The sequence below is a fragment of the Talpa occidentalis genome, unplaced genomic scaffold (genome assembly GCF_014898055.3).
Source record: "Talpa occidentalis isolate TD23 unplaced genomic scaffold, MPIMG_talOcc4v2.1 talOcc4.2, whole genome shotgun sequence".
Taxonomy (NCBI): Eukaryota; Metazoa; Chordata; class Mammalia; order Eulipotyphla; family Talpidae; genus Talpa; species Talpa occidentalis.
The window spans coordinates 110,243,665-110,486,669 of NW_023602073.1; the positions used below are offsets into that span (position 1 = coordinate 110,243,665).

At 38.2% G+C, this 243,005-nt stretch overlaps 3 protein-coding genes across 7 annotated transcripts; 2 read left to right on the forward strand and 1 right to left on the reverse strand.

The window, feature by feature from the left end:
• Positions 1 to 1,583: 1,583 nt before the first annotated feature.
• Positions 1,584 to 102,339, forward strand: ARMC2 (armadillo repeat containing 2). Of its 2 annotated transcripts, XM_037520186.2 has the most exons (17): positions 1,584 to 1,838; positions 2,279 to 2,351; positions 13,437 to 13,608; positions 18,543 to 18,750; positions 32,234 to 32,310; positions 36,463 to 36,561; positions 40,322 to 40,497; positions 45,879 to 45,981; positions 47,637 to 47,860; positions 61,495 to 61,640; positions 63,911 to 64,010; positions 82,240 to 82,558; positions 90,940 to 91,062; positions 91,347 to 91,460; positions 93,391 to 93,523; positions 93,873 to 94,033; positions 101,233 to 102,339. In XM_037520186.2, exons 1-17 carry the CDS (start codon positions 1,621 to 1,623, stop codon positions 101,388 to 101,390), a joined length of 2,604 nt encoding a protein of 867 aa, XP_037376083.1. In that variant the 5' UTR covers positions 1,584 to 1,620; the 3' UTR covers positions 101,391 to 102,339. The 2 variants fall into 2 exon arrangements, with proteins under 2 accessions (XP_037376083.1, XP_037376084.1); XM_037520187.1 differs by lacking the exons at positions 1,584 to 1,838; positions 13,437 to 13,608 and having other exon boundaries at positions 2,320 to 2,351.
• An 11,121-nt stretch (positions 102,340 to 113,460) lies between these two features.
• Positions 113,461 to 202,995, reverse strand: SESN1 (sestrin 1). 3 transcript variants are annotated; one of them, XM_037520188.2, is made up of 10 exons: positions 202,239 to 202,995; positions 127,172 to 127,237; positions 126,229 to 126,429; positions 125,525 to 125,707; positions 123,949 to 124,191; positions 120,984 to 121,131; positions 119,886 to 119,998; positions 117,775 to 117,965; positions 116,512 to 116,656; positions 113,461 to 115,957 (listed from the first exon to the last, which is right to left on the reverse strand). In XM_037520188.2, exons 1-10 carry the CDS (start codon positions 202,515 to 202,517, stop codon positions 115,871 to 115,873), a joined length of 1,656 nt encoding a protein of 551 aa, XP_037376085.1. In that variant the 5' UTR covers positions 202,518 to 202,995; the 3' UTR covers positions 113,461 to 115,870. The 3 variants fall into 3 exon arrangements, with proteins under 3 accessions (XP_037376085.1, XP_037376086.1, XP_054555057.1); XM_037520189.2 differs by lacking the exon at positions 202,239 to 202,995 and adding an exon at positions 132,447 to 132,630; XM_054699082.1 differs by lacking the exon at positions 202,239 to 202,995 and adding an exon at positions 186,877 to 186,976 and having other exon boundaries at positions 113,462 to 115,957.
• A 608-nt stretch (positions 202,996 to 203,603) lies between these two features.
• Positions 203,604 to 241,191, forward strand: CEP57L1 (centrosomal protein 57 like 1). Of its 2 annotated transcripts, none has more exons than XM_054699083.1 (5): positions 203,604 to 203,760; positions 237,031 to 237,196; positions 237,797 to 237,976; positions 239,247 to 239,368; positions 241,036 to 241,191. In XM_054699083.1, the coding sequence occupies exons 1-5, from the start codon at positions 203,605 to 203,607 to the stop codon at positions 241,174 to 241,176; spliced, it is 765 nt and encodes a 254-aa protein (XP_054555058.1). In that variant the 5' UTR covers position 203,604; the 3' UTR covers positions 241,177 to 241,191. The 2 variants fall into 2 exon arrangements, with proteins under 2 accessions (XP_054555058.1, XP_054555059.1); XM_054699084.1 differs by having other exon boundaries at positions 203,604 to 203,703.
• The last annotated feature ends 1,814 nt before the right edge of the window (positions 241,192 to 243,005 follow it).

Consider the following 243,005-nt stretch of genomic DNA (forward strand, 5'->3'; position numbering starts at 1 on the left):
TGCTAGACTTATTAGTGCCACGTGAGGCCAAAGAAGTCACAAACCTGATTTTGTCTCCGAAAGAAGCCAGTTCTTTTTATAGAAACTTTTTCTCACTAAGTGGGATAATTTCTTACTTCGATGGGCATTTTTAAAAAAATAAGTGTAATTGGCATGGCCACTTAATTTAGATGTTATTGGATTGAATTTATATTATAATGAACCCTAAAATAATTATGTACATATGTATAACGCTTTATCCATGTTTTCAATAGTTAGCTGGTAATCTCTTTTTAAGTAGTCAGTCATATCAGAAGCATTAGAAGTAAAGTGTGTTGTCTGCCAGTTTTTGTTAGTTGAATTAAATCAGTTCGTAATTCTGGACACTTTGCTTCAATTTAAAATCTTATATCAAAAATCCCTAGAACAGTATTGCTTATCTAGTAATATTCGTACTGTTATGTCTCAACACCTGGTCATTCCCTATGAAAGGAAGTGTCATATTGTTTGCAGTTTACATTCATACTCTTTTCCTCCGAAATTCTTGGGGGTGGGGCCTGGGTAAAAGGAAACAAATGTTCTTGTTGTCTGTTGTTAAGTAACAACTTAATGTGTAGAATCATAGTGTAGTAAATCCTCTTTATTTTTCTGAGCAATCATCTGTTGCTTCTACTTGTGGAAATGAAGTCTTTTTCCGTTCCTTGGGCTTATGTCAACCAAAAAATTTCTTTTTGTAGAAGTGATTCTGTCTCCCTACAGATATAGCGTTTTCAAGTAATTAGGGTTTTGTTTGTAAGTGAATACCTAATATCATATACTAATTAGAATTAGGTTTTTAAATCTCGACTTTTCTTAAGGTTGAGAGCTGTCAGAGGTGTCTTTCCAAGTTAGCCAGGCCTCCATGGGACACACGAGCATTTAAGAAGGAGCTTCGATCTCATGGCCTGCACATGACTTAAATTACTAATCACGGGAGGCAACTTGGGAAAGGACAGGTTGATGTTAATACTTGCTCTTTATTCCTCTAGGACAGTATCTCAAAATTGAAGGTGATTTGACTTGATATATTCCAGTGTATCATGGGCAAATGTATGGTTGAACGTTCCTGTGAGTTTACAAACTGCATTTATGAAAGCAAATGAAACTTGGAAATAGACTCAATCGCTCTAAATTTGGCCGTATACTAGCATTTTATATGGAGAGCAGTGGGAAAGGAAATTTTGGTAAAATGTTTTAAGAGAAACTCCCCCACTCCAGTGTTTTCCTATAGATTGGACAATATGGGATAAATTTCCTAGCCTGTCACCTTTCATGAGATAGCCTCTTTCTCTCCAGGATTAGCTTTTACTCTAGGTCTCCTCCCGCACATCTTACCTTTCCCTCCATCATGTATACTCCCATCAGCATAACTGGGGGTTTCTGAGAGCTGTTCTCCCATCTGTAACTGACTGGTAGATTTTTTTAATGAAGATTTGTTTTTGTTTTGTTTTTCAAGTTTAGCATTAGAAGAATGTTTGAAGCGCATTATGGAGGGGTTTAAGCACTCCTCTGTAAACTACTGGATAAAAATCGTTTTTATTTTGTACCATATATTTGCAGGGTGTGGTTTCTACCTAAAGAACACTTACTTTAAAAGAAAAGATGCTGTCTCCAAGTGATAAAAAGTTAGAAAAGCTGGATCCGTTTTATCGACTTTCAGTGTCCAAACAGAAGACCAGTGCAGAAATCATAAGTGAAGCACGAAATTCTTTAAGAACAGTTAGGACTCAAAGACCTTTTACCCCACAAGAAGACCAAAGAAAACTGTTTGGACCTTCATCTTCAAGAACACCAGAAAATAGACCTCCTTCTTCCTTCAGGTAAATGACATTGCTCTTTCCTGTACCTTCAGATATTTAAGCTACTAAGATGACATTTTTTCCTTAATTCTGGTTATGAATAGTTACATTTTAAGTTTCAGTTATGCTAATTACATCACTTGTGTCTGTCAAGAGTCCTAAAGATAATTCCAGAGCTTGAGCCCAAGAAGTTGCTTCAGTATGAAATGGTTAATAGTGATTGTCATACCAACTTACAAAGTGATATTAACAAAGCTTATTTTAAAAATCACCATGTGTACTTTTCATTATTCACTATGTTTTAATCCTCCTAGAAAGAAATGAAAGGATTTCTTAATATTTTAAGTACCGTATTTTTAAAATTGCTTCTTCCTCAAGGCCGAACTGAACACTTTTGTTTGTTTTTGGGGCTAGTGGTAATTCTTCACAAACTAATACCTCGGCTCCCTCTCCTGTTCTAGCCTCCATGCATCCAGTTTTGAGTCATCCGATTCCAGGCCCATCTCTGGCGCACGTCTCAGTCCACTAGAACTTGTGAGTACATGATATTTCCACCAGAGCCTGTGAAGTGGGATTCCAAATACTTGGAATCATCACTTAATATGATAAAGACGAGATCTCATAGACCTGAATGTACTAATAATTGAAAGAAAGTTCTTTTATATTCTTCAAAGTATACTTTGAAGTATGCTTCTATTACTTACCAATAGCTTGATAATAAGAATTTTAGAAATGTGTAGTAACCTAATAAATAGACTGACAATTTTTCTGTATTTTTAAACAGTTATACATATACATTATTTTAGCAGCTATATATGTAAATTATATATACATGTACATAGAGTCCAAGATTCGTTACCAATGAAAAAAAATTCCAGCAGTCTCTTGTCCTCTTGTTCTTCATTCTTTCCTCCCTAGTGGTATCACTTTAAATGTTTTTGGCACAATATTTTGGTATTTAGATCCAAATTCCTAAATAACACATTGTCTTGATAAATTACCTAACGACTAAGGAAAAGGAAGATTTAACTCTTGCCTGTTGTCCCAGGCCCTCTCATGTCCTTGTCATCTTCTCTGTTCTTGCTACTCCCAGTGCAGAGATACCATAATTTTAGTTAATCTCTTTTCTCTGATTATATATTGATTATAGCAACACAGCTGAACCTTAAATGATGAAAAATGCTGATTACTTTTTCTCTGCACCAGCTTTTATTTTCCCAACTATTAACAATTGCCTTGTTTTTAAAGTTTTTTTTTATTTATTATTGCTGTTTCCGTCTTGTATTCTCTCCATTCATCTCCTTGGAGAACCCACTCCTCTCCCTTCATCCTCGACTTGGTTTACAGCTTGCTCCTCCCTCTGCCACTAGCTTTCCTGTTCCTCTGTCTCAGGCCCTTCTCTTTCTTGATCTACTCTTGTTTTGGTGGAACACTCCCTCCAGTAGTTTCTTGGAAAAGGGTGTGTAGGAAGCAAATTATTTGACAACTTGACTCCTGCTTTTTCTCTCTGGAAGTCTATAGAATTTTTCTTTGTTCCCAGTGTTTTGAGATTTCACAATAGGCCTTTGTGTAAATGCATTTTTATCCATTATGCTGAGCACTTTCTATGTAGGATTTCTTGTCTTTCAGCCTGAGAAATGTCCTTGACTTATCTTGATGTGTCTGTTTGCTCTTTCTGATATTTCTATTCAGATGTAGGATCCCCTGGTCCTTCAATTTTCTTATTTTCCCTACCTTTTTTTTTTGGAAGAAACTTTATTTTCTGATCTCTTTATTGAGTTCTCTTTATGTACGCTACTTATAATTTCCAAGAATTCTTTTTTTCCCCTCCAAATTATCTTTTCTTAATATATATGGTATTCTATTTTTTCTTAATGTTTGTAATATCTTATCTGAGTTTACTAATAATAGCTTTGATTTTTAAAGTTTTCTTTTCCCTTTGAAATCACTGTTAGCTTTGTGCATGTGCATAAACAGTGGGAATTTATTTTCTCACACTTCTGGAGATAAGAGATCTGAGATCAAGGCAGGGTTGATTTTCTGCTGCGGCCTCTCTCCTTGACTTGTGGAGGGCTGACTGTTCTCTGTGATTTCCTATGGCCTTCCCTCTGTGTCTCTGTAGCATTTGGGTTTGTTTCAGTCTTTGTTTTTCATATTAGAGTCTCTCCTTCTGATAGTTCAAGCCATTTGTTCTGCTCTTATTTAAGAGTGGGAGCATGTGGATGGGGTTGGTCAACCCACTGTGATGCCTACCGACACCTATATTTAAGGGGATCTGGCTGGGCCCTATTGTTGGTGAAATTCCTACTTCCCCCACCCAGTGGCCATATCTTTATGGCTTTCCTTGTGTACTAGTTGATCCTCTATAGAAGTATCTTCCAAGCTCTTTTCTGAGGGATAAAGACTGGTTTCTGAAGGATAAACTTTCTGGAGCCAGGTGGAGGAAGAAGGTAGGCATGCCTAGCATTCAATATATAAATGTTCAGCTTGCATCTGTGTTTATAGTCCCTGACCCTCAACTGTGCCTACTTACTCATTCAGAGACCCTCTGTTTTATGCTTTCTAGAGAACAAATGTCCCATCTACTGCTGGGTTCAGTAGCCTGATTACGTGGAGTGGGGAAAGAGGGAGTTACACAGACATTCAGCTAATCCTCCTTATTTAAGCACCTTTTCTCTTATGCCTTTACTCCCACAGGTATCTGATGATTTCAGATCCCCTGGTATCAATCACCTTTGGTGATTTCATGGAATTGGAGTGTCAATCAATCTGCTCCTCATTTTTTATTACTGTATAGGTGGTATGCGTGCTTTTGTTAAGTTTGTTTTTGGTGAACTATTTGAAACTAGCTGCAGATATAAAACTCTGTCATAAAAAATTAACTGCACATCTCACGTGAACAAAGATAGTCTCCCATATAACCATTACACTGTCATTGCAGGCCAGTATATCATTTAATGTATAGTCCTTGTGCAAATGGACAAGGTCTTAGGTGTGTTTCATTTTAAACAAAAATGTACCTTTTATGGGCCTCCTTGGTGGCACAGGGTTAAGCACAGCACTGTGAAGCTGTCCTCAGCCTCTGCAGCACGAGTTCAATCACCTGCCAGCCAGGGAGCTGCCCACATGGCATAGCAGACCTTTCCTGACTTGCCTGCTGCTCCCCTTAGCAGTGTATTTCAGTCTGCCTGCCTGTTCTGTTCTGGTTTCTGGTGAATCCCTTCACCCCCTGCACCTCTCCCCTGTACCCCAGTTCTTGCATGCATAAATAAATAAATCTTTAAACAGACAAAAAACAAAAATGTACCTTTTATTCTTAAAGTGCTTATCAGAATGCCTTTGTGAGGAAGATTATACTTGTCCTTATATTGCAGATGATAAAAAATGAGATCCCGAAATAGCAATACTAAGCATGAACCAATATGAAAAAAAATACCTTGCCAGCCATTGTTGACAGGTGGCTGTTGCATTTACAGCCTTGGAAGTCACAGTGTTTTTTTTTGTTGTTTTTTTTTTTAATATTTATTTATTTATTTATTTGTACAAGCACTGGGTACAGTCAGAAGTGCAGGAGGGTGAGAGAATTCACCAGAGCCAGAGCAGGGAAGAGAACAGGCAGACTGAAGAAGTACACTGCTGAGGGGAACAGCAGGCGGCAGGAGAGGTCTGCGTGCCATGTGGGACCCTCGCCTGTGGCCGGGGATCCAACCGGCACTGCAGAGGCTGCGGGCAGCTTTGCAGCCCAGCGCTCAACCACTGTGCCACTAGGGGAGGCCCGGAAGTCACAGTGTTTTGCACCAGCCACAGCAAGAGGGGCCTGGATTTGTCAGCTCAGCAGGCCTACCTTGTTGGAGGGTGGCTGTTCACAAAGCTGTCGTGGGACTCCTGTGATGGTTTCTAGTATTGCTGTCATTTGGGGAGAACTCACTCAAATCAGGCTTACTCCTTCCTAAAAAATCTCTATTTCTAGAGTAAACCTGGTCTTTGTCAAATTGGTACAGTTTTTGGGCTGCAGGGTTAGGTGTTAGGCACAGATAATGTTGGCATTCACCTCTGTTTAGAGTCATTGTAATTGAATTTCTTTTCTGAAGAGTGGTTGTTTGCTATGTTCAAGGTAAAAATAGGCTCAGAACTCCTCATATTAAGTAAAATATCTTTTTTTAGTTTGAATTTTCCTTTGTTATAGTGGATTATATAAAGGTCATAAGTATATTTCAGTTTTGCACAAGAGTTAAAGTTGGGGGTTCCCTGCTTAAAAATTTCTGCAAGTGGCCTCATACTATCTCATGTTACCTTCTACCTTCCACCTCCTCTCCTTCCTTCCACTTCACCTTAAAGAACGCTTTGCCTCTGGTCATAGTTCAGTTCCTACAAGGATGAGATCAGAGGAAATAGGAGTGAAGGGGGAAGGGAGCAGGGATAAAAAGAAAGGGAGGGTAGGTATTCATATTTAGGGGACACGCTTGCTGAGAGTCTGTGTTGTCCTAACTAATTAAATTTCAGCACTTTTTGGGTTTAAGACACTTTTCTACTTTTATGCATAAGTTTGCCTTTAAATAATTCCTCAACCAGCAATCAGTCAGGGAAGAGGAGCCCAGAAAGCAGCCCAATCCAGCTCCCACATTTAATAAATCAGTCCATCTCTGATGCCTATATGCTGCCCTTCTCCCTTCCCCATCAGGCTGCCTCCTTCCCTCTCCCCACAGCTGCCTACAATCAAGAATGCCCTGGGCTTCCCAGAATGATGGACAATGGTGGTGGGCCTGACAGGCTCACCAGATTCTAATTATCTGCTGCCTCCCATTGACATTCATATCTGCCTGCTCCATAGGCATGCCCATGCCTGGCCAGCCTTGTCTTCACAGCTCCCCTCCCCATGACAGGTCTGAGATGGGGGTGCTGTGGGGTGGTAGTTATTTCTATTTTCACTCTGCTGTTCTGGGTAACCAGTGTTTGGATTTATATACACAGGAACAGCTACTCTCATTGGATTAGAAAGTAGGAAAAGAGTTGTGAATAGGAAATTTTGCCTCCCATCATTATCATTATCAAAACAGAAACCTTCCCGTTTTTCCTAAACTTTCAAAGCCTCCTCATTTAAGCTCCAAGCATTTTTATTATTTTTTTGACAAATGGAACAGCCGCAGGTCATAAAAGTACAGCTTAATAAGTTTATTCTAACTCAAAGCATTTACTAATCAGCATTCAAAAAGAAAAAAAGAGGCCCTTATCAGTACCCAGAAACCATCCCCCAGGGAGCTACTGTCCTGACTCACCGTAATATAGACCAGGAGCTGTTTTTTATCTTTTATTGGAACTGAGCTACAATTAAAACAAAATTTAATATATTTTTAAAAAGAAAGGGACTTAGACTCTCATAAAGGCCTTTGGGACAGGGGAGGTCCAAGGTGAGAAAGCAGAGTAAGAATGTCAAAGCAGTGTTTTTTCTTTCCCTCTTTCCTAAAGGAATGGTGACATTAAGCTGTGAGTCACCTGCTGAGAATGACAGGGAGCCCAGGGTACCTGTGGAGAAAATCATAGCAATAGATGCATATACAATCACCACATCCAAGGATGTGGGCTTGGGGGAATTTTTAATATTTGCTTTCTAACTTCAAAGAGGTTTTTGGTGCATGTGCAAACACAGTGTGTGCCCAGGGTGTCTATTGCATTGCTTTATCAATTAAATGGTGACTTCTTTCTGAGGTGGAATGTCATGGACTCCCGCTTCTAGCTCCATGTAGAATGGGGAAGACCCTGGCCTTCCCATCTGGTAACCACAGGAGGTTGTCAGAAGCTGATCAAGGGCAGGCATGCTGGGATGAGAGTTGAGGCCAATCAGATCCCTTAATTGTTCTACAAATTTTGTCTTCCTTGATCAAGTTGTTTTATTAAAATAATCTTTCTGTCTTCAACTGACTTTCCCAGTTTTATCAACCAGAAAAAAATTGAAACCTGACTTTCCCAGTGTCCTGGATTGCACTCAAGTTATTGCTCAATGTCGGTGACACAAAGCGTGAGAGAGGTAGGGTTCTCTGGTGAAGATTTGAACCTGCTTGCAACATTCTTTGAATTCTAAAATGAAGTAAATGTTATTGTTTTGCTTCATAAAAACCATGTTGTTCCACAAAGTGGAATAACATTTGTAGAAAATGGCAAGATAGAAACCAATGGCTTGGTTAGTAATTTTCCCTGGAAGAATTAAAAATCCTTCTTCCCTTATACCACTTTATATTTTAAATAGTCCAGTGAGATATGTCTTTAAGGGGGATAAATCATGTATGAAAGGTCAGTAGTAAAAGGGAACTAATTTTTCATTATGCAAACAATGACTAATTTATTATTTGGAGGAAAATGCATTTTACCAAGTTGCCGTTAAGGGGCTTTTTTTTTTTTTAAATTCTATTTTTTTTTTTTAAGATTTATTTATTTATTTATACATGCACTGGGTACAGTCAGAAGCACGGGAGGGTGAGAGAATTCACCAGAGCGGGGAGCAGAGCAGGCAGAAGGACCGAAGCACACTGCTGAGGGGAGCAGCGGGCGGCAGGAGAGGTCTGCGCGCTATGTGGGACCCTCCTCCGGTAGCCGGGGAGCAGCCGGGGATCGAGCCGACGCCGCGGAGGCTGCGGGCAGCTTCGCAACCCAGCGCTCAACCGCTGCGCCACGGGGGAGGCCCCGTTAAGGGGCTTTTTCTTGCTATCCAGAGAGAATTCAGTTATTCTCTTCTAGGTAGAAATTAGTTTTAGCAAAGTCATGTACTCTCTTTTTATAAGATCTTTTATATAGTATCTGAAACATTTGTAATAGTTAAGGCATCTGTAAAAGAGCCATTTGCCTTATCTGTATTATTATTTTATTTGGCAGACTTCTTTTGCTTTGTCCCAGATTCAAGGTACTGGCAGAATACGGGCATTTTGAGATAAGAAAATCTCTTATCTGCATTCAAGATGGAGATTATCCTTATGTGTTCCCTCTTTTATAATTATATCTAAAGCATTTATTTTCCTGTATTATAAAATTCTTAGCTTTTGGGGCTACCATTAGTTTCATGGCCTAATCACGATCTTATGCATATTATATTATGCAAGAAATTCAGGAAACTGAAAAGCATATTAAACAGATATAGCATAATTTTTACAGATAAAAGAATGCTGTCTTCTTTAGAATAAACCCCTCTGAATCCAGCAAGTATGTGTTAGAGGCTAGGGTTTGCACTTTTGAGACATAAAAGTAACTGAGCCATATCTAGTAAATAAATAGTGAGCCTCTAACTTAGGGAAGGAAGCTTTCAGGCATTTCTTGAGCCTACCTAGTATATGTACGTATGTCAGTGTTCCTACAAGGAGGGAACTGCTATCCCCTATTTGATAGCTGGGCAAGTTCCAAGAAATGGCCTGCCCAAGCTCACAGAACTATAAAGTGGATTTCACTCAGATCACGTCAACCCCAAAGTCATTCATTCTTTCTCCATATTGTGCTAATTATTTTTGTTATTATTTTTCTAACTGTGTTTAGAAAAAAACGTTGTCTCTAAAATCATGAAGCTACTTTTTGGGTCTGGTTTTTTAATTGATTCTAGATGCAAATGAACAAAGGAATATTTAAAATTTAAAAAAAAAAACAGACACAAAAGAAATTAAAAAATATTTTGATTGGGGTCAAAATAAGGGGGTTGCAATTATATGGGGAATATAAAAATAAAATTAAAAAAAGAAAATCAAATTTTGAAAAATGTCATCATTGAAATAAGCAGTTTCTTGAAAGGAGAACTCTAATATAGATGTCTATGTTCTATCAGTGTGTAGAGAAAATGTGTTTGAAATTATACGTCCTATGTGATAGATGGCCTCACCCATTTTTCCAAATTATCTGACTTGAGTTTCACTCTGGGTTTTAAAAGATTTAGTTGATAAACCTGTTGGATAGTCACTCATTTCACATGTTATGAAAGTGACTTTAGACTTCAACTCGATTATTTTTGATTAGAGGGCTGTACCCACTTGCTGCCGTTAGCTTGTTCTAACATAGACAAGGCTGCTAAAGTAGGAGAGAAGAATGGACCCCCCTGGGACCCTGAAAGCAAAAGTGGGAGCTTCAGCCTGGGTGAGATTCTGGCCCTGGGTCAGAAGCCACTGCCATCTGGAGTGCAGACTAGAGAGAGCTCTGGGTGGCATAATACTTGGTGCAGGAATTTTGTTGTTATTTTAAATTGAAATATAATTGACATATAACGTTGTATTAGTTTCAGGTGTGCAGCACAATGATTCTACATATGTGTACACTGTGAAATGATCACCACACAAAGTCACAAGATTTTTTTTTTCTTGTCATGAGAACTTTTTAAGGTTTACTCTCTCAGCAGCTTTCAAATATGCAATACAATATTATTGCCCATACTCACCATGCTGTATATTACATCCCCATGACTTATTTATTTTATAACTACAACTTTTTACCTCTTGTCCCTTCACCCATTTCCTCCTCTGGCAAACACTAATCTGTTCTCTGTGTGCGTTTTGTTTTTTAGGTTCCATATAAATTGATGTTATATGGTCTTTGTCTCTTACCAGAATACTGTCAGGGCCCCTCCATGTTGTTCTAAATGGCAAGATTCCATTCTGGTTTATTTATTTATTTATTTTTAAGTCAATTTGTTTCTTTTTTTTTTTTTAAGATTTATTTATTTATTTATATAAGCACTGGGTACAGTCAGAAGTGCGGGAGGGTGAGAGAATTCACCAGAGCCAGAGCGGGGAACAGAACAGGCAGATTGACGAAGTACACTGCTGAGGGAAGCAGCGGGCATGCAGGAGAGGTCTGCGTGCCATGTGGGACCCTCGCCTGATGGCCGGGGATCGAACCAGCGCTGCAGAGGTGGGCAGCTTCGCAACCCAGCGCTCAACCGCTGCACCACTGGGGAGGCCCCTTTTCTGGTTTTTTTTTTTTGACTGAATATTCCATTTTATACACACATATTCACAAACACACATACACACACCATCTCTTTATCCACTTATTCATTAGTGTATACTTGGGTTGTTTCCATCCCTTCGCTGTTATAAATAATGCTATAATGAGCACAGGGGTGCATATATCTTTTTGAATTAGTATTTCTTGTTTTCTTTGAATAAATGTCCAGAAAAGGAATGGTAGTTTTATTGCTAGTAAGTGAATTCTTATAATAGTTCCTTTTTTAACTTTTTGAGGAACCTCCATATAGTTATTCTTAGAGGCTGCACCAATTTACATTCCCGCCAACAGTGTATGAGAATTCTCTGTTCTCCATAACCTTGCCAGAACTTGTTACGTGTTGTCTTGTTGATACTAGTGTGATGTGATATCTGATAGTGGTTTTGATTTGTATTTTCCCTGGTGATTAATGATGTTGGTACATCCTTTCATATGCCTATCGGTGATCTGTATGTCTTCTGGGGGGCGGGGGGAATGTCTCTTCAGAGCCTTTGTCCATTTTTAAATTGGATTGTTTGTTTTTTTGCTAGTGAGTTGTATGACTTCTTTAAATATATTGGACATTAGCCCCTTGGGAGGGATGTATGATTTGCAAATATTTTCTTCCATTCTGTAAGCTGCCTTTTCATTTTATTGATCGTTTCCTTTGCTGTGAAGAGACTATAATTTGATGTAACCTCACTTGCTTATTTTTTTCCTGTATTACCTTTTCTTTTGAAGTTGGGTCCAAAAAAATCATAACCAAGTCTGATGTCAGATGTATGTTTTCTTCTAGGAGTTTTATGGTTTCAAGTCCCTAATCCATTATAAGTTAATTTTTGTTTATGTTGTAAGATAATGTTTCATTCTTTCACTTGTGGATAACAATTTTTTCCAAAACAATTTATTGAAAAAACTGTCCCTTTCCAATTGAATAGTCTTGCCTCCATTGTGATAATTTAATTGACAAATATATGTGTGCATTTTCTCTGGGCTCTGTTCTCTGTTCCATTGATATATGTTTGTTTTTATGCCAGTACCATTTTGTTTTGATTACTGTAACTTCATAATATAGTTTGAAATCAAGGAGTGTGATTCCTCCATTTTGTTCTTCTTTTTCATGATTTCTTTGCCTACTCAGGATCTTTGGTGGTTCGATACATATTTTAAGATTGCTTTATTTCTTTGAAAAATGTCAGTGGAATTTTCTAGGGATTGCATTGAATCTATAAATTGCTTTGGGTAATGTAGATATTGTAGCAGTATTAATTCTTTCAATCATCAGCATGGAATATCTCTACATTTACTTGTCTTCGATTTCTTTCATCAGTGTCTTAAAATTTTTAGTGTACAGGTCTTTCACATCCTTAAATTTATTTCTAGGTATTTATTATTTTTTGATAAATCTGTAAATGGGATGGTTTTCTTAATTTTTCTTTCTGATAATTCTTTGTTAGTGTTTTTTTTTCTTGGTGATCCTACCTGAAGTTCTGACAATTTGGTTTGTCTTTTCAAAGAACCAGCTTATTTTCATTGATCTTTTCTTTTTGTTTTTTTGTATTCTCTATTTGTTATCACTTTCCTTCTGCTAGTTTTGGTTTTTGTTTTTGTTTTTTAATTTTTTCTAGTTCATTAGCTGCAATGTCAAATTGTTTATTTGAAATTTTTCTTGTTCCTTGAGGTAGATCCATATTGTTATGAACTTTGCTGTTAGAACTGTTCTTGCTGTCTCCTTTGATTTTGTATGTTGTATTTCTTTTGTTTCAAGGTATTTTTTGATTTATCCTTTGCTCTCTTTGTTGACCTATGGGTTGCTAGGTAGCAGGCTATTTAATCTTTGCATATTCATATTTCACTTTTCTTCTTATAATTATTTCTAGTTTCTGAAAATATGTATGATATGATTTCACTTTTTTCAAATTTATTGAGACTTGTCTTGTGGCCTAAGATAGATCCATCCTGGAGAATGTTCCATATGCACTTGAGAAGAATATGTATTCTGCTGCTTTTGAATAGAATGTTCTGTATATATCTATTAAATCCATCTGGGCCAGGTGAATTATTTTTAAAACTCTTTAAAGAATTGGAATTTTGCCAGTGGTGTTCCTTTTCTAAAAGGTACCAGTATAGAATTCTTGAGATATATATAGCAAAACATTTTTATGTCATAAGTCCAAGACAAATATTTGCTCTTATGTTTTGTGACTTAATAATCTTAATTACTAATTTTCTCTATCATTAAAAAATGCTTTTGTAGAACCCAACATGTAAAGGTAGTATTTATATTCCACATAGCTCTAGATCCATGTGGGTGCCCAATGAATATTTTCTGAGCTGAGTTGAACACAAAAATTTTCAAAGTATGTTTAATCCATATGTGATCTTATAGTCTTGTATGCAGATATCTGTCTGCAAGCATGGGTTAAACTTTTTTCAAGTACACTAGCAGGATATCAAAGTTTTTAATAGAATATAATTGACAAAAAGCCAATAGAGTATTATATTTATAACACATTAAGTAAGATGGGCCAGCAAGAAATGGAATTGTGGTGTGAAACCAAGCAGAAAGACCTGTGCTCCCTGGAAGTGTCAGGGCCAGATCCAGGGTGCTGAGTCTTATGTGAGACATAGAAACTCATGCCAATCATTTGAAAAATCTCTTTCCAGAAACCGAAAGCTCCAGCATCTCCCACCACAGAGGAGGGGCCCTGCCCTTCCTTTCCTAAACCCCCGGTGGACCCTGTGAAGATTAGAAAAATAAGCAGTGCCCGGGCACGCTTATTCAGGGCGGCTTCCCAGGGGACTCTTCTGCCGGACAGGACCCTTCCTCCTCCTGAACGTAAGGCTGCATAACATCCTTTAAAACCTGGGACAGGCGTATTTCTTGAATTTGCACACAAAAGCTATTTCTATATAAATTTTGCTAGCCCTACACGATTGTAACAGTGACTCAGACTAGTTAATATTATGGAAAAATCTGAGTATGAAACATTGTTTTGATATTTTTCTGGTTGTTTATAAAGAAACATAAATATTATAGTTTTTAAAAAAGCATTCCTTAGTAGGAAAGAGTATTTGCACAAGTATTTTCTAATGAATGGGTTCATATATGTTGGAAATAATAATGTTTAAATTAGAACTCAAAAGTTATTAATTTCATTAGGTATATTTAAGATTCATATAATGTACACTAAGCTTAGGTGTTTGAAGATGTCTTTCTGATCCCATGTTAATTGGGGTCAAATAAACAAAAGTTAATTGGGGCTTTCCTACTGCCATAGAATTCTAGCAGGGATCTAAACCTAGGTACAGAGAGGTTAAAAATCTGAAATTCCAAGTCCAGTGCATGCTAAGGTTTTCAAACTGTAGAAAATAGCCCATCAGTGGGATGATACTCAAGTCAGTGGATCACATCAGCATTTAAAAAGAATGAAGTGGGGTAGAATGGATAATATCAGAGTCCATTGTAGGCAGTAAGGGTTAAATATTGCTTCAGTCATGTACTTGTGTGTTCAAGGTCACATTATAAGTTTATTTCTTATTGTATGTAGCCCAAAAAGTTGAAAAACTACCTCACTGACAGAACTGACCTTTCTTTAACCAACAAGAATTGATGAAGAGGGGTAGGTTTATAGTGACAGAAAGGAGAGCGTCTAAAGATGGATCCTAAGGTTACAAGCTGCCACCTGAGGATCCTACTTGTTTGGCATGCAAGCATTTTCTTTTAATTAGTTGCCAACATTTACATGTAGAAGTTCTCATGGAAGAATCCAGATTTATGACTTGAAAGATCTGGCTGCACCAGACCCCATTCTGTATAGTTGCTTATGGGATGATTGGAGCCGAATAATCTGAGTAGAACTCACTCCCAATGGCCCTGGTGTGATCTACAGCTCCCTCTGCCTCCCCAGCCCATATCACTCATTTTCCTTTCTGATCCCTGTGGTCCCTCATAAAGATAAAGAGGTAGAATCAAGGAGAAAGGAAAAGGCACAGAGTCAGTACAGGGTATGCATGTCACATGTTAGGCCATGTATGTTTAGTCAACTTACTTTACCTCCATGCCCCAATGTGTATCTTTTCAGTCATTCATTCATTCATTCAGTCAGTCAGTCAGTCACCAAGGCCACAAGGCTGTTCAGGGCTGAGGCCAAGGGGAACGGGTCTGAGCATGGTGTGCTTGTTCTTTCTCGCCCTGGTTTGTTCTCTGGGAGGTGCTGAGTGTCATTTCCTAGCACCAGGGCCCTGTTCACATGTCAAGTTGCGCTGAAGCATGTCTTTGTTACAGTTCTTTTATCCACTCTGTTTGCATTTTTCCCACATCACCGTTCTCATCATCCCTGAGGTCTGTGTCAGCACTCAGGTCATAATGGCAGTAAAAGTCATTGCCATTTTAAAAACACATCACCCAATTAAACAAATATAAATTTTAGCATGCCAGCTTTAAAATCATTGTCATCGGTACCAGCAACTCCCTGGTACATTTCATTGTCCCTATTGTTTAGAAAAGGTACCCTTTGTTAGGTAACTGAGGTGGTAAAGGCAGCTGTGCTTGGAGACAGAGGGCCCGTCCCTGCCTTTGGTGTGAAGTCATTTGTGACCAACACAGCCACAGGCAGAACTAAGGATGTGGTGGCACTTTTGAAATTGCTGATGTAAGGAAATGGCAGGGAAGCACTGTAGTCACCCTCCTAGGGCTGGCAGTTTACTTGCTGTGTGATCAAATAGGGGTTTTGCTGGAGGTGACAGTGTTGCTAATATGTCCCCAGTTATTTAAGCCAGACAGAGACCAGTGCAGTCTCAACCTCTCCCAGACCCTTGACATTCCTGCCATCGTGGAGGCCTCCAGGTGCTCTCTTGGGTCTGCATTCTCTTTTCCTGACACTGTCTCACAGTCATCACCTTTTGCCTTGTCCGGGTCTTCCAGCTCTCCTGTCCTGCTCTGTCCTCAGCCCCCTGGGGGTACACAAGGACCCTCAGTCCTCAAAGCAGTGAGCAGTGCTTGGGGAAGCCAAGCTCCCAGCTAGACATGGCTGTGAGCAGCAGCCTCCTTCCCTTATTCCCGTACACCATGAAAAACAATCATTTTCTGTGTATGCCATAAGGGTCAGAGGTCAGGGCACACAAAAAAATCTTGCTTAAAAACCTCTCAGAGATCCCCCTGGGCCTAGAAGAGTATTTGCCAAACTGAGTTGCAGGGAACACTTTTGGCAAACTATTAATAGCTTTTCCTTGGAAAAAGAGTTCAGTGCTCAAATAAGTCTGTCCACTCCCTGTCCCTCTTCCACATTCACGGAGCACAAGGGCACAGAAAAGCCGTCTGTCTGGTAAAGAAACCTGCTTAATTTTAATTCCATCCAGTATTTCACAACCTACTTGACTGTGAAATCGGTTTGGGAAATACTGACCTAGCACAGAAGTCAGCAAACTTTTTCTATAAAGAGCCAGAGTGAATATCTTAGACTTGCTGGGCCATATAGTTTCTGTTCAACCTTCTCAATTCTGCTGTTGTAGTGGGAAAATAACTGGAGACTGATTTATGGCCAGTGAAATTTGAATTTCATGTCATTTTCACATGTTATGTTTTTCCCCCAACCATTTAAAAATATAAACTCTGGGCCTCCCTGGTGGTGCAGACGGTTGAGCACAGCGCTGTGAAGCTGTCCACAGCCTCTACAGCTCCAGTTTGATCCCTGCCAGCTGGGGGGATACTCACGTGGTGCGGCAGACCTCTTCTGTCTAGCCCACTGCTCCCTCCAGCAGTGTATTTCAGTTGGTCTGTCTGTTCTGTTCCCCACTCTGCCTCTGGTGAATCTTCTCACCCTCCTGCACATCTGGCCTGTACCCCAATTCTTGTATGAATAAATAAATCTTTAAAAAATAAAAATATAAACTCCATTCTTAGCATGGGTCTGTGTGCACAAAGGCAGGAGGCAGATCCAATTGGGTGGAGCTGTGGGTTTGCTGACCCCTGGCCCAGGGGATTCAGTCCCTACTTGGCATGCACAGCCCTCTGGCAACTGGCCCCCAGCCTGATATTCTAGGCCTTTCTCTCACCTCTCCTTTGCCCATGCTCTCCCTCCCTGTCACCCCTCCCACTCTGTCTAGGCCCCAGCAATATGGAACTCCTTCCAGTTCCCCACACATCCTGCTCTGTCAAGCCTCATGCAGGACCCGCTTTATAACAACGTCTGAGTTTTTAGTGTGCATGCTAGCACCACGTAAGTCACTTCACTAGGCCTTATTACTTGATTCTCACCACACCTCTAAGAGGTGAGGGCCCCTGAGCAAGGTGAGCAAAGAGTGGCGTGGCCTTGCCAAATCACATGGCTGCTGCCCTGGGAGCCTATGCTCGAGCCCAAGTCTGATGCAGTGCAAAGGCCATGCATGCTCTTTCCACCACACCGTCCTGGCTCTCCCTGAACTTGCTCTGTGACCTCAGACTGGTCACTTAATCTTTTGGGTTCTCCATTTCTCTAAAAAATGAAGGCCAAGAAAGTTATAAATAAACAAGGAAAAGAATTTAAAAATATCAAATATGAGTTAGACTCGCCAATCTCTAAGGTTTCTTTCAGCTTTAAAAGTCAGTGTTTGAAAAGCAAGGAGCTTGTTTAGAGGTATAGAGGGGGTGGTTTTGTTGTTGATTTTTTTCTTGCTATGTTGTTCAAGTGCAATCAGGGAACTCTGAGTTGGAAGAGCTTGCAAAACAGTATTTTTCTGTATGAAGCTCATTCTCCTTTCCCCTTGGCAAAATATTTTATCTTAGATGAGAGTGTAGTAGCAGCTTTGTGGACATACTAATCTTGACAATGATAAAGCAATGGATTATAAGTCCAAGAATCTGCAGTCATAAATACAATAGACGTTTGAGTTCAGAGACTGCTTGCCTTTTTGCAATTCCATCTCATTCCTCTTTAGAAGACCTCATCAGTGTTCTAGTGCCCTCCTCTGTCTGCTAGTGAGGGGCTCTGCCCCCTGCCCCTCGCCTTCTACTTCCCTCCTCTCCTCCCCTCACCACTATACTTCTGCAATTTCTTGAGCACACCAGGCACATTCCTGCCTTAGGACCACCACACCAGCTGTTCCCGCTGCTGGAAATACTGTTCCTTGTCACCTGCTGGTTAGATGCCTCACCTCCATTAACCTATTCAACATTGTCACCTGCCCTCATTCCCATTTTCTTTTGTGCATCTCTGCTGTTCTGATTTTGAAATTTTTTCATTGCCTTTGTTATCCTATATACCTCTTTTTTATGATACATTACTTATTATTTATTATCTGTTTATACCCATTAAAAAATAATTCCTATGAGGTCAGGGATATTTGTTTTGTCACTGATGCACCCCCAAGTGCCTAGGACAGTGCCTGACATTGATGAGAGTCTCAATGAGTATTTTTGACTGAAAAATTACTGATGTAATCAAATTCAGGAAGAGTAGTCATTTATATGGACTAACCCTATGGGTTAGTTCACTGTTGGTAATGTCCCAGAAGTGTTCAGAAACCTAAATTTGAGTGTTTGCCTTCAGATAGAGAGCACAAAGATGATCAACTTACAGTCCTTTTCATTTTTACCTACTGAGTTGATGATGCTAAGCCCCAAATTATGGGAGGCCTTGTATATGTTCTGGGAGGTTTTGGCCATACACTCTCAGACTTGACAATCAGTAACAGTACTTTCAAATTGTACAAATTCCTAGGTTGAAAAGAGGACTGAAAGATTATGGTTCCTAACATAAATGCTTTGACCAAACATTTCCTTGGTTATTACAGCAAAGAAGACATTGGAATCCAAAGATACTGTCATGATGGGGGACTCTATGGTGAAAATAAGTGGGATTTACTTAACAGAACCACATGCCACTGGCCGCTTAAAGAATCACCCACTTCAGCTAACTTATGATGGCAGCTTCAGTGAAATCAAGGAACAAGAAATGTTCAGAGGGGCAACATCCTTGCCATCTCATCTCAGAAGTGGAGGGTCAGTATTTTTAAATTTAATTTTCTGCTCAGGATACCATGTCATTTACGAGTTTGTTCTTATGTGGATCATTTCCCCCTTTTACAAACAAATTTTAAGTTCATGAAGTGTGGTAGGAGATAACTCTTCTCATAGCTGAATGGAGTTGATTTTACATTATTCCCTGTTTAGTTCTCAGGAAAATGTTTATTCCTACCTGCCAAACCACTGCTTTTCTAGGACTTTCAGAACCAAGCCTGTGCTTTTTTGATGGGTGACTGTGGCCGACCCTTGAGTGAGGGCTGGTCATTCTGTGAGTATGTGCTGTTTGGGATTCCTGTCGGCCTAGAATCTCCAGTTACCTCTCTATGGGTTAATTCACATTTGTTAACTTCACAAAAGAGTGGACACTGAATTAACTTCATTCTCCTATCTGAATTAAAAACTCTGCTTTGCAAACTAATAGATAAAACAGGAGAGACCTATGATTTTTTTCTTATTTATGGTATTCCTGCACTAAGGTGAATGATTGGGAATTACTTTAGTTTATGCCATGTTCTTAGATAGGGCTTCCTTGAGAAGCAGTTTTCCCACTACACTATGGATTTGTAGAGAAATGTTCGTTGCTGTGGACCATGTGAATTCTTCCCCTTGTGCTTTCCTCAATAAGCCTGAATAGCCAACCGCTGGGGGCCGGGGTGGAACAGCAAGAGTGGGCTCTGTTTTCCAGGCTCAGCCAGTGGTAAGAAGGCAGAGGTCTTGGACTAGACAGGGTCACTCAGTCAAGGATATTTTTCTACAAGTTTCCATTTGATCATTATGGACAACTGCCCAGTATGAATTTGCTTAACGAGATTAAATTCCAAGGGCCATTTTAAGACCAAGTACTTGTTACCCTTACTTTAGATCTTGAGTCTGACTTTGGCTTGTACACATAAAGCATGCTGAAAACTTCTCTGAACTGACTACTTGGCAGCTCAGAGTTTAGCTGAACTGACCTTGTCTGTTAACACAGCCTGAAGAGTGTCGCACACGCAGAATTTATATTAGGCAACCTCCCGGTCCTTGTAATATTGCTTTGCATTCAGAACATTTTTCAAATTAAAGGAAAAATGAAATGTCTCCTTAAGTGGAAGAGAATGACTTCAAATTGGGACTTTGGGAGTTGAGCACAAAACATCAAACTGGCCACTGCGACAAATCTTTTCCAGTTGGTGAATAAGAATAGGCTGCAGACCTCAGAGCCTAAACATAAAAGGCAGCAGGAGAACTGGTGTTTCTCTCAGCACTGAAGTGAAAAGGAAACATTTATCTTGCTGTACCCATACTTACTGTAATTAAAGTTGACTAGGGAAAACCAGACACAAGAGCTGTCTTATTTTATTATTATTGTTATTTGTATTTATTTATTTTTTTTACAAACCTTCAGAGCTTGCAAAATAATCTGGCAAGCCAGGGTTCATTATGTCTTCCTTAGTCTGGGACAGCAAAGGTATTTCTAGTTATATGTTTTATCCCACAAACAGCAAAGGAGAAATCAATTAGGGACTGAAGGCACTTCTGACTGTCCAAAATTACGAGGCGTTGGCAGCAACACTAATTGTTTTTTCTTTGTTTTGTTAGGATGGCTTTTGTATTGTCTAATGATCGTGTCTGAGTTGGGTTTGCAATACACCCTGGCAAGTTTGACTCCCAATAACATTTTTGCAGTGTGAATCTTTACCTCCTTTAATCACTGGATGGGATTTTGTTGAAGTGGTGCCAGAAAATAGAAGTTTATACAGTAGAATTAAAACAAACCAGAAAATGGAAACTATTAGCAAGTCTTTCATTAATTATATTTGTGAATCAGTCTGGGACACTTGATAATTGTTTCTTGTAAACATTAAGTGAATAATTCCAAGAAATGATCTTTGCTATGCAGTGGAGTATTCCCAGTTTTGATGCTGAAGCCCTACCCTCAATTAACATTTTTTCATCTCTAGACAATAAAGTGGAAAGTGAGGACTTATCAGTGAGCTGGGAGGCAGGGTAATGAATGCAAGACTAGAAAAGAAGGCATGAGATGACAAAGGGTTGAGGAGGAGACTGTGTGAAGGGGGCAGAAGAAGTGGGGACACGTTCCCCACACATACTGTGTAGTGAGAAGGCAGCCAACTCACATTGAGGGCCTCTCTGCCTAGCTGCGGAAAGCCTAGTCACGAGTCACTTAAAAACATTCTGAGAAAAGTGTCATTTGGCAATTTTTTGGCATTGTATGAACATCACGTGTAATTATGCAAACCTGGATGATGTAGCCTCTGTACATGTAGGCACGATGGTGCAGGCTATTGGGGCAACCCTCATATATGTTCCATCGTTAGCCAAACACTTGTTAAGTGACCCATCTCTGATAGTTGATTTCAGTGAAGCCAAACTCATTTGTATGCCATTCCTTTAGAATATGGGTAACTGAGACATGGGATGGACTGGAGTTTAACTCTGCTGGTTGTGGTGGGAAAATAATTTGCTGAGCAATATATCATTATCAATATGCTCTTGGGGGAGGGAGAAACTATGTAACTTTCCAAAAGGTAACACATTCTGAAGCACTTATCAGAGGAACATCTTCCAAATATGTGCCAGTTACAAATAGTCTCTGTGTATCCACTTACGCATTTATTTAAGGTTTGGCAGGTCTTCCCCTTAGCAGCACTCCATTTTCTCTTACTTTGTGTTCCCATATGGATTGCAAACAGCTTCCATTAAAATATATATGTGTTTTTATCTCCATTCCTCTATCTAGTGGTTCAATATGATGAATCCCTTTATGTATCTGTTTAAAATCCTTCTAAGACTTTCTGGAAAAAAAGTTTAAATTAAAAAAAATAAGGCAAATATTGTTCAAACCATTGTGGTTTGGAAACGTGATCTTTAGGAAGAAAGCCCAAGAGTAGTCAATTGTAGAGCCAGAATCCCTAGGCTTAGGTTTGGGTTTTTTTTTTTTTTTCCCCAGCCATTTGATTTAGAAATGACATTTGAGAAGTCTCAATATTTTCAGAGATTGAATTTTTTATTCTGTAAAATGAAAATAACCATACTCCTTCTTTCCTCTCTCCTCCCAGCCCATACTATAGGGTGTGGATGCAATAATAAGGTTTTAAAGCCTTATTTGTAAGCTTCATGTGCTATTAGTATTGTTGGAATGAAAAATAGCCAAGAGGGTTTCTGATTAAAGGTGGTACAGTAAAGGCATTCTGCAGCAACCATGATAGAAATGTAAAATAGTGTAGCCATTTTTGAAAGCTGTCTGGATCTTTCTTAAAAAAATCTAAAAATTGGGAAGACTGTACAATTTAGCAATCCCACTTCGGGGTATTTGTCCAAAGAATGCAAGACCATCCATTTGAAAAATTATATGTTCCATAGTGTAAATTATATGTTCCATAGTGTTTATTATTATTATTTACAATAGCTAAGACATGGAAGCAACTTGAATGCCCACTGATAGAGGAATGAATTAAGAAGGATATATAGTATATCCACATAATGGAATACCTTTCTACTATAAGGAAAGATGAAATTTTGCCATTTGCAGCAAGATAGAAGGACCTTGAAGGGATTATGCAAAGCAAAATCAGCCAGAAATATTGGATGACTTTACATATATGGGGAATATAAGAAAGCTGAGTGGATGAACTGAGAAAGCAAAATAAGCTAGAAGACATTGATGACTGAATTGAGGTTATAAAGGTGCAAAGGAGGGGTATGGGAAAAAGAGTGAAGGGGGCATAAGGGGTGGTAGTGGGTAATTTGATGTTGCCATTCTAATTGCTTTTTTAAAAATGTTTCCTTCAAAAATTAAAAAGCAACACAAAGCAGCAAAGAAGGAAAAATAGACAAATGTCATCAGTAAAACAGAAAAATGGCTTCAACCCCAAACTACAAAACATGAAACAAACTTTACACTGTAGTATGAGCTTGGCCTTTGCTTTTTGGGTTTTTCTTTTCTTCCTTATCTAGCATACGAGTGTGTGGAGTATAAGTCCTCTCCAACTGTATAATAAGCCATGATCAGTCCATGTTTGGAGGAGGGCTAACTCTCTCCCCTAGTCCTCTCCCTATGGGGTTGTTTGACCCAGGGATGGCTGGTCAGAGTTTTCCAGTCCACCTGCCACAGCAGTTGGTTCAGTAGCAGGCACATGATCCAAGCCAGGCCTCTTGAGTTCCTCCCTGGGATTTTTGCCAGAGTCTTTGGGGACAGTGTTCTTCCTCTAAGTTCATAAGATGTGGAGGAGCTGACAGTAGCTATATCATTGCCTTGTGGAGAGTTACCCTGCCAGAGAAGTATATAAACCAACAGGACAAATGACTGAAGTTAGTAACCAAGCTCAAGAATGACATATAACCCCTTGGATCCAGCTGTGCCTGAGGCCACTGCATCCATGCTATGCATTGCTCTGTTTCATGAACTAATATATGTTCCTTTTTCTTTTGCTCTTCCTTCCTTTCCCTTTCTCTTCTTACCTCTCTTACCTTTTCTTTCTTTCTTTCTTCTTTCCTACATATGTATATACATATATTTGATAAGGACAGCTCATAGTATACTGGATTAGACTTTTGTCACTTGGAATATTATAACTAAAAGAATCTAGTTTACTGTCCCAGACTCCGAAAACAAGGGCTAATCTGAAAACAGACTTATCTCCTCAGACCTTGAGCAAGAAACACATTTCATGAAAAGCAAGCCTGTTAGCTCCGAAAGGTAGATCAAATCACCTTTTCAAAGAGACAAGACCTAAGGATGTGGAAAGGCCACAGGAGAAATGAAAACCCTATTCAGGATTCATACGGTGAAGTGCTTGGGGAATGGCGCCCAGGCTGACACTCTCCTCCTCTTCTGGGAGCCAGCTGGTTTCTGTGTACCTGTGGGGCAAGCAGTTTGCAGGATTAGAAGCCCAGGAGCCTGAGAAATAGAAACCACACGCTGTCCACAGCGAGGGCACACGCTCCATGTGGAAAGAAAGAACAGACTTCGTGAGCAGATGTTTGAGAAAACTAAAGTTGAAACTACAGCATCCCCTGGACCTCTCCTTCTAAGGATTATTTTCATTCTTCAACAAATAATTGTCTCTGTCTCAAGATAAAACGCATTGGAACAAGCGTGCTAACATGGGATGGAGCATAGATATGTAAAGAAAATAACACAGGTGAAGACAATGAAGCACAAAAGGAATTACCCTCCAAAAACAAGCAAAGAGTTAAAACAATTTTTTATGGTGTCAAAGAAATTATAATGTGATGGTTCTTTATAAAATGGAAAAAAAGATTATGCTAAATAAAATAAGTCAGAAGGAGAAAGACAAATGCCAGATGATTTCACTCATGTGGTATATAGAGAAACAAAGGAACAGTCAAATCTATACCCAAACAAACCCTAGAAATCTCAGTGCAGGATTGAGAGGAGAAGCACAGAGGGTGTGTGTGTGGGGTGGGGGGGGGGGGCGCATCTAAGGGTCTATGGTAGAGGACTGTAGGTGCTTTCAGGGTGGCATGGTGTGCTGACATACATCTGAAAAGGTGTGAAACTTTACTTTTTTTAAGATTTATTTTTTATATAAGAGCTGGGGTACAGGGCAGAGGTGCTGGAGGGTGAGAGGATTCACCAGAGACAGAGCGGGGAGCAGAACAGGCAGATGACCGAAATACAGGAGAGGTCTACCACCCCATGTGGGAATCTCCCTGGCTGGCCAGGAATCGAACCTGTGCTGCAGAGGCTGCGGACAGCTTTACAGAGCTGCGTTCAACCCGCTACACTGCCAGGGAGGCCCCGGGTGTGAAACTCTTGCCTTAAATCATGTACAGTGTTGTAAACCAACAAAAATAAGGAAATCACCTCTTCTTTGGTTTATAAGAATTCAAATTATAGGGGCCTCCTTGGTGGCTCAAGGGGTAAGTCTCAGCGCTATGATGGTATCAGCAGCCACTCTAGCAAGAGTTTGATCCCTGGCCGAGGACCTTACCCAGGGAGCTGTATGGTGCAGCAGACCTTTCCTGTCTCACCCACTGCTCCCCTCAGCATTGTATTTCAGTCAGTCTGCCTGTACTGCTCCCCACTCTGTCTCTGGTGAATCCTCTCACCCCCCCCCACACCTCTGGCCTGTACCCCAGTTCTTGTATGCATCAACAAATAGATCTTTAAAAAAATTAGGACAGAATAGAAAACAACTTTCAAATAAATATTTGAATCTGAAGCCAAAATGGATGCATCATGTCCCAACAAAATATGTGGAATAATCCATGCTGAAACACTTTCATACACTCAGCACTAGAACACTACCATTATATGGTCCACACCCAAGTAGTAATTGTTGATTGGGTGGATAAATGAAAGAAAGTATCCTAAGGTCCACCAGGCTGAAAAAAGAAGTCTGTGAAGTCTGAAGCATAAAGGGATAATAAAAAGGCAACAGGCAGACATTTTCAAATGTGAATGAATTTGGAGAATATGCACTTTCTAGAAAACTCTTAGACAACAAAATAATGAGTCAGAATTCAAAATGCAGAAATGAAGAAGCTATGGTAAAAAACTGGTGGTGAGTATTTGTTTTCATACTGAGTTAAAACTAAACAACTCTGAAAATGATGGTTATGGAACAGAAACCTTGACAATGTAATAGTGATATAAATAACCAAAACTGGTACTTGAGGGGGTGTGTGAGTACTAATTACTTCGCTTCATAGTAGCAAATGGATTTGTCAGTAGCTACAGTCTGAAACTGAAATATATAGTTTAAAAAAGGATAATTTCATCATCCTAATGTTTTGTTATTATTTTTTCCTTAACTTTAGAGAGATCTTTTAGAAACTAATATCTCTTGTGAAGACCCATTCATCTGAAGTTCTACAATTCCTTCAGTTTCACCTCCATTTATTTCTCTGTTAAATTCAAGTAAAATTTATACTTAATACTTTTTGATTACAGTAACATGTATGGTATGATCCCATGTACATGTATCCATTTATCTGCCATTCTTCCAAGTCTTTTATTCTTTTATCTTTTAATCTGTACATTTGCAAACTATGTCTGGAATGATGTTTACCACATACTACAATATTTCCTGGTGGTGGGATCTTGGATGATTTTTTAAAAATGTTGTACTTATATTGCCTGGCCATCAATGATAACAATAAATATATCATTTTTTCAAAATTAGTGAAGTCATTATTCTTTCAAGAAATTAAGTGTAATGTGGCTCAGAAACTTTCTATTTGGAAAATACAGTCATTGGCCAGACTGATTCTGTAGAGTCCCACCTTATCAGACAGTTTTGATTTGATACACATTTCGTGGTAAACAAAACCCTGGTTTGGGAGGTCAGGAGGTAGAGGAATGGACTCATCTACCACTGCTTATAAACGTGTCAGGCTTTGCTGCTCCCCTGTGGTCCCTGAAATAGCAGCATCAGCGTCACATGGGAGCTGTCAGGAATGCAACCTCAGGACCCTCCCTAGAACTGTTAGAATCTGCATTTTTATAAGATACCCAGGTAATTTGAATGCACACACAAGTCTTAGAAGCACTGTTGAGTGATAACTCTGTTGCTGGAGGAATGAATGGAGCCCTAAAAGAAAGCATCCTGCAAAGTTAGAGATGAGTACACCTATTCTGACCGGAAGGTCAGGGAAGGTTTCCTGAAATATATGGGGTATGGGGTGCCTCTCAAAGTTTCATTTTCAATAGGGTGGAGGCCTACTGTGTTCTTTGCTAAAGGAGTAGTGTAAATAGCTGAGACTTAATGTGGCAAGTTCAAACCAAGGCAGGTGGCCTGGTGTAGTGGAAACGTAGTTCCTGAGGCTTTAGACTATCAGGAGTCACTGAAGGGTTTTCAGCAGAGGATGTTAACCCTGGCAGCAGTGTGAGAGGTGATTGCAGAAGGGAGAGTTGGGCAGAGGAAACAGAGGGAAGCAGCTACCGCAATTGTGGTGGAGAATGATGGCATGTGAGCTGGGGCACCCCGTTAGGACATTAGAGCTGGAAAGCAGAGACTGGAAATCTGCATGGCATCAGTTTTCACAGTGACATGCTCTGGCAGGGGCAGCAACACCCCTTTTGTTGAAGCAGTGAAAAGCTGAAGCAGTGAAAACTTCCTAGGGCTTTGCACATGAAGTGCCTTGAAACTGGGGCCTTGAAGGTTAAAGGAAACATGAAACTATGGGCCTTTACTTAGCAGAAGCCATGTCTGACCAAGTTTGCACATATGGAAATGGAATAATAACCAGTGTACAATTATTGAAAAAGGTCCTAAAATTATTTGTATAATCTTTATATATTTGTATATATGCATAGAGATACAGACTTATAAATACATATGTATTGTTTAATTTTAGACAACAATCCAATGCTATAGCTACCTTGGAGGACTTTCTTAGATTTTTGACCTTATGAATGTTCCTTGAAAATCATTCTTTCAGTTTCATCATGTTTATATGTAAGTGTTTAAGCAGAATTTCATTTTTAATAGTTATTAAGAAAGAGTGTTAACCTGTCTGGAAACTATGTATCTGGAGCTTCAGACTACAAAGACATGATGCAGGACACACCCTTTGCAGCCCCATTCTCAGACTGCAGTTAAAGAATCAGAGACTAATGCAGTCAGCCAACTAGCGCCCACCAGTCAGGTTCAGCTTACTGCCTGTTTTTGCAAATAATGTTTTACTGGATCGCAGTCACACCCATCATTTACCTATTGTCTGTGGCTGCTATGGTCGCACTATAGCAACACAAGGGAGTAGCTGTGACAGAGACTGTGTGGTGCCAAAGCCTAAATTATTTACCACCTGCCTTGAATCTGTACAACTTGAGTCTAATTCTACAACTAAAGTGTCATTTTCTTAGTGAAAGAAAAATTTAGCTCAAAATCCGCTCGATTTTCTTTTTATCATAAGCATCTGTTAAGAAAACCTTTCTTTTTTCTTACCTGTAATTTTTTCCCAAATGGAAATAAATGCATTTTTTTTCTAACTCCAAACCCTCCCATTTAGTCTACTTCCCTATATCTTTTTAGTTGTTTAGTTGAGCTTAGCTAACCACAATTTGAGAGCTGAAGCTGGTCTTTACAGCCTTGAGCTAAGAATGGTTTATGCATTTTTAAATCATTGCATTTTAAATGGTTACAAAAGTACCCACATAATAGCCTCAGATTTGCCATTTGGCCCACAAAGTGTGAAATATATACTGTCTGACTCTTTAAAAGAAGGTTTGCTGATCCCTGAATAAAGCACATGAGTCATAGTAATTGGAAGAATTATCAGAATTATAGCAAAGTGTGAATGTTAGAAGAAATACACTTTTATTTCTTCGGTATATATCTGGCTATATATGTTGCATCTACTTCTTCCATGTGACCGATGCCCTGGATGGAAAGCAGCAACTCTGTGTGTGGCACTGTCTTGGCTACAGAAGGAGATGTGGCTACTACTGTCTTGGTTCTTGGTGGTCCACAGTCCAATATAGGACTCTTGTCAATGATTATGAAGAGAAGACCTTGCTTTTGCTCTGAAACATGTGGGCTGCAGATGAAAGACCTGGGAATGCTGCACTATCTTGCTTTTCTCAGTTCTCCAACCTAATTGCTGATGGACCTGAAGGAAGGCCAGAGCTGAGAGAAGTGCCGAAGGATGGCGCGAAAGCCCTGATCACATCATATCTAAAACCCACCAAGTATTGACTTTCAAATAGCCAATAAATTCCATTTGTTTAAGTCTGTTAGAATTAGGCTTTTGTTATTTGTAGATGAAGATATCTTACTAATAAGATGGAGTGTTATTCGGCCTCTAAGAAGAATTTCACAGAAGTGCTTTAAGGATTAATTTCTGGAATTGTTTTATATTGGGTACATCAAAAATCATTGTAAAAAATTTAATTATAGTCTTTAATAACATGGAACAGGAAGCTAGGACAAAGAACAATTATACTGGATGACTGAATCAAGATATAAAAACATATGATAGGCAGGAATCCTCTGCCAAATATAACACTGTGAAATTTAATAAGAATGAATCCAACATGGATGGAGGAATCTGCCTTATCTGCTGGTATGAGAAGAGGCAAGAGTTAACAAGACTATTATGAACCAAAACCACCCATGCAGTTTCAGGCTGCGTTATTTAGAACATCTCCTCTTTGTTCTTTAGGCCATACTTTTAGCTCATTTCAAGGTTTCAGACTTTAAAAGGGATCCAGACAAACAGAAACTCAGTAGCAGAACAGGCTTAGGAAGACATCTGAAACTGTATCACATGAGGAACAGTTAAAGGGAAGGGAGACATTTGTGATTGACATTAATGCTGCCAGCCAGCATAATGGTAAGCACTAATGGAGAACCATGACTAAGCAATTACACATCATTCCATGTAATCCTCACAACCACTTACATGGAGAGATACTATTACCAGCCTCTCACATGCAGATAAGGAAACCAAAGCTCTAGCAAATAACTTACCTGAGGTCACAAGTTATTATGTGGTAAAACCATGGAGTTTCAAACACAGGAGATGATTTTAAGTGATGAGCAAGACATCTTTAAGATTTCAAGGATCATCAGGAGGAATAAAGAGAGATTTGTTTCGGTAGCTCTGGTTAGTAGAAACAAGACCAATGAGAGAAGTTACCAGGACACAGATTTCCGATGAGCTACAAGGCCGTCTGTTCTCTCTTTAGCATTTTGTTGATGTTTCTACCCTCACTCGTGCTGCAGGACTTCAGCTGAATTGCCCCCATAGAAATCCTGTTAAACTTACCCTGGCAGGACAAGCAGTTCTTGCTCAGTCCTTGCCTTCTTTGACCTGCTTATTGTGCCTGCTTGTTTAACAAGCCCAACACGCTTGGGCTGCACGGGAGCACATTCTGTTTCTCCTCCTCCTCTGGGCTGCTTTCTCCCATCTGTCCTGGACCCTGAGTGTCTGACAAGGTCCTGAGGTCCTGATCTTTGACCCACTCTTCTGGTGATTCCAGCCCCTGAGTCCAGCTTTGATCTTTAACAGAGCTTTCATCCTCATTTCCATATCTCCTTTGCCAATGATCCATTTCTCATCAGAAACTCATCATGGCCACCAAAGCCAGATTTGATTTGTTAAGGCCTATTCCCTAACCTCCCTCATTTCTTTTGATGTCAACCCTGCTGTCCTGGTTCTCCAGGTCTACCTTCTTTCTTCCTCCTCCCCGAAAGCCACTTGCTGATCCTATCAATTTTTCATTTATAGGCTCTCTTGAATTTGTACTGGCTTCTCCGGTTTCACTGCCACCTTCATAGGATTAGTCCTTGTTATTTGTCTCCAAGTTTCTAAAAACTCTTGTTACTGTGTAAATCGAATCTCATCATTTCTTGTATAAGAACCTATGACAGTTCCTTATTACCCATCAAACTGCATCCATTGAATCAACCCAGAGTTTCTGGCAACTCTTGCCAATAACACTTAGGAGGAGCCTAGTCCCATCTTGTGGCAATTTTGTGGGCAATTTTCCCCTGCCCAGAGTTCCAGTCTTCTCATGCTTCTCTTCAGCCCTTTACTCCCCTCCTAAGAACAGTGTTACTTGCTGATTCAACTTTTATTCTTCTAGGGCCTGCTTTGTGGCTCACTTCTCCCTTTCAGTAATCACTTCCTCTGCAGCATCCCTTTACTTCTAGTGCCCTGCTGAATTTCACATTCTAGTACTGATTAGAGACTCTGTTCTAATTTCCCATTTAAAAAAGCTTCCTTAGTTCCTTAAAGTAGATTTTAGATTCAGGGCAACACTTTATATGTACCTTGTCATAATAATATCTAGTGCCACACTGGTCAGAGAGGTGCCTGTTGACTTAGAATGAAAAAGAAAAAATACTGTTGACAATTTATTAAATTATTCAAATGTACCAATCTCGGTACTAAATAGAATCATGGGCCTTATTTTGAGATAAAGAAACCAAGGTCAAGAGGGTAAACCATTTTCCCAAGGTCACATGGCTGATAAGACTTGGACCCAGGGTTTGAACCTAGGTAACTTGGTCTGCATGCTCACCACTGTACCATGTGGGTCATGGAGGACATTAGTCAGTCCCAGTCCTGTGCTCTTCTTGAGAACTGGTAGAACCCAGCATTGTCATACGTGATCAGAAGTACCCTGTGTTCCCTTCTCCCCTACAAGTGGGGATGCATGGATGTGATATTTAAGGAGGCAACCTCATCATTGGCCATAACCTCAGGGAAGGTGGACCAGTGACTTTGAAAGGTCATTAGTTGAAAGTATCTTGCTTGATATCAATAGTTTTAAGATAATAATGAAAAGAAGGCCTTGCCTCTTCGGTTCTCTGACTTTATTGGAATTTATAAGAGTGATTCAGATGGGGTTTTACAACCCGCTGAACATTTGGTATTTTATGCTTTCATAGGCAGATTTTCTTTATTTCTGTTTTCTCTGAGACCTGCTCCATTTGAAGCTCAACTATGGAGAATGTTGACAAAGCGCATCTATCTCACTCTTCTTTGGCCAAGGAAATCTGGCTAACTGATCTATGATTTTACTATGTATAAAAATAAAGTCATTGTTTCAGAGTATTAAATAATTAGATAATTTTTGGAAGATTAGCTTGATCTTTATTGCACGGCAAAAAAGGAGTGTTAAATCAAGTGTTTTGTTTTTTTTTTAAGACATGTTTGTAGAAAAATGACACTTGGAGAAGTTAATCCTTAGGGCAGTAGCAAAAGCCAAAGGCCAAGAATCTTAACTGACCAGTCACTGGGGTCTTACTGCCCAGGAAGCAGAAGCAATAGACATACATATGGATGTGCAGAGGTGACCCTGGCTGAGTGTGTCTATACATCCTTAGTGAGTTTTGGAGCAAATATTTGATGACAAAAATGAAAATTTGTTGTAGAAGTTGCACTATTATTTTCTCAGTGTCTTTGTAATTTTATACAGATATTTACTGTAAATTTATACAGATATTTACCTTTAAGTCCTTTTAAGTATCAGCTCTAATTAAAGAGAAGTTGTATCTTTCGTAAATTGCCTCTACGTTAAAGATAACCTGTGTTTTAAAAAATGGCATATAATTCTCCTATTGGTCATCCGAAAGAGAGTGAGAGAGAGAGAGAGAGAGAGAGAGAGAGAGAGAGAGAGAGAGAGAGAGAGGTCTCTCCGAGCTGTTAAAACACTAGTCTTTTGTGATTCCCGCAAGCTGGAGTTTTTTCTTATTGTAATAGTGACCTCTTGTGGTGGATATCCTTAATCAGTGTTCTCATTTGCAAAGTAAACTGGCTTTTTTTCTTGTTTCTAGCAACTATATTTCATACTGTAAAGCAAATCTTACTTGTTTAAAACAGAGAATTCTTAGTTGGAAATCAGATATTGATTAAAATGGGAGGTGGAGCACCAGACTCCATTCTGTACATGATTCTCTGTGGCTTCTTCAGAAATGGTATAAAGAGAAAGAGAAATGCTTTGGTGTTTGTGCTGAGTGCTGTGTCTTTCTCTTCCTCCTAGGGACCAGGGAGGCAGGCGCACAAGGGCCTCCTCCTGCCGGGGCAGCTCTGACCTGAGCAGGCAGAAACCCAAAGAAGGTGAGACATTGTGTTCTTCAGACACCCTCCCCCCAAACAGCCTCTCCATTCAGAGGAAAAACATTCGCACTGAAGATATCTAATGTTGGCACAGTGAAAATTTCAGGAGCTTTGTCCATCTTGCTCACACATTAACATTTATTTTTATAAGTTTTCATTGTTTTCACAGCAGTCTTACCATTATCCAGCTCTAGTGCCTCTCCAGGGCACTGTCTCAAAGACCACTCAGCTCATTTTGTGATAGGCATCTGGAAAGGTGCAGGACTTAACATTAACCTAGTTCAACCTAGTTCTTGACTTTAGAACTTGAGTTCAAAATCTTTCCTCACTTAAATGAAACTAGATGAACTATATGAAGACAGCCCTTTGGGGCTTTAAACTGTTGTCCTGAGAAATGTGTATCAATATCAGTCCCAGGCTAGAAATGATACAAGTTGTTTCTTACAAAGGAATGTAACATAATACTGAATGACGTGAATACAAACATGACTTACAGGGAAAAAATTTAGTTGCGAAGGCAATGATGTATGTTTTTTATGGCTATAGGTCTATGTGGCAAACATGTAAAATCAAGCTTGCTACAAATGCCCACCCAATTTTGAATGGTGGCTACCCTTGGAAGGGGAGGGAGTGGGGAGCTGAATAGAAGGAGGCACACAGAGGGTGTCAGCTGCATCTATAATATTTAGAACAAGGAGGATGGTGAAAATACGGTTAATATTTGACCATACTACTCGTGGGTATACACAGGTGCTTGTTCTAGTCTTCCAACTTTCTTTGCACACATAAAATTTTATGGAACCAAATTAATATTAGGCTCAAAGATATTATCTTCCAAACTATTTTCTTATCAATAAAGGAACTTTTGTAGCCAATGGGAATTTCTATAGCACTGAGGAAAACCTTCAGATACACAGATTTCCAAGTCAGCGTTGTTGCTAAGGGCTGTACATTTACATGCTAAAAACATCAGCCAATAAACATTGTGTGAAGGTTTTGTGTCCAGAACTCAGAGCTGTGGTTAAGAACTATAACCACTGAGACAGCAAAATATTCAAAAACATGCTGAAATTTCTGCTCGACTTACCCAGCTTCCTGTTGAATCATAATTTTTATATTTAGCAAACTGAACCTAGATGAAAGTGCTCACTAAAATATCAGGTGGTTACCCCAGACTGAGACAAACTTTATTCACTTATTTTCTCTGCATCTTAAAAAGAAATCATATGATCCTCTGCTTCCGTTTCCAAAGCTGCTTGGGATTAGCGTAAAATGGGATTTTTGTGGGGAGCAGAAATGGGGAAGTTTGTGGGGTATACAGATGTGAAAGAGTCCTAGCCAGACACAGCCAGACACAGCTGCTCCCCAGGGGTTCCTGGGAGGGCACTGAGAGCACTGAGTCAGTCAGTGTCTGACTGACTTCTGTTCAGAGAAGAAACCCACCTTAGAAACAGGCAAAAGTATTCTATGATTTCTATCTCTAAGTCAGTTCTTCTGGGGTGGACACACAATCAGTTTCATCTGTCCTGAGAAGTAAGTTAATAAGCATAGTTTCTCAGAGAGCTGATCTATGAGAAAGCACATTTCATAGAAGGGCCACATGCTGACTCTAACTTTTTGGACTTGACGTCTGTGTTTCTAGTAAAGTGAAGTGTCATGAACATATGTGATTAAGTTGTCAAGTTTATTCTGACTTTTCACTTGATGTATGTTAATTTTATTTGCATACTTTGGACTTTGGATAGGTCAGATACCTAGGAATATGAGCAGCTATGTTTTTTATTTTGCTGCTTGACCATTTGTGCTTACTCTTAGAATCCATATCCCTAATTCATCAAAATTAGAACAGACTCATAAAAGTAGTAATTCAAAAGATAGACTTGGTGGTCCACAATCCTGCAGTTCTAAATCCCAAAACTCTGGCTCACGTAGTGACATGGCCTGACTGGAAGATGGGTACCAGTGATAGTCTCTGCTTCCTTGGTGTGAATATTCCCATATTTCCCTACAGGGTGCTGTCTAGAGGACGCTACTGGGGTGGTCTGTAATCCAGTGTATGTTCCATATCAACTCAATAGAATTCAAACCTTTCTGAATCCCAAACTACATTTGGCCTCACAGTCTGTGGATAAGGGCTGTGAGCTATACTGATACAGACTGACTTGGTCCTAAAGACAATTCAGCTGTGTGTTTCATGGTGCATTCTTACTGATGGGGTAGAAACCTTGAAAAAAAATAAAACTACTGACAGCACCCACAGTGTATATTGGTCATCTGTTGGCAACACCTATTTATGCACAATATATTTCTGTTTCTAAATAGAAAGTGGTCTTGATGCTCACTATGCATCAGCCCCTCCCAGTACTAGGATTTGGATAAAAGACAAGTCTAAACTCACTGCCCAGCTTGGAGCACTTTAGGGGAAGGCCTAGTATTAGGAGGGTAGGTGGACTGTATTGCTTTCCCTCTTCTCACTTCATCACTGCCTTCTGGGAAAATTTACTAGGTGTTGTGTATTTTTTTCCCGCTCCAAGAGTAACATAAGTATATTAGTGGTTTCAGAGAATACAGAAGGGCACATAAAAGAAACAAACAACCCATAATCCCAATACTTAAAGATGGCCACCATTACCCCATTAACAGAGGAAAAGCAAAGCAACCCACTAGTAGGGGCCAGAGCTGGAGTTCAAAGTCAGACAGTCTCTCCAGAACCTGTGCTCTTAATAGGCCTCCCCAGCCAGCTTGTCCTTTTTTTTAAGTTAAAATAATCTATTGATAAAAATATACGGGGGCACACACCTGTACACTGTTCTCTTCTGTGTCTTTGTCCCCCTCCATCCCCTGTATCTTCTCATTGCCCCTACGATTTCTAACTCTTCATGTGACACTTTTTGGGTCCCGGCACCCCATGTGTGGACACCTAATGGGTACTGGTCCACTCTGAGGGGACATGGGCTCCCTTCATCAATGTGGAGTAGGTGCCTCAAGGAGTGGACTTGAGAGAAGAGAGGCGGAGGGGTATTTGTCTAGCACAGCTAGTGAGTGCCCTCTCCAGGTATACCATCAGTGTTCTAGATCATGAGGTTTGCCTGTAAAATGTAACTATGATTTGTAGTTTCTAATATAATTTATATATCCTCCCAAAATTATCTATTTCGGTCTGTCAGTTTTCTGGGGGGTAAAAGCACAGAAGTCAATTGTAAGGGGTGAAGAGCTAAAGGAACTTGGATAGCAAACAATGCCCTTGAGCCCCACTTTCTTCATCTGAAATAAAGGGAATGATTTGGGGGCCTCCTCAATGGCTCATTACAAACATTCAACTCAGCTGGCTGCATCTGAAGTCTACAGTCACACAGCAGTGACTCCACAGCTTGCCTTCCTGGCAGCAGCTTCTCTGGCGACTTGTGGTTGTCTGTGGCTCCCTACACTTCAGACCATGATGGCCTGCTTGTTTTTTAACCAGGGATGTAAGGTTCATATTTTTGGACTAGGCACTGGGCTTCAGAGCTTTATTTATACATTTCTTCTAATCCTCATAACCCCCTAATCTCTGTTTTGCTGATGAGGCTCAGAAAGGATTAAAAAACCAGACCCTGTTCACCCAGCATAGCCATTTTCCATCGTGAAGGTGGGATCTGACTGCATCTCTATCAGCACTGCGTGCCTCAGCTGTCCCCACCACCCCACACACGTCACCTGGTGTGGTGGCACTGGCTGCACAATCCTGGGGACATTTTATTTTCCAATGGAAAGAAAGTTTCTGCAGGCTTCCCTTTAAAAAAAAATTCACTAAATATTTTCAAGATCCTTATTCTTTACATAGTTACAGTTTTCTATTTATTCTACATTAGAGGGATGTGTGTTTAAGTTAAAAATAACTATTTGCCTTTCAACATTCATGAAACTTAAGACTTTATGAAGTACCCCAATCATTGCTTAAAGTGCTGATTTCTTTATCTGAGTTTGATTTGGGGTGAGTTGATTAGAAGACATGTTGTTTTGATTAAAATTAGTTGGACTTGGCGGGGTGGGGCAAAGAATAATTTAATTCTAAGATGTATTTTAGTGCTGAATAGTACAGACTTGTGATGGGGCTTCAGTTACAATTCCTTTCTCACAGCTCCTTCTCCTGCCCCGGGTTTCTTTTTGCAGGGTCAAAAGCCAACTTGCAAGACAAGGACACAGAAATAGAAGTAGACGAAGTCTTTTGGAATACAAGGATCGTACCAATTTTGCATGAATTAGAAAAGGGTAAAAAAACTTTCTGTTTTTAAATAAAACATATCTGTAGTTATTTATATGTTCTCCACTGCCCTGATATTTTTAGTACTTTTAATATCATTTCTATGAACATGTTCAAAAACAAATGAAACCATCTATTTACTTACCCAGTAATGTATGTATAAATAGTGCATGTAAACCTGAATTTTTAGTGAGTAAAATTATGCTTTAAATGCAGCAAGAGAGTCTACTTCTAAAACTCCCCCTGGAATATAAATTAATTATCACCTCCTCTGCCCAAGGAAATGCTTGTTTGAACTCCCTAGGGTGCCAGTTCAATCAAGAAAGTGAAAAAAATTACAACAGATTTGAAGTCTCTGAAACATCAACTGAGTGTCATAGACTAGCACCTTGTCAGTTGTGCACCTGGTTTTCCAGACCCAAATGGATCTATCCTCCTCTTCCACAGTGGAGCATACCTGTGGGGATGCTGCTCAGGAAAGGAAGTGACCTGGGATGTGCCCAACCTTTGCCCAGCTGTGAAGTCCACAATAGACAAGTCTCTGCACAGGGGGCTGTGGAAAGCTGGCACTCTGTGTGTGTAGGGGGAATGGCCCCGACCTTCTCTCTTTGGAATTCCATTCTAAAGCTGGCCAGGCTCCCCTGGAGCTGCAGCTGTGGACCCAGGGCTGGTCCCGCCGCCAGCATGCAATGCACAATAGGTCCTCTCTAGAAATTATGGAATGAGTGCTCCTCGGATGAGCCAGCCAGTATGGCAGCCCCAGAAAGAAACCATAGATGAAGAGGATAAATGAGTCCTCCCCAGCAACCAAGCAGGGAAGTGATGCAGAAGACCTACTTCTTGTAAGGTTCAAATGATCTCTCCCCTCTTCAAGTCCCTACTGGTGCTTGACAGTGTTCTGGATAAATGAGGGCAGTGGGCAGGATTTCTGGGCCTGGTACTGCTGCTAATAATGTGACCACAGCTAATAGCACACATAGTAGGTGCTCTCACCTGCCAGGTGAGGCGTAGACAAAACTAGATCAGCACCAAAGTTCACTGCATTGTGAAACCCTAAAAATCGGACTGTGATGCCTTTCTCTCTCTCGAGTAACTAATATTCACCCTCATATTAATGAGCCAGGTTAAACTTGGGCCTTTTATTTTAGGCGATGTATGTAGAATCTAGTGAGAAGAGCAATCAGTCTGGGTAAGAGTTAAAGGAAAATCATTCCAGGAAGAGGAAGAACACCATGGGGTGAATGGCTGTGAGTGCAGAGGCCTATCTCAGAGGAAGTCTTCAAGCTGAAAGATTTTAAGAGAGTTTCTGAGGGCTCTGCCACCATGGACACCAACAGGGAAAAGCTAAGAGGAGTTTGGGATTTGAAATGTGGGTGAAATGCCCTTCTCAGAGGATCATTAAACACTCAAGTACTGACTACTTTAAGGACAGCAGGTGGTGGCCATGCTGGGTTCCTTGACCTTTTGAGATGCTTTTTCTTTCTTTTTTCTTTTTCATTTTGACATATTTTCAGATTTATAGAAAAGGTGCAAGAATCGTACAAAGAAATCCTACATGCTTTTTGCCCAATCCAAACATTAATCCTCGCCATATTTGCTTTATCATTCTCTGTCTTCCCCCTCTGTCCCTCTGCTCTCTTTTTCTCCACATCCCCAGCCCCTCCACACACGTTTACAATGTGTTTCCTTTTTCTAAGTCATTTCAGACCAAATTACAGACATGATATAGACATGATGGTCTATGCTGCTAAGTATGCTAGCATTTTTTTTTTTTTTTTTTTAGAAACAAGACATTCTGCTACATATCTGGCAATACAATACCATACAAACCTTTTTCAGATGTTGCCAATTATCCTCATAATTCCTTTTATAGAAAAAGAAAATCCTGGATCACAGGTTCCAAGTATTTGTGATGTCTTTTTCACAAGCTTGACATTTGAAGAGTAGAGGCCAATTATTTTACAGACTGGCCCACAGACTGGGTTTGTCATAGTTAGACGCAGGTTAGGCATTCGGGGCAGGCTTAGAGCTTGAGTGATGCTGTGTCCTTCCCAGTGCCTCATATCAGGAGGTACATGATGCTGATACGAACTTTGATCCCTTGGGGAAGGTGCTTCTGCCAGATTTTTCTTCTGTGAAGTTACTATTTTCCCCACTAGCTTTAGCCATTTGAGACTCCATAGCTCTTAAATTCAACTCGTCCTTTGAAGCTATGAGGCATTTATAACAAGCAACTGGTATAGAGAGTTAGTATGATCAGTAGTCTTTAACATTTGACCCTCGAGCCTTCCTCTTTAATTTCTTTTAAGCTTAAGCAGCTACTCTTGGCTAGAATCAACCAGACTAAAGAGTTTGTAGAGAGGAGTACTAGAAAAATGCCAGCGAAGACTATCCTCTGCCAGAAAGTGGCCCCGACCCAGACTTCAGGTTTGTGAAGAAACTGCCAGTCATAGAAGAATAAAACAGCAAAACAAAAGTATTTCTTACAATAGAGCTTAGGTTTTTCCCTTTATTTAAAGTTAGTCTAAGTCATTTCCCATCAATTCATTTATTTAAGTGCATAACTGTAAAGCACTGAAGGTTACTTAGCTATTGAGGTTAAAAATTTTTTCTTAGATGTTATTGTTGAAAAGAGCTAAAAATGGCCTGACTCATTTCCTTCTGCAGGCGCACACTTCCTCCATGCGGGCTTTCAAGAGCACATTATGGTATTTATTTAAGATTGGTTTCCTACTTTTAAATTTTGCGATGGAATCTATCAGAGATAATATTTTTCAACTGAATGCCTTCTCCCTTCAATTCTCACATTTCTCCTCACGCTCCACTCTAGGCACTTTTCTTTTTCATAAGCCTGTTAGTATGGTGGCCACTTTAAAAAAAAAACACTGCTTCCCTCAGATTGTTGATATGAGTAAAATGTTCTAGGTCTTCCTGTTTCCTAACTAAAGTCTTCTTTTTCATCCTCTTTTCTAATAACCATCTCCCAATAATGGTGCATGTGCTGGCATCTGGAGATTTTCCTCCAGTTGAGCCCTCTTTTTTTCAGACATGTTTCTCACAGGAAAATATTGAGCATTGTTCATAGAAAAACGAATGTATATTAAACTCCATTACAGGTGGTCAGTACAGTATTACTGCAGCATGAGCCACTGATACAAAGAAATGAGACATGGTTCCTACTCACTGAGCATGACATCTGTGTGAGGGCCCTGGGCCCAGAATACAACAGGCCATAGATGCAAAAATAGCAACACAAGGTAGTGTTTTTGGAACATGGCTCAGGGCATCTTTTCTGGAGGAACCAGAACAGAAACAGAATCTTGAAGGAGCAAAATCTGTAGGGATGAGGGTAAGTAGAAGGTCGGAGGTCAGTAGAACTCTGCCACCAGAGGATCGACGGGGCAAACACAAGCAGTGTCCTCCCTGATGTGAGCCGAGTGCCGGTGGAGGGAGAGGCACTGGAACAAAGGAGACCATCCGACATAGATGCATAGTTCCATTCCAACCATTTGAAAGATTGTATGTTCTAGATAAGCTAACTGACTGACTAGTAAATAACTCATGATAAGAGGTGGATCAGTGGATCAACAAAATGAAAAACAAAAAAATCAGGTAGCTGGAAATAATGAAAAGGAAAAAACATAGCTCAGGAATTTGGAGATGTCCGAGGTGATACTTCAGGGTATTTACTTACACTGTCTGTGTTTGACACACTTGAACACTTGACCATAATTAGTAAGTGCCGCTTTGCTCTCTTTGCTCTGACAGAAGAAAACATTGAAACGGTCTGTGCTGTTTGCACACAGCTCCATCACGCTTTAGAGGAAGGAAACATGCTTGGAAATAAATTTAAGAGAAGAACTCTTCTCCTGAAGACCCTCTATAAACTAGTTGATGTTGGTTCAGACATGCTCAGCCTTAAACTTGCAAAAATTATCCTAGCAGTAAGTTTTTCTTTCCTCTGGTCTGGTAGATTTTGTAGCACATACAAGCCATTGTTTAATGCTTTATTTGTAAATATTACAAAGATGATTAGAAATGCAGTGTGTTCAATAGGATCTTGAAAAAAATTAAGGTATTAAGCCAGCACCCCAGTATTTCACTAAGTACTAGCTAAGGAGCTAAGCTGAGTAGACAGAAAACATTCTGGTGAAGTCTCATATCTGGACTGCTGATAGGGTCTTTAAAAATATGGGCAATAGGCAAACACATTCAAAACAGTTGCTCAAGTAACTTGCCTGGAGTCAGTATCAGGGAGCTGTGGTTTTTGCCAGGCACTTGATTCTGTCTCATGATTTAATAAATAACTTACAATAACTTTGGCCATGGACACAATGGCCAGGTGCTTTATGAACCAGCATGAAACAGAGAAACAGCTGCATGTAGTCCTGGGAAGGTGGTCAAGGAAGGTTCCTGGGAGGTATTAGAAAAAAAGGCCACACACCAAATAAAAGTTCACAGAAACCTTCTTTAAACAAAATGATATCATTGTTTGAAGGGAGCAGTTTGTTGTCACAGCCATAAACAGTTGGAACCAAAAGATAAGGCACAATTAGTATAAAACCTTCTGAGAGCACCGCTAAAACAAATGAATGAAGCTTTGTTTACCTGGTTTTCATGCAAGTAAAAGCTATTATGTTAACACCCATAATTCAAATAATTTAAAAGCTGAAGGGGAACAGCGAAGGTGTTGGCATCCTGGCAGTTTAGTAAGAGTGCCCACTGTTTCTTATTTGATGTCTTTCCTAAAGCAGAATATTCTGGCTACATAGTCTAAGTGATTTTTTGGGAGAGGCTGCATTCTTATTTAGTTGACTGCTGTCCAAACATTCACCCTTTTTAAAAAAATAATGATGTGACTTGGAAAGCAGGATTTCTTTGAAATAGTGGTTTGAGTAGTATTTTAATCACCTCTAGCTGATGATAATTGATCCATCAGCTTTAACTAAATTTAAAAAGGCACAAACCACAGAGAGGATTTAAAGTGAAAAATTGTAAGCAGAGATGAAACGATCTGGGCATGCTTACCAAGTTCCTTTTCCAGCCCGGATTGGCCCGGGAGAGCCCAGGGGTGAGACAGAGGCTCTGCCTGATAGTTGCTCGAGCAGGACCCCAGCTGCTAGCTACTCAGGGATTGCCTGTGGCTCTTCATCTGGTTCCTATACAATTTGCTCCATACCAAGCCCCCCTGTCCCTCCCACAACTCCCCTCCAAAAAGGAAAAAAAGAAAAGAGGAGAAAAAGAAAGAAGGAAAAAAAAATCTATGAATTCATTGATGCTTTACAGGAAAAGTGTTATCTTGTTTATTATAGGCACCTGCCGTTCAAGTTAATTGTATACATGGCACAATTTAACTATTTTAAGGGAAAAGGCTAAGTGATCTGTCAAGTAGAGAGCATGCCCTGACTTAAACTTATGATTAAATAAAATCCTCTCTGTGACATTGCTGCTGTGTCCTTGCCAAAGCAGGGACAAGACTCGCCAGGCCACGCTGGGGAGGGCAGAGATGGGTGGGCTGTCCTTTCTGATTAGCTACAGAACTGCTAGGTCCATAGGGACCTTCCAGGCCATCAAGTCCAACTTCCCTTCTCCTCTAAGGTTCCAGAAAAGACATTGTTTATCTTTGGCCTTGGTGATGGGGCACTATGTAAATCTTTAAAAGATTGCATTATAAAAGATGTTGAAGAAAAAAAAAATATTAAGCCAAAACCTAAGTATGTGTGAGACCAAGAAAATTTTAATAACTTCTCTTTCTGTCCGTATCTACCTTATCTACCAGCTTAACATTGTAATTCAGACATTGTAAATTAATAGTTAAAAAAATTCAGCAAGCATGTTAGCTGTTTTGATTTCTTGCATTCTTTGGTTAAGTGGGGGTTTGCTAGACAGCTATTTTAATTTTATTCTCTGTATAGAAATGTTACAAAACTCTGTCTGTGATAGAGCTTTTTTTCTTTATTGAGGTAACATTGGCTTATAACTATATTAAGTTTTTTTTATTACGAACATATATACAGTATGCATGCAACTATATTCAGAAGGAGAAAAAAAGTCTAGCACCCTAAAAAAATCATCTAGGGGATGAAAACAAAACAGAAATAGCAATAAGTTAACAGTGATTATACATTAGTGAGAGAAGTGTTTTTAAACTTGTCTTTAATGTTCCAAATTTGCTTTAAACAGAAAAGACTACTATTTTTAACATAAGAAGTAACTACCCCAGTACAAACAACCTACTTTGTACCAGGAATTCTTAACACTGGGAATACAAGTGCATAAAATAGCCCCTGCCTTCCATGACTGATACTGCAGCTGGAAGGCAGAAGTTAAACACACCAGGTGCCACTGGGGCAAGATGCAAATCCTGAAGGAAAAATAAAGCAGTGAAAGGATCAAAAGTGATGGATGACAGTACCGTTTCATAGAAAGGAGTCTATATTCCTTGCATATGATTTGATATTTTATTATCTCTTCATGTTTGCAAGTCATAACTTTACAGTTAACAAAAAAATTGTAGGAATTTACTTTCGAATGTAAATTGACTTTATAGCACATCTGAAAATTGTGTGTTTTTATAAACTCTCTGATAGCAGGTTTTTTTTTCCTTTGCCAATTTTTACTAAAAATATAAGAGTTGGTGGGGAGTGAGGTTAATTGTATTCATTCATTTAGTAAGTTTCATTATGTAACTCTTGAGATATATATATATATATATCACATAGAGCAATAAGTCATGGTTTTGATCTCAAAAGTGCACAATATAGTGGAAAATAGTCAACTGATTAAAATATATTTCTCACTATTAAGGACAAAATATATTCCTGCTGATACATAATTTATTTTCTATTTTCTTTAGTCAGCTTTTTTTCCCAGATTTTTCAGTTCTCATTTCCCTTTTTTCTCTTGAGAACAAAAGCAATCTCATTCTGCCATGTGTGACACTTTCTGAGGCTTCCACAGATTTGCCTGTTACACCCATACCCTGGGAGCTTGTTAAAATGCAGATTGCGGTTCAGTGTGGCTGGGTGGGGCCTGAGAGTCTGCAATTCCAATGTAGGTCCAGGGGATGCCAGGAAGATTAGGTTAAGTGACCTGTCTGAGCAGTAGACTCCTCAGTTGCAAAATGGGGATGACAACACCTAATTTGCAGGGTTGCTCTGGGAAAACATGTGAAGGCACCAGGAGTAGGGGTGAGGGCAGTAGAGGATGTTCCATGGAAAACCCTCCATTCCCTCCCCCTCCCCCAACCCCCAGCAGAGGGTAGATAGCCTTCATCTTGGGATCTCCTATAGTGAAGGGCACAGTGCCTGGTACACAAGGAGAGTCCAGTAAATATTTGTGGATCAAACACATATGTCTGACAAATTCCATTATCTTTTATTGAAATTAACTAAAACGCATTCATAAGCAATATTAAAATATTTTTAATGAGTCATATGCCATCCTTTTCAAACAGTTGTATTTGTTCAGAGGTTCTCATTCCTATATTTCCTTGTATTGTATACTCTTGCAATGAGGGCATGTAATAGTCCAATCTAATGGTAGACTTTAAGGGTCTTTCTTTTTTTTTTTAAAGATTTATTTTATTTATTTATGCATAGTAGAGCTGGGGTGTAGGCCAGAGTTACTGGAGGGTGAGAGGATTCACCAGAGACAGAGTGGGGAGCAGAACAGGCAGACTGACTGAAATATACTGCTGAGGGGAGCAGTGGGTGGGGCTGCTGACAGCTTCATAGTGCTAAGAATTAACCCCTTGTGCCACAAGGGAGGCCTCCAAGGGTTTTTCTTTTTTAATATAGTGTTCTTGGGCCTCCCTGGTGGCGCAGCAGTTGAGCGCTGGGTTGCGAAGCTGCCCGCAGCCTCTGCAGTGCTGGTTCGATCCCCTGCTGCTCCCCGGCCACTGGAGGAGGGTCCCACATGGTGCGCAGACCTCTCCTGCCGCCCGCTGCTCCCCTCAGCAGTGTAATTCGTCAGTCTGCCTGTTCTGTTCCCCACTCTGGCTTTGGTGAATTCTCTCACCCTCCCGCGCTTCTGACTATACCCAGTGCCTGTATAAATAAACAAAATAAAAAAATATATATATAGTGTTCTCAGTTATACTTTTTGTGACTGTTTAATATGATGTTTCACAATTTCTTAAACTATCCTTAATATTGGACATTTAAGATATTTTAGATTTTACAACTTTAAGGTAAGTATATAGCTAATTTGGACCTCTTGATTCAGTCAGCCCTCCTATATTGTGTGGGCTTTTAAAAGTATACTTTATTGTACCTATGCTTAATTTACTTAAATATTTTTGAATGATTTAGAAGGTAATTTTAAACTTTGAGCATCACTTGTAATTATTGCAAAACATTCCAGAAATAGTCTTTAAAAAGATTCCTAATCAAAGAATATTACTTTTTTTTAAAAGATTTATTTATTTATGCATACAAGAGCTGGGGTACTGGCCAGAGATGCAGGGGGTGAGAGGACTCACCAGAGACAGAGCAGGGAATAGAACAGGCAGACTGACTGAAATACACTGCTGAGGGGAGCAGCGGGTGAGACAGGAGAGGTCTGCTTCGTCATGTGGGTTTCTTCCTGGCTGGCCAGGGGTCGAACTCGTGCTGCAGAGGCTGCAGATTGTTTCATAGTGTGGTGCCTAACCCCTTGCACCACCAGGGAGGCCCCAAAGAATATCACTTTTAAAATTTTCTTTTATATAAATGATGAAGAGAAAGATATTTTCCCTCTTTCTTACTTTCACCTCTGCTATATATTATTTTCTAAGTTACTTAGATATATTTTGGTATCCAACTTCCTTTGTGTTTTAAAAGTAATTGCTCTACTAAAATTTATTAACATCATTCTCATTTTATCCCTCACATACTCTTTTAAAAGTAATCAATAATATTACATAAAGTATGAGATTTTATGAAGCAAGAAATAAATACTTATCTTTAAATGTGCTTTCTCTAAAGACCATTTATATTGTATTTATTCTAAATGAGTTAATTAAATACCATAAGTGGCAGATCAGGAGCCTAAACTTTTTGAAGTTGATTTTTTTAGGCCTATTCTTTGTTTTAAACATATTTTTGCCTCACGTTTGAAATAGACACGTGTTAAGAAAGTATGGCATGTGACAAACGATATTGACATAAATAAAACTAAATGTGACATAGGCATTATTAACATTATAAAATTGCCAAGATTATCCCCAAACTTAGTAGTTGCATGTTATTCAAATGGATGTTTTTAAGTTGTCTTGAGAAAGGGTAACTGTTATATTTAAATTATGTCTCTTTCTGCAGTGGAAATGTATTTTCTTTTTCTGCAGCTTAAAGTGAGTAGGAAGAATCTTCTTAATGTCTGCAAACTTATATTTAAAATTAGCAGGAATGAAAAGAATGATTCTCTGATTCAAAATGACAGCATTCTGGGTGAGTATCATTCAGTGCTACCATTGAACAAATGTCACACTTGAGTATAAATGAGAAGTCTGAAGAGCTAAAGTTATAATGAATGACAGCTGGACAGTTTAATTTCCAGCTATATGTTCAAGTTCTGTGATTCTGGCTTTTACTCTAAACTTCTCTGTGTTTTCCACATTCCATTCTATGTATCTTTTGGAGCCTGAAAGGATCATCAGTTATTGTTTTTTAAATATTTGTGGTAACATTATGTTACCATGTTACCACATGTGTACCTTATTAAAAAATTTGTCTCCTAGTCTTGGGTTTAGTATTAGAAAGAAACACATTTGACATAATTGAAAGTTTTGGTCTTTCATTATGATAGGTATGACTAAAACTTAGAAAACATCTGTAACTATTGTAAAAATTTTGACATCAAAATGTCTCAAATGTGTTTAAAATATATAGGTGGAGAAATTTTATTACTTTCTAGTTCTTGATATACTTTTTTTTTTTTTTAAAGATTTATTTATTTATTTATACAAGCACTGGGTACAGCGAGAAGTGTGGGAGGGCAAGAGAATTCACCAGAGCCAGAGCGGGAGCAGAGCAGGCAGAAGGACCAAAGTACACTGCTGAGGGGAGCAGTGGGCAGCAGGAGAGGTCTGCACGCCATGTGGGACCCTCCTCTGGTGGCCGGGGAGCAGCCGGGGATTGAACCGGTGCTGCAGAGGCTGCGGGCAGCTTCGCAACCCAGCGCTCAACCGCTGCGCCACCGGGGAGGTCCGTTCTTGATATACTTTTAAATAATTCGGATGCTTAAATAGTTACATAAGTAGAAATCTTCTGTGAATTAATATTGCTGACCCAAGGGAAGACCAAAATGTGGTAAATACTTTGAGTCCTCTTTTTGTGTCAGAGGATAAAGATGTTTTGTTTTTTCTTACCTCAGCAAGTACTGGAGGGGACAGTCAGTACTGAAGGAAATATATTAATTAGCAATTAGCTAACAGAATTGTGGACTAAAGATGAAAATTCTGATAAATTATCATATTGACACTAATAAAGTTAATGTGAGATAAACTTAATTAACCTTATCAGAATGTCCTAGATTACTCCTTAAACCTAGTAGTCATGTATTATTTGGATGGATGTTTTTAAATCTTGGGAAAGGGTGGGTATTATATTTGAATTACCCTGTGATGATAGAATAAATGCCCTTATTTCTGTGGTGATAGAAATATTGTTCACAGTTCAAAATTTCCCATTCTTACAGCAGCAAATATATTCTTAAAGGTTTGTTTAAACATATTGCCTTAAGATTATTACTTATCCTATAATAACTAAAAAATTTTTTAACTAAAAATAAAGGTTGGTATATTAATAAGGGAAGGAATGACATATAATTAAAGAACACTTTCTCAGATACATGTTAATAATCCCATCCTTTTGCTGTCATTACTTTCATAAAGATAATGTCTTAGCTAAAAGTAAGCTTTTCAGAAAGTAAAATAAAATAATAAAAGTTTTTCTGTTTATACCATGTGTTCTGTTTATACCAAGCATTTGAATGTTGGTTCTCACCAACGTATTTTACAAATTGTATTGAATGTTCACATAAAAATGCTTTAATGTTTTTCTCCCCCACTCTTACACATTTGTAATAATTCATTTTTTGACAGAATCATTATTGGAGGTTCTGAGAAATGAAGACCTGCAAACTAACACTGAAGCATTTTTATACTGTATGGGAGCCATCAAATTCCTCTCTGGAAATCCAACATTTCTTAATGAAATGATCAGCAAAGGTGCTGTGGAAATATTAATGGATTTGATTAAGCAAATAACTGAGAGCACCAAGAAATGTGGTACATATTTGCCAAATACAGGACACTTATTAGTTCAAGTAAGTATTTTGCTTGAAAGTGTTAGATGTGTAAAGTTGCATTTCATGTTCCCTGGCACTAGGTAACCAGCCAGGTGAGGGTAGTAAATACCAGGTAGACTGTTACTTACAACCAGGTGTGGGGCCTGGCCCCAGGGATGGAGGGAGGCAGCCACTGCCCCCACTCTACCCTGAGTGTGCTTCATGCCAGTTTCCCCTGGAAAGATTGTTTCCTGGCTCTTCGCAGGGCAGCTCTCCACCCAGCCTGCAGACGTCCATCTCCACTACCCCGCAGAGAAGGCAGGCTAGGTTTTGAAGACAGACCTAACCTGGAGTTTGTTCATGAGGATAGTAACTGAAGCCATGAACCCTGAATCTATAATAAAACACAGAAGCTAGTGGTGTGGACAGTCATCGAGGGAGTATAGAGAGGATGTGCAGGCCCAAAACTACAACAATAAAGGCAGCAAAACTGGGCACATTCAGTAAGACCAGGGCAGGATGGGGAGGCATATTATATGTGTGAGCCTTATCACTTCTTTTGTGGCAGATTAGATTTCATAGCTAAATTATTTTCACTGGAGCTGCTTCAGCCCTCATGTTCTTCTTTAGATGAGATTTTATTCTTTAATGGCATTTATATATTAGATAATAGCATCTTAGATATAATAATTCATGAGATTTGAAATGTGCTTGTCAATTAATGAGGATTGATCGAGTATTCAGAGTGCTTGAAGCCTTTGGGAAAGTGTGTTAAAAATTAGATTTAAACTCTGCTTTAAAGATGCTTAGAGAGTTCATCGTGATTATTAATTTTGTACTTTGTCATCTGTGTCCATTTTGGAAAAAAACCAGAAAACCTCTTATTCATGAAAGATTCAAAATTCTAGATGTGCCATTTTTTGACTAGGAAGATTTGAGAAACAGTATTTTCATGCTGCCAATGTTACTAATTTTTTCAAATTGTTCCTTTAATGAAAATAAGAATTTTGGTTATATAATTACAGTTGACCCTCAAACAACATCAGTTTGAACTGCATGGATCCACTTATGTGTGGATTTTTTAATAAAAAGATGATGCAAACTTATAGTATTGATAAATTCAGTATAATATTGCAAAATGTATTTTCTCTTCCTTATGATTTTCTTAATTTCTTTTAAAAAAAAAGATTTATTTTATTTATGCATATAAGAGCTGGGGTATAGGCCAGAGGTGTAGGGCAGGGTGGGGGGAGGGGTGTATGTGTGTGTGAGAGGATTCACCAGAGACAGAGTGGGGAACAGAACAGGAGGATCTACTGAAATACACTACTGAGGGGAACAGCAGGCGAGCCAGGAGAGGTTTGCTGCACCATGTGGGTTGCTCCCTGGCCGCAGGGGCTCGAACTCATGCTGCAGTGGCTGCCCATGGCTTCATAATGCTGAGATTTAACCCCTTGCACCACCAGGGAGGCCCAATTTTCTTAATTTCTTTCCTATAATTCACTTTATTGTAAGAATACAGTATATAATACATACAACATACAAAATATGTTAGTCAGCCAAACGATCAGCAAAGCTTCAGATTTATAACAAGCTATTTATAGTTTTGGGGAAGTCAAAAGCTACATTTGGAATTTGGGCTATGGGGCCTGGTTGGCAATTATATTAATGGTCCTATCAACTATATTTCCACTCCTAGTCTGGCAAAACCAGAGATGAGTTTTTCTGAAAAAAAAATTATAAAAATAAAGATAATTCACCTATTCATGTTCCCTAAATTATAGAATACTAGAATTTAGAGAGAGCTCCCTGAAATGTGAAAAAAGAGAAATACAAGCCAACTAAAAGGCAAGAAGAACCTCTAAACACCAGGAGTAAATTGCAGAACCTGAAGAGGTGACACAGATGGAAATAGGGATTTGGCAATGTTGATCTAGAATGGATTATCAGGTGCTGGAGTTCACCTTTGACATATAAAGGCCAGAAATCAGGAAGACCTAATAGAAGAGCTGAGGAAAGTGTCCGGATTCATTTCCATCAGTGGGTCTTTTGTCTCCATCCTGCCCCTTTCTGGACAATGGAGAAATGTCTTCTGCATACATCATAATCACAGCCAAGTACAAATTCCCTGGTCTTGTTTGTCCTCTTGTGTCTGGAGAACGTCATGTACAAATCTCAAGGTGCTCACAGTTAGGTCATTTGTAAGTATGTAGCGAAACTCTTAAAGCCCAGATGAACTTGAACTAACATTCCTACTTTTTTGATTGCATTGTATTTCCAACCTTTCTTTTTTTCAGCTTGACCCATTTGATTTTTGAGTTCAAGCCTTAGAGAAATGTATTCTTTGCCTGCTTTGGACATACCATCTTTGAAGTTAGAACTGCTCTGCAGCTCCCCATGCAGCCTGCTCTGCTTTGCCAGTCCCTTCACAGCGGCTGCCCCTCTCGGCCTCTGAGCTTGCGAGCATCACCCCAGAGGGTCCCTCATCTCCTGATGTTTCCCCCTCGGTGCTCAATGCCTCGCCAGAGTCCCATCCTGCCTTTTCCTAAATGGAAGTTTCTCAGCCTTTGTCAGTCCCTACTCCCTCCTCTCACTTTGACTTCAGAGTTTGAGGATTGAAAAAGGGAATTAAGCAAAGAGAGATGACTTGGACATTTTCAGCCTGGATGGTTAAAACGATGAAAATATTATTAGAAATTAAAGAGTATACATGGGAGCTCATTTGGTAAAAAGAAGGCAGGGAAATTATGTAACTAGCCTTAACCTACAACATTAAGATGCCAGCAGAGTAGCCAAGTGGCGCTGTCTGGTAGGCAAGAGGAGCGAGAAGTAATGTGGAATAGAGAAGGTAAAGGTGAAAAAGCAGATTCAGGGTCTTCCTCATGGAACAGATTATTGAAAGCAAGAAAGACAGTGAAATACTCATGGAGAGAGTGTAGCATGTCCTCACTTAACAGAGGCAATAGTTCTTGGAAACCTAAACATTAAGTGAAATGACAGTGATGTAAACAAAAGCAGGTCCTCCAATGTTGCATTCCTCATCAGTATTGTAATAAGTTGTTAGTCAATGACCTGCTGTACAGAAGGAAGACAGAGGAAAACTGAGAACTTAAAAATCTCATTTGTGGAATAGGGAGAGAAAAAAGAAGTGACCAGAAAATGAGGAAAAGACAGTGTGTGAAACAAAGTAGGAATTTTAACTTCACAGATTGGTCCAGTCTCTCCAAATGCTGCAGAGGGCACACAGAGAACCCCCTGCTTTCTGTAGAGTGTGTGAGTAGACATGTGAGGTACGGTCGTGTTGCAAGCCCTCCCCCCACACACACACCCTTAAAATCTTACATGATTTATCTATTTTTTTAATTAAAAGACATTTTGATAAAATTGGCTTTTTTTCTTTTTCTTTTTTTTTTAATATATTTTTCATCATTGTTTATCTTTAAACAATGTTTGCTTCCCCCACCCCCATCCCTCAGGTGTAGACCTGTCTAAGCCCGAGAATAAATTCTCCCCTTTGACTTATCAGGGTTCACTCCTGTGTCTGTATTGCAATCTCTTCCCAGAACCCTGGGGGTCTGTCTGGGGTGTACCCTACGTTGGGGCAGCATTGGGTGCCGCCATGTGGACAAGCAAAGATTGCGCAGGATGTGGAGCCACAGCCCTGAGCTGGCCTGGCAGGCCTATCTCCTCTCTGACCCTCTCCAGCCTCTAAGGGCAGGTGGCTCCTACCATAAAGGGCACTTGGGAAAATTAAGAAGAGGACATGGTCCATAGTGAGCACTCCCCTGAAACTTAGCAAAGAAATTAAGATCAGAACTTCCAAAACAGGAAGCTCCAAAGAACAATTTCTTCAGATGAGAAAAAAATGAATGACAAGAAATTGAGATGACAGAAGTAGAGGTGGATTTCAAATCTTGAATCGTTTTGTTTTTCTGGCTTTTAAAACTTCTATGGAGAAGAGTGCTAAAGAGAAACTAAAATTGAAAGAGGGGCTATTACATGTGGATACTGGGTTCATAATGAACCCCAAGTTCTCAAGAATCAGTTATTCTCTGCTTTGAGAACTTGGGGGATTTAAGTGCAGCCTTTTACTGAAGTTTGGGGATCCAGTTAAGCAGCGATTTCAATTGTATTAGTAACTAAGGATTACACAAAAGTGGTTGATAAATCTTTAAATCTTGCTTTAGTTACATTTAAGTTTTAAAATGTAGAGTTTATTAGATTTGTATTTAGGTCACTAATCATTATGAGTATGCATACTTAAGAAGTATGTTAACTCTCTTTCTCTGGCTTAATCCTGCCTTTGGGAAGCCTACCTCTTGAGACCATGATGTGGTTATCGGAAATAAATTATACACCCATAAAGTGGGGGCAAGTATCCCCATGATTATATTTCTAAAATTCTTACAGATAATTTTATTGGAGATTTAATGATTAAACAAAAAAATTTATGTCCCTTTTGAATATTTTGCTTGAATATGAAGTGGCAGGGCAAATGTGGTTGTTTTCTTACTCACTTGAATGATATAATTTACAATATGTGAGATGCTCGGATCTTACATGTTTGATAAGTTTTGATAAAAATATACAACCTCAAAACCCACACCCCTACGAAGATACAGATTTCTTATACCTCAGAAATTTCCTCCCACCTCTTCCCAGTTAATTCTCATCCTCCTACTCCTCCCCCCCACCTCCTGCCCAGAGGGAGCCATTTTTCTGATCTTGTTCACTGCAGAAAAGCTTTGTCTGTTCTAGAACTTAATATAAATGGAATATACACTGTGTACTTTTTTTTGTGTCTGGCCTTTTTTTTTTTTAATACTTGTATTTTGAACTAAGTATAGATTCACAAGATGTTGCAAAAATAGTACCGAGAGGTCCTGTGTACCCTTCACCCGGCTTCTCTCCATGGTGGCATCTTATATAACGAGGGTATATTATTAAAACTAAGAGACTGCTTTGGGTACAGTTAACTGCAGTAGCTTGTCTGACTTATTTTGCTTATTAGCATGTGGTTTTTGAGATTAGGTGAAACTTTCTTATCATTTGCTCCCTAATCATTCCCTATCATTAGTATTGGTTATTAGGCTTACTAATTTTTTTCATAATGTATTTGTTAATGGAAAGGGGACAGCTATTTTCTACCTGTGAGGTTTCCTTCCTATAAAGGAGCACGCCAGTGTATAATGAGCCACTCACTCACCCAGTTGGCATGAGATAGGAGATACTCAGAGCTCAGGCCCATCCTCTTTGCTTCACTTCCCTTTCTTGAGAAGGAATTAATGTGTAGGCAACTTGTGCTCACCTTGCAATGCCAGGGACTGCAGAGACAGTCAGAGACCTCAAACATGTGATGGTTTGGGTTTTGAATTTGAGAATGAGAGAATAAGGCAGATGGTGCAGGAGAAAAGGTTGGAAGTTGTTGTTTATAGCTGAAACAGACATGCTAGTTCTAATCCTGAACCCAATATTAGACTCACCCACCCAGTCCGAGGTCAGGTTGGCCCCTCAGGAGCTGAAAACAATTGGGAAGTTGCTAGTGGAGAGGGGCTGGGAGGCCTATGCTGAAGGATGTGTGCTCACACGGAAGGTATATCAAGTGTGCCTACTGTGTGCAGGGGAGAGCCACTGGCTTTTCAATTGCTGTCATATCTGCTCAGCCTCAACCCTTCATTGTAGATGTATTAGTTGCATCAATAAAGGGATGCTATTAACTTTAACATATAATTGTGAACATCAGCATATTTCTTGGTAGTTCTTAATGCATTATGTTTTTCAGACTCATTTTCTTTGTTTTATTATGTGGGCAATCTATATGACATATCCATTCGAAAGTTCAACTATATTGATCCATACACTGACTACTCCTTTTACCAAGATAACTGACATAGGGCAGAAAATGGAGAAACAATAATAAATGGTGGAAAATGTTAAATAGTCTCAAAGTAGGGTGCTGGGGGTTTGAGGGGGACAGAATCACTTTCTGCTGAAGTAGGACACTCAAATTGGCTCCATAGCTAGGGTCCAAGTATTTTCAAGGATTATGAGTTAGTATTACTTTCATATGCATGTATCTAAACTTTAATAAAATGCCTGGGAATTTTTAGTTCTAGTGGTTTCGTGTATATAGTGGCATCTTGTCATTGGTTTCTTTTGCCTAAGCCAGATTTATACTCATCATATATAAGACAATGTGAAACTTCTTGGGTTACCACATAGGTTCTGGTTTTGGCATATATGTGGTCTCAATTGGGCACAGATCCAAAAAATGAATGTGCTCTTATTAATAGAGGGAGATGGTTTTGCTGAGGTTGGAAAATGGTGTGGCTTTAGTCTTAAATCATTTGACACTGTTTGTGGTCTCTTGTGGCTTTTTCACATCATCAGCGGGAAGTAAACCATTTTGCAGTTGGCAGTTAAGTTGAGATAAAGCCCAAGGGATCTGGGCTATGGATATTCCAGATGACTGGGAGTAAAACAAATGCTTTTAGGATCAGCCAAATGGAGTAGGGGAGGCAACAGACAGTGAACTGGAATCCAGGACCCCATCTACCTGGTAGCCGGTGAACATTCTGAGCTTCAGTTACTTCATCTGAAAAGCAGGACTCAGAATATCTTTGCGTCACAGACTCGGTGGGTTTAGGGAGTAAATGAGAGCAAGCTCATGAACTAACTTTATCAACCGTGAAGCAGTGCTCGAATCCTTTGCCTAATAGCCTTCCATGTACACAAATAAGTAAAAACTGAACCTTGATACTAATTTTGGTGGAGGAAGCATAATTAACTTCAAACTGTTAGTGGTACCATTTTCAATTGAATTATGTCCAAAAGTTTCTTTGAAAGCGGCTTTTTGAAATTAGGAAAACGTTTCTCTAAGGAACAATGTCACGCTTGATGGTGCGGTTCCCACGCTAGCCAAAAAGCCTGTTTAACTTCTAATTCTGCTAAACTGGAGTCAGATGGTGGACTGTGAGCTACAGGCCCCCCCCTTAGGGCTCAGGGGAACACACCCCACCCCTCTGGGTTCTTCTGAGATTGGACAAATTAACAAGAAAAAAGGCCAAATTTAATAAGATATGTATGGAGAATTTACATGGCTATAAAATCTAAAGTAAAAGGGGGCAAAGCAGGAGGGGCCAACCTGGCTTATTAAGGGACTTGGGGCATCAGTAGGAGAGGAGGGGGGGTCTTATGTGATGAGAAGGGAGTGACTTCATACTACAAGACCTTGCCTCTGGATTTTGCCCTGCCTGAAGATAGATTTTTTTAAACCTGAAAAAATGTTGATTCTGGAGCTATCCTTAAATCTAGGTGATCTGCATTCTTTTAGTAATGGCAAACATTTCTCCTGAGGCCCACAGGACCTTGATTGACCTTAGTTCCACACACCAATGTGACCTATGTTAGAAAAGGCCTCCTCTAGATGTCCTGGAAAAAGTCCATCTGAATCCTTTCTTTGGGAGACAGATCCCACAGTCCTGTGATCTGGGCAGCTTTGCTGAATGCCTTCTAGGGTGGAATCTGGTGGGTTCCCTGGGCACTGAGAACTCTGATGGAGAAAGAGTTCAGAGGGAGAGAGAAAGTCATCCATTCAGGGAATGGATACTTTGTCTGGAGGTGCAGGTGGAGCAGCCAGCCCTCCCCACCTTGTACCTGCAGGAGGGAATGCTGAGAATGGGATCACAGCTGTGGGGCCTGTGTTGTCAACCCTTAAGTCCAGTGGTCAAAATCAGGAAGACAGAGTGGGGAGCAGAACAGGCAGATCTACTGAAATACACTGCTGAGGGGAGCAGCCGGCGAGACAAGAGAAGTCTGTTGCACCATGTGGGTAGCTCCCTGGCCAGGGATTGAACTCATGCTTCAGAGGCTGCAGATAGCTTCACAGTGCTGTGTTTAACCCCGAAAATCAGGAGAGATTTTAAGACAAAAGTTTCTTCTGTTTGCTAAGGTTTCTCAATTAATAGTTGAAAACATAATTAGAAATTGACAATGAAGTATCTATCATTAATTTAAATTCAGATTCAAAACCTTGTGAATCCTAAATTTGCTATGCTAAATTTCTGCTTGAGCCTGTGTAAATTATATAATCACTTCTTAATATAATTCTTCCCTTTAAAATGGGTCTCCCAGTGATCACTACACAATGAGAACTTTGAGGCCCAGTGTGAGATAGGGCCAGGTGTTTTACCTAGGATGGGCTCAGTACTTCTTAGGCTCAAGACTAAGTATAAAATTGTAAAATGTAACTCAGGCATTTTCAGCAGTAGATCAGTAACCAAAAATATACCAGAATATTTCTTCCTTGAAAAATGTAGGCACCCTTTTGTCCCAGACATCATCAAAAAACTGCTGATAAGCAAAGACACTTAAATTTTTATTAATTCTTGGGCCTCCCCTGGTGGCACAGCGGTTGAGCGCTGGGCTGTGAAGCTGCCCGCAGTCTCTGCAGCTCCGGTTCTATCCCCGGCCACCCGCGAGGGTCACACATGGCGTGCAGACCTGTCGCCCAGGGCTCCCCACAGCAGTGTACTTCTTCGTCAGTCTGCCTGTTCTGCTCCCCGTTCTGGCTCTGGTGAATTCTTTCACCCTCCCGCACTTCTGACTGTATCCAGGGCTTGTGTAAATAAATAAATAAATCTAAAAAAATTGTTTTTTATTCTCTTTATGGATGATCAGTTCCATGTTCTTCCGCATTTTCCTTCTTCCCGCTGGTTACCCTCTGTCCCATGGGGTTGTACATTAGGAGATGGGAAAATAAGAATTGAAACTCATGTTTTTCAATTTGCTGTTTCTTGGTGAAATGACACTTAAGAGGCTGGGAATTGTTCCAGTAAGTCCTCTGGAAGCTGAACAAAGCGTCAATGTGTGCATCTAACTTGTACTTCCTTTTTTAAATTTTTTTTCCGTGAAGGATTTGAGATGATTTGAAAGATTGTATACAATAAAATAGACAAGTACATAAATAAATAGAGTTAGGAACACTATAAATTAGAATGTTAAGAAAGAAAGGAATACATTCCCTGAGCATAAAGCTTGGCCCTGGTGGCTCTGCTTGGGGGCCGGCCCCATGGGTGGGCTTTCCTGGGGACTGAAAACAGACTCTGCGGCAGAGCCCCAGGGCTCATTAAGTGATTTCTGCAACTATCTCTCTGTTTAACTAAGGGTTTTTTCTTTTTTATTAATTTTGTGATTTTCAGTTTTTACTTAGATGCCACTGAGCATTAAGGTTGAGAGTTAAGTAATTAGGCTTGGAATTTGCCTTTACTGTTACCACAGTATTTAGAGTCTCCCCCCTATCTTTTTACATTTTTCCCAGAAAAGGTCAGTTTGTGCTCAGCGTTTAGCCTCACCCCCACCTCCTCCTGATCTCCTCCCTCAGGGGGTTAAATTGGGGGTGAAGGAGGGGTCACCAGGCCCTCAGCTAATCCCCTGTACTTTCTTTCCAGAGCCTTCTTAATGGGGAGAAGTCTCATCTGTCTCCCTTGTCCCTTCATCTATTTCCCTCCTCCTCTCTTTCTCGTTCCTTCTTATTCCTCTTCTCCTTCTGTGTCTCATTCAGCCAGGTTTTTAATTGGCATATTTATTGTCCTGCCAGTACTGGAAGAGCTTATAATAAGAAAGAAGGTGTGTGAAACAAGTATTTATGATTCTGTGATGGGGGCTATACAGGAAAGAACAGGATGGTTTGTTCACCTGGGAGAGGCCTGATCTACTGCTGAAAAGTCTTCACAGAGAAGTGAGGAGGAGAAAGGGCAGAGGGGTGTGATGGACACGGGCATTCTGGGCAGAGGCGTGGGTCTATTCAAAAGCTTGGACTTGTGCAAGGACAGGATGGTGTGTGTGGTGCAGAATTTGAAAGTAGGGTGAGGAAGGAAGGCAGACAGAGAAGAGTTTGGAGGGGTGCAGAATCTTGAGGCAACCAGAAGCCAGAGGACGTCTCTGAACAGGGAAGGATGAGTTTTGGAGCCTTTGTCACATGAAGCCAGTGTGGGCAGATGAGGGGACATGGAGAGGCCTGGATGGAGCGCAGTCCGGGGGCTCCAGAGTTTGGGAAAGAGAGAAACTGAACTGAAACATCAACCTCGGTGTGAGAAGAGGTGATCAATCAGGTGTGAAGTGTGAAGGGAAGGGGAGGGGAGTTAGGAGCCTAGGAAGGAATTGCTGTCCCAAACAAGATCGAAAAGGAACTACACAGGTCCGTTTTCACAAAGTCTGTTTTTCTATCATCCAATTTTTTTTATTCCTCTCTTTTAAAATCATCTTTAAATCCATCTCCTCAGAGATATTGTCTGATTAATCCATGGATTTCCAATACCTTAGCCTTTCTCTGTATACCCAGTCTTTCCTTTGTAGACAGCCATCCATTTACTCATGCCATGTACAAATATTTATTGAGACCCACTCTGTGCCAGGCACAGGAGTTGCACGATGATAAAAAGACAAACAAGCTATATGTCCTTGCTAAAGTTTCTAGTATAGAGGAGTAGACAGACAATAAAACGTAATATTAAATAAGCTAACATTAGTTAACTGAATGAGACAAGATATGAGGGGTTGGTAAGAATCAGATAACACAGACCCTTGTAGAGCTTGATCCGGAAATTGAATCTTATCCTACAAAAAGCCAGTAGGCTTGTGGTGACAGGAAGTGGAAAGACAAGCTTTTAGAATGAGATTTGGGGCTTGAGCAACTAAGCTGTTGGTAGTGTCACATACTGAAGTATCACTGTGCACTTTTCAAGTGTGTGGCCTCTGTTTCACGTATGTTATTCTGCCAGCATCACAACTGACATATTTGAGAATGTTCAAGGTATCATATCTCACGCAGCTGTGTGCATGTCACACAATGTGGAGTGTGCAGTAAGCGGGTAGGGGTTGCATTAGATGGCATATCACATGTGAATGTGTGCCTCCACTCTTGATTTGGGCCATTTATAAAAGTTGTACGTTGGGGGTACAACATACATGTACTATTTTAACTTTTTCTAATGAGATGAGAATAAAAGTTGAGAGTGAAAACAACCGAGGTCGAAACAAGAAAATTGAAACTCCCAGGAAAACAAGCTTCAGCTGACAACATCCCTTGCCAGAGGTTAGATGTCGGAGCAAGACTACAGATCTATGGGCCCAATCTTGGGCACTTGGGGGACAAGGGGAAAGGAACTGTCTCTGGGCACAATGGCTGGAATGGGTGTTCCCCAGCTTCTCATGGTCTCTAGTTGCCTGGGTGCAAGTCAGGATTCATGTGGCGGGTCATCTGTGCTCTTTGGTGTCTGAATGGGATAACTTGTGAGTCATTGCTTGGATTGACATCAAGCTGCAGCTCCAGCGCCTGGGCTGTCTCTAAAGAAGGAGAACAGGTAGAGCCAGGTCAGATGGTGAGAATTTTCCACTTGATGGTAGTGATAGCCTGGAATGTCTAGGATGGTTTATTTGCTTCACAGACGACCCACTCACCCACTCGTCAGCATAGGAAACAATGGTGTAGGTCCAAGCTAAGCGGGATGCCCCACCGTCTGCTTCCCCTCCAGTGTTTCAGATACTGATGCTTTTAGGGGAGCATTCACTGAATTGCTGGGTAATTGACTACAAAAGACTTGCACATGTTTATTTGAAGCATGCTTATTTTCTCTGTTTTTAAGGTAGTTATATTTTGACATCTTTTTTTTTTTAGATTATTTATTTATTTATTTTATTTATACAAGCACAGGGTACAGTCAGAAGCGCAGGAGGGTGAGAGAATTCACCAGAGCCAGAGTGGGGAACAGAGCAGGCAGAGGGACCGAAGTACACTGCTGAGGGGAGCAGCGGGCAGCGGGAGAGGTCTGCGCGCCATGTGGGACCCTCCTCCAGTAGCCAGGGAGCAGCCGGGGATCGAACCGGCGGTGCAGAGGCTGTAGGCAGCCTTGCAACCCAGCGCTCAACCGCTGTGTCACAGGGGAGGCCCATTAGTTCTTTTTTTTTTTTTTTAAGGATTTATTTATTTTTATACAAGAACTGGGGTACAGGTCAGAGGCGCAGGAGGGTGAGAGAACACACCAGAGCCAGAGCGGGGAGCAGAGCAGGCAGAAGGACCGAAGTACACTGCTGAGGGGAGCAGCGGGCGGCAGGAGAGGTCTGCGCGCCATGTGGGACCCTCCTCCGGTGGCCGGGGAGCAGCCGGGGATTGAACCGGCACTGCAGAGGCTGCGGGCAGCTTCGCAACCCAGCGCTCAACCACTGTGCCACTGGGGAGGCCCTTGACATTTTTTTGATTGCTGTCATTACATAGGAAGACTGATCCAAGATACTTCTCATCTTAGCAATTGTTTTTAAAGTCTGCTATGGCTATATCATGATGCCCCGTATTTACACAACACTTTATGTACAAAAAACATCATCACATGTTTTCTATTGGATATACACAGCCATCGTGAGGGGTGAGCAGGGATTATAACCCTCTTTTTACAGATGAGGACGGGGGGAGGTTGAGGAGTGGATGAATGCCTGTGTCACCAGCTGACTCTAAGGCCATGTTCTCTCATCTGCATTTTGGGCATGAAGTCCAAGGGGACCCATGATATTGGAGCTGCTGCTAGGAAACTGTACTGACTGCGCCGCTCACATCGTGCCATTCACATTGCATCTCATCACGCTGCACCTCACAACTCCAGGGCGGTGATCACTGCCTCCGCTCTACTCACAAGAGACGTGAGCTCACGGCTAAACAGCTAACCTGAGTGAGGGAGTGGTGGGCCTGGAGTTCGACCTGGCTGCCCACCTCCCCAGCTGATGCTCTTAGCCAGTAGCTCGCTTGTTCTCTCCCACAAGGAAAGGTGAAATGATTAGATCACAGCAACATCCGTTTTAATGCATTTACAAACAGTTCTCGTCTCCACTTTTGGACAAAGGCCAAACTAGAGAACTTTCCTGAACATACTTGTTTTTTATTTTTTTTTACAAAATCAGACACATGTGAGAAGTCAGTACTTGCCTCCTGGACGAGAATGAGACTAGAAGTCTTAATTATTATTTGACCTGCACATTAATTGAGCTACCTTTAAGAATCTGTGGAATTGATGTGGCATGTCATAGGGTTAATTTAAGGTCTTATGATGTTAACAAAGCCACATGATGACTTATGGAATGCTAGGTCTTTGGTATAATAGCTGTTTATTAACAAGACTAGTCCATTCTTTACCTGTGGACCTAAGCAGACTTTCCTTGTTTTCATCTCATGCTGCCGTGTGCAGAACCAGGTTCTCTGGTGGGAGATGAGGCCTAACAGGGATTAGATGAGCTACTGATATAATGAAACTTACAAGACAAATGGTGCCACACTGGTTAGTGTTGCTTTATGTTCTGGTTTAAAAGAAAAAACCTGGGCCTCCCTGGTGGCCCAGGGGTTAAAGTCTCAGTGCTATCAAGCTATCGCCAGGCACTGTGGCATGAGTTCGATCCCCCACCAGGAAGCTGACCCACATGGCACAGCAGACCTCTCCCGTCTCTTCCGCTGCTCCCCTCAGGAGTGTATTTCAGTCAGTTTGCCTGTTCTGTTCCCCGCTCTGTCTCTGGTGGATCCTCTCATCCCCCACACCTCTGGCCTGCACCCCAGTTCTTGTATGCATAAATAAAATAAATCTTAAAAAAAAAAGAAAAGAAAAAATCTTACAAACATGTTTCTATCCTAGCTGACTGCTACATTGAGAAACTTGGTTGATTTGCCACTAACGAGAAGTAAGTTCCTGAACATCGGTGCCCTTTCCCTCCTCTGCACAGTGATGGAACAGCACATGGGGGACAAGGACGTCTGCACCAACATCGCCAGGATATTCAGGTAGGCAGAGCAGGAAGACAATTAGGAAATAATGACTAAGTGCCCGGTTGTCTTTAACGTGTGTATGTGTGGGTGGCAAGGGATCCTGGTTTTGTGATTTTACTTCTAGAAAAAAAGGGGAATTTGGTGGCCCACATTTAAAATAAATGATTTAAACTAATGATCCCATTTCCTGTGTTTCTGCTATGATTCTAACCTCTTCGATGGTAAGTTATTTTAGTTCTTTGGTGAGTTTTTACAAAACAAATAAGCAAACAAAACTTCCTCTCAGCTTACTAGAGGTAGAGAACTAAATCACAAAGCAAACTTTGTGATACACTTGGAAACAAGAATTAAGAGTTTTGACTAAGGGGCCATTGCTGAGAACGTCTGGTATGGCTTAAGTTGTTGCAGAAGGTGTTTAATTTCAGCTATTTGGCTGAAGTTGGCTGGTGTATTCCTTAGTCAAGTTCACACTTACTTTACTCCAGAAGTGATGATCATCTGAATGCAGGTTGCCTCAGAGCAAGATGCTGTTAAATTTTCAGAACTGTCTTTAAATTTTGCATTTCTGTTTTTCCCCCTGCTGCTACATTACCAGTGTTTTTACATAATGATCCTTCTCAAGAGACCGGGGTCTTTCTTGAACTGTGATATTATAGTTGTTTAAAGAAATACAAATTTTCCTGAGGAATGAACTAGTCATTGACCCCAGTACGAGGGTGTGAGTCTAGATTTGATCTCTTAGCACCAAGATTTCCTGAGCTATGGTCTGGGCCCTTAACACTTCCATTGTGAAGCACTGAAAATCAATGAGTTTCTTTTTTGTCTATGATGGCATGTGGGGATCCAATTTTCCACATGGACTGTCAATTGTCGCAGCATCTTGTACTAAACACGAACCATAAGTTTTTACACTGATTTTAATGGGCCAAGTCAGTCACACACAAGGCTCAACATACTTATAAGTCTCTTTCTAGGTGTTCTGTTGGCCATTCTCACACCAGTACCACACTGTTTTTCTTTTAAGTCTTGCTATAAGATAAAATGAATCCCTCATTTCTTATCTACTCTAAGATTCAAATTCTTTTTTTCCATTTGAATTGGAGAATCATCAGAGATTAGTATAGGAACTTTGGGGTTTTATTGGAACTATAATGAATGTATAGATTAATTGGAGTGGGATAGGGGCAATTGGCATCTTTGTGACTGGAGTCATTCATTCATTCATAAACATTTATGGTGTCTTTTATGTCTTTCAATTAAAATTTTGTAATTTTCTCCCAGAAAGATTTTACTCGTCTTTTGTTCAGATTTACTTCTTCATGTTTGTTTTCTATTTTATTCCTTCTCTTTGGTCCTTATTAGTCCCTTTCTTCTACCGTGTTTAGATATATTATACTTTCTTCTGTTTTAGTTAGAAACTCAATTCCTACCTCTTCAGATTTCTTAAGGCTACATATTTTCCTCTAAATACTGCTTAACTATAGCCCACATATTTCAATTGGTTATATTTTTGTTATTCAAATCTAAGTGGTTTTTTATTTTCATATTTTTGTGATGTATATACGGTGTTTTGAGTTTTCTAAAAATGTTTTTTAAATGTTGTTTTGCATTTCTAATCTAATTGTACTTTGACCATAGAATATGATCTGTGAGATACCAGTTCTCTGAAAATTTACTGAGACTTATTAAGGGCTTAGTACATGGTCAAGTTTTTAAAATATTAATAACATTTTATTTATCAATGAGAGATTCATAGATATCTCTCATTAATATGAATAATTTAATACAGGTTTGCTAATGTTACCTTGTGGATTTTGCTTTAGAAGTTTTGAAGCTCTTTTGAATACTTTGCCTTAAAATCCATTTTGCCTGATACTAGTATATCACTACTAACCTACAGTATGTTTAAGGAGTTAAACATTTGCTTCTGATGGGGCCCCAGGATATCCCCTGGATGGTATACAACCAGATTTTGTCTAAATTTATTTGTGTTTTCTGGACAGTAAACACAAGGACAGTATAAAATCATACCACATACATATGTTAGAATGGTCCAGTTTCTATTTTTCAAAGGACTTTTTAATTCCCTGCTGCATGGCCTCAGAGTCTAGAAGAGACAGCAAACCTCCTAGAGGTTTCTCTGGAATGGTGGGTGGGATATTTCTAGACTCATTATTATGAACTGGGCAACATTTTGAAAGTCTGTTTTTAAAGTAACATTGTGTATATTGAAATTTTATACACATACAGAGCTTATTCTATTTTCCCATTTGATATTTCTGCAGCAAACTTACATCTTACCACGACTGCTGTGTAGCCTTGGCCAACTATTCCAGTTGTTATGCCTTATTTTTGAATCTGATAAACAAATACCAGAAGAAACAGGTCAGTTCTTCATGTATTTGATTCTTCAATGTGCCTTTGCACTGGTGGGTTTGTGTAAACTCATAATGAATGATTTTACATTGTAAATGCGCAGGTTTCTGTTGGAAACTGCCTCAGGAGGCAAAGGGCTACCTGCAGGAGTTATGTGTGTATGGGGCATGTGTGAGTATGTGTGGAGGGAGTAGTTTGAGGCAGAAACAGTCTCAATAGGATGTAGTGTGGTAGGAAGATTCCTAATGTAGGGAGGACTGGTGACTGCCCCAGTGTCATTATTCCCAGTGATCTGTAGACCCTACATGAGGTTCACCATGGGGTTGGGTGAGGGTCCACAAGTTATTTCCAAGCTTCACCCCAGGTCTTTTGTGTGAGATGAATAGGGATGGGCCTGCCCTCTGCACTTTAAGAAAAACCATAGAGTCTCGAATCTCCCCATACAAATGAAAATTTGGGGTTCTCCCTACACTGGACACACTGAAAATTCTTCTAGTCCTGTATTGCTCTGCTTCTTTGACCTTGCTGTTGTATTTAGAAGAAGTAACTTCTGGATAAGTATCCTAATAGATTGGGGGAAAAAAATCTATAGAGTGATTTAAAAAAAGGAAGAACTCATAAGTGAGTTTCCCCTTAACAAAATTATAACAGTACAAAAATAAATTTTTATTATACATTTTAAAATATTCATTAAGTGCAATGTACTTTTATTCACCTTCATAAATGATTAAAGTGACATCAACTTTTTAGTGAGACATTACACACAAATACAATGTATTTATTTAAAATACAGTAAAATTCAGTTCCCCACTCTGTCTCTGGTGGATCCTCTCACCCACCGTATCTCTGGCCTGTACCCCAGCTCTTGTATGCATAAATAAATAAATCTTTAAAAAAATAAAAATAAAATACAGTCAAATTTCAAAATCACATACTTTCACCAGTTTAAAACTAAATAATTTATGTGTATACTAAGGATATTTTAATTGAAAGATTTGTGTTGGTTTATATTAGTCATATCAAAATCATCTGAAAAGATAATCCTGTTTGCTACAAATAGCTTTGAGCTTACTCTGTTCAGCCAACTATTTCTGCTAAAAGTGACTAAATTTGTCAAATATTACACTGTTATTAGCTATTTATTAAAAGGATACTGGTCTCTTTTTAGGTTATATAAATGATAGAGAAATTTCAGTGCTTTTATTATACCATTCCTACGTTTTAAAGATTATAAAATCTTGCCTAAAGTGTTAGTAAAATTTTAGTTTTTAAAAATGAATTTATGAATATGTACTTGAATTTCTGATTGCATATTTTGAACTACAGGTGCATTCCCCTGTGCTTTTTGTATTTTCTCTAAATTATATACTTTGAAAGATTTAAAAGTACAAAAAGTTGCCATGTCAGGTAAAGAATAAATTTAATTAATCTACTTTAGAGTATTCACAAGCTGCTATTAATTTGTCAGCTAAGCATTTATTAATTTAGATTTTGGTGGAATGTATTATCCAAACTATAAATTTTTGGACACATGAATTAACCCAATGAAAAGTATAGGCACTCCTCTTCCTGATTGAATTTTTTTTTTTCAGGAAAAATTTTGAAGGTAGAAAAGATAGTTTACTATAGCATTATAAGAATTCTTTTATATCTTACACCTAAAAAGAGATTTAGTTATGGATTTTAGTTTGTAATATTATTTAATGGATTTACATTATGGGTTTTCATTGTAATTTTATTTGACCATGATTAATTTTTGCTTTGGTGTTTTTGGTCTTGGACAAGACCTCTATCTGGAGAAGACCTCTTTTCCTTGCACTAGAATTTGCAAATGTTGGTGAAAGAGAACACTTCTGTTTAACAGTTTGATTTCAAGTTATATAATAAACTGTACTTTTTGAAAAAGGGAGTAAAACCCATTAGTTGAATACTGACAAAATAACCTTCTTTTTCTGTGGCATTACTAGTAAATACTATTTGTTTCTCTGATTATGGTTTAGATAGATAAGCCATATTGAATAGATAAAAATCCTGGTATTTTGTCACTATGAGACCCTTGCGATATCAGTATAGTTAAGGGTAGGCTTTTTCTAGCTCAAGAAACTAAATGTCTTAAAGTTTAAGTGGCATAAACTTTTACCATACTTCTCACTTCTCACTTTTCGATTTAAAACAGCAAACTGGCACATACAAGCCACATTTTTCTCTGTTGATTTACATTTTAATTTTATGTTCTTATTAAAATTATTTTGGCCTAAATAAAAATGAAGAGCATCTTGCAAAACTATGTACAGTAACATATTATTTATTTAGAGCCATCGAGAAAATGCATAACTTACCACCTTAATCACCAAATTTAATCATTGTGGTAAATTCATATTCAGTATATTACTTATTTCCTTGCCTTCTTAAAAGATATTAAAAATAATTTAACCTCTTTTGGGGCCTCCCTGGTTGAGCAAGGGTTTATTAAAGACAGCATAATGAAGCTATCTGCAGCCACTGCAGCACAAGTTCGATCCCCGGCCAGAGAGGTGACACACATGGCGCAGCAGACCTCTCCTGTCTTGGCTGCTGCTCCCCTCAGCAGTGTATTTCAGTAGATTTTCCTGTTCTGCTCCCCACTCTGTCTCTGGTGAATCTTCTCACCCCCCACACCTCTGGCCTGCACTCCAGTTCTTGTATGTATAAATAAATAAATCTTTTTAAAAAATAATAATTTAACCTATTTTTGATGCCAGAGATCACTATTCTAAGCATTAATTACCCCTACAGTGGATATTTCTCCCACATTGGGAGCTTGAGTCTTTTGATGAGGTCCTTCAAATAACAATCTGGTGTCCTCTTTTTTACAGATTTCTCTCTTCCCTTTCTTTTGGCTTTTAACTCTGCCCTTAGTAATCTTTACCTGCCTTTTGCAATTACTTGTTTGCAATTGCTTCCCTGCAATTAGCAGGGAAACCAAACTTATTAACAGTTACACCTAAAAAGTGTTGAATTGAATGTGAATAGGCTCTTAGTGAGAAGGGCCAAAGGGGACACTTTCATGAAATGTCTCTTGTCACTTCTCAGCTTCAAAAGCCAATTCATATTTCAAGATGTGACTCATGTTCCCCTTCTCTGTGAAGCCTTCCAGAATCAGTCAGTTCCTCCCTCATCAGTGCATCATTTTAACATTAATATAGCTAGCACACCCAGAGCTGAAGGTACGCAGTCTGTCTGTTAGGGGGAAAAAGGCCGTTCAAAATCGGGGCTGCTCTATAACATGTCCAGGATCTTAACCACTTCACTATTATTAAGAAAAATTATCCAAAACTTAGAAATGAGGTGTGGGGTGAGAGGCTGCATGTCGTGACCAAGTCAAGCAGGTGCATTGTTTAATGGGGAGGGCTTAATTCTGGAAAAGAATGTATCTGTGTTTAAACTTGCTATTTACTATTTGATTAGAACCCAGACACTATAAAGTTACACATTAATTTGTAGATTTCTGTCTGGTAGAGAATATAACCTCAAAAGTTACATTTTTATTACCCTGTAAGGCATTAGCCAGGTGTGTATCTAACCTAGTCATGGTATTCTAACATTTAATTTAATGCCTATAAATGCTTAGTTCTTCGATTATCCTTGGAGCCAATGTGACCATTGTATTGGCTCCCTCATTAACAAAATAAAAAATTGTTGAAAATTGTGATAACTTTATTTACATATGAGAGTCATGTATTAACTTTTTAAAAATTATACTTTGATTCTGTTCTGGCTTTTACTTACAAAGTAATGAATATTACAGTTTTGAACCATCTTTGATTTTTTTTTCTAGTAAGAAAGATAGATGCATGATTTAGATTTTCCACAAGCACAAAATATTTTAGAATAGCAGGGAAATTGGTAAGGCTACAAGGAAGTAGTTATGTGTCCCAACTACTTCCTAAAATTATTAACCAAGAACTCCCATAGGTTGTAAAAAGACATTTCCTCTGCAATTCTCTAAATGGTAATCATTAGTGGAGCCGTGTCCCTGCTGCTAAGGGCCCCTAGCGGATGCAGGCCTTCTTTTGATAAACCTGAGATGATGTTGGCATCGTGGGCTGATGATAAGCGCTGAAAGAATGAGTTTTGAGTATATGAGATGTTTTGGAATCTGTGAAGTATTATGAAATATTTTTTCTAGTGCTCTATTACTTTTTCCTTAAATAATTTACTTTTTTCTTCCTAGTTTGGAAGAGGAAATAGTAAGAATTTCCTCCAGCCTTTGTTTTTCACACTGGTGGGCTGCCATACTCAACACAGAAAGGATGGGTTTTACATCACTTCAGCCCAGCACAGCATCTTAGGTTCATGTTCCTGTGGGTCCAGATGGCCAGATGAATATGATTTGTTTTTCCTCTTTTCCTAGTTATGGGGTGGGGGGTCAGTCTCCCCAGAGGGTCAGTAGGCTTTTCTCAGTAGATCCAGAGGAGCCTCTTGTCACCTTGGTGTGGGAACCAGAGGTCAATAAGATCCTATGAAACTTGGAAAGTCTACTACCATTATGTAAAGAATGCAGACTGTGAGCCTCCCTGGTGGCCTAGCAGTTAAGTCTCAGCATTACCACCATGATGGCCTATGTTCGATCCCTGACCAGGGAGCTACTCACATGGTGCGCAGACCTCTCCTGCCGCCCGCTGCTCCCCTCAGCAGTGTATTTCAGTACATCTGCCTGTTCTGCTCTCTGCTCTGTCTGTGGTGAATTCTCTCACCTCCCGCATCTCTGGCCTGCACCCCCCAGTTCTATGAAAAATAAAATAATATCTTAAAAAAAAAAAAAAGAATGCAGATTTGGGGTCAAGAGCAGTGAGGGCCCTGAAGTCTAGGAGGAGCTTCTTTTGCCTAAGTCCTACCATCATGTCCTAAGCTTCTGTCCTTTTCCTAATTGAAGAAGCAATCACTGCTCTCCCTTTTATGATCTAAAGGAATGTACTCGGGGGTCTCATTAAGTTCTGGGTTTATCAGCAAACCTGTTCTCTCAATCTAAGGATCTCATCTTTACTTTCAGAGTAAGGATGAGGTTCCCCAATTTGTCTTCCATGTGACGTCTCCCCCTCTTTGTTCTCATACCAAAACATAGGATAAATACGCCTTGTCTGCTCTGTTATTCTTCAGAATTTACAACCATATGGATTCTCCAGATGTATATTGTTATATTGATTGTTTTTCCTCTGCTAACCCATCCAATGCTGGCTTTGATTACTTGTCCAGCCCAGAAATAACCCAGAGGGATAGGGGATGAGTTCCTTTGTGCCCCAACACTAGAAATAAAAGTAATTTCCAGAAATCTCACACTATGTTTATCTATAGTGATTAAAAAACTACTGGATCTGGGATTTACTTGGACTTTCAGGCTTAAAACTGATCTTGGAAACATCTGTCAGCCCTCTAGTAACTTTTAAAACCTTATTACCTCCTACCAATATTTTGTTTCCAACTCTATGAAAAACATTTCTCCAGTACTAACTGGGGTTGTGGACATAAGACTTTGAAAATTTTGTAGCCTCTTGACCTTAGCTATTACCTGTTGCGACAGGAACTTTGTTGCTGCTTTGCTGTGCCCGATGAGGGACACAGTAATCGTGGAGCAGGTTTACAAGGCAAGACTCTGCTACTTGAGCAGAAGTTCTTGTGCCATTTAATGAAAGCATACAGACTAGTAAAAGCTGATCATGTGACAATGGTATGAGGAATAAAGTCTGGAGGGTAGAATAGGAATTGGGGATAAAGTTTTATGAGGCATAGGGAAGGGGACATCATGGTCATACGTCAAGAGCCATTTGCCATTTGCGTCAGCAAAGTATTTGATGTTATCACAGGCAGAGTTATCCCGAGACCACCATGGAGATAGTCACGTAATCAGACCAACAGCGGCCTAGGCGTTCCCAGGACTGCCTCATAATATGAGCTATACTCTGTAGGTAGTCAAGGAATTCTCTGCTGCGATTTGTAGATAGCAGATAGGTCACAGTTGCCCATGAGTGCCCAGCTAGTAGCCAGCTCATTGGAACCTACAATCACCAAGTGATGAAACAATCAGAAAAAATCTGTATACCTGATCATAATTCTTAGCAATTAGTGTTGCCTCCATCTTCAAAGTTCAAATCCTATGCTTGGAAACAGGACTTTCAGTTTTTTGAGTTACTTTTAAATTAAAGCATGTTTATAGCTAACAGTATTTTAAGAGACATAGAAACAAAAATCTCAGAGGACAGATAAAAGAAAAGCCCTCTCTAGTAATAAGTGAGCTTCAGACACTGGTCCGAGTGTGTCCTCAGGAGAGGTGAGCACGGGGCTTTCTCCTGATGGGCCCTCAGAACTGCCTGCCAATGGAGGGCTCCTTCACCTCAGTCGGCTGGACAATCCACCAAAATTGAAACCACCACCAATTTTATTGCAATAATGTCGAAATGTTCCTGCAAATGTCCTACTTTGAGTAAGCAAATACTCATACCTAAAAGTTGTCATTTTGCAAGAGATGTATTTTGAGGGAAATGAGTCCACTGAGCACAAGCCACAGTCTGGCCCATACCACCTGTCCTTGCCCTTGGCCCTTCTGTGACATGGGCCTGTATATGATGTTTGTGTAAGAGCAGGGGGTTCTGGTTCTGGTTCATCAACAGTCTCAGAGAAAAGGAATCCAGCTCTTACACAGGTTTCCTCAGGGAGAACAAGGGGGAACTTCTTTGGCTTATATCTATGAGGTTAATTTGTCCAAGATCCTAGTACAACTAATAATTCCAGTTCCCATCCACACAAAAGCTGAGACTGTAACACAACATTTCAGTCTGCTTGATGCCATTTGAAAGCTAAACTATAGCATTAGGTAAAGTCTCCATTTAAAAAGCTGACCAAAATGCAATTAACTGACAAATCTCATTTAAGAAATGTTCACATATTGTATGTATTTGGTGCAAACTGCATTTGGTACAACCCAAATGTGCAAACAGATGGACTTAATAATGAAGGATTAAGCGGGGTGGATATCAGCCTTGCAAAGCAGAGCTTGCCTTAGGAGGTGCCTCTGACGTCAGAGCTGCTGCATTTAGCATCTCAGCAAAATTTTTCTGGGTTTGTTTATTGGAAGGACATGAAGGGATTTCCCCCATTTCTTCTGTAAACATCTATGGGGCAAGGGCACTGGTAAAATGTCTCCAATAAGACCTACAAAACTGGAAATATTTTGCAAAGGTCACGGTTCCCAGAGAATAATAATAACCTTTGTCTACATAACCATCACTTGTGTGCATTGAACAACTGTCTCTCTAACCCTTTCCACTTGTAAATATGGCCAATTTGGGCATTTTAGAAATGGAACTTCTAAAAGTGCAAGACCATCATCAGAGCGTTGGTACAGTCTGGGAATCACCTGACATGTCCTCGCTTGTGTTGCTTTGAAAGTCACACCTCCCTCGTTCCATTTAGACTTCTGTCAGGGTAAGCGGCCGGCTGTATGCAGCCTTGTCCTAACTGGGAACACTGTCAGCTTCGGAGTGCTTAGGCCCTGTGGTATGGAAAACGAGACCTGGATTCTCTGGAGAATGTGGGCTGAAAATGAAAACATCTGCCATTTTCCTGGATGTTCATCTCTCAGGCCCCCACAGCCCTTCAGCAGTCCAGAGCTACTGTGACCTCCTCTCCTTTCCTTCTTCTGAGGCAGGCGAGGATTGGCCCGGAGGTGCCACCCGCCCTTTCCCTAGTGCCTTTATATGGCGACTTGGCTGCCAGCTCGCCCTGTGCCTCCTGCCTGGCAGGAGCGTGCCCTGTGGCTCTCTTCCCAGCGCCCCCGCAGGCACATTCTCAGCGGGCGCCACAGCATTTGGCTGAGCTCACTCCTTTTCTCAGCCTTGGCCTCAGTCTGCACCCCTGACCGGGCCGGCAGCACAATGAGCCCTTAGCTTGTTCATTCTTTCCAGCTCCTGCTGCTTTGCCCTTGTGGAACTAACTCTCCCCCAACTCAGCACGCAACCCAAATGCCTGATTTATGTCTGCTGACTTAAAAAAGAGTGGTGCACAGTGAAACCCTAGCATCTGCCTGGGGCTTTTGAGTGATAGCCGTGTTCAGAGGCTTCTAGTGGGTGCCCAGAGGATGAGGGCTGATGGAAGCATCAGTTATGATCTCTCCTGGTTTTTATGTGATTTTTTTCCTACTTAGATTCTGGGGTTTGAGTCCCAGAACATCAGATTCTTCTGTTTTGTCTGGTTCGGCATTTATGGAAACTGTTGACCCATGCTCAGTATCCTAGGGTTAATCAGCATTTCTGCAGCCCTGTAGCCTGTCCTCCAGAGTGGTGGAAGTCATCTGTTCTTCATCCCACCTGTAAACTCAATTCATGCTGAAGTTTTGTTTGATGGTGGGAAACTGGGAAAACATTGCAAATTGCAAGTCCTGCTTCAGCTCTCAGATGCAGGTTCTAAGAGGTTTTTACCAATTTTTAAACAGGGCATCTTGATTCATTTTAATTTTCTGGTTAAGAGAGTGTTCTGATATGAAGCCCAGTTCCAATTCCTTCCATGTTAACCCACTGGAAAAAAATCTTTCTAAAACCATTCTTTTTTACTTAGTAAAAGTAATCTTCTCTTAAGAGGAATCTGCTGAATGTAGTTTATTATTTTTCTGACAGTTTGATACGGTTCCTTCCCTGTAGTCAACATTTATGCACATCCGTTATTTTAAGGTACATTAGGAAGGTGTGGGATTACTACTGCTTACTCTGGCTGCCTGTGTGCAGGGAGTAATGTGGGCCATTCAGAAGTGGTCGCACGGGACCAGACGATGCATTATTAGATGCTGGCTTTGACATTTAATAAGTTTTGGATGACTTTGAGCTAGGAATGGATGGTGAGAATGGTGCTTCTCGAAGTGGTGTTAACACTGATCTGGGGGGAAGAGCCCACAAAGGTCTCTGAGTCCACAAAGAGGTTAGACGGGTGTGGGCGACTTTGAGATGACAGAGTGGATATTTCTTGGTGACTAGCTGAGAAGGGGAGTGAGATAGGGAACACTCATAGATGCCTTCAGGGCTGGGTCTGGGGGTTGGGGAGATAAGGGTGATGGGGAATGAGGAGATGGGCAGAAAGTGGTTTTGGAATCCACCTGTATGCACAGAAGTGGTTGTCCAAGTCTTGCCTCTTGTCTTCTCCATTATTGGACTTTGGAGCCAGTGAGTGTCCTGAAGCCTCAGTTTCCCTATCTCTGAGTAGGAGAGCAATCTCCTTAATTGAATGTAGGCCAATCTTTCACATGTGAAAAATAACTCTCAACCACTGTCACCACTGTCTCCTTTGGAGCTTGACACAGCCATTGTATTCAGCAGTGTCCTGCTTCTTGTATTGTTCCAGCTAAAGCCATTTTATTTGCAGTCATATGGAGCCCATTCAGAGCTCATTAGGGCACAATGTATGCTAAACTAAAGAGACTCTCCTACAGGCGGTGACTGGAATGCACAGGTCAGTCCTCTTACAATAGGTGTACTTGTTTGTCTGACTTCTGGTTGGTCATAGCTGTTGCTAGGCCGATACCATTTTAAGTAAAATTAGAAAGTCAATATGAACTGGTTTTACTAGACTGCCTTCTTTATAAAAAAAGAAAGTAAAGAAAAAAGATTATCTCTACTGATTCATCTTCATTTTGCTGTTTCAAAGCTACATGGCTGTGGTATGAATGTGCAATTCTGTTAGATTTAATTTTGAAATGCTGTAAAGGGCAGTGTTGATGTATCAGCAGTTTTCAGATTGCCTAAGAACAAAGGAAAGACTCTACCTCAGTGGAGAATTATATAGTAATGCTCTATGTAAGTTTTCTGCTGTGGAACTGGTGGTCTCTACACATTGATAGTTTGAACTTTTGTCTAATTTTTAAAAATTTTTGTAGGATTTTGATTAAGTGATACTTTGTAGACAGGATGCGTTGGACTGTGGAACAGTAAATAACCTCTCTACCACACTGTGTAGAGCCGTCCTCTGTGGGTGCAGAGGCCACCTGCTCTGAGCAACAAGGGCGCCTTGCAAAACCCTCTCACCCAGCCTCCTCTCTCAGGATCCCAGATGAGTCAAAACAAGGGCTGGCATGGGAATAAGGAAACACCACCTCTGCCAACCTCCTGTGAGACTGCTTCTATTTTGGCCTATTCCGTGCTCCCTAAATTCATGGAGGATATATTTTGAGAAAGGTGGGGGGAGGGGGAGAAAGAAAGAGAAGAAAAGATGCCTTAGCCAACCGCTGAGAAAAAGGACAGAAACAGTGGGCCCGGAGGTTGCAGGGAGTTGCTGCAGCAGACAGCACAATCTGCGTCTCCGTCTCCGTTTGTGGTCCCGCATGCCATCCTTCAGTTGGCACGGCTGGATCCACCCCCTCCTTTTCCCATCTGAAGGCAAGGGAAAGTGGTGTCAGGGCAGTGTTAACTCTTCCTGCCCTGGAGCCCAGCTTTCCTTCTTCCCACCTGAGGTTTAATCATCTTGGCTGTGCTAAGGACCCACAGAAATTAGAATCGCAGCATTTTAGAAGTGGAAGGGGCCCAAGGAAAGTTTTCAGAAAAGGAAAACAGCCCTTAGTTTTTGCAGGTCAGACCACATGTAACTGTGGGTAGAGGTCATTTGAATTTTAAATAATGATGATCTCGAGGGAAACCTGCTTTTACCTACAAGCAGGGATTCTGGTCTCCACATTCCTGGCAGAGCAGCTGGGATAGACTGAGGTGGTACAGGGCAGGGAGGCCCTCAGGGTTGCACTAAAGAGACAAGCAAACATGGGGAGATGAAGCTGAAGCTGCAAGGTCTGGGAAGCAAGAAAGGGAGAGAAAAGAACTGTCTAGCAGACAGCAGTGATATTTTCAGAGGTACATTGATTAGTGTACAGAATACAATTTTTTATTAAAATTCTTTAAGAAGTCATTTAACAGCGCTTATGTCTCTCTCTTGCTTAATGTGCTTTTGTGGAAATGGGAGAAGAGCACAATCCAGGAAACTCTGTGAAGTCTAGAAATGTTTGACATAACTGCCGTCAAGTGCATAAGGGAGATTGCTCTCCAGATTGCAGAGATGGGAACAGCTTTGTTCAGATTAAAAAACTGGAAGTTATCACCCTTTGTGAATTAACGTGTATATCTAAACATTTGGATGGGTGCCTGGAATAGCATAAGCTCTATGTGTTAGTTGCTGCTACTGCTAACTACTGTTATTATTAATTATTACAATTTTTCAGAGGTAGAACTCATGTAGGGCCTCCCCGGTGGCGCAGCGGTTGAGCGCTGGGTTGTGAAGCTGCCCGCAGCCTCTGCGGTGCTGGTTCGATCCCCGGCTGCTCCCCGGCCACCGGAGGAGGGTCCCACATGGCACGCAGACCTCCCCTGCCACAAGCTGCTCCCCTCAGCAGTGTACTTCGGTCCTTCTGCCTGCTCTGCTCCCCGCTCTGGCTCTGGTGAATTCTCTCACCCTCCCGCGCTTCTGACTGTACCCAGTGCTTGTATAAACAAACAAACAAACAAACAAACAAATAAAACAAGCATGCCTCTATTAAAAAAATAAAAAAGAACTCATGTAAAGTATCTTTCATCAGAAATCATATATCAAAGCTTATGTGAAAAGTTCCTCATCTAGAGAAGTGGAGACTAATTATCAGAAATACCCTGTGTCCTGGCTGGAAATCCTCTGCTGTTCTGTTGGGTATGGTCAGGGTAGAGAGGTAATTTCCTTCCAGATCCCAGGAAGGAAACTTTGCCTTCAGGAATTAATGTGAAGTAACCATTGGTGAAGTGGGATTTAAGTAACCACACGTGAAGTGGGATTTAAAATTATGTGTGCCTGTTTTTGATTGAAGACCCACAGGCTTTGACTTCTTTAGGGAACTGTCTAGTGATCAGAGACAGATAAATGACCCCAGCTCCCAAAGGGGATGGTCCAAGACCCTCTCCTTTTCTCCTTGCCAACCCTACCCATCCTCTGTCCTCCCTTCCACATATCCACATTTCACACATTCATCAAGGTTGCACTCAAGTTCATTGGCAATAACCTTGCTGACTACCCGCTACTGTCACTCAGCATCCTGGTATTCAAACTCTGTTAAAAAATAAAACCCACAAATTTAGAGATCTGTTTGGCTTTATTAAAAGATTCATGAATTTGACAGCATTCACCTAGATACTGCAAGGGGTCACATAAAATGTAGAGTGTTTATAGCCAGGAAGAGGGTGGGGCCAGATGGAAAAGATTATTTCCAATAAAACCACCTTTCCTCAGGGGAAGGCAGGGGGTCGTCTTGTGTGCAGATGACCTCACTAGTGCTGATTAAGAACCTCCTGGCTGGTTGGTTTAAGGTTACACTTTGGGAGAGGCTGAAACTGCAGTGAGATTAGGTATCAAGTCTGGGTGGGGACCAGGCATGAAGAACTGCATTTTGGACCTGATCTTAAGACCATTGGTCTGCCCACCAATGGTGCTAATATTTTATTGGTAGTATGTGAAGAGTCCAGAACAATGCCAGAATCATTACCTACTACAATTTGTGGTTTTTCGGTTTTGTCTCATTTAATATCACCACACATTTCCCCTGTTTTACAAATGAGTTTGTGGCTAAGCTAAGTCACATGTATGAACCCAGATGGCCTGTATCTCCCGCCGGGTATGGTATTCCCTTTCCATGTCTACGTTTTGCTCGGCCCCTTTAGCTTGCTATTTTCCCACATGTTAACCTTGGCTTTCTTCTCAAATAGACTGGAAACTCTTATGTCTATGTTACCACCCAGGCCCCTCTCATTCACAGATTAGCTAAGGACCAGCTTTCTGTCTCCAAGGGGACAGACCAGGAGCAGGTGGGTTCTCCTCACTGGCTGCATTGATTGCACACAAAGCTGTGGTTATATGAATATGAGCTTTCTCCTGGACTGGTTCCACTTCTAGCCATCGTGTTAGACTCTATCCTTTCTCAATATTGGTAGGTGGTTCCCAGCCGCACATGCAGCAGCCTAGCTGCTTCTCCACCTGGGCCAAGCACAACTTTGTTTTATTTTTTTTTTTCCCCAAGAACAAGCTGGAACAAGTTGGTACTGGGGTGGCCCTAGGCAAATCCAAGTCCTGTCCTTTGTCCTTGATGCTCGGCTCTCTTTGCTACCTCCTCCTCCTCCCCCCAGGTCCCACCTGGACCTGCTCCCTGATAAAACCAAGCCCAGCCCTATGCTCTTTGTCCCCTTCATTTAAGACTGCTGATAAATACTAATCTGGTAAATAAAGTCAGGTTTATTGGCATCTCTCTTGGTGACATATTTGCATTTTAAGAGGAGAGAATTCCTTAACTGCTCTAAAAGAAAACAAGTGACAGGAGGAGCTTATGAAGTGACAGGCATGTGGGAGGCAGGGCATACAAGGACTCCAGTCTGGGAAAACCTGGGTTCAGTCCTGCCTCCCACCCCTCACTGGCTTTGTTCCTGGGGAGCCTCTCAAGTAGGTTTCTGGTCCATAACATAGTACAGTGTCTGGCTGTAGGGTAAGGAAAAATGTCAGGCTTTTCTGCCCTCCCGCCATCAGTATAGATGATGGATCCTTGCGGTCCTGAATGCATGCCTGAGGGCGGGCACCTGCAGTAGGTTGTGGGCATAGGTAGATGGGATTCACCTGGGCTGAGACTGGGCTTTTAAGGGTGGCGTCGTGGAGATGCCAGTAGAAGCCGAAAGAGAAGCCGAGAAGAAGAGAAGCCGAGAGAGAAGCAGAGAAGGCCAGAGAGCCCAGACAGAGTGAAGACTTGCTGGGGGCTGGGAGGCCTGCCAGCCTCCCGGCCCCCCCCCCCCCAGCACCCCTGCCTGCTGTGTACCGGGTAAACCCCAATAAAAGCCTGCAAAAAGCCACTGAGGACTCTGACTCCTCCTTTACCCGGTCTGCTGGGTCCTAGAAAACCTGCCCTGTGGCCTTTCCTGTCCTTACAATTGGCGTAAGTCGGCAAGATGATCCATGCAGACGGGTATTGGAGCCCTCCGAAGACCTGGAGGGAATAAGGAGTAACAGACTGTGTGAGCCTGTGACAGCATTGGGGGTGCTATGGCAGCACAGAGGGTGGACAAGGTCCGGGAGCTAGGGAATAAGACCACGCCTGGAGGAGGAGACGCCCGAGAGGACCAGCCAACGACACCCGAAAGGACCAGCCAACGACCCCTGAGGCAGCAGAATCGTCGGGGAGGAGAGGACCACGATTTGGAGCTCGCTGGTGCTGATGCAGGGAGAGGCCAATGGACTTGGACTAATAAAAGACTGATGAACTTGGACAGACAGTCCCGCCAGAAGGCGGAGGACCTTGGCAGGTTATGTTTTTTTTAAGAATCTGGGGGTGGCCAGTGGGCCTTGATGGCCAAAAGCAGCCTGTGTATGCCCAGCAGCCAGGCGGAGGAGAAAAGCCAACTGAGAAGGCAAAAGCTGGTGCTGATGCTAAGTTTGGGAAGCCCTGAGTGGCTGCTAAGCACTAAGTAAGCTGAGGAAGGTCAGTGAGTCTCGTAAAATCACCTGTGGGTGATGTTCTGCTCGTTCTCAAATGAGGGTGATTTGCTGAGGACCCCGTCCTTGGGGGACGGGTGGGGAATGTGGCTTGGGGTGGAGCCCAAGCCAAAGAGGGGACCCAAGAGAGGCGGCATGTAGAGTTTGGATCCCCGACCCATGTGCTTGTGCAGTGGGTTGGCCTGAGTGCAGGGGTCTGCGAGTCGCATGGGTGGCTATGAAGGCCGAGTGTTGGAGCGACTGCAGACAGAAACCCTGAGGGTTGGCGATTACCCCCAACAGTATAGAATTGCCAATCCCAGAGCTAGTGCATCCTGGGGGTGGATGTGGTGTGTGGCTTGTAGCCGAGACTACAGCCAGAGAAGGCCAGGAAGCCTGACGGCTCCTGGCATGTGACAGAAATGTCTGAGTGATTCCCCTTCCTCGTATGAGCAGTGCCTTCGGCAGCAGATTTGGTGGCTCATCTGCTGGTACCAATAATTGTCTTTTGCCACTAGGTTGATGCCCTGCCTGGCCTTATTTCTGTTCTGTTGTATTTTGTTGTTATATTGTGATGTATTTGCTTTTGTGGGCCATGGCTGCATTGTTTGTTTGCTAAGAAAATTGTATATATGAAGACTATATGGCAGAAAACCCTGAGGGGGTGGACTGCAGGGTAAGGAAAAATGTCAGGCTTTTTTGCCCTCCTGCCATCAGGATAGATGATGGATCCTTGTCCTGAATGCATGCCTGATGGCGGGCACCTGGAGTAGGGTGTGGGCCTAGGTAGATGGGATTCACCTGGGCTGAGACTGTGCTTTTAAGGGCGGCGTCACGGAGACGCCAGAAGAAGCCGAAAGAGAAGCAGAGAAGGCCGGAGAGCCCAGACAGAGTGAAGACTTGCTTGAGTGAAGGCCTGCCAGCCTCCCAGCCCCCCAGCCAGCACCCCTGCCTGCCATATGCCTGGTGAACCCCAAATAAAAGACCTGCAAAACCACTGAGGACTCTGACTCCTCCTTTACCCGGTCTGCTGGATCCTAGAAAACCTGCACTGTGTCCTTTCCTGTCCTTACACTGGTGCAGTGAGCAACAGCCCCCGGAGCAGGGGTGCCCCTCTCTAAGTATTCCATGAAGGTCTCTCTCCCAGGAGACCTCCCTCACCACCTGTGGGTTAGGGTGTTTGCTGTTGTTATATTAAAAATATAATCGTGGGCCTCCATGGTGATGTAAGGGGTTAAGTCAGCACTATGAAGCTATCCGCAGCCAGGGAGCTAACCCACATGGCGCAGCAGACCTCTCCTGTCTTGCCTGCTGCTCCCCTCAGCAGTATGTTTGGTCCATTCACCTGTTCTGCTCCCCACTGTCTCTGGTGAATCCTCTCATCCCCTCCCCCCACATCTTTGGTCTGCACCCCAGCTCTTATATGCATAAATAAAGTTTTTTTAAAAAGAATATAATTGGGGCCTCCCCTGGTAGCACAGGGGGTTGAGCGCAGTGCTGTGAAGCTGTCTGCAGCCTCTGCAGCGCTGGTTCAATCCCGGCCAGCTGGCGAGGGTCCCACATGGCATGGCAGACCTCTCCTGTCTCGCCCGCTGCTCCCCTCAGCAGTGTACTTCAGTCACTCTGCCTGTTCTGCTCCCCGCTCTGTCTCTGGTGAATCACCCTCCTGTGAATCTGGCCTGTACCCCGGTTCTTGTGTAAATAAATAAAAATCTTTAAAAAAAAATTAAAAGAATATAATTGTTACAAGTCACCCAGCTAGCTCAGTCGATGAGCGTATGAGACTCTTAAGAATATAATTGTTACACCATGGAATATTACTCAGCATTCAAAAAAGATAAACTCATGCAATTTGCAGCAACATGGATGGCGCTGGAAGGGATCATGCTCAGCGAAATAAGCCAGAAAGAAAAAGAAAAATACCGGATGGTCTCACTCATAGCAGGAATCTAGAAAACTGAAATAAGGGACCAGGAAAATGAGTAACTGTAAGAAAGTGAAAATCAGAATCAACAAAAAACTATGAACCAGAGACACTATGGGGGGTGGGGGGGTGGGGAGGGGAGGATTGGGGTCAAAATAAGGGGGTTGCAATTGTATGGGGAATATAAAAATATATTAAAAAAATTTGAAAAAAAAATATAATTGTTTCTGTATCTTGTTGAGTTATAAAATGTTCTCAGACTGGGATTTTTAGGGCCTCCTTCGTGGTGCAACGGTTTAAGCACGGCACTATGAAGCTGTCTGCAGCCTCTGCAGCATGAGTTCTATCACTGGCCTGCCAGGGAACTACCCACATGGCACAGCAGACCTCTCCTGACTCGCCTGCTGCTCCCCTCAGCAGTGTATTTCAGTCAGTCTGCCTGTTCTATTCCCCGCTCTGTCTCTGGTGAGTCCTTTCACCCTCCACACCTCTGGCCTGTACCCCAATTCTTATATGCATAAATAAATCTTTTTTAAAAAAGATTGGGATTTTTAGAGACACTTATTGTGTCTGCATATAAGCAGAAAAGTGTCTGCTTATATGCAGAAAAGGGTCTGTAACACACATCTACAATTTAGCATATAATTATGAAGATGTCACTCCTGTAACTGTTGGGGTTTGGTGAATGGGGTCCTTGGGTCCCTCTGAGAACTATTTGAGCAGTTTCCCTTGCAGTGGCACATGGCAAGTTTGTGAAGGAAAAAGACATTTACATAGACACAAATAGGCAAAGGCTGCATTTTAAAGGTTTATTAGGAAAAAGAGACTCCTGCATAGACACAGGTGTGCAGAGAGCTATATTTTGAAAGAGGCAGGTTTAAGAAAGAGACACCTGCACAAACACAGGCGGGCAGTCTTGGAGCAAGAGCTGCTTTTTGCAAGGTGTATCTTTATATAGTGTGGGGGGGGGGCATGCAGTGCAATTCATTCCTTTGTGTAATTTTATTCCTTTGTGGTCAGGTTGGGTTGGTTTTCTTTAACACATAATCCTCTCAGTCCCCACCTCAGATTCCTGGAAACTTCCATAGCTAGCGTAATGACTTGTTAATCAACCCTACCCCCTCCTCTGTTTTTTGACTCCATGAAAACTTCCACCCATAATTTTTCTGTGCTAAAGAAAGATCATAACCATGACCCTGAACAAGAAAGACAAGTCCTGCATTGGAAGTGGCAGGTAACACTGTGGTTCACAGCCCGGGATGATTTTGCCCCCTGCAGACATTAAACCTGGCACCCAGGAAGAGAGGCCAGAAATGCTGCTAAACACAGGACATTCCCCACAGCAGAGAATCAGCATCACCTGATAGTGTCCGGGTTTAGAGAGCCTTCTAGAACACAAGCTGATATGCCATCAACACCTGATTTTTAGAGACAATGCTGCCGCAGGAGGTAAAGTTTCAGGAAATGATTTGGATGCTCATGATGTCTGATAGTGTCAAAACTATTATTAATAGTAAAGCTGTATCCCACTCCACTGGTTGTTCTGGAGAAGGCGGGGGCGGGAAGGCCACCCAGAATTTCAGATGAAGGATCTGAAGTTAATAGGCCTTGCTAATGGCATCAATCAGTTTGCGTTCTTTCATTGCTGCTAAATGCTTTTAATCTTCTGTCAATTTGCACCAACCTTGGGAATCAAACACTGTACAAGTTAGTAGAAGCCAGACATGTTCTGTTTTACTATTAATTAAATCGTGAATTAATTATCATACTCTTTCCATCAGCTTGTCCTGGCCTCTTTTGCATTTGTAACTCTTTGTCTTTAATTTATTGCAGGATTTAGTCGTTCGTATTGTTTTTATTCTTGGCAACCTGACAGCGAAAAATAACCAGGCTCGCGAACAGTTTTCCAGAGAGAAAGAGAGCATCCCAACTCTGTTGTCATTATTCCATACATTCTGTGAGCTGGATCTGCATTCAGAGAAGTGTCGGGGTGAAGGTGATGTACCTCCCAGGGCACCCCAGCTGCGGGCCCAGGCCGAGGATGTGCTCATCAAACTGACCCGAGTCCTCGCCAACCTAGCAATCCACCCAGGCATCGGCCCCGCCCTGGCCGCCAACACGCACGTAGTGGGCCTGCTCCTCGCCATGCTGGGTAAGAGGGCAGCCGCCTGGCTGCCACATGGGCAGGACATGGCTCCCTGTCGTGGGAGTGGTGAAGGTTTGGTTAGTGCAGCTGGCTCATTTAACCATCCTTCTCAGCTGTGGGAAGGAAAATATCTCTTCACAAGTGACTAGAAAGTATCCTAGATTACAAAAAGAGAAAAAAGAGGAATACAGAACATTGCTAAAGCCCACTGAATTTAATAGGGGTGAACTGTATGGCATGTGAATTATATTGCTGTTTTTAAAAAATATACCAATCAAGTGATCAAAAATTGGCTAAACTCACCCCAAAATTTAAAATCCAAAATTTTCCCTGGAGCTCACCCACACAATACAGGTTTATTTATCTTTTATTTCTCACTTTTACATTATCTACAGTGATGGCCTCCAGCCACTCAGGTCCCACTTTTCCCTTATGTATTTGTTAGCTGGGGCTACCATAACATAAGACCACAGATGCGTAGTTTAAACCACAGAAATTTATTTCTCACATTCTGGAGGCTGGGAAGTCCAAGAGGAGGGTGCTGACTGATTTGATTCTTGGTGAACACGCTCTCCTGGCCTTTCCAAAGGCTGCTCCTCACTAGTCTACATATGGCCTTTCCCCAGGGAGTGCACAGGGGAGAGAGATTGCTCTCTTCCCCTTCAATTAGGGCACCAATCCTATTGGATTAGAACTCCACCCTTATAACCTCATTTAACAAATTACCTCCTAAAAATCCTACCTCCAAATTCAATCACATTGGGAGTTAGGGCTTCAACATACGGATTTGGGGGTGGGGGTGGAGGGATAGGGTGGAGGCAGGGAGAACACAATTCAGTCCTGCCCCTTATCCACCCCCCCAAATTCATGCCCTTCTCACATGCAGAATACATTCACTCCATCTTAACATCCCCCACCAGCCTTGACTCATTCTGTGATCTAAGATCCAAAGTCTCATTTAAGTAGCACCTAAATGAGATATAAGGGGGACAAGAGATAAGATGTATATTGAGGCAGAATTCCTTTCCTGCTGTGAACATGTGAAACCAGACAAGTTATGTGCTTCCAAAAATGTCACAGTGGGACAGGACATTCTCATTCCAAAAGAGAAATAGGAAAAAAGGAAAGGGTAATGGATCGCAAGTAAGTCCAAGATCCAGGAAGGCAAACTCCACTAGAGCTTCAGAACCAAGAATAAATACTCCTCCTTTGGTCCATGCTTTGCTTTCTGACCCCACTGGGGCAGTGTTCTGCCTCCCCAGGCCTACCCTTCCCAGGGTCAACTGCATGGCTCCACAGGCAGCCTTGCTCCCAAGGCTTCAGAGTGGAGGCTGTCTGGCCTGTTGAAACTGAGGCAGTGGTTCTGGTGATCTTTGAATCATCTTTAGAGTCATTTTTCCCTCTTCTTGAAGAATAGTGCATGCTGTTGCCAAGTAGCCTAACACCCCATGTCCTCAATCCCAGAAGGCCAGCAGCATTACTTTCTCTTGTCCTAGCTCTGTTCCCTTAAGTTCAAATCCCAAAACCCTTTATGGAGTGATAGCCCCACCACAGCCCTGGTGTTCTCTCCATGCCTGCACTTTCTCATTGTTTGTGGTATGGATGGACTGAGAATTTTCCAAATCTTAAAGTTCTGGTTCCTTTTTGCTTAATGTTTCCTTCTTTAGTTCATCTCCTCTCACATTTTACTATAAACTGGATGAGCCAGGCTGCTTCCTAAACACTTTGTTTAGAAATCACACCTACTCATCTAGTGTCATCCCTTGCAAGCTCTACCTTCCACAAAATAGTAGAATACAAACAAAATTCAGCCAAGTTCTTTGTCACTTTATTACAAGGGTGGTCTTTCCTGCAATTTCCAATAACTTGTTCCATGTTAGAGTCCTCACCAGAATGGCCTACATGTCTATATTTCTGCCATGTTCTGCTCATGATTATTTATTATTCCCTGAAAAGATGGAGGCACTCACTCCTGCTCTCCTCTTTTCTGAGCCTTCACCAGAATCCTCCTTAATATCCATATTTCTACTATGTACCCCGAAACCACTCCAGCTCTACTCCTCACCCAGTTATAAAGCTGTATCTACACTTTTAGCTATTTTTATAGCAGCATCCACTTCTAGAAACCAAAAATCTGTCTTAGTTTGCTTGGGCTGCCATGACAAAATAACAGATTGTGTGACTTAACACACATTTGTGGGAAACTATCACACCTGAAACCTATATATGTTGTAAAGTAATATTACCTCAATAAAATGAAAAGCCCTAGAAATTAATTTTCTTAACAATGCTGGAGGCTGTAAGCATGCGTCAGTTACTGTCATGTCAGGTCCTGGGGGGACCCTCTTCCTGGCTTGAGGCACCGCCCTCACTCCTCTACAATGTGAAAAGTCCTTCCCTTCCCGGTAAGGGCTTCACCCTGATGACTTTACCTTAGTTACCTCCTAAATGCCCGATTTCCAAATGTAGCGTTAAAGATGAAGGCTTCAACATACGTGGTTTGGGGTCACAAAATTCAGTCCAAAGTCCTACCCCAGTTTCTTAACCTCACTTCCCATGAGCACTTCTGCCTCCCCACGTGCAAAGAAATTAACTGCCATCCTGGGCGACCTACAAAGCCACTACTTACCAGACTATGTAAAAAGAAGCCTTTGTTGTTACAGAAACAACTCTAATGGCTGAGCAAAATGATGTTTTTGGTAATCTCTGAACCATCCCCTCTTGCTATTCAATTTAAGAGCCATGTATTGATTCCTTACTGCATAACTTGAGCTGCCCTAACAAAATACCCAAACAGCATGACTTAAGCAACAGAAATCTATTTTCTCACAGTTCTATATGCTGGAAATCCAAGGCCAGGGTGCCAGCAGGGTCAGTGTCTGGAGAAGGCTCTCTTTATGGCTTGTAAATGGACTCCTTTTTATTGTCTCTTCACATGGAAGAAAGAAAAAGCACTCTCTTTTAATAAGGGAACCAGCCCTATGGGATTACAGCCCCACCCTTAGAACCTCATTTAACTTTCATCACCCCATCACAGGCCCTTGCTCCAAATTCAGTCATCTTGGGGATTAGGGCATTTGAAGGGGAACAACATTCAGTCCATGTAGGTTGGTATCTGCTTTCAAGAAACTCAGGGTTTATGATGGAGTTGTGTGAGATTTGCAGATAAGTTCATGAGTAGCTCCAGCAGCGAGGTGTGTGGTGGGGAGTGGGGGTGGGGATGCATGAGGGCTAAAGGGAGGGAGCCACTTTTTTTTGGGGGGGGGAGCCAGGTTTTGGTGTGTGGGCTTGTAAGTGACATTGCCTTACCTTATTATGGAGCTTTACAGTCTGAAAAGCGCATTTGCATCTCTTGCCTCACAGCAACCACGTGAGGGTAGCTTGTTATTTTAGCCATTTTACAGTCCAGGAACCGGCTCAGTGACTTTTACAGCTTTTGGACTGTAACATCTTCCTGTTTTCTAACTATCCTTCCTTGTCTGTGGAAGATCAGTCCTTCTCTGCTCCAGGCCAGGGTTCCAAGTCTTGGCCTCAGAATCAGTCCTGGGACTCATTAAGACACTGACTTGTAGGATGGGTTTAGGGTCTTGAAATCTGCATTTCAACTCATCCCTTGCCCCAGGTGATTCTTCTCCCCCTTAAATGTTGAGATCCAGTGCTTTAGAGAACCATCTTTAGCCTCCTCTGCAGTGAGAGGCTAACAGAAACCTGAAAGCCCAGGGCCAGCTCTCATCCTGTCCTCTTGCAGACCCAATCTTTTACTGCAGCTCCCCGGGAGAGCCTGACCTCGGGCACCTGGACGGGGCACATATCATTGTGAATAGTCAAGTTGGTCAGAAAGAGAGCTATGCATGATTCATTTTCCTGCGGTTGTTAATATTCATGTATAAAGTGAAAAAAGCCCTGGTCTTATAGCTATTTTATGAGCTTAGAAATTATATTTCTACCTGGGAACTGAAGGTATAATGAATAATGTGTGTTTGACTTCCAAGAAAGTGATGCTTTGAGACAGGCGGGAGAGGCTGGGAAGCAGATTTGCCCAGACATCAGAGAGTTTGGCCCTAAGGAAGACACTGGGGCCCCGTCTGGCCCTCCCCAGGTCTTCTGGGTGGATAGGTGCTCTGCTTTGGTGATATAGGGCATTCCCACGTGAGGCCTCTAGCATACCCTCTTGAGCTTCTGGGCACTTGGGAATTGCCTATTTTTCTTCTATTCTTCGTTAACCAATGAAACTCTAATCTGGTGCTTCTCCATCTTCCTCTCACAGAAGAATCACACAGAGCTCATTAAAAAACACAAATTCTCCACTCATCCCTCAGAGGTTGTGATTGATCAACTAAGGTGGGGGGAAGAGGCCAAGAATCTGCATTTTAAAAGCTCTCTGTCTAATGCTGATGCAGGTGGTGGGAGGCCTCACTGAGAATGTGTCCTCTCTGCAGCAGTAGAGCACAGCACCATGCGAGGTTAACCCATGTCCTGGACAATCAGGAGAGACTTTGTCTCTTCTAGCTCCTAAAAGATTTGATCTCCCACAAAAAGCTCCTAGGGGGTTAAAAGCCACCCCTGAGAGAGGATCCTCCCTCTATCTTCCCCTCAGGTGACTCAGCTGGCCTCCAAAGCCCTCCTCAACTCTCTGCTGGTCTCCCACCACCTAGTCTGAGGAGTGGGGGTAGATTCCACCCCGGAGGAGGAAGCCCTTTTTCCATGTTCTTGCCTCATTCTAACAGGCCCTGTAGCAGGAGCCAAGCCAAGAGCAAGGCCAGCACCGGGACTCTGATTAGAAAGGAGCAGCTGGCTGGTCTGGTTGTGCTCACTAACCTGAGGGCAAAGCAACTGCTACCCTGTTTCTGCTCAGCACTGAGCACCGCTCCCCGCCCTCCCCCAAGTGCCAATGACTTCCCTGGGACTTTGTCCATCCGTCCACACTAGCCCTGCTCCCCTCACAGAGGAGTTGCTTATACCCCAGGACTCATTTTTAAAGGGCATTCATTGCGTAGGGTCTTTTAAAATTAAAAAAAAAAAATGTTTCTAATAAGGACCAGCCCTCTTGGCAAATCCCCACATTCAGAGATTTGCTCAGTGGCAAGCTCCAAATTCCAGATTCTCTTTCATCCATGAGTCAGCAACAGAGGGCTGTGTGCTTCTCTCATGCCTTGCAGGCAAATGGATGCCCCAGGCAGGTCTAATGGGCACTCAGGAGTGCTAAGTCCATGGCCTCTGCAAGATGTATTGGAAAGAGCAGGATTACAGAGTAAGACAGACCTTTATTCAGAAATCTGCTCAGTGATGTTAGACCAGATATTTAACTTCTCTAAGCCCTGGCATTCTCACCTACAAAGTGGGATACTAGAGGCTGTGAGGGATTGAATTGTATCCCCTCCAAATTTATACTGAAGCCCTAATCCTCAGTGTGGTGGGATCTGGATGTGGGGGCTTTGGAAAGTAATCAGGTTTAGAGGAGTTCATGAGAGTTGGCCGCCACCACAGGATCAGTGTTCTTATAAGAGACGCTGGGAGCTTGCTCTTTCTCTCTAGGATGTGAGAAACAAGAAGGCAGCCATGAAGAGTCCCCAGCCATGCTGACATTCTGAGCTTCGACTTCAAGCCTAGAAGTCCTTCAGGCCATGAGGAAGCTAATTCCTGTTGTCTAAGCCACCCAGTGTTTTGTGTGGCTAGCTGAGCTGAGATAGATGCAGCTCTACACTATTAATTAGTGTAGTGTGGGTCTAAATGCTTGTACATGCACTTATAGCATTATTAGTAGCTAATTTTTATAAGGTAAATGCATGGGAAGTGCTTGGTGTTGCATGATAGAGGCCTGATACCTGTGAGTCCACCCTCCTGCCCCAGATACCAGGCACCAAGCCTGCTGCCCAGACATGAGCTCCCACAGGAGGTGGTGACAGAAACATGTAAGAGCGGCTTCTGGGCAAACTAGACTCTTTCTACTAAAACAAGAAAAAAAAAAGAGATCCCCAAGTCTCATATCAGTGTGGGGACCAACACCCCCAAAGCTGTCATCTTCCCCCTTGTCTAGTGCCAGACAGTCACAGGAGCCAGCCCCTGGGAGCTGTTATTCTGGGCGGGCCCTCTGTTCATTCAACATATATCTGCTGCTTAGCACCTACAATGGGCCATGCGCTCTTTTAAGCCCTTTACAAGTAGTTGTACATTTAAACCTCTTAACAATTCTGAAATGTAGGTGTCCTTCTCATCCCACTTTACAGTCAAGGAAACTGAGGGCCAAGAAGATTATATGACTTGATCAAGGTCACCACCAGCAGGGAGAAGATCAAGGTTCCAAATCTAGGGATGTTCTTTGGAAGGGTTCTTTTAACCTCACCTCCCTTGAAAACAGTTGCGATTATTCTACAGGTCCCTGAGAGCCTGAGGCCACTAAGCCATTTCCGGGCTGTAGAATCCATAGCAAAGCCTAGGCTGGCTCTGTTCTTTACTCCCTCCCCATCATTTAAACTAAAAATCAGGCAATTAGGGCCTCATTTATTCTTTCTCCCTGCAAGCAGTCATTGAGTGTCTACCAGGTACTGGTTTCAAGCTGTTTGCTGTGGGTGGAGGGACTCAAGGAGAGAGAATTATGTCAGAGAATTTTAGAAACAACACAGTCCTTGCACTCAGCTCACAGCCCCCTTCTAATTCCCCGGGGAGCTTTCATTTCAAGGTAAAAGACCTATCCTTATCCAGTAAAGCACAGCGGGCAAGTCACCACCAAAATGCCCCCTCCCAGGCCAAGATGCCCCCTCCTAGTCTGAGGCAGGCTTTCCCTGAGCAGGCAATGGCTGGGTGGGGAGGGGAGTGAGGGGGACAAGGGTAGTGAGGGGCAGAGGCCCCTTCACGTTGCTCCAGCTACTTCACTATACCCAGACTCATGGTTTTTCCTCCAATTGCCAGATCCATAGATCCAACTGCTTACCCTACATCAGCCATGGATGCTCAGAAACCCTCAAGATATGGGAACCCGATTCATGACCTTTTTCCCAACTGGGCCCTCTCCTCATACCCCTCATTCAGAGGATATGATTAAGGACCATGCCATTATGCAATCCAGAGACTTAGAGACCATCCTGGGTGACTCCTTTTCCTCACCCCCCAAATCCCGTCTTTACCATGTCCTACCCATTTTCTTCCCTGAATAGTTTTCCACTCTGTTCCATCTCAATGATCACCATTTGGATACTGCAGAAAATTAAAGCAGTAAAGGAGAAAATGAGGCATGGGTACTATTTTATCTAGAGTGGTTACGGAAAGTGCGTTCAATAATGTAGCTCCGTAACCTGAGCACCAACCTGCAGGGTGAGAGGAGTAAGTCAGGTGGCCAAGTGGAAGAGTCTAGTCCAGACAGGGGGAATAGCAATGCAGGGGTCCTTGGATAGGAGGTGCTGGTACCTTCACAACCAGCAAAAACTGGTGTGGGTGGCATTGAGGGCTTAAGAATTGGAGCAGCAAATAAAGTCATGCAGGTAAAGAGGTGGCAGCCCAGGTAGGACCTGTGGGCCCAAGAGAGACCAGTGGCATTTCTTGAGTGACTTTTGTCACTTTTGTGTTGAGGACACTGAGGGAGTCAAAGACACAAGAGAGCCAGCTAGGAGGGTGTGAGAGGGACGAGGTGGTAGTAGAGGATATGAGAGGTGAGAGGTAATAAGGTTTGCATGTTTGGAAGGCAGCACTGATAGGAGCGATGGATGGATCATGACATAGGGGTCATTCTCTTGGAAGATGTCGGCAATGGAGCCACTGGGTAGATCAGGGACAGGGCTAACTAGTGGGCAAGTAGGGATGGCTCAGTTCAGTGGTGTGTGGGCATCATTGCTTCACTGTAGACACAGGCCCTAGGTGAACCTGATTTTTCCAGGCCTCTTGGTTGGAGAGATTGAGTATCAAGTGTTCAAAGCCTGGCCAGCTTCCCAGCAGGAAGCATCCTGAGAAATACAGCAGCAAATGAAAAAGGCAAATGGTGCTGTTGCACAGAGCTTGCTCTGGACAGTAGCTTGTCTGCTGTTTCAAAAGTTAGGATGTTGTGGGACCTCCCTGGTGGTGCAAGGGGTTAAGACACAGCACTATGAAGCTATCCCCAACCACTGCAGCATAAGTTTGATCCCCAGCCAGGGGGGTGACCCATAGGGCACAACAGACCTCTCCTGTCTCACCTGCTGCTCCTCTCAGCAGTGTATTTCAGTTAATCTGCCTGTTCTGTTCCCTACTCTGTCTCTGGTGAATCCTCTCACCATCACTCCCCACACCTCTGGTCTACACCCCAGTTCTTGTATGCATAAATAAATAAATCTTTGAAAAAAATAAATAAAGGTAGGATGTCATTATTTCTATGCCTGTGAAGGATTTTTGACACCCTTGTCCTTGCTTTATTTCAGAAAACAAGTCAATTGATGATTGTGAGGAGCTGGTGATCAACACTACAGCAACAATCAACAATTTATCTTATTACCAAGTGAAGAATTCCATGATTCAGGACAAAAAGCTGTATATTGCTGAATGTAAGATTCAGAACTCAGTGTGATAGATGCAGGTTCATTTAAGGTTTTGATTTTATTAACTAAACACAGAAATGGAGGTATGCGTATTTTCTGATTTCTGGTACAAACATCTAAATGCCTCATTGGAATATAAGAAGTTAGAAAGTGTGGAAAAGTCGCTTACAGTTTATATGTTATTATCACTTTGAGATTTTAAGTTATCAGTATCAGTAATGTGAGGTCGTTTTCTAGTAGCCTTTAAATGAAAACTTACATTCACTGATTTCTCCGGTCACCAAACCCAGTGCTCTTAAAACTGCTCGTGAGTAACAACATGGATGGAATCCTGGAGGCTGTGCGTGTCTTTGGAAATCTCTCCCAGGACCATGACATCTGTGATTTCATTGTCCAGAAAAATGGTGAGTTAATGACACTTAGATTCATAAACACACTCTCCTTGCCAATAAACAGCTGAGCAGTTTCGGAACGTGGGTCATTACAACGTGTTACTAGTTTCTGCTTCGGGATGAGTAGTGCTTTACATTCTGTTCCGTTCACAAGTAAGGCTCTCAGCTCAGGATGCCAAGGCGGGTCACAGCAGTGTTTTTGGTGTTCTCGCCCTCGTGAGTGGCCTGCTCAGTTCCAAAGTGGCGTGTGTGTATGTGTTGAAGGGAAACAAGTAATCTGTACTTGTCATTTCGGCCCATGGGAATAGACTCAAGACATTCCCCTCCATGTGCTAGAATATCCATTACAGTACTGCTTGTAATAGAAAAAAAAATAAGTCACTAAATGTTCACCAATAGGCAAGAAGATAAATATAGAGTATACAAATACAAATATCTGTGGTATACTTATGAACAAAATGTTCCATAGCAATTAAAATAAATGAACTTAAGTTTCATGTGTTGACATGGGTCATCCTCAAAGGTATAAAGCAGGAGCAAAAAAGCCAGTGAGAGGATACAGAATGATGCCATTAATGTAAGCTTTAAAATATACAAAAACAATCTTAGGTGTTGTTTATGTATATGTACACAGTCAGTCATGATATAAGGTATAAATGGTATTGGGAAGAAGTTCAACATTTAACACAAAGGGAAGGGATGCCTACAGATATAAAATTGGGTAGGTAATGTTCATTTCTTAAACTGGGTGGGAGGGCAGGCACACAGTGTTTATACCAACCATACTCATTATATGTCTCAAATATTCCATGGAAGAATAATAACTAAAAATACTTGTTTATCCAGGTTCATAATAGAAAATTTAGAATATATATATATATATATATATTTTAAGTGGCAGCAATACACTATCACCCATCATCTCACTACCCCAGAGATGACTTAACTTTTTGGTGTTTATTCCTGAGACTCTTAAAAACACACATATGTGTTGGCAAAAAGTGAGGCAACCTTTGTCAAACTCACTCACCCATCAGTGGGGCCAAGACCAGAAGGGTTTATCTGCCTCTCAGGTTTAGTAGAAGGAGTATATCTTATTCCCTGGCCCTCAACCCTCTGCCCAGCCCAGGTGGTGGTGGGAGGAGGGGGAGACTTGAGAAAATAGGACCAACAGGGGCCTCCCTGGTGGCAGAAGGGGTTGAGCACAGCACTATGAGGCTATCCACAGCCTCTGCAGCACGAGTTCTATCCCCGGCCAGGGAGCTATCCACATGGTACAGCAGACCTCTCCTGTCTCACCCGCTGCTCCCCTCAGCAGTGTATTTCAGTCAATCCATCTGTTCCCCACTCTGTCTCTGGTGAATCCTCTCACCTCCTCACCTCTGGCCTGTACCCCAGTTCTTGTATGCACAAATAAATACATTTAAAAAAAAAAAGAAAATAGGACCTACAGCTCATTTTCTAGGAGGGAGGACCACATGTTCCAGTGGTCTGAGCAAATCTTCTTTTACAAACTGAGGCCAAACTGGGAGTCTTCTGGGGAGATAGCCGTAGGAGTCTACCCTCCTTCCCCTCCCCCAGGCTGTATAGTTAAAGAAAATTGCCATCAGAGATTCAGCAGAGCTCTTAAGAGAACACATGCCAAAGAGGAACATCACGCATGTGGCTGGAAGTGCAAGTCTCCTCCATGATTGCCCTGGAGAGGCGCCTGCTGCCAGGGCCAGATATTAACAGTATTTGGGCGTAGAGGGGGGCCCAGGGCAGGGGGCAGGTTCTGAAAGGAATAGACAATGGAGAACACCTGCTGGGCAGTGGTAACAGCCTTAGGAAGATGGGAAATTTGAATTTGCAAGCCCCTCCCCACTTCCCCTAGGCCATTTGTCAAATAAGAGGCAGCTGGGACCCCTGAGCCTCACTCTGCACTGGTTTCTTGTTCTTCCAGTACACAAGTTCATGATTGCTTTGCTGGATGCCAAGCATCAGGATGTTTGTTTTTCGGCCTGTGGTGTTCTCCTAAATCTCACTGTGGATAAAGAAAGGCGTGTCATCCTAAAAGAAGGAGGTGGCATTAAAAAGTAAGTTATAAGGCCCGGAGTCGTGAAACTCTCAGAATTCAGAGGACAGTTTTCCAGGGAGCTCGAGCCCCTCTCATCACTCCTCCAGGAGCAGAGACCTTTCAGCTTTTGGAAGCACCAAGCTAGGACGCAAGAGGGCCTTAGATTCCACTGGACACTTAGAATAATTCAAGAGTAGATTATTGGCACTCTGTAGCTACTTCAGTTTCTAGCTCTGAAATTATTTAAATCACTGAATTATGTATAGTACAGATCAAATGTTATAGGAGCATAATCATCTTGCTAGAAATATAAAAATTCAAGACAGAATCTGACCTAAAACATCTCATTTTTACTTTTATTAATGCAGGTTAGTGGATTGTTTAAGAGATTTTGGTCCTACTGATTGGCAACTGGCCTGTTTGGTTTGCAAAACGTTATGGAACTTCAGTGAAAATATCACTAATGCTTCATCATGTTTTGGAGATGAAGATACAGACATGCTCCTAATTCTGCTGTCCTCATTTTTAGGTAAGTTTCCTCATTTTTAGGTAAGTTTCCTTACTGTGAGTTTTATCAGAGTGAGGAAAAAAATGGATGAAATGTTGCATAAAAAGTAGCATGCATTTGGGTGGCTGTGCTTTCTATTAGCAACAAGAGCATGTTAAAGGTGATTATGATTTGGGAATATTGAATGAGACTGAATGCTGTTTACAATGGGGAGTTTCGACTTGTTGGATACTATCATGGTTTCGTCTGTGGCTTTGGGTTTTTTTTGCACAGACTGCATAAATACAAGGTGTCAGCATAAATGTATTGCTGTTTACAAATATATAAATAGATATTGTTGGATGGATGGCGCTGGAAGGGATCATGCTCAGCGAAATAAGCCAGAAAGAAAAAGAAAAATACCGGATGGTCTCACTCATAGCAGGAATCTAGAAAACTTAAATAAGGGACCAGGAAAATGAATAACTACAAGAAAGTGAAAATCAAAATCAACAAAAAACTATGAACCAGAGACACTTTTTGGGGGGTGGGGGGCGGGAGGGGAGGGATTGGGGTCAGAATGGGGGGGTTGCAAATGTAAGGGGAATATAAAAATAAAATTTATTATTTAAAAAAAAAAAATACACTGCTGAGGGGAGCAGCAGTTGTGACCAGAGAGGTCTATTGAGCCATGTGGGAATCTCCCTGGCTGGCTGGGAATCGAACCCACGCTGCAGAGACTGTGGGCAGCTTCACTACACTGCGCTCAACCCACTGCACCACCAGGGAGGCCTAAACTATGTTTATTGTTTTGGAGGACTTTTAATTTAGAAAATAGCTTTTAAAAGTTGCTGCAAAAGGTACAATAAATCTTTTAAAAGATTTGGGAAATATTAGGGTGTCGCCCAGTCTTGCTGCGTCTCCCCAGGCACCAGAGTTTGTTTTTCATGGAACAGCGGTCAGTTTGTAAGTTCTCTTCGGAGATGAGGATTTTGAAAGATCTGGGCGCCTCAGAGCTCATGGGTGCTCCTTGAGGGATTTTCACTAAGGACTAAAGCTGTGATGTGTCCAGATCCCAGTATGATGCCTGCTGTATCCTCAGCAGAATCTACAGGACATGCAGTTGGTGAGCACTGGCGCAGCAGCCTCTGAGAGGCTCATGTTTTGCATCCTGAGCCTCAGCTGCCTGGTCCACGTGCATGCTGCTTCTGTGATTCATCTTTCACCCCTTATCGCTCGGGAGCCTCGCACGCACCCACACACGCACCCACACACGCACCCACACACGCACCCACACACGCACCCACACACGCACCCACACACGCACCCACACACGCACCCACACACGCACCCACACACGCACACACACACCACACACACACACACCCACACACGCACCCACACACGCACCCACACACGCACCCACACACGCACCCACACACGCACCCACACACGCACCCACACACGCACCCACGAGGCTCCCTGACTGGGGCTCGAACTCAGGCTGTTAAAATTGACAGCACTGAGCCTTAAACCCCTAGGCCACTGGGGAGGCCTCTAGCCTGCAGTGTTTCAAACCACCTATTCAGGAGCTTGAAAACTGACACAAGAGGAGTAAGACCTGTAAAACAAGCTCCTTAAGACCACCTGTCCCTAATCAGCTACAAGGGCCCATCAACGCACTTCACTAACCCTTCATTCCTATTTCAGGATGGAAATCACAAAAACTGTGCATAACACTTTTTAGAATACTTACTGTTAGGCCTAGTTTGGGAAAGACGATCACTATGCCCCATGAAGTATTTTCAGTGAATCTGAGACATCTCTTTAAAATACCATAACTTGAAATTTGCAAACATGAACTTTCTTTGTATACAACAATGAGTAGGGGGTATAGTCGACCAAAGGGAGGGAGCCCCATGAACTATACCGAACCTATAACCCTAAAATATACACTGTTGTAAGCCAAGGATACTGCAATAAAAATGTAATATTAAAAATTTTTTTAAAAATTGGGAAATAATAAAAATCCTGAAAAATTCTAAAAAAAATAGATATTGTTGGTTTGAGGAAATATGGCTAAAAGCTATTCTGAATTGTTACGCTTTTAAGTAAATCTATACATTTAAGTTAGCCGCTTTGTTAATTATTGCTTGGGGAGTGTTATTGGGTCGATATCCTTGAGAGGCAGGAGATCACTGATACAAACCAAAGGAAAAAAGATAATTTCTTACATTAAAAAATCTACTTTTTGCATTTTTTTCACCCTGAGTTAGGTTTAACAACAATGGTTTGATATTAAGTGCGTCAGCAGGTGGGTTGTGTTTTCAATAATCCTTTTCTCAAAATGGAGATGTCCTAATCATTGCCCAGCCAACTGTTGATGTTGAGTCACCAAGACCTTGTGAAAAGGCTCCGTGTGATTCACTTCTGACGCTCTCTGCGGGTGGTAGTGTTAGACAAGACAATGTCTCTGAACCTGTCTTTTCATCTCTGCAATGGGAACATGATAATCCTTGTCCAGCTCCAGGATCAAACAAGCATTGGAGAGTATAATGGAAAGACCAGAGGCTTCTAACTTCCATCAGAAGTCAGACAGTTCTGAATTTAGGTCCTCATTTTATCACTTGCAAGGTTTTAACCTTGAGTTTAACCTTGTTGAATTAGTGTTTTCTCATATCTAATCTGGGAACAATTGATGATAGCATGATAGACATATAAGAGGGAGCTGATTCAGTCCTGACTCATAATAGCAAGTCCTAAAACATGGTTGTAAAAGTGCTTTGTAAATTCCAAGTTCTAATTCTAATGCTATTAAACAGCAATTCAGAGTCAGATGGTATCTGAAAGAATCAGAATTTCGAGGTTGATGTGAAATTTGCTTTTCCCAGGTAAACATAATTCTGTGTATGTAAGAATTAGGAAAAATGAGCAAAATTTGAAATCATTGAGGTTCACAGTCTGTTCTGTGAATGTTAAACTTTCTCAGGTTGCAGGGAGCAGAAGTGGGTGCTCAATTTGCCTTAAATCAGTTCTCAACTACGGCAGAATAGTAGAGTCAGCTGCGGAATTAAAAACCTAGCCTGTCCTGGCCCTACTTTCGGGACTCTGATCAGGAGCTCAGGAGAGGGTGAGGTTTTTCAAGAATCTGTTTAAAGGTTTCACAGGAGTCTACTCTGCAGCCAGGACTGAGAACCTGTGCCTGCTTAATGAAGGAGCTTATGGGGAAGATGCACAGGAAAGGGAGATATCAAGAAACAAATTTCTTGCCCAAAGCCTGCTGGAGAGGCACTCAGTACCTGAAAGTTCATTCCATGCACAACCAGAGTCCCTAAGTAAGTCCCTCAGAGCAGGGCATCGTAGGCTCCCCCCTGCAGGACCCAGCTCTGCTCTGGTGCTGCACTTAGGGGAAAAAGTCCTGTTTCCCCTTCCCTTCTAGGCTCCTGCCTAGGTCATGGCTTCAACCACCTCAAGGCTTCTTGGTGTGTGTCTCCTCTTGGTTGGCATGCCTTTGTCCCGTTAGGGGAGATGTGACTGGTTCTGTGAGTGACTCTGCTGGGGTGTGAGACTTCTGGCCTTAGGCAGCAGCTGCCTTAGCCACAGGCTCTCTCTAGCTACCTTTAGCTCCTAAGTCTGGAACAATCAACCAGAAGTAGCAAAATGGTGAGGGGCCACCTGGTGTAGGCTTAGAAGCGGTGTGGGTCTGGCTGGCATCCCAGCAGGACACCAGGCAGACAATACTCCCTCCGTCAGCCTTCCCTTAGAGCCAGGAAGGGCTTATCCTTGGCTTGTCCAACCACTGTGCCTGTGCAGGTGCCGTGGCCTGACCTGCCTAACCAAATGCCACCTGTTCAGGCAGGCCCTTTTCATATGTGTTTTCAAGCCTAGAGTGTAGTTATAGGAAATCTGTTCTAGAACAATCAGTCATAAACCATGTAACTTGTTCCTGCATCGCTCCAGCTGAGTCACTTTAGCGGAAGGATGTTGCCTCACATGGAACAAGATCTTGATAGACATATGAATTGACTAACAATACTGGCACCTTTAATAGTATATACTCTTAGAAGCTGTCCTCCTAAGAGCCCTTTGAGGTCATTAGTTAGGGGACAGATGAGAAAAGTAGGTGTAGGAGGGTTGAGTGACATATGATGTAGCAGAGCCAGGACTTTTCATCAGAAAATAAATGCCCGGTCCCATGTCTCTTGGCTGTCCCATAGCAGATGCAGCCTCACCCCACCCAGCCAGTGGAAGGGGAGTATGGTAAGGAAAACACCGTCCATCAGGGAGCCAGGTCCCAGCACGGCACGGCCCTGATTTCCCTCGTGTCCTTGAGCTGCCCTCCTGAGCCGGGGGCACCCGGCCTCGTGGGCTGTGTGCCCTGTGCTGCTGCTTGGCTTTTCTCGCCGCTGGCAGGGTGGGAATGTCTGGACAGTTGGGCAGCATCAAGCAAAACAGCCATGTGGGTGAGAAGGTACCTGAATTTTACTTCTTTTACAAAGACAACCGAAGGACAGGCTGAGCTGTTACCCAGCAAAGCCCACGCTGAAGTGTGAGCACTGGTTTTAGAAATAATGGTGAGGCACGTGGCAAAGTAACAAGTTTTCTAACTTTTTCTTGATGGTGACTGAAAAAAGAGAAAGTCGTGGCCCTTGACATGTTTGGGATGTTGACGATCCTTTTGGAAAGTGGCTTAAGAAGAGCGTTGTCTAAAATTTCCCGATGCGCTCCCGTCTCGTCTTACAAGCTCATTAGTGTTAAGTGGTGGCGCCTGCACACGAGTCTGCCGTGACCCTGTCTCAGGGAGGCTGCCCCTGGTGCTCCGTGGATGTGCTTTTCTACTGTGAACATGAAATCCATCTGATTATTTTATGTTCATCTCGAGGTCTGTGGACTTGAGCCAGTAGGTTGTGTAACAGGGGGAGAATGGGATTCAGGGTTCAGTTTAGAGGATTACACTCTCAAACCCACGTTAAGAGTCCTCAGGAGCTTCTGGAACATGTGAGGACTCTGCTTTATAAGAAAACTTGGCAACTATAGCCACCTGGAGCTGAGCAGCATGCTAGAAAACAGTGCAGTGAGGAGGGGAAGCTTTTATTGATGCTGCAGGATAATTATGCTATAATGGTAATTGTGTTCAAATGATCACACATGCTATTGTATTTGTTCTTTAGTCCTTTCAAATGCCTCACCTAGAACTCTGGTATTTGGAAGTGTGCTGTGCACAAAGAAACCTTAAGAATGGTTGGTTATGGGCCTCCCCTGGTGGCACAGCGGTTCAGCGCTGGGTTGTGAGGCTGCCCGCAGCCTCTGCAGCGCCAGTTCGATCCCCGGCCACCGGCGAGGGTCCCACAAAAAAAAAAAATGGAAGTCACAAAAATATCAAAATGTTACATGTAGTAAGGATAACAATTGTATTGTTATATAAATTTGTAGGTATATGTATAGGAGTCATGTAATTTGCATTTCTCACTGTCAAAAAACTTGAAAGCATAGATCTAAATTTTTCTTGCATTAGCCTTTGCCACTCTTTGTAGTAAAACTTCCAAAATTTAATACTCAATGCAGCATGGTACTTTTAATGTATTTGCTGTATTTACTTTGAAAATTCAGATTACTTTTCTCTGACTTGTAGCAATTTAACCACTCTTATTGTCTAACCCAATATAGAATTAATAATGTCTGAGTATGGGTTAAATAAAGGCAAAGCCTCAAGAAAAGTAACAGTCTTGGCAATAAGTTAAAAGACTAAAAATGTCAAAATAGATATTTGCTAACACCACCAAATAAAACCAAAGTCCTAGGCACAGGCAGAGACTGCAAAGTGCTCCAGGCAGCCCCAGCCCTAAGCAGTTTTGCGAAGAAGGGCATAAAAGAGAATTTTTTTTTTTTAAAGAAAGTTTAATGCTCAGAAATATGAGAAAGGGTAGGCAGGAAGAAGATCTAGAAGTTTGAAGCCACTGAGTCTCACAGACTCCTCTTGTCTAGAAGTAGTTCACTGGGAAGGCTTTGAAGGCATCAAGTGCCATCTGCATTCTCCTCTCAAGTCCTGCTTATCTTGTGGGTGGGGACACCAGCTTTGCTTATTGGGGTCTCCATGGAACACCTTGCTGAAGTGTTTGTGTCTGCCCAGAACTTAGAGCTGCTTGTGAGGGAGGAGGGGAAGGTACAAACTGGGATTCCAGACACCCTTATCTCACTCTGGGTGGTGACAAAAACACCCACAGTGCCAAAGCACACAGAGTGGACAGAAATACCCCGTGTTGAAAACATCATGTAAACAGTAAAGAAGCGTTTTATAATAGGATTTGAAGTGGCCCCATGAAAAATGTTTACAAATTATGTAAGTAGCAATATTTGTGGTCATTTTAGGACTTAGTGGTTCCCACATAAAAAGTCTGCCTTGGCCACAGACCTAGGAAGTGGTAGAGCCAATCTTCTGCTTGGCAGCCCTGTGCATTTTCCTGAAGTCCACAGGAGGGGTGAGGCCCAGTGTGAACAAAGGAAAATGTGGTAGCCATTTTTCTTCCTACCTGGGTTGTATATACTTGCATGTTCACATAATTCAGGGTACCCTTGGATTAAGAAGCAGCTTCAAGTTGTGCTTTTTGGACCTTTTTTAAAAAACAAAACAAAACTGTTTTTCTGCATTATCAATGGATTCACTCGGGGTCCTAATACTCTTTGTAATTCTCAAGTCTCCCACTTTGCATTGTTGTTGGAGAGAGTTTGGATTAGGGGTTGTCTTTTCAAAGATGCTTGTCCAGTCTGCACTGAAGCCAGCAGTGCTGATTTTCAGCAAAGTTTACAATTCAGTTCAGTTCTTGTTACTTTTTCAGAAGGTTTCCGACTCCTTTTGTATCTGCCAACCACTGCAACAATTAACTTTTCTAATGTGCAGATAAGGAAGTAGCCTGTTACTATTTTGTTCATTCTGAGCGGCTTTGATCTGACTTGTAGATATGAATTTACATACAACCATAGAGGGATTAATTGAAATAAGAGTTCAATCTAAGATTTTTTAAAAAAAATTATTGTTCTATATTAAAACACAAAAATGTACTTATTTTAAAATATTTGTAAAGAACATTAAACAGAGCCTTTTATCCCTCAAACTTATCTGTATCATGTTGGTATTAGAGATGACCCAGAATGAGATTACCTCATGCCATCAAAAATTAGACTTTATCCAATAGGATTACATTTCCAAATAATTGCTGTATTTTAATTTTTCTAATATACAGATGAAGAGCTAGCATTGGATGGCGGTTTTGACCAAGACCTAAAAAACTATCACAAACTCCACTGGGAAACAGAATTCAAACCTGTGGCACAGCAGCTTCTAAACCGAATTCAAAGTCATCACACCTTCCTGGAACCTCTGCCTATTCCTTCTTTCTAACACCATGCAGGTTAACAACAGAAACAGGAAGTTAGGTCTCCTTCTTTCTTAAGACATGGTAATAAACATGAACTCTTTTTCAGTGTTACCAAATACTGAAAGTTTTTCAGGTACTGATTTAGTAAATAGTCTAATCATTTTAAAAGAAACAAGCATTTCTTCTTGCTAGGTATTATAGAGAAAATGAATATACATGTACTTTCTGCTATGAGAAATGTAAGATAAAATGAAAATATATGCATGGTTTTTCTAAGTCAAAGACTTTTTCTTCTGTTCTCTATGAGTCATTTAGTTATAGTCTTCAGATCCTGACTTAACAATTGTGAAATTTAAGTGCTTGTCTGTTCAGCAGTTAAATGAGCTGTGCAATGAAGATAATTGGATTTGCATATAGAAAGAAGGGTGGTCAATATTATTAGGAATGTGGTACCTCGTAAGCATCCTACTGCTTCTCTACTACAGCTAATAATAATCTTCTGATGCAGTATCAGTACTTTCCTGCTTCTGCTATCAAGGGGAGGAGTAAACAGAATAATTCAGAAGACTGTTTCAGACCATTTAATCTTTATTCAGTAAATAAAACAGGTGAGAAAGGGAGTATTTTACCTTTTCATTTGAAATGACTGACTAGGCTAGATGTCCTTCTGATGGTGACTTTGACCATCAGGGAGGTTCTAGGAAGCACTAAAAAGGTGTAGGCAGAGGTCCAGATCTCCGTTTGAATCCCAGCCCCCCTGTTTGAGCCTTAAACAAATAACTTAATTTCTTTTGCTTTGACTAAAAATGGGCATAATACCTGTTAGAGTTTAGTTTAGGGGAGAAAACCTTGAGCTATGCAATGGGCAAATTGCTCAGTACAATGTCTGATGTGCAGTAGGTACTCAATAAATTATGTCACATTGTGGATGGTAATTTGTTAGTTTGCTATCGTTGTGGGCTAAGTTTGGCCTATGAGTAAATGGTAAGAATCAAAGAAATTGCCATTACTTTTGTTGTTCTAGTCTAGCCAAATAAAGATTTGGATATAAAGATAAATTTACTGCTCTGCTTGGAAAAAAGATGTTTTTTTATATTATTTTATATTATCTCTCACAAAATATCAAGACTAATGGGATGAGGGCAGGCATTCCAGACTGGATCGCCCTGCCCAAACCTATTAGAAAAAATGTAACTCTCTGGAATAAATAAATTTTTAGGGATGGTTAGGGCTCAGGAAAATTCTCTAGGGCACTAGCCTTGTTAGAGTTCATCATCCACAATAATATGCTAGTAGAGTCCACTTTAAGTCAGAGGGATTAATCACTTAAACATGTAAGGATATAAATCTTTATCCCTAGTAGGTTACATTTTTCTACTGTCAATGAAAAAAATGAAGGTTTTTATACCCCCCCAAAATAGCATCCTCAGTATTTATAACTAATTAATAAAGCATGATGGAATACCATTATACCTGTTCTCCATACTAAACTCCTCCTCAGACTGATGTGCAAGTGGGACCATTTGCAACCATCTACCTGCCTTTAAAAAAAAAAAAATGACAAATGTCATATGGCAAAAAAAAAAACATAAAATTCATCATCTTTTTAATCATATAGTTCAGTAGTGCTGCCTATATTCACATTGTTTGGCAACTGATCTCTAAAACTTTTCATCTTGCAAAGCTGAAGCTCTTTGTCTACTAAACAATTCTCCATTTTCCTCTCCCTGGCAACTACCATCCTACTTTCTGTTTCTATGAATTTAACTAGTTTAGATCCCTCATGTTAGTGGAATCATTCTGTACATGTCTTTTTGCAATTGGCTTATTTCATGGAGTATAATGTCCTCAACATTGTAGCTTGTGACTGGATTTCCTTCCTTTTTTAAGGCTGAATAATATCTATATGTAAATACCACATTTTGTTTATCAGTGTATATTTGTTTCTTCTACCTCATGGCTTTCTAAATAATGCTGCTATCAAAATGGGTGTGTAAATATCTTGAGATCTGCTTTAAATTCTTTTGGATGTGTAACAAATGAAATAACTAGATCATATAGGGAAAAAACAGAGTTTATATAGGATATGTTGCTCTGAGGTCTCAGACATCCAGGGGGGATCTTGGAACATACCCCCTGAGGTTAAAAGGGGACTATTATTCTGGATAGTAACCCCTTATTCCATAAATTATTTACAGATGTTGTCTCCTGTTTCATAGATTGTCTTTCCACTCTGTTGATTGCTTCCTTTGCACAGGAGTTTTTAAGTTTGATGTAGTTCCATATGTCTTTTCCTTTTGCCTTTACTTTTGGTATTACTTCCAAGAAATCACCAAATCCAACGTCCTGAAGCTTTCCTCTGATGCTTTCTTCTAATTTTATCCTTTTAATTTTTTTTTTAAGATTTATTTATTCATTTATACATGCACTGGGTACAGTCAGAAGCGCGGGAGGGTGAGAGAATTCACCAGAGCCAGAGTGGGGAAGAGAAACAGGCAGACTGACTGAAGTACACTGCTGAGGGGAGCAGCGGGAGGCAGGAGAGGTCTGCACACCTTGTGGGACCCCCGCTGGTGGCTGGGGATTGAACCTGAGATGCAGAGGCTGTGGGCAGCTTCGCAGCCCAGCGCTCAACTGCTGCGCCACCAGGGGAGGCTCTTTATCCTTTTAACTCTTAACACTTGATTTTTTTTTAAAAAAAATCCATTTTAGTTAATTTGTGTATGGTATAAGATAAAGTTCTAACTTCATTCTTTTGAATATGGTTATTCTGCTTTCCCAGTATCACTGTTGAACTAACTGTCCTTTCCTCATTGCAAGGTCCTGGCACCCCTGTCAAAGATGATTTGACCATATGTGGGAAGATTCATTTCTGGACTTTCTGTTATAGTCCATTGGCTGCCCATGCCAGTACCATGCCATCACAGAATGTTGATTATTTCTTCATAATATGTCTTGAAATTAGGACATGTGAGACCTCCAGCTTTGTTCTTTTTTTCAAGATTATTTTGATTGTTTGATTCACAAGGCCTTTGAGAGGCCTTGTGAATTTTAGAATCAAATTTTCTATTTCTGCAAAAAATGAAATTAGGGGGCCTCCCTAGTGGCGCAAGGGGTTAAGACGCAACCTATGAAACTGTCTGCAGCCACTGCAGCACGCGTTCAATCCCCCAGCCTGTCAGGGAGCAACCCATATGGCGCAGCAGACCTCTGCTGACTCGCCCTCGCCCGCTGCTCCCCTCAGCAGTGTACTTCAGTCAATCTGCCTGTTCTGTTCCCCACTCTGTCTCTGGTGAATCCTCTGACCCCTCGCACCTCTGGCCTGTACCCCAGCTCTTGTATGCATAAATAAATAAATCTCTTAAAAAAATGAAATTAGGATTTTGATAGATAGGTTGCTTTAGGGTGTATTGACAACAACATGAAGTCTTCTAATTCACGAGCACAGGAGGTCTTTCCATTTATTCATGCCGTCTTTATAATTTCTTACAACAAAATTTCATAGTTTTCAGTGTATAAGGTTTTCATCTTTTTGGTTAAATTTATACCTAAGTGCTTTAATGTATGGTTTGTTGTTGTTGTTTTCGGTGTGATTGGAAATGGAATTGTTAAATTTCTTTTAAGATTAATAATTTTTAATGTGTAGAAATTAACTGATTTTTTGTTTGAAGTAATATTGCAATATGTTTTGGGTATGCATCATTGAAAATCAGCATGTGTACTAGATTAAGTTCACCACGAAAATTCCAATTATATTCTTCACCCATTTTATCCCTCCTGATTTACTCATTCTTCCACTTTCCCTTCTGATACATACTAATTGGCCTTAAAGTTTAAAAGTTTGTTTTATTCATCTGTTTGTTTTCTTGATATGGCATGCAATTCCATTTCCAATCACACCAAAAACAGCAACAACAAACCATACATTAAAGCACTTAGGGAAGCTGCCCACGCCGGTTCGATCCCCGGCTGCTCCCCGGCCACCGGAGGAGGGTCCCACGTGGCGCGCAGACCTCTCCTGCCGCCCGCTGCTCCCCTCAGCAGTGTGCTTCGGTCCTTCTGCCTGCTCTGCTCCCCGCTCTGGCTTTGGTGAATTCTCTCACCCTCCTGCGCTTCTGACTGTACCCAGTGCTTGTACAAATAAATAAATAAATCTTTAAAAAAATAAAATAAAACAAAGCACTTAGGGAAATCATACCGTGTTGTTGTTCCCCATCTGGTTGTTTCACTAAACATAATACTCTTTAGGTCCAGCCATGTTATTAAGAATTTCATCTTAATTTTTTTATAGCTAAATGGTATTTATATATATCATATCTTCTTTAGCCTTTCATCAATCAGTAGGCATTTTGGTTATTTCCAGTTCTTGGGTATTATAAGTAATGCTGCCAATAAACATGAAGTAGATATGTTTTTTCAAATTAGTGGGAATTTTTGTTGTTGTTGTTAAGTTCCAGAAGTGGATTGTATGGAATTTCTGGTTTTATTTATTTTTAAAGATTTATTTATTTATGCATACAAGAGCTGGGGTACAGGCCAGAGGTGTGGGGGGTCAGAGGATTCACCAGAGACAGAGCATGGAGTAGAACAGGCAGACTGACTGAAATACACCGCTGAGGGGAGCAACGAGCAAGTCAGGAGAGGTCTGCTGTGCCAGTGGGCAGCTCCCTAGTCAGGGATCAAACTCTTGATGCAGTAGTTGCTGATAGTTTGAGAGTGCTGACGCTTAACCCCCTGCGCCACTGGGGAGGCCCCATTCTAAGGTATTTCTTTTGGTGTGATTGTGAATGAGATGGTTTTCTGATTTTTCTTTCTGCTAATTTGTTACTTGCATTTAAAAATGCAACAGAGTTTTATACAAATTTTGTAACCTGCCACTTGACTCTATTTGTTCTAATAGATTTTTCCTGGAGTCTTTGTATTTTACTGGATTTTCTCTGTAGTATGATGTCATCTGAAAATAGTGATAGTTTTACTTTATTCCTTCCCAATTTTGGATGCCTTTGTTTCCTTTTCTTGTCTAATAACCTTTGCAAAGACTTAGAGGATAGGTATTTTACTTTGAAAGTTAAGTAGAACTCACCAGTGAAGCTATCTGGTCTTCGGCTTTTGTTTTGACTAATCTTTCCATTTGTTGCTTGTGATGAATCTGTTCATGTTTTCTATTTCTTCCTGATTTGGTCTTAAAGAACATTGTATGCTTCTAAGAATTTGTTTATTTCTTCTAGGTTGTCCAAGTTGTTGCCATGTAATTCTTTATAAGACTGACTTACTATCTTTTGTATTTCTGTAATCTCCAGTGTAACTTCTCTTTTGGTTTTGATTTTATTAATTTGTGTTTTCTCTGTTGAGTCTGGCTCAAGGTTTCTCTACTTTGTTAATCTTTTCAAAGAACCAGCTCTTGGCTTTGCGGATCTTCTGGATAGTCTTTATGATCTCTAGTTCATTAATTTCTACTCTAACTTTTATCATTTCCTTTTGTCTACTGACTCTTGCTTTTGCTTTATTTTGTAATTCTTTTAGGCATAAACTTTGATTTGTAAATTTGTGAGTCTTTGTTTTCTGACGTAAGTCTATATTGCTATTAAATATAATACTGTTTTTCATTAATTCAAAAGGACACCTGCACCCCTGTGTTTATAGCAGCACTATTTACAATTGTAAAGGTATGGAAACAACCCAAATGAACAAAAATAGATGACTGGATCTAGATGATATGGTGTATATACAAAATGGAATACTATTGAGCAATCAAAAAAGATAAACTCATGCCATTTGCAGCAACATGAATAGAGCTGGAAGGGATCATGCTCAGGGAGATAAACCAGAAAGAAAAAGAAAAATATTGCATGGTTTCACCTATTTATAGGAGGAATGTAAAGGATCCAAACAAGGGATCAGGGGAAAAAAAGTTACTATAATAACATGAAAATCAAAATCAACAAGCAACTATAACCCAGAGACATTCTGCAGGGGAGGGAGAAGGGAGTAGGATTAAACAGGGGAGGGAGAGCACAAGGGACTATGGTGATGATGCACAGGTGAATGGATGGTGGGAATTTCACGGAGACTATAACCAAGATGAGAAATTATACATTGTAAAAACTGAAGAATAATGTAAAAAAAAAAATCAAATCAAATAAACTTAATACTGTTTTTGCTGCATCCCATAAGTTCTGCAAGTCCTGCCTTTATTTTCATTTCTCTCCAGGTAACCTGATTTCACCTATGATTTTCTCAGTTCAGTAGCATGCTTCTTATTCTTCACAAATTTGTGGTTTTCCCCTCTTTCTTTTTTGGATGGTTTTCTAGTTCATACAATTTTGATCCAAAAAAGATGCTTGATGAGATTTTAATCTTCCTAAGAAGGATGATGCTTGTTTTGTGTCATAATATATGGTCTATACTTGATAATATTCCATGAACACTTGAAATATGTATTCTGGTATTTGGGGGTGGAATATTCTGTAAATATAGTCTACCTTAGCTATGAACTGGGTGATTTTTATGTGTTGATTTTCATCTTGCAACTATGATGAATTTAGTTCTAACAGTTTGGGGGTGTGTGTGTGTGTGTGTGTACACGTACATGGAATCCTTTTGAGTTTTCTACATACAAGATCACATCATCTGCAAACAGAGATAATTTTACTTTTCCTTTGATTTGAATATCTTTTCTTTTTCTTGCCTAACTGCTCTGGCAGGAACTTCCAGCACTATGTTGATGACTAGAAGTGATGAGTGGCCATCCTTGTCTTGTATCTGATCTTAGAGGAAACACTTTGAGTCTTCCATTGAGTGTAGTGTTAGCTACTGGCTTTTCATATATGGCCTTTATTACAATTAGGCAGTTTTATTCTAGATTGTTGATGTTTCTTAACCATGAAAGGTTGTTGAATTTTTGTCAAATGATCATCTCAATTGATGCAGAAGAAACCATTTTTCCCCTTTCATTCTGCCCATGTGGTGTCTTATGTTGAGTTTTATATGTTGAACTATCCTTGCATCCCAGAAAAAAATTCCACCTAATCCTTTCAGTATGCTGTTGAATTATCTACTAGTTTTTTATTAAGGGTTTTTGCATCAGTATTCATTGGGGTACTAGTTTGTAGTTTTCTTTCTTTGTGTCTTTGTCTGACTTCTGGTATTGGGATAATGCCAGACTCCATAGAATGATTTTGGAAGCTTTCTCCTCTTCAAATTTTGGCAAGAATTTGAGGAGGATTGACATTAATTTTTCTTTATATTTGGTAGATATTTATATCTACTGGTTATAGTCCAGTAAAACCATATGGTGCTGGCCTTTATTGGGTGGTTTTTGATTAGTGATTCAGTCTCCTTATAGTAAAGTCTATTTAGATTTTCAATTTTTCCATGATTCAGTCTTTGTAGGTTGTGTTAGTTAATTTGTTGGTGTGTAATTGTTTTCTAATCCTTTCTCTCTTTTCTTGAAAAAGATTTATTTATGCATACAAGAGCTGGGGTGTAGGCCAGATGTGTGGGGTGGGAGAGTGAGAGGATTCACCAGAAAGAATGGGGAGCAGAATAGGTGGATCTACTGAAATACACTGCTGAGGGGAGCAGTGGGTGAGACAGGAGAGGTCTGCTGTGCCATGTGGGTTAGTGCCCCGGCCTGCAATGACTGCAGATAGCTTCAGAGTGCTGAGACTTAACCCCTTGTGCCAACAGAGGGGCCCTAGTTTTTCTTTGTCTACTTCATTTTTTTTTTTTTTTTTAAGATTTACTTATTTATACAAACACTGGGTACAGTCAGAAGCGCGGGAGGGTGAGAGAATTCATCAGAGCCAGAGCGGGGACCAAACAGGCAGACGAACAGGCAGACGAACAGGCAGACAAAATACACTGCTGAGGGGAGCAGCAGGCGGCAGGAGAGGTCTGCGTGCCATGTGGGCCCCTCGCCGGGGGCCGGGGATTGAACCGGTGCTGCAGAGGCTGCGGGTAGCTGGGCAGCTTCACAGCCCAGCGCACAACCGCTGCGCCACCAGGGGAGGCCCTCTTTGTCTACTTCATTAAGGTGTGAAATTAGGTTGCTGATTTGAAATCTTTTAGTGTAAGGATTTATAACCATAAACTTTCCTTTTGACATTGGTATGTTGTGTTTTTATTTTAATTTGTCTCAGTATTTTCTAAGTCCCCTTCTTCAAAGATTTCTTCTTTGATGTATTGTTTAATTCCCAAATACTTGTGGATTTTCCCAAGTTTTTCTTTCTGCTATTAATTTCTAGTTTCACTCCATTGTGATAGAAAAAGATGCATTGTATAATTTCATCCTTTTAAAATTTGTTGATTTTTGTCTTTTATGGAACTTGTGGTCAATCCCGGAGAATGCTTGTTACACTCCATTGTTGCTGAATGGAATGTTTTATGTCTGATATGTCCAACTGGTTTAGAGCGGGTTCAAATTGTTTCCTTATTCATCTTTTGGTTGGTCTAATATTAAAAGTGGGGCAATAGACACCCCTAGTATTACTGTGTTGCTATTTCTGTTTTTACTTTTGTTAATATGTCCTTATATATTTTAGAGCTTTGGTATTCATGCATTTTTGTAATTGTTATATCTGCTGGGTGAATTGACCCTTTTGACTAGTAGTGTTATAGTCATCTCTGCTCTTTTAGTTACTATTTGTGTGAATATTTTTTTCCATTCTTTCACTTGCAACTTGTGTGCATCCTTAGACCTAAAGTGAGTCATTTGTAGGTAGCCTATAGTAAGATTCATATAGTTTATCCATTCAGCCATTTATGTCTTTTGGGACATACCTTTAATGCAGTTATTTATAGGAAAAGACAATACTGTATTTTGCTACCTAGTACTGTATCGTTAATTGTTGTCTTTATGGAAAGATTTTTCGTCCCTCATTTCCTCTTATTTCTTCTTTCGTGTATCATTAATTTTTTTTTAATGACATGCTTTGATTTCCTTCTTTTTGTGTAAATTTGAGAGCATTTAAATTATGTTTTGTACCCATTGACATAGATATAATGATTCGTTTTTCAAAAGAACTAAAAATGGGACTTATGTGCCAAAATTATGATACAGGTTTCTATATTTTTTTAACATGTTATCTTTACCAGAAAACTTTGATTATTTATGTAACTTTCCACTGCGCTGTAGCATCCTTTTGTTTCAACTAACAGACTTCTCTTAACATTTCTTATATAGCAAGTCTTGTGGTAAAAAACTCCCTCAACTTTTGTTTATCTGGGAAAGTCCTAATTATGCCCTTTGTGTTTTTTTGCACTTTTGTTTTTTTTTGAAGAACCATTTTGCTTGGTATATTTTTGGTTGGGAGATTTTTTTTCTTTTAAGCACTTTGAATATATCATTCTATTTCTCTCTGGCCTGTAAGATTTATGCTGAAAAATCTGCTGATAATCTTGCAGAGACTTCTCTGTATATGACAAGTTGCTTTCAGAATACTTTTTGACTGTCATGTTTGATTGTAATGGGGTCAGTGTGGGTCTCTTCGGGTTTATCCTATTTGAGTTTGTTGAATTACATAGAATAATATGCTGATTTCTTTCTTCAAATTTGGTTAACTTTTTTGCCACTATACCTGTCTCCACATTCACTGGTTTTTCTGTTTTGTCTCCTGTTGAACTCCTGTAGTGGTTTTTAAAATAAAATTCATTTATCATATTCTTCAGCTCCAGAATTTGGTTCTTTTTAGTAATTTGCCTTGGTTGACATTCCACTGTATTCATGCATCATTTTCCTGATTTGTCAATCCTGTTCTTTTTTTTTTTTTTTAATTGAGCATCTTTAGGATATCTGTTTAAAATTCTTTGCCAATTATTCAGAGATGTACATTTCCTTAGGGCCAGTTTCTGGGGGTTTATTTTGTTAGAATTTTCCATGTGCTGCTGCCTCTTCACCCCCCTTTACCCCCATTTCTTCAAAAGGCTTGTGAACTTTTGTTGAGATGTGGACATTTGAAAAAACCACTACCTTTGCCAGTCTTTAATAGCTTCAGCAATCCACCTGGCTAGAGGTTCTGGGACCTCTCAAAATCTTTTCTGGGCTTCATTTTCTCTGGGCTTATATGTGCACTTTTATTTCAGTGTATACATTTGCTGTTAACCATTTTTTTTTTTTTTCCTGCTAACCATCTTAATTTCTCTAACAGGTTTGTTCACGTTTCTTCCCTGGAGCTTTGTTTTGCTTTCTGTTGTATTCTTGTCAGTAGTCTTTTGCACCCTTTGTGCCTGCCTTTGGGAACTGTAGACTCCCCGTGGCTCTAATGCTTGCTTCTGTTTTCAGTAGCCTGCATCCAAGCCATGCTCCCACTTCGACTAGCACTCAAGTCAGTAACAGAATTTAGTCCTTTGCGCATCCCTCATACAAGCCAAAACATTGAGCACAAGTTGCACTGTGTTCTTTTTGCCCTGAGGGAGGAGCCTGGAATTGAGTTTTCTCTCAACTGTGCTATTTTGGTGAGTTTTTCCACTGTATTTTCTAGAATTCTCACAAAGTTAGTTTTTTTTTTTTTTTTTTATAGAGGCATGTTATTTATTTATTTATTTGTTTGTTTGTTTTGTTTATACATGCACTGGGTACAGTCAGAAGCGCGGGAGGGTGAGAGAATTCACCAGAGCGGGGAGCAGAGCAGGCAGAAGGACCGAAGTACACTGCTGAGGGGAGCAGCGGGCGGCAGGAGAGGTCTGCGCGCCATGTGGGACCCTCGTCCGCTGGCCGGGGAGCAGCCGGGGATCGAACCAGCGCCGCAGAGGCCGCGGGCAGCTTCGCAACCCAGCGCTCAACCGCTGCGCCACCGGGGAGGCCCATCACAAAGTTAGTTTTTATATTAACTTAGTGAATACATGGGGAATGGGGAACTGGAACTTCACTGTCTCCCATCTTGATGAATTTACCCCTCCCCCAATTCATCCCCCCATCTACCTGTCTTTTGCTATATCTTGATATTCACTAGCACAAATATGCTAATAAACTGAGTATCTTTAAGATAAAAAATATGCTTAGAAAACATGCCTAACCAGTAAGTTTTCCTGATCTATTTCTCAGTGGTGTTACCAAACTGACTTGAAATAGCTGAACCATTACAAGAATACAGATCTTTTGTTTTTAAATGAGTTTTAACTTAAAAATCTCATCACCTATGATGTTAAAATTAAATGTGCCAAATATGGATGTTCGGAATTTAATCTTCTTATAGTAAGAGATACTGAATTAAGTTTGGCCTAATATAAAACTTCCCCACTCTCCTATGCCCCACCTTTCAAAGCCAGGTAATTACCATCCTACTTTGAGTTTGACTGTTTCAAGAATCCACATATAAGTGAAATCATGCATGTTTTGTCTTTGTGTCTGGTTTATTCATTTGGCATAGTGTAGTCCAGATTGATCTGTGTTGCTGCAAATAGGATTTCTCATGCATTGAATGGTATTCCATTGTATGAGACACTATTTTTTACATACACACATACACATATATACATATACACACATGATTACCTCTTTGAGATGTGAATTTATTTACTTCAGATATATACCTAGAAGTGGGATTGCTGTACTGTAGGTAGTTCTATTTTTTTTTTTAAGAACCTCCATTCTGTCTTCCATAATGGCTGTAATAATTTAAATTCCCACCAACAGGTGTACAAGTTCCCTTTTCTCCACATTCTCGCCAGCACTTGCTATCTATTGGCTTTTGATGATAGTGCTAGGGAAAAGATGGTTCCCCCTACCCCAGATTCTTCTGGACTGGCAAATAGTCAAATTAACATTAGACAGGTTGAAGAGCAAAAGGGCTAAAAAAAATTTAGTAACATGTATACCTCTCTCTTGTACACATGGAAGAAACCCAGTAAGTTACCTGCTTAAATCACTTTGGCTATTAAAGACAAAGGACATTAGGGGAAGGGAAGGTCAGTTATAGGAGAGCAACAGGAAGACAGTAAACAAAGGCATGACTGTTATGCAGATTTAAGATGCAGCCTTCTCCAATGATGAGTTAGAAATTAGGTCTTTCCTATAGAGGAAGGGAGATCCTTTTAAAGGCAAATATTCCTTTATAAATATAAGTATCTCTAAAGGGCAACCTCCACCCAACTTTCAGAGCCCTTCCTATGAAATACTCTTGCAAAAGAAATATATTATTGGAGTGATATTTTTGTTTTGCTACAGTTGCTGTTTTAACAGGTGTGAGGTGATTTGTCTAATGGCTTTGATTTGCATTGCCCTGGTGATAGAGGATCTTTTCATGATTTGAAAAAAAAGTTCCCTAAATTTTACCAAAAGAATCATATTTCATATATTTTTTTAAAATCAAGACTCATGTCTCAAAAATTGAATTCTGGAATCTACAATCATAAATCTCCATAATTATTTACGAAAAAAATCCTTGTGGGTGGGAGGAGATCCTCATGTCTCAGAGTGTTCCATTTTACCGTCCCTAATAATTTTGGAAACCATTAATTTCAATGACTATGCTAGTAACATTAAATCCAGTGTGGTCAGTTTTGAGAAACATGCTGAGTAACAGGAAGCACCTGTTAAATGGGAGGCATTAAAATATTAACTTTGTATCACATGCATGCCTTTTTCACTTTAGATATGAGCGTATATTTTTATTAAATTTTTTTCATTTCAACTTGCGATTTCTTAGATTATAAGCCTCAATAGACTAAAATAATGCATTCAGCTGATCTTGTTTTGTGATCATCTACTACTGATTAGAACTTCTTTTAGAAATTTTTGTATTTTCAAAGGATGTGTAAAAAAACAGCAGAATGAATAAAAATTTGGAGCCAGATATCCAGTACTTGTTAGATTTACCTGTATTACTATGGTAAGACAACTCAGAAGCAGGCAAAAGAAGGCAAAGGCATGATACAAATTTAATGTATAGGACCATGTATACATTATTGTAAGTTAACTAGAAATTGGCTTACTTTCTAAGGTAATAGCCTTGTCTTCTGATTTAGGGTATATCCTTGAAATCATAAGTCCCTCTCCTCAAAATTAAGCATCCCCTTCCTATCCACATGATATAAATTTACAGGGACTAGATTAAGCCTTTAGCAATAGTTTGAGGAATAAAAGCTATTCAACAACTCTGACTAAAATTAGAGGTACATGTAGTTGTTTGACAGTGTCATTTTTTGCTGCAGTTACTCCCTAATATGCTCTAGTTTTTAATCCCTATTAATTAAATTTGAACTCCAAAATATTCATTCAAAAGGGACCTATACCAGTCATTTCCAAGCTAAAAATATAAGTGTTAGATAAGCTCTTAAAGGTGCACTTTTTTTTTTAATATCCTTCTTAATGGCTTTCCAAGTTTTGTCACTTAATAGCAATCTCTCATTTGACTATAGCACTAAAGTTGTGAATATGCTTGGCAAATCTAAGTAAACACAAATTCAGAATTGTTACTGGTAGTGAATCAAGGCTTTTTAAGGTAGTAAGACAGCAAATAAAATTGGAGAAAAATTATTCTTTATTGAAAAATACCAATAATACTGACAGTTCAAAAGCAATTCACGCTTCCCAAATACAAAGTACTTAATACATTTTTTCAAACCTGTTTGCATTTCAAAGTTAGCATTTTTATAAATCAAATTGATGACCTGACAAAGTATTTTCCAGCTTTATCACTTAAGGAGCTGCACAACCTTTAAAGTAGGGGCCATAATGTGGGTAGGAACAGGGATAGGATGCACCTGGGACTGCGCAGCAGTCTATAGCAACTTTTCCCACAACCTTGGTGCTGGAAAAAAAAAATACTGCACAAAGACAGATGCCCTCCAGTGTCAGAGAATCTTGGGGAAGAGCATATCAAAAGATAGACAGCTTTTCCTATTTATACACAATTTAAGATTACTTTTTGAAGAAAATCTTTAAGAATGCCACTGTAATTTAATGTCATCCCATAACTAAAAAAAAAAAGGTCTGCTGAGCTATATAGTTCTATGCTTTTTTAGATGCAAAAAGTTAACACATATGCAGGTTTAATTTGAAACCACACAAATCATGTATGTAGGCTCAGATAGTAGCAGTGTTCACTTTTATTACTAATAGCTTGACTGGAACAGCCACTCTATTCATTCCACCAGCAGGAATAGCAGCACCAAGATCTAAAATTCTTTATAAAAGCTTACACCATTATCCAAGACCCATTCTTTGCATGCTCCAATTCTTGTTATCTTATTTAACATAAAAGCAACAGGATTTGGAGAGTTACTATTTGCTGTATTAAAACAGTTATACAGCATCTTGTACTGTCAAAAAGCAAAATACTGTGAATGGCAGCCCTTCTTCACAGTTCTAAACTTAAAGCTGCCAAGCATCCACTGCTCGTGCCAGCAGCAGTATTTCCACAGTAAAATAGCAGAAACTAAAGGAATCATGGCACAATGGATTTCTGAATTCTTTTTATCTACCATTGGTCCTGGGGCTAGTACCTTCCCCTTGTAGACTACATCTGCTGATCATTCCATCATCCTTAATGGAGGAAAGGCATCAGGTCATATAGCGGGTAATGGCTCTCAGAGCGTAAAGGAGTTCTGCTTGCATTCTAGCTTCTATAAGAAGCAGATTAACATGAACCTAAATATAAAACACAACACCATTTAAGGTAGGGTTATAAATACAATCAGTTTTTCAGTGCATTTAATAAACACCAAAAATAATATTTTGTATGTGCTGCTACATATCTTAGAAGTCTTGGGTTTGTTGAACAGATTATCAATTTCTCTGAACAAAAGCTGTCTGACGTTCTTTTTGGATAGATTATTTTGAGCTTATTTATGTATGATCACATTTACTTCAGAAAATCTGAACATTATTTTATTAGAATACCAACTTCTCACCATTCAATAATATCTATAAAGATGTTCTTAAGACCAGATGTTTCTGTATATAAACAGAGCTCTTGCACAACAGCCTTCCACCTCCTAAGCAGTTATGGCAGCACACCTGTCCTCCCTGTCTTTATTCTTTTACTCTAACACCAGAATGAGCTTCCCTTTCTAGGGCCACCTAAGACAGCTGTGTTGGAATGTTCTCCTGGTTGGCAATGGTGTTAGAAAGCCATAAGATTAGGTGAAGAATACAAACCACTGCTAAGTCACAGAGTAAACAAGACACAATGGGTACCTTACCTTCTCAGAGTGCTTGAATTGCCTCCAGAAGCTATCATACATTCTTTTGGTAACCTTTTCAGGAGTGCACACAACAGTTTTGATATAAACTTTAAAGCTACGATCCAATAGCTGGTTAATTTCACCATAGTCATAGTCATCATATCTGTTAAAAGACAAAAGAATTACTGTATTTTCAATGTATATTCCTTCTACAAAAAGTACAGACAATAATAAATGCTGTATTCTTATTGCTTTACAATGTTTAGTGGATGAGTCTAAAGGAATAAGAACTTATGGAAATGAACAGAAAATTTACCAGTGCCAGATTCTCTGAGTACTGCTGATAGTAAGAAATTAACCAGACAGTAATTTTACTATTAGTACCATTACATGCTATATAAAGAGTAATCTACTTGTATAAATAAAAAATAGAATTGTTTTTCTCATGTTTCCAGGAGTTTTGCGGGGGTCAGATGAGGAAAAATGGGGTGGGGAGGTGGCTATCTCTGAGGAAGGATGGTCTTACAGGGGGCCTCATAGAATTTACACTTAGCAGAGGTTGTCCAGCTTTAAGCCAGAAGAGTCAAAGGCACCATTGTCTGATCCACTGGGTGATGGTTTCTAGAACACCTAGAGACTCAAGTCTCCTGTTTGGTTTTCAGTGGAAAAAGGGAAAAAGCTCTTAAAAGGTTGGTCCTGCAGCCATTCAGGAGACTGGTGACTGATAATTATTAGAGAGCACCATAGCACAGAGTGTACAGGCATGTGTCAGAAGGTGTTGTATGTAATAGCTGCATTTCTTATATAGTGATGTGACTAAAAGCCTAATAAGACATGAAAGCTCTGCATTTTGATAAAGTGTCAGAGTAGGCACTTACCAGAAGTAGCCTGAGAATACCCAGAGGGGTACCATAAGGGTACTCGGTTCTAAGAATTTAGAAATATGAGTGTGTTTGGAGACAGATCATACAAAGAGAAAAGATACCAAAGATGTTCTGTGGCAAACTTTTACCTCTTTTCATTTATGCGCTATCACCTTGCGTTCCCCTCCCTCCAGAGGCACATGTCGTTTAAGTCTTACCAATGACCTTAACTCTTCCTCCTGCCTAGCTAGCACAAAAGAAACAAACCAAGCTACAGTAAGTTGTTGGTTCTTTGAAACGCAGGTAGAATGGTTTTTAATATATGAATGTGTGCCTGTGCATTAAGTGTTCCAAATATACCTAAATAATCTAGCCTAAAGGAAACTATCTCTTTATAAACACAAGAAAACAGACTAACCTTATTCCAAACATGCAGTGAATATAGTTCCAAATAGCACGTCTGAGCATTGAGGTATCAACATCTTTGTGCATTGCCATTGTATTATAAGTAAGATTGTAAGCAATGTGAAACTTCTCATCAATCAATTGTCCCACATCTGGATAAAGGCGATTTACCAAAGAATAACCATGGTCTTCCCAGCAATAGTCCTAAATACAGAACAGAGTAAGTGTAAGTAAAATGTGACCAAGTATAGTTCTGTGTCTAGTACTGTGCAGTATGGTGAGATTAATGGCAGTGGAATCTGCCTTTCTAGTACATCCCTAATTTCAGCTTCACTTGTACTCAGTGAGTTTAAATATCAATGGAATCTCTTCCTCATATACTTATCTCACCTATTGTCAGTTTGATCCAGAGGCTGCCTCTCAGCCTCCAGAGGTGATCTATCAGAATCCTTTTTTGTCAATGGCCTTTCAAATGGTCCTCCAATTTTGTGAATTTTTAATTCAACACACCCATCACTCATTCCTTATCCTCCTACCACCCTCTTAACTGATTTTACTCATTTTCTCTGCTTCCTTTCTTTCTACCTCAAACAAAACTTGATAAGCCCCCACTTCTGTATTGCTCCATTTATTTTCCTTAGGCTTATCTGCTATTATGCTACCATCCAAAGGCCAAAACCTACAAATCTAACCAATTTTAAATTAATTTCCCACTAATCAAAAATAAAAATCCTTTGCTTGATGCTCTTAGGAGCCCAATTTCTTTATGTAATCCCTTCCATCACTCTGTCATTCAACCTGAACTTAGTTTTTGCTGCTTGCCATGCTTTCGTAACACTCAAATTTCTCAAATCCTAATCTTAAAATTTCTAGCACTGGGCCTCCCCTGGTGGCGCAGCGGTTGAGTGCTGGGCTGCGAGGCTGCTCGCAGCCTCTGCAGCACCGATTCATTCCCTGGCCACCGGCGAGGGTCCCACAAAAAAAAAAAAAAGAAAATTCTATACCTTTTCCATATGTCTAATTTTTGTCCCCTTGAAGTCTGCCAGCAAAGAAGCAATCTTATAGCTTGAACACTGGCCCCACACAATAACTGGGGAGGTTGAGAATATTAACTTATCTGAATTAAATATTTACCTACACAAATTAAATATTTACACAATAGATTATTTTAGAAATACATTTAACCTAGAAGCAGTCTTCTAAAACTGGAGTACAGAATAGATAATTATTTCCTAATTGATAATTCTCAACTTTTATTCTGGAACTAGAGGATATAGCTACTGTTGCTCCTGAGATTTGGTTGCAAAGCACTTTGCAGAGTGCCTCCTGCCAAGTAAAAACAGAGAAGGATCCTGAGTTTCCATGGGCTCAATCTATACAGAATTGTTGTGGAAACATTTTACTATATATTTCAATGTTAATGATGAGGAAACTTAAGGAATTGGGCCTATCAACTCTGTTCACTCTGACAGGTGTTAAGTCATTTTGGAATATTTATGTGAATCCTCCCAAGATTTAAATTTGAAATCCTCATTGCTTCATATAACATTCAATTCATATTTTAAAGGGAACTAGTGTACTGTGTCATTATTTTCTACCTATAAGAAGTATCTGTAAGAACGGACCCAAATTAAAAAGAAAAAATTTACTTTCCCTTAAAGTCCTAATTTAAGCCATTTTTGACTGATTACATCATTTTCCCCTCCACCCAGATACACAAAATGCCTGAGAAGCTAATGACAAGTCTCTTGTCACTCAGGTATGCTTATCAGGGCAGAACTAGTTATATTTTAACTTTGAGACTTAGGAGATAGGGAGCAGAACCAATGTTAAAAATGTCAGTTAGGTACTAATGCAATTATTATTCATTGTTTAGTTATACTATGAGCTTTGAGTTTTTGCATACCAGTTTTGCATACCTAACCACTGATAAAATTTTATTAGTATAGTATTTTGAATTCTAAGCAACTCATTTATGAACTTTAATAATGCAACAAATAAACACAAGGAACTACCTGTACATAGAAAAATTACTTCTTTCCGCAACATTTTATGGTGACTTATTTTAAGTCAGACTGATATATTTCTAACCAGTCATATGCATACAACAAATGGCAATTTTACCTGGACCCGAAATGTTGGAACATGCATCCCATGTCTAGAGAAATCCTTATAGCCGTAACTAGTATCCTCAAAGTGCCTAGATACATCTCTTGCCGGTGTAACTTCTTCATCATCTAGAATGATTTAAAACAACAAAAATCCATTGAAAGCTTTTCAAAAATACGATGCTAGTTAAAATTAATTTTATCTATACTAAGTAAAAACAGGATAGTACTTTCTCTGACACTGGGTAAAGTCTTTAAATGGAATGTTAACAAATGTGGACTAAAAGTCAGTTTAATGTTCCACACTTTTCTCATGGACCCACTCTCTCCTCGTCTCCACTGCAATACATTTGGAATTATTAGGTTCTACTTATTAAAATTATCTATGCTCTAAAACTTTAACACTGGAATGATGTCATATTAATGTCATAACATGTAATATGATCTAACAGCTCAAAGGTCCAAAAATTCTAGAATCATGAATGAAGGAAAGAGGTTGAGTCATTTTGAAATGTCTGTGGCACTGTTCTAAGCCTTTTTGGATTATCTTCATGTTTAGGAGTTAATAAGATTATAGTTTGAAGCAAATAAAAACTTTTTCTCAAGGAAAAGCAAGCTACCATCCAACTTCCACTTATTTGAGTTTTCTTTGTTGTTAAAAACCTAGTGCTTTTAACAGATAGTTTTTCTCCCACATTTTTATTGTCAAAATATATTCTGAGACACTTTTATTAATTTAAAGGAAAAAAGTTTTTTGGTAGCCTGCCTATAACAGCCAAAACAAAATAGCTCCTTTTCACAAATCACAGAATTTTAAAGAGGGATGTACTTTAAAGAGGGATGCAATCAGGGCTTTATGAACTCAGTTTCCTCATTTTAAAGAAAAGAAAAAAGATGTTAAGTCACTTTGGTTCACAAAGCTTATTAGGGGGGGATTTTAATGCTAGAAGCCAAATCAAATATCCTCCCTCTTAGTCTAGTACTCATTTCACTGTAACTTCCTTATGCAATAGCCTTTTTAAAAGGAAAGACATAGTTAAATTCTCTAAATAAAAATGGGCTCTTTTTTATAAGCAACAGAAATTTTATTGACTGCAGTGGTGGTTACTTTTACCTGAAGAGAAGACAAACATGCTCTCTCTTTTTTCTATTTCAAAACGTGAAGCCATCTCTTCCTGGCTTGCCTCTTCTTCATCTCTACATTCTTGTAACTGCCTCATCTTTTCCATGAGGGCTTCTACCTCAAAGAAGGAATCGCTTACCTGAAGAGAAGATATAATTAATGTTCATATGTCAGACACAGGATATAATTTTAGTGTACATGAATCAATTATTTTGCCTATCTTATTTATACAGGTTTATAGATTTAAAAGCTATTAAAAGTCTAATGTTTTATCTTATAAAATTAGCAATGATTACGTAGACCTTACAATCTCATTATTTAGACATTGCCAATTTGAAACAGAACTGAGTATTTAAAAGTTAACTTTCACTCGCTCAATCAGTTCAGTAGGATACAAAATAAAGTGTATATCAACTGTGTATGCTGGGCAATTGTTAACATATTTATAGTAACTAGCTCTGTTGATACAATTTACCAATTAAGAGTGAAACGTGTCCTTACAGGGATGGAGTTATCAACCTGGCCTCTATAAGTGGGGCTGGCAGCTGTTAACTGCTGGGATGACTACAGCAGTGACAGGTCTGATACACAAAGACCCACTAAAGTAGCCAAACAATTTATTCTTTTATACCTTTATGAAAGCTGCACCAATTCTATGTGATTTCTTTTATGAAAAAGGTTATAGTAAGAGATCTTAAAATTTCAAATCACAATGTTCAAATATAAACCTAATGTCTTCCTCTTCATACATTTTTTTTTTTTTTTTTTGCTAGGAATTTTCCTTCCCCTACTCTTCCACCCTTTTCCTGGTTTACATAAACCACTGGGCCTTCAGATGTCACCTTTGCATGCTGTTTCTGATCCTCCACCCTCAAGCCTACCATTGCAATTATTCTCACACAGCACTCTGTTCTTTCCTTCAAAACACCAATCACACTTTGTACCTATTATTGCATGACATGGCTTAAAGTCTGCCTCCCTCAGACCAAACCTTTAAAAGGGCAGGGAATCTGTCTAACTATAGAGTATATGTTCAAAGCCTAATATAGTGCTTGGTATACAGTTTAGATATTCAAGATATATTTATTGCAGAATGAGTGTTAGAATAATTCTACATTAAAAGACAATCTATACTACTTGTTCTTTGTATTTTCATATGCTCTAAGGTTACACCAAAATAGTAAGCACATATTTTCCCCATAATTTCATGTTTCTCAGGTGTACTGAAGAGTCTTCTGATCTATTTATCTCCATAATTGTTATTAAGACAGGGTCAGTGTGGGCCTCCCCTGGTGACGCAGCAGTTGAGTGCTGGGCTGCGAGGCTGTCTGCAGCCTCTGCAGCACCGGTTTGTTCCCTGGCAGCCGGCTAGGGTCCCACCAAAAAAATAAATAAATAAAAAGACAGGGTCAGTGGCCAAACAAATGACCTGAAAAGGATTACATTGCTTAAGAGATGACCCAAGGTTTAAAAAAAAATTAAGGTCTCTGTCAACTTATATTATTCCTGATTATTTTGTTTACCCATTTTCCACTAAAATAAACATTCCAACTTCTAAGAATACTTAAGTATCCTTCCCTAAGAAAATTTGGATGGAGTAAACTGAAATAAGAGGGAAAAGAAACAAAATGTACTTTAAAAGGCCTTTCATTTTTTGTAAAAAACTATTTGTATCTGAGGAAGAGAGTCAGCTATCTGACATACCTGAAGAATAAGCTATCATCATTGTGGGCTTTAAACCACCTAAAAGTGGTGAACTCAATACCTGGGAGTAAGCAAGTTTATCTTCTAGAGAAAAAAATGTCTATTTCATGGTTATCTCATATAGTAGTGGAATAACCAGAAATAAACAAAGGCAGGGAAGGACAAGAATCCAACTTTTAGCATTCTAGCAACTGAAAATATTCTCTCCCTTACACCAGCTCATAATCTCCAAGCTTTGCTAATCAGTGGTCATAAACAAGTCTACAATGAAGCTAGGTAACCAAACAGTGGGTAGAACTGATGGTCTTGTCAGCACAGTACAGCAACCAACCTTGGGAAAATGATATTCCTTCATATACTTATCTTACCATATGTAAATGCTACCTTATTAGCACCGAATAAATATAATAGGTCCTTTACATTATATTTACCTCACTATAAGCTTGTGTTTGACCTTTATTTAGACATGAAATAGGTTAGTTAACTTGCCTGTAATCAAATATATAAAGATAATTCAACTTGTCAAAATCTGTGGAAAATATTCAGAAGACTGTGATACTGTTTCTGTGATTTCTCTCTGAACATAAACCTTCACTCTTTCACTACAACAAAACGATGCAGAGGGAATTTTGACTCATCATCTACTGGAACTAAAATTTGCCTATAAAAATTTCAACTTACTCTGATCTGTTTCCAAGAAATAAAAAAAAAAGAGAAAATATAAAAGCCAGAGAAGAAAAGGTGAAAACATTTCAGTAAATTTTCACATTTGTTATACACACACATATCATATGTGTGTGTGTATGTACATATATATGTATTTGGGTGGAGTTAAATGTGAAAAAGAATTTTAAATGGAGAAATTTCTAGATCAAGGCTTACTAAATATTCTAAAGATGAATAATTAAGTCAGCCCAAGAGAGGAAAAGGATGAGATGAACATTAGGAGTTCTACACCATCTTATTGAAGGAGCCATTCAACACTGGCTGACTGATGGGTACACGCTGGTGGCTCCTAATATAAAAATTACTTGAATGTAACCTCCCAGGGGACCATATAATTTTGCATATCCCTTAGCACTAGACTAGTAGTGGGCATTTGGAGGCAGTCAATAAATACTTGGCAAATGATATTATGAGTTTAATATCTCTACGGACTTAACAGGGTAGATTTTCTAAGAAGTCAAATGAAAAAGTAACAGAACAGCAATTATGATTGATTTGATAAAAATCCTCTAACAAATATACTTACCGAAACATTTCCTGCTGAGTTGACCTGCATCTCATCCACACTGTGATTACCATTTGTAATGTCACAGATGCAGTAGTTACTAACAGAAGGAGGTCTAAATGTGTGGCCACCATCACAATGAATTTCAGGACTGATTCCACAGCCAAATGTGAACGAGGCAAGAGAATGATAGTGTGTGAGTAGAACTACGGCATGTACCAGTTCTGCAAGGGACCAGCTGTGCTCTTCAGCTTTTAAAAGTTCCTTGAGGCGAGGGGGAGGGAAATGAACATATTTTACATTGGAATATGGTGTTGGGTGAAAGCACAATATATTAAAAACAGGATTAGCCACTTTACAAACAGTATAAAATTACAATTTGAGACACGTAGAACTCAGAATTTGCTAATGACATGACATTTTAATTTTCTAGAATCCTAATTTTAAAATGTAATAAAAATGAGTATTATCAAAATCAGTTGCCAGGTTTATGAATGTATTAACTAGCCTCAAACTTGCTTTTAAAGTGGAAGCTATTGTATAAAATATTTTTTCTTTTTATTAGCAGGCCTTCTCAAGGAATTAAGATAGTGGTTTGAACATTTTGACTGAATATTCCTAAATCATCAACTGATATTTTAAAATTATGCCCTAGGTCAAGTTCTATAATCCTTCCAAGACTTAAAAATCTGTGTTCCTAGACAGTATAATAGACTGTTGCATTAATCATATTCAAATCTCACATCTCCTTGATAATATGCTTCAGTTAGGTAACTGTATCTAAAATGCTCTCTAAAATAAAAAGTCAAGACCATTTTGAAGAATTTCCACTGCATGGTAGATATACTTTTAGAGAATGGCAATATTATTCTGTTATCATTTTTAAGCTAGTTTCTTGTGGGTTTGTTTATTAAGACAGTATTTTAAAAAGGCAGAAAAGATACCACTTCTAACCTATTAGAATGGCTAAAATCCAAAACATTGATATCACTAAATGTTAGCAAAGATGTTTAGCAGTAGGATTGCACATTGGTATAGCAACAGTTTCCTTACAAAGTTAAACAGAGGATCCAACAAATCACATTCCTACTTATTTACTATGTCTACTGAAAAACCTGCATGTGAATGTTTTTTACAGCTTTATTCATAATTGCCTAAAACTAGAAACACTTAAGATATCCTTCAATAGGTGAATGCATAAACAAACTGTGGTACATGTTCAGCAGTAAAGAATTTGCTATCAAATTATGAAAAAGTCAAAACTATAAAGACAGTTTCAGGGGGGAAAGGGAGAGAGATGAAAGGGATAGCAGATTGGAGCATTGAAACTATTCTCTATGATACGGTAATGTTTGACACATGGCATTATGTATTTGTCAAAACCCATGGAACTGTACAACACAAAGAGTGAACCCTAATGAACCCTATCAAATTAGTTAATATCATATCAATATTAGATGTTACTAATAGGAGAGACTGTGTTGAGGGGGCAGAATATGGGAACTCTATATTTCCTGTAAACCTAAAACTGCTTTGAAAAATAAAGTCTATTAAATTAAAAAAAATGGTACTCTAGATATATTACTTCACCACTTACCTCAATGTGTTCTTTGGTAATAAGCCAAGGTCTATGGGCTAACACTTTGTTAAGTTCTCCTAAATTTTGTAGCTTTTGAGGTGCATTCTCTAAACCATTAAGCCACTTGGGGTCCCCACCAACATGAAGAAAATCATTTACATGGAGGTTCACTAAGTAGGAGCATTGATGCCTTGCTGCAGCCTTAAGAGAAAACAAAAAGACTGTTCAAAAACAGAGTCATTTAAAGTAGAAATTTTCCTTTATAATGTGCAGCTAATTATGGTTTTGGTTACTATGTTTCCAAATTTTCCACAAAATATAAAAATGTTTCATATAAACATTTAAAAACTCACTGACCCCATAAGAGTACCTCATATATTTTAAGAACAAAATATATGATAAAAGTATTTGAACTTTAGAACGTTTACTTGTATACCAACTTTCAGAACCTCAGATTAAGAAATATATAAGGCATCTAACAGGAATAACATCATTTCTGTCAACGTGAACTGTATCTTGGGTTCTACTTTATTCTCCTATTTAATGGAAAATGATTCAACAGTGTGTAAATACATGTTTCTTAGAGAGGAAAAGCAGATACTACCTAACAGGAATCCAATTACAAGCCAGAAATACTTATCCCTGTGTTTAAAGCATTAACCCATCTCTTAAAAAGATTAGTAAAGTAGGCAGAAAGAATTTTTCACTGAAGGTTTACAAACCATTATTCCAATGTAGTGCCGAAAGTGTAGGGGTAATGGCCCATCCATTTGCAGTAGATAGTGTTGAGTTTTTAGGAAACTTTCTAAATACTGTGGGTGAAAAACCATCACTAACGTAATATTATCCAAACGACCTAAAGCAGCAAAAGAATCTGCAAATAAAGCATGCATCTGTGCGTCTTCACTCCCCACTTGGAGAATCTGTGTGAAAGAAAAATCATGGTTAAACTGTAAATCATTGTTCAAGACAGAAAGTTAGAAAGTTGCACATGCACATTTTCATAGTGTCATCTAGATGCAGATTATTTGGATCGAGAGAGAGATTGCAATTCTACAAATTTAATATAACTGGGAGCAAGATAAAAAACACATGTACATCACAACAACAAAGGTCAAGTATTAAAGGATATCTAGATGGGCTGCTTGCAGAAAAAGGAGCAGATTTAGAGTACCAAACTTGCAGTTTGCAAACAGACACTAAAGTCTTTCCTCACAACAAGGCCTACTTTCACTCAAAGGAGAGAGCAAGAGGAACCAAAATGAACAGCACACAATGCTTGTGAAAACAAAACATAGGTGCTTTTACACATTTAGAATTAAAAATCTGATCTAGCATTGATAGCAGCCTATGGAGATGGTCAAGACCAAGTAACTCAGATTATGAGCACCCCTCAACATCTAAGCATAGAGTATCACTGGTCAAAACAAGTTTTTTCCTTAATTAAATATAGCTGTTAGAAAAGCATCATGAAATACTAGAAATCAACATGACTACAAGAGCTTTCTAATCCAACAGATTCATTGCCAAAGCATGATGATTAACTGTGATCAACTCTGTGTAAAACATGCTGTTGACCAACAGTGTGTAGATGCCAAGATGTGGGTCAAGAAAGCTTTTCCTTAAAAGCTTACAGTTCACTACGTACTTTCACAAACAACATACCTCCTTTTCTGGGATGAATCTGCTTGGTCCGTGTCCTAGTGGTCGAGGAATTCTAATTCCAAGTTCCTAGAAAAGAAAATTACACCATCTCAGGCCTCCAGCAGTAAACAACATGAACTGAGACTACAGGAATGGGAGGGAAAAACAACCAGTAGAACAGAGACAGACTTGTTTTGGTGGTTTGTTTTCATGGTCATATATACATACCAACTCCTCTGCTTGTATCCCGTAGCTGACAACAGCTTATACTTTGACTCTAACTAACACAATAAAACCTGTTTCACTAAAACAAAATTTTGCATAAAGTACTTGGCAAAAAGTCTAGAACAGAAAGTTCAGCACATAGCAGTCAACCCTGTGGACGGTCATTGATACAAAATAAGACCAGTGTATTTGTACAACCAAAACCAAACCAAAATATCAAATCTTACACATCTTGTGAGGAAATAAAAAAGTAGAAATTTCCACATATTTATACTTCTTTCAGTTTTAGATAGCTATCATTATATCTATAACAACAACTTCCAATAAGAAACAGAAATATTAAGAAAAATATTAAGAAAATAAGGGGGAAAAAAGATGAAAAAGTAATACAGGTCAAGTTTTCCCTATGGTTAAGTAAAACAATTTTAGAGAAATTCATTTTGCTTTTAAGTTTGCCTTAAATTTATTTATAGGATGTCATCAAACTTGTTTATATTTTTCAAGAAAATCATTTAACTGAGAAATAAATGGTTTTCTGCTTTTTGACACAGTGAACCTAGAATTTTATACCTATGTGATAGTGTAGTGTGGTAACAAAAACTGACAATCTAGTATTAAGGCTTCCATCTTTTACTCCAACAGTGTGGTTACAGAAACAAAATAAAAATGAATATAATCCAGGTGTGTGGGTTTTTTTTTTTTTTTTTTGAGGCTCATGTCCTATCAATCTGGTCTCAAAAAAACAAAAACAAAAACAAAAAAACAACTTCTTAGAGTTTACACGACTAAAAATTCTAAAAATTAACCTTTGTTTATATTTATAATTACATATAAATATTATTCCCACCCTTCCCTACTGCTCCCAAAAGTCCTTCAAGATATAAACCAGATGCTTTCCTTTTTAAGAAAAAAAAGGGGGAGGAGCAGGGAAGACAAGAGAAGGACATATGGCAGCGATTCAAGAAATCTGGTCCAAGCAAATGACTGGAGCAGAATGGATTTTAAAAAGCAAGCAGGCAGGATAAAATTGAAGAGAATTTTTATTAGAACTCATATCCAGATTCAAAGGCTATATTTCTATGACTCTATAAAAATAACATAATTCAAATAATCTTGTATTGGAGATCAGAGATTTATTTCTTACTGATTTCTTTCACAGTTATACTGAAGATAGTAGTGTTCTAACAACTGTACCCTTGATTAGAGGAGTCACTGAATTCACTGATCCAGCCATGTATGTGTTTTTATTTTAAAATCCCATAACAAATGTAAGGAAAAAATACTAATATATCATCTTGGCACAAATGCAGCCATTTATTATAAAATAATTTCATTAGCCCTTTTCTAACTGCTGAATTTCTGATCCAATTATAAACAATTCAAAACAAAACATTTCAAAACAAAACTTTAAGGCTAAACTAATATTTATCCCTTCTCATTTATTTGCTATCTTATTTAAAAAACATGCATTTTCAAAAACACCAACAGCAAGACTTATTTATAACAAAGAGACACTATTCTTGGGACTCAAGTATATTAAAAGGTAGCATTTCAAAAGAGGGAGAAATGAATTATTCAAAAATTCACCTTGGGACAACTGTTTAGACAGAAAAAAAGTGAAGATGGAGTCCTCAAGTATATTTTACTCTACAATAAGTCAAAGTATAAAAAAACCTCACAAAAATCATAGTAAAGTAGCCTAAGAATATCACAAAATACAGAAGTCATTAAATAGAAATTTAATAAGTTTGGTGGCATAAAAGTACTTTTACATGGGTAAAAAATATAAAATTAAAAAAAGCTGTAAAATATATTTGCAATTCATGCAACAAAGGGCTAAATTTCCTTATTACATAAAGATTCCTACACATCAGTGAAGAAAACCCCCAGCAATCTGATAGGAAAATGAACAAAGGACACAGACAGGTCAAACAAAAGGAAATACAATGGCTGAAAAATTATCAACCCTTACAATAAAATAACTACAGGTTAACTATTCTGAGATATCATTTGCCATCTAAAAGACTGCTTAAGATCAAAAAGTTTAACAGCATAATCTGAGGGGAGAAACCAATTACTGTACAAAAACAGCAACAATGCAGCAAGATAAACTGAAAATATAAACCTGTTTTATCTATCTAGTTAAGAACCCAAATCATTTAGCTCAGTATTAGTGGTAGAGGTAAGGGGTTGAACCCAGGAAATCTGGTCCGAGATGTAGAGCCCTTAATTATCACTCTTTTGAGCTTCTCTAAAAGTTTTTGATACATTAGAGAGCCTTTTAGATACCACTATTATAAATAGTACTCTTGATTTCTAAATGGTTAAGATCAATTTTCTGAAAAATTCACTCTTGAACACTTTCTAGTTATATGACAAATGAGCTTCTTATCCTATATTCTAGCAGATATTAATTTAAACAAAAGACACTGCAGGTCTTCAAGGGGCAGGTGATCACAAGACAAATTAAGTACATTTCATAACTGCCTAAAGATTGCTTCAATTATGCCTTCATTTGTAGCTGTAAGAAACTGAATTACAGACACCGGAAATTTTGGCCGATCCAGATTCTAGAGGTAGAACTGCCAACAGCAAATGGCCTTATTGAAAATGATGTAGATGGTAATCACAGGACACAGGTCACAGGCTCTCAGTGAAGGTGTGGCTGGAAAACTTATGTGGGAACTCACAGTTCTCTGCCCTCAACAATCCTAATCAGCATCTTTAAAAAAGATAACAGCCTCCACCATCACAACACTGTTTCATCTCTCTGACATGTTTCTTCATTAGTGTATAAAAGACACTAATTTTCACAGTGTAAAAATCCTCAGTGAATGTTGACTAAGAATGACATCTACATGTATAATATCACTACATGAGTCAGAGTGTACTGAAAGTACTGTTGTAATCAGATTTTTCAAATTTATTAAAGATAACATTTATGAATCTTTATCAACATCCTTAAGTGAAACAATGAACAATTTACCACAAATGAAAGAATCTGTTGGTTTATTTATTGGCTACTCACTAGCAAAACTGTTTGAAAAGTAAAAAAATCACATGTCAATCATTTCATTTTTCTCACTGTATTTGGTGCACTGAAAAAAGCTGCCCAGATGTTTTGATACTGGTAACTTTAACACTGATACTTAATTTAAAAAATTACAAAAGCAGTATGTGCTTTTTGAAACACATTTCATCAAGACATATTGTGTAAAAGTGAAAGTTCCCATCTCAGGTTCCCTTCTTTAGGAGAATCATTGTCCATAGTTGGGTGCTAGCATGTTGACAAAGTTTTTAAACAGAAATGGAGATCTAGAAGTATTATACATTAATCTTTTTATATCTAGAAGTCTAATAAAAAATATTCCTACTACAACAAAGTATACTACTGCTTCTTTTTAAATTATCATAAACATTACTAGGGGACTTAGAAATACTTAAAGTTCAGGTACTTCTTCCATGTCTGGTCTATGATTTATGTTCCAGAAAAACAAAAATTCAACTGACTTCAAAATACTGAATTTGTGAGGCTGACTTAGGCCTTACAATGTGTGCCCTATACTTTAGACAAGGGTTCCATACTAGAGAGTATTTCATTTAAAAGCACTATAGAAGCTTGCTATTTGTAAAAGTCATGTTACTGATTCTTTTGTAAAGGGAATAGTTTTCCTATAAAGCACTACTTCCTAACATACCTTTCCACATGTTCGCTGTGTTAAAAATGAAAAAGAACTATTCAAAGCTTCCTGGTTTTCTTGATATAATATCACAGGCACTGCAATCAATGTGCAAGCAAAATGCCCCTTATTTCTATCTTCCAATTTACAAGAGTATCTTTAGAGATTCTAGATCTGGGCAAGAACCAGGATCCTGCACACCAATACCACCAGAAATATCAGAGCTATTCAAGCAAGATGACTGAGGCTAACTTCTACTCAAAATGAGAAAAAAATCTGTTATGGCCTGTAAGCAGAAACTGTAAATGCTATTTCAACACTTTCACATTGCTTTCTCTCTTGGTAATGTTTCCAAATCAACAGTTATAAGACATTTTTTTAGGTTGCATTATCTGTAAACCAATAAGCATATTATACATCTATGAATATTAAAATGTGGACAAAGTATCTGGTGTTTTACCACCTTTATAAGAAAGAGTCTTCATTTAAACTTATGGATATACATGGAGTATACTGATAATGTAAATTGCATTTACAAAAATACAAATGCTAAGACATTCATGTCAGTGAAAATACTGCAGAGAAATTACTGCATATTTCGGTTTCTTGAGCTAAGACAATACAACAACCTGATTTCAATTCAAAGTTTAATTGCTATTTTTCTATTTTCTGTCTTGCCACCTTTTGCATCAAAACCTTCAAAATGCACTAATTTTAGTTAGGGTCATATTAATACCTGTCAAGCTGCGCCTTATTGGCAACCACTTACAAAAAGTACAAAATGTTACCATTAAATAGTTCTCTCTGAAGGCTAATTCTGACACAAAAGGGATGGTTTAATAAACAAGAGTAAACGCTGTGCATAACGTCATAGAGCTGGCAGAACATACTTATGCAAGGCAACATCATCTTTTAACGACTCGAATGTATTCTTTCCCTGTCTTCGAGGAGGAGGCAAAGGGAGTGAGGGTCACAGACTAATGGGTTTTGTCAAGACGTGAAGTGAGGGCAAAAGCCACAGGCTGTTCCGCGCAAGACTGGAGCTTTGTTCGGATTCTGACTTGTGGAGACTTGCACAGGAGACAACGTTATTTACGTTTTCGCGAGCTCCATTTAAATGACCCGGGGAGCTGTCTCTTCCAGCCTCAGCATTTTTTGCCCACACGGTGGAAGACGTCTCCCTACCTGGCGCAGGCCGCCCCCTCACCTGAGGGGCACCGGCCGTCGGAGACGCCCCCGCCCGCGGGGCGGTTGCTTCAGGGGCGTCCTCTCAGGGGAGCGTTGTCCGAAACTGATCGGGTGCGAAGCCGCGACCTCCGTGCATCCCGGCCGCTCAGCCGCGTCCCCGCCCGCCCGCCCGCCAGCGGGCCGGCCCGACCCCTCGCCCGTACCTCGTCCTGGCCGCGGTCCCCGCCGCACTGCTTGCAGCCCAGCAGCTCCGAGACGGTCAGCGAGGCCTTGTACGCCTCGTTCGCGGCAGTGGCCAGGCGCATGTCGGCGCGGGGACGCGGGGCGCGCAGAGGAGCCGCGGCGGCACAGCGAGCGGGGAGCGCTGGGCGGCCGGCCGGGTCTGGCTGCAGCCTCCGCCGGAGGGGACGCGGGGGCGGTGCGAACAAACAAGCCGCGCGGCCCCGCCCCGCCGCCCCTCCGCCGTCCGCTGCCCGCGCGAGCCAATGCGGGCCCGCGGCGCCCTGGAGCCCCGCCCCCTTGGCGCGGAGGGGCGGGCGGCGGCGGCGGTCTGACGCGGCCCGACGCGCTCGGCGAAAACAACCTGGGGCCCAGGCCGCCGCGAGCGAAGGCTCGGGTCCGGAACGGGCTGCGTCCGCCCGGGCGGAGCGTGCATTCTGGCTGACGGTGCAGCGCCGGCCCTCGCCTCGGCCCTCGCCCTCGGGCTGCAGTGAAAGACGAACATGCCCCTGCCCCCAGCATCAGCTCCGAGCCTGCCCTTCCTTCACCCGCCGGGTCAATTTACCCAGCGCCAAACAGCAGCCACTCTCCAGGCTGACTCTGACGCCGCCAGAAGGAATCACGTTTGCTTTACATTTTATCAACCACTGAAATTCCCCTTCTTCCAGTCCAGCAATGCTCAAACAACGCTAAAGGGCCGCAGAATGCAGGAACAAGTATGGGACCATGCCCTACATTCAATGCAAAATTATTTTTGGTAAGCTAGCTATGTAAGTATCTGTAAGTATCACGCCCCTGGTAGATAAGCAACAGAGAATAAATAGCACATCTATGAACTATCTTTGTTTCTTCCCAAGAACATTCGTAGGCTTTACAATTACTAATGTTCCCACATAAGCAACCCGGTTCTACAGAAAGAATTTCTCTGAAATCTGATGAGGACCTTGGGGAAAAAATAGGTTATAAAGAAGCACAAATAATTGACATTGTTGGCCTCAGAACGTAAATCTCTCAAGGACTCATGTCAACAATATTGCCTTACAAGATTCCATTTTCTTTAAAAAAAAAAAAAAACACTCTATAAATAAATAAAAATCTTAAAAAAAAAAACAAAAAACAACCCACTCCTAAATTAGATCTCTTCATGCAAGTTTGCCCTTGTGTTTTCAAAGCTTAAATGCTCAAGTTAAAAAATAAAAGTTGGAACATTCTACAGAAGGAAACATGTGGCGTTTAAATCAACAAAAACTGACAGACACAGAACCAGGATTCTTAAATGAAAATAAGTTTCAGTCTCAGGAGTGAGGTTACAATGTCTCAGAGAAAACTAAGTTACTTTTAGCTCTTAAACTGTCATATTTTTAAAGTATCGAGTTAAAAATGGTTACTTTTTATTTATCTTCTCCAGATAAATAAATGTTACATGTTCTCATAGGCTGCTTTTATACATTGCTGGGCACCCAAAATACTTTTTTTACTGCTCAAAAAAAAAGCAACTTTGGGTTAATGATAACATGAGAAAAGGTTACAGAGGCTTCCAAGGCCTTTTCTTTTGAGCACAACCACAAAAACAAATAGTATAATCAAATGCACATTGAGCCACAATCAGGCAAAAATAAATCCAGCAAATCCTCAAATTTGCAGCAATATGACATATCTTCCCAAAAAAAATGACTGAGATGAATAATTTGTAAACATAAATGGACATGATGCATGGGACTATAAGCTACAAAGCTAGTTAGAGAATGAGGGAAATGTGAAAATGATATTCTGATTCTAGAGTTGAGCTGTAATTTTATTTTCTGGAGGGAATAAAAATAATGGGGTCCGTTGTCTAGGAGGGCTTAACCTTGTTTGTGGCATTAATGTCATTTGCAAAATGGAGAATGCTTACCTTTCTATTTTCAAATGAGAAGCAAGAGGAAAGCATATATTTAGCTAATCTCAAAATGATTTAAAATAATTAAATACAAACTAAAACTATATACACAGTGTTTGATTTTTAGTGCTTGCTGAATATTTACTGAAGCCACATATACTGAAATTTGTAGGAAACTCCAGTTACAATTCCTTTTTTCCTGAAAGTTTCAGTTTACTTATTTGTTTTGATGCTGTCTTATGTAAAAAGAAAAATTTTAACAAACAAATTCTAATTAAATGTCAAGTTATGGTCTTTGTAAAGACTGACTTAACTTCTTCAAAGAGTACTAATTCCTGCTATTTTTGATAGAGCAGTACCGTGAATTAGTCACTCTATTCTCCAACAAAAAAAGGTTGCCCCCAAATATATTATTCACAACAAATATATTGATCAGCAAATATCACTGTGTAGATCTCATTTCTGGAAATGGTCTGCTCTAAGTCATTCAATAAAAAGCTAGCCTTTTCCAAAGACTTTAATTCTTGGTTAGGACAGATGTCCTGAGTACTAGGCACACAATACCCATCTGCTGAAAAGATGAACATCCTAAGCCCAGAAGAGTAACTGGAAAAGACGATGCTTCTGATATTTATCACAGGTTATCATTGTATGCCAGCAGCTAATCTACAATGTCTCCTATTTTTTATTTCAACATTTTGTTTCTTCTAGGAAGAATTCTGACATCCAACAAGTAATAGTAATCCTGAAATTTTTAATTTTCTCTAAAAATGTTTTGGTAAACTTACTCAGTTGTCTCCAAGTGAAGTTTCTGCACCTGTCATTAGCAGTTATGGCCCCAATGCTAATTTTCTCAATAACAAGCTGATATACCCATGTAAAAGCAGGGTGGTTTAAATGACTTCATCTAAACAGATGAAGCATTAGAAAGTCCAAACTTGGAGTGGTGGTTCAAGATATTCTTCCCAAAGAGAGAGACATTTGAGCTGGGACTTAGAGGATTATTAGAGAGGCTTTGGCAGGAAGTCTGAGGGAAGGGGGAAGTTTAGAAGAGTAGAGACAGAGTTCAAAGTAAAGGAACTAGCATGTACTAAGGCCCAGAGGCAGGGGAGAGTTGAGAGTGGACCATTAGGGAAGCTGAAAAAAGGAAGTTCATTGGATCAAGAGTGGACAGACTAGAGAGTAACAAATGGAGTTTAGGCAAAACATAAATGGTACAGGGCCTCCCCGGTGGCGCAGTGGTTGAGCGCTGGGTTGCGAAGCTGCCCGCGGCCTCTGGGGCACCAGTTCGATCCCCGGCTGCTCCCCGGCCACTGGAGGAGGGTCCCACATGGCGCGCAGACCTCTCCTGCCGCCCGCTGCTCCCCTCAGCAGTATACTTCAGTCCTTCTGCCTGCTCTGCTTCCCACTCTGGCTCTGGTGAATTCTCTCACCCTCCCGTGCTTCTGACTATACCCAGTGCTTGTATAAATAAATAAATAAATCTTTAAAAAAAAATGGTAAAAAGGGGACTTGTTCAAGCTTCATTAATGAATATAAATTTCATTCTTAAGAGTAATATGGAGTTGGAGGCCTTCATGGTGGTGCAAGGGGTTAAGCACTATCTTAGCACTATCAAGCTATTGGCAACCACTGTAGAATGAGTCTGATCCTCCGCCAGGGAGCTAACCCACATGGTGCAGCAGACCTCTTCTGTTTTGGCTGCTGCTCCCCTCAGCAGTGTATTTCAGTAGATCTGCCTGTTCTGCTCCCCACTCTGTTTTTGGTGAATCTTCTCACCCTCTGCACCCCTACACCCCAGTTCTTGTATGCATACTAAAAAAAATAAATCTTTAACAAAAATAAGTACTATGGAGTTATTGAAAGCTTTAAACAGCAGAATGACATCAGATTTGTATTTCAAAATATATTGCAAGGCACACAACTGAAAGCAGGGAAGTAAATTATGAAGGCTGTCAAGGCAATTTAGGCCAGGTTAAAAAAAAGAGTGGTCTGAAAAACAATGGGGATGAAGCAAAGTGTAGGGATAAAGGTGGATTTTTGTCTTTCCAACATGACAATAAGTTTCTTGCGAAAGGAAATCATGCCTCATACTCTTGTTTTTGGAATTTAGGAAATAAATCTCAAATTATCTGCTCTCCTGGCTAAATAGCTTCCCTGAATCCACTAGACTTAAAAATATTATCAGTACATGAAAAAGCAGAAAGGATGATCAGGCCAAAGACTAATGACAATTTTGTGGACCACATATTAAGTCTTTCATTAACTAAAGGAATTAAAGTACTATAGACTTAAAGATCTATTCATTAAAGTGGAATTAAGTTTAATAATTGGTTAGGAACACATAGCAATGGTTTTAATCATTAAGTCAAAGAATTTCTTTGGCTTTGTTAGATTTCTGTAGTTTAAGTATTCTTCAAAATGCCCTCTCATCATTAAAGTATTTTCTTTAGAATAAATGCTTGTTATAAGATTATTTCTTATTAATTTTGTCAAGATTTTTCTCTTTTAGCTGATATCTTCCTGTTTTTATATATAGCTTGTCTACTAAGCACTTTTTTCCTTTCAACATCATGTTTTGGGTACACTGAGATCCTTTTAGCACTGAACTTTAGTTTTACATTCTATTATTTGTCCTCTACTTTTTTCACTTCTTCTATTTAATTTTTAGAATATTGCTTATAAAAAAGTAAGAATGTTGACAAATTTTTGCCTTCTTTCTCTCCTGTAGGGTTTCTTCTTTTAGAAATGCACATTTGAAATTTCTATGCAGAGTTTTAGAAACACAGGCCATTACTCATAGTTGTAAAAAAGTAGGTATTCCAAATATTGTCAGTGGTTCTAAATTAGAAAATCACTTGCAAAAATAAGGATATTAAATCATGCTTAGGTTTTCCAGGTGAAGGATAATAGGACCAGTGACTTATTAACTCCCACTATCAGATACTAAGCATTTTACACATGTAAGGCAGATATAACTATTTCTATTTTACAAATTTGTAAAACCGAAATTCATGAAGTAACTTGTCCAAGGTAATAAAAACACAAAAATGCAGCCTGGGGTTAGAACCCAGGTCTGTCTGAATCCAAAGCAGCATAAGTTGGGGGGTACCTTTTAATGAATATTTAAATTTTTTTGATAAAACTGAGTTTCTAATCCTGAGCATAAGAAAAGATGACAGAGAGGGGAAAAAATTATCTCACTTGCTTATACTTAGGATGCTTAACAAGTGATGCATATATACTATTGCCCAAACCTATCTAACTGCTACCTTGGTTGTGCAGGAAAACAGGCACAGAAAAATTAAAGAAGCTTGGGAGTACCTGTGGGTTTCCAAGGAAAATGTGGTGAGAGTAAGAAATCTGCTTTTTAAAAAATCATGAGTGAATGATATCAGTCTTTGAAAACTCTGTCCTCAATTTCTTTATTCTGTGACTTTTCTCATTGTGTCTTTACAGGCCTTGTTTGACCTCATGCTACCCAAAGCTCCTTCACCACATAACTTACCTAAGTCTACTCAACCTCTTAAATGCTTCTGACATTACCCCATTCCTCATAGAATACTTTTTAAACTAACTCACACTATTTATTGTATGAGGGACTGATATGTCATAGTAGTTTATTTACTAAGTCTGTCTCAATAGATTATAAGCTTAAAAAAATCAGAATGCCTTTTATGTCCAATATTGTGTTTCTAATGTCCTAGTGCCCAGTACAAAGTAGACTCTCAATAAGTATTTTTTTTAATAAAGGAACTCTGCAGAGATGTTTCCATTAAAACCAACAACAACAAAAAACCTTAATGCAACTGAAAGCTTAAAAATGAATTTCAAGGCACACAACTGAATTTGTGTCATCTAGCCCCACATTTTTAGAGCCTAATAGGCTACTGTATAGGCAGGGAGGTTCTGCTTGGCAAAAAGCTTGTCCCTGTTTTCAGCTTTGCTAAGCACTTTCTATTTTTTCTTACTCTTACCACCTTTTCCCTGGAAACCCACAGGTACTCCCAAACTTCTTTGATTTTTCTGTGCCTGTTTTCCTGCACAACCAAGGTAGCAGTTAGATAGGTTTGGGCAACAGTATATATGGATCACTTGTCAAGAAAGGCAGGTACTAACAATTCACAACTCTGTGTCTGTGTACAGACACTGCCTATATACATACCATTGTTTGATAAAATCCATGGAACATTTTATAACTGAGTTTGGCTTTAAACATCCTCAGGCCTATCTGAAGTGAAATGACAAGGGAAGAAATTATCCACTGCAATATCAAAAAAACTTGGGAGACTTTATTTAGAAATATAACTTTTGGAGGTTCATTTCTTTCTAGCATCATTAAATCAAATAAGAAGGATAGGTTCAATATGGAATAGGATGAGGATAAGGAAGAAAGGGGAATATAGTGAAACATTGAGTTAGGACTTTATTCCGTATGTTCATAGGAATTTCTGAAGGTTTTTTAAAGAAGAAGAAAGAGGAAATGATACAAATAAAAAAGGTGATTCAAGATAATTAAAATATGATGTATTCAAGCAGAAAATATTTCTCAGACTATGCATATAAAATGTATTAAGTCAATTTTTTAACATAGTGTTTGAGAGGTTGGTTTTCATCTGTACCTAAAAACATGTGAAAATATTTTGTAAATATTCAGATTGTTTCTGTTTGTGGGGACACAAATTGGTTTTAATTTGTAACCTACAATTTTAAATCTAATAAATATATTAGTCTGGCATAATGCAGAAATTAGTTTTTCAAAATAGATTAGAACCAAACCTAGTATCTTCAACTTATCCTGATCACACAAACTTATGGAACTAAATGAAGTGCCTATTTTCTTTGTAAAACTGAATTTACCCATAGTTAAACTATTTAGGCTAAATGCATATTAATGGTTATTAGCTTAATCATGTTTGAATTTTATTCATGCTTAATACTTTTGATTCAAGGACAAATCCTGTTGAAATATTCTAAAATCTTTTAATCAAGTTTTGCTTTGTTTATAACAGCTATTCTGACCTCCTGAGCCGTGCTCCTCCACTATGATTATTACTACCAAATAGTGAATAGAGTTCTTCAATATGTACTTTTCTTACACTCTTAAAGAACTCCCACTCAGTTCCTTTGTGATAGGTCCTTTAATCCTTTAAATTACCTTCTTTCTTTGCCTCCTTCTGAGAACTCTTATTTTCTAAGAGAGTATTAAGATGTAGATCCTTAACCTGGGCATAAAGTATAAGGCCACATCTCTAGACTACTTGAATGTTATTATGCTTCTCAGAAATAAAATGCCATTCAATGAACTTTCCCCATCTGTTCTTTTGTTTCCAGAATCCTCATTGCTCCTCTATAGGCCATTTTCCTTTTTGCCCAAAAGGGTGTGCTACATTCAGGGTGCTAGAGTTCAACAAGCAAAGATACTCACTATCTTTCTATTTGGGTAAAAATACTAAAAAAGAAAATGTCACTTTAAGAATTGCTTTTTACATGAACTTAAAGACTTAAGAATTCAACATCATTTCATTTGTACTAATAGAAGATCTGATTTTCCAAATTTTTGGCAAGTAATTGAGAAATACTGAAATACTCATATATTACAGATTGGGAAAAGCAGTAAGTATTCTTTCTTAATTTGTTTTACTTCTAATAAAAATATTTTTTGGTATAGATTTATGTTTAGATGCCAATGGTATTTACTATTTTACCAGTTAACCGAATTCTTAATAGTATGTAACCACGTAGCACTCATTCATTATTTATAAACATGTACTGAATGCCAATTATATGTATTTAATTTATTAAATGAAAAAGCAGAAATATCTTAATTTGAGATGGGTGTCTATTTTAAATTTTATGTCTCACATAAGTTGGATAGATTGTTAGACAGCTTGGGACTCTGTTAGGGAGCATTAAATGGGGGAGTGATCTAGTTTATTGCCTAACTCTACCAAAAAACAAACAAAAAACAACAAAACAAAAAACAACCCCCCCCCCCAAAAAAAAAAAAGTCTGGAAATCTCTTAACAGCTACTCTAGTTATGGTCCCTTCAAATTTAAAATGAAGGACAACTGAAATTCATGACTCTCAAACTTTATTTCAGCTCTAAAGTTCTATTAATACTATTCTTAATTTTATCAAGAGTTATAGGCTTTAAGCAAACTAGAACCTGCCCTCCTCCTATGCCAGTCTTCTTTAAACATTACCATTACCAGTGGTTTTCAAATGATTATTTCCTAGGATCCATTCCTTATAAATACTTTATAGTCATTACAAACTATTAGATTTGAACTTACTCCCTTCCTCCCAAGGTAACCTACAAATGGATATCAACATTAAATGTATTGGAAACAAGCAAAATAATTTATTGCTACTAATAATTTAGTTACCTGACTAAGTAAAGCTTATTCCACCATCTCTGTGGGCACATTTGGACATTCTTGTAAATGGATCAGTGACTAGGAAGGATATGGTATAGTTAGTATGTGTGAGCCTTTTAAAGAATTCATGCCTTGAGTAAAACTATAGTAGGGAGTGGACCGTGACACCATGTACCTTGCTGTGTGAATCCAGATTTCCTTGATGCTATACAAAAAAGCAAACAACAACAAAAAACACCAAAAAAAACCCCCAAACAAACCCAGATATAACACTGCAACTATCATCCATACCCCTTAATTTCAAATGTGTTTAAAAGTTAAAATAGCCTCATAATTCTCACTAATTGACTTGAAAAGTAATTTAACTCTTTATTTAGTTGAACTTAATTATTTAACAAAATGTCAGAATTCTGGTAATATTAAAAAAAATGCAGACAATACAATTAGTAAAACATTTGAATAGCATACTAGACTTGCACATCTCCAGACCTAATGTGACTAGAACTGACAGCAGGTTTAGAGGATTCGTGCTAGTTTGTGGCTCTATACATTATTCACCTAAGACTTGGGTGAGGCTTTAAGGTACAGAAAATGTTTCAAGGATTTTTACTTGTGGTGCAATCCAGTTCAAAGACTTATCTCCATCAATACCACACAGAGGATTAAAGAAAAAGGGTGTTATATTCAGAACCATTTATGTTGATTTACTGAATTATAAACCAAATTCACATTGTGGTAGAACTTTCATTTAACCTGTCCTGCAGCTGTTGTATAAATGAAAGGATTATTGATCCTTCTAGTCCTTCTCCAGAAACATAGTCAATCTTATCCTTCAGTGACACACATGCCAGTATGATCAATGATACCTTTCATCTTAAATCACAAAAAGTCGACTTAATTTTTTAATGAAGTACTTTGTAATTGCTTTTATTAACAATAAGGCCATTATTGATATGCAATAAATCTTCTGTGTGACAGGTTTTTAAATAATATGTTTGCTCTCTACAATCAGAACTTTATGTCAGAAAATCCAACTTTCAAATTTTTAGATTTAAAAACTTAAACCACACTACTTTAACTTGTGCATTAGAAATACACAACTAAAAACTTAAAATTGTGCATACTAGATTTACAAATTGGAGGGTTTGAAAAACATCTAAGCTTCAAAAGATATCAGAAAAAATATGTGGTTCAGGAGAACTAGCAAAGCAGAGTCAAAAGCAGCAGGATGCAGTTCAAATAGGTCACACTCAACTTTTAACTTTCCCTAAGAACAAAAAAACAAGCTTAGCAACAGCTGTTAGCCAATCACAAAGCAGACAAACAGGTAAGGACTCAACTGCTCCAGATACCAGTGAGCTCCAGCCTTCAATGTTTTTTAAAATTATATAGTGTCAGGGCAGGGCACAAGATATAAAACAGGATATACTGTTCTGGGTTAGAAGTAACATAAAGATAAAATTTCTTCACCCACCATTAACAAAATATATCAGATGTTGTCAACATGGTAATCATTTTGTTTTCATTCTTATTATGCCAGATACTGCATACATTAGAGTCCCCTTTAAAATATTAGTGCATTTGTAATAAAATATAGAATTTTGTGGGAAATTTTCTTTGTGAAAAGATAATAAGGGTGGGACTATCTATAAGAAAAGAGTCTTATAAAATTTCCTAATATCAGTTGCCAAAACTCATTGCAGGAGAGTGGGAGAAGGGAGGGGACACAGCAATGGAATGCTATGGTTCAAATTGGAAAAAAAAAATAGCGAAAATGACATACAAATAACAACCTTCCAACCAAATCAAACAAATTGTACAATGCCTTTCTATGCAATTTTTTCCTCTTTATTTCTATCACTCAATACCTATCTTTTTCCTCTGAGAGAACAAAGTTTTTTTAGGATTTAGCAGGGATTTTCAAAGTTACATATTTCATCACTGCAATGTTTAGTGTGAACTTTGGCATTTGTTCAAATTTATAGAATGTTAAGTGTAATAGAGACATTGAACTGAACACTGAAACCATAGTTAACAGTTTTCTCCAGTTCACTTTTGGGCTGTCAAATTTATAACATTTCTAACATTTTCCATGAAAATCTTCAAGAACCACCACTTGTTTTTTTTTTCTTTAAGTACTGCTTAAACCACTCACTGGTTTTAGTTCCCTAAAATATAATTATTTTAAGTAAATCAGCTTGACTTGTTATATCATCAACTATTTCCTCACCAGGCACTGTAACACACAGGGTTTGTTACTAATATTGTAGGATACTGTAAAAAATGCATATATGTGTATGTCCCCCTCAATATTTTATTGTATTCCATATACCCCCTAGAAGAGGTGAGGAAAAATTAAATAATGTTGAGATATTAGCTCTATGTTTTATTTATTGATAATATCCTTAGTTCAACCTATTCCTCTAACCTCAGTTAGGGATAACTAAGCTATGTTGAATCTAGAAAAGGGTAGTTGCAATACATCATTTGGGAAACACACACTCTACTGCAAGCCCATGTTTTCCTTAAATGTTCTTAAACCTTAATAATATAAAAGAGAATCCATCCAAATCTTGCTGAAAATTTCATCAATTACTTAACACATACCTATACTTTAGGGATTGGTTGTGTACATTTCTGCAAAATTCGGTAACCTCTCTATGTATGAATATATTAGTTTTATTTACTCAGTATTCATTCAACCAATATTAATTAAGCAATGCTATGAGTGAGGGATTTCTCAGTCTATCTTTGAGAACAATATCATGTCTTCTTTGCTTCTCCATCTTTCTTCTTATTTCCTATAGTGAGCTAACCTCTGTACTCTTTTGTTCCTAAAGGGGACCCTGGACTGAGAAATGATGCCTTAAGTTACAAAAGCAAGGAAGTACAAAGGGTTTGAGAGCAGGATTCTGTGTTATGCTGAACATCTGGTTGTTACTGCAGTAGTGAGGTAAATGAGTGCCAGCTGATGGAGAGCTTTAAAAGCAGTATCTCAGATGTTTACTCTTAAGATTTTATTCCAGAAGTAGCTAGACACCACACTTCATGTTTTCAGATGTAATATTAATAGAACAGCTAACACATATTGTGATCAGTATGTGTCAGGCACTCTCTGAAAGTATTTTACATATATTTTAACTTATATAGTCCTCATAATAACCCTTTAAATAGATGCTATCTGCAATTAGAGAAACGGGGAACCTTAGAGAGGCTAAGTAGCTAACCCAAGGTCACACAGCAAGGAAGGTTTGAGTAAACATTAGAGCTCAAGACTACTTGATTCCAAAGGCATGCTCTTTCTACTATGCCATGATGTTGCCTGGTAATGTTTTAGTTTCCTTTGCACTGTTAATATTTTAGTGATTGTGTGTCAATCAGCAAGAGATTGAGACCTCACTCTTCTTTTCTTCCTTTTTTTTTTTATCATTACCTGCACTATTTTCCCTATAATTTCTTCTGTCTGACCATTTGCTCACCCCACCCTCTGTGACCACCAAAAATAACTACATTATTCCTCTCTGGGAAAGGTGGACTGGCTCTCCACTGAGCCTATTGCCAAAATAAAAAATTTCCATAACATCTCTCAATATTCCTTTTCCCTGGATACTGCCTTCCTTACACATGATAGTCCTATGCCAATATTCTTTATTCTATTTGTCTACCTGTGATCCTTCTTTTGAACATTTAGAGATGTTTCTTCCTGACACGTGAAAACACTTTTCCCTCACACTTTTGCTAAGAATTCATTGTTATAATTTCTTCTGAGATCTTCTAAAATTTCTTTTGCATGAAAATTTGTAAATTTTGTCATGTTCAATTTGGAATATCTTCTAAAACTTGGCAGTTTACTACACTAATATTGTCTCTTAATCGCCAAGATACCATTCACTCAGAGTAAGTATGTCCCTTTTGGACTAACTTGAGTACATTCTGTTTGAGAAGTAAGGATTTGGGGAATAGAAGTATGTAAATCTTGCTTTGAAATTATAACTACCAAAATATGACATACCGGTAATTTAAAAATACATTTTTATCATATAGGTTTTGTACATAAAACACTAAAGAGAAAATAGGCACAGTTTAACAAAAAATAGTTAATGAGTGAAATTTTTAAGCATAAACAAAATGTGAAAGTGACCCACAATCATTACTACAGTCACTTTAATAGACTTCAAACATAAGAAAATGTAGATTTTTCTTAGCTGCTAAATTTGGCATTGACCATTCAAAAAATAAAAAAAGAAGTCAGAGTGATTTATTTGTAACTGAATAAATCCAGTGGTTTTTACACACATACACACCACACACACACACACACACTGAAATGTTTTTGCCTACATTTGAAAAATCAGTAATTGTGGTCAAAATAGCTGACTATTATAGACTATTGATATAGAAATATCTTATTACACCTAGATTTCTTTTTTTGGACACTCTCACAAAAGGAATCTAGTACACATAGGAGTAAGAAGATGTAAAATAGATGCCACAGGGTTTTTATAACTACCTCTTTCAGAGAAAATTTACTTTGTACAAAATTATAACAAGTTTGTTAATCTAGCTTCTAAATCCACAGTAAATTAGAAGACATTTTAAACTGATAGCAGAGAAAGAATGACAGACAATCATCTAAAGGAAGACTCAGAGAAATTCTAAAAAGCAAATGCGAGAATTTGGACAGAGCAAGAGAACTTGGACAGAGCAAGAGGTCATCTTAGTCCTGTAAGCCGTAAGGAGCCCTGAATCTGACAATTAGGATAATAACTAATCTCTATAATAGTTCTTCTTACTGCTGTTGGATTAAACACCCGTAAGTCTTTTGATAGGAAATACAATTTAAAATATATGGCTGAACTAGCAAAGTAACAGAAATCTTCAGAAGTCAAAACTGACCAACAGGAAGAATACAGGGAGATAATGATCACTGAGACTGGTACCCATGGATTCCCAATAACCTAGAGCAGCAGCTCAGGGACCAGAAGACAAAGTCTAGGACTTGGGAAACTGGGGGCAGTGGTTTCCCAGAGATTCTATCATAAAGCCAGACTTCAAAGGACTAAACTATCAATAAAAGCACAAACTGGGGGTTGGGGGGTGGGGTGAGGGTGAACCTATGTATAAAAGGAGATAAAAAGAAAATTTAGCTGCTTCAACTTTTGCTCTTGGTTGGGGGGGGGCGGGTGGTGATACCTCATCTGAAGAATCATAAACACAAAGTGACTCACACATTAAGAGTTGAGGCCTTAATTCTCTATTGTCTGTCTGATCTTAGAGCAAAAATAAGTCAAGGATTCAGTTTAAGGTGGGTTATTTTATGCTTTCCAGGCTCCAGTCATAAATATAAATTATCTCTGAAAGAGATAAAATTCCAGTGAATATGAGCTTACAATGCCAGAAAAAAGTTATCCTTAGAGTCACCCCCCCCCCACCCACCAAGAGCAAAAGAAGACGTAACAGTTAAGCCTACAAGACTTCAGGGGTTAGAATTATACAGAATATAGTTTCATGTGTTTTAAAACTTTTAAAGGAAATGTTCTAGGGACCAAATAGATATGCATGGCTAAGTCTCTCGGATGATTTTCTGCTACATTAATTCCATAAGGCAAAAAGTATTCCAGAGACAAGAGCAGGAATATACTGGAGTGAGATGGGGGTTAAACAATGTGGTTTTACTTCTAGCATTCTTGGGTCATACAAGAGCATTTCTTAAAAGGAGTATGAGTTGATGCCTCATGGATAACTGGGCAGCACATAACAAAGAGACAAAGAGAAGCTACTACTTAGAAATAATTCCCCCAATGTCAGGACCTGGCACAGAATAAAAATTGTGCCATGGAAGCAGTGTGTTGGATAAAGAGAGCCTTTTAAAAAAGACTTGTAAATCATGGCTTTTTGTATCAGAAAATAACAACCCCCCAAAATGTTCCAATAAACCTGTAGCTGAAGAAATGGAAAAAAGGAAAAGGTACATATTAGTAACATGAGAGAAAGGATCTTTGAATTGGGTTTAAAGATTATTTTGAAATAGGATCTTCCTGGTGGCACAAGGGGCTAAGTCTCAACACTATCCAGTATCAACACTATCGCCAGCCACTGCAGCATAAGGTCCATCTTCGGCCATGGAGATAACCCACATGGTGCAGCAGACCTCTCCTGTCTTGCCCGCTGCTCGCCTCAGCAGTGTTTCAGTAGATCTGTCTGTTCTGCTCCCAACTCTGTCTTTGGTGAATCCTTTCACTCCCCCACTTCTGGCCTACACCCCAGTTCTTGTATGCATAAATAAATCTTTATAAAAAAAGATTATTTTGAAATAAATACATTAACTGTTTCATAGATTCAGAGTCTAAACTGTTCATTTGGTAATAGTCTAAAGTTGTTATAGTTTCACATCTACTCTGAAGCAGAGATTTAGTGCATGACGCTGATGACTTCAGGCTACTTTTCTATCCTTTCTCCTTAAGAAAATTATTTACTATAAAACATTTGTAATAATGTAAGCAGTAAATGGGGAACCAAAGTAGCATGAATGGTTCTCAATTCTATAAGAAATTTCAGGGAGCTACTATTTCTAAGGATTACAGTGTGCCATGTCCAAGACATTTTTTCCTAGCCACTGATGACTAAAGTCACTATTAGGAACAACGAAAACCTGGTTTAAAACACAGTAATTGTGCTGAAAGAGTGGTCTCCAGCCTAAAGACACTTGATCCATGGCAATTTTACTATTCAGTACAATTCTCATGAGTAGCATGGATGATTTTGCTTTACTAAATCTTTTTTTCTTGAATGTGAATGAATTATTGCCCAAGATGACATGAATACTGAATTTAAAATATTGCTACCTTTCTACCACCTTCCCTCCCACCTCCACTCCTTTCCTCTCAATAATAAGATTTGTCCACTGTGTTTTTTTTAGTGATGAGGATAGTGTTCATTATTTTCCTACATAAATGTGTTCAATTAAAGTCTATTTTGCTGAGCTTCTTCAACCCAATTAAACTTCTTAAATATAGTAAAAATAAAATAAGCTCTTAGATATTAAGCTATCCAACAATCAGACTCACCACCTCCCCACCTCCTCCCCATAAGTGACAGGAAAAATTAATAAAATGTCCTCTTAACTTGGCTATCGCTTTCTTTTCCTGAACTTAGGGAAGTGTCTGCATCCTCTGATTCTCCATTCCCTGGTCCTACATCAGCATGAGCAAGATTGCTAACTCGGGAATCCCAGAATCTGAGTTTTGGTGCATGACAAGATTGTCTGAACCCCCTGATCTGAGAATCTGGTTAAGGAGAGGTGTGAAAATCAAGAAGAAGAAGAAGAATGCATTCTGGAGAAACAGGAATCTCAGAATGCATTCTCCAGAATGCAGGACTCTCAGAAATGAGACTCTGAATGTCCAGGTGCCATTTCCTTTCCACCACTCAACAGTTATAACAAAGCTTCAGAGCCAGCCCTCAGGGAACTTACAATCCAGTTGATCATTAAAGACTCAAAAATAAGGAAGCAGTAGGAAATAGATTAGGGAGCTTAGAAAGCCAGTGAAGACTGGACAATGTAGGAATCAACAACGGAGTTCTAAGAGATTTCTGACTACGGTGTAAAGAGGTGAGAGCAGTGACTTTCACTAGCGTGCAAGATGACCTCAGGCCAAGGAAATCTATGTACATCTAAGGAAGCGGTAGTGAGACTAACTGTTCCCCTTCCTCTTCGTCTCATAATTTTTCTGAAGTTCACTGTCTATCTACAGTGATTATTCCTGTGCTTGTGCACAAGTCTGTTCCCTCTAATCCTGGTCCACTTCTCACCTTCATTCTGAAGTTAGAAGTCACTGACTTGTTGAAGACTTTCCTGGATGGTTCCCCCTTGAAAACGTCCTCTGTCATTGCACTTGTCTCTGTACTCTCATTTCTAGTGGGTTAGCTAGTCTCCCTTATTAAACTGAAAGCTTCAAGGTAAGAAATGAACCATCTGTTCCAGCACTGAATCTGTTTTCCATAATAGTAGTAAGGAAGGGTACATGATCAGGTAACAGATTTGGGATTATATCCCCTAAAATTATATGAAAAGGTAAGAAAATAGATACATATATAGGCATATTAAATATAAGGAAGTAAACTAGAAAGGGCTTCAAGCTCAGTGAAAGAGATACTGCAAGCCTTTTTTTTTTTTTTTTTTTAAATCCAGCTATGCCCCTTAATGAAGGGGAGGGTTGGCTCAGGGTCATGGCAAAGGTAAGACTAAGAAGTGCTTTTTCACAAGATTTGTAACTTTTTAAAAACATATTTTGGCTTACAGGGGGGAAGGAATTTAACAACTTTTATTTAACAATACTCTACAGAGAGGACAGTGCTTTGCAAGAACCCAGACAATTCAAAGTATACAAAGATGAAATAAATACAACTCCAGTTGAAAGGAGCCATATAACGCAATACAAAGAGCCACATACAGTGAGATTATCTTTAAGGTACAAGCAGTGCTATGAATTCAGAGGGAGGCAAGAAGTAAGGGGATCATAAAAAATACTTCAAGTGTAGACTTCAAGTGTAGAAGTGATGTGACTGAAATTTAATTTTTGAACATGAGGAGGAATCTCCAGGATGGTCCCATTTGTTGGGAAAAGGTAAAGGTAGGTTGACATTAAGACAGTATATTGGTCTAAGAGGTAAACAAGTTATAAACTAGAGTGAAGATGGTAAAATGTAATGGAGAGGACATAGTAAATTTAAGAAGGTAGTCAGGAAAATTGATTATTAATTAAAAGAAGAAATTTTTCTCCCAGGCAGTCTTTTACTTCTTTTTGCTTTATACCTAAAAAAATGTAATGCAAAGGTGGTATTGTCAAAGACAGTTTTTCTGCAGATGCTTCTGGATAGAATACTGAAGTTACTTTTATTTGTAACTATTCACATGTGGACAGAGACTTTCAGTTTTAATTTCCCTCTGCAATTTTCTTCAGAGCTTAACACAACACAATTAGTGAAAAGAATATGAACTTAAATAAGATCTGGATTCTAGCCACATTATTTTATCTCCTCAACTGGAGTTAGTTACTTCATGGGGTTGCCATAAGAACAAGATGTGATAATTCAAAAACTGTTAGAAATAAGTAAGTTACTAGATTGACAGTGCCTTCATACTGTCAGGTTACATTCTGGAAAGAAGATATTCATAATAATCCACAATAAGCTTCTAGTTAACACTGACTCTACAATTGATTCCAGCTGTGTTTCTTTATAGCTACAAGATTACAATCAGATGGACTAAACTATTAAATATTATTTATAAAAAAGAAACCATAGAGTACAATGGCTAAAAGCTTGGCATTAGAGTCCAACAATTTTGGGTTCCATAGATACATTAAATTGCTTAGTTTTGATGTGCTCATCTGTGCAATGGGAATAATACAGTTGACCTTAGAGGGCCACAGTCTTACATAAAGTCATGCACAGTGACTGTAGTAGCAAATGTTCAATAAATAATAAGTAGCCAGTAAATATTACCTGTGGGGACTAATATGGTAAGAGCTATAATACACTGAATCAGCAGTCCTGTCTCATTTGGTATATGTATTAAACAGTTAGCACAGCATTTATGAAAAAAATTTTTACTCCTTTTGGTATTTTGGGTTTGAACAAATGTAGCTAAGTTAAAAATTATTAAGTGTTGACGTGCCCTTAAAAATTCAGCATTTGTGATTCTGTAATTCTTATAATATTTATCTAAGTATCTGTAATAATTTAATACTGAACACAACCTAGTCTCAATGATTTCATATATTATAATAGAATCTATACTTTAAAAACAAAATAATATTGAAAGATGAAGTGGTGAGGTTTGGCACAAAATAAATGGGCCTTAAGGTGATTATGTGGAATGAAATAAGCCAAAAAGTGAGAGACAGATATCAGATGGTTTCACACACCTGCAGAATACCCCCCCCCAAAAAAAACAACCAATTACATGCAAACAACAGAAGAAATAAAAATATGAACTCTGCAAAAAAGGTAGATAATGGTTACTGGAGAAAATAGGGGAAAGGGTGTAGAGGGTAGGGCATGGAGGCAAATGGGGTATGGGCATGGGTTATTTGGTGGAGGCAATAAAAAAAAAAGTAGGCAAGAGATCTAAATAGAAGCCTCACCAAAAAAGATACAGAGCCTGAAGGAACTGCAAATTACAACAATGGTGAGCTAACTCTACTCACCTATTAGAATGGCTAAAAATGGAAACACTGACAATATCAGCTGTGGACTAGAATGTGGAGCAGCTGGTGAGAATGCAAAATGGGGTAGCCAGTTTGGAAGACAGGTTAGCAGTTTCTTACAAAGCCAATCACAGTCTTAACCACATGTTCCAATCATGCTCTTTGACTGACCCAAATGAGCTGAAAATGTATATCCACACAAAGACCTAAATGCTAATGTTTATAGCAGCTTTATTCATAACTGTCAAAATAGGAAAGCAGCTCAGATAACCTTCCATCAGTAAACAAACACCTCATGGATCATTCATGTGATGGAATACTATTCAGTAGTGGAAGAAAATAAGCCACCAAACTACTAAAAGACATGGGAAAAACTTAAGTCATATTGAAGTGAAAGAAGCCAGTCTGAAAAGGTCACCATGTCCAACCATAGGTCTTTCTGGAAGAGACAAAACTATGCAGAGAGTAGACTGGTTGCCAGGGGCTGGGGTAATAGAGGGGAAGGGAGGAATAGGTGGAGCAAGATGATGAAAGCTCTCTGAACCAGACTATAATGGTGGATAGGGGTCATTATGCATTTGTCAAAACCTATGGAAAGTACAGCACCAGGAGTGAGCCTCAATGTAAATTAAGGACTTAAGATAATAATCATGTCTCAATATTTGTTCATTAAATGTAGCAAACTTGCCACACTAAAAGATGTTAATAATGTAGAAACTGGGTGCCAGGAACGCTGGTTAATTTTTGCCCAATTATCCTATAAATCTAACACTATTCAAAAAATCATCTATTTTTAAAAAATAAATTCTAAGTTAGGTAATATGTGCAAATCGGCTTAGTGCAGATGGAGACAATATGTACTCTGTAGCAACAGAATGCATCACTAATCTGGTTTTAAAAAAAGTCAGAGGTGGGAAGAGATTTCTACAAAGGCTAAACCAACGTTGGATGGAGCTCGACCTTCAACCTTCCTTATCCAGTCTCCAGCTGCCATTATTCCTTCCCTCAGCTTCCCCAAACTTTCAGGGACAGTAAATTAGACAAAGTTCCCAGGCTTGAAAAACATTTGGTAATACTCAAAAAAATAATAAGAAAACAATATTGACTATTCCCTCTAACTTAGTAATTCTTCTACAACCTTTAATTATTGATATTTTTTCAAGAATATCCATTGGTTAGTGTGGTTGAGGTGGCCAGTTGTCCCTAGCTTCTGTTCTCTGCTTCCTTCATAGTTAATAAATCCCTAAACCTATAGCTAGTCACATGACCATTCAGAATACAGATACATTATTCAAGCTTTCCTTGCAATTAGGTGTGACCAAGTTAGGAAGCTGTGGCCAAAGCAATTACATAGGGAAACAGATACAGTGTCACCAAAGTGAAGAAGTACATGTTCATTTTCTTAGTAAATTCTTCCAGTGTCAGGAGGGTGGATGTGATTCTAGAATTGTAACCTAGATTCTAGAGTTGGAATATGGATGTGATTCTAGAGGCGTCTTGGATGTCTTAGAGATGGAAGCCACATCTTGAGGTTACTGGAAAAGCATAAAAGGGATTTGGGTACTTGATGATTACATGGAGCTTCTAAATCAGTCCTGAACTACTTTTATTTGTATAACAGAGAAATAAATTTTGCTTTTCTGTATAAGAATTCTTTTTTTAAAAAGATTTATTTATTTATGCATACAGGAACTGGCGTGCAGGCCAGAGATGCGTGGGGGATGGGGGGGGGGAGGTTGAGCGGATTCACCAGAGACAGAGTAGGGAGCAGAACAAGCAGATCTACTGAAATACACTGCTGAGGGGAGCAGTGGGTGAGACAGGAGAGGTCTGCTGCACCATGTGGGTTAGTTCCCTGGTTCGGGATCCAACTCATCCACAGTAGCTGGCTGGTAATAGCTTGAGAGTGCTGAGACTTAATCCCTGTGCCACCAGGGAGGCCTTCTGTATAAGAATTCTTATGTTGGAAGCAAAAACAGACAATTATAAATCAGAGACATACTGCAGAGGAGGAGGAGGGAGAGGGATGAGAAGGAGGTGATAGTGATGAGACTGTGGTGATGGTGCACAGGTGCCTTGGGAAGGAAATTCTATGGGGACTCATTCTGAGGGGAAGAGGGAAGCAAATATTGTTTAAAAATTTTTAAAAAAATAATAAATGTCAAAAAATAAATATTAAAAAAATTATATAAAAAAAGAATTCTTATGTTGGGTTTTGTCAGTGACAGCTTAATCTAAACCAAATCCTAAATAATACAGACAAGAGAACAGAGACAAAATTCACATATTTTCTTAATAAGTTTGTTCTCAACTTATACATACCCGATTTTTTAGACATGTGCCCTTTCTTCTTATTCCCACTGTAGATTCTTGGACACTGACAAACAGTACCTTTGATTCTTTTCCATTATATTAAGGAAGGGAGCAAGAAGGTGTGCAGTGAATTCATTAAGCTTCTCCATCACTGCTGTAGTTGATATCCTATTCCTCACTATGCTTTCCTCTATGCCTATCCTGTCTAGGGCCCATTTTGCTCTTCATCCTGGAAGTTTAATTCCAAGAAAGAATTAACCTCAAAAACAACAATTCGTTCATTACTTGACAAATTTTTGCTAAGTGGCTACTGTATGCTAGGCATTCTGTTAGATGAGAAATAAAACAGATCCTGAATTCAGAGAACAAAGCCAGGCAGTATTTGTAAATTTAATTTAGTGCTGTACAGCAAAATGGGTAGAAAACCTATGGAATGGGAAAAAAATATACACAATCATGTATCTGATAAGGCTTGATATACAAAAAGTATAAAGATCTTATATAACTCAATAGAAAGATAAACAATCTGATTAAAAAATGGATAGACAATCCAAATAGACACTTTTCTAAAGAAGACATACAGATGATGAATGGGCACATGAAAAGATGTTCAATATCACTAATCATCAGATAAATGCAAATCAAAACTACAATGAGATATTCTCATACCTGTTAGAACAGCAATTATCAAAAAGACAAGAAGTAACAAGTGTTGGCAGAATATAGAGAAAAGTTACTGGGAATATAAATTGGTGTAATCACTATGGAAAACAGTATGAAGGCTCCTCAAAAAATTAAAAATAGAACTAACATATGATCCAGCAATTCCACTTCTGTGTATTTATCTAAAGGAAATGAAAACACTAACTCAAAAAGATATTTGCACTCTCATATTCATTGCAGCAATATTTACAATAGCCAAGTCATAAAGGCAACCCATGTGTCCATCAGTGAATGAATAAATTGTCACACACACACACACAGAGCAATATTATTCAGCCATAAAAAATAAAAAAATCTTGCTATTTGCAACAACACAGATGGACCCTGACATAAGCCTGACATAAGCCTGACAGAAAAAGACAAATGCCACATTATCTTACTTTTATGTGGAATCTGAATCAAAATAAAACTGAGCTGATAGGTAGAGAATAGACTGGTGGTTGTCAAGTCAGGGAGTAGATGGTGTGTCAACTGGGTAAAGGTAGTCAAAAGTCAAACTTCCAATTACAAAACAAATGAGTCAGGGAGATGTGATGTACAACATGTTAATGTGATGTACAATATAGTTAATAATATGGGGATCATATATTTGAATGATACTAACAGAGTTGATCTTAAAAATTATCACAAGAAAAAAATTTGTAACTCCAACGATGGATATTAACTAGACTTATTGTAGCAAGTATTTTGCAGTGTATGCAAATATTAAATTAAAAATGTAGCATATTGTTCTATTATTTGTGCACTACACCTTTGTGGTCCTAAATTTTCCTATAGTATCAATGTGAAAGATGGGTGCATGCAAAAGATTATGAGAAAGATGTTATGGAGAGGGAACAGGAAGCAAAAAGTATAGAGAACTCAGGGACAAAAGCAAATACATGACTGTATAGTGAAGGAAGAGGAAGGGAAAGGAACACATTTCATTTAATTTTACTAAACTTTGTATTATCCTCACACCCTCCTTCCACACTTTAATGATTAATAGGGATAAGCTTATTGTTAAACTTCTAGAACATATATCAATTGCCCTCCTTACTATTATATCTGCCCTTTGTATTGGTTAAAAACAAAAAGAAGGATCTTCAGAAACCTCAAAAAGTTCCCTACTATTCTTTCCCAATTTTAGTCCCCATTCTACCTCTTCCTACCTCTCAGTGGAATATTCTTCTACCAGAGTCTTCTGAAGGAGAAGTGATTGAGCAGAATGGGGAGAGTATTGTTGAAATCCCCAACTAATATTTAATTTTCTCATAGAAACACTGCTACACTAGAATGTAGACATTTATATTACTAACTCTGTAATTCAGCAACCTCATGCAGTGAAAACTAGCTTTTATGGGTTGCCTTTAAGATTTGCACTAGTGAGGAAATAAGTTCTGTTTCAAATAATTAATGGATTTTAACTACAGAACCCTCTGTAAGATATACAAAACCTAACATCACTGTTTGCCCAAATAAAGACAGCATTACCATTGTTGGACATGTGGGGCTCCAGAAGAATGAAAAAAAAAAAAAAGCTCCCACCACCCCCGCAAAAAAAAAAAAAAAAAAAAAAAAAAAGTCCCAAACCCACAAACAACCTTGCTACAGTTGCTGGAATTTGGTACTTTTTGTTGTTGTTCTATCATAGGTGAGGGAAAGTATATTTATTAAATGCTATTAAACCACTTTGACTGAATTTTTAATACTTTATAACATTATGAAAAACTTTTTTCTTCGACTGTGGTTTTAACACTTCACAAATAGTTTCTTTTCCTGTTACCTTTCAGATAACTCTGCTGAAGCTTGAGCTAAGTACCTGGAGGAAGTGCTACCACAATTTTAGCTTTCTTGTTTCCAGTTGAGCAATGTTATATTCTCTGTTTTTCTCCATTAGTAAATTATCATATGTTCACTTAGAGTTCTCTTTCTAACCTAATAAAAATGCTCTTAAGATAATCATAATAAAACAATTATAAACCTGAGACAGAGAAAAAGAGGAACATTGCCTCATCAGTGCTACCAAAAAGGTTCACAGGATGCTTAAAAATTTTCTTTCGTTCAGCACCTGAGTCAGGAAACTCTTACTGATCAAGGTTACTTGTCTTTTGCTACAGGGTCTCTGCTCATAACATACAGCCAAAGTGTAACTCTTGTTAGATTCTTCCTACAGCATTAAAAAAAAACAAAACAAAACTCAAAATAGTAACAATAATAGTTCTCTCCCCAATAGGCCAGAAGTCGAGGAAAACAAATCCTCTCACTTGTAAACCATGCTATCTATGTAAGACTCTGATGCAATATCATTGTTCTGCTGTTTTTAGAAAATGTATTATTCTAATCAAAATCCTAATTCAAGTATTTCTGGTAAGGCTACAAAAATCTTAAATTTTTTTTCTAATTCTTTTAAATTGGATTTAGTGCACAGAAAAAGTATGTTTTTATCATTAAGCCCTAGAAAGTATAAATTTCTAATAGGTTTTTTTTGGCACAGAAATAGTTATGGTAATTAATTCACAAAGATGACTTATAAGTATGGAAAGATGTTAATATTCTCTCATGTTTAAACAATGAGTTATACTCAGCATCTAGTCTAAACCTGATGTAATAATCAGAATTCCAGAGCCAAAATAATTATAAAATAAACTGAGTGAAGTTAGAATAGTTATTTGCAGTTTCTAATTATCAATATTCTCTTTCTATAGAAGAAAAAATGGAGAAACAGGTGAAATATAGCTTTAATGTTGATGTATTTATACTAGAGTTTTAAGAAATCTGAGTATGTGTGTAAACAAGGCTGACTCAGGATTTGATAGAGTAAATGACTGCTTATTTGGTATAATTTCAGAAATGCTACAAAAAATATAAAAACTTCTTATCCAAATTTCTCCTCAAGAGATGAAAATGATAAAATGATACTTAGTTGACTTTCTTTTATATGCTTGAGGTTTAATAATGCATACAATTCTTTAAGCATATTAATTCCATTATTTTCTGTTAAAATACAAATATCCTATAGAAGAGTAAATTCACTAAACTATATAATGGATTCAAACCTGGCATGTGAGGAAAAAATGTTGATAATCTCTTTGGAAGGTACCTGACTTGAGACTGATATGCCACTTCTTAGTAAGTCCTCCAGCATTAGAATAGATGACTGCTGATGTGACACAGCCCTACTTATGGTCAGTGGCTTGTGATTAGAAGTCTTGAATAAAAAAAAAAAATCACATGCCTTTAACCCATGAAATACTCCCAGAAAAGTGAGATGCTCACTGTATAAGAAGGAAGCAGGAAGTCAGAATAACAAAAAGCACAGAGATTTCTGCCCTCATTTAACACTTATCCAGGGCCATATGTTCATTGAATGGATGATGGGCAGCACTGCCTGCGATATTTACATTAAAAATATTTTTTTTGCCATGGCTCATATCAAAAATTCCAGAAACAAATGCTGGTGAGGATATGGTGAAAAAGGAAGCCTCTTACACTGCTGGTGGTAATGCAAACTGGTCCAGACACTATGCGAAGCTGCATGGAGGTTTCTGAAACTACTAAAAATGCAACTATCATAAGACCCAGCAATTCTACTCCTAGGAATCTACCCAAAGGACACAAAAACACTAATTTGAAAGGAAACCTGCATTCCTAATATTTATTGCAGCACTATTTACAAATACCAAGATAGGGACACAAACTAAATGCCCAAAAAGAAATGACTGGATCAAGAAGATGTGGTATATACACACAATGGAATACTACTCAGCAATCAAAAGAGACAAACTCAGACCTCCCTGGTGACCAAGGGGTTAAAGTCTCAGCACTATCAAGCTATCACTAGCCATTGTGGCATGAGTTCAATCCCTGACCTGGGAGCTAACCCACATGGCCAGAGCAAACCTCTCCTGTCTCACCTGCTGCTCCCCTCAGCAGTGTATATCAGAGGATCTGCCTGTTCTGCTCCCCACTCTGTCTCTGGTGAATCCTCTCACCCTCCCCCCACCTCTTGCTTACACCCCAGTTCTTGTATGCATAAATAAATCAATCTCAAAAAAAAAAAGAGATAAACTCATGCCATTTGCAGCAACATGGATGGAACAGGAAGGGACTATGCTACACGAAGTAAGTCAGAAGGAAAAAGATAAATATTGCATACTTTTACTTATATGTAGAATCTAGAGAAACCAAACAAAGTATCAGAAAAAAGACAAAACTTGTAAGCTGACCACAGATCTGTTGCATACAGCAAGGGAGGAGGAGGGAGAGGGGTTAAAACAGGAAGGAGGGGCACAGACAACTATGGTAATGGATCATGGGTGCTACAGTGGTGGTGGAAGAATTACAGGGACCGCACCTAAGGGGAGAAATCAAATACTATCCAAAAAATTAACAAAGATGTAAGAAAATAATTTTTAAAAAGGTAAAAATTTCTGTCTCATATTTAACATTTTTGATGAGCAAGAATGGCTACATTTGCAGAGGTTAAATTTATGACAATATAACTCAATTGTAGGGGTCTTTAAGAGCAAGTTTTGATGGAATATTAAGGCAGAGGGAAAAAATAGACTGAGAGTAAGGAAGGGAATATGGGAAGTGGGAAAAGACCATGGCCAAAGTTAAATGTTAAAAGTTAAATAATTTTTATTTCACAAATTTGTTTAGAGTATAGATATGTATATAGTTGCATAAAACTTTTAAGTCACAATGGCTTATTAACCATAACATCCCACATTCTCAAACATAACAGCTAACTGGGATTTACTGTAATTTTCCTTCACTTTTGCAAATAGTAACTACTAATGTCAATGTGTCATCTTTATATTTTGCTCGTTTCAGTTCAATATTGAGGTTCAATTTAAAGTAACTTGAAGGGGCCTCCCCGGTGGCGCAGCGGTTGAGCACTGGGTTGCGAAGCTGCCCGCAGCCTCTGCGGCGCCGGTTCGATCCCCAGCTGCTCCCCGGCCACCGGAGGAGGGTCCCACATGGCGCGCAGACCTCTCCTGCCGCCTGCTGCTCCCCTCAGCAGTGTCCTTCGGTCCTTCTGCCTGCTCTGCTCCCCGCTCTGGCTCTGGTGAATTCTCTCACCCTCCCACACTTCTGACTGTACCCAGTGCTTGTATAAATAAATTAAATAAATAAATAAAAATTAAAAAAAAAATAAATCTTTAAAAAAAAAAATAAAGTAACTTGAAGGCAAATGCATCAAGTTTAAAAATCACAGAGCTGTCTTTGGCTGTTCTTGTTGAGCACTGCTGCAAGTACCATCTACTTTATCCTGATAAGCAGTGCTAAAGCAACTCATGTGGAGGAGTCATAGACCTACCACTAGTATTAAAAATCCTAAGTTGCTAATTTAGATAAATACGATTTACATTTTCAGATTCTAAACTGGTTGACCCAAATAACAAAATGACGTTGCTAGAAAGAGGAACAAGTATTTTAATAAATTTCAAAACTAAGTTTCTATTAAGAATTCTTTTGGCTACAAAATCAGTTTTTCAAGAACCTTGCTGATTCTTTTTGTTTTTTCAAAGTAGAGTCTTGTTCATGAAGAAAATGTTAGTCAAGTGATTACTGTGCTTCAAATCTGAACAGGAAGCCGGGATAAGAGATAGGAGAAAGCGCAGCTGAATGGTGTTATTTCACGGTGGCACGCTGCACCACAGCTGCGGCTGGGGTTTCACAAATGTGCATGTACCCTCAGTCTAATGCAGGACTGTGAGAAAATGTGGATGGCTGAGCTCACTTAGGAACTACGAATGGGAAAACAACTAAATGGAAACACATGGTCTATTGATACCAAGTATTATCTTGAGCATGAAAAACCCAGTCATGGGATCAGAGATTATTATTTGAATTGCTAGTTTTTCAGCCAAGGCACTAATGAATTATTTAAGCACCAAAGTATCACTGAAGATTTTGGGGGCAGTGATGGGTTGAGAAAAGAAGAAAAGATTGTATTTAATGTATGGCTCTTTGATTCCTCAACTTAGCTGTTAAAGGTGGGAAAATTATTATGAATCTGTCATTTTAGCTGTACCACTCTCACTCAGTGTGTAAACATTTGTCCAAGGACTCTTGGGGCCACACCAGTAAATTACATCAGGTGTTCTACTACAGTGATTAAATTAAAACAGGTATCTTTGTATCACTTCTTTGCTTTTAACTTCTTAAAAACTAATTGTTAACTTTATACTTTATAACCCTGAATAAATTTTAAGAACATATATACCCAGCTTGCAGGCTATATCATTTTATATTGAAAAATAAAATGACATTTTGCTATTTCTTCTCTCCAAGAACAATTCAGCATTCATCTGTACAGTGACAACCATAGAGCCAAAGGAGGGTTTTGTTTTTTTTTTTTCAATTTTCTTTTTTTTTAAGATTTTTATTTATACAAGAACTGGGGTACAGGACAAAGGCGCGGGAGGGTGAGAGAATTCACCAGAGACAGAGCGGGGAGCAGAACAGCAGTGAAGACACTGCTAAGGGGAGCAGCGGGTGAGGCAAGAGAGGTCTGCCACACCATGTGGATTTCTTCCTGGCCAGCTGAAAATTGAACCGGCACTGCAGAGGCTGCGGACAGCTTCACAGTGCTGCACTCAACCTGCTGCACCACCGGGGAGGCCCCCAAAGGAGGGTTTTTGAGAGTAATGAAGTTGGGCAGAAGTTTCCAGAACATAAGGAAGACTACAAGGCTAGTAACCAATATGTGAATAATATAAACTATAACAATGTATAAATTATAACAATGTAGTAATGATTAGTTCAGAATTGATTAAGAATCCTGGGATCTCATCTCTCTTAAATCATGTCATAATTCCTAAAATATTTTTATATTTTCTAATGAAATATTCCAACATAGTATTGAGAAATCAGCTTTTAGATAACAATAGCAAAAAAATAAATAAATAATAGCGGTAAGACAAAGGCCACAAACCTGAGGTAAAAATCAATCAAATTTAAACAATCTAGCAATTTTCTAATCATCCTGATGCAAACTATTTAAAATACTGATGAAAAAGATATGTTTACATAGGTAAATATACAAATATTTCTAGTTTTATCTTAAGAACCGCTGAAAAGTGGGAAAATTTTTTGGTGCCTAAGAAATAGTTTCTTGGGCCTCCCTGGTGGCCTAGGGGTTAAGTGTCAGCACTATCACCGCCTCAGCCTGAGCTTGATCTCTGGCCTGAGGGACAAGCAAACCTCTCCTGTTTCACCCTCTGCTGCCCTTAGCAGTGTATTTCAGTAAATTTGCCTGCTCTGTTCCTCACTCTGTCTCTAGTGAATCCTCTCCCCGCCCACCCAACTCCAGCCTATACCCAAGGTTCTTCTATGCAAAAATAAATAGTATCTTAAACAAATAAGCAAACAAATTACTTATTGAAAAAAGTTTCTAAAACTTGCATACATAGAAGACAGAAAGCTATCACAGATTACATATTAAAGGATTTTAATTCAACAAGCCTGTGTCTTCCTACCACACAAAGTTAAAATAGTATACACACTATAAATGAAGACCCTAAATGGGGCTCTGTTAGTGAAAGGATTTTTTTCTCAATCCAACAGATCATAGATCATATTTTACAGAAATATGAAAGCACTGCTCTCTCTACTTAAAGGACCAGCAAAGGGACAGCCTAGCAAGAGAAAATACTTGTAAACAATAGTCACTCTACTGTCATCAAATACCAGTACTGTCACCACAACAAAATCTGTGGCTGTACTTTCACTCATAGCAGCAAAAGTTGAGTGGGAACCTGAACTTCCATCCTTGCTAGGTTGTAAAAAGGTATCCTAACCCCCCCTGCCAGGGTAGTGTCAGAGATAGTAGAATAGGGAGCTAGAATTTTCGTCCCCATTTGGGCAGTAATATTTCTTATGCCTGACTGCCAGGAGTGGAGACCAGATAGGGAGCCTACACTTCCACTCACAACAGAAGTAATGAGCATCCCTCCTTCTAGCCTGGAGTGGCACTGAAGAAAACCTAAGGAAAGTCAAGGTTTTCAAAATGGTCCATGGTAAGGAGGCCACCTCCAGTGTAGCATTATGCGAGCAGTAAGAAGGCACTTCTCCACCTTCCAGACATGGAGATATCATTGGCGGCTAGGTAAAGAGCCAGAACTTGCACCCCTACTCAGAACTATCAAAGAATTCTTTTCATTCCTTTGCTTGGATGTTAATAGAGATCAAGTGAGGAACTTGGATTTCTACCTCTATCCTGCAATATCAGGAAAGTGGCTACTCTTTTCTCTATTGGAGAAGTGACAGAAGAAAAAAAAAAGGCAACAGAAACAGAGTATTTAAATAAGATCTGAAAGTTTTATTAGATAATACTCAAAATGTGCAGTCTTCAATTGAAAACTTTTCATCATGCCAATATTAACTTGACTGAAAAAATGATGTCAACACTTAAATGATAGAAATATTAGAATTGTTTTAAAGAAAATTGTTTTAAATAAAAATTCCCCAACATGCAATTACACATGTTTGAAGCAAATAAAGGAAAAAAGAAAAAAAAAAAAAAAAAAAAAGGAAGCCTCAGCAAAAGAGCAAAGCAGAAATTTTAGATCTGAAATGCAAAACTCAGTGGGCTTACTCAACAGCAGAAAGGAGTGGACAGACAAAAGACTCACTGAAATGGAAGATAGAACAATAGAAATTACCTTGTCTGAATGAGAGAGAAAATAGATTGACATAAAATAGAGCCTCAGAGATCTGTGAGACTATAACAAAAATCTATATTTCAAGTCACCAGAGTCCCCAAAGGAAAGCAGAAAGATAGAAGAACTGTAAAGTACCCTACAAATTAAAGAAGGTGAGCAAATCAAAAATACGATAAACCAAACACATCAGAGTTACTTCTGAAAAATAAAGACAAAGAAAAAAAGTCTTGAAAGCAGCAAATGAGAAATGACACTTTACCTATAAGGAAAAACAATTTAATAGCAGATTTCTTACCAGAAACCAGAGATGCCAGCCAGAAAGAAAATGCACAACATTTTTCAAGTGCTGAAAAAAGGGAGAACTGTCAACCCAGTATACTTTATCCAGTGTAAATGTCAATCAAGAATGAAGGATTGAAAGTAAAAGACAGAAAAAATAATGCATGCAAACATTAAAACAAAAGGATCTACAGATGGGTGGTGATATGGCACAAAAAAATCATGAATTTACTTAATTCTATTGAAGTATATACTTAATTCTTGCAATGGTAATTTTATGTGTATTTTACCAATTTTTTTAAGTAGTAAAGGATATATCGATATTATTCTTCAGAGCAACGAAATATGCCAGAGACAGAGGACACTTGATAAAAGGATCAACCTATCAAAAAGATAGAGTAATCCTAAACATTCATACACCAAATGCAAATATATGAAGATGCAAAATATATGAAGAGATGCAAAATATATGAAGCAAAACCTAACACAACTGAAAGGAAAAATAGGCAAGTCCAGATTATATTTGGAGACTTCAAAATCCTTCTCTCAAAAAGTGAGAACTAGACAGTCAACAAAAATGCCATCAACCAGCAGAAAACACATTCTTTTTACATGCCCAGGGGGATAGAAACCAAAATCGATCACATCATGGTTATAAAACAAACCACAATAAATATAAAAGAACTGAAATCATACAAAGTGTGTTCATAGATCACAGTAATTCCAAATGTAATAGCATTAAGACAACAGGAAAATAAAAACTTGAAAACTAAACAACACAATTATAAATAATTCATAAGCAAAAGAGAAAGTACCTAAGAAAATTTTTAAAAATACATTAAATTGAATATACATGATTACACAGCATATCAAAATTTGTGGGACACAGTGAAGCAGTTGTGAGGGAAATTCAGAATACTATATGCATATATTATAGAAAAATTTCAAATAAGTAATTTAAGTTCCTACCTCAAGAACCTAGAGAAAGAACATCACAAACTTAAAAGCAAGAAGAAGGAAGGGAATAAAGATAAAAGCAAAAGTAAATAAAACTAAAAACAGAAAAAAGATATATAATTACAGAAAAATCAATGGAACAAAGTACTGATTCTTTGAAAAGAAAATATTGACAAACCTCTAGCGACACTGACAAAGAAGAGAGATTACAAATTATCAACACTGGGAATGAAATAGAAGACCATCAGTAAAAAACCTGCAGAGACCAAATGATAAGGAAATATTATGAACACAGTATACTCATAAATTCAACAATTTAGAGGAAAATGGATATTTTCCCACCACAACTTACCTACTGTATGATAAACCACTAGTCCAATAACTGTTAAGGTAATTATATTTGTGATTTTTTTAATTCTAAACCCCTCCCCCCAAAAAAGAATTCCCCAAGCTCACCACTTTCAATGGATAATTCTACCTAACATATAAACAAGAATGTCAATTTTACATAATTTCTTCCAGAAAGCAAATGAGGACTGCTTCCGAATTCATTTTGTGAAGCTAGTATCAAATACCAAAACCAAAGATAATACCAAAAGAAAAAAAAAAGGTAAGGTGCAACTTTTATTAATACTTTTATGGATACTAAAGTCCCTAACAAAATATATGCATATAGAATTCTATATATATAGAATTCTAACATATATATGTATGTATATATATCTATATATATAGAATTCTAACATATATATGTATCTGTGTGTGTATATATATAGTCTATATATAATTATGTATATTATATTAGAATATAGCATTAGAATAATATATTAGTAGAATATATTATTCCTAAGTGCATTAATGTGAGACTTGATGGGAAGAAGAAGTCTTTGATCCTGAAACTATGCAGACTGAAAAAAGTATGTTTCATCCTGTATTCTAAAAGAAAAATCATTGCCCTCAATATTCAATAATTCACATATATAAAAGCAAATGAAAGAAGTTACATTTACAAGGTTTAAAAATTCTGATACGGTATTTTTGCTCTCAACGTTTACTGAAACAGTGACAAGAAATATGTCCTTCATAAATGGACCCCCCCACCCTTTAATCTTTCGTCTTTCAAGTTGACTAAGGCCTAAATAAACATTCACCTGCCCCCAACTGGTCCTACTTAAAGGTGGTGTTGGCAGTTTACACAAGTGAATGACTTTAGGATCTACCTTCCTGAAACATTCTTCCACTTACCCTGTCTATTTAACTTGAGATCTGCTCCCTTTGAAAAGGGAGCCACCTTCTCTAGCCTCTCTAATACAAATGAGTTTATAAGATCAGATTGGATGGCCTCTCAAGATTTCCCACAAAGGCATCTCTAATCTCTGAAGGGAAAGAGAACTCTTTTTGTGGAGGATAAAGTGATGACTGTCCAAGAGTAGCTGGCCACAAAGAGGACAATTCTTTATGCTAAATTTCAGATCTTAGTCTTTCAGATAGCCATGATTTTTTTTTTATTACGTTCCAGTTAAATTACCTACCTCCTCCCCCCATTCTATTTTAAATATGTTACATTTATTCTGTTTTCCTGCATACCCTGCATACAGCCACAGATTCGAGGTTGTAATTCTCAATTTGGGAAGTTGCAAGTATAAAATGTAAAGGAGCAAGTACTTAAAACATTTTAATTGTTTATGTCTCTATTTCTTTCACTGAACAATAAGTCTCTTGAGGACAGGAGGTGGGACATAGTATTTTTGCACAAAGTTGGCTTTCAACAAACATCTGTAGAATATATTAATGGATAAAAAACAGTCATAATCTCTGCATGACCTGAAAAATATCTTGGGACATCAGGGCAGGAAAGAAGGAGAGTAGGCATTTATTAAGTATATTAATAGATTTCATTTAATTTGTATTGCTATATAACACGTTGAAGTCAATTATATATTTACAGAACTGAAAGGAAGTAAGCTTACATAAAACTGCAAAAAAATCCTAACTAGAAAATTGTGTCATGGAAAGTAATGTCAAAATATCAAAATTACAATAAATACCCAGAGAAAAAGTAAATAAAACTAAATATCTAACTTGGTTTGAAGCCTAAAAAAACAGCTTTAAAAGAATTTTTTCAAATGAAGATTCATAAATGAAAGTACTGTAAAATACAACAAAAAAACTAATAAAGAAAAAGCAATGCATATGTGAACAACTGATGTTTAAAGCACCACGTATATGAAATAAAAACACTGGCCAAAGTCAGTGAAAAAAGCCAAATTGGTAATAGACATCTGACTTAACAACTTTTTCGTTTTTAGCAGGTTCTGTGGCATGTTACAACCTTGCCCTAATCACATGGTAGTCAAAGGAAGAGAGGAGTGTTAGATCTTAACATAATTCTTAAACAGGATGTCTAACCCTAAAGGTAAATGCTTCATTTTCCAGTTTGGTCTGAGGAAGAGCAACTTTCCAAAGGAACTTTCTCCTTGTAGTAAGCATGCAGAGTTAAGAAAATACTGGTGTCAACAAATACCTGTTGACCATGAGCCTCCCTTCCTTTCCATACTCTTTGCAGCCTCTGGGCTCCCAGTCTAGGATAGGGAGGCAAGAAATGAAAACAACAGTCTGTGGCTTAGGTAGGGGGCATGTGGTTCTCAAAATACACATTTCCATACAAATAAAATTGTAAGTAGTAATATGTTCTTATAAAAGTTGTTCAGTTACCATAACTTTTCAAGTAAGATTGGGCTGAATACCTTGTGTATGAGCTGATACTTGAAGTCAATCAACAAGCATTAATACTGTTTATACACTGAGTTTATATGCTGTTTATATGAAGAATCCTAATATCTGATAGAGGAAATTACTTCTGAATCAAATGGGAAACCTGCTAAGAAACAGGGAAATTCCAAAAATAGATGACTGGATCAAGAAGATGTGGCACATATACACAATGGAATATTACTCAGCATTCAAAAAAGATAAACACATGCAGTTTGCAGCAACATGGATGGCGCTGGAAGGGATCATGCTCAGCGAAATAAGTCAGAAAGAAAAAGAAAAATACCGGATGGTCTCACTCATAGCAGGAATCTAGAAAACCTAAATAAGGGACCAGGAAAAAGACTAATCAATACAAAGTAAAAATCAAAATCAACAAGCAACTATAAACCAGAGACACACTACAGGGGTGGAGGGGGGAGGGAGTGGTGGGGAAAGGAAGGACTAGAGTCAAAATAAGGGGGAGGGTGCAATTGCATGGGGAATATAACCAAAATGAAAATGCATACATTGTGCAAAGATGAAAAAAGATGTAAGAATTATATAAAATATTTAAATTAAAAAAAAGAAACAGGGCAACTCATTTTAGCCATCAGTTTTTCTTTAAAAGATTTTTTTTAGCCATCAGTTTTACAATGGTTTAAAAATTATTTTAGATTAGTAACTTTTAGTTTTACAAAATAACAGTTCCATTACGTTTCAAAGGGAATCAGTACCTTTGATAATAAAAAAATTAAGTTTATTTACTGAATAGTTGAACTGAGATTATAATAGTGCTACTTTAGTGATAATGTAACAAATCAGGGATTATTTTTAACATTAAAGGAATTGGACAAGCAGCGACATTGTATATTAATGAGTAACACTACAGGTGAATTGCCTTTTGAATGAGAAAGTTTAAGTCTTTAAGGAGAATGTTTAAATTAGGTTCCTTGTACCACCTTTGCCCAGGACTATTTTGTTAAAGATAAGATTCTAGGACGTGAAAAATATCAGAAGTGTTGTTTGGAAGTCACCCTGATTAATGATTTTTAACTATAACTGTTACAAGATGAAAATGATAAATCACTAAAGTGATATCAATAGTTTTTAGGAAAGAGAGGAAAAGGAATTTCAAACCAAAATCACATGGGTAATGCAAATATTTCAGAATGGAAATTACACAAAGGCTGAAATTTTTGCTGTTTTATTATCACTTCATTCCCTTGGCCAGGAATAGCTCTTGGCATTAGCTGCTGCTCAATAAATATTTGTTGAATGAATGAGAAATATCTGCCTATAAATTTCAGAAATATTTAAAAAAGTGTTAAGGATAATTTTTTGTAATATGAAACAATTTTGCTATAAGTAAAAATATATATCTATAAATAAAAATGATTAAAATTGATCATAATTCTACCACTCAGAGAAAGCCACTTCTAACACACTGATATATTTACTTCCAGTTCTTTTTCTCATGCATATTTTACATAAATGTGAGCAAATATTACTTAAAATAGTCTAGCCTTCATCTTGCATTTAAAATTTAAATGTAAGCCTTTCCCAATGATATTGAAAACAAGAGGCTCCTCTAGTACTTTATAAATGCCATATTTGAACATTCAAAACGACTGGAAAATAATTTTTAGTGACAAATAAGTTTTATATAAGGTACTACTCTCTCATCATTGGATTTTGAATTTGTGATTTATAGACTTAAGGTAATATAGCCTATAGGAAACTTTATCAAGTGTTCTATTTTGAGAGGAGACAGGACATACCTCTATTTTATCCATTTGTTCATCCACTCAACAAATATTCACTTTTGGCTTACTATGTGTGAGCAAAACTACAGAGTTGTTATCCTTTGAGCTTCTAAACTAGCTGAGGGTGACAGATATTAACTGACCAAATTTAACAAATTTAAAATCGACTGATAAGCTGAAAATGTTAGGAATAAGGGATATTTAGTAGTACGTTACTATATAATAAAAGTTGGCCTATGGGGTGTGTGTGTGTATAGCTAGAAACAAGGATAGGAGATGGGTTGGAAAAAATTTCATCTAACATTTACTGAGCATTTCATTCAATGCTAGTCAGGTTGTATTGGGTACTTTACATGGCTTATCTCATTTTCTCATTTAACAGTCACAGTACCTTATAAGCCAAAATCATTTCCCCCCATTTCCTTGATAAGGATATCAAGATAGAGAGAAGTCAAATAACTTACCTAAGATTATATAACAACTAAGCAAAGAGCTGTAAGGGGGGACCCAGATACTAAAGCAGCAGCCTGAAGTCATATGCTACATATTCTACTTTGCAACATAATTTATATTCTGACAGAAAGGTTAGTAGGTGTTAGTAAAGTATGGGAAGGGGTAGGGTGGATGGAGAGGACATTCTACGCAGATTGAGAGGCATGAGGATCTGTAATGTTGTTGAACAACAATGACAAAACCAGTGAACTAAGCAGGAATGCAGAGTAAAGGGAACCATGGAAATGGGACTGGAAGAATGGGCAGGACCCAGGCAGGGAAAGCCCTCATGAGCCATATTAAGGATGTTGGCTTCAATCCTAAATGCAATGCAAAATACAAAGATTCTTTCACTACTTTCATTTAAAATTCAAATATTTGAGAGGAAAAATTCACAAAGGTTGGATTTAATGAAGTAAAGAATGGGTGGATGAATAATTTGCTCACTTTTGAAAATATTTGCTGGGACCTATTATACTTGTATCAATAAATATTTCAGGAACAAATGTGTTAGTTTTAAACATGGTTTAAAATAAACTCCAATAAGATAATATTAAAAGAGGTTTGGTTTTTTCCTTTCTGGGTCTGATGTGCAACAATAAAAAAAAGGGATTCTACAAAGGAGAGACTACTGGAAAATATGTTTGTTATGGTAATGGGTTTGGGTCTACAAAAGTTAAGCAAGAAGCAGGGAAATCTGACTTATATTTCAGACATTGTAGCAGTCTAGGAATGATGGCATGAGGATCTGCAATGTTGTACTCAATAAATAAATTATTGAGAAAAAGCTAGAAAAACATGGGTTTATTCATGAGGTTATGAGAGATTAGAGGGAAAGTTTTTAGTAAAAGATATTTTCAAGATAAAATATCCTCCTTATCTGCCAACAACTTAACATAACAAGATTGTGTGTCATGTACAAACTGTTACTTTCAATGGATTTGACCCTTGGATTATAAATTTTTGTAATCTCTATTAACATGCAGATCAGCAGCTATATTCACTTATGTAGCCCTCTGAATACCAAAGTTTTGAAAGGTTTTCACTCCATATTTCTGAATTTTTATTTATGGAAATTTATGCCAATAATGAATTTCATCTAGAATGTGTTTTCTACAGCAACTGTAGTCTATGAGCAATAACCTATATTGTGTAGTTACATTATACCAGGTTTCACCCCAATTTTCAGTTGCCTGAAATTACTCTCATAGAAGTAAATTCTTTTCCATAAATTTTATAATGAAGATTTGATTTGTCCATCAGGTTCCTGTCCATGTCAAATGTTATCTTCCTTAAGAAATTTATTTAATTATAGGTTCTGTCATTTGAGTTATATTTTGCAGCCATTACATTTTCACCAAGTCTAATATTCTCAAATGTGATGAGAGAATTTGATATGCTTTTTTCTATTGGCAAACATACTTTGTAAAATTTCAGTAGTTTTCATCTTTATTTTGGGATTTTTTTTTTTGCACATTGTTTCCCTTGTCATTTTTTTCATTTTCAGTGCTACAAAAAGATGTTTCTTTTCTTTTCTCCCAGTATTTTTCCCTGAACATAGTTCTGATTTATTGCCAATTTAATTTTCTATTGATTATCCCTGTCAATGATGAAACACAAATTCACCAAAATACTAATCTAGAAGCTATGATTACAATATAGAATTTAAATGCCATTAATAATAATAATTTTACTAACAAAAGTTGGAGGTAAGAGGAAGGAATAGTAAATTTTCTCAGTTTAATAGGAGATAGTACAGTTTAAAGTTCAAACTAAGTTTTATATCTGATTTTCACAGCCCCCTGAAATATTGACCATATTCCAATAGAAATAAATTGTGAAGAAATATTTTTGTTCTAAATGGAATTATTGAATAAAAAGATATGAAAAACCATGGTACATCAATTTATATGCCATGTATCCTGACCAAATGAAGATTATCATCTTTTAAAAAAACTGCCAATTTTTTTTTAAAGATTTATTTTATTTATACAAGAACTGGGGTACAGGACAAAGGTGCGGGAGGGTGAGAGACTCCACCAGAGACAGAGCGGGGAGCAGAACAGGCAGACAGACTGAAGACACTGCTGAGGGGAGCAGCGGGTGAGACAGGAGAGGTCTGCTGCACCATGTGGATTTCTCCCTGGCCGGCTGAAAATCGAACCGGCACTGCAGAGGCTGTGGACAGCTTCACAGCGCTGCACTCAACCTGCTACGCCACCAGGGAGGGCGCCCCCCCCCCCAAAAAAAAAAACTGCCAATGTTAAAGGCAGAAAAAAAATCAATTGAAACATTTCTATTATTGTTAAGTTTAACATTTTTGCATATTATTAGCATTTTTGTTCATATAACCACTATTTTTGTCTTTTGCATTCTTACTGGTTTTAAGAGCTTTTAATACATTACAATATTAACTTTCCCACACATGATATTACTTTCATTTCCAATTGGTGATTTTTACTTTAGTTTTATAGTATTTTTTGATATAACTAATTTCTATGCAATCAAAAACTATTTTTTCCCCAGTAAAAGTTCCTTCCCCTTTTTTATGCTTTATTAAAACCTTCCCTAACTTGGGATGAAATTAAAAAAAGTTATACTTTTTAGCATGAAATAGGTTCAGACTTCATTATTTTCCCCAAGAAGTATGGAACATGCTCCTTTTGCCCGGTGGCATATGGTGGGTTTTTTTTTTTTTTTTTTTAAGATTTATTTATTCATGCATATAAGAACTGGGTACAGGCCAGAGGTGTGGGGTTGAGAGGATTCACCAGAGACAGAGAGGGGAAGAGAACAGGTGGATTTTCTGAAATACACTTGTGAGGGGAGCAGTGGGCATGAAAGGAGAGGTCTGGTATGCCATTTGGGTTAGCTCCCTGGCTGGGAATCGAACTCATGCTGCAGCGGCGCAGATAGCTTCATAGTGCTGCGACTTAACCTCCGCGCCATCAGGAAGGCCCCCCCACCAGTGGGATATGTTATTGATGCTCTATGTATTGATCCTTATCTGTATCTGACAGTGTCTATATGGTTTCTCTTCCTCTTGTCTTATTTTCTGTACAGATAATCCTCTTCCTATCTGGTCTGAGTGGAGAAAGTTGTAAATGAGGGTAGGATAATTTTCTATCTATTTTTTGCATCCCAACTCCCGCCACCTCCTCTCTAATCCTTCTAGGATCCCTGGTGTAAGTTCAGATTCTACCCTATGTTTTCGAATTGTGTGGTATTTTGTAAAAATGTAATTTAGTATTAGCTATTGAAAAAATATCTGGAAAGCAAATAAGGTTTTCAAAAAATCTAGTTATAATGAGAAAGGTCACCAAGTAAAACAGTGGCTGACAGATTATTTCAAATTTTCAAACATTTTGTAAGCTGCTATATTAACTGTATATGATAAATGATAAGTCCTTAATAAATGTTTGTTGTAAGGAAAAATTTCATTTTTTTAGGTCTGAAAATATAGACATTGTTATAGTTTCAAATTTCAGAATTTCTACTCTCAGAATATTTTGTGTAAACAAATGCAAAAGAATACAGAGGAGAAAATAACCTAAAGTTTCCTCATATTAAACTACATTATAATTCATAATTAAGTGAACTTCAAATATTTTCTGGTAGCTAGTCGCCAATGAGAGCTTTATTTCTATAACTAGGGGAACTGCTACATTAGAAAACTTTCAGGGATCCTCTTAGTCACATTTTTATTGATTAAATATCTTCCTAGAAAGTCATTAACTCTTAATAAATAGGCAACACTGGCAAATTTACAGTAGGTACAGTCATCAAATGCCCTGGTAGTCCTAGATAATGGTCTGCAGGCCAGTTCCAACTCTATTTCTCAATCCCTTCTCCCCTATGTCTACTAAATAGGCTGTAAAAGCTAGACAGTTAATTTCACAGTATCCTGTGAGAAGCCATGTGAGATGTTTCTGGTCAATGAGACACAAACAGAAGTCTGCCATTTTCTTTTCCTTCTTTCTGATGGGAACATAATTGTGATACGTAGTAAGCAGAATCCAAGATGGCCCGGTGATCCTGATATTCACACTTTTGTGAAGTCTCCTCCCATACTGCATCAGGGCTGGTGACCATCAGGATATGGCAGAAGAGATGGCATTTCATACTTTTCTTTTGGACCATTTACCCTAGGGGAAGCCCACTGCCTAATCCTGAGCAGCAGGGGTGGGGAGAGGCTGGGGTTCTATGTGTGGAGAAGCTGAAGTCTTCAGTTAATAGTTAATGAAAGTTAGCTTGGAAGCAGATCTTCAGTTCAGTCAAGACTTCATTGAACTGCAGCACCAGTCATTACTCTGAGTGCAGCCTCATGAGAGTCCGAGTCAGAACTCCTGACTAAGCCACTCTCAAAGCTCAGAAACTGTTTGCAATAACAAGTACTTGTTGTTTTAAGTGACTATGTTTGGGGGTAATTTTTATGCAGCAATAGATACAGTTAACACCTGAAGGTATAACAGCCATTTGGTGACCTTGTGGTAAGAATCACAGTCTAAAGATGGCAGCAGACCATTGTTAATATAGCTGAGCATCAGCAGCAGTTCTGGAGTATCTAAATTATACTTTCTTACGGAGGGAGATTTCTACCTGTTTAAGCCACAGAATAAAGTTTTCTATTATTTGTAGTCAAACACATACCTAACTGACACACTCAACAATTCCCAAAGCCCAATTATAGTTTCCAGAGAAAGATTCCTTTTATTTAAAGATCTGCCTCTGCTGAGAAGTTCATACTTTTATCTTCTGGAACCCAGTTGTTTATTTCCTGATCCAGAGAAAAATGCCCAGGCTGTCTTGCAGGAACTCCTGGTATTTAAAGGCAGTGACTAGGATTATCTCTTTTATTCAGCAAGCAGCAATTCTTCCAGTAGAACTGCTTCTTAAATTATGACTTTCCTTTTTAAAAATACATTCTGTTATACCCCAAAACACAGAGAATCCAACAATGGACTCTAACCTGGTAGATTATATAATCCATAGGAAAATGGGTCTCTTAAAAAGACTTGATCATATAGATTGAGGAACGTGTTTCTATCATGAATGAAGTACAGGAAAAATTAGGATCAAAAAGTCTCCTCCTAAAAACCCCATATTCTCCTTCCTAACTACAAATCTCTCTCAAGATAACAAAAGGTGCCAAGACTATAATACATAACAGAAGGAAAGTTTCGTTTGGCACATGAGTAAAAGTAATTTAGGCCCAGTGACCTTGCTTTGTTTTCCTATTCCAAGTACACAATTACTCAGAGATAGAGGCAACACAGCCCCAGCAGAAGAAGAAAAATTACAGGAAATCCTGATCCACACTTGTCCAAAATCATCAAACAATCTAGAAAACTGGTATCCACTCATATAATAACTTTTAAGTTGTCAGCAATTCTTGGTAAATATAAGAATAGAAAATAACTTCAGCTATTCTAAGTTCTAAAAGGCTAGTGTTCTCCCAGGTCTCCATCCCTTAAAAAAGGTGAGGGGAAAGAGAACCCAAGAAAGGAAATTTAGACAGAAAATAAACTTTCTGCTCTAAGAGATAACACAGCATATTTGAAGAAATACCAAACAATATAATTTTCAAAAATTTACATAATGTAATATATATAACTTTGGATATATGAAATGTGTAAATAATAACATTTATCTAACCCAATGAAGCCTTTTCTAAAATTTGATTTTAAGAAAATTTAATTTTAACTTTGAGATGCAAAGAACTTTCCAGGATCTTTTAAGTTACCTGGAATATATTCCTACTTTCTAATAATCATAGTTAAACAGGTACAAAATGGTGTTTCAAAATGGTATTCTGGAGATCAGATTTGATTTTACTATGTACATAATTAAAAATTAAAGCAACAGTAAGTATTTTTCTAATTTAAAGTTCCCTCAGGAAAAAAAGAACAATGAGCTAACTAATATAGGTATCTGTGAAACACTTCTTATTATACAGATTAAACTGAGATAACGAAAGACTTGTTACTATAAGGAAGAATCAGCCTGGATTCAAATACTTTGAGAACTAATGCGACATGGATTGATAAACCTGGAATAGCTCCTTGATTCTAAAACATGAACATGTCTACACAGTTACAGATACAAAAGCAGAACAGGCAGGCAAAATGTTAGTTGCCATCCTATAGAGACCCACACAGCACTCCTCACATACTTAGAGAAGCTGTAGTACTTACGAAATTTTTTTGCTTTTGCTCTGTGGAATTAATTTAAGGCTAAATTCAGTTCTAGTTTTTATCCTCTAGTTTTTATTTACTGCCCCCACTGGCCCTCCCAGTAACTGACAATAACATAGTGTTCTGTGAAAATATTTGAGACTTTCTGCTATTTAGAGTATTTCTTCCATTTACAGGAAAACAGAGCAAATAACAGTGAAAGTGAACTCTACCAGAAGCAAGACAATATGAATACACTGAGGGACTTCCCCTCTGCTACACACTAGTACTGACTTATTTTGACTTTCTACAAGCCACCCCTTTTAGTTCTCAGTCTGAAAGCATCAAAGTCAGGTCTCTGTTCAATATTGTGCAAAACAAACAATAAAAGCAACACACATACGCATTTGCATTAAGAAGTAAATATCATCTAATCTGTTGGAAAAAGCCACACCATCAAATAAAACATTACCAAAGGATAATTGGTTGAGGGCTTTTTTTCCCCTCTAAAATAGATTGTAAATACTTAAAAGGAGACTTTTCAGAGTATTGTAAGAAATGCTTACTAGCATGTTTAAACTAATTCAAATCAGAAATGCATACATTTCTGACCCATAGGTCCCATTTTTTATTGTAAGAGCCTGCTTATAAAACTTTTCAACTTCTAAATGGAGTGGAAGAGATCTGATCTGACCAGTCCAAGTCTTCATTCCCGTGAGAGAAGATGATTTCTGCCTTTTCTATGCATTAGTTCAGTGCTGTGGAGTTTTGTAAAGATTCTAGAAAAGTATCACATAAAAAAAAAATGACAATGAATTAATCTCTCTTAAAGGGAAAATCCCTCAAAGGCAAAGACTATTCTCTCATTTATTTAGGTGAGAAAAAGTAGGCCATTAGTGACTATAATTAGTACAGCATCTATAGCCTGCTCCATTTTACTTTAACTATATAGAATAATCGCATTTAAATTATGATTAAATGAGATCAGTATTGACTATGTCATAGACTAGTAAAGTCTCAGAAAATATGTTACTAGACGGTAAGAATTTCCTACCAAAAGAGATGACCAAGAGAATTAGTAATCATTATATATTCTTTGTTAGCCAGGCACCTTTCAATAACTCATGAGGAAAAGTATATACTACTCTTTCTAACTTCCTAGTCTTTCGACTGTCGGGATAGACTGAGTTCAAGTTAAATATATCTAAATAGTTAATTCAATAAGTAGCAGGAGCTTAATTTAATTTGTAATTAAACTGCTGCTGAGAAAGTTAATATTTTCTTCAAAAATGCATTCAACTCCTAGAAATATCTTATATATATTATTCAGAACTCAGATATATATCTGATTTTAATATGTACATAATTACAAATTAAAGCAACAGTAAGTATTTTTCTAATTTAAAGTTCCCTTAGGAAAAAAGAACAATGAGCTAACAAATACAGATACTTGTGAAACACCTCTAAGTACACAGATTAAACCAATATAATTGAAAGGTATGTCATACAAGGAAGAACCAGCGTGGATGAAAAATCTTTTTCAATAAATGTAATGAGTGTTGAAACTTTTAATTTATATATGAACATAAAAAATTTTAAAATTTCTAAAATTTTGAACTTTCATTATAAATGTAAAATGTATTATTTATTTTTAAAACAAAATTAAATGGGACATATCACAATTAATTTCACCTAAATATCTTGTGTTATAAACTTGATCTTTACCTTTCTCTTTAAAATTAATTACTCTATAAGATATTTATTTAGCTTTGACTATGTCACAGAAAAAGAAATGATGGTCTCTACACGAAAGTGAAAGACATCAAACTAGCAACGATCTAAATATAATAAAGTATGGTGCAGAAGAAAAATTAGGAAGAGAATGGATCTAGTCAGGAAAGTCAGAGAAGACTTTCCTGAGAAAGGAGCAGCTGAGTTAGATCTGAAAGATGAGTAGGAGTTTACTAGATAAAAAAAGAGAGGATTTCGGTCTAGTGAGAGGGAGAAGGGTGTACGCATAAAGACTTCTCAGCAAGAGAAAGCATTCAGAAGCACAATCACCTGAAAAAGGAACTGCAAAGCCTTGTGAGTCTGGACCATACAGAGCAAGAAAGAGAGTATGTTGCAAGAGAAGGCTGCAGAGGCCAGGTAGGGCCTTATAGGGAGGGGAACTGTTCTTCCCAGTTAACTCCTATTCAACTGGCACAAGTCTTCCTTTCACAATGTCCCAACTTGAATCACAAAATACTTAAATGCACTTCACAGTTTGTCTCAGGGAAAATAAGACATCTGAAACAGTACCAAATAAATGGGCAATGAAACCTTTCTAGAGAGAAGTAGCTCTTGTGGACTTGGCTACTGCCCTTGGCTCCTGCCCTGTTTGAGTCCCAGTTCTGAAGAGGGAAAACAGGGATACATCTGTCTGCCAGGGTGGGGGTTCATGTTTATGAGACAGACAAGAAGGAAACTGCCAGGATATGCCCAGGAATAACTGTTTAAGGAAAAATAAGTGTGTGGGTGGGTTAAGAGTGAGAGAGAATGCAGAAAAGAAGCCTTCTCTTGTGTCAAGGTGGGGGCAAGGCCAGCAAGAAACAATAGATCAATGATTTGCACCCCAGTTTTCCACAGGCCTTACCCAGTAGTCAGTTCAGTACCCGTGATGGATTGATGGGGAATCAAAATGATGTGGAAATTGTTCATGAAGGAGACTAGAAAAATCAACAAAGTTTAGGGAACTGCTTCTAGGGAACTATCTGTGCATCCTTACTGGGAACTCACTGTGATTGACATTAGCCTAATCCTTGAATCCTGACATCTCCTCTGAGATTACTACTATGGCCACTGCTGATTCCCTTTGCATTTTTTTAATGTATCTTTTCTGATTTAATCTTCTGATTGTGATGATGCTTCTTAGCTTTATAAGATTGAATGTTACTTAGTTTCTCCTTTCCATCTACTCAATCAATTTTGAGAGCTCTGTTTCTTCTGATTATTCAATTTAAAAGAAATAATTCACTGTGCTTTAAAACACTAAAATATAATCTCATTAAGTCTCAAAAATTATTTAATTGTCCCTCTCACACTTTACCTTCTATTTGAGCATGGAGAAGTGGGGAGGAAACTCTGAAGTAGAGTAATCCTTCTTTCAGAAATAGTTCACAGGGAAAGTGGGAGAACTACAGGATTAAAAAAAAAAAAAAGTCAGAAAAAAGAAACAAGATTATTGGGCCTAATAGGGCCAAGGCACAAAATAAATGTGTGCTCAGGAGTGTGAACAGCTATGGATCATACATTTGTCTTTCAGACATTTGTGGAGAGTGAGAGCAATATTCTTGGCCATAAAATACTGACCTTTTGTTAAAAACAAAAAATACAAAACTTAAAAATATGATTTAAAAAATATAACAACACCTTTTTTGTATTGCAATACAAAATAATATCTATAATTATAGTTTAAAACCACCACACCAAAGGGTTTTATTGTTTTTTTTTTTAAACAAAGATAAGAACTTCTTTTGGTTTAATTTAAAAGCCTAAAGTAACTAAAAATGAAACGACCCCTTAAATTTTAAGATACATGTCTAAAAAGTAAAATCATGAAATTACTACAGTATCTTAGAAATCCTAGTTTTACATTCAAATTAATCCACTCCAAATAATAACTCATACCAGCAGGTAATAACAATCCTTTGTTAGTTCCTGTATCTTGATTTTTGGCTTAATAGCGTATCTATAATTTTTTTTAAGATTTATTTATTTAAGCATACAAGAGCTAGGGTACAGGCCAGAGATGCAGGGGGTGAGAGGATTCACCAGAGACAGAGTGGGGTGCAGAACAGGTGGATTGACTAAAATACATTGCTGAGGGGAGCAGTGGGCAAGATAGGAGAGGTCTGCTTCGCCATGTGGGTTTCTCTCTGACCAGGCCAGGGATCGAACTTGTGCTGCAGAGGCTGCAGCTTGCTTCATAGTGCGGTGCTTAACTCCTTGCACCACCAGGAAGACCCTCCATAAAGTAATTTTTAAAACCACATAAACCTACAATTTCTATCAGTATCTCTTCTCTCTAGTGAAAGAGCTTTGCTAGAGCTTCCTAATGGCAGAAAAAACAAGCATAAGTCTACTAAGGAAGCACAGACTTGAGTAAGGGTTTTTCCCCACTGTAGTGAGGGTAAAGGTGGGGGCATGTGAATTTCTCTGAACTATGGCAAGAAAGAAAGTAGACAGGAATCGTGTGTGGGTCTACTCAATTTCTCTTAGGAAAATTTGACCAATCTGAGTAACTAACAAAGATTATCTAATGGAAGTTAAATTTTATAAAGTAAATAAAATCAAAGAAGCCAATTTAATATTCTTCTGTTGATATTTTGGGGACTGTGTCATATGAAGAAAGGGAAGTCATCTTGGAGGAGACTCTGAAAAGGAGGCACTAATGAAAAATGACAAAAGCACTTAAATAACCTAGCAACAGTGTGGAAACCCAAGAAATATAACAGATATTTAATTATAGAAAGATAAAAGCTAAGGGGACTTCCAGGAAGAGAACAGTATAAATTAGATGCTTACCTTTAGGAAACCTCCTATAGAACAACCAGAATCTATGAAAAACAGACCAAAAACCTAATGAGATAAAATTAAAATCATACAGGGGCCTCCCTGGTGGTGCAAGGGGTTAAGCACCGCACTATGAAGCAGTCTGCAGCCTCTGCAGCACGAGTTCGATCCCCTGCTGGCCAGGCAGCAACCCACATGGCGCAGCAGACCTCTCCTGACTTGCCTGCTGCTCCAGTGCACTTAAGTCAATCTGGCCTGAACCCCAGCTCTTGTATGCATAAATAAATAAATCTTTAAAAAAAATTAAAATCATACAACTCTAAGTTGGGAACGATAGTGTTAAAGTTAAGTTTTAGTAAATCCACAGAGAAAAACTGATTTGCTTGGGTCACATGTCAATGAAGACTTGCAGTACAGAAAATATAAATCAGATTTCAAGTAGCAAAAAGATGCCAGAACATAAAAGAAACTTTCAAATCTAGAAAAAAATGTAAAAAACTATCATCATCCGCTCATGATTTCCTCCTTGTACATGGTTATTCTGGTACAATATAAGCAAAATCAATTAATCTTCCCTAGATAGGTTAATTTAAGAAAACGTTAAGCCCTTCTACTATAACTTAATTTAGTTGCTTTTCTGATGAATAAAAGATCATTAAACTCGTTCCTATTGTTAGGGGGAAAAGGATGTCCTAAAGCTAATTCCATACAGGCTTTGTGGACTCCACCCCCACCCCAGGCCAAAGCCAAAAAGACACTGGGAACTCCAAATCCCATCACCACCAAAGGGAAGGTGGCTGGGACCTGAGGGTGGGGTTAAGCAGTCAGGTTGGTATAAAGCCAGACACGTGGGCTTTGGAGGGGGTCCCCCATTTTGGCTCTCCACCAGCTCGCAGCGTCCGGCCAGCTCTGAGAGTGTTTTTTGGGTTTCCAGGTTGGCGGATGGGGTAGGACGCATTAAAGACTTTATTTTCCTATTTTCTCCCTGAGTTGTACATTTTTTTCTTTCCTTTTCCCTTGTAAATTAGCCTTTTATTAACCTTTTGTGTATGCCTGTAGTGGAGTATTAATAAGTCTCTTTTAAGAACACGGGTGAGGACCCACAGCCAGGCAACCCGTTCAATATCGGGGCTGCCCTTTAACACTATGACTTGTATTTCTTTTGCCCACTAATATCTATAGTACCCCAGTTGAGTGTGCCATCCATTTCCTGCCAGGATCCTGATTGATTCAGCAGGGAGGAAAAGAAACTAATTCAAAATTATATTGACATCCTCAGAGAGATTACAGAGAATACTCCTAAATACTCCTAATACAAGAATTGGTTGTTCTGAGAAAGGAACAATCAGAGAATAAGAAGGTGTTACTAAAAATTAGAAACATGATTCTGAATAAAAATGTCAATAGGAGAACTAAATAAAACCAAGTTGAAGAGCAAATTTGTAATTTGAAGGATAAGCTCAGGGAACTCTCTCAGAAGTAAAAAGACAAAGAACATACGGGAAAAGGTTAAGAAAGGTCAGAAGGACAATCAAACACATACAATGGAGAAAAAGAAATCATAGAACAATAATTTGAAACTTCAATCTTTATATTGAAAGGGCCCAGGATTAATAATAAAAGGAGAGATATATACTCTAATACATATTAATGAAATTTTAAAATTCTCAGGGTAAATAAAAACATTTTAAGTCCCAGAATAACCTAGTTCTCTCTGATACTAATAAAATCATTTAGGGGTGAAGTGTTTGTAATTTTCAAGAGGTTCAGCAAAAGGCAAGAAAATAGAAAAAGTCATTGTGGCAAAACATCAATATGTGAATCTAGGGTACTGGCATTTGCTGTCTAGATATTGGTATTATTCTTTGAATTGTTGAACAAGTTTTTTTTTTAAGTTGAAAAAAAAAAAAGAAAATTAAGAATTCTAGAGAGAGGTGGACAGAAATTGCTAAGTAATAGTAATCACTAACATTTATTCATTCATTCAACAAATATTGGACATCTGTTTGTGTGTACCAGTACTGTCCTAGAGACACCAACAATGACTAAGAAAAGGTTTTCAATCTTCATAGAGCTTGGGACCAGTAGTGCAGACAGAAAGAATAAGTAAATAACATTGCAGGTTAAGACTAAGAAGAAAAATAAATTAAGATAATGAGCTAGAAAGTAAGAAGCGGTACTATTATGTCAGTGATATGAGGTATAGATAGTTAAATAACTTGTACAAGTGCTGACAGCTCAGCAGAACCAAAATGCGAACCTGGCAGTCTAGCAGTTGCCAATTTCTGTATTACTTAGCTTTTGCTGAGGAAAAGCACATCCTCCAAATCTCAGTGGATTGCAAGTATGTGTTTCTTGCTTGTGTTACATGAGGGCTGGAGTGCTGCTGTGCTCAGCTGGGCTCCCTGTGTCTTAACATTCTTGAAGCAAGACTTGAACTCTTTAACCCCAAAACTGCCCAGTGTGGACCTGACAGTTTATGACAAGCATCATAACAAATTCAAGCACCAACATCCCCAGACTCACCTCAGGGCCATCAGTAAACCAAGAAGGATAAGCTAACATTTAATCAACAAAATTTTGCCTTTGTTGATTTCAATCACTTAAATTTTCTTCAAAGTTTAAGGAAAATAAGCTTAATATCTAAGTCTAAGTCATGCCAGTTTTAGTTGTGATTTTAATCTTTTGAGCTTACAATGTACACAACTTTGCCTGCAATCGAAGGGTCGGACTTCTAGAAAAACTGTATCTTCAACTTGAAAACTCCTGAATTGCAGCATCTGCCAAATGTCTGCTCTGAGAACTTCCTTCTATTCCCTGGTGAACAAGAGTGATTCTCTTCTACTAATTATTTCATTTAATTAAAGGACAGTTAACTCTACTTATTAGCATATCAAAAACATAATTTTGTAATCTAAGAGTTCTGAAGCAAAAAAGATTTAGGTGCTGTTAAGTTGTTAAGAACTACTTACTTCAGTTTCTCTGAAAGCAAGTTTTATTTATCATTACTTGTGAGCAAATTAGTCATCAATATTTTTATACTATGATGGCTGATTTTCCCTCTACACTCAGTAACTTACAAGTATGTTATTGAAAAATGAATCTGGTCCTTAAGAAATACAAGTAGAATTATAAATTACTCTAAGTCACAAACAACTTTTTTTTGAGTAAATTTTCCCTTTCTCCCAAAATCATGAAAAGCATCCCTCAACTACTATGAACTGATTAAAAGCACTGTATCATTTTTTGTGTCACAGTGTATTGTTAAACTTAATGTATTTTTTTTTTTTTATAGAGGCATGTTTTATTTATTTATTTGTTTGTTTTGTTTATACATGCACTGGGTACAGTCAGAAGCGCGGGAGGGTGAGAGAATTCACCAGAGCCAGAGCGGGGAGCAGAGCAGGCAGAAGGACCGAAGTACACTGCTGAGGGGAGCAGCGGGCAGCAGGAGAGGTCTGCGCACCATGTGGGACCCTCCTCCGGTGGCCGGGGAGCAGCCGGGGATCGAACCAGCGCCGCAGAGGCTGCGGGCAGCTTCGCAACCCAATGCTCAACCGCTGCGCCACCGGGGAGGCCCTATTTTTCTTTTTTTTTAATAAACAGAGCTGTAATCAAATGTAAAAGGACAGAACAGAGCATGCAGGCAAGTAACATAATCTTCTTTGATACTTATTGCTCGGTGCTTCACTACACAGCAAATGGATCAAATTCTGGTAAAGCTCAGATCAATACAACATATACAAGTAATCACATAACAAATACACAGAGTTTAAAGCAGATAAGACTACAACCATGCTTCAAATATACATAAACAAGGCCAGTTGTGTTTGTGACTTCATCCACATTTTCTTTTTAAAAGAGAACTAAGACAATATAACTGATTACATAATCATTTTTTTAAAAAAAGGCATTTTAGGGGCCTCCCTGGTGGCACAGGGGTTAAAGACACACTGCTATCAAGCTATCACCAGCGCCACTGCAGCACCAGAGACCCAACACCCAGTTGGATCCCCAGCACCAGAGATCCAACCCACATGGAGGAGCAGACCTCTCCTGTCTCGCCCACTGCTCCCCTCAGCAGTGTATTTCAGTGGATCTGCCTGTTGTGCTTCCCACTCTCTCTGGTGAATTCTCTCACACAACCCCATCCCTGCACCTCTGGCTTACACCCCAGTTCTTATATGCACAAATAAATCTTTTTTTTTTTTTAAAAGGCATTTTATTTAGTCAGTATTTTTTCCAATAACAAATGGCAATACCCATAAATTGAACAGATTAGGAACATTTAAAAATAACTAGGTATGTTTATATTATTTGCATTTAAATAGAATCAAGAATAAAATATTCTTTCATTTTGAGAGGCGGTAAAATATTGAGATTAATAGAACTCTAGAGACCAAAATGTCTGAGTTTGAATCTCAGTTCTACCACCTACACTAGCTAGGTGAACAGGGGCAAGTTAAATAACTTCTCTGTGCCTCAACTTCTTACTAAATAGATGAGTTAATGGGTGAATGCATATATGGAGCTTAGAATGGAGGGTGGGGAAAAAAAAAATCCAAGCACTAGAATATAAGTTCTATGACTTGTATTTCTTTTGCCCACTAATATCTGTAGTACCTAGAATAGTGCCTAAAAACAGTAGATATGTAAATCTATGTGGAATGCTGACAACATGTCATCAACATCATTGTCATTTTTGCTAAATGCAAAAGCAGAACCATTTAAGTATGCTCAGTTATTTAAATTTGGCAACTTTCTCTTTCTACTCAAACTCCCTGTTTAAGCAAAATGTAAAAAAAAAAATACTTTTAAGTTGCAAGGCCCAAGGCACCAAAATGTTTGAGAAACTTGATTTCAGTTGAGCCAGAGTGCCATCTAGTGCTCCTAGAAGCTACAACAATTTAGAGTAAATGTTCAGACAGTACATAGAAAAAAAAAACATAAATGGAAAATCCACTAGGAAAATATATGCTGTTTCAAGAGTCAAAAATCTTGGGCCGGGGGAAAGGTATTTTTAAAGGAAGTTAAAGAATTACATTTTTAAAAAATTAGTACATACCATGTTAGAAGACACTTATTTCAAAGAGTATACTGCAGTTCTACTTATCATAAATGTCATTTTGCTATGAATGGGAAGTGTTATATTGAGTTTATTTGTTTTAAGAAGAAATAGAGGGGCCTCCCTGATGATACAAGGGGTTAAGTCACAGCAGACCTCTCCAGTCTTGCTCGCTGCTCCCATCAGCAGTGTATTTCAGTAGATCTGTCTGTTCTGCTCCCCACTCTGTCTCTGGTGAATTCTCTCAGCCCCCAGGTCTCTGGCCTGCACCCCAGCTCTAGTATGCATAAATAAATACATCTTTAAAAAAATAATAGAATTATCCATTATAGAACTTTTGGGGAAATGTAGAAAAGCAGTGTCCAGAAATGGCCACTATCAGCTTTGGGAAATTGTACACACACACACACACACACACACCTCTCCTAGATTTAAAATATGCAAGGAAAGAAAGATATCTTAATTTTAATCACATACCTGGTGAAGGCATTGAAAATGAAATCTAAAAAATAATTTAACTAAAATCAAGAGCTTTCCCTATAATTGAAAAGCAAGCCCTAGCCTCAACGTAACAATGTATTCAGTAGAAAATTTTTTTAAAAAATAGCTGTGAGTTATATAATCATTTTATTCTGGTTATGCAATAAGCAGAATCCATAAGGACCTGGGGCTTATAAAGTGAAAAAAAAAAATGTTTTATCTATTTCCTTTCAGATACCCAGATTAATAGTAAAGCATACCAACTAATGTTTGGGAGATGTGAATAGAAATTTGGTTTGCAATAATATTTAATCTAATTCATTATTCATTTTAGAATACTCATAAAAGTTTTCGGCTTTGGGCCTCCCTGGTACGGCAAGGGGTTAAGATGAAACCTATGAAACTATCACCAGCTACCGCTGCACAAGTTCAATCCCTGGCCAGGGAGTTGCCCACATGGCATAGCAGACCTCTCCTGACTCACCCGCTGCTCCCTCAGCAGTGTATTTCAGTCAGTCTGCCTGTTCTGTTCCCCACTCTGTCTCTGGTGAATCCTCTCACCCCCACACCTCTGGCCTGTACCCCAGTTCTTGTATACATACATAAATAAATCTTTAAAAAAAAAGTTTTCGGCTTTATTTTTAATTCCTTTGCCCCTCAAATCAGTTGAGATTTGATTCACGGCTCATCAGCTAATCATTGAATGATGAAAAGAAAGCTGTCTGCCACTTCCCAATACCATTTAAGACATGCTATTTTAGTACAAAAAAATGGGAAGTAGGGAACTTCCTAGGATTGCACAGAAATATAGGGGACAGAAAAGGAATGGGGGAAGGTAGAGAACTTGCGAGAGGCAGGTGGGCCAGCTGATCCAAATGAGCCTTGATGGCCTCCAGACATTGAGGAGTAAGGCCTAGGGAAGGGAATCCACTGGCCAGGATGATGGTGAGGTTTCTTCACCTGGAGACTGGTTGCAAGGGCATGCTCTGTGGAGTGGACAGAAACTGGTCTCATCTTAACATCTGCTGGATCTTTGCTAGACCTTAACTAGATTCCTGGGCATGTAATTTCAATCACTACTCTGTTTATAGTATGTAAGGAGGTCCCCTATGTCTAACTCCTACCTTCCGGTGATAAGTTGTTATGATAGGCTGCTTTTAAAATGGCTCTCAATGACCCTGCCTCCTGGTAGTCACTCTCTTGTATAATCTGTGCATTTGAGTATGCACTAGACCTAGTGACTTGCTTCTGATCAACAAAGACAAAAGTGATGCACAACTCTTCTGAGATTAGGTTACAATAAAACACTGTCTTCTTGGCACTCTTTTGCTGGCACGTTCTCTCCCCCCGCCCCTCCACACACTCCCCAGGTGCTTTTTCTGATAAGGCAAGCAGAGAAGCAAGGAACTGAGAGCAGCTTTCACTCAGTTGCACCAAGAATTTAGGCAATACCCTTCTAGAAACTGAATGTTGTCAACAACCATGGATCTTGGAAGCATATACCTTTCCCATTTGAGTCTTCAGATAAGACCACAGCTTATTTCCATACCTTAATAGTAGTCTCATGGTAGGCCTTCAAGAAAAGGTCCTAGGTAAGCTATAACCAAATTCCTGACACAGAAAAAATTATGAGATAATGTGTATTATTTTAAACCTCAAAATGTGTTATAAAGCAACAGATTATTGATTCAGTTGTTAACAAAGAAAAGTTCCCAGACACACTCAAGGGATCATACCTTGAGAGACTTTGCCTCTGGCTTGTGGCAGCTTCTCCAATCACTACATGAGCTTGGGCCCTGCTTTTCCCCTTGGCACAACTGGGCCCCTTTCTTTTTTTTTTTTGGCAGATTTATATATTAGGTTCTCCTTTGTTCACCTGCTTTGTCTCTTTCTCCCACCCAAAGGTCTTTGCATCTTCAATCTCTGAAATAAATAAGAGGAAATTTGACCATATTTCCTAGCCCCATGCTTCAGTGACCAAACCAATTTGAGATCTAACTGCAAGTAAACTCAGATAAACCACCTGCCCTATGCATTAATTTTATTGCTTTTTGCTATTTCGACTTAACTATCAACTGGTATAAAAATACTTCAGTATTATAACAAATATTATGCAAATGCATCCTGGCTGAACATCAGCCTCAGTTTATACTATAAAGTTAATTTGTCAGATAAGGTTCAAGATCCTAATCCAACTTCCTTCCAGTGAATTCTAGATACAATTAATTTTTAGAACTTAGTCATCTCAATCTTTAAATTATATATTACCACATGAAACTGCCAAGTTAGAATTGTTTTATTTATAATACCCAACACTGTAGCGAGAAGCAGCTCTGACAAAAGTCAAAGATACATGTTCATACATGCACTAACAGATGGCGAAAGGAAAATAAAAGGCAACTGCAAAAAGGGAACAAAACTGTGGCCAAAACTTAGTCTGCAGCAGAGTAAAACAGAGCATTAACTACTTCTAGGCAGGCACTGGAGGCTTGGTTTGGGCACGCTGAGGACAGAAGCAGTGAATACTTGTGTAAACATACAGATAAGCTGAAAAGAAGTTAATTATTAAATTAAAATTTATTTGCTCCATTGAGGTCTCTTTATATCCCAACCCATCCTGATCTTTCCTTGTTCTGAACAACTTTGCACATATATTTTTCTACTTTGATTTTGTTGTTATTCAATATAAAAATAAATGAAAAAAATTTTAAATGATACTAGAGGTGAACAGATTAGTTGTTAAGAGTAGACTTAGGAGTTAGACATACCGCCTGAATCCCAGTACTCACTACTGGAGTTAAGTTACTTCATCTTTCTGTTTCCTCATCTACAAAATGTAAAACTCACCTCACAGAATTGTTGTAGGCTTAAAATTAGCATTGCAGGGTAATGGACCTTCAAAGAAAGTGCATAGTTTGAGTAAATCCTTGCAGAATTGAGATGTAAACCCCAGATATACAAAGGCAAAAGTATCGCATTGTGAGAATTCAGTTTTGCAGGATCTGGTGTGACCCAGACAGTATCACCAGCACTTGCACTCCTTTTAGGAGCCCTGGGGGCCAAGGAAAGCAGCACCCAGGAGTCTTCTCAATGAGAAACCTACCTTTTGAGAAAAGTTCCCATTTCCTTGATTAAATATATCAGAATATAATCTTACAGTGAGTATATTCACATTTGTATATTTGTTTTGGGGAAGGTATTTTCCACAAAACCTACAACCCACCTGAAATTTTGCAAATGTTGTGTGTAAAATGTTTACGATGCCTGACAAGGCAAGCATGCAATAAAATTGGTTTTTACTAATGATTATGATTATAAAAAGAAAAATTTAAACCACCAATAATTCCACACTTGAAGACAACTATGTTTAGTATTCTGGTGCATGCAAGTTTCCTGACTTGTCTAGCTCACTATAAAAATATCAATATATATACTTGGCATACTACTTTAAAAGTTGCTCTCCCACTTAAATAATTTTTTTTTTTTTTTTTTTTTTTAAGATTTATTTATGCATACAAGAGCTGGGTACAGGCAAGAGATTGGGGGTGTGTGTGTGTGGTGAGAAGATTCACCAGAGACAGAGCAGGGAACAGAACAGCAGAGACTGTACTGCAGAGCAGCGAGATGAATTGGGGGTGTGTGGTGTGAGAGAAGACTCACTGCAGGAGGCAGAAACAGAGACGTCGCGACATGAGGATGACAAGTGTAGAGAGAGCACGATTTTAATGATGAGGATGCTACAGGAGAGTCTGCTTCGCCATGTGGGTTTCTCTCTGCCAGCTGAGGATCAAACTCGTGCTAGAGAGGCTGCAGACTGCTTCATAGTGTGGTGCTTAACCTTGTGCCACCAGGGAGGCCCTAATTTTTTATTTTTGTTCAAATATTTTAAAGTAATTTTCAGTAACTGTATAAGTCCTTTATATAGATGTATAATTTAGTTACTCCCTTATTATTTATATTACTACTCATTTATAAAATTGATAAATATTACTCATTTATTAAATTTATATACATAATACATTTACATTATAAATTAGAGTGATTATCATCATACATAAATTTTTTGAGGTGATTTTCTAGAATGGAATTATTGTCTATATACCCTCCCATCAACAGTTAACACTGTTGTCAAGACACTATCATAAAATTTAGTCTTGATTTGTTCTTAAATGTTTCCTCTAAATCACTGCAAAATTCTTAAGGTAGTTGTTGCATTCTACTTCTTTTTATATCCCTCACAGTGCCAGAACTGTCAAACACAGAAAAAGATTTAAAATGAATTCTAACTTTAAAAATACATGCTCATTCAGCCTTAAATGGGTAGGGAGGTCAGCTAAAGGTGCTTTAGGGTTCAGGAAAAAATACAACTACCCTGTTATTGAGCATTTTAAGAAAGGAAAAACAACCAACCACAACTTAGTTTCATTCCAACCAATAAAAAGCAGTTAATATAAATATGTTGGATTAAAATGACAACACTGATCTCAAGGTTGACTCTTCACATTTTACTACACACCTACTTTCAAATCAACGAAGGAGCCACAAAGACTAGTGTAGACTGGAATTAGACACCTCAATCCTAAATAATTACAATAAGGAAATAATAAAATGTACTAAAGGGAATAATAATAATAAAATAAAATAAAGATTAAAATACCGATAGTTTGGTGGACAGACAAAAACAACTTAACCCAGGACAGACTTTTGTTTAGGAAATTATTTCTATATATTAAACTGAAAAAGAAAGACGTTGCCTGACAACCATCCTCTAATACCCAGTAGAGGCCCTATCGTGCAAGATTTGTTTAAATCTTCAGCATCTAAGAAAAATGAACAAATATTTTATTACGGTCTTTAGGGTAAAAAGCAAATGTAATTATTTGTTAGTAGCTGTCACTAATGAAAGAAGTGACAAGATTTCCCATCTTCTCTGACAAAGTTAGTTGTCTAAGTCGTTTTGTTTCATCAAGCTATACTAGATTTTTAGTGCACATGCCATAGATACCAAAACTCCAATAAATGATATGCAAAAGTATATAAAATAGTACTTAGAATTATGAGTTTGAAAATGTTTTGTGCTTAACAGCATAGTTATGGGACTGCAATGAGAAAATATCAATGTAGCATTTTAAAATCTAAATTACAACAGTCAACAAACTTAAAAAAATCTCAGCAATTATGTTAGTTCAAGTACCAGTTTAAATTGAATAATTTCTTAAAATCATTATATAACTGAACTCAATTCACAATTTAAGAAATCAAGGTTAAGATATTCCAATCTGACCAAATAAATGTTGAACTATGGAAAAGATGTGGGAAAAAATATTTTTCTACATTATTTAAACAATTCTTTATGGTCCTAATGACAATTTTCCATAATAAGTGAAGAATTCCAAAACTTTAAAGTATGCATGGGAGACACATGCATGGAAAAATTAATTTATAAGAGCTCAATGTATTATACAATCTGTGTTTGATTACTAAAGACAATTGAGGCCCCTTTTCTTTTCAGCTGTAAACAACTTGCTGTGTGACATGTAATGCAATACCATATTTTGGGAAATTTCAAACATTCATAATCCACAGGAAAAATACTCAACACTCCTACACTATTTTTTTTTTAAGTCCACAATAGTGCAGTCTTTCAGCTACAAAGCCAGAATCCAGTTATAAAACCAGTACTTTTCCACTAGAGTTACTTGTGGGGCGGGGAAGGGGATGTTAGGCACTGCAAACGTTAGGGTCTAAAATAAGATCACTGCAAGGAGTTACTACAACACTCACACTGCCAGCACTGTCATGGCAACAATGAACTAGCTAGGAGAATGCTCTTTTAACATCCAAAGCTAATTTTGAGTCTATTACTCATGGAAATATACCAAATTTTCTTTTAGACTGTTCACTAAAGAAATCATCTTACTTAGGAACCTCTTAAATATACAGATAAGCTTTTTATACACCATATTCCAGGATCACAGTCCAGAACCTCCTTGCAATCAGCTGAAATTTATAATGACAACATAATGAAAATTATATGCCACAGTGAAATGTGAAGATTTAGCAGGGTTCAAATGCAATTTCAAGATGGGTCAGGGTTTATATAAGAATTTGATATGTAATTTAATAACATCTGAGAATGTAGTTTTTCCCCCTAGAAACATCAAAGTTTTAAATTTCACCCTGAAGGAAAAATAATTTGGAAAAGAAGTAATATTTTTTTACTGTTATGAACCTTATATTAAATTTTCATTCAGACTGTGTCACATGAAGGCGAGAAGCATGGACTCTGGAGTCCCATGGCCTGGGTTTTGAAACCTGGCTCCTCCTTTTACTAGTTTACTAGCTATGATACTGTTTGGCAGGTTAGTCAATCAATCTAAACCTTGGTTTTTCCTGATGCATAAAATGGGGATAATAATACCTATAATCAGTGTTGTGAATATTGAACAAATTATTATTTGAAAAGGGCTAAAAACTATGCATATAGTGTATTTATCATTACATTCAAAAGTATATAGTCCACAAAACTAGAAATTAACAGACTGCTGAAGATGACTTAAAATAACTTGGTTCCAAAGTCATGATAAGTTTTAAAGTAGATAGGAGAGTCTCCTCCCCTGACCCTCTCAAACCAAGTCATAGGAGATTACAAGGTAGGCACGGGAGCGTGAGACTCAAAAGATAGCTGCCACATGCAGTCAAGCAAATTCAAGAAATCAAACATGGTACAAAATCTCTTCAAGTCCCTTATCTTTTCTTGAGTATCTTATCATGATCTTTGCTTAGTTACTTTGTTCTTAATCATATCAAGCTGTCTGACAAGAGTGAAAAGACTGTTTGGGACACTTTGTGCTTACTGTGTGAGGCAAAGCAGAGTAGGACCATTGATAGTGCAGCTCTAATCTCCTCAGTATACTTTCAAGGCAGTCAGTCTCTGTCTTGTATATAACTTGCCTGTGAAGTATTGTGTATGAAATGACCAGAGGCAGAGGATTCAGTTGCTTATTGACAACAATGGCATACAAGCCATCACTTGTTTTCCTATATGAGAGACAGAAGAGGACGTATTTGAAAGTCAAATGTTCACAAGAGGAATAATAGGCTAAACATGGTATGAGCAGCGGGAAGAATTCAGTTCCCAGAAAACTAAAACAATAAAATCCTTAAGGCCTCCCTGATGGCGCAGTGGTTGAGTGCTGGGTTGTGAAGCTGCCCGCAGCCTCTGCAGCACCGGTTTCGATCCCCAGCAACTGGGCGAGGGTCCCACATGGCGCGCAGACCTCTCCTGCCACCTGCTGCTCCCCTCAGCAGTGTACTTCGTCAGTCTGCATGTTCTGCTCTCCGGTGAATTCTCCACCCTCCCGCGCTTCCGACTGTATCCAGTGCTTGTATAAATATTATAAATAATCTTTAAAATAAAATAAAATCCTTAATTTGGTTCCAGGCAATCTGGAAAGTAGGCGAAAACTTCCCCAGTTGCCCAGAGACTTGGGGGACTCTACAGGGTATATGATGTCAGAAGGCCCAACTTCCCATCTCCTCTCCCTCATCTCTCTAGAGGGGCATGAAAGAATACTAATAGTTAATAGTCACTGAGTTAAATGGGTTCCATGAACACTGTACATATGGTACACCTCATTCTATCCTTACAACTTTGTTAGGAAACTGAGGCCAACGGAGGTTATGTAATGTGCCCATTGTTACAGGGTTTGGCAGAATAGAACTTAAACCCAGTCTAAGTATCCAAAGCCCATGATCTTGACCATTACTGTCAAGGCTGTCCCAGCACTGAAGCACAGGCCTTGGACATGGGCCATGTACACTTGACCACCCTAAAGACACATACAGTTGCCTGCCTGAATCCCTCCCTGGCGGTGAAATGCTGATATAAGAAAGGGTTGGACTCCAAGGAGGGCATGAATGTTACAGATCTGCTATCACCTTTTGGGGCAAAACTCTGGGCAAGCCCAACATTTACCAACAGAAGCTTGTTATAAACATTCTATGATATAGCTGAACATCCACATTAATAAGCAAACATATATAAAAAATTTAGTGTACAAAAGTCAATTAGTGGTGTTAATACATGTGGTTACAAAGTATGGTAAGTATGAAAGTCAACGACATGAAAAACAGAAAATGAAATATAAAATCCTAAAAGTAATGTGTATTTGAGTCTTGACTCATTATCTAAAAGACCTAGATCAAGAGGTTATTCTTCCTCTTTTACCTCTTCCCCCTTCTCTTTGTCCTCATCATTATCAATATTAAATGAACACTTACTTTGCACCAGGTCCACTTCTATATGTTTTACATGCTCACTTAATTCTCAAAACTCCCTTGTGAGACTGGCATTATTATTACACTTACTTTACAGACACATAAACAGAGGCTCAAAGAGTTTACTCATAATTAAATTTGCACAGTATACTGAAATATACAAAATGCTTTACCAATATCATCTCCTTTAATTTTTATAATCACATACAAGTTGTATTTAAAAAATTATGTCAACTCAGAGAAGAGGTAACAAACTATAGAAACTAATTTTTTCAAGAGCATAGGTCTCAAACAAAATCCAACAAGATCTTTAAACCATTCTGAACTAATATTTCTAGTCAATGTGAGAGTATTTAGAATAGATAACTAGAAAATAAAATCAAGAAAAAGAAAATATAAGCTTTCTTTTTGCTTTTTAAGTGGCATCATTAAAGTTAAATGAAACTTAAACTCTGACATGTCCAAAGATAGTTGAGCCCAGTGTGTGGCATATAGTATGTATACAACAAATACTTAATGAGTGAAATGAGAAGAATCTAATCACTAGGTTCAGTGGTAAAATCTATACTGTCTAAATAATTTTTCAGTGACTTATACTTCTGTAGAAGAACGTCTGTCATCAACAAAACTCAATTAAATGTTTTATTTCATAATTTAAATCTGCCAATGTATTATACATTATTTATTAGATGAAAAAGTAGATACATGGTATCAATATGGGGAGGTAGAAACATTTTTGAGAAATCTTATTTTGTGAGAAAACCTGTTTTCCTGTAATTTTAAATCTTTTTTTTTTTTTTTACTTTTGAAAAACTTCTCTTAAATATCTTTCAGTAGCACATATTACTCTACCAATATTTTGCAAGGCTTGGTCTTTATCACATGACGGGAAGAATTTCTTGCTGTGTTTAGGCTATGAATAGCATTTGAAAATTTACTCAGTTATAATTATAGACAGCTAACACCTGCCAACTTGCTAGCAAATGAAATCATGTAAAATTTAAAGATGACACGCAATACTTGTCAAAAACTGAGATATCAAAACAATAAATGCTCACTTTTAGGGGATAAACTAAATTCTAATTATACTTTACTGAACATTATACATAGAACTGACAAACTACCCCAGCACAATTTTTTATATTAGCTTGTCAATTCAAACAATTTTAAAGCTAAAACACCAAATAAATAATATTCATTTAATGAATACATATATTTATTATATATACATGAAAGTTGATTTGGGTAATATACCAAAAACCTCATTATTGTAGTTCCCTGAAATATAATTTAAAATTTTAGGAAGTAGCTTTAGGGTAATTTTATAATATGCTGTAATTCATAAATCTAAACAGATCTTTCCCTTGTTAAATTAAAAACAGTTTAAGAGTTAAAGAAAATATGAAACTGAAAGTATTTTATTTCTCTAAGATAATTTAATTTTCACTGCAATCTAATCAGATTTTTCTATAAGTAGTTATACAAGAGATTAGAACATAAGAGAGATAATTCTTGTGTTACCAAATTTAACATAATAAATTGAAATACAAACTGTGATAGTCTACTAGCCATACATAGACTTTTAACAATAAAAAAGCCACAACCACATTGGAAAATCCAGGAAATGGTCCTAATTTTTATCCTGCAAATACTTAAGTATTTCCAGTAAAAAAAAATATTTTCTAAATAAGCATCTTTTAAAATACTTTTTCCCCTATACTCAAACTTTAAGGGTAAATGCATCTTTGTGGACACTAGTTTTATTGGATGTTAACCAATGCAAGGGGGGGAAGCAAAGCATGAAATAATGTTCACATAGTGTGATGATCTTGCAGAGGTTTTCATACTTAAATGTCCAGTTTGCCAACAGCATCATCAAATATCTAAAGAATCCTCTCTGCCCGTGAATATACTACATCAGCATAATTAAATACTACGTAATTTCATCAAGGTCAATTAAGGTCATTTCACTTTATGTCATAAAAGTAATCTAGACAAGCTGGGTCAACGTAAATTCTATTTTCCATTGACTTTCCATTTTTAAAAGTTAGATATTTCACCATGGGATGAAAAAATAGACTAATTTGAGAAATTGTGACAAAAGAAGAGACTAAACCTGGTGGCAGGGCTTGCTCAGTGCTGATGTATTTCCAGCAGAATTTTCACTCTTCTATGCCTTTCAAGCACTGCCATCCTCCCCTAGCATTTCCCCTGTCCTCTACAAAATCTGAAAATTTACCAATGTCTACGATTCCTCCAATTCATGCTAAGGTACTACCACATAAACATTGTTTTTAAGTATGAAAAAAGTATAAGTATCCTTATACTTAGGGCATAACACCAAATAGTAAACTGTTGCATCAAAGATTTAAGTGATAAGTAGCTCTTTATCATACCCAAGATTGCATGGCTACTTTCTGTCAGGTTAAAGTTTCAACAAATCCTTAAGTTGGCTGTTTGAATTATGTTATTATGTAATGTGATATATACAATTTATTATCTATTCAAATGTTTATAAGATCTGTAAGTTTCTAGTGGCTAACCACAAGAATAAGAAATAACTCCTAAAACAAAGAAAACAGCATACCAATTTTCTAATTCTTTGAGCTTCATGAATAATCTCAATTACAGCACCTGAAGTGCACAAAATGTTGAAGAGGAAAAGATAATTCTAATTAAACTATTGTTTCTGAGAGCCTCCGTGATATCATGATGGACCTATGACTTTAAATTGAAATCAAGTAAATGTTTAATGTCCCATTTTTCCTACAAAACACTACCTCCCATTTGTAAACCAGCAATAGCTATGTTAGAAAAACATTTTCATGCTTGAAATCACTTGGGGCACTGTACCAAGAAGAAAATATTTGAAATACAAAGATTAAAAATAAAGAACATCCTTGTCAGTTTCAATTTTTCTGAAAATTTAGAACAAAGAGGACAGGATGTATTTACATATTATAAAGAGGACACTGAGGGGAGATAGTGCAGATATAATTCATCCTGTAAGTCAGGAGGTAGAAAAAAGATAAGGCTGTTTACTTTGTCTTCAAACCATTTAGAAAAAAAACAGTTAAAAGACTTGCATTCAATTTCTTCCCATTCTCTATCCAAAGAAGCCTCAACAATCTGAAAGTAAACAGTATCCTCCCCTGAGCTCAAAAACAAGGAAAACAGTGGAATGAATATAGGAATGAGAGGAAGCACTGAGTGGAGAAGTAAGCCAGGAGGCTTTCTGAGGAAAAGGAACTGAGTTCTCAATGTATCAATAAAATAAGAGAGGCCAGAAAATAGTGGATATAGAAGAGAGAGGAGTAACACAAATATCAAAAAAAAAAGACTCTCATATTTGCCATGATTTCTAACAGTCAGCAATAAATTTTTACATGAACTATCTTAAACTTTTGACTTTGACTAGATGTGGCAATAAAAATAAATCAAAACAAAGCAGCCATTTAGAATAGGGCCAAATCTGCTTCTTGAATATCCCTAATCTGTTATGCTACATTTTAAAGTATCATTACAAATTAACTGTGTCTCTAATCAAATAGAATCTAAATTATAACTAGATCACTGCAATTATAACTGCAATACATTATCTATTTAGATTATCAGAGCAGTTTTAATGGCAGTCTCAGACTAGAACTGTATGCCTTCCATCCCCCTTCTTGCTCATCAACAGAAATTCTGTATTCATGTGATAGGGACCTCCTGGCTCTTAGAGGCTAAGTGGCTATTAGTCCAAACCCAAAATAGAAATTCCCAATTTCCTTGCCAATGACTAGCTGAGGAAAAGACATGTGACCCCACCTGGTCAATAGAAACTAAGGCAGTTTGCTGGAGGGGTTCTGGGAAAAGCTCTTCTTTCCTGATGGACACATGGGAAGAAACTCTTCTAAGATGTCAGACAGTTATGACTGCACATGGTGCCTGGAACTGTAGCAACATTGCAGCCATGGGCGGAAACAGCACTTGTTAAGCCGAAAAAAAGACAAAAACATGGAAAGCAAAAAAGGTAACATAGTTCAGCTGATGAATGAACCAAGCTTCAAAACATCCAGCTTCCAGACTTATTATGCAAAATAATAAACCTCTTATTATTAAATCTGCAAATTTATATGTTATTCAATTAGATACCAACTGGATAATCCAACTGCAACTCTAACAGCTGTAAATGTGCCCCATTACCAACAGTTCAAGTTTCATTTCTCCCTGGGGGGTAACAATCACTAAATGAAAGCCTCATCAATTCTGTAACAGCAATACTTTTTTACTTAGTCTAAATTTTCTATTTTACGCCAAATTACTTTCAGACAATGTGCTGGCAAGCTTATAAAAATGTAAGTTTTCCCCTTTCACAGTACAGATGAAAATGATCAAATGACCATTCTTGGAAAAGTATTTGGCAATTCTGGATACTCATCATCTCGATATGTATACACACACAAAAATTAATTATATATATCATAAAGACTACAATTTACTTGAAGACTATTAATATATTGGTTGAGTGTTAATATTTCTGTTCCTTTGCTAAAGGGTGTCAAACATATATCCCCCCCCCCCCCAAAAAAAAGCTAGTCTAAATAAAGCCTCCTGTGAGAATAGAAGACATTCCTCAAAAGCAGGGAACCAATCTTACTGATCTTCCAGAGTACAGTGCCTGGCAAAGAATAGTTTTCAAATAATGTGTTAAACAGATTTAAGTATGTGGACCTGAAATCAATAAATCGAGAATAGGAATCCAGAAAATGTTTCCTAAAGTGCCATTTAGTCCCCACAGGTTTAGCCATTTTGAGTGGAATCCATTTTACCTCTGTCTCACTATCACTCCCTGACTAGAATCATCTGTGTTGACCTTTAGCAATTAAGGGCCTTCAGAAACAGCTGCAGGAATTGCAAATACAGCTTAGCTTTTGGGGCTTTACTAATGAATAACAGAAAACATTGTGGAGCACTACATTTCAATTATTTGATTTTCATGTAAGTCTGATGCTAGAATATGAGGAGTGAGGCAGGAGTGGTAAGTTGAAACCAGACCATGCTGGTCATTAAGTTACAGTCCTAAGAAGTTTAGATTCTACCAATTCTATTTTAGGAAAGAGAGTTAAATGTTCAGATATTTATTTTAGATAAATGGGTCTGCAATTATGTGAAGGATGGCTATAAAATGAAGAGGATGGTTATGTCTGGAGAAGTGAGAGGTAATGATGGCAGAACTACAACAGTGGTTGCAGAAGCAGAAATCCCTTTAGTAGTTATTTCTAATAAAATGTATACCAGGTGACTAATCTCAACTTGTCTAAAACAACACATTATTCTCCCTTAAATGACCCTCTGACACTCTTCTGTCTCAGGAAATGACTGAAATATTCACTAGGTAGTTCAAGCTAGAAAATCAGTCAGCCTTGATTTTGATACTTTCCTTATCTCCTAAATGCAAATCAAATACTATATCCTGTGCTTTCTAACTGCTAAATAGCTCCATAACCCATTCACTTTTTTTTTTTTCCTGCTTTTCCCATTATATCGTACCCCACCATTATTTTTGCTTTGGATCAGTGGAATGGCCTCCGAACTGATACTGCATATTTACTCTTCATGTCTTAAATTCATTCTCCACATTGATCCCAAAGTTTTCCCTCTCTTATACCATAGAACATTTCACCATCTTGCTTAAAACCCTTAGTGCTTTTCTTGTAGATGACACCCAAGAAGGAAGAAGGAAGCCCCTGCCCCTCCCAAAGCCAAAGAAGCAGCTTTGAAGGCCAAGAATGCAATACTGAAAGGCATCCACAGCCACAAGAAAAAGATCTGAACTTCACCCACCTTTCAGAGGCCCAAGACACCGTGACTCCAAAGGCAACCCAAATGTCCTCATAGGAGTGCTTCTGGTAGAAACAAGCTTGACCATTCTGCCATCTTTAAGTTTCCCCCTGACCATTGAGTCAGTCATGAAGAAAACAGAAGACAACAAAGCAATGTGCTCATTGTGGATGTCAAGACCAACAAGCACCAGACCAAATAGGCTGTGACATTGAGGTAACCAAGGTCAACGCCCTGATCAGATCTGATGGAGAGAAGGCATGTGTTCAACTGGCTGCTGAATGTGATGCTCTGGATGTTGCCAACAAAATTGAGATCATCTAAACTGAGTCTAACTGGCTAATTCTAAATATAATTTTTTTCACCATTAAAAAAAACAAATCCTTAGTAGCTCCCTATTGTTATTAGAACAAAGTCCAGAACTCTTGGCTTACAAGATTCTCTGGTATCTGACTCCTACCTAAAAACAGTAAAAACTCTTATGATTACAGAGCATTTATTATATGCTATGCTTTGCAAGCATTATTTTGTTTTATATTCTCTTAGGTAGGAACTATTAGTATCCTCCTCATTTTGCAGATTAGAAAACTAAATCAAAGGGACAATATGTAATTTATCTAAGCTAATATTGTAGTCAGACACAATACTTCAGAGAATGTGCTTTTAAGTTTTCATGTTCACCTAGACTGTACACTCCAGCTACACTGTTTAACCTTCAGTTCCTAGAATTTATCTATTCTCTCTTGCCATAAGGTCTTCAGCCATATAGTTACCAATGTTTGGAATATCTCCCTTCACAAATCTCATTTTGACTATTCATTTACCAAATCTCTCCTTAAATATCATCTTTTTCTGGGAAGCCTTCCTTAATATATAAATCCCATTATTTATTTGTTTATTTCTTAATGATCTATTTCCCTTCAGTAGTATCAGAACTTCTCAGTTCTTAGAATGTCTATCACCAGGTGCTCGATAAACATTTATTGAATGAAGGCATAAATGAATGTGAGTGTGGAAATTTCCTAATCTAGTAGCTTCATTTAATCAGGCTGATAAGGAACAAAAAGAAGTCACATATAAATTTGTTCATCCACCAGATATGTATTTAGTGGCTTCCATGTCCCAGCCAATACTCTTGAGAACGTATAGCCCTCCTGGGGTTGACAGACACATAAACATATGATTATAATAGCACTTTACGTAAAGCGGCAGGAATGGAGTACAATAGATGCAGAGATGAAAAAAAAGCATAAGCCTATGGGAAACCTTTATAGAAAAGAGGATGAATGAGTCTTGAAATATATATCACATAGTCCATGTATTTCACTTACGAAAGGGAGAAGAGTACCCACTACATACCAGAGTACTTTACATCTCATTTAATTCTCACAACAGCTCAGATGATATTCTTATTTTATGGATGTGAAAATCCAAGCTAAAAGAGGTCAAATAACTTGTCCAAAGTTAAGAAATACTTCAGTGAAAGAGTAGGATTTGAGGCCAGGCTTGTCTGACTTCAGGAGCCATTTACTTACCATTATATCAGTCTTGACCCTTTACTCCCCAGAGTCTAATTACTGCTGTTTCCAATATAACTCTTAATAAAATCAGTTATCTGGTTCCTATTTTAATATAAATAAGAAGCAAAATAATAGGTTCAGAAAAGAGAAAGTGGCGGCTACTGACAGCAAAGGAAGGAACAAAAAACTATAAAAACAGAAGACAAAATAAAAAGGCATGCATGGGTCACTCATATATATGCCACCCACTACTTTACAACAGTACTTGAGGTGCATAATGATGACCCCATTGTGGGAGGGAAAAAGTTATTATAGTCACTACAGTCTAAATGATAGAAAAATAACTTTTGATATTTAAAAGGGTAAACTTAAGGTATCTAGAATATTAATTCCTCTCTGGTAACTCTGAATAAAGGAAGTATAATAATTGTTTCCAAAATGTTTCTTTGAGAAATATCCTAAGAGCGTAAGTAGCCTTTACTTTATGGACAAGATTATTGCTTTATATTAAATTCAAACCAGAATAGAAAAACAATCCATCATAGCTCACATGTATATCCCAGTACGATAAACTATAAAAACTTCTCACAATATGGTCTTGAACAACACATGTGGAGTAATTTTTAAAAATGTGAAGAGCAGTATTGACTGTTCTTAATATCCAAACACTACCTTTCCAAAAAAAAAAAAAAAAAAATTCTAATAAGTCTTCTAACAAAATAGGATAAGCTGATTATGTACAAAACAGGTGAAAAACTGTATTTTTTATCTATTGTACTCACAACTTAAATAGGTACATATGTGAAAAAGAAAAGAAACAACTTAGGCAAACACAGAGAAAGCTGATTGAGCAATTTACCATCAGAGTCTTTCTACCATATATACTCCACCTGGATCCAACTTTTGAATTTGACGATGTCAGTTCCTTTTTAACACAGGCTTTCATTATTCTATGTAATTATTTTTGAAGAAAGGTTGCATTTTAAAGAACACACCCTGGCTTTTTGTTTTAAGAACAAGAGAAAACTGACGAATTATTTTGAACAAGCTGAGTAGGAAACATTTAATATCCTTTATCATTTTAGAGGCTTTGAAATTTGAAACTTTCCACACAGAACGCTGTTTGTAACAATGTAAAAAGCATACTGGCTACCCTTCCCAACATGTAAAAATGAATGTAAGGAAAAGCAAGTGTTTACTTGCAATTATCTCTAACTTGCACGTTTTCCCAAAAGGAATGCAGTTTCTGCCTAAAACACCCTAGAAAGAAAGACTTGTTTACTTATGTTTGCAAATTGCTTTTACTTTAGTTTATCTTGTCAGTTTAGGCCCTAATTTTAATATTTTACAGAACACTTTAAGTTTAGGATGTAAATTCATAATAAGAGTTCATATCATAACGCAAACACAAAGTAAACATTTTGAGTAAAATTTCACTGTAATAGAGTTGTACTTATAATACTCTTCCTTACCTGGACGCTCTTCAGAATAAACTCACTTTTCTCTCTTACATCTTTAAAGGGACACCTCTTAGAAAGCATAAGCAGATGAGCAAGAAGCTTATTCAACCCATCCAAAGAAACAGCATTTGAAAGCCCGTCTGATGGAGGACAAGGTGTCTCTTTCAACGAACGAAGGTACTCAGTTTTTCTCAAAACGATTTGCCTAATGTTTTCCATTGCTGTCTCTCTAGTAGTTGAATCTCTACTGCACAGTCCATCCCATCTCACTTCATTCTCTCCTTCAGCCATCACAACTGGAGCTTTTCCTCGCGGTCTTCAGTTACCTTTCAGCATGTCACCGAAAGCACTTTGTGTTTTTTAAAACGACAAATGCAAAAATCAAAAACAGTCATGAAAACACACGTCTGCGCGACATGTGGAACCAGAAATGTCTTTTCTACTGATGGCTTTCAACCAGTCTACAAGCTAGAAAAGATACGAAGGGACACAGTCTTCTGGTCAGAGACTGGCAAAAAAAAAAAAAAAAAAAAAAAAAAGTTGGAAAGTTGAAACCTTACAGCGCTGGCTGTGCTTGACAGGCGATCTCCGAGCAGCGGTCTCCTGCGTCTCTCGGGGTCAGCGGATGTCCTCGCGTCGTGGAGCTGTCAAATCCGTGCTCGGCCCCCAAAGGCTGCTAACCGTGGAACGCTCTCCAGTCATTCGGGGGTTTTTTGTCTGTGCAGCCACCGTGTTCTCGGGAGCATTCCCACCCCGCCCCTCCTCCGGCACCAGTCCCCGCCCTCCGCAGCTCCTCCCCGCGTCTCCGCAGCCGGCCGGACGCTGGCCGCACGGGCGCGCAGGATCCCGGCTCGCTGGCCGCGGCTGCTGCGGACTCAGCCGCCCTGGGGCGTTTTCTGTTTTCCTCGGCGGTCGCGTAGAAGGGAAGCGGCTCCCGCCCCGCTGACTGAAGACCCCCGGGCAACGGGATTTCTCCCCCGGTCTCCGCGACCCAGCCCACCGCCGGCCACGCCAGGGGAGGACAGGGCGTCCCCGCAGTCCCCGGGTTCAGGGCTGGGCCGCGGCGCTGGAGGAGCGGCAGGGCCCCAGGCGCACAGTCCGCCCCTTCGCCCAGCCCCATCGGTGGGGCTCGGCCCAGAGGGCGGGAGCAGGAAGGAGAGATGGGGTCCTCACCCCAGCCCCTCCCCTTTCTCCGCCCGGCACAAGCCAGGAGCCGCCCCTGCCCCAGCGCCCTCTTCCCCGCCCCGGCAGACGCGACCCACGGAGGCAAAGCCATTGGAAAAAGCCCCGCCCTCCGCAGGCTACCTCCAGACCCCAAGTCCGCGCACGGCCGCCAACCGCTGCCGGTTGCTACGCATGCGTGACGCAAGCAGGGCGCATGCGCCTTAGAAGACGCAAAGTACGCCTTGGCGGTGTTTTCCGTGCGTCGAATTTCGGCGTCTCGGCGCTGGAGAAAGGGAAAGAAAAGGACGAGAAGGTGAAATACACTGAAACTATCACAGTCAAGAAAATCACAAGGAAAGGGGGCCCGAAGGCACGTCTATAGAGATTGAATCTAAATTTTAAGATTAGTCTTAAAATAGCGGCGGTCTCTTATTACGCCACACCCCAGATTTAAGGAGGCAGGGCTTCCGCGCAAGGGCTTATAGGAGATGTAGTTTTGACACGACCGACGCGTTTCTGCTTGCGACAAGAAACTACAGCCCCCAGGAGCCACTGCGACGTTGCCAGGGCCGGCCCGGGAGCCGACGGTTAAAGGAGAAGGAGGTTGAGAGCGTGGAGTTGGTGAGCGCTGTGGGCTTGGCGGGCACTTTTCCTTTTACAGGGTTTTCCCTTCCTCCATTTCCTCTGGGATTTTGGAGACGAAGCCATCCAGGGACGCCCTCTCAAGGGCTTTTTCTCCCCAGCAGTTTGCGTGGGAAGGACTAGCCCGGGTACCCAAGCCTGAGGACACTCCTGAGGATTTGGGAATGGTCGCGATTTCAAGGTCACAGGGAGCAGATTAAGGCCAGGTGAAAGGAATGATGTGAAAGTGGGTGCTCCTAGCTTCTGTCTCTGCTCTGCCCTTTTTAGTGGACTCGCGCTGGATCCAGTAGGGATGCCTGTGCGGTTGCACCTTTGCTTGTCCTTGCATTAGGATGTTCATTTGCTCTGTCAAATCCCAAACAGGGCTTTGAAAGCCAGCTGTCAGATTGATGTTGTATGAGACAGAGTGGAAAAGAATCCCCAGTATTCCTGGACGTGACTTTTTGCGAGGCTTACGGGCACTATATGAAATAGACAAACACAAAACTCCAGAATTCAATATATTTAAAAGATTCAAGCATTTGTTTATAAAGTGCTTTTTTTTTTTTAAGTCGAGGTGAAAAATTAAGACTTGAAAGGCAGTCAGTGGAATGATACTCAAATTAGATTTAATTCTTCACATTGCAGAAAAGATGTGTTTCTATCTAGCCTTGTAGGTCCTGAGTATTTTTTTTTTTAAATCTGCTTAGAGAAACCAACAGTTATGCATACTGTTGAACTACAATATATCATTGGGATGGCTAGAAAAATCACTTAGCCCTGTCTGGGAAAATCAGGGAAACCTACATCAGGGGGAAGTGGAGAACAAACGAACAGCATGTGATGAGGCCTAGAGGGGAGACAAGTTTGGTACTTTCAGGAAACTGCAATAAGTCAAATCATATATTTAAGAAGGGGTGATTGATTGCTTACCGATGTACTTTGAAGTTCTGCAGAGACAGTTTCTAAAACAGATTTATAGTTTCAATGAATCTGACTAATGTGGCAAGCTTTGCTACATTCTAATTCTGTTTGTTTAAATCAGAATTTTAAAAATGAAAGTAATTTCTGAGTGTGATTTTAAAACACAAATGAAAAAGCCATTCCTTTTTTTGGTTCCTGTTTGTGCTCATCTTCCTATGTTCAACCCACAAAGATCAGGGTAATTTCTTAAACCTAGCTTCCCTTTCTAATTTCATGGTTGATGTGACCTCATCCATGCCTGTGGTTTCACCATCACCTGGAGCTCTCAAATGTATAGCTTCATCAGCTTCACTTTTCAGCTTTCATAAACCCATCTCTTTGATATTTATTCTTGGATATCTTAAATGCATCTCAAACTCAACATGCCTAAAACCAAATACATGGTTAGTGCCTAAAATCTGATTCTTTTCCAGTATTCCCTATTTCAGTTAAGGCTACCACTGTACTTTAATTTGTGAAAATCTGAAAGGTAAACATTCTTGATTTCTTCATCTTTCATAACTCTATAGCCAAATTATTACTAAGTATTGCAAGTCTTATCTCCCAAACAATCCATCCTTTTCCCTTCCTTTACAGAAGCACAGCCTCATTCTAAACTGTCATATTCTCTTGTCAGGGATGTTGTAATATTGGTTATTCACTCTGGTCCTTCTCTTTCAATTCTCCATACAGCTGCCAGAATGGTCCCTTCAAAGTGCAAATTCAGTCAGCTTTTCTCTTAACACTATTCAGTGATGTCCCACTGCTCTTAAAGGCAAAACTTTTTTATAAAAACCTAACGTCATCTGATCCCTTTCCACTATCCAGCTGTACTTAGACTATCACTCTTTGCCTATCTGTTTCAATCATACAGTGTTTTCTGTAGTCTCATTCTCTTTCATTCATTCATTCAGTAAGTATCTGTTGAGTGCCTACTATTTAATGGGACATTGAAAATGTACCAGTGAGCACAATGTATAAAAGTCCCTATTCATAGAGCTTATATTTTACCAAGGAGAGGTAGACAACAAATGTGTATGTTATAATAAAGAAATGCAGTGGGAAAAAGTATGAACCAACTGGGAAAAGGAATAAGGAAGTGCCAGGTGGTGGGGAGAAAGATTGATTTTTAAGTGATCAGAGAAGACCTAATGAAGGGGAAATTTGAGGAGACCTGGGTGGGAGAATGAGTAAGTCTTGCAGACTCCTTGAGGAAGAACATTTATGTGAAGAGAACAGCCAATGCAAAGCTGCTGACAGCAGCAAAGTCCTCTACCCTCTCATAGTGAGAAAGAGCATTGTGCCTGGGTGCAGGAGAATAACATGAGGTGATAGAAGAAATAAGTCATGTAGGTGATGGAAAGAACTTTTTTGATTGAGATAGGAAAGGAAGTCATTGAAGGGTTTTGAGTATATGAGTGCATGATCTGACTTTTAAAAAATATTGTCTTTTAAAAAAATTGCATTGAGCGTAGACAATAGAGAAACAAGCATAGAAGCTGAGACACTAGTTAGGAAGCTAAAGTAATCCAGATGTATTGATAGTGGTGTCTTGGTCCAGGGTGATAAAAATGGAGGCAATAGGAAGAGGCCAGAGTCTGGAAATATATTATAACCAACAGATATTGCTGACAGATTGAAAATGTGAAAGAAAAAGAATCAAAAATAACTCAAGAGCAACTGAAGGAAATAATTGTCATTAATTGTTTTGGGAACATTTCCAAAAGTGTACACAGGTGGGGGGGAGATCAGGTGTTTAGTTTGACCACGTTACGTTTGAACTGCTTCTAAAGACACTGAAGTAGAGGTGAGGTTTAGGCCGTTAGATAAATGAGTCTGGAGATGAAGGGAGAGATCTGGCTAGTGGGTATAATTGTAGGTTTCATAGCAGTGTTTTGATAGCAGTTAAAGCCTGAGAATAGTTGGTATTATACAAAGAAGTATTCCATGGAGTTTTGGTTGATTTGGAGTTATCCTCACAGGTTACTATGCAGAGTGGCCAGTGAACTGAGAGGAAAATCCACAATGAGAAATCTTAGAAGCTGAGTGAAGAAAATGGTTAAAGAGGAAGGAGTATTAAGTTACGTTAAATGCTGCTTTAGGTTGGTTGAGACACTGTGGAGGGTAGGTCACTGAGAATCTTGAAAGCAGTTTTGGTGGAAGAAAGAGTAGTAGATATCAAATGGGCATTTTACTTAAGAGAGAGCGGGAGAAAAACTGGAGAATGAGTGTAGATGTAGGCACCTCTGGTTTACAAGCACCAGATTGTTAAAATCTCAGTCTTTGACTCCTTGTCCTGTAGATCTTAGCTTAAATATCACTTTCTCAGAGAAGTTTCCTTGACCTGATTAAATGTCCTTATTAAAAATAAACTTTTATTGTACCATATACCTTTACTTGCTAATAAGTTACAGATGTAGTTTTACAACTTTCTGTGTGATAATTTAGTTAGTGTTTGCTCTTAATTCTTAAGCACACAAGAGCAGTGACTGCCAGTTTTTATTCAACAGGGTATCTCCAGCCCTGAGTGCAGTGCCTAGCATCTGGTATGAATTCAATAGATATTTGTTGAATGAATAAAGGAGTGAATGAATAAATGAATGGAAGAAAAATGTAATATCACAGAATTTTCAAAGGTCTTGCTTATTTACCTGTTTACAAAATCACAAGATAATAAATGAGATTTTTTTTTATGAAAGCATTTTAGAAAATTAGTTTTAAAAGAAAGCAAAACTTTTTTTTAAAGATTTATTTATTTATGTATACAGGAACTGGGGTACAGGCCAGAGGTACAGGTGGGTGAGAGGATTCACCAGAGACAGAGTGGGGAACAGAACGGGCAGACTGACTGAAATACACTGGTATATTTCAGCGGGCAGGACAAGAGGGGTCTGCTGTACCATATGGGTAGCTCCCTGGTCGGCCAGGATGGAACTCCTGCTGCAGAGGCTACAGTTAGCTTCACATTGCTGTACTTAACCCATGCCCCACCAGGAAGGCCCAAAGCAAAACTTTTATTGCTAGTGAACTGTAGTGCTCACACTCATGAAATAGAATTTGCTGATATTTTTACCATGTTCCTGCATACTTCATCCTGTTACAAGATAGTTGACTATGTATAGAGGAGTAAAAATGTGCATAGAGGAGTTGGTGCTTTAAATGACTAATGCTCTAGTGAAAGAAAAAGCTGCTGGCCTCCAATAGACCTTCATTATTAAATTCATTGATGAATTTACTGTAAAAACAAACAAGCAAACAAACAAAAACCAAAGCTCCTAACTCTTGTGGCTTGGAAACACAACCTCGCTCGTGCAATAGTGATTGTGAAACTTGGAGAGATATATGTATATGTATCTGTGTATATATGTGTGTGATAGTCACAGGTGATGAATTTACCAGGATACTAATTTATCAGTATACTTGGGATATTTGCCAAGTAGTAAGTCTGATTTTCTGACCAAGGACTTTCCTCTGTAGGAAAATTACATGAGAACTTAGCAGCTAGCTTAGGAGCTTGGAGTAAGAACAAAAGAAATTAATATAGGATGTGGTAATTTAATGGCATTAAGCTGTGAGAACTACCATAGTAGAATTTTAATTGCTTTCAATTTTTGCCTCTCAGGGTTGTCTTTTTTCCATTTCTGACCAACTCTTCTTTTGATGAAAACATTGTTTCTTTAATATGTTTTAAAAATTCTATTGTCGCTTAGTAGCTGGTCTTGGAGCCATTCTGTCTGAATAAGCTAACTTTGCATACATCCACTCTGGTCCATTATTTACTGATTTATAGTTCAACTCTCAGAGGGTAAGCTTATTTACAAGTTTTCCAAGGTCCACATAAAATAGGGGGTATATTGACTTGAGCTCAGCAATGAGGTCTGAGCATACCGTAATATTTTCTTTTACCTTGCTTTTTACTACCATGTCTTAAATGCTTACTATGTTCCTGGCATTCTGTTAAATACCTTGTATATATTATTTTATCCCTACATAGCTAAAAAATTATATAATTAATCCAAAGTTTACTCTTAATCATCATGTTAGCATTAGACCATGTAGAGAATGTGGGATTAGAAGGAGACATGGTAGTCTCAAAGAAGGAATAAAAAAACAAGGACATGAGCATTCAAGGATTCAAAATTTTCAGGTAGGACTATGATGGAGGAATAGGGGTACCTTGGTGTTGGATGAGTATGATAACATACATCTGATGAGGTGTGAATCCATACAGTGTTGTAAAGCAGTTTTACCACAATTTAAAAAATATAAAAATTATATCTGTCAAAATAAAATAAAAATATCAAGTAAGAATGACTAAACTGCAGTGCAAAATGCTATCAACATGTTTAGAAAGCCAAAATTTCTATATGGTTTGACATTTAATAGTCCCTGTTACAGTAATATATATGTGTGTGTGTGTATGTGTGTGTGTATACACATATATGGCATATATTGGATTACTGTGCCATATTGAAATAAAAATTGATTGGCGTAGAAGACCTATAGGGTAAAACCAATTTCTTCTCATAGGATGATTTCATCTCAAAGATTGGCATTTCCCTATTTAAACTATACCAAAAAAGTATATTCCGGATCAGGAAACTACAACTTAGATAAGAATATTTAAGTAAGTGGGAATGGATAATTCTGGATTTTTCTGGGCTTCTCTTCCTACCTAGGTTGATTTTTATAAAGAGGGGATATGGCAGCTTGGCTTCTTTGGTGGTGAGTGTTAAAGTAATGCTCACCATTTGAAAGTCGATCAGGGAGCTAGGCTAGACTGGGGCCAAAAAAATCAGAGAGAAAATCCAAATTTTAAAGACATGCTACCCACTTTCCTTTTGGCCTCTATGCTTTCTTCTCTTTCATTATCATTGAACCTTGGTAAAAGCTTATTTAGATATTATAGGTTTAATCTTTGCAATATCAAGGTATATAAGAGCCATATAATCTTGGATTAGCATCTTCCAATGATGTCAGTGAGGAGGGGCAACCTTAATAAGATCTCCAAAGGGAGAGTGAATATTGAGGACAAGAATTGGAACTCTGGTACCTGCTGCCTTTATTATCATGTGGACATTCTTCTTCTGTAGTCAACCTAGTAAGATGTGGGTTTTATTTATTAAAGAAGGCAGTGCTGTTTTCTTGTCACAAGTTCATCAGTGTTATTTTTCATTGCCTTTGTAGGGGAATGGAGGGTGGCAGCCAGGTATTTACATTCATTTGTTCAGTTTTTACTGAAAACCTACTATGGACAAGCCTTACGATGGATGCTGAGTGTACACCAGTGTACTTAAGATGCTGCCCTTAAGAACTGCCCTTCAGAAAGCATAGAATAGAGATCATTTCTTGCAAAAACTTAGCTAAACAATGAGGGATAGTGATAGGGGAGTAGCTGAAGGTCTAGCTAAGAGATAATGAGGGAGTAGTGATGTTTAATAGGTAAAAACAACAGGATTTAGTGTCTGCTTATAGGCGATAAAAAAGGAAAATGGTGAAGGGTAACTCCCTCCATTAATCAGAGTTGGGAATATGTGAGGAAGACTTGTCTTGGGTTGGAAAAATACTGAGTCCTGATTTGTAAATGTTATTCATCTTGTTTGAGTGACTTATGAGTCATTTAGGTGAACAATACCCAGTACTACTGAACAGCTTCAGTAAACTATATCTATAGATCCAAATAGTACCATGACCATGAACTTCAGAGTTAAGTAATCTTGGGTTTGAATCCCAACCCTTCTTACTAGCTATGTGAATTTGGCCAGTTGTTTAACCTCACTCACTTTGGGTTTGGGAGATGAGATAGCATTGGTTCTCTTATCTAAAAAAGAGGGTAATAACTACCTCCCAGGACTGTTGTAACATTTAATAAGAGAATGTATATAAAGCTTTTAGATTAGCATCTGGTATCTATAAGGCATCCCAAAATCAATCTCTTTTAAAATTGTCTCTCTATATAAAATTATTTGTTCTTCAGTTTAATTAAGATCAATGAAATATTTCTGAAGTGCTTTATAGTTTAACTGAAAAAATACCATCTTGTTTATTATCCTGATGTTGGCATTCTTAAGACTTCATAATGAAATCTTAAGTTCTATTTCATTTTCCCTAAATTTGCAACTTAGCTTTAAGAATATTAAAAAAAAAAAAAGACAAAACTAGCAGGCAACTATACAGAGACACTGGTGCAGGGAGGGAGAGGGATTGAAACGGGTGGGAAGAGCACAAGAGACTGTGGGTTCATGGATGACTTGGTGGTGGGAATTTTACAGGGACTACACCAGAGAGGAGAAATCAAACACTGTACAAAAATGAATAATGATGTAAAATATGTGTATAAATAAATATTACAAACAAAATAAATATTTTCGTATTTTTAACTTAATTGGGGTATATTACCATAAGTAAAACCATAGTGTTTCTCATAAAACAGCAATAAGAGACTATATTCCTGACAAAGACTCATGCCAAGCTTTGTTTTGGAAATTATTAAAATCACCATATCTAGTTGGTAACATATGTATGATATAAAAAAATTAATTACTAATCACATAACATTTTATTTAATGTTACACAGTTTTACATAGTTTAATGCAGAGTTCTTGTAATTCTGCCTTATTTTTGCTGTAATGAAGTGATGTTACAGAATTTAAAATAACTTCTTTGGGTCAATAAATTTTCATAAGGAAATTGTAGGAGCGTACTTGTGAAATAGGATTATTTGATGGCTGAGAACAGATTGAGATGTTTTGCTGACTTTGGGGAGAGCAGCATAGTATTTCTATGAGACCTTGAATTTTGATTTTAGACCTCCAGATCTGTCCCTCTGTCATTATACACGTTGCTAACCTTGCTCATTTTTTCATTTATAAACTACAATACTTACTGTTATATTTCTGTTCTTTTAATATACCAAATATAGAACCTTTGCTTATGCTGTTTTTTCTTTTTTTTTTTTTTTTTTTTTAATTTTTTTTTTTTTTTTTAACCAAATACTTATTTATGGTCTCCATCTGTACCAAAGTCAATATGGACAATAGGCAGAACACAAAAGTAAAAAACTCAACTGTGAAAACCAGTACAAAGTTCTGTACAAATACTGAAAAGCAAAAACAACAGTCCAATTTTTTTTTTTTTTTGAGGATCTCAATATTTAATCAGGTCTTCAAAGAACTTTTTTTTTTTTTGTTCTTGTCTTTTTTTTTTTTTTTTTAATAAATTTTATTGTTATATTCCCCATACAATTGCAGCCCCCCATTCTGACCCCAATCCCTCCCCTCCACCCCCGCCCCCTAAAAGTGTCTCTGGTTCATAGTTTTTTGTTGATTTTGATTTTCACTTTCTTATAGTTATTCATTTTCCTGGTCCCTTCTTTAAGTTTTCTAGATTCCTGCTATGAGTGAGACCGCTTATGCTGTTTTTTCTATTCCCAGTGCTCTATCCTAAGATTTTCATACACTGTCCGCACTGTCTTGGTCTCATTCAAAATTCCTGTCCTCAAAAAGTCTTACCTAATTATTCTAACCAAAGCAGACCACCTATTACCTTTTTAATCTGACCAGCAATTTAGTTATTCACTTGAATGTATTTGTCTGTTTCATGGCTATTGTGTGTTCTTCCCCTTGAGAATATGAGCTCCTTGAGAGCAAGTACTCTCTCTTGTTTACCGTTATATTCCCAGTGCCTCAAGCAGTGATTCACAGTGGTAGATGCTCCCAAAATACATGACCCAGTGGCTCACTACACCCCCTCATAGTTTAAGGAAGACTGCATAAAATAATGTATGTAATGCACTTCTAAGTGCTTGACACCATTTCCTCTGTGTGTTTCCTCTATGTTCTATTTCTAAAAAGTTTCACGATACCCCTAACACATACCCAAAATCTCATAGTTATTATTAATAGCTAATTTTACAGTATGTTTAATCTGTGCCTGTATTTTGCCAGGTGATTTATCTTGATTTTTTTTTTTTTTAAGCCTCACAATAACACTGTGAAGTAGATACTTTCTTTTTTTTTTTTTTTACAGGTAAGGAAGCTGAGGCCCAGATAGTTTAAATAGCCCAAAACATATAACTAATATCTGGCCAACTCAGAACTGGAAAACATGGTATCTGCTTCCTGACAAAGCTTCTGTTCTCATTTCCCTCAGAAAGGGAGGGTACACCATAAATTGGAGCTGTTAGTATAGTAACATTTTTTTCTCATAACAGATGCCTTTTTCTTTTCTTTTTGGTACCAAATATAGAGGTCAGATACCAAGTTAGAGATCAAATGTTCATTCTACTTTTCCAAAAAAAGATTTTCTGCTTTCTTAAGGTGCCCTGTCATCAGCTTTATCCATAACAGATAGCAGCTGTGAACTGTACACTTTTTATTTTTCTGTGTAACTTTTATCAAGTCTCTTGATCTTTCTGGGCGCCAGAGTCTTCACCTGTAAATGGAGTGGGACTGATTTTTCTCTTTTTCTTAACTAAAGGCTGTAATTTGTGCTAGTGTTCACACTTGTGTTATACTGTTCTCTGGGTTTTGACAAATGTGTAAGTGCTATGTATCCACCATAGCATATCATACAAAATTATTTCAACCTAAAACCCCGAGTTCCAACTATTCATGGTCCTTCCTTCTCCCTGAACCTCTGGCAACCACTATCTTTCTACTATGGTTCTGCCTTTTCCAGAATACCATATGGTTGGACTCATGCAGAATGTACGTTTTTCAGATTGGCTTCTCTCACATAGCTATATGCATTTAAATTTCCTCCATGCCTTTTGCAGGATTTGATAGCTCATTTCTTTTTATGGTTGAATAATGTTCACTTAATGGAATTACCACAGTTTGTTTCTCCAATCTTTTGAAGGCCATTTTGGTTGCAAAAGGCCAGTTTGAGTGCAATTATAAATAAAGCTCTTGTAAACATTTGTGTGCAGGTTTTTGTGGATGTAAGTTCTTCTTTTCACTTGGATCAGTAGCAAGGAACATAATAGCTAGAGTATATGGTAATCTTGTGATTAGCTTTGTATTAAATTGCCACCTGTCTTCAGAAGTGGTTGCACCATGTTGCATTCCCACCAGCAGTGAATGAGAATTCCTGTTGCACCACGTCCTCACCAGCAGTTGCTGTTAGTGTTTTGGATTTTTTTTTTTAGCCATTCTTGTAGCTAAATGGTGGTATCTCATTTTATTTCTCAATTCCCTTATGATATATGATCTTGAGCATCTTTTCATATATCTATTTGCCACATGTACATCTTCTTTGGTGAGGTGTCTATTCAGATCTTTTACCCATTTTAAAAATTAAGTGGTTCCTTTTCTTATTGTTGACTTTTAAGAGTTCTTTTGAATATTTTGGACACAAGTTCCTTATCAGATAAGTGTTTTGCAAATATTTTCTCCTCCTTTGTGGCTTGATTTTACATTCTCTTGACAGTGTTTTTTGCAAAGAAGAATTTTTAACTTTAATGAAGTCCAGCTTAAGAATTTTTTCTTTTATGGACTGTGTTTTGGTGTTGTATCAAAAAATTGTCAAACCCAGGTCACCCAGATTTTTCCCTGTTGTCTTTCAGAAGTTTTATAATTTTGTGTTTTACATATAGGCTTATGGTCCATTTTGAGTTAGCTTTTTGTGAAAAGGAGAAGATATATGTCTGAATTCATTAATATATTTATTAATAAAATTTCTGCTGGATCTGAAATTATTTAGATCAATAGTGTTAAAAGATGAAAAAAAAAACTTTAAAAATGTATACTGAGTCTGTACAACTATGTTTAGTGTTACTGTTCAAAACATCCTAGGGAGAGGCTAGAAGTCAGCCCAAGGGAGAGCTTTATCTGGAATGCATCAGGAGACTGGACTGACAGTTCCATTTCACTACTGCTTTACTGTTATCTGTTGTTAACATGTGCAGTTTACCGAGTGCTATAGGTGCAAATTGTTAGTCAGGGAGACTTCCTACATGCAGCAATATTTTTCTTCAGTTGAAATATCCTGTTACTTCTTTCTATTTTTCTGCCTAAATCATAATGGTTTGCAAAAATCCTCCTGTGGATTTTCTCCAATAGTTTCACCTTTTTATACTGTGAAGCATTAAAGTCATCTGAACTTTATATGATGACTGACTTCAATTTAAATTTTAAAAGAAGTTATCCTAATTAGCTACCATTTAGTGACATAAGCAGACTTACATATCCAATAAAGCTGGTTTTAAGATCACTTTATACCCTTTTTTAAAAAATCCGATTCCAGTTCACCACTATGACTTGAGTGTTCTCTTTGGTTTTGGCATCTAGACATTATTTTTTTTTAATTTGGGCTTGGTTATGTATTTTTAAATGTTATATATTATCCAGTATTTTGGTAGAGGGGAGCTTTTCTATTTCATATTCAACATTTTTTAATCAGAACTTTTCAAATTTTGTTTTGCCTTTTTTTATATGATTTTATAAGTCACTTAAAAGTCTTTCTTAAACATCTTAAAAGTATTTCTAGAACATGGGTATTGTAAATAAATATCTGTCCAGCTAATTTAAAATATGTATTCTTTACATTTAAGTGTTCACTTAATGATTGTCTAGGTGAGATCATCACAGTATACATAAGGGTATACACTGTAAGACAGAACTTCAATTGTTACCCAAGGTTTAGAACTCAAGAATTATGGCAAAACTTAAGTTCAACAGGTTTGTAAGTTTACCTTTCTTTTAGTAGAATTTTAGAAATGGAGAAAAGCTTCAAGATTATATAAGTCAAATGTTATATTTTATATAGAGAGAAAGTTTTCAAGAGGTTAAACTTTAATTAGAGTAGGGTCCTACAACTAGTTAAAATTCAGTATTACCACCACACAAGTGAATCCAAATATAATGCCCAACCAATTAAGTAGAAGTGTTTGGAAGGAGTTTCCGACACCTGCCTTATAAAGACTATATTATCTAATTCTCTTCACTTTTCTCATTTTGTTAGAATCTATTTACATTACCTCATACTCCTCTGTTTAGAAAGGTACAGGTGTTGCCTGTGAGACCTTCTGTTGTGATATGTTCTTTTCTTTGCCTTTATTCATTTAGAATACATAAGAGACAAATTTGATTTCTTGCCCCAAAATAATTTTATGTCAATTGTTTGAATTCTGTTGATTACTTTTACTTTCTCTTCTGTGAACTCTTCTTATTTAATGAGTTGTGTTAATGAGAAAATGTTACATAGTATCACCCAAGTGATTAGGCTATATCATGATTCTGACATGTACCTTTGAAAGAACATTACAAAATTTTTTATAATATTGAAGCAGAAATTCCAGAGTGATATCTTACTAAATCAAGTAAGCTTGAGTACATGAACAGATAGTTTTTCATGAACTATAATTTTTCACCCTTTTTTATAGGACCGTCTTTTTCTCTTCTTTTCCTCTTCTACACAAGAAGTTGAATATATAGTTTTAATTATTTCAACAAATATTTATAACACCCTTTTCTAGAAACACTTAAAACTTTCAAGAAAGACATTTAACTTATAAAATTATGTACAATAAAAGAAGGTAAAATCTGAAAAATTCTGATTCAAGTATTTTTTAAATTTGCTTTTTTTTCTGTTATTACTTATTGTTTCATCTTCATCAATTATGTATCTTATAATATTTTGATAATTATCTCCCATGTAGAACTACTTTGAAAATTCTGTATATACATTTACCTGAGGTCTATTCAGTAGAATGCTAATCTCTCAAGAGGATCCCCCAAAAAGGTTGTAGTTAAGTTTGGGAAATTATTACTCTTTCCCTGTTTTGAAAATTCACGATAGTAGACTATTAAATGTACTGATAAGACTTGCAGGTGAAGAAGTTGGTTAATTTTATTTTACCCACTTCTTCAATTTTAATGACTTGTAAATTATTTAAGGAATAATCCTAATTAATAACCTATGAAGTGAGGACTCCTTAGGATACATTTTGTTAAATACTATTCAAGAGTATGAATCTTTAATGAGTTTTAGATCTATAATCTTTAAATAATAGAAAAAGTATATTCCTTATCCACTCATTCCCTTTCCCCACACCAAATATTTTTATTTATTTAGCTTATATGGAGCCCCAGGGAGCACATACTTTAAATACAAAGATGAATAAAATGCATTTCTTGCTCTTAAGACCTAATACAGCAGGGGAGCCAACTGTAGGGAATATCCTTTTATATCTTTATGTAATTGTAGGGATCCATAATTAGCACTTTGCATTTACTTATTTGAAAGCATGAGAAAAAATATTTTATACTTTATTGATTGAACCTAAGATGCCGTTTTATTATAAGGCACAATACTATTTTATGTACCACAAAGAAAGAAAAATGTTGCCAAATATAATTTAAAAGTGAGTCCTGATTTCAGAGAAATAAGCTGTATGTATTACATACACTGGTAAATGTTTGTTAACTATTACACTTAGGTTATTTTTCTTTGTGTGTTTCTACTATATAAATTGAATTATGTGCAGCAAGTGCTTATTGAATGACTGCCATATATATGTCAGTGGATAACAGAATGATTAATAAGATGTCCCTGCTCATAAGAAATTTCAGAAGAAAGCAGACGTGTGTGGACATTATTAAAATAAATATATTAAAGCAACTAGATTAAATGAGACAACTAATAAATTTATTAACAATTATGCTAGATTAATGTCAGTAGGTAACTTGTAAGTTATAAATTACCAACTTCAAAGACCATCTGTTGTTGATTTTTTATTTTTTTATTGTTAGGTAGTTGAGTGGTTATTGTGTAGGAGAGGTAAATGAATAAACATTAATTTGAGGATATGTGTGTATGTGTATTTTTTAAAGGAGAGAATAGAGTTTATTTTAAAGGTATTTTATCTTTTTTCCCCTCAGTTGTTAAATCCATAGTAAGTCTACTTGAAGGGGAATATAATATAATGTTGCTTTGGAAAATTTACAGTTGAATTATACTCAGCCAAACTTGTTTCTCAGTGTATAGATTTATACAAGAGAAAAAAATTTAATTTTAAGTTGGTTATCAGCACCTTAATACAAATAATCAGGGAATGCAGACTTATTTTAATTATGCCTTGAACAAAAAGCATGAAGAACATAAATATTAATATTTTTATCAACATCTTAATGTAGAAGAAATAGTATTATTTCTGTAATTTATGGGAATCACTGTAGAAACAAAATGAATACCACATTTAGAGTCTGGAGACCTAACTTTGAATTGTTTCCACCATTTGTTAGATATGTAAACTTAAGCAAATCACTTAGTCTTTTATTTCAGTTTCCTTGTGTGTTAAAAATCACTGTAATAATGGTAATGTCACTTTTTAAGTTTGTTAAGACTACATTTGATATTATAAAGGCTATGTGGGTGACAATACTCTTCAAGTGTTAGTTGGTAATTTCTAGTACAAATATGAAGATACTGTAGAAGACTACATATTTTGCAGAAGTGAGTTTAGCTGTTTTGATTGATCTGTATTTGAGCTTTAATCAAAAAAAAAAAAGAATGTAAATTTGTTTGGGGTACTTCCTAGAAACTCATTTTCTCCCTATTTTGTATTCTAGAGATACTTTTATTAACAATGTGGTAGGCAAATTGACATGTTGCTGTATATGTACAGTTTCTATTTTTCTAGATCTGATTGTAATGAAATTTAATAAGTTAACCAAGAGAAATTTTGTCTAAAATAGGGTATTTATAGGCTAGAGAAATAGTCTCAAGACATGGTAAGAATTGTTTTGTCTTAGTCTAAACAATGCTCTAATAATGCCTTAATTGTAAATAACTCCAGATTATTTGACCATCTGTATTAGAAGCATTAAAACTGCCTTTAATATATATATGTGTATGTATATTAAATATAGCAATACCATCTAGACTGTATTATGCAAAAATTAGTAATTTACACAGATATTTATCTTCTGCAATTAAAAAAACCAATACTTGAAAGAATATTTAATATTACAAAAATGTTTATCATATACTATTAGAAAGGCAATTTATACAAATTTTATGGTACAATCTGAACTTTGTTTAAAATAATAAAAGACTGATTTGTTTGATACCAGAATATTAACAATATTTTAACAATCTCAGATTGGTGGAATTTACAGTGATCTTTGTTCTGTAATTGCCAAATTTTGTACAGTGAGCATTATTGCTTTTATAATTAGGAAAAAACAATACATATGCTTTCTTTTTATTAAACTTATTTGAAGATACTCTCACATTAGTCTCAGCTAGCACAACATATCATGGGTTTATATATAGTGTAAGTGTAAGAAGTGGTAAGCAATATTCATGTACATGAGTATCACTAATAATTGAACTTATTGCAAATGCCTTTAACTGTACTTTTTGAGTTTGCCACTTTATAGACCTTCTCTATCTTTCGATGGACTGTAATTTGCAACTGATAGGATGTTTTTAATTGAAGGGTGAAAATTGCTGAGATTAAAGGAGGCTGTGATGGCCTTAGCCAGGGCTTGTCTGGACAGGATCTGTAAACTTGGCCCACTATCATCATGAAAGCAGCATTGGAGGGTCAACCCTATGTTTTATGGGGCATCATATTTATACTAGTTCAGAACAAGTTTAAAGTCCTGAATGATTAGACATGGCATTTATTTTCCCAAGACTGAGATCTCTTCATCTTTCTACCTCCAAATCTTGGTACAAAGTTTGGCACATGTTTGGCACTCAGCTAATAATAACTGAAATGGAATGAACTGAAAATTATGCAGATTCCTAATGCTAGCTTTAAAGCAAACTATGCAGACACAGTCACAAGCAATTTCTGTGGCTGCAAGGGAAGTTCTTAGAAGCAATACAGTTCTCTTATGTTTAACCATCATAGGATCTTCTCTAACTTGTATTTTGACTGCTAAGGGTATTTTGGTAGGGCCTCAACACTTGGAGCTTTTGCATAGCTAGAAGTAAAGTACACACATTGGAAACTGATGAAGGACTGGAACATTTAAGAAGAGACCAATACAAATTTTCATAGGTTCATTTTAAGTAAAATATATTTGTATCATCTTAATTAAGCATCTGCCTCAGCTAAACAGGAAAACCAGGTTTTGTCCTTCTGCCATCTGTGCTATTCAACAACATATGTTGTTTCTCATGTTAAGACCTTAACAGCTGTGCCAACAAGTCTAGTTTGAAAAAAAGTAAGGGCTTAATATATTGATAGTATCTCTGCATGGATCAGCCTGTCAACAAGTCTGTCCATCAATAGATTACTTCAGCCCTTTAGAACAATTGTTCACTTAAAACATACGGGTCAAAAATAAGTGTGTTTAAAATATAGCAGCTTATCTTAGTAAGAGTAAGAATTAAAATTATGACTCTGGAGGTCTGGATACCAAGAAGAACAATGTATGACAAACCTCTTAGCCACTATGCTATATTACCTTATCAAATAACACAGGTTACAGGTACCTTTGCTCATTAGGGAGAATGTAATCATGAAAATGTTTTATGTAAACAAAGTCCCTATAGAGGTCATATTTCTAGAAATGTAAAGTTGTATGAAATTCTGAAATAATTTAGAGTTAAAAATCTGTTTTTTTTAATTTAAAAAGAAATTACATTGTTTATTAAGCACAATGGAAAACTGACAAGACTGAAGAATTAGGGAAATAGAATAATATAGGAAATTAAATTATTATAGGGTGAAAAGGGAAGAGTTTATGTCACATTAATTATTTGTAAAGTTGTAAAGAAACAGACTCCCAGAAAAGAATAATAAAGAGAAGTGTTTATTATCACTGGTACTTCTGCCGCTGTATAGTTATATTTTGTATTTTTCAAAATTTAGAGAAAGGAAGCAACTTAACTAAGATTATACTCTGTAAGTATAAGAAACAGGAAAGAACTCAGGTCTTCTGACTCAATTCAGAACTCCTTCCATTATATCATATTCCTTAGTCAAACCAGGCAGAGTCAGTCCTTCCCTTAAATTCTTAGAAATGGAGAGGGAATGCCTATAAAAAGAAGTAGTCCATCATCACTAAATCCAGGAGGGTAACATCAGCTCAAAGGGATGTAACGATAAGGAGTGACCCAGTGCTGCTGTAATGAAAAGATTTACCTATTCTGGATCTGATGAATCTTTTTCTCCATTGCCTGCTGATTGATGTATTTGACAGGAAAGACACCAAAAAGAAAAGCACAGAAAAGTGCTTCAGTATATGAATAGTTGTTTTTCTTTCTGTAAAAAACTTTGAATGTAGTTAACTTCAGAGGGGGAGAGCAGTCGATGTGATTGGGAATCAGCATACTCGGAGTCAGAAATTTTTACTTTTTATTTATGCTTTTCTATATTATTTTCAACATTTGTTACCTGTGAATATGTTACTTTTTTAAAAAGTGTTAGGGGTTTCTGTATAATGTAATTTTAAACCACTGTTTTAATTTTTTTAATATTATATAGTATTTAAACAAATTCTTTTCTAACAAATTTCATCCCAAGAGTTACTGAGTACATTAATGTTGACATTCGAGTGGATTTTCCACAGATCCACATAGAAACATTTTTATAACATGGTAGAATAGCAGTACCACTATAAAACCATTATTCGTATGTTTTTATAAGAAAGTGAATATTATAGGTCAGAATGTGGGAAACATCACTTTCTGCAATCCTATAGAAAACCTTTATACTCACATACATACATACATACCTGCTTGCATGTATCCTTTTGCTCCAGGGATAGGACATAACTTCCCTGGGTGAAATGGCAAGAGTGGGAATCAGATTCAGGTTCTTATATCAATTGCTCTGGATAGGATTTGGTGTAAGTAGTTTATTTTTAAGTCACTTTTTTAAATTAGGGAACTACTCACAGTGATCAGTTGGTACTTTTTTTCACTCTAAAGCCATTCTAGTCCTCTAATGATCTGTTTGGATGATATGCTTGCTGTACGGTGAAATTGCAGTTTTATGAGATCCAGAAGAATTATGGTATGTAATTTGTATAGTTTTTATATTACCTTGAAAAATATGGAAGACATATATTTGAACTAGGAAAAACCTACTTTTCTTGAAAATTATAGAAGTGTGAAAGGAATATTTCTATACTAGCTTTGTTGTGAAAGGATTAGTTTATCTTAAAAAGGCCAGGATACCCTGGAACTGATGAAAATATCAGTGTGTTTATGGCCTATGATTGAATGGAGGAATAGCAAGTGTTGGACTGGCACTGTAAATCTTCATCCTTGGCACAGGAACAAAGTTCACTGTTCCTCCTATTGTGTCTGGATAGTTACCAGGGCCTGTGGTGAACTTTGGAATACAGTTCTTAAAATTCCAAATAATGCTGAAGCATTTAAATGGACTCTGGAGTACAAGTGATCTGCTTTCATTTGTTAGTTGTTTTGTTTGTGGTTTTTTATGGATGAGACTTTTCATTTTAAAGATAAAAATATGTTTGATCATTTTATTACAAATTATATTTTAAAATTATAAACTATAAAAATGGTCAAATGTAATTGGAAGGAAAAAGATTTTAATCTTTCTTTACTTTTCCGATCTTATTTAAAAAAAAACAAAGCAACGCCTATGTGAAATTTATTGAGTCACAGCATTTGAGAATGAGAAAGCAACCCCACCTACCTCTACCCCCAAAGTTTCTGGGCATTGAGAATACTTTGGTATACATTCCATTTACTGTATTCCATTGGTATGATTTTTTTTTCCTTTGCTTTATTTCTGTAGCTGAAAGACTTGTGATTCTAAGACATATTTCTTCACATTTAAAAAAATTTCTAAAACAGGGAGACATCTTGTAATCATTATTGACCTGGATTGAAGTCAGATTACTTCAGAGAGGATTTATATTTGCCTTTGCCAATCATTTGCATTACTACCAATCTGAGACTGCTTTAAATTATATTCTCTGGAAGTTGTTTTTTACCCCTTCTGGTAACAGAGTTGTGTAAGAACTGTCTTCTGGATAAAATTTTCCCTACCTGATGCACAGTACTTGAAAGATACAGACTTTCAGGTTTCCTTGCTATCTCTTTCTGCATGGTGGATTTACCCCTTCTGGTAACAGAGCTGTGTAAGAACTGTCTTCTGGATATAATTTTCCCTACCTGATGCACAGTACTTGAAAGATACAGACTTTCAGGTTTCCTTGCTATCTCTTTCTGCATGGTGGATTTACCCCTTCTGGTAACAGAGCTGTGTAAGAACTGTCTTCTGGATAAAATTCTCCCTACCTGATGCACAGTACTTGAAAGATACAGACTTTCAAGTTTCCTTGCTATCTCTTTCTGCATGGTGGATTTACCCCTTCTGGTAACAGAGCTGTGTAAGAACTGTCTTCTGGATAAAATTCTCCCTACCTGATGCACAGTACTTGAAAGATACAGACTTTCAAGTTTCCTTGCTATCTCTTTCTGCATGGTGGATTTATTTTCCATTTACACTATACTGCATTGCAGTGGTAGAGCTCATCTTGTTCCAGCTTTATCTAAGCGGCATCCTGATTTTTGGGTCCCCCTCCTTGTGTTACATAAAAGAATAATGCATCTTATAATAGACAGTGACTTAGATTTGATAAAAGACCCATCAGATCCTTGCTGAGGCCCTTATTTACTATCTTTCTTCAGAACTTATTACTCTTATTGTAGACACTTCTGATTAAGTCATTGTTCCACATTGCTTTGCTCATTCTTCATCAGTGGCCATCAAACTTTGACTTAAGAATCAGTTGGGGAGTTAATTAAAACTATATACTTATGGGCCTTATACCCAAAGATTTCCTTTCCATTTGCCTGTGACACCCAGGAATGTGCACTTGTAATAAACAGCCTCAAGGTATTTTTAAGTAATTTAAGGACCACCCTTAGAGAAATTCTGACTGCTTAATCTAAGTGAAAACTCATAGCTTTAGCTGCCATCTATGTATAGTGATGACCTCCAAATCCTTTGGTCTAAACCACTTTTCTTAGATGCCAAACTCATCTATAAAACTGACAAGTCCCAGTTAAAGGCAAAATATTCTCTGATTCGGGCTACTTGGGCTACTTACATATCAGCTCAACCAATTAATAATTGTGTGACCTTGCACAAGTTACTAAATTTAGCTGTTGCCTCATGTAAAATGAAATTAGTGTAAATACTTCATAGGGTAACTTGATGATCTGATGAATCAATACATGAAGAATTCTTTGACCAGTGCCTGGTATAAAACAAGCTCAGTATATGTGTTAGTTGTTTTTATGTTGTTGTCCCACAAGAATCTCAGACATGTCTAAAATGAAACTCTTAATACTGCCTCTCACGCTCCCTCTCAAAATCTATTTTCTGCCTTGGTTGCAGCTTTATTTAATTTCTTCATATCATTGATTTTCCTCATCAGGTCTTAAGTTTTATGAATTCAATATCCTAATTATCTCTAATTTCCTCCCTCATTTCTGTTTATTCCTACTCTATTATTTTGATTCAGGTTTTTATCATTTCTTATGGAGAGTTCTGGAATAGTCTACCTATACTTCTAGCTTCTGGTTGTTTTTCTCCATACTAATCTCACAGAAATCTTTTGTCAAGGTAGTGTAATTCTACACTCCTCTGCTGGTTGGCTCTTCTTGCCTCTAGGATAAAATCCAAACACTTGTGCCTGGCTTGCAAGCCTCCTTAGATCTGACTTCTGCCTTCTAACACTCAGACACATTTCAGTCTTGCAGCTTTATGCATTGCTTGCAGTAGCTCACCCGAAATACCGGATCCTCTTCTTGCTTTCCTAACTTATCATAAACAAACATTATTGTTGTAATATTGTGTAATGATTGAAAGTATAAACTTTAGAGCTAGACTTCCTGACTACATCTTGACTTCACCACTTAACCAGGGTGTGATCTTGGACAAAGCATTTTTCTGTGCCACAGTTTCCTCATCTCTAAAATGGGTCATTGTGCCTCACAGTTAGTAGGTCTGTATAGTAAGTTAATTCACATATGTGTTCAGCAATTGTAAGTTACCATTATTTTTATATATTATGCCATGCAGTTTCTTTTGGCTTTACACTTGATCTCTTCTACCCATTCTCTCACTTTCTTTTATCTATCAACTCCTACTCATTCACCCATCATATCTTCATCTTTATATCTAGCTCCTCCAGAAAGCCATCATTGAAATCCCCCAGAGTGCCCTTTGCAGTGTATTTAAACCATGAATAACTCAAGAATTTCCAGGGACTGCGTTTTCATTTCTGAATGGTTAATGAATGAAACTTGATTGCTTTGTTTCTTATTTGCTGTAGATTGAGAAGCCAATTAGAAAGGGGACAAGTAAGTAGACAGCTCATAAGAAGACTGAAAGGGAAAAGGAAAGGAACACAAGAGAGCAAAATAATCTATAATAGTTTTCAACTTTTCAGTGAAGGAGCAAACAATTTAACAAATAGCAGTGTAGCTCTGTAAGTATCATTGTGCATAATTAAAACGCTATGAGGATATCCTTTTAAGTCATCCCAAAGGTTAAGTTATGTTGAGTATCCTTTACTTAAAAGCAAGAAGAAAAAGATAAACACTTGAAAAATATTTCTTTTAAAATTAGTTGAAATAAACCTTGGCAATTAAATAGGTAAACTTTAGTTATTTACCATTGTTCAGCGGTTCATTCCTCCTTGGGCTACCTGACTGATCAGTACACTCGCATAATTAATTCTGACTATTGAATATACGTGATCTGTGGAGAAAAAAAAAGTTGAGGCTAAGGAAGTGAATTTATAGCAGTTAATCAGAGTACTGTTAAAATGCACTGTTTACTCAGTTTCTAACGTCTACATTTAATATTTGCCATCAATCCTTCTAAAGGGAAATGATTAGAAACAGTTAAGTTCAACAGATAAGTAAACATTAGAAAAATGCTGAAACCCTTTCAAAATTATTTATTTAAAAGAGAACTTTCTGAAGAACTTCTGCCAGCAATATAAAATCCTAAGAATTATGATTTGCTTAAAGAGATATTAAATTAAAACACTATATGCAGAAGTCCATGCCAAGGCACAATATGTATTTTTAAAACTTAGGACAGTATTTGTAGAATTGTTGGGCTTAACCATTGCACACAGTAGCATAAAGAGGTAGGGGAAAGTTAAGTTGTTGACCTAACAAATTAGTTTCAGTGGATTCATCTTAGAACATTTTAAAAACTCAGGTACTAAGGATATGATATAGTGCCCCTTTGTAGAGCATAGTAGTTTGTACCATAAAAACTTACAGAAGAAATAAACATAATTACCTTCTCTGAGTTTATATTCATATAGGAGGCAAAAGACCCTTAAAAATGGAAGTATTTAAGTGTCCCAACAGATAGTTAGTCATATAAACATTAGCATTTGTACTTTAAAAAAATGACCTAGAGTAATCATATTTCTTCTATTCAAACTCAAAATAATGAGTTTGAAGTATGCTCAGTGAAATTTTAATAAAATGAAATTAACTGATTTACTGGTTGTACTGCTGACTGACCCCACGTTCTTTTTTCCCTTCTCGTGTGTTGATTTTTTTTTTTTAAGGGTAAAAGAACAAATGGTGTAGTTGATTTATCTAAATGCCCAAAACCTCAAGGTACTAAGGGGTAATAGATGCAATGCTTTGCGGAGGGTGTTAGAGGCTTTGTACTCGGGAGTATCTAGATTTTATTGGATGGGGAGGGGCGGGGAGAAGGGGGCGGGGAGAGGGGGCGGGGGAGAGGGGGGCGGGGAGAGGGGGGCGGGGCAGTCTGAAGCACAGAGCATAGCGGAGCAGCAGGCACAGAGAGAAGAGACCTTCTGCTGCACCACATGCGCTCTAGCTCCATGCCCCTTTATGGGGGCTAACTCCCACGCTTCTTGCGGGTAGCTCCCTGGCCGGGGCTTGAACTCAGGCCACAGCGGTGAGAGCGCTGAGCCTAACCCCTAGGCCATCCTGTAGGCCCCGCCAAGGGCTTAGTTAAATGGAGCCTTTAACCTTTATTAGGAGGCTTCAGGAGACCTACTGACAGCTGCTTCTCCAGCAAGTCAGAAGAGACTACGGCTGCCCTTCCCTTCCCTCAGTGATCATCACTGTCTCCTCCTAGGGCCCGTGGACGCTGAGGGAAGATGGCTTTCAGCCGGCACCTCCATGTCTTCATTGGTGACAAGAGAGGGGCAAAGTATGGGGATTTTTCAATTCTAAAACAAGTATTTTTCATTGATGAATCAGAAGAAAAACCTACACAGTTCAGAAAGTAATCAGGATTGTACTGATCCTGAAAGATTTCTTTGGTGATGATCATGTGTAAAATCAATATTTAGAAGTTTCTAGAGATTTAAGTATGCAGACTTCTGATGTCCTCATAGAATAATGAATGCTCTTAGCGAGCTGAAGAGACTCAAAAAAACAAAGTAAATAACCCGGTCACAAAATGGGCAGAAGAGCTAAAAAGAAACTTCTCTGAAGAGGAAATGCAAATGGCCAACGGGCATATGAAAAAATGTTCAACATCACTTGCAATCAGGGAAATGCAAATCAAAACTTCCATGAGATACCATCTCACACCAGTGAGAATGGCACATATTAAAAAACTAGCAACAACAAATGTTGGCGAGGTTGTGGAGAAAAAGGAACTCTCCTGCACTGCTGGTGGGAGTGCACACTGGTCCAACCACTATGGAGAGCTGTGTGGAGATTTCTGGACCTACTAAACATAGAGCTTCCATATGATCCAGCAATTCCACTCCTAGGTATTTACCCAAAGGACACAGAAACATCAATTCCAAAGAGCACCTGCACCCCTATGTTTATAGCAGCACTATTTACAATAGCTAAGCTTTGGAAACAGCCCAAATGCCCAAAAATAGATGACTGGATCAAGAAGATGTGGTACATATACACCATGGAATATTACTCAGCATTCAAAAAAGATAAACACATGCAATTTGCAGCAACATGGATGGAGCTGGAAGGGATCATGCTCAGCGAAATAAGCCAGAAAGAAGACGAAAAATGCCGGATGGTCTCACTCATAGCAGGAATCTAGAAACCAGCAAAGCACCTGTAGTCCATGACCTTAGTCTATCCTTTGCACTTGTTTTCTTCACGTTGTATAGAAGAAATGGATTAAGTAGAAGAAGCCATACATTTCTGGGCATTAAAGAATAGTTTGAGTGGTTGTTCAGAATCATCTTGGAAGGTGCAGTGATTTATCTCCCCATATCCTCCGATATTTCTTAGCTCGTAAGTGTCTTCTGGTACCACCGTCTCTTCTCCCATCAGAATATATTCTGTTTGCCTTCCTTGCTCCTAGAAGCTGCCCAAGGACATATGACAATATTCTAAGATCTTTCCAGGCCCTCCATGGATGGCAGTGGTTTCATTTCACACTTAAAAAAATCTCCTGAGGTTGTGACCTGAGAGGTCCCGGCTTGGGGGATCGTCCACAGACCACGGCTGTAATGATGCTCTCCTCAGGATCGGTAACACAATGCCCTAGGGACACCAGGTGACTGCAGGTCTCCAGCATCACATCCTGGTACAGGGTGCGCTGAGGTTCACTGAGGCACTGCCACTCAGGTGAAGTTCACAGCCACGTCTTCAAATGACACCGTCCCTTCTGAGGGAACATTTCTCATCTCAGGGCCGGCAGCCTGAGCCTGGCCTCCCGGGACAAACCCCATGCTCACCTCGGGGCGCCCCGTGTTGATCTCTTTTCAACAGTGAAATTTCAAACTGCTTGATAGCGGAAGCCATGCCCTGTATTAGCTTATAAATGTTAAGTAATCACTTGTTCTCATTTTCACTCCTTTGTTAGCCCTTTCTCCCGCTTTTCCCCCCAAGATCTTCGATTACTCTTCTTTAACTTATTTTGTGGATTTTCTTTTCTTTTCTTTTCTTTTCTTTTGGTAGCCTCAGTTATACAGTCAGATTTCTAGAGTTTGCTATTAGTTTGACTTTATCTGACCTTTTGTTTTTTCTCTATGCTACATGTAAGTGACATCATCCAGGATTTGTCTTCCTCCTTCTGATTGATTTCATTTAGCATAAACCCTTCCAACTCCATCTGTATTGTCATCTAAGGCAAGAGTTTATCTTTTTTAGTAGCCGAATAGCATTCCACTGTGTATATGTATCACCCTTTCCTCACCCACTCATCTCTTTTGGGCCACTTAGGTAGGTTCCGTTGTTTGGCTATTGGAAATAGTGCTGCAGTGAACATTGGAGTTCATACTTCCCTTCAAATGAGTGTCTTTGCATTTTGGGGGGTAGATACCTAGGAGTAGAATGGCTGGCTCATCTAGTAGATCCATTTCTTTTGGAAAACCTTCATACTGTTTTCCATAAGGGCTGGACCAGTCTACATTCCCACCAACAGTGTAGGAGGGTTCCCTTTTCTCCATATCTTTGAGAACTTCAACCAAGTGGAAGGAAATAAGCCCTTTTTCCTTTTTAAAGTTCAAATCTCATTCTATATGTAAAGTAAAGCTGGCTTGTCTGGAATAGCTCACATCTCTAAAATATGTCTAAAGTTATGGGGAGGTTCAGGCAATATGGCAAATTAGAGAAACCTCTCCTGGTAAAGAACACTAAAAACACTGTATAAAATGCTTAAAACATCTTTTTAAAAGCATGACTATGTTGGCATCAAAGTAAGTGGAAAATATGAGGCTGTAAATAATGGGAAAGTCTAATTCCATGGGGATTAATGAGCCCTAGAGCCTCTTTTATCCCTGAGGCACCTTCTGATCCCTCATGGCCTGGAACCTGGGCTTAAGGAGGTGTTCCTACTTGCCTAGGACAGGAGACAAAGTCTGAACCTGGACATAGTGAGTGATACATTTCAACACTGCAACATAAAGCTGGGATCCCCAAAGAATGAATGATAGAAAAATAACCTGCTCTTCACCTGCCTATTTAATCCTTGGTTTTGTATGGAATGGACAGATAAAATCTCCTGAAAAATCCTCATCACAATCCTGTATTCATGTTGGTTTGGAGTTGGAATTCATACTGCCAAAAATACCTCAATATAATATTAAGCCTTGGTTTTTGGGTACCCAGGGAGCTAACAAGAATAAATATAGAATCTTCTCTAGAGAAAAGTGCTTTAAATACTGGCTTTGAAAAACTCCCATAATTAAAGTGCTAATGTGAGTTTAAAATCAAAAATCACTAAGCATGTGAATAAACTAAACATCATAGATAAAAGTCAAAAGAAGCCACAAACTGCGAAGACTGATTTTTTTAATCAGCAGTAGAATAAAAATAAGTATGTTTAAAATATTTAAAGAAAAGTTTTTTAAAAGATTGACAGTGTGATGACCAAACCAGAGACTTTTAAAATTGGTTGAGGAAATTTGGGGAAAAAAATTATAAAAACATAAAATTAAAAATTAGTAAATGGGCTATTCACTAATAAGCTATTCCAATGCAGCAAAATAATAAGCTGAAAGGTAGTGCTTAAGAAATTACCCATGGTGTATGTAGCACAGCTCATAAAACACAATATGATAGATTAAGAGGCTAGATATCTAATACATGTCTGATTGAGGCTCCATAGAGGGAAAATAGATATAAAGAAGCAATATTCAAAAAGAAAATTTCTATGAATTTTATAGCATTGATAAGTCTGTAGATTTAAGATGTGCACAAATCTCAAGTAAGCTAAACAAAAAAGATGGCCGCACTATACATGAAAGTAGAACAACAGAGAGATGCCCTTGCAACAGAGTAAAAGGCAGATTACCTGTAAAGACTCCCAATTAGACTGAAGGCTGCCTTCTAAACAGTAACATTTGAAACTAGAGGACATATTTCGATAGTGCTGACGAAATAATTGTCAATCCAGGACTACATATTCAGTAAAATTTCTTTTCAAGAAGAACAGTGAAAGAGAAACATTTTAAGGCAAACAAAAACTAAGAAAATTTACTCCTGATACACAGTCACCCTGAGCCTCTAAATAGTTTCTTTAGGAAGAAAGTAATCTCAGGAGGAAAGCCTAAGAAAGAAGGAATTGTTATTATTGCCTATTACATTTCTGGAAAAGCAGACTCTGAGACAAGGATTAGCATATATTTATTGGAGAGTATTCATTGGATCAGAACTATGAAAGGAAGAAGACTGAAGTTCTAGTAGGCAGAGAAGTTAAGTAGCAGTGAAGACCCCTAAAAAGGTTTAACTGATTCCACGGGGAACTCTGAAACATTTGTTTTGAGATGGCGCAACAGCCTTTTTACCCTCATTGAATGTAGTATGTCCTGGAAAGGAATCTTGGTGTTGGATGAGACAGTGTTCTTTAGGCAAAGCAATTCCCAAAGAGGACTGAGAGCCAAGGTCTGCCTCTGGCAGCACTCCCAGCAACTGTGGGAAAAGTCCCCATTCCTGAAGGGGAATACAGGCAGTGCATCATAATGTCCACCACAACGAGTAAAGAAAACTTGCAGTACGTAAACATTGAATTTGTAAATCAAAACCAGTATTATATAAAATATAATAAAGTATTGAAAGAATGGGGAAAATACTGTCTAATACATGTGATAAAATCAAGATAATCCCAGACCTAGATAGCATTACGGGTCTGAAGGGAAGTGATTGACATTAACCTTTTCTGAGGTCTGTGTTGTTACATGACAGGATACTATACAGCAGCAAAAATGAATATGCAGCTCATGCACCAAGTACTGAGATACTTGATTGAATGAAAGTGTCATTACATTTATATAAAGTTTAAAAGCCATCAATATTAAATAATTAAGAATACATACAGATGCAAAAAAATTCATAAAGCATTAGAATGAATAGCAGAAAATTCGAAGGGAGACATGGGGAAATTGCTCTCTTTTTTCTCAAGTGTGAATACACAGAAATTGGTTTTATTATAATTACTAAAACTACACATATACCCATGTATTTGTATATGAATGTATTATGTATATGGTAAATTACTTAAAAACAAGGAAACTCTGTTAAGGTATCGAGGAGGAATAAATTTGCATTATTGGTGATGTATCCTATAATTAGTATTCAGCTCTGCTGATCTGTACACAGTCAAGTGCACTAAGAGTTAATCAGAAATGAATTTTTTTGTTAATTAAGTGATCATTCCTGCTTGACATTCATTTTGCCTTCACCGGGTCATGGGGTGAATTTCATTACTCTTTCAGGCATTTCACATGCAGTGAATGATAAAATTTGAAGTTTGATCCTAAATTTTGCAACAAGATTTTACTAGTTGAATTTCATGTGTAATATCACAGTAAATATTCAGTGTAACATCTACATCAGTAAGTACAGAAACTATACTTATTCTGTAAAAATCAGAGAAGGCAGCGTTGAATTGAGCATGAAGACAGTGAGCATTGTCTCTCTGGAGATATTAAGTGGAGCTTAGATGACCTGTTAAAAGAGAGTATGCGAATCAATTGGTATGGAGAGAAAGGGTTAGGATAGATGGCCTTTAGGACCCTTTTAGACTTTAATAAGATTGTATGACTCTGTTTAATTTGGGGTTTCTCACCACCCATTTCTCTCCAGGAGGTAATTTCCTTAGGACTCCATTACAGTAGTCTCTGTTCATATAAATATTAGCCAACCAGACTCCATAAAAAATGTTTTTCTCTTGCTGCACGAATTTTGGAGCTCAGGAAACTTGAACTGTGTGATCTTAAAGAAATTACTTAGCATTTCTGGACTTCAGTTTCTACATCTATAGTGAGAATAATGGAGTTAATAAAAATTTTTAGCACACATATGAAGTTTCCCTATAAATTATAGAATTTTCAAATTCTTGTGCATTCTATTAACTTAGGGTATCATAGACTTCTCAAACATTTTGATGTTTCTTGGTGACCATGTGTAAAAGTTTTGTGAAGATATATTCACAAGATTATAATATCTATATGTATGTACATAATTTTATATAGATTCACTTGTTTTACAAAGTTGTTTTGAAATTAGATTGTACTTCTTTATATGCCAACTGATATTAGAATTCCTATAGTTCTACATCATCTTTAGAATTTGATATTGTTATACTTTTAAATTTTTTGTTTGATGCTTATGAAATACTAGTTTATGGTTTTAATTTGCATTTTCTGATAGGTACTGAGACTGAGCTGCTTACATATATTTGTAAGTTACTCATATTTCCTTTTCAGAAGTGCCCCTTATGTTTATTTCTTCTATTAGAGAAATTTTTCAGATAATTTATTCTTCTTTAAACTATCATCTTCCCAGTTGCCAAGTCAGGTAACCCAGTGAGTTATCTTTGAATCCTCCTTCTCCTTTAACCCTTAAAACTAATAATTGCCAACAATTATTGAACATTTACTGTGTAAATGTTATCCACATTTGCTATGTGGATAATATATCTCCCTAATGGTCCTGTGGGATTATGCATTTTTCTAAGTGCTTTACCTGTACTATCTCATTTAATCCTTCAAGCAGTCTTCTGGGCTAAGGTACCCAATCTTTATATGCAAATGAAGAAATCAAGGCATAGAGCAATTAAACATTTGGCCCAAGTTCACAGAACAGAGCTTCAAAGAAGTGTGCTCTGAAAGCTTGTTTTTTTCCTTTAAACTATGTTATTTTTTATGTTGTGTATAATTAAAACTCCATGTTTTTAATAAAGTTAATTTTTAAAACCTTGACTTTTCTGGTAAAATAATACACTTACATGAATATATTTCCATCTTTCCCATGTTGATTTTGTTTTATTAATGATTGTAATTTTACATAATTTTTTTTTTTTTTTTTTTAGCAAGAATTTTTTTTTTTTTTAATAGAGGCATGTTTTATTTATTTATTTATTTGTTTTGTTTGTTTGTTTATACATGCACTGGGTACAGTTAGAAGTGCGGGAGGGTGAGAGAATTCACCAGAGCCAGAGTGGGGAGCAGAGCAGGCAGAAGGACCGAAATACACTGCTGAGGGGAGCAGCGGGCGGCAGGAGAGGTCTGCGCACCATGCGGGACCCTCCTCCGGTGGCCGGAGAGCAGCCGGGGATCGAACCGGTGCCGCAGAGGCCACGGGCAGCTTCGCAACCCAGCGCTCAACCGCTGCGCCACCGGGGAGGCCCTTTACATAATTTTTTTTACTTAGTCATATCTTAAATATAATTTAATGACTGTATGATATTATATGATCATCTTTTAATGAATTGTTTACTACTTTTACATATTCACAAGTTTTTTTTTTTTTAAAGATTTGTTTATTATCTATTTTTTTATTTATACAAGCACTGGGTACAGTCAGAAGCGCGGGAGGGTGAGAGAATTCACCAGAGCCAGAGCGGGGAGCAGAGCAGGCAGAAGGACCGAAGTACACTGCTGAGGGGAGCAGCGGGCGGCAGGAGAGGTCTGCGCGCCATGTGGGACCCTCCTCCGGTGGCCGGGGAGCAGCCGGGGATCGAACCGGCGCTGCAGAGGCTGCGGGCAGCTTTGCAACCCAGCGCTCAACCGCTGCGCCACCGGGGAGGCCCCTCACAAGTTTTTTTTTTAATATCTTCCCTGTGCCAGGCACAATTCTAAATTTTATAGAGTGGGAAACTAATCAAAGATCCTGCCCACACGGAATTTATATTCTAATTGGCTATGGGACTACAATTTTGTATTCATGGAGAAAAATTAGAGGGATGTGGAAAGTGCTGGGGAAGGGAAAATAAGATTAGTATTTTATAAAGAATGATCAATAGAAGCCTCTTTGAGCAGGCAACATTAGAGCAGAAGTACAGATATCTGAAGGAAAAGTATTCTAGACAGTACTAACCAGAAGTTAAAAGACCTGAGGTGGGAGCATACTTGATATATGACAGGAACAGAAGAGAGGACAGTGTGGGCTGGAGAGAACTCCCCGAAAGGGAGACTAAAGGAGAGTCAGAAATGGGGAGAGGGGGCGCAGATCACATGTGGCTTTGTAAGCCAGTATAGGAACTTTTCTGAGTGGGTCAAGAAGCTTCATTGGGAGGACTTTGAACAAATGAGAGACATAATGTTAAAAGACTCATTCTGATTGCTATGTGGATAATGTATCTCCCTAATGGTCCTGTGGGATTATGCAAAGATGACCACACAGTTAGCCTCCAGTAGAAATAGATTTTGGTTGTTTAAAAGAAACATGTAGGAAGAACTGTTTCCCTCAAGAACAAGTGCACATACTCTGTGATAACATATTTGGGTGGATAGTTTTTTTTAATACATGGGTTGCTTAGTTGCTTCCAATTAAGGTATCTTAATTTTACCACGTACACCAATTTTATATACCATAGAAGCATTTTCTCGAGCATGCTCTACTCAGAATCACTTTAGTCACAAATTAAATTAAGGCTTTAATTTTAGATTAAGCTTTTTATACTTTCATCTTCCTTCAGAGTGAGTTTCTCTTGTTTATGTAAATAAACTTGTTAGCAGCACAGGACTAGAGAAGGGACTCCTAATACAATGAGAACCCCTAAGCTCTATGTCACATTAAAACTTGACTTCTTTCATTTCTTTACTGTTTCCTTTTTATCCCCTTCACCTTATTTCATCCTACCAGTGGATTGTTACTTGCTTATGCCCCATTTTAAGATGTATTTACACATTTACATATTTCATTTAATAAACTTTCAATTTTTAGCTTATTGGAATCTTTTGAGTAGTCATTTCATACACATTCTTTCCTTTATTAGAAAAACTCATCCAAAGATGAAAACTAAGTCCATTATCTTAATTAATACCAAGACTCTTGAGATAGCTTCAAATTACATACCTTTCCTGAAGATGTACAGCTATCTTCAGAACTTTGGGGCCTTACCTCTACTTTATTGTGTGCCAGCTGTGACTAACTTACTTTGCTCTTTTTTGGCAGGCAAGTTCATTAACTTAGATAAATGCAGTCTTCCATGGGGAGCAGACAGTGCCTGAGCAGCAACTCAGAGGCAGAGGCAGGTTTAGTGAGTGGTAACTGGTGCTAATAACAATAGCAAAAAAAAAAAAAGGTGCATTTTTCCAGAGCAAAGAACCTCAGGTATTCTAGCATAGCTTTCTAGGCTGCATAACCTTGAATTTAGACCTATCAGAATGCCTGGAAGATAGTCAGTCATGGCAGTGGCCTAAGTAGAAATCCTATTGAATAAGGTGTATTCTTTGCCCTGCCAGGAAATAGTCATGGAAATTGTCTTGCCTTGTGAATTGAGAAGATCATGAAATAACTGAAAATCACCTTCTAAACTAGGTGATTACATTTCTCACAAACCAAAATAGGCTAATTATATAATGAAATTCTAAATTCCCATTTTAAAACATGCTTGCTTTCCTAAAGTGGTGCTGATAAAATGTTTTGTGTAAATTATTATTACTGTTCCCCCCACCCTGTTTCTTCCTTATGAATTAATTCAATTAACATTTATTAGAATATATTAAAAGAAAATATATTTCTAAAATATCTAGATTTCAGAAAGAAAATAGGATGATTTGGGAAAGTTAGGCAAAAAAATTACCTGCTAAAGTGGTTAAAAACGTCTCTTCTACAAAACACAGAAAAAGCCCAGTATGACAAAATAAGGTAATTTTAGATTCTTCATATCTGAAAACCTTCTAAACTAGGTGATTAGAATGCTAGCACATTTAGTGGGGTTGTAGCTTATTGATGGGTTCAGAAATTGATAATTTGCAAAATCATACTGTAAGTCCCTTGGGAAAACATTACACTGGAGTTCAACAGTTTTAAAGAGTCAAATTATATGAGTGGCTTGTGTTTAAACACTACACTGTCTTTCAGCCCTAGAATCACTGTAGAGGTGCTCAGACAATGAGAGGTATATGAACTTTTGATCAACTGAGAAACTAAAAATTCACACCATCCAGGTCATGCTTACTTCAGGCATATGTTCATTGAGAATCAGATTGCCCATGCTATTTTTATAGTAAACAGTCATTTTCCTTTTATTGCTGAACTTATTATAATTAAAATTTTTAGAAATTCTTGAAGATACAACCCTGCAGTATGTGATTATGTATTTATGTTGAATACATATGAATTTTTTTCATTCAAATGGGAAAGAATGATGCTATCATTCCTTTATTCTCTATAGATAATGGATCCAGAATTAATGCACAGTATAGTAGGAAGCTATTCTAAACCGCCAGAAAGAGTGTTTGTTCCATCATTCACCCAGAGTAATGAAACATCTCAGACTCACCACTCTGTGAACTTAGATGTTAACACTACTAAAATGCTTCATAGTCCAAACAGTCAAGGTAATGTTAACAAATTTTATTTAAAATTGGGGGATAATATATAAAATATATATAAAATATTTCATTTTTATGTGAAAAACTGTATTAATCTTAATAAAACTAATTTTGATTTTATTGCTAAAAGTTTCTATAAACTGAGACGAGTCACTTGACTTTTTTTTTTTTTTTTGGCTTCTTCAGCTATAAGATGACCATTAGTATAACCAGATAAATATATATATCACAGACTTATGAAAACATCATTAGAAAACAGAAGGATACACTTTTTTTTTTTATTTGTGTTTGTTTTTTGTTTATACATCACTGGGTACAGTCAGAAGCACGGGAGGGTGAGAGAATTCACCAGAGCCAGAGCGGGGAGCAGAGCAGGCAGAAGGACCGAAGTACACTGCTGAGGGGAGCAGCCGGCGGCTGCGCGTCATGTGGGACCCTCCTCCGGTGGCCGGGGAGCAGCTGGGGATCGAACCGCCGGCGCAGAGGCTGCGGGCAGCTTCGCAACCCAGCGCTCAACCGCTGCGCCACCGGGGAGGCCAGGATACACTTTTATATGCTGCTGTCTAAAAAGGTTAACTTAAAATAACAGTGATTTTTTTTCAACAGCTCTTATTTTAGCATTAAAAAGTCTTCAGCAAAAGATTCACCGTTTAGAGTTAGAAAGGACACAAGCAGAAGATAACCTGAACATTCTTTCCAGAGAAGCAGCACAGTATAAAAAGGCCTTGGAGGATGAAACAAATGAGAGAGATTTGGCACACCAGGAACTGATAAAGCAGAAAAAAGGTAAGAAAATTCAGTATTTCTCAGAAACAAGAGGTTACCAAAGTTTACAATTTAACAAGCCCTGTCTAAATAAATTTCTTATGTCCATTCAGAGCTTGAGGTTTTATTCCCAGACATTTTGATATTTTCAGGAAATGGATATGAACTTATACCTCTATCATACCTGTTGCCATAGTAAATAAATTCTTGAGATTAAAAGAAAAATTAAGGTTTTAGACAAATTGTGTTTAGAAGTCAGAACATTTTTATAATACTAACACACTCTAATCCAAATTCATTTTATTTGCTTTTTTAAATTAACATTGCTTTACAACACTGTATATAATTTAGGGGAAAGGTTCCTGCTTTGCTGTTCACTACTGTTTGCCCTCTGCAATCAAATTCTAAGTCATATTCTGCAATCATATTTCTAGGTTAACCCATAATTTAATTGAAATTGAATTATAATTTAATTGTAATACTTTATATTTTCAGTTAACAGTTTTTTAAAACTTGAAAACAAAATATAATTAAGCAACATAAAATAAAAATTGCAGAAAGAATTTTATGTAACTTGAAATCAATTAGTGGAAATGAACAGGAAAGTGGAGGTTTCTGTTGAAATTATGAAAAGGATAGCTGGATACATGTTTTATAGATTTAGAACATGTTTATGTCATTTTACTTTAAAACATAACGCTTTCTTTCTCCTTGTAACACTAAATTCACCTTCATACACAAGGTTCAGATTTGAGTTCCAGCTTATGATCAGAATGAAGAAATAGGGAGAAAAAAATTTCTGAGGTAATTGGACAAAGTCGGGGGCGGGAGAGGAGGGATTGGGATCAGAATGGGGGGGGGGGGTTGCAATTGTATGGGGAATATAAAAATAAAAAAAAAAGTGAAAGAAAAAACTGAAAAAAGTAAAAACGGTATTAGAGATTGCTTACACTTTATAGAATTAACTGTGCTATCAGTAGTCAAGAGGAAGGAACATGGAAATGGTAAAATATATATTGCTTAGTTTCCTGAAAGAGAAGAAATGTATCGATAGGGAAGAGACTTTAGGTCCTGTATATTTCTTTCAGTGCCATTTCCTAGGAGCAGCCAGGATTTTTTACTATCCTGCCCTTTGGGTCTTTAGGAGACAGTGTTAAGCTAAGTACATGTAGTTCATGATATTCACAAAAATATTGTTCTTAACTCTGGAAGAACTAAAGAAACCTTGAACTTTTGGCTATTTGTTGTGAAATCAATGAATTGACTCATCATTACTTTCTCTTTTTCATAGGTATAAGTATACAATTAAGTTCAGCCCAGTCTCGCTGTACTCTTCTAGAGAAGCAACTAGAGTATACAAAGCGAATGGTTCTCAATGTAGAACGAGAGAAAAATATGATCCTAGAACAACAGGTAAGCATATTTTCTATAAGAAATATAATTTTATGTTTTTTTGAGGGATATTTAACATAGGAAAATTGCCATAACTTAAGGATATAAAGCTGTACATAAGAAATTCCATTTACAGTGATCCAGAGGGACTAACCTTTCTGTAGATGGAAAACAGGAAGGACTGAATAGAATATTTAAAAAGGAAGGAAGGGAAGAAGGGAAAGAAAAAGACAAAAGGCAGAAAAGGAAAGAAATACACAAATGCCTTTGAGGATTAACAAGGGGATGGACGAAAAACCACCATTTCAAAACCTATGTGCAATAATAAGAGAGTGAGGAAGAGAAAGGAAAAACTATGCAAAGACATTGGAGAGATTAGTAGTCTTATTAAAATTACAGTAAGTCACAATATCAACAACAGGAGTTGCTGCTCAGGAGATTATAGAGTCCCATTACAAACTAGATTTCATGATGGCCAAGTCCTGGGGAATATGTAGGCCTGCTAGGGCGATCTCTGTGAGTTTAACAATAACTCTTTAAATATTTATCCATCACAACTCCACTGCTCAGAATCACCTAATATCTACTGTGTGCATTTCACAGTCTGTTTGGATGAATGGCAATCACTTTGAAGAAAAAAAAAATAGTCCCTTTAAACATGTATTTGTCTGGCAGTCTTTATCTCATCATCATTGGTGAGGGATATTTTCACTGGACATAGGATTCTAATTGACAGTTTTTTGTCCCCAGCACATTAAAAATGTTGTCTTCTAGTTTTTTGTAGTTTTCTAATGAGATTTGTTGTCTTCATTCTTCCATGAATAATGCGTTCATCATTTCTCAGACTTTTAAGTTTTCCCTTTATTGCCAGTAAACAATTTGATAATCATACACTGGTACGTAGTTTTCTTTGTATTTATTCTCCTTAGAGTTTTGTTTTTTGAGATTCTTGAATCTGTCAGTTAATAATAGTTTTCATCACATTTAGAACAGTTTTATCTATTATCCTTCAAGTAATTATTCTTGTTCCACTTTTCTTGCCTCTGTTTCTGTAACTCCAGTTGAATACTCCAGGTCACCAAGATTCTGTTTGTTGTTTCTCGGTTTTGTTTTTTAATAGACTTAATTTTTTTAGAGCAGTTTCAAGTTTATAGAAAATCAAGCAGATAATACAAGGAGTTCTCATATACCCCTTGCCCCCTCCTAGTAGTCTCCGTTATTAACATCCTGTATCAGTTTGATAATTAATACTATTACAGAGTAGTATATAGATATGCATATATGTAACACATGTTTAACTTTTCTTCCTGTCCTATGTATGCTTTATTCCTCCGATGGCTGATTTTTTAGTTTCATAGAGGGTAAATCAGTAAGTAGGTTTGGTTACCTTGTCAATAACACTTTAATACAGGTCTTACTGATGTTTTTCTTAGTAGAAATGTTTATAAAGATGCATAAAAGAGTTTGTTCCATTGCTACTAATAATATAGCACATTATTTTTACACATTATATTTTTTAAAAAATAAATTTGAGTTCTTGGTTTTTGTTTGCAAGCACCTAATGCATGTAAAGTATGTATGTGATTCTCATGGCAGATTTATATTGTGCTTTGAATTTTCAGAAATTGCATTATTCTTGAGCCATTGACATCACTTGCCAATTCAGGTTTTGTTTTTATCCTCTCCAGGCTCAGCTTCAAAGGGAGAAAGAACAAGATCATATGAAGCTGCAAGCAAAACTCGAAAAGCTGGATATCTTAGAAAAAGAATGTTTTAAACTTACAACAACACAGAAAACTGCCGAGGTAAGCTTCTACTTGTTTCTTTGAAGTGGTAATGCCAGGAATAAATCTTAAGTGTTAGAATAATTGGCACTGTATGTGAATATGTACAGTAAATCTTAGATTTATAAAACTTCATTTAATAAGTTTTAGTAAGACAGATATGAATTCCTGCCTAAAGAGATGAAAAGTTAATATCTTGTCACAGCATGACTGAGTTTGCCTTTTTATGTGAAATTATAATTTTGATTTCTTGTGAAATGGCAGAACATTTTCATTTGTCAAATAATTTACCTAAAGGATAAATTTCACTGCTTACAAGTCAGTTAAACCTATCCCAGATCCTGTCCTGAAATGCCCTCTTTTTCACCCAAACCTTATTCATTTCATAGAACTTCACCAAGGCTATTTCTTCTGTGAAGCCTTTTTTGAATTCTTCAGCACTCAGGAAGCTTTCCCTTTGAAACAGGACTGTCCTCCTATTTTCAGGCACACCATGGATATAAGATGAAATACCTTGTCTTTATGGTTACACAGTGTATACATCGTCTGTGTCACATCATATCCGTTGCTTTGTTGTTTTGTTTCATGTGTGTTACTCTTGTTCCCGAAGTGCAATGTAGATTATTAGGTAAATAGGACCCTATCTTATATTTCTAATAAATGTTTGTTTCTTCCCTTTTCCAACAACTTTGACCTTGTCACATGCACATGGTAGACTATTGTAATTTGTCTATTTGTAATTTGACTATTGTGATTTGAATGAAACACTGACATTTTAAACTATAATTGTTTGACCTAGACTTTGAAAGATTTGATCATTATGGTTTTGTTTCTGGAAGTTAAAGCCTATATGTATACATTCTTTGCTTTCCCTTAGAAAGCCAAGACAAATCTTAGTATATTTTGCCATTCCTAAGATAAACAGCTGGGACTGCATCAAATTAAAGAGCTTCTGTACAGCAAAAGAGATAGTAACCAAAACAGACACCCCACCAACTGGGAGAAAATTTTTGCACACAACACTAATGATAAAGGACTGATCACAAAAATCTACAAAGAGCTGAAGAGACTCAACAAAAACAAAGTAAATAATCCAGTTAAAAAATAGGCAAAAGAGCTAAAAAGGAACTTCTCCAAAGAGAAAATGCAAATGGCCAACAGGCATATGAAAAAATGTTCAGCATCACTTGTAATCAGGGAAATGCAAATCAAAACTACAATGAGATACCATCTTACACCAGTGAGAAAAGCACATATTAAAAAAAACTAGCTGCAACAAATGTTGGCAAGGATGTGGAGAAAAAGGAACTCCTGCACTGCTGGTGTGAGTGCAAACTGGTCCAACCACTGTGGAAAGCTGTGTGAGATTCCTCAACCTGCTAAAGATGGAACTTCCATATGATCCAGCAATTCCACTTCTAGGTATTTACCCAAAGGACACAGAATCATTAATTCAAAAAGGCACATGCACCCCTATGTTTATATAGCAGCACTATTCATAATAGCTAAGCTATGGAAACAATCCAAATACCCAAAAATAGATGACTGGATCAAGAAGATGTGGTACATATACACAATGGAATATTACTCAGCATTCAAAAAAGATAAACACATGCAATTTGCAGCAACATTGATGGAACTAGAAGGGATCATGCTCAGCGAAATAAGCCAGAAAGAAAAAGAAAAATACCAGATGGTCTCACTCATAGCAAGAATTTAGAAAACCTAAATAAGGGACCAGAAAAAAGATTAATTATCATAAAGTAAAAATCAAAATCAACAAGCAACTATAAACCAGAGACTCACTATGGGGGGGAGGAAAGAGGGATTAGGGTCAAAATAGGGAGGTGGGGGGATTGTATGGGGAATATAAC

Bases quoted from the DNA above. Each gene is read 5' to 3' on its own strand.
- ARMC2 (XM_037520186.2), top strand. From the start codon at position 1,621: ATGCTGTCTCCAAGTGATAAAAAGTTAGAAAAGCTGGATCCGTTTTAT. The intron at 13,609-18,542 runs GTAAGGCTGCAT...TGGTTATTACAG, and splicing joins GACCCTTCCTCCTCCTGAAC to CAAAGAAGACATTGGAATCC. The intron at 45,982-47,636 runs GTGAGTATCATT...ATTTTTTGACAG, and splicing joins TCAAAATGACAGCATTCTGG to AATCATTATTGGAGGTTCTG.
- SESN1 (XM_037520188.2), bottom strand. From the start codon at position 202,517: ATGGCTGAAGGAGAGAATGAAGTGAGATGGGATGGACTGTGCAGTAGA. The intron at 119,999-120,983 runs GTAAAAGTAACC...AAATCATTCTAG, and splicing joins CATGTTTGTCTTCTCTTCAG to ATGATGAAGAAGTTACACCG. The intron at 115,958-116,511 runs GTAAGGTACCCA...TTTTATATTTAG, and splicing joins AATTCAAGCACTCTGAGAAG to GTTCATGTTAATCTGCTTCT.
- CEP57L1 (XM_054699083.1), top strand. From the start codon at position 203,605: ATGCGCCTTAGAAGACGCAAAGTACGCCTTGGCGGTGTTTTCCGTGCG. The intron at 237,197-237,796 runs GTAATGTTAACA...TTTTTTCAACAG, and splicing joins TCATAGTCCAAACAGTCAAG to CTCTTATTTTAGCATTAAAA. The intron at 239,369-241,035 runs GTAAGCATATTT...TATCCTCTCCAG, and splicing joins ATATGATCCTAGAACAACAG to GCTCAGCTTCAAAGGGAGAA.